Consider the following 252,227-nt stretch of genomic DNA (forward strand, 5'->3'; position numbering starts at 1 on the left):
TATCCCCTCATCACTAGGAAGTGAAGATAAAGAAGAGATCAAGTTATACCCCAAATCCTCTTAAGGTCCAACTTCAGTGACCCAAAATCTCTGCCTAGGCTTCTCCTACTAAAGGTTCCACATCTTGCTGGGGACTGAGCCTTCAGCACAGGAGCCTTTGGAGGGACTTGTGCAGATCATAGTACCATGTTCACACTTGCACAATTGTGCCCTCCTGCACTCACCAGAACATTACTTTACAGCTTTCTAGTGGGTGTAATTTTTATAAGCCTTCATCCAGATGGGAGACAGGGTGCCAGTCTCATTCTATTCCAATTAAACTAGCATCCTGAAGATGATTTGTTTTACCAGAGAATTGTGAAATGTGCCTGTTTCTCTGCTTCTCCCTTCATCTATGCAATTCAAGTGTAAGATCAGGGAAAGACACTGGACACCACCTGCATCTTCTGTCAAGAGTGCAGGCATTTCTGGTAGTGTCCGTGCTAGCCTCTGTTTCTTGGGGCCATGTCTGTTGGTGTTCCTGGGCTCCTTCTGGCCAGGTGCCAGTGTCCTTGGTGAATTGGTGACCTGGCTGGTGACCTTCCCTGAACTGAGTCCACTGTGGTTGCTTCTCTTCCAGAATGCTTGTTATCCTTCTTATTCAATGAGGTCTACTTCATCTCCAACAGAAGCCTGCTTTGCCATGTGACCCAGCCACAGTCAGATCCTATGTCCTTCACTTCCCCAATGACCTTCAACATCAGGGTGACTAGCACAGGCCAAGGGACCCAGTCTTTCCTCTTTTATAGTTAGAATTGACACATGGATTTGGTGGGGCTCACATGATACAGGTGGATATGCCTACTCATGGGAGGGCACAGGTTTAACTTTGAACATTCCTTGAACCTTCCATGCCTCAGGTGGTCACACAGTTTACACAATTTTATCATAGTGAAGGGGAATTTCCCTTGATTCTGAACAGACAGGGCACACTCCCAACCCTGAGGCTCAGGGGCAGGGGAGAGCTTAGTAAAGAGGGAGGCAGCTTCTACTCTCTTTAACTGAGATGGAGTCAATCTGACACCCCTCAACAGCCAGTGATGGTGCTAGCCAGATCTGACCTCCATATTACAGTACTCACAGTCCTCTGAAAAGCTTTCTGATGTCTTACAGAAAATGGGAAAGTAAGAGCTGTGAATATGGCCTAGTGGTAGAGTACTTGCCTCACATACATAAAACCCTGAGTTCCATTCCTCAGCACCACTTATATAGAAAAAGCCAGAAGTGGCTCTGTGGCTCAAGTGGTAGAGTGCTAGCCTTGAGCAAAAAGAAGCCATGGACAGTGCTCAGGCCCTGAGTTCAAGCCCTAAGACTGGCAAAAAGAAAGAGAGAAAGAAAGAAAAAGGAAGAAAGAAAGAGAGAGGGGGAGGGAGGGAGGGAGGGAGGAAGGAAGGAAGGAAACGGGAAGGTAATTCATCTGCAATCACCTGTGCCATACTTGTGCTTTGATCTCTGACTTGGGACAGCACAGCCTCTCCATAGTGTGAAGTTATAGTGTGCTGTGACTTTACATACAAAAAATCCTTCTAAGCTGGGCACCAGTGGCTCACATCTGTAATCCTAGCTACTCAGGAGGCTGAGATCTAAGGGTCATAGTTCACAGCCAGCCCAGACGGGTATCTTTTCTCCAAATAATCACCAAAAAGCTGGAAGTGGAGCTGTAGCTCAAGTGATATAGAGAGAGCCTTCAGCAAAAAAGCTCAGGGACACAACCCAAGCCCTGACTTAGCTCAAGTCCCAGGACTGGCATCAAAAAGAAAAGCAAAAGTTCTTCTAAAAGTTGTGTGACTGAGTAGGCATGAAGATGTCATAAAGAACCTCAGTGACAGCTGCTGGTCAGTAGAGAGTTGGTGGGATGGTGAAAGAAAGAAACAGTGTTATTATGAAAAACATATGAAAATCTGAAATGCTATGGTGAAATCCCTCTGATACAATAAACACACAGACACACACATACACACACACATACACACAGAGAATGACAGAAAAGTAAAATGAGGATTGTCAGCAGGAGGGGAGAGGACTAATAAAGTGAATGAAAATGAATATAAATGAAGTAGTTTATCTACATGTATGAAAACAGAACCATGAAACTTGTTGACATTTATATTTGTTTGTTTGTTGCTGGTCCTGGGGCTTGAACTCATAGCCTGGCTGCTGTCCATGAGATTTTTTGCTCAGAGCTAACAGCACTTTGCCACTTTAACCACAATTCCACTTTTGGCTTTTTAAAAAATATAATTTACTGAAAACAAGAGTATCACAGATATTGTTGTGTGGGCAGGCTTTGAGCCTCAATACTCAGATCTCAGCCTCCTAAATAGCTAGAATATTGCATCTGGTTGTTTTAAAGAAAGGACAGAAGAATAAGACAGACTGTAAAAGGAGTGAATTTAATCAGGATCCATTACATACATGTATGGATATATTACACTTATTACATGGGAATTTGATCAGAGATATATAGAGAAGCCACACTTTAAGAAGTCAAATTGGGAGTCTTTATTAAAATGCCAGCATCTGCAAGCAGACTTCTCTTCAAGAAAAAACTTGCAGCCCCAAATGCTGCTATCACAATGCTTACATGGGCAAAAACTACATCATTCAGTGAGGAATTAAGCCTAATAAAAGTGTTTTACATAAGTAAAGCAAGTCAGGGGAGGAAAATTAGGGGCTTAGGGCAAGGTGCCAAGATAGTAATGAGGGCAAGATGGCATTACTTGGACCTAGTATCCACATTTCACAATAAAAATGAAACCTCCCTGTACAACTAATGCATAATAATGAGTTTTTAATAAAATAAATAAAACTTGCATAACTGAAATCGTGCTGCTCTCTAAAATGAATGATTTACGTGGGTGAAACCACAGTTTTGAACACATGTAGATTTCTGTCTGCCCCTGCTACATTTTCCTTGCTTTCCAGTCTCCAAAAAATGGAAAGGTAAAAGTCACTTCCATCTGTATTTATTCCTGCCTAGTTGCTATTACTATTCACTTTTAAACCACAATACCACACATTCATCTTCACATCTTGAAAGCTGCAGCACAGGTAGTATCAGGTTAGAAATCCTGCAGTTCCAGGGAAAGAACAGAGATGGAAAAGAGCCACCTGCAGAACAGCAGGCCATGTCTCAGGAGCACCTAGGCTGTTGAAGGACACCTGTATGCCTGGCTATGCCTGCTCAGTGTCCAGTGTTGAATGAATCACGTGAAGCTGATGTGCAAGACAGGTGACTGCAGATGAATTACCTTCCCGTTTCCTTCCTTCCTTCCTTCCTTCCTTCTTTCCTTCTTTCCTTCCTTCCTTCCTTCCTTCCTTCCTTCCTTCCTTCCTTCCTTCCTTCCTCCCACCCTCCCTCCCTCCTTCTCTCTTTCTTCCTTTTTCTTTCTTTCTCTCTTTCTTTTTGCCAGTCTTAGGGCTTGAACTCAGGGCCTGAGCACTGTCCATGGCTTCTTTTTGCTCAAGGCTAGCACTCTACCACTTGAGCCACAGAGCCACTTCTGGCTTTTTCTATATAAGTGGTGCTGAGGAATGGAACTCAGGGTTTTATGTATGTGAGGCAAGTACTCTACCACTAGGCCATATTCACAGCTCTTACTTTCCCATTTTCTGTAAGACATCAGAAAGCTTTTCAGAGGACTGTGAGTACTGTAATATGGAGGTCAGATCTGGCTAGCACCATCACTGGCTGTTGAGGGGTGTCAGATTGACTCCATCTCAGTTAAAGAGAGTAGAAGCTGCCTCCCTCTTTACTAAGCTCTCCCCTGCCCCTGAGCCTCAGGGTTGGGAGTGTGCCCTGTCTGTTCAGAATCAAGGGAAATTCCCCTTCACTATGATAAGATTGTGTAAACTGTGTGACCACCTGAGGCATGGAAGTTTCAAGGAATGTTCAAAGTTAAACCTGTGCCCTCCCATGAGTAGGCATATCCACCTGTGTCATGTGAGCCCCACCAAATCCATGTGCCAATTCTAACTAGAATGAAAGGCTGGTTCAAACTAATACTGTGAGACAGACTGTAACTCCATTGGCCACCTGTGTGTGACCTGGCATGTTCTGTAAGTGTTGTAATCCCATTGGCCACCTGAGTGTGGCAGGTTTGACTATGTGATGTTTGCCTTTATAACCAGGCCTGGAAGGCCGCACATGGTTGCAGTTTCAGCTCCTGAGTCTGGGCTGCGACCCTGGCCAGTCAGTTCACTTTTTACTTCCCCAATAAATCCATCCTTTTATCATCTTTTTGCTGGAGACTGAGTGGTGGACTCTAGGAGGAACAAGGAATCCCCTCCCTTGGGGGGGTGACTCCATTAGAAGTATAACAGACACAACACAAGCACAAGAGACAGAGCAAATGAAACATGAACAGGATCATCCAGTAAGAAGAACCCAGAAAAACAAAGTCAGCTTTTCTCTCAGAGAAAGGCAGAGATCCAGGCACTACCCTGGAGGCCCAGACCTTTCTTGTTCCTCAAATGGGTTAAAAGCTATTTGGTCAAGGACATTGTGTTTATTGCTGAAAAGCAACTATATAAACAACCCAGGAACCACCCACTTGTCTGGTCTGACAGTAGTTCAGGAGTTTTTCTCCTCTGTGAACTGGATGTCTGACTACTTTGGGATAGGAAGGGATGACAATGAAGTTCTGGTGGCAATAGTTTCATTTCTCATTTCCAACAGGTGGAATTTAACATGACAACTCTTCAACCCCTGGGCCTACTCCTCATAACCAGCCCACTGGGCCAGGCTGGGATGTTGTGTTGTGCTGATGAGGTATCGAGAGGCCAGGAGATTCAGTGTGTTATGCCAAGTCACGAAACGACCACCAAGAAGCCCACCGAGACTCAGACATTCCGAAATGCAAAAGCAAGGCAAGGCTTTATTCAAGCGGGCCGTAGCCCGGGCCTTGTCCTACCCACCCACACAGCAGAGGTTAGGAGGAAGCCCCGAGCTGCGATTACACAGGGATTATAAAGGCAAAACACAAAATTACAGCAATCAGGTGTTCAAGCAAGACAAAAAACAAAGTTACAGCAATCAGGTGTTCAAGCAAGCAAGATTAGGACATGGGTACAAATCTGATTGGCTCAGGGCTCAAGACATTCTGGGGATGGTTAGAATTAGGCATTCCCAGGCGGTTAGAGTTCTTGACCGGCTGGGCCCTAATTAGCTTGCCCTGGGTTTGCTCATAGTTTAAACAGACAACAAAACGGGGGCTGCCTGAAAATGGGGTTTACTTTAACTCTTCATTCCCCCTTCAGATAGGTAACTTGAGAACCAATCGTGGTTCTCCTTGCTTATTAGTTTGATTCTGACTGAGACTCGGTAGGGATAGATTGGTATTGTGCCCGCAATACCATAAGTGGTCGGTGGCGCTTTACTCAGTTGGTATCGGGTGTGGCTCAGGAGGAGGTCCAGTCTCATAAAGGGCCTTTAGCTTGAGCCAGATTCTCTTGGTGGACTTGCTATAGGGCTCTGAGGGGGGCGATCAAAGCTTATAACAAATGTGATTGCAAGTTAGGAATAACATTTAGATGACATCACACAAGTCCCTTAGCCCTGCAGATACAGGTACAGATAAACATAGTTTTATACCAAAGCCCCAATTCTGACCCTATTTATATTATAGCCAATTTGATTACATACCAACTTTACTCATATGCTCTAATTTTAAGACATACTGATACCATTTGTTACATAATCAAACTTTCTAGGGATTGTCTTTCTCACTTTTAACGTGCCAAAACCTTTTAATCTAAAGGAAACATTTTTGTTTCCCCAACTCTCTCTCTAAAGTCTTTCCTTATACAGTTTTATAATCTGTGTCTTATAAAATTTAACATATCCCCATTCACACCATCTTCTACTTCCTCACGACATCAGCGACTTACTGGAACATTCTGTGATAATTTACTTTTTAAATCCCTTTCTTATCCAGAGGAAACCATTTTTCTATCCCTTTCTCCAAGGCTTTCTATACTAACTTTCCTCTTTACATTTCCTGGGGCTTCTTTGCTGCTAGAGTTTTAAACTGTACATTTTCTGGTTTATCTCAACTAAATCAATGCAATTTACTGTGACTCCACCCACAGGCTGTTGAGGAAAACAATGATGGGGCAAGGGTCAGTCCGATGGGACTGCTGCTCCTAAGAAGCCAGGCCAGAGCCAACTATCATGAGTTACTATTTTAGAGGGGATTTTGTTAGGTTTTTAAAGTAGGTAGCCGGTAAAGGAGAACACCACGTGGTATTCAGGCAGGAAAGAAAGTTTATTACCGAACTGCTGGCCTGTGGCCAAGATGATCCATGGCCGGAGAGAAGGGAGAGAGAGAGAGAGACCCCCACCCAGCCCTGCCTTATATCTAGGGCAGGAGCAAGGGGTGTGGCCAGGTGGATTAGGATGTGACCTCAGGGAAAGGGGAGGTAACTGCCTCCAGGTCTGCAGGTTACCCAGGTAACTGGGTGGAGACTTAATGAGGCGGGGGCATCTACATGGAGCCTTCCAGGGACAGACCTTACATTCCAGCCTTTTAATAGTTATGAAAACGGGCTAAGACTTTCTCCAGCTGCTTCCTGCTGGCAAGGGGCATCGGCATTAGGGGTAAAAGGCAGAAATGTGGCCCCTTCTGGAGAAGGCGAGCAGCAGGGTCCCTTGGTGGTACATGCCAGTCCTTGAATGAGCCTGGAAGAAGTCTCATGAGGCAGGGGCTGGGCAAAAAAAATATTAAGGCAAAAGGAAGGGTTTAGGGCACAAAATTAAAAATTGGATGACTTGGACAGTTCTTAAACTCAGGCATGGACATTAGATGGACAAGCTACTACCTCTTGATCCCCCAGCTCTGATTAATTTTGAAAGGGCGAGACAAAGTGACTCCATTTAGGATGTGACATAATTCTCCTCTTACTCCTCTCCATGATCCTTGTTCCCTGAACTGGCTGAGTCCCAGGGGTCTAAGTGCTTATTGCTGGGATGGCTTGCCCCCATTGGCATTCACAGGATTTGAACTCAGGGCTTGGGCATTGTCCCTGAACACTTCTGCTCGAGGCTAGTACTCTACCACTTGTCTGGTAAGAGATCAGTCTCTTCAGCCATGCTTCCAGCCTGGCTCTTCGCTGATTAATTGGGAGATGGAGTTTGAGAGAGATTTTCAGCCCTGGCTGGCTTCGAACTGCAATCCAAGGCGTCTTTGCCATAAAAGCCCTTTTTGATTTCCAATTAAAACAACAAGGAGACCAAGGGGACTAGAGCTTACCTGTACCTTGTCAAGAACTGACCTAATACTTGCCAGAATTCTGCAATGACAAAACTCAGTAGACGTGATGAGTTTTTAGCACAGATATATAGCTAGGTGGACATACTAACAAATGACGTTTACACATACATACACACATGGAACACACATACACACTGTGCATATAGGTTTTACAGCATGCAAAAATGAATTTCAGCAGTAGACTCTTTCGGAATTTCAATAGTAAATGACATTTTTTGTCCAGTACTTTAGAACCACGTAGTCAGTTACAAAAACAATTTTGCTAGCAAACAACAATTTTCAGATTATAAAATGGAGAAATCATATTTTGATAAACTCCAGTGGGATGCCATGTTGAGGGGGGTGGCAGGAGGACACAAACACTAATAGAGAACACGTGGCATGGCATAATAGCGCCTGAGCTGATGCCTGTTAAACCCAATATCCACGTGGTCAATGCTAGAGAAAGGAACTTTTAGATATCTTTGCTGACAAAGCACATTGGTGGTCAAGCCTCAGTTTCAGAGGTCTGTGAAAAGAGGCAGCTTTGTGAGCAAGGCACACAATGATGGTACGACTTGGGAATTTTATACAGTAAGCAAGTAAGCATGAAGATGAGAGAGAGAGGGAGAAAAAGGAAGAGAAAGAGAGGAACAGAGAAAGAGAGAGAGAGCCTGAATATAAGTGACTTCTGACCATTTACCATTGCAGCAGCAAAAACTGTATCTGAGCGAGTATTTCGAGCAGGCCTCATTGCACTGTCAAGAGGCATGCTAGCAGTTTCCCGGCTTGGATGTGACTGTGATGCAAAACCCAAAAAGCACGGGAGGGAGGCGCCTGGTGAGTGGATGAGCTTACCGGGCAGAAGTGGCAGAAGCAGCAGACAGAGCAGCAGAGAACTGGAGCAGCAGCAGTTTCACTCACCAGGGTAGACAAGTGGTGTGGAGGTGGAGGTGGATGTGGAGGCCAGCAATGGTATTAGTGAAAAGTGCCATGTGGCGTCTCGCAGCCGTCAGGACTGGGGATACTCCCAGAAAAAGAAGAAAAATAGGGGCTGGGGATATGGCCTAGTGGCTAGAGTGCTTGCCTCATATACATGAGGCCCTATGTTCGATTCCCCTGCACCACATATACAGAAAATGGCCAGAAGTGGTGCTGTGGCTCAAGTGGCAGAGTGCTAGCCTTGAGCAAGAAGAAGCCAGGGACAGTGCTCAGGCCCTGAGTCCAAGCCCCAGGACTGGCCAAAAAAAAAAAAAAAAAAAAAAAAAAAAGAAGAAAAATAGATGGGAATTCCGCCTGTCCTGACTCTTAAGCCCTATCCGAGTCACGGCACCATATATGTTAGGTCTTTAAAGTAGGTAGCCGGTAAAGGAGAACACCATGCAGTATTCAGGCAGGAAAGAAAGTTTATTACCGAACTGCTGGCCTGTGGCCAAGATGATCCATGGCCGGAGAGAAGGGAGAGAGAGAGAGCAACTCCCCCCCACCCCCTCACCCTGCCTTATATCTAGGGCAGGGGCAAGGGGTGTGGCCAGGTGGATTAGGATGTGACCTCAGGGAAAGGGGAGGTAACTGCCTCCAGGTCTGCTGGTTACCCAGGTAACTGGGTGGAGACTTAATGAGGTGGGGGCATCTACATGGAGCCTTCCAGGGACAGACCTTACAGATTTCTCCAGGTTCCAGATCCTCTAAGTGCCTAAAGTTGGCCAGTGGCATCTGTAAGATCCACCCCCAGGAGGGCTCCATGAAGATTCCCCCAGCAGTGTAAATCTCTGTCCAGTTACCTTGGTACCACCTAGCACACCTGATGGCAGTTACCTCCCTCTCTTCTCTGAGGTCACACCCTAATCCATCTGGACACATTTTAATACTCTTGGATACCCCTCCCACTCCAGGCATTGCCTGGAAGTGACTCTCCAGCCTGTCATACATGCTTTGAATTTAGCAGCAGGCCAGTCTGCTTGAAAATTTCTTACAATATCCAGTTTTCTTAATAGAGCTAGTTAACTCCAGTCAACTCAAGGATGTCCCCCCAAAAATTTGAGTTTTAGCAGATCCAAAGCAATTTCCAGCAGAAATCATCTGCGTGTGATAAGAGTCCCATCTGAAGATGTAGATTCTTCCAGATGACTGTTGACTCTCCTTGGTCCTCACTCAAATGCAATGGGCAGGGGCCATGGTGGTGTCAGGCAGCAGTGGCTCCCAGTGGTTCCAGTAGAATGTCACACCTTCTGGGTTACCTGCAACTTTCTCCAAAGACTGGTTAGAGAAGCTTAACCTAAGTTAACCTAAAGCCTAACTTTAGTCAAATTTCCTAGTATTTTCCTGATTCCTTCTTAAGCACACTAGCTTTTGTAGGCTGGCACATCACTAAATGTCAAGACAGCTTTAGTAGTCAATGGCCCTTGGGTCATTTTGCCAGGGCAATAAGTTTAAATCAGATATTTCCAATAAGGCTAGGATTTTTTTTTTTTTTTTTTTTTTTTTTGAGGTTGGCATAATTTCTCTCTTTTTTTTTTTTTTTTTTTTTTTACAAGGTGCTGTGCAAAGAGGGTGCATTTACATAGTAGGGCATTGTGTACATTTCTTGTGATATCTTACAACCTGTTTTCCCATCCCTTGTCTAGGTCAGGTAGACCCATATGCAGTATACAATGTATCAAGCACATATACAGTGTTCACAGACTTGGTCTCTACTGTCTCTCCATCTCCCTTTGTTAACAGTCATATATCAGGGAGATCATGCCCCTTTGTTTTCTGTGTTCTAGGCTTGTCTCACTCAACATTATTTGTTCTAGTTCTGACCATTTCCCTGCGAATAACAATATTTCACCATTCCTAATCGCTATGTAGTATTCCATTGTGTATAAGTACCATATTTTTTGGATCCATTCATCTGTGGAGGGGCATCTGGGTTGTTTCCAAATTTTGGCTATTGTGAATTGTGCTGCGATAAACATGGAAGTACAAATGTCCTTTTGATATCTTGGGTTTTGCTGTTTAGGATAGATGCCTAGGAGTGGTATGGCTGGGTCATAGGGTAGGTCTATATTGAGCTTTTTGAGAAACCTCCATACTGTTCTCCAAAGTGGCTGTACTAATTTGCACTCCCACCAACAATGGAGAAGGGTTCCTCTTTCCCCACAGCCCCTCCAGCATTTGTTGTTTCCTGAGTTCAGAGTATAGGCCATTCTAACTGGGGTGAGGTGGTATCTCAGGGTTGTTTTTATTTGCATTTAGGATTTTTTAAAAAGCCAACATAGAAGGCTTGGCCTGTAACCATTTCTCACAAGTGTAGTCTCTGTATACTGTTACCCCTGTTTTCCATGCCTCTAGTTTATCCTGCCTCATCTTCCCAAAAACAACTCTGGTCCCTTGGTCCTAAAAGGGGGGACTGATGGGCGAAGATCATCCATCTTCTATAACTTCTTCAGGCTGACTTAGGGACGTTGACCTTACCTAGCCAGGAACCTATAACCTTAGTCTACTTTACCAAGGGGCTGCAGGATCAGATGTCCATTAGGAGCTTTACTCCAAAGTGGAAATTACATTCAACATTTTAACTTTCAACTATACAGACTTCTTTGGGGGCTACCACAGTGTAGCCTTTTTGTTTGTTTGTTTTTTGTTTTGTTTTGTTTTGTTTTGCCAATCCTGGGGCTTGGACTCAGGGCCTGAGCACTGTCCCTGGCTTCTTTTTGCTCAAGGCTAGCACTCTGCCACTTGGGCCACAGCTCCCCTTCTGGCCGTTTTCTGTATATGTGGTGCTGGGGAATTGAACCCAGGGCTTCATGTATAGGAGGCAAGCACTCTTGCCATTAGGCCATATCCCCAGCCCGCAGTATAGCCTTTTAACATTCTAGTTTGTAAAAGCTTTTTCCTGACTGGATGGGGAACTGATCTCTGATGACCTAAAAAAATGCCTACATTACCTTTGCAGGGCTTTTTTTTTTTTGCCAGTCCTGGGCCTTGGACTCAGGGGCTGAGCACTGTCCCTGGCTTCCTTTTGCTCAAGGGTAGCACTCTGCCACTTCAGAGCCACAGTGCCACTTCTGGCCATTTTCTGTATATGTGGTGCTGGGGAATCGAACCCAGGACTTCTTGTATACGAGGTGAGCACTCTTGCCACTAGGCCATATCCCCAGCCCCTTTGCAGGCCTTTAACAGATCTCAATAAGGACACAATGTCAGTTCTACAAGCTTTCTTTCCTAAACAGATGTATCAGCTTAAAATTCTCACTGTCAGTCAGGGCTTTGAGTAGATGTAGATGCGGGAGTTGGGATTTTAAACTATCCTCTCATTTGACAAACTTACCCTTACTAACCACTATCACAAATGACTGGCAAGTTCCTGCCCAGTAGACAGACATTGGCATTAGAAAGGCATGCTTATGAACTATTCTTCTAGGACTTCCGGGCTTTAATTAACTTTTGAAAGGCCAAACAGGAGTGACTCTAAGATCTGACAACATCTCTGCCATCCAAGCATCAGCTGACTGCCTCTGGATGCTCAATCACTTTTGTCCCAGTGAAGGGTTAAATTAAAATGACTCTGTTTTGAGGTGTTAGTCAGTTTGTTGTTTACATTAAAATATAAATGACCCTGAGCATGCATACGTTTTAGGAACTGGTTTGTTTGTGCTAAAGCTGTTAAGCTGCAAATTCTTTAACAACCCTAAAGCCAGACTCCCTACAGCGCTTGTAAATTCCTAGAACAAAGCTATCTACAAGTTAAAGAAGCTACTCTGTGCTGTGCCTGGCCTTGGGAAGGACTGCACAAAGTACGAGATAAAAGGATACTAGAAACAGACCCAGACTGTCAATCACCCCATTTGGCAGGACAGCTTGTAAAAACCCAGACAGCCGGGAAACTCCCTTGATAATCTTTGACCGTCCTAGAATGCCCCTAGCCCCAAGCTAATCAGACTTTGGTTTGTACCCTAATTCTGCCCAAACACCTGCTTGCTGTAAATTTCATAGTTTTTGCCTTTATAAGCCCTGTAGAAATCCAGCTCACTGCGTTGGTGTAAGGGACAGAGGCCCGAGTTGCAACTCCCTGAATAAAGCCTTGCTTTTTGCATTTTGGAACGCCTGGCTCTCGGTGGTCTTCTTGGTGGGTCTCTCTCAACTTGGGCATTACACCAGGAGGAGTGACTTTTCACTGGACTTGGATTCAGGGCCTGAGTGCTGTCTCTCAGCTCTCCAGCTCAAGACTAGCACCCTACCACTTTGAGCCTCAAAGTGACTCACGACTCTGTTCCCAGCACTTCTGCTGGCCAACTAGAGATGAAGACTCTCACAGGGACCTTTCTCTGCCCAGGCTGGCTTCGAACTGCAGATTTCAGATCAGTGAGTCTCACAAGAGGCCACTTTACTCCAATTAAAAGCAAGAAGGTGGTCCACACAGAAGTAGTTTTTAAGCATGCTCTTACCTGGAACTTACTAAGGGCCAATGTTAGATCTTGACAAACTTGTAGGAATTACCTGTCCTTCTCTGTGGGCCTGCTGGAAATTGTTACAAAAAACCTACAAAGAAACTGGAATGGCAATTAAACATTTTGGTAGCCATTGAAGTGCCAGACTTTGAAGTCAGGCCCCATTTTACCACGTGAACCCCATTTTAGAATCGAACCCTGAGCCAATCAGATTTGTACCTGTATCCTAATCTTGCTTGCTTGAACACCTGATTGTTGTTACTTTGTTCTTTGCCTTTATAAGCCCTGTGTAATCACAGCTCGAGGCTCCCTCCTAACCTCCGCTGTGTCAGTGGGTAGGACGAGGCCCGAGTTGCAGCTCGCTTCAATAAAGCCTTGCCTTGCTTTTGCATTTCGGAATGTCTGAGTCTCGGTGGTCTTCTTGGTGGTGGTTTCGCGACTTGGCACAACATTTGGGGTTTCGTCCGGGATGGCCCCAGAGACCCCCAAGACCCCAGACTCCGAAGGTAAGAAAATAGGGCTGTTCATTCTGTGTGTCTGTGTCTGTGTGATTTGTAGTTTTGTTTTCTGTTTAGGCCAGCCGCTTGAATCTGAACCAGTAGGTAGTGAAGGACCAGCCGGAGTGGACACGCTCGTATGGGCAGTCCTGGGGGACTTGGGGAACACCTCCAGCCCTCCACAGGGGACTCAGGCTTCAAACTACCACCCTGGACCTGAAGGACTGGACCAGGAGGCCCTTCTAACGGGCGCCTGTCTAGTCCACTCTATATTCGGGGTTGTCTGGTCTGCTCCTACACAGGAACGGGAGAGAGAGAGCCTCAAGACTGTGTGGTCTGCCCCCTCACAGGGGCAGGAGAGACTCAGTGAGACTGTATGGTCTGCCTCCTCACAGGGGCAGGAGAGACACAGTTGAACCTGTAAGCCGCGGCTCCCTAAGTCTGTCTGTAAGTGTTGTCTGGTCTTTGTGCCTGTGATTATTTTTGTATGTTTCTTTCTTGCGCTGTGCCTGACTGACAAACGGATGATGGGGAACGTTCCTTCCACTCCCCTGGACTTGACTTTAGCTCACTGGAAAGATGTACAGGTGACAGCCCACAATCAGTCAATCAGTGAGAGTGTCCGCAAAAAAGAACTCTAGGGGGACCCCCACCCAGCCTCCTTAAACAGAAAATTATTTGGTGTGCTAAAATGTTTTACTAAAACTATCAAGCCCTGGAAAATGTGGCTGGAGAATGCTAAAATCATTTGTTAAAGGTTTTTGTCTTAAAATGTACGGCTGATGCTTATTCTGCGCCCTTTAAGATCTTTTGAAAATGTATGTGTGTGTGCATGTGTGAGTGAACATGTTCAAGACTGCAGTATGATGCAAAACTAAGTTTAAGTTTAAAGTCAAAGGGTCATCAAGTTTGGGCATTACCAAATGCTTTAAAGGATTTCTCAGGGTTCTTTAATTAAAATTTAAAAAACATCAGAGCTAAGTGTCAGAAATTTGGATTTAAAAGGATATATATATGTATGTGTGTGTATATATATATATACTAAACTAATGGGGATAGAAGTAAACTCTCATTAACTCTATGTATGTAGGAAGAAATGACAAAATGGGCCAATGTTTCTCACTAACATATTGGAAAGCTGAATGGATAAGTATTTCTAATTGTAATTCTTGCATTAAGGAAAAATTCAAAGGTCTTCATGCCATGCAGTAACTGGGACTGAAGAAAAAAAAAAAAAGAGGCTCTTTTGAAACAAGCAGCCCGTAGACAAAGGGCGGCACCTGGTTTCAGAATGCCTGTGAGCTTCAGTTTTTCCAATGCAGGTAAAAGCTAAAATGTTGTGTTAGTGTTAAAAAGGCTTTGGAAATCAAGAACACATTTCTAGATAAGAAATTTGGAAGTAAAATTGTCCTAAATAATTATTGCAAAGTGAGAAAAGGAGAATTATGGCTACCAAAATGTTTAATTGCCATTCCAGCTTCTTTGTAGGTTTTTTGTAACCATTTCCAGCAGGCCCACAGAGAAGCACAGGTGATTCCTACAAGTTTGTCGAGATCTAATACTGACCCTTAATAAGTTCAAGGTAAGAGAGCATGCTTAAAAACTACTTCTGTGTGGACCACCTTGTTGCTTATAATTGGAGTAAAGTGGCCCCTTATAAGACTCACTGATCTGAATCTGTGCTTTGAAGCCAGCCCGGGCAAAGAAAGGTCCCTGTGAGAGACTTGTCTCTAATCAGCCAGCAGAGTACTGGGAACGGAGTTGTGTGGAGCTCAAAGTGGTTGGGTGCTAGTCTTTAGCTGCAGAGCTGGGGGACAGTGCTCAGGCCCTGAGTCCAAGTCCAGTGGAAAGTCACTCCTCCTGGGACAAAAGTGATGGAGCATCCAGAGGCAGTAAGCCACTGCTTAGATGGCAGAGATGGTGTCAGATCCTAGAGTCACTCCTGTTTGGCCTTTCAAAAGTTAATCAAAGCCGGGAAGTCCTAGAAGAATGGTTCATAAGCATGCCTTTCCAATGCCCATGTCTGTCTACTGGGCAGGAACTTGCCAGTCATCTGTGATAGTGGTTAGTAAGGTAAGTTTGTCAAATGAGAGGATAGATTAAAATCTCAACCTCCCGCATTTACTCAAAGCTCTGACTGGCAGTGAGAATTTTAAGCTGATATATCTGTTCAGGAAAGAAAGCTTGTAGACCTGAGATTGTGTCCTTATTGAGATCTGTTAAAGGCCTGCAAAGGTAACTTTTTAGGTCATCAGAGATCAGTTCCCCAGCCAGTCAGGAAAAAGCGTTTACAAACTAGAATGTTAAAAGGCACACATTTTAAACCTGAAGTCACCCATCTGGGCTTCATATTAAAAGAGAGCAAGCATTGGCTGTCAGATACACGTAGACTGTGCTGAAAATCCCTGTGCCTAAATCAGCCAGACAAGTCAGAGTTCCTGGGAACAGACTTTAGTAGACCCAGTGCCATGAGCTTTGCCTCCTGTACCCCAGTATTTCCAAGAAGGCTTGGAGTGGATAAAGAAAATTCCCATGGCCCACAAAACCCCTGGACAGAGAAGGAAACAATAACTGGTGGAAAAATTGTGAAAGGAAACTTATCCTGCCACAAGGGCTGGGTAAGGGGATCCTTAAGAGAATCCACTGAGCTTCTCACATGGGAACCCGAAAAATGCAGGACTTGCTCCGACACTCCAAAGTGAAAATTAGACAAGATCAACTTGTTGAAGATATTGTTAAAAATCGCAAGGCCTGTCAGCTTGCCAATGCCCCCAATCAACAGATTACTAAAGGAGCTTGCCTCTGTGGGAATAGGCCAGGTGTGTATTGGGAAGTAGATTTCACAGAAATTACAAATATTTGCTAGTTTTTGTAGATACCTTTTCAGGATGGGTTGAAGCCTATCCAACAAAGCATGAGACTGTGAATGTAGTGGCTAAGAAGATCCTGGAAGAAATCCTACCCAGGTATGGCTTCCCATCCACCATTGGGTCAGACAATAGACAGGCTTTGGTCTCAAAAGTAAGTCAGGGAATAGCCGCAGCTTTTGGAAGTTGCATTGTGTTTATAGACCCCAGAGTTCAGGACAGGTAGAGAGAATGAATCGGACTCTAAAAGATACCTTAACTAAATTGGCCTTAGAGACTGGTGCAGACTGGGTGTCACTCCTTCCTTTTGCTCTGCTTAGAGTAAGAAATTCTCCCTATCAGCTTGGCTTTACTCCTTTTGAAATAATGTATGGGTACCCCCCGGCCCATTATCCCTAGCCTTCAGACTGAATTGCTTGCTGATTTGGATCATGCTGAATTTTTGTGTAAACTCGATTATTTGCAGCTCGTGCGCAAGAATGTGACCCCAACTTAAGGCATTATATGATTCTGCTTCTGTCCCTACCCCCCATTTATTCAGACCAGGGGACTGAAATCCTAAGAACCATGATGGAAGGAACCCTAGACGGCATCGCCACTTGGGTTCATTGCTTCCACGCCAGGCCAGCTGACCCCTTTGCCCTGGATGACTACCACCGTGGTGGAACATGGGAGGTCTCCAAGCACCCAACTCAGCTGCTTCGCCTTCACTTCAAGAAAAGAAAGTTAGACTGAATATTGTTATAATTTTCTTTTTGCCTTCTTTCCTTACTACCCTGGCTAGTGTTGATGTTATTTTGGCAGCTCACTCCAAAGTGAGGTGACCCCCTTATTTTAGGTAGTTTTGGGCTTGCTCAGGAATATGGGCATAGCCACCCAACCCTTAGAGCACAGCTGAGAAGTTTATGTATTATTTTGTTGCTTACATTTGGATACTAAACACTATACAGCAAATGGTAAGTCTGTATAGTTGAAAGTTAATTTTCAGTTTGCACTAATCCTGCAGTCCCTTGGTAAAGTAGATAAGGTTATATGTTCCTGGCTAGGTAAGGTCAATGCCCCTGAGTCAGCCTGAAGAAGTTACAGAAGATGGATGATCTTCACCCATCAGCCCCCCTTTAAAACCGAGGGACCAGAGTTGTTTTTCGGAAGATGAGGCAGGATAAACTAGAGGCAAGCAAAACAGAGGTCCAGAGACTGTACTTGTGAGAAATGGTGACAGGCCCTTTGGTTACTACTTTGGGCCCTACTGGCCCATGCCTTACCTCTATATCATCCCTTAGACATGCAAGTCATTGAAATGGACAGAATGGAGCCATGATTGGCTCCCAAGGTACCAAAAAGAAAAAGGGGAAAATGAAGTGCCAGACTTTGAAGTCAGGCCCCATTTTACCACGTGAACCCCATTTTAGAATCGAACCCTGAGCCAATCAGATTTGTACCTGTGTTCTAATCTTGCTTGCACAGCTGATTGTTGTAACCTTGTTCTTTGCCTTTATAAGCCCTGTGTAATCACAGCTGGAGGCTCCCTCCTAACCTCTGCTGTGTCGGTGGGTAGGATGAGGCCTGAGTTGCAGCTTGCTTCAATAAAGCCTTGCCTTGCTTTTGCATTTCGGAATGTCTGAGTCTCGGTGGTCTTCTTGGTGGTGGTTTCGCGACTTGGCACAACACCATAATTATACTTTTCTCACTTTGCAATAATCATTTAGGACAATTTTACTTCCAAATTTTGTATAAATGTATTCTTGATTTCCAAAGCCTTTTTACTAACCTCTGCTTTAACACTAACACTTTAGCTTTTATCTGCATTGGAAAAACTCTGAAGCTTACAGGCATCTGAAACCAGATGCCGCCCTTTGCCTCCGGGCTGCTTGTTTTAAAAGAGCCTCTTTTCTTTCTTTTTTTTTTTTTTCTTCAGTCCCAGTTACCTCAAGGCATGAAGACCTTTGAACTCAAATGACAATTTTTCCTTAATGCAAGAATTACAATCACAGAATTAGAAATACTTATCCATTCAGCTTTTCAATAAATTAGTGAGAAACGTTAGCCTACTTTGCCATTTCTTCCGACATACATAGAGTTAATGAGAGTTAACTCCTATCCCCATTAGTTTAATATATATCCTTTAAAATCCAAATTACAAAAATAGCACAGGAATTGAATCACATCAGATAAATAAACTTTTCAACCATTTAAAAAACTTTTCCAATTCTTAGTACCTCTCAAAGGGTAGTTTTAGAAATTCCAGTCAAATTCATTTTTACCACCAGGTTTCCAATGTTCACCTGAAAACAAAGACGAAAGAAAGGCCTGTTCTACCGAATGGCCTATCTCCATCCTACTCCTCAGAGCTTGATGAACTGTCTTGGTGCCGGCTTGTCCTCTTCCAGCACGAATGGACTCCCCCTTTTGGCTTCCCACCACGTGGACTGGCTAAGCTGCACCTTTGCCAGATCGCCTCTCACTCCTGTGGGTAGGCACACAAGCCCATCCCAGGTTTTTCCTGTCCTTTCCTATTGGTCTTTGAACTGAGAAACCCAAGCAGGTTTTTTTTTTTTTTTTTAACACTGATAAACCTTTACATCCAAATTTCTGACACTTAGCTCTGATTTTTTAATTAAACATTTTTTTAACTATAGTTCCTCTTTTAAACAATCCAATAATCCTTTGAAGCATTTGGTAATGCCCAAACTTGATGACCATTTGAATTTAAACTTAAACTCACTCAATTTTACATCATACTAACAGTCTTGAACATGTTCACACTCACACATGCACACACACATACATATTCAAAAGAACTTAAAGTGGGGCTGGGGATATAGCCTAGTGGCAAGAGTGCCTGCCTCGGATACATGAGGCCCTAGGTTCGATTCCCCAGCACCACATATACAGAAAACGGCCAGAAGCGGCGCTGTGGCTCAAGTGGCAGAGTGCTAGCCTTGAGCGGGAAGAAGCCAGGGACAGTGCTCAGGCCCTGAATCCAAGGCCCAGGACTGGCAAAAAAAAAAAAACAAAACTTAAAGCGCGCAACATAAGCATCGGCTGTACATTTTCCAGTGGCAAGAGATATTTTTGCCAATCTTACTCCTGCAACACGCAAATTTTAAGACAAAAACCTTTAACAAATGATTTTATCATTCTCCAGCCTCATTTTCCAGGGCTTGATAGTAAGCATCTTAGTCTTAGTAAAACATTTTAGCACACCAAATAATTTTCTGCTTAAGAAGGCTGGGTGGGGGTCCCCCCAGAGTTCTTTTTGTGGACACTCACAATCTGATTGTGAACCGTCGCCTGTACATCTTTCCAATGAGCTATGCAGGTTTGACACAAAAGAGAGTGTCAGACTTACAAATGTGCCAAGTTGCAAGACCACCCCCAAGAAGACCACCGAGATTCAGACACTCCGAAATGCAAAAGCAAGGCAAGGCTTTATTTAACGAGCTGCCAACTCGGGCCTCGTCCTACCCACCGACACAGCGGAGGTTAGGAGGAAGCCCCGAGCTGTGATTACACAGGGCTTATAAAGGCAAAGAACAAGGTTACAACAATCAGCTGTGCAAGCAAGATTAGAACACAGGTACAAATCTGATTGGCTCAGGGTTCGATTCTAAAATGGGGTTCACGTGGTGGGGCTTGACTTCAAAGTCTGGCACCTCATTTCCCCCTTTTTCTTTTTGGTACCTTGGGAGCCAATCATGGCTCCATTCTGTCCATTTCAATGGCTTGCATGTCTAGGGGATGATATAGAGGTAAGGCATGGGCCAGTAGGGCCAAAAGTAGTATCCGAAAATAATTCTGGTCCCTCAGTTTTAAAGGGGGGCTGATGGGTGAAGATCATCCATCTTCTGTAATTTCTTCAGGCTGACTCAGGGGCGTTGACCTTACCTAGCCAGGAACCTATAACCTTAGTCTACTTTACCAAGGGACTGCAGGATTCACCTCACTTTGGAGTGAGCTGCCACTAGCCAGGGTAGTAAGGAAAGAAGGCAAAAAGAAAATTATAACAATATTCAGTCTAACTTTCTTTTCTTGAGGCGAAGGCGAAGCGGCTGAGTTGGGTGCTTGGAGACCTCCCATGTTCCACCACGGTAGTTGTCATCCAGGGCAAAGGGGTCAGCTGGCCTGGCGTGGAAGCAATGAACCCAAGTGGCGATGCCGTCTAGGGTTCCTTCCACCGTGGTTCTTAGGATTTCAGTCCCCTGGTCTGAATAAATGGGGGGTAGGGACAGAAGCAGAATCATATCTTTTAGAGTCCAATTCATTTTCTCTACCTGTCCTGCACTCTGGGGTCTATAAGCACAATGCAATTTCCAATCCGTCCCCAGTGCTGCAGCTATTCCCTGACTTACTTTTGAGACGAAAGCCTGTCCGTTGTCTGACCCAATCAGTGGTGGATGGGAAGCCATACCTGGGTAGGATTTCTTCCAGGATCTTCTTAGCCACTACATTCGCAGTCTCATGCTTTGTTGGATAGGCTTCAACCCATCCTGAAAAGGTGTCTACAAAAACTAGCAAATATTTGTAATTTCTGTGAAATCTACTTCCCAATACACACCTGGCCTATTCCCACAGAGGCGAGCTCCTTTAGTAATCTGTTGATTGGGGGCATTGGCAAGCTGACAGGTCTTTAACAGATCTCAATAAGGACACAATCTCAGGTCTACAAGCTTTCTTTACTAAACAGATGTATGAGCTTAAAATTCTCACTGCCAGTCAGGGCTTTGAGTAAATGCGGGGGATGAGATTTTAATCTATCCTCTCATTTGACAAACTTACCCTTACTAACCACTATCACAGATGACTGGCAAATTCCTGCCCAGTAGACAGACATGGGCATTGGAAAGGCATGCTTATGAACTATTCTTCTAGGACTTCCCGGCTTTAACTTTTGAAAGGCCAACAGTAGTGACTCTAGGATCTGACACCATCTCTGCCATCCAAGCAGTGGCTTACTGCCTCTGGATGCTCCATCTCTTTTGTCCCAGGAGGAGTGACTTTCCACTGGACTTGGACTCAGGGCCTGAGCACTGTCCCCCAGCTCTCCAGCTCAAGGCTAGCACCCTACCACTTTGAGCTCCACACAACTCCATTCCCAGCACTCTGCTGGCTGATTAGAGACAAGTCTCTCACAGGGACCTTTCTTTGCCCGGGCTGGCTTCAAACTGCAGATTCAGATCAATGAGTCTTATAAGGGGCCACTTTACTCCAATTATAAGCAACAAGGTGGTCCACACAGAAGTAGTTTTTAAGCATGCTCTCTTACCTGGAACTTATTAAGGGTCAGTATTAGATCTTGAAAAACTTGTAGGAATCACCTGTGCTTCTCTGTGGGCCTGCTGGAAACTGTTACAAAAAAACCTACAAAGAAGCTGGAATGGCAATTAAACATTTTGGTAGCCATAATTCTCCTTTTCTCACTTTGCAATAATTATTTAGGACAATTTTACTTCCAAATTTCTTATCTAGAAATGTATTCTTGATTTCCAAAGCCTTTTTAACACTAACACAACACTTTAGCTTTTATCTGCATCGGAAAAACTGAAGCTCACAGGCAATCTGAAACCAGGTGCCGCCATTTGCTTACGTGCTGCTTGTTTTAAAAGAGCCTCTTTTTTTTTTTTCTTCAGTCCCAGTTACTGCATGGCATGAAGACCTTTGAATTTAAACTTAGTTTTGCATCATACTGCAGTCTTGAACATATTCACACTCACACATGCACACACACATACATTTTCAAAAGATCTTAAAGCGCGCTGAATAAGCATCGGCCGTACATTTTAAGACAAAAACCTTTAACAAATGATTTTAGCATTCTCCAGCCTCATTTTCCAGGGCTTGATAGTTTTAGTAAAACATTTTTAGTCTTAGTAAAACATTTTAGCGCACCAAACAATTTTCTGCTTAAGAAGGCTGGGTGGGGGTCCCCCTAGAGTTCTTTTTTTTGCGGACATTCTCACTGATTGACTGATTGTGGGCTGTCACCTGTACATCTTTCCAGTGAGCTAAAGTCAAGTCCAGGGGAGTGGAAGGAACGTTCCCCATCATCCGTTTGTTAGTCAGGCACAGTGCAAGAAAAAAACACACAAAAATGGTCTCCTTAACCTCCCTCCAGTGAGCTAGGATCAAGTCTAGGGGGCTAGATGGAGGTCCTCAGAACGCTATCTATAGCTCTGATCAGATGTTCAGTCCAAAAGGCTACAAGAAACAAACAATTAATACAAAAGGAGGAAAACACACAGGCCTAAGAAAAGCTACGAGTTGGAGATCTCCCAAGCTGGGCCACAACCTCCTACAAGGGTGCAGAAGGAATGGACCCGAGTTGGCCCACAACCTCCTGTAAGAAGGAGTGGACCCGAGTTGGCCCACAACCTCCTGTAAGGGTGCAGAAGGAGTGGACCCGAGTTGGCCCACAACCTCCTGCAAGGGTGCAGAAGGAGTGGACCCGAGTTATGAGTTGGAGATCTCCCAAGTTGGCCCACATCCTCCTGCCAGGGTACGGGAGGAGTGGACCCAAGTTGGCCCACAACCTCCTGCCAGATAAGCAGAAGGAGCAGACCCAAGTACAAGGTGGGCGGGTTGAGTCTCGTTTAGGAGGCCCTCCTGGTCAGTTCTGGCCAAAAACCAAACTGACTCGCGCCCTACAAGTATAAGCAAAAGCAAAACAGACAGACAAATTACAGGACAAGACAAATGAACAGCGCTGTTTTCTTACCTTCGGAGTCTGGGATCTCAGGGTCTCTGGGGCTATCCCGGACGAGCCCCCAAATGTTGTGCCAAGTTGCAAGACCACCCCCAAGAAGACCACCGAGATTCAGACACTCCGAAATGCAAAAGCAAGGCAAGGCTTTATTTAACGAGCTGCCAACTCGGGCCTCGTCCTACCCACCGACACAGCGGAGGTTAGGAGGAAGCCCCGAGCTGTGATTACACAGGGCTTATAAAGGCAAAGAACAAGGTTACAACAATCAGCTGTGCAAGCAAGATTAGAACACAGGTACAAATCTGATTGGCTCAGGGTTCGATTCTAAAATGGGGTTCACGTGGTAGGGCTTGACTTCAAAGTCTGGCACCTCACAAACAACAGAGAGAGGACAGCGCTGCACGGTGGGGTCACTCCCCGCCACTTGCTGGTGGCTCGGGCTGGCTCCATGTCTGCACCTGTCGGTGGCTGCGGGTCAGGACTTGGGGCTGAGGCAACCATGTCCTGGGCTGTGGGTGCCAGCAAGTTGACTGTGCGGGACCCTCTGGAGCGGAGGGCACAGCTGAAACATTTTCCTCAGAGTCCTCCTCTAGTAGAGTTAACTGGGGTGGGGAGTATGGAGGGGGAAACATTTCCTCCTCTGTGCTTCCTCCCTGGAGGACAGGTGAGTACAATTTCTTCTCTTCCTTCTTGGTTTCTCTCTTGTCTGGATGGCCCGAACGAGGGGTGTAGATTAGGCATTGTAAAGTCCTGATCTTACCTATGTCAAAGCTCCCCTTGGGTGGCCAATTAGTTCCCTTAAAGGTGGGCCATTCTGACTTGCACAGGGTGATCCACTTTTTCTTCTTAAGGGCCACACTCTGGTTCTGAGCTATCTTTTTAACCTCCCTCCAGTGAGCTAGGATCAAGTCTAGGGGCTAGATGGAGGTTCCCATGATAGAACGTTACCCATAGCTCTGATCAGATGTTCAGTTCTAAAGGCTACAAAAAACAAAACAATTATAATAATACAAAAGGAGGAAAACACACAGGCCTGAGAACAAGAAAAGCTACCAGTTGGAGATGGAGATCTCCCAAGTTGGCCCACAACCTCCTGCAAAGGTGCAGAAGGAGTGGACCCACGTTGAAGGAAGCATTCAGGGGTCCCCCTTCAAGGGTGGAGAGTCTGGGGCTTCCCCCAGTCTCCACAGGATTGCCAAGTAAGCACGTCCGCTTCAACAACCCCTTCAAGAAATATGAGACGGAACAGCCATCCTCAAAAAGGGAGCAAAGCAGACAGACAGACAAATTACAGGACAAGACAAATGAACAGCACTGTTAGGTTTTTAAAGTAGGTAGCTGGTAAAGGAGAACACCACGTGGTATTCAGGCAGGAGAGAATGTTTATTACCGAACTGCTGGCCTGTGGCCAAGATGATCCATGGCCAGAGAGAAGGGAGAGAGAGAGAGACCCCCACCCAGCCCTGCCTTATATCTAGGGCAGGGGCAAGGGGTGTGGCCAGGTGGATTAGGATGTGACCTCAGGGAAAGGGGAGGCAACTGCCTCCAGGTCTGCAGGTTACCCAGGTAACTGGGTGGAGACTTAATGAGGTGGGTGCATCTACGTGGAGCCCTCAGGGAGAGCACCTTACATTCCAGCCTTTTAATAGTTATGAAAAAGGGCTAAGACTCTCTCTGGCTGTTTCCTGCTGGCAAGGGGCGTCGGCATTAGGGGTAAAAGGCAGAAATGTGGCCCCTCCTGGAGAAGGCGAGCAGCAGGGTCCCTTGGTGGTAGATGCCAGTTCTTGAATGAAGCCTGGAAGAAGTCTCATAAGGTAGGGGCTGGGCAAAAAAAAAAAAATATTAAGGCAAAAGGAAGGGCTTAGGGCACAAAATTAAAAATTGAATGACTTGGCTAGTTCTTATACTCAGGTATGGACATTAGATGAACAAGCTACTATCTCTTGATCCCCCAGCTCTGATTAATTTTGAAAGGGCGAGACAAAGTGACTCCTTTTAGGATGTGACATCATTCTCCTCTTACTCCTCTCCATGATCCTTGTTCCCTGAACTGGCTGAGTCCCAGGGGTCTAGGTGCTTGTTGCTGGGATGGCTTGCCCCCGTTGTCATTCATGGGGTTTGAACTCAGGGCCTGGGCATTGTCCCTGAGCACTTCTGCTCGAGGCTAGCACTCTACCACTTGAGCCACAGCTCCACTTCCAGCATTTGGCTGGTAAGAGATCAGTCTCTTCAGCCATGCTTCCAGTCTGGCTCTTTGCTGGCTAGTTGGGAGATGGAGTGTGAGAGAGATTTTCAACCCGGGTTGGCTTTGAACTGCAATCCAAGGCATCTTTGCCACAAAAGCCCTTTTTGATTTCCAATTAAAACAAGAAGGAGACCAAGGGGACTAGAGCTTACCTGTACCTTGTCAAGAATTGACCAAATACTTGCCAGAATTCTGCAATGACAAAACTCAATAGATGTGATGAGTTTTAGCACAGATATATAGCTAGATGGACATACTAACAAATGACATTTACACAGACATACATACTGTGCACATAGGTTTTACAGCATGCAAAAATGAATTTCAGCAGTAGAGTCTTTTTTGGAATTCCAATAGTAAATGACATTTTTTTTTTGCCCAATATTTTAAAACCACGTGGTCGGTTAGAAAAACAATTTTACTAGAAAATAACAATTTTCAGATTATAAAATGGAGAAACCATATTTTGATAAACTCCAGTGGGGTGCCATGTTGGGGGGGGGGGTGGCAGGAGGACACAAACACACTAACAGAGAACACGTAGCATGGCTTGCTAGTGCCTGTTAAACCCAATCTCCACCACGTGGTCAATGCTAGAGAAAAGAACTTTTAGATATCTTTGCTGACAAAGCACATTGGTGGTCAAGCCTCAGTTTCGGAGGTCTGTGAAAAGAGGCAGCTTTGTGAGCAAGGCACACAAGGATGGTACGACCTGGGGAGTTTTATAAAGTAAGCAGGCAGATGAGAGTGGGAGAAAAAGGAAGGGAAAGAGAGGAAAACAGAAAAAGAGAGAGCCTGAATATAAGTGACTTCTGACCATTTACCATTGCAGTGGCAAAAACTGTATCTGAGTATTTCGAGCAGGCCTCATTGCACTGTCAAGAGGCATGCTAGCAGTGTCCCGGCTCAGTGTGACTGTGATGCAAAACCCAAAAAGCACGGGAGGGAGGCGCCTGGTGAGTGGATGAGAGCTTACCGGGCAGAAGTGGCAGAAGCGGTGGATGGAGCAGCAGAGAACCGGAGCAGCAGCAGTTTCACTCACCAGGGTAGACAAGTGGTGTCTAGGTGGAGGTGGATGTGGAGGCCAGCAATGGTATTAGTGAAAAGTGCCATGTGGCATCTGGCAGCAGCTCAGTTCGCGGAAAAAGGGCCATCAGGACTGGGGATACTCCCAGAAAAAGGAGGAAAATAGAAGAGAATTCCACCTGTCCTGACTCTTAAGCCCCGTCTGAGTCACGGCACCATATATGTTAGGTTTTTAAAGTAGGTAGCCAGTAAAGGAGAACGCCACATGGTTTTCAGGCAGGAGAGAACGTTTATTACCGAACTGCTGGCCTGTGGCCAAGATGATCCATGGCTGGAGAGAAGGGAGAGAGAGAGAGAGACCCGCACCTAGCCCTACCTTATATCTAGGGCAGGGGCAAGGGGTGTGGCCAGGTGGATTAGGAAGTGAACTCAGGGAAAGGGGAGGTAACTGCCTCCAGGTCTGCTGGTTATCCAGGTAAATGGGTGGAGACTTAATGAGGTGGGGGCATGTACATGGAGCCCTCAGGGAGAGGACCTTACAAGTACTGTTTTGTTACCTTCGGAGTCTGGGGTCTTGGGGGTCTCTGGGGCTATCCCAGACAAGCCCCCAAATGTTATGCCAAGTCATGAAACGACCACCAAGAAGACCACCGAGGCTCAGACGTTCCAAAATGCAAAAGCAAGGCAAGGGTTTATTCAAGCGGGCCGTAGCCCGGGCCTTGTCCTACCCACCCACACAGCAGAGGTTAGGAGGCAGCCCCAAGCTGCAATTGCACAGGGCTTATAAAGGCAAAACACAAAGTTACAGCAATCAGGTATTCAAGCAAGACAAAAAACAAAGTTACAGCAATCAGGTGTTCAAGCAAGCAAGATTAGGACATGGGTACAAATCTGATTGGCTCAGGGCTCAAGACATTCTGGGGACGGTTAGAATTAAGCATTCCCAGGCGGTTAGAGTTCTTGACCGTCTGGGCCCTAATAAGCTTGCCCTGGGTTTGCTCATAGTTTAAATAGACAACAAAACGGGGGCTTCCTGAAAATGGGGTTTACATTAACTCTTCATTCCCCCCTTCAAGTGTGGCAAACAGTGTTCTGAGGGGTCACTGGCAGCAGCTGTGTGTATCTACCAGAGAGAGAGAGAGAGAGAGAGAGAGAGAGAGAGAGAGAGAGAGAGAGAGAGAGAGTATACCAACACATGTCAGCACTGGAAGATAAACCCAATCACCTAGTCATGAATGAGCCACTTCTGTCTCACTCCAGCCATGCCTTCCATGACCACTTTGGAGCAGATGGCAGAAAGCTGGAATTGGAGCAGAAGGCAGCATACCACAACTATGGTCTCTGCTTACATGCATTTTGAACTCTTTGGATTTTCACTGCAACTACATGTCAGGCATTTTCACACCCTTTCGTTCTAGCAAGGTGCATTGATTTTATTTTATTTTTTTTCAAATTTTTATTATCAAACTGATGTACAGAGAGGTTACAGTTTCATATGTTAGGCATTGGATACATTTCTTGTACTGTTTGTTACCTTGTCCCTCATACCCCCCTCCCTCCCCCCTTTCCCTCCCCCTCCCTGGAGGTGTTCCGTTCACTTACACCAAACAGTTTTGCAAGTATTGCTTTTGTAGTTGTTTCTCTTTTTTTTACCCTGTCTCTCAAATTTGGTATTTCTTTTTTTTTGGCCAGTCCTGGGCCTTGGGCTCAGGGCCCGAGCACTGTCCCTGGCTTCTTCCCGCTCAAGGCTAGCACTCTGCCACTTGAGCCACAGCGCCGCTTCTGGCCGTTTTCTGTATATGTGGTGCTGGGGAATCGAACCTAGGGCCTCGTGTATCCGAGGCAGGCATTCTTGCCACTAGGCTATATCCCCAGCCCTCAAATTTGGTATTTCTTTTGAATTTCCTACTTCCAATACCGGTAAACACGGTTTCCAATATACTCAGATAAGATTACAGAGATAGTGTAGGTACAACCACAGGAATGTGATACAAGAACATCATCAATAATAGAAGCTACAGATACACATAGGACGTTGAAAGTAGTTACAACTGTGACATAACAATTGTTTCCATAACATGGAGTTCATTTCACTTAGCATCATCTTATGTGTTCATAAGGGTATAGCTATTGGGCCTTGTGATGCTCTGCTATGACTTGCCTAAACCTGTACTAATTATTCTCAATAAGGGAGACCATAGAGTCCATGTTTCTTTGGGTCTGGCTCACTTCACTTAGTATAACTTTTTCCAAGTCCTTCCATTTCCTTACAAATGGAACAATGTCATTCTTTCTGATACAGGCATAAAATTCCATTGTGTATATGTACCACATTTTCCTGATCCATTCGTCTACTGAGGGGCATCTGGGTTGGTTCCAGATTCTAGCTATGACAAATTGTGCTGCGATGAACATTGTTGTGCTGGTGGCATTACTGTGATTTTGTTTGTGGTCTTTTGGATAGATACCCAAAAGTGGGGCTGCTGGGTCATAGGGGAGTTCTATATTTAGCCTTCTGAGGAATCTCCATACTGCTTGCCAGAGTGGCTGAACCAGTTTACATTCCCACCAACAATGAAGTAGGGTTCCCTTTTGTCACATCCCCTCCAACAATTGTTATTATTAGTTTTCTTGATATATGACATTCTTGCTGGGGTGAGATGGAATCTCAATGTTGTTTTGATTTGCATTTCTTTTATGGCCAGTGATGTAGAGCATTTTTTCTTATGTCTCTTGGCCATTCTCATTTCCTCATCAGAGAAGTTTCTTTGTAAGTCTTTAGCCCACTTGATGAGGGGGCTATTGGTTTTTTGCGGTTTTGTTTTGGAAGAAGGTAATTTTTTTAGTTCTGCATATATTTTAGAGATGAGGCCTTTGTCTGTTGAATGTCCGGTAAAGATCTTCTCCCAGTCTGTGGGCTTTCTGTTTATCTTGCGAGCTATGTCCTGTGCCGTGCAGAAGCTCTGCAGTTTGATGCAATCCCATTTGTCCAACCTTTCTTTGATTTGTAGCCTTTCTGGGGGTGCATTGATTTTAATGAGTCCTGTAGTCTTATAGATGAAAAACTTCACCCTGCTAGCCACATCTAATGGTTGGACCACTCCAAAGTGGTAGGGTAGTAAATGGACTAATGAGCTATCATGGTGATGACTTTGTTTAAAGAGTTGATGTAAGATGTTTGTGGCTTCTGTCTGGAATCTTAGCTATGTGGGAAGCTCATATCTGAGGATTGCCACTCCTAGCCAGCCCTAGAAGTAAAGTCTGACTCTAATCTCTAACTACCAAAAAGGCTGGTAACAGGAACTGTATCTAAACCTGTGCCTTAAGCAATAATCAGGGGCATTGCCTAGGCCTTAAGATCAAGCCCCAGAACCAGCATACACACACACACACACACACACGAGTGCAAAGCCAGACACCTGGCACCTGGTGGATCATGCCTGTAATCCTAGGTACTTGGTATTAGGAAAAATGGAGGAGAAAGGAAGGAGCAGGCTCGATTCTCCATCTTGACAGGCAATGACTGTTTATTGAGGCACATCAAAGACAACAAGCCTTCTTATGGGATTGGAGGTTGTGCAAGGAGATAGGGTTGGAGTTAGGCTTTTATGGGGTCTGAACAAGGAGATAGAGGTTATTTGAAACAGCTATTAGGACTGGGAGGTGAGGGCTTTCTGTTAGGCCCACAGTGGGATGTTGTTGGTTAGATTGCCTTAATCCAGTATATCTTCACATACCTGGGGTTTTACCAGACATCCATATGCACCTGTAATAATAGGGTGGGGGTCAATCCTTCACTCAGGAGGCTGAGATCTGAGGGTCACAGTTCAAAGCCAGCCCAGGCAGTAAAGTCCATGACACTCTTATCTCCAATTAACCACCAAAAAGCCAGAAGCAGAGCTGTGGCTCAAGTGGTGGAGTATAGCCTTGAGCAAAAGAGATCATGGATATCATTCAGGCCCTGAGTTCAAGCCCTAGGAACAGAACCAGCACAGACACACAAATGTGCTTTGTCTGTCCAGCCTGCCCTGTCCTACAAGGTTACTTTCTGCTGTTATTACAATGAAAGAAGGCCCTCTTCAGATGCCAGCAACATGCCTTTGGAATTCCTAGCTTCAAGAAACATGAGTTAAATGAACCTGATTCTTACAAAATAATTATTCTGAACTATCTTGTGATACAAACAAGAAGCAGAGGAAGACAAGGTGTAATTGTGGAAAGAAGGATAGAGAAATCTATTCAGGGTTTTCTGGTAGTAAAGAGAGAGGCTGAATTTGAACCCACGTCTGCTGACTCAAAGCTTTTGTTTTGTTTATAGTCAATACTGCATCTTGCATCCATCTTCCCAACAGCTGACCAGCTGCATCTGAATCTGGGAGTAGAGCACTGGGCACCATCCATTTGGAGCACTGGAAAGGCAGCTGCTACCTGGATGAGGTCCTTACAGCCCGGCCACCAACAACTCTTCTTTTTCTTTCTCCTCCATTGACTTTGTGTTTGAGCCACCTGTGATTTTTGAGCATGAAGTAATTCCAATAGGTATACCCAGGCTCTGGTGGCTCACATCTGTAATCCTAGGTACTTAGGAAGCTGAGATCTGAGGATCACATTTCAAAGCCAGCCTCCTCCTCCTCCTCCTCCTCCTCCTCCTCCTCCTCCTCCTCCTCCTCCTCCTCCTCCTCCTCCTCCTCCTCCTCCTCCTCCTCCTCCTCCTCCTCCTCCTCCTCCTCCTCCTCCTCCTCCTCCTCCTCCTCCTCCTCCTCCTCCTCCTCCTCCTCCTCCTCCTCCTCCTCCTCCTCCTCCTCCTCCTCCTCCTCCTCCTCCTCCTCCTCCTCCTCCTCCTCCTCCTCCTCCTCCTCCTCCTCCTCCTCCTCCTCCTCCTCCTCCTCCTCCTCCTCCTCCTCCTCCTCCTCCTCCTCCTCCTCCTCCTCCTCCTCCTCCTCCTCCTCCTCCTCCTCCTCCTCCTCCTCCTCCTCCTCCTCCTCCTCCTCCTCCTCCTCCTCCTCCTCAAGGCTAGCACTCTACCACAGCACCATTTCTGGCCGTGTGTGTGGGCGGGTGTTGCTGAGGAATTAAACCCAGAGCTTCATGTATGTGAGGCAAGCACTCTACTAGACTATATTCCCAGCTCTCATGAGATTCTTTTTTTTTTTTTTTTTTTTTTTTTTTTTTTTGCCAGTCGTGGGCCTTGGACTCAGGGCCTGAGCACTGTCCCTGGCTTCTTCCGGCTCAAGGCTAGCACTCTGCCACTTGAGCCACAGCGCCGCTTCTGGCCGTTTTCTGTATATGTGGTGCTGGGGAATCGAACCTAGGGCCTCGTGTATCCGAGGCAGGCACTCTTGCCACTAGGCTATATCCCCAGCCCTCTCATGAGATTCTTTTTTTTTTTTTGGCCAGTCCTGGGCCTTGGACTCAGGGCCTGAGCACTGTCCCTGGCTTCTTCCCGCTCAAGGCTAGCACTCTGCCACTTGAGCCACAGCGCCGCTTCTGGCCGTTTTCTGTATATGTGGTGCTGGGGAATCGAACCTAGGGCCTCGTGTATCCGAGGCAGGCACTCTTGCCACTAGGCCATATCCCCAGCCCGTCTCATGAGATTCTTATCTCCAGATAACCAAGTGATATAGAGTGCTAGCCTTGAGCAGAAAAAGCTCAGGACAGCACTCAGATCCTGATTTCAAGGCCTAGGACAGGCACAAGAAAGAAAGGAAATAAGGAAGGAAGGAAGAAAGGAAGAAAAAAGAAAGGAAGGAAGGAAGGAAGGAAATCCTAGTAAGTGTAACCAACCTAGAAATTTAGAACAGAGTCAACACTTTGTACTTGTTTTTTTGAAGTCACCCTTCTTCCTGGGATGAAACAAATGCTTGTCAGACAATGACTAACTTTGCCAAGGCAGACAGCAGAGGTCGGGGAGGGGAGAGAGGGAGATGGAATTGGCTAAGAATTTGAGCCATGTACTCACTCTTTCCAAGTCTGATTCCTCTTTGCACATGGCAAAATGAGGATCAATTTTCTGTCAGGATGGCAAATGCCAGTACTCAAAGGAGCAGATCAGTAAATACAAATGAGTGCAATGCCTGTGATGTTTGATAGCTCAGGGGTTCCTGGGACACAGCCTACTGTTCTGTAGTTTTCTGCTGGTTAATTGGAGAAAAGAGATGCATGGGTTTTCCTGCCTGGGTTGAGATCCTCGGATCTCAGCCTCATGAGTAGCTAGGCTTACAGTGTGAACCACACTTGACTGGCTACAGACTAAAGTTTAGTGGGCTGTTTTTAGGATTAGTGTTGGAAGGAAGGTTGTGTCCTGGACACTTTCCCTGAATGCCTGTGCAGCAGGTGGTCTTCAGTCTGATATTTCTTTCCCACTTCTGTCCTTTCTCCAGACTTCTGGACTTCTAGCCCACCAGTAACACACTTGGTATATGGAAGTGAAATTTTCTTATTGTAGATTAGAAGTGAATAGTAATAGTGATTAGGCAAGAATGGATATAGACAAGAGTAACTTTGGGAGATTGAAACAGACATCTCTTTATTTGTCATAGCCTGAACAATTTCAGTACAGCAGATGGTTCAGGTCTGATCTTCATACTTCAGCCAAAAAGCATTTTCTTTTTTATGCTTATTTGAGTTTGGTTTCAACAAGATGACAGGGCTCTAACAAATATACGAACTGTCCCTGCCAAAGATTACTGAAAAGATCAGGCTCTACAGTGTGCATTGCCATGGGCAATGAGCCTTCAGAGGGAATGGGTCTTGTCTGATGGGAATGCATCCTCATGTCCTGAAACCTTTTTCATCAGTCTGAGTCTGATGTTCATGGAGAGAATGTGTGTGAGCATGCAGGTGGATATATATTTGGACAGATGAGGGACTTAAAAACAAAGTTGACTGGGGCTGGGAATATGGCTTAGTGGTAACTTGCTTGCCTCGTATACATGAAGTCCTTGGTTCGATTCCTCAGTACCACATATATAGAAAAAGCCAGAAATGGCACTGTGGCTCAAGGGGTAGAGTGCTAGCCTTGAGCAAAAAGAAGCCAGGGACAGTTCTCAGGCCCTGAGTTCAAGCCCCAGGACTGACAAAAAACAAAACAAAACAAAAACAAAACTGACAAAGTAAAAGATAGACGTCAAAGTGAAGGGATGAGCAGGTAGGATTCTCACTGCTAGTCTCCTTGGGAAACAAAAAGTCAAGAATATTTACTGGGTGTGAAGAAGTTTGTTTGGCTCCACAAAAGATGCAGAGATGATGGTTAGGTTTTGAGAAGGAAGGAGGAAACAGATTGAAGACCAGTGTTATGGCTTGGATGACACATGTTCTCCACAGACCATATAATGTAGGCGTGGTTCATTCCCATGGTGCTCTTGGGTTAGGAGATATTTAGTGGGTGGAGCCTAGGGAGGAAGTTACTTCATCTCCAGGGCTGTGCCCTTGACATGGGTAACAGAGCCTAGTCCTTCTCTATCTCTTTCTTGCCCCCTGCCCCAGCTCCTGTGAGGTGAGTAATTTATTCCTCCATATGTAGCTACCTCATCACAGGGCTGAAGGCAATGGAATCAAGTGACCCTAAATTGAAACTTTTGAAACCATGAGCCAAAGCAAACCTTTATTCCTCCCAAGTTAGTTGGGGTTGGGGCGGGGTAGGCTTGATCTACAAGTGGGGGACAGTGTGTCTACAGTGGGAAGCAAGGTGTTGAGAAACCCACATTGGATGGTAGCTATTGATGTCTGCTGTTTCAGTCAGCAGAAAAATACTTCTCACCCCTGGTGCACCACAGGGTTCACCAGCAGTTAGGGTGTTCCCAGACACTGGGGGACATGCCACAGCCACTGCCACCTGGATGCATGGGCATCCAGGGAAAGTATCCAGGCACAACCTTCACTCCAAAGGTCATCTTAAAAACAGCCAGGCACTGGTGGTTCATACCTGTAATCCTGGTTATTCAGGAGGCTGTGATCTGAAGATCACAGTTCAAAGCCAGCCCAGTTTCACAGACTTTCCTGCCATGCAGGAAACTTTTTCCTTCAATTAACTACCAGTAAACCAGAAGTGCTGTGGCTCAAGTGATCAAGCGCTAGCCTTGCGTAAAAGAGCTCAGGTATTGGACTTTAGGCCCAGAGTTCAAGGCCCAGGACAAAAAAGAAAAAAAAAATTTAGTCTGTGACAGAGGTTGGTGTGTTCTCCCCTCTTGTGTGAGTTTTCTTGGTGATTTCTATCGTTGTGCTGTGTGTGTCATTAAATATAGTGAAGGGTACAAAGCCATTTACTATCATTCTACAAGAATTTTACCAAGCCGTTTGCATTTCCGTGTGTGGTTTCTTGTGAAGTTCAAGCATAGGAATACCACTTATTTTTTCCACGGCAGTTAACCCCCTACAGGGGCATTGCCCTACTGTATGCTATTGTTTATGAGGAACATGAAGCTTAATAAAAGAATACAATACCTGAGTACTACTCATCAAGTCAACTAAATTTACAATGTTTATTACTGAATTGCTTGCTTCTATTTCCTATGTTCTGTTTCCTTCTTCTATCCTGCCTCAAAACCAGACCCTAGGTCACCAGGCCCTAAGGGCAGCGTTCTCTGGACCCCAGCCCCAGCTTGCCAGGCTGACCTGCTAGACTCTTCTCAGGCCATCAGGAAATCCAGCAGCTGGCCATGGTGACTGTGCTGCTGAGCCTCTGTTTCTTGGTTCATGAGATCAGAAATATGGCGAGTGCCTAGCAATTCACCCAACAGAGGGATAATTCTCCCTCCCCAGAGCTTTCAGGTCAGTGGCAAATGTATACCAGGGATGGGAACAGGGTAAACTCATAATTGTGGTTGTAACCTGATATGTGGATAACTCATAAATCATCCAGACTCATGAGTTCCCGTTGGTAATCATCCTTCTGTAAATATCCAACGTGTTCTTGGGACCTTATCTTTCTAAGGGTGTTGTAGGTGTGGTTATCTTGGCTTGTATAAATGCAACCTGGTCATCAGGTTTGCTTGGTGTTTTCCTTGAGTACACTGCTGACTGCTGTAAGGGGTCCTGTTCTTCACTATGGTAGGTAACTGGTTTCTGACATGAAATGTGCCGTTTAGTATCTATCCTGTGATGTGCCTTTACACTGGATAGCACTTAATAGCACATGTGACTGGGGCTTTGATTCTTCAGTATATTAATCTCAACTCCAAAGGGTAAAGTTATGAAAATCTAGGAGCTTGGAAAAAATAACCCTTGAATGAGCTTAGTACCATATTCCCTAAGATCTAAGTTGTTATTCCAATAATTCTGGGATTTGATAAATGAACATTTATCCCTAAAATTGGGGTACTTGTGAAACTAAGTGTAATGTTAGAGTTCCAATCAATGCAGACTTTGTGCTTCTTGTTAGGGAATTCTGATGTGCACACAAGTGCTCCCACTGTAAAAAGGGAATCTATATTTTTGTAGGGAAAAGAGTCAGACAGATAGGCCGACAGATGGATAGACAGAGACAGGGATAACAGCCAGTAGCTGTTTGTAAGAGTTAAGTAGATAATCTCAAAAACATTTTTTCTCACCATGTTTAGCCACCATCCCTGTCATTAAGTATTGCATTTCTGCCTGAGAGCTGTGGGAAGCCGAACGATTCAGCATAGCTAAATGACTTGGACTGACACCCTGGCTCAGTTCCTCTGAGTCCACGTCCTGTGACTTGGTGAAACAAGACCCTCTGACTGCTGTGTTAACCCCAGCTCCCCAGAAGCCCTCTCTTTGAGGGATCAGAAAGCCAACAACCCTGAGGAAAAGAAGGTTATATTCCCACTAATCTTTGAGTTGAAGATTAGTTGCAAGAATGAAACATGAACAGGAAGAGTAATTCTGTTCTGGTGAAGGCTGTATGTGAATATTTTTTTCTTAAGAGTTCAGGCTAAGTGTGGCAGTGTCCTATAATCCTGGTACTTGGGAGGCTGAGGCAGGAGGATTTGAAGTTTAAGGCCCTTTATATCATGTAGCAACACTCTGTGTTGCCTAAAAAGTTTTAACTTCTTTATGCTTATGATTCCAATTGATTTCTTTGTTACTGTAAAAAAATTAGAAAATAGAAGGCAAAGCCCAAGGAAGAAAGATGTCATATACTCAAGAAATCTTAAGGCTTGGTGCAACCCCTTCCTGCCCTCCATCTTTAAGTATGTCTTCATCCCAGCAATCACAGGGCTCAGTGCTTGGGAGCTGCTTCATTTCATTTGCTAACACCTTGTCAGCTTTCCAGACACTTTCCGGAGACACCATGTCCCAACCAGCTCATTTCTTGTTCATCTTGTGTTGTTGTTTTCATCCCCTGTGTGAACATCTGCAAGTGTGTGTGGGAGGGGGTGTCTGTCTTCATCGACTTTATCTCTGTGCTATTCTTGTAAATGCCTGATGAATTTTAATATACACTGTCAGATTTTTCTTCCTAAAAATTAATGCCAAGCACCTATGATTCAGGCTTGTAATGTTAGCTATGTAAGAGGGCTTAGATCTGAGAACTGCGGTTTGAAGGCAGTCAAGATAGGAAGTCCACAAGACTCTTATTTCCAATTAACCACCAAAAAAAAAAATCAGAAATAGAGCTCTGGCTCAACTGGTTGAACACAAGCTTTGAGCAAAAAAGCTCAGGGACAGCACCCAGGTCCTAAGTTCAAGCCCCAGGACCGGTACATGCGCTCTCTCTCTCTCCACACACACACACACACACACACACACACACACACACACACACACACACACTATTTTTTTCATAAACATTTCTGTGTTTATCAATACCCAGATGCACTTCTACCTCCCCTTGAGTGTTACAACTAATGGTTATTTATTCTATTTGATTAAATCTCTATTTTATCTACTTTTTGGGGGATAGTACTGGGGTTTGAACTAAGGCTTTATACTAGTCAGGCAGACACTCTATCACCTGAATGCCTTAGCTCTATTTGTTCTATGTTTTGTTTACTTACTTATCCATTTTATTTACTTTTCTTTTGTTATTAGCAATTTGAATTTTTAAAATACATTTTATTATCTTTAAGTAGTTGTACAAAAAAGTTGACAGTCAACAAAATAGTTTATTAATATCATGTGTTTTGATCAAGTCACCCCTTTCACCATTCTCCCTTGTAAGTTGAACTTTTGAATGTATATGCATTATTTCTATTTGTGTCTGTGAAATGCTTCTTCATTTCTCTTGCCATTTTTCTGCTAAGACATTTTTCCATTTTATGATTCATATGCTGATATTGCTCTAAAATTCTGATACCATTTAAGTTTCATTTCTATATACTAAATTTATTTTTATTGTTATTGTTACTGTAGAGTTGATATACAGAGGGGTTACAGTTACACGAATCAGGTATAAATCTCATTTTTACTCTTAAAACTTGTATTTAACCCAATCTATTTTTCTTTAATGCTTAAAATAAGAGACTTACTTACCTATAAGATAAAAAGCTGGTATTGGTACCATATACCTATAATTCCAGCTACTTGGGAGACAAATCAGGAGAATTATGGTTCTAGGCTGACTTAGGCAAGAAGTTGAGAGTCTATTTGAAAAATAGGCAAGTTAGCCAGACAGATGGCTCAGGCTATTTGGGGATTTTAGTTCAAGTACAGGCCGGGCAAAAAGAAGTTTGTGAGATCCCCCCATTTCAAACAATAGCTAGGTTGAATGACACCAGCCATGCATCTCAACAACAGGACAAGCACAAGGGCTGCCCAAGGGCATGCACTCATCATCCCCAGTGGTGCAGGGAGCAAAAGCAGGGGGAAGGCAATGGAGGACATCCTGTATATAAAGGAAGACCCAGCCTCAGAAATAACACACACATGGACACACATATGGGCTGCAAGTGCAGCTCAAGAACTAGCAAGTACAACATTCTGAGTTCAAACCCAGTGCCAGAAAAAAGTTTAGTTCTTTTTATAGTAAACACATGCATATTTATAACTATTTTCTCTGTTTTTTATTTGCTTTCCTTATTTGTCTACTATTATTTTGTGTGTGTGTTTTTTAAATTATTTCTTTGAGACAAAGTCTCTCTGTACAGCCTAGGCTCGCCTTGAGCTCACGAGGGTCCCGCCTCAGTGTCTGGAGTACTGACATCTCAGGTGTGTGCCTCTACTCTAGGCTGGTCTTTTTGTCCTATATCAATTCTACATAGTATTTCAGGTACCATCAGTTTGTAATTAAATTTATGTAGCTTTCAAAATAATGCACTTCCCTCATCTGCTGGGTTAAAGGTTCCTGAAAACATCATATTAGAATTTGTTTTTGTTTTTGTCAGGGCATGGGTGGCTTCTGCCACTCATAGCTGTTCAGGAGGCTGAGAGGTCTGATGATCATGGTTAGAAGCCAGACTGGGCAAGAAAGTCTATGAGGGCTGGGGATATGGCCTAGTGGCAAGAGTGCCTGCCTCGTATACATGAGGCCCTGAGTTCAATTCCCCAGCACCACATATACAGAAAATGGCCCGAAGTGGTGCTGTGGCTCAAGTGGCAGAGTGCTAGCCTTGAGCAAAAAGAAGCCAGGGACAGTGCTCAGGCCCTGAGTCCAAGGCCCAGGACTGGCCAAAAAAAAAAAGGAAGTCTATGAGACTCTTATCTCCATTTAACTACCAAAATAACTGGAAGTGGAGCGGTGACTCAAACAGTAGAGCATTAGGCTTGAGGGAAGAAACTCAGGGATAGCACCTAGGCCTCAGAGTTCAAGCCCCAGGACTGGCACAAAAAAGAAAAAAAATGAATTGTTTTGAGGGGTAGAATGATGAAAAGGGTAACATTAATTAAGATTAAGATGCATTATATTCACAAATTCATCTGGCAAATGGTAACTCATTTGTACAATTACTTAAAGATAATTAAAATATAATTTAAAAAGAATTGTTTTGTAGCTCATCTCAGAAATGTGGCATGGGCCACTCGCTACTTTTCCTCATTCTTTTAGTTTCAATGTAGTTTCAACTCATTTCATGTGGCCATCAAAGATGTCTTTATCAGGGCGAGGGTCTTATCTAGCTTACATGTGTGAAGCTCTGGTGTTGATTTTCAAAAAAGACAATAAAATTTAAAAATAAAGAGAATACCTCTATTATAAAACCCATAACAATACCCCGATTATGCACAAAGTAAAGTTCTTAGCTTCATATATTGTGTTTTCAACCTGGTCCCAACCTGGTCCCTAGTGTGTGTGCATGCATGTGTATGTGTGTGTGTGTGTGTGTGTGTGTGTGTGTGTGTGTGTGTGTGTGTGCTGTTACTAGGGATTGAACTGAAGGCCTTGATGCTGTTCCTCAGTAGTTGTTTTTTGTTTTTGTTTTGCTCTGCTACTTGAGTAACAGCTCCACTTCTGGCTATTTGTGATGGTTATTTGGAAATAACAGTTTCACAAACTTTTCTGCCCAGGCTTGCACTGACGGCAATCTTCAGACCATCTGAATAGCTAGAATTATATACTCTAAGACAGCTAAAAAGTCACCTTAACTGCAAGGGTTTCCCAGACTTGCTCTTTAATATAATAGTACATTGTCACTATTTTTAGCTGAACATTTACCTTTCTGTGTAGTTTTTTAGATCTTGTTCCAAGATAGGTTAGGTGGCAGTAGAAGCTTCATGCTCAGACCTACATGCTAGAGCTCACTGTGGTTCTTTGTACATGACACTAAGTCAAGAATAACATCTGGAGCCAGGCATTAGGCTGGCTCATATCTGCAGTCCTAGTTATTCAGGAGGCTGGGATCTAATGATCATGGCTCTGTTAGAAATGCACAACTCTATGGTGTCAGAAATGGACACAAGAGATATAGGAGATTTTGTCAAGGCAGTTTACTTTTGCACAAAGGGACACAATGCCACTACTCTACCCAGAGCTAGGCAGGCTCCCTGTGCAGGAACTTTCCCAGGCTTTTATCCCAATCCAACCATCCCCTCCTCCATGCCAAGGAGTTATGCTCAGATCTAAGTACAATTGATTACTAAGGGTAGAAAGGGACTCATTCCTTAATTCCTGCCAAAGGTTTTTTTTTTTTTTGCGTAGCAATTAGTTTATTATTTATCTTCTTCAACACAAGATTTACCTCCCTAACATGGCTAGCTAGAAACAAGCAGCACAGAAAATGGTTACAATTGCAGTAAATAAAACAAATAATCCCAGGAAATACCAATACACAGTATCAAATACACTTTAGGATAACAGGAAATAATACTTTTTCCTCACATTTAAAAACCAGCCCAAGCTGGAAAGCACACAACATTCTTTTTTCCAATTAACCATGGAAGAATCAGAAGTAGGCTGTGACTCAAATGGTACAGTGCCAACTTTGAGTGAAAAATCTCAGGGGCAGGGCCCAGACCCTAAGTTCAAGCCTCAGTACCCATACCAAAAAAAGAAGAAGAAGAAGAAGAAGAAGAAGAAGAAGAAGAAGAAGAAGAAGAAGAAGAAGAAGAAGAAGAAGAAGAAGAAGAAGAAGAAGAAGAAGAAGAAGGTGGTGGATCTACTCATTTTCCACTTAAACCTTTCCTTGCATTACAGAAAGTTCTCCTGGGCAGTCTTGTGGTCCTTGCTACCTTTATGACTTCATGCAATACCCAGTGTTCCTTCATACCAGGTACTGAACCTGGAAACAATTTCCTTTATGGTAAGTTCTGCTTTGTCTTTATTATATTATTACAGCCTGGTAAATAGAACCTGTTGACAGATTGAATTTTTTTGAATGCACATAGTGATGAGGGTGTATGGAGTAAGTGAGAGTCTGAGAGATGTCACTTTGCCCAGAATGTGAGACAAGAAGTGTCAATCTAGTGGTTAGAGAATTGCCAAAAGGGTGGGCTTTTGAAATGTACATGTGCTGTGAGGCCTCATTTTTCAGATCAGACTCTCTGGGGTGGGATCTGAACACTTAAAAGCACCTTACACAGGATGTTGATGGTGCATGCCTGTAAAACTAGCCACTCAGGAGACTGAGCTCTGCTTAAAGCCAGCCCAAGCAGAAAAATCGGTGACACTCTATCTCCAATTAACAGCAAAAAATCTGGGTTTGGAGACATGATTCAAGTAGTAGAGTGAGGAAGATTGGTAAAAGGCCCTGAGCTCAACCCCAGAACTGGCCCAAGGTAAAAATAAAGTTCCTTTATTGGGGCTGGGGATATGGCCTAGTGGCAAGAGTGCTTGCCTCATATACATGAAGCCCTGGGTTCAATTCCCCAGCACCACATATACAGAAAATGGCCAGAAGTGGTGCTGTGGCTCAACTGGTAGAGTGTTAGCCTTGAGCAAAAAGAAGCCAGGGACAGTGCTCAGGCCCTGAGTCCAAGCCCCAGGACTGGCAAAAAAAAAAAAGAAAAGAAAGCAAGAAAAGTTCCTTGGTTGACTCTGTGTAGGGTGTGTGTGTGGGGTGGGGGGTGGCTTGAACTCAGGACTTCAGCATTGTTCCTTAGCTTTTTCCACTCAAGGCTGGCACTCTACCACTTGAGCCACACCTTTTGGTAGTTAATTGGAGATAAGAGTCTTGCTGGCTTCAGACATTGTTAAATCTCAGCCTCCTGAGGTGCTAAGATTACCTATTTTTGGAATGTGTGTTCTGGAGTACAATCTCAAGGATTTAAGCATGATGTAAGAAACATCATCAGTGGCGTAGAGTGCTTTGCATTCAGTCTGGGTGACCACAGAAGCACTTGCTCAGATACTTGTAAAATTGTCTATTTTCAGGGCTGGGAATATGGCCTAGTGGTAAAGTGCTCGGCCTGTATACATGAAGCCCTGGGTTCGATTCCTCAGCACCACATATATAGAAAAAGCTGGAAATGGCACTGTGGCTCAAGTGGTAGAGTGCTAGCCTTGAGCAAAAAGAAGCCAGGGACAGTTCTCAGGCCCTGAGTTCAAGCCCCAGGACTGGCAAAAAATAAAACAAAGCAAAAAATTGCCTATTTTCCTGAGCTGGTCCAAATACATGTTTCATGCTTTAGGGACTCTTCATGAAGCATGTCTTGTTTCAGAATGCCAGGATAATGATGGAGTCAGACACCCAATTCAAACGACCTGGCAGACTAAAAACTGTTTTGAGTGCTCCTGCAGTGACAAGGGAATTCAGTGTTGCAACAAGTAAGTCTCCTCACCAGTGGTATCCAGGGGGTGTGGCCAGTGGTGTCCAGGGGGCTTGGGAATTTCTGTAGTGCTTCTGTTCCCCCTTTCAAAATTCCATCTTTCTAAGATTTGTCTTTTTGGCTATGTTTTAAGATGGGGGTGAACAGGAATGATCCTCCAAGTGTGGGCCTGACTCTTGGTGTTATTAAAAGACTCACATTCTGTGAGTGTATGTGGGGCATATGCCCCAATTTGGGACCTTGAACTCAGGACCTGGGTGCTGAATTTATTTTTGCCCAAAGCTAGTGCTCTAGTGCTCTAACACTTGAGCCAAAACTTCACTTTCAGCTTTTTGGTGCTTAATTGGAAATAAGAGTCTCAGGAAGTTTCTTGCCTGAAGCACATGCAGGTGGCCAATGGAGTTACAATCTGCCTTATAGCAACTGTTTGAACCATCCTATCATTTTAGTTAGACTTGGCACATGGATTTGGTTGGGCTCACATGATGCAGGCAGATACGCCTACTCATGGGAGGGCACAGGTTTAACCTTGAAAGTTCTACTACTCAGGTGGTCAATCAGTTTACACAATCTTATCACAGCGAAGGGGAACTTCCCTGGATAGGGTGGGGGAGATCTTAGTGAAGATGGAGTTGGCTTCTGCTCTCTTTAACTAATTTGAGATTGAGTCAATCTGACACCCTTCAACAGCCAATGATAGTGCTGGCCAATCTGACCTCCATATTACATTCCCCCCTTTTTTTCTTGTACCTAAAAATCAAATCATTGATTTCTCTTTTGGAGAGCTTAATCTTGCCTGGACTGTAGTGATTCCACCCACAGGCTGCTGGGCAAGAGCAAGGATGAGACAAAAGCCAGTTCAATAGAACTGCTGCTCTTAAGCTTGCACCCAGAAAGAAACAGGTTATCTGTGAGGTCTACCCTCAGGAGGGCTGCAGGTGTTCTCACCTGTTTAAATCTCTATCTAGGGGCTGGGGATATGGCCTAGTGGCAAGAGTGCTTGCCTCCTGTACATGAAGCCCTGGGTTCAATTCCCCAGCACCACATATATAGAAAACGGCCAGAAGGGGTGCTATGGCTCAAGTATGGCAGAGTGCTAGCCTTGAGCAAAAAGAAGCCTGGGACAGTGCTCAGGCCCTGAGTCCAAGGCCCAGGACTGGCCAAAAATAAATAAATAAATAAATAAATAAATCTCTATCTAGTTACCTACGTAACTGGCACACCTGGAGGCAGTTACGTCCCTCCTTGTGAGACTAGTTTTTTGTAGCTTGACATTGAAAAATATAGGGAGCCCTTGTTCCCCTCTGTACCTAGGTAGCAACCATGGTAACTGACAGTAAAAAATGATCATAGTCATAGACTATGGAAATAACCATAATAGTAGTAGAAATGCCATGGTAACTGTTGGGTTGGTTTACTTATGATTGAGTACTGGATTGTTTTAGCCTGCTCATGCTTGCTTAGTGGTAATGGGAAAACATGGTAGCAATTGTGGAGGGGAGGTGAGTTTTTAGTAATATTTCTCCTGGTGAAATAGATACAACATAAACTTTTTCATTGTAATTACTAGACATTAAGTCCATTCCTGTTTGTACAACTACATTCATCTCCTGGGTCGTCCCATTTTGTGAAGTTAACACTCTGGACCTGGAAAGCAGGAGAGTTACTTGAGCTCACGGGTTCAAGACCAGGCTGGGCAACTTATGAGACTTCCATCTTTAAAAAGTTGAGAAAAATAAAAACACAGGAAACAGTAGATTTTAGCAATATTCACCTGTAATCCCAGCACTCAAGGAGCTGAGGATGAAAGACCATGAGTTTGAGGTCAGCCTGGGCTACAGAGACCCTATATAAAAACTTAACCCAAGGGGCTGGGGATATGGCCTAGTGGCAAGAGTGCTTGCCTCATATACATGAGGCCCTGGGTTCAATTCCCCAGCACCACATATACAGAAAATGGCCAGAAGTGGCGCTGTGGCTCGAGTGGCAGAGTGCTAGCCTTGAGCAAAAAAAAAAAAAAAAAAAAGAAGAAGAAGCCAGGGACAGTGCTCAGGCCCTGAGTCCAAGCCCCAGGACTGGCAAAAACAACAACAACAACAAAAAAAAAAAAAAAAAAAAAAAAAAAACTTAACCCAAATAAAACCAATCTTCTAAACAAGAAACCCAAAGCTTAGCTCAAAGCTTATATCCATCAATCATTCCCACCAGGCCCTGGCAAATGCCATTCTTTGCTCTACTTCTATGAATGGAAGTTCCTATAGTGAAATCATATAGTGTTTGTCCTTTAGAGACTAGTGTTCTATGCTAAGCACAATGTTCTTAGGATTCATGAATGTACAATGTACCAGAATTTATTTCCTTTTTCAGGTGTCTAATATTCCATTCCATGTATATGACGTTCTATGCTATGTATTCATCTTTTTGTTTTGCCAGTCCTGGGGCTTGAACTCAAGGCTTGGGCACTGTCCCTAAGCACTCTTGCTCAAGGCTAGCTCTCTACCACTTGAGCCATAATGTCACTTCTGGCTTTTTCTATTTATGTGGTACTAGGAATCAAGCCCAGGGCTTCATACAGGCTAGTAGGCAAGCACTGTACCACTAAGCCACATTCCCAGCCCTGTGTTCATCTCTTGATGGGCACTTGGGCTGCTTCTATTTGAGTTTTATGTATTTTTATGGTTGGTAGTACTGGGATTTGAACTCAAGCCTTGTACCTGCTAGGCAGATGCTATACCACTTGAGCCATGCTTCCAGTCTTTTCTGCTTCATTATTTGTTTAATAGGGTTGCACTTTTCCCCAGGACTACCTGGACTATAATCCTTCTATTAATGTTTATTTATGAGCCACAAGACCTGTCTTATTTTGAAAGTTGTTTTTGAAAATTAGTCAGTATCCTTACTCTTAGACTCTTATATTCAAACAGGTATCTAGATATTCCTTAATTCTATTCTAAAATTGGCCTGGTGATCATGCTGGCCTGGACCTTGTAGATTTTTTTTCTTTGCCAGTCCTGGGGCTTAGGACTCAGGGCCTAAACACTGTCCTTGGCTTCTTTTTACTCAAGGCTAGCATTCTACCTCTTGAGCCACAGTGACCCTTCTGGCATTTTCTGTTTATGTGGTGCTGAGGAGTTGAACCTAGGGCTTCATGCATGTTAGGCAAGCACTCTACTACTAAGCTACATTGCTAGGCCCCCTTGGAGATTTAAAAACTCCCAGACAGAGGAAAGAGCTGGGAGATACATTAGATGACAAGTAATGTATCTTGTCCTATAGATCCTTTGGCCACTAAAGTCGACCTCACAGTGACCCAAAGATTATGGAGGTGTTTTCTGCTCAGTTGCTATTGGAGGTGAAAGGGGTCCATGAGCAGGTGGAACAGAGAGTACCTGAAGATACATCGACCACAGCCATTTCTCCTCTAGCATCTCCAAACTCACCTGATGTCTCCCTGTCACTCAGTCTTGGTCTGTACTGTTTTGGGAGGACAGGAATGGTTTTATTCTTGTTTTGGTTGGGCTGGGGTTGTGGTGCAGGGCCCCAACTAGTTGACAAGTGCTCTGCCACTGAGCTACACCCCAGGCCAGCAGGAGTGGTTTGGGTGACTGCAGCACTATGTAGTATAGCATTTCCTAAATTTGCCTCTGAGAGGAGCAGGCACGTTACCAGTCAGAACACCAAGTCCTATCAAGTTCAAATGTTCAGGGTTCTGCCCACAGTGCGGAGCAGGCCTCATGGCGGCAAATGCTTAGTGAAGGCAGGGAGCCAGCCTGAGAAACTTGTCAGGCAGGCTGCCTGGAGCAGCTCCCAGGTTTTGCATTGGCCTGGTACAAGTCAATCTTGATTTTTGTGTCTATGGGTGTTTGGCCTAATCTGCAGCAAACATTTGACTTGGATCCACATCAGGTTAAGAGCTGCTGGATCATTCCTCCGTTTCCCACCAGAGATGTCCTCATAGCATGTCATAATACCTTCTTTTGGGGTTTCCTGGATCTATGATAGAATAGAATCAGGGGTGCAGAGAAGCAAGAAGAACCTCCGTGTTTGGTGACAGTAGTCGTGGCCTGAATCTCCACTCCTTGTACATACCCTATGTGTGCTTGGGTATGTTTCTGATTTTTCTCACTGTAAAATATGGATAACCTGATGGATATGAGAATGAAACAAGATTCTACACGAAGTCATGAAGCCAGGAAAATTACTGATACTTACTATGTCTAAAATAATGACTGGCACACAATCAAGACTTAAATTTCCTTTCCTTCTGCCTTGTCATTTGTCTGTTGTTCCATCCTGGGAAAATGTTTTCATTTCTTCATTATGTTGTGAACTAACCCCTTCCTGGAATTGCCTCACCTCCTACCAAGTATGCTTAACTGTTGAACATCTTTTGGCTACAGAACATAGCCAAGTATGTAGGTATATAAACATACAGATATATTTGCAATGAGCTTTGTCTGGGAGAACTTTTGGACCCAATGCATTCTCTATGAGATGAAAAAAAATGCTTAGATCTCTAGATATCCCATGAACTCAGGCCCATGATGAGATCCAAGAAGATTCAGAGTGTGGGAAGGCCAGAGTTGTCCTGGCTTAATGTTTTTCCAGGGCCATCACTGCACAGATCCAAGCCCTACATTCGGTGAGTGAGACAGAAGGTCAAGGTCTTCTGGCCTCCAGTTCAGGAATCTGAAGACTAAAGCCCCAAAATGCTTCTTGTTAGCATCTCTTCACTGTTTCTTCTGCCAAGTCTACATCTGACTTGGTTAAAATAAACATCCAGTCACCAGTGGTCTAAATGTGTAATCTTAGTTGCTCAGGAAGCTGAGATCTGGAGAATCTGACTCTAGCCTAGACATGAAATTTACTAGATTTCATCTTCAAAATAACCAGCCAGAATCAGATTGGTGGTGCTGGTCAAATGTGGGGTCGTTAGTACCCCAATACCACCAAACCCCAATATTACTAAGAGATGCATTTGCTATACCAACTTCTACCTGCATTTAGCTGGCTGAATTAAGATATTGTATTTCCTATCCAAAGCTTTTAAAAGAAGTTTAGTAGCCATTGCCTTAAGTTATTTTGTAGTAAATATATATCACATGAAATTAGTCATTTTAAGCATTTTAAACTATACAACATGGTGCACTTAGTTCATTTATAATGTTATATGACCATCACCACTGTAGCCAAAACTTCTTTATGACCCCAAACTAAAACTCTATATCCTTTAAGTAATATCTCCCACCATGTTTCCCTGCCCTGCTTCCCTCCTGTGGTAACATTTCACTTGCTTTGTGCACTATTAATTTGCCTATTCTAGATACTTTCTTTCTTTTTTTTTTTTTGCCAATCCTGGGGCTTGAACTCAGGGCCTGAGCACTGTCCCTGGCTTCTTTTTGCTCAAGGCTAGCACTCTGCCACTTGAGCCAAGCGCCACTTCTGGCCATTTTCTGTATATGTGGTGCTGGGGAATCGAACCCAGGGCCTCATGTATATGAGGCAGGCACTCTTGCCACTAGGCCATATCCCCAGCCTCCTAGATACTTTCTTTAAATTAAATTACAGTATGTCTTTTTTTCACTGGTCAATTCACTCAACTCATTTTCAAGACTCTTTCACCTTGTACATGGAAGTATTTCATTTCTTGTCTTCCTGGAATAATATACTATGTGATTTTGAGGCCATGTTTGTTGATTCATTCATATATTGATTGATTTACCTTTATTTATTTAATTTATTATTTATTTTTAGTTTTTGCCTGTACTGGGGCTTGGACTCATAGCCTAGGCACGCCTTTTTTTTTTTTACTAGAGGCTGATGTTCTACCACTTGCACCATAGCTTCACTTATAGCTTTTTAATGGCTAATTGAAGATAATTCTGTTTTGTTTTGTTTTGTTTTGTTTTTTCCAATCCTGGGCCTTGGACTCAGGGCCTGAGCACTGTCCCTGGCTTCTTTTTGCTCAAGGCTAGCACTCTGCCACCTGAGCCACAGCACCACTTCTGGACATTTTCTATATATGTGGTGCTGAGGAGTCAAACCCAGGGCTTCATGTATATGAGGCAAGCACTCTTGCCACTAGGCCATATTCCCAGCCCTGAAGATACTTCTTATCTCACCAACTTTTCTACCCAAGCTGATAGCCTTTGATTTCAGCCTCCTGAGCAGTTAGGATTATAGCTGTAAGCCACAGGTACCCGGTAGCCTTTACTTTTAGTTTATAGATACAATTCAGTTATGAACATATAAGAAGAAAAACTTAAAAATACCATTGCCTAAAATATTAGGCATATTATAATATTGCCTAAAATTTAATATTTTATTCTAAATTCTTTGTTTTGTTTCTATACCTTTTCTTTTTTTAGGTAACAGATGTTAAACCGTTTACTGGAATAATTTACTCTAATTTTCCATTTAATATTCTAGCACTAATACTATTTCATTCAGTTAATTTTTTTCAAAGGAACACTTAACCATCCCTTAGTCTTAAAAAGAATTAAAACAGGGCCTGAGAGCCAAAGGCACAATTCCAGGGCTTGCTTGCATTTGCAGGACACTTTTCTCATGACTCTATTCTGTGCCCAGTCCTCTGGCTTCAGTGCCCAGTACCTGAGTTGGCCATGAGTCGACTTCTCACCATCTTCCTTTCCTGCCCCCCCCACCAAGGGCTGAAAATCCAGGTGTTCTGGGAGCCAGACACAGGACAGAAGAGTGCCACTAGCCTAGAATGGCTGTGGAAAGGGCACTGAAATGCCCTTTGTCACAGTATAAGACAATAAATCTTTCTTTGCAAAAAAAAAAAAATCTCAGAGAGCACTAGGATGGCACTTTTGGGGCAGGACAATTTACACCCAGAGCCTGTGGGTGGGTGTCCAGGGGAATTGAACCCTGAAATCCCTTGTATTGCTGAACCCATAGGTGGATTTTCCCATTTCCATCAGCTTCTCCCTGGGCTCCCTGCCTGATCTAGGGTGCATCTTTGCTCCTGTTGATTGAATTAGCTTTTCTTCTAAAGGGCAAGGACTGGGACAGTTCCCCTCCCCCACTTCTAACAGCATTATTGTGATCTCTTCTTTCTTCTTCCTCCTCCTCCTCCTCCAGCTCCTCCTCCTCCTCCTCCTCCTCTTCTTCTTCTTCTTCTTTTTAAAGTTGTATTTTATTTATTTGTTTGTTTGTTTGCCAGTCCTGGGCCTTGGACTCAGGGCCTGAGCACTGGCCCTGGCTTCTTTTTGCTCAAGGCTATAGAACTCTGCCACTTGAGCTACTGCGCCACTTCTGGCCATTTTCTATATATGTGGTGCTGGGGAATCGAACCCTGGGCTTCATGTATACAAGGCAAGCAGCAAGCACTCTTGCCACTAGGCCATATTCCCAGCCCTCTTCTTTTTTTTGTTTTTTTGCCAGTCCTGGGGCTTGAACTCAGGGCCTAAGCACTGTCCCTGGCTTCTTTTTGCTCAAGGCTAGCACTCTACAACTTGAGTCACAGTGCCACTTCCAGCCTTTTCTATATATGTGGTGCTGAGGAATCGAACCCAGGGCTTCATGCTAGGCAAGCATTCTACCACTAAGCCACATTCTACCACTAAGTCACATTCCCAGGCCGGTGACCATTTCTTGATCAGAAAGGCTGGGAAGGCCCTGGTTAGCAAAACTTCCCAGTACCAGAGTAGCCCAGCCCCACCCCTGGCCCTATTAGAACTACTCTCTGCTGTGTGCATGGGATGCAAAGTGGATGGTAGGGATAGACCGTGTCACTGTATGGTACAGACAGGTTCAGGTACTTGGGGGCCCCATCTTCAGGCTGCTAACCAAGAGATATTCTTGGGTTGGTGAGGGGCACCTCAGCCTGCTGGTATGTGGCTGCTTTCTACACAGAGCTTCCTGTATAGCAGGACAGCATGGCCAGGTGCCCTTTCCTTTCTAACATGTCTTGTTTTTGTTTCAATGACAGAGTTCCTGTACCTTCGGGTTATGACAAAATCAACTGCAAGAAAATCTTCTATAAGGAGAACTGCACGTATAGCGTGGTGGAGCGAGATGACCCAGAAAAGACTTGCAATGTCCACAGCTGGGTATTGTAGGGAGCGAGGTCCCCTGAGTCTGCTGCAGCCCTCCTGGGCCAGGCTTATCTTTCAACAGCCTTGAATATTCTGTGATTGTGTAGCACTACTGGTAGTAAAAACTTCTGAGTAAACATTTGAATAGATGTATATTTTACATTTACCAACTATTTTTGCATTGATATAATGTGCATCATAGAACATATAAATATTTAAAGGATACAAAAATAGATACAAGTTACAATATTTTTCCAACTCTGCAATAAATGACTGTATGTCCTCTCCTAGGGACCATCGCCATTCCTGCCACTTCAGGTGTCACCATTTTGTTGCCCATGTCTTACTTTTCTAGAGAATAGTGAAAAAAATATGTGTTCATGTAGGGGATGGCTGTGCCTTTAAGACCTGGGATGGCTGGCTGCTAGTCAACTCCCACCTCCTTCTGGTCCGAAACTGAAACTGGAAGAGATGCCAAACCAGCCCCACCTCTTGTCTAAGAGGACGTGTGCCACCATGGCACCAGGCCAAGCCAAGAGGCCGGGCCTCTGCGGGAAATTCCGTGACATCACCGTGATGGACAGTTCATTAGCCAATCGTTAATACTCACTTAGTCCCTCCCCTTCCTGCCGCCATTACTATTATATTACCCCCCTCCCCCAGTAAACCCGGTGGGAGTTCCAGAAGCTCACCCAGAGATTTGCCTGCACTTGCATCCTGTGTCGTTCTTTAGGGGACCGAGGGGAGGAGGGGCGTCTCGTGACTACGCATCCCCAAGGTTTGCACACTGGGCCGCACTCCAGCTTTCCCGCCCGGCAGGATGGGGCGGGATATGTGCGAGGGTGAAGAGGGGAGCCTGACATGTTCAGGATGAGTTTGTACTAAGGAAATCATGCTTGTCTTTCCTTCTTCTTCAGGGAGTGTCTTTTTTTTTTTTTTTTTTTTTTCAAGTTCTGGGCTTGGACTCAGGGCCTGAGCACTGTCCCTGGCTTCTTTTTTTTTTTTTTTTGGCCAGTCCTGGGCCTTGGACTCAGGGCCCGAGCACCGTCCCTGGCTTCTTCCCGCTCAAGGCTAGCACTCTGCCACTTGAGCCACAGCGCCGCTTCTGGCCGTTTTCTGTATATGTGGTGCTGGGGAATCGAACCTAGGGCCTCGTATATCCGAGGCAGGCACTCTTGCCACTAGGCTATATCCCCAGCCCCCCTGGCTTCTTTTTGCTCAAGGCTAGCACTCTGCCACTTAAGCCACAGTGACTCTTCTGGCCATTTTCTATATATGTGGTGCTGGGGAATCGACCCCAGGGCTTCATGTATATCAGGCAAGCACTCTTGCCACTAGGCCATATTCCCAGCCCCCTTTTTTCATTTTTTAAATTAAATTTTATTGAAAAGGTGATGTACAGAGGGGTACAATTACATAATAAGGTAGTGAGTACATTTCTTGTCATATTTGTTACACCTGCCCTTATTTTTCTTTCCCTTCCCTAGCTCAGGTAAGCATATATACAATATCCAGTGTATCAAAATAATTTACAGTGACCACAGGGGCCAAAGGAAATTCACCTAGTACATTAAACATACTATGACAACAATAAAATCCTCCTGTTTCCATCTCTTTGAGTTCCTTTTGCTTAGTCTCATCTTATATAATCATATGTATGTAGCTGTTGAGCTATTGTGATCTTCTGATAGGTCTATCCTAGACCTTTTTATGTTTATTTAGTAATTGTTTGGCTTTAGAGACATACTGTAAAGTCGCTGACCAAAACATGTGTAAATACCATTTGAAAAGAAGTTTGTCATTTTACAGACATGATCTCTATTGTTCTCCCCCTGCCCCCCCACAACAGTCATATATCAAGGAGACCCTGTGCCTTTGTTCTCTGTGTTCTAGGCTTGTCTCGCTCAACATTATATGTTCAAGATATGACCATTTCTCTGTGAATGCCATTATTTTATCATTTCTAATTGCTATGTAGTATTCCATTGTGTACAGGTACCACGTTTTTTGGATCCATTCATCTGTAGAGAGGCATCTGGGTCGTTTCCATATTTTGGCTATTGTGAATTGTGCAGCGATAAACATGGATGTGGTGGTATCTTGGATCCTGTTCAGGATAGATGCCTAGGAGTGGTATGGCTGGGTCATAGCAGGGAGTGTCCTCTTTTTTGAGTCCCCAGTATCCACTGCATTTGCTTGAGTTTAGAGCAGATTACAGAAGAACAGCCTGAAAGTCCAGGACCTTATGTACCCTGACAAGGAACTCAAAATTTAGGGTTCTGTCTGTAGTAGGCAATGAACTGGGTGCACAGCTCCAGTATCAACTTCCTATTACTGCACACAGACCACTGCAAATAGAATGACTTCAAACAGTGACAACATTGATTCTTTCTTTTACTGTGGGCTTTGGGAGAGATTATACATTTACTCAACTTTTATCTGAGTGCCTTGGCCAGGCAGATCTGGACTGTGTTTATGTGACATAACACAGACAAGCATAGCTGTCTGCTAATGAATTTGTAGGAAAGTGGTGATGTCTTTTTCCCCTGCCCTTAGCCCTGTCTGTTCAAACATGATACATGGAACTCTTGAGTAATCCAGTAGGTCCCTCCAGTAATAACCAAGTGTTTGGTCGCTTTCACATACATAAAATTTTCATCTCTCAGTCTACATTAGACTTGAAGAGGAAGTGGAGGATGGGAGCATTAAGGGCATGATGTAGTCTTGGTTCGCGTCTGAGGAAGTGATCAAGCTGGCTTCTTCTGGGCTTTGTTGGGCAACTCCCTCTGCTCCCTTTTCTCCACAGCTCCTCTTCCATTCACAGACTCTGAAATTCTCAAATGTTCTGCATCTAAATGTGTATCTCTTGACTTCTATTGATGTTGCCTTGATGGTCCTATCCTTTGCTGGAAAATATGGGGGGAAAGTTGGTATTACCATGGGGGACCTCAGTCAAATCAAGACAAAAGAGTGCCATTTTATCATCTGGTCATAAGTAAATCAACAAAAAAAAAAATCCAACATGCATCATGTTATATTAGCAAGGAACAGAGGGAGAGACGGCATAGGTAGGATTCAAGGTGTGAAAATTTATGTGTTGTGCTATGGTTCACACAAGTAAATATTTTGGAGTCAGGTGGTAAGGGTTAGAATTTGGGCTTGACACTTATTTAATTTTAAAAAATATTGTAAGTTGGACATCGTGATGTACCGTTGTAATCCAAACACTCAAGAGATTGAGACAAGAGTATTTAGAATTTGCGACCAGACTCAGATGACCCCATCTAAAAAAACTGATGATTGGGGGTATAGCTAATTGGTAGAATGCTTGTTTATCATGCAAAGGCTTTCGTTTTAATCCCAGCACCCCCTGCCCCCCCCCAAAAAAAAAGAGGAGACATGAGGAGGAGAATAAGTAAGAAAGGAAGGGAGGGAGGAAAGAAAGAAGGAAGAAGAAAATAGAGGTAAAATTAGCATCACATAAAATGTGTCACTTGGTTTTTGTTGTTGTTGTTTTGTTTTGTTTTGGCCAGTCCTGGGTTTTGAACTCAGGGCCTGAGCACTGTCCCTGGCTTCTTTTTGCTCAAGGTTAGCACTCTGCCACTTGAGCCACAGCACCACTTCTGGCCATTTTCTATGTATGTGGTGCTGAGGAATCAAATGCAGGGCTTCATGTAAAGGAGGCACTCTTGCCACTAGGCCATATTCCCAGCCCCAGCCTGGAGCATTTTTAAATGTGCATTCAGTGACATTAAGTAAATCTATATTGTGCAATCATTATCTAGATCCAACTTCAGAACATTGTGTTATCTCAAACTGGAATTTTATACCTACTGAATGTTGACTCCCTACACTACTCTTTTTCCAGTCTTGCACCTATTGTTCTCTTTCTCTCTCTAAGTATTTGACTACTCTGTTAATGGGTAGTAGATGTAGTTAAATAAGAAAATAAAATTTTCATGCTTTATAATGTAATAGGACAAGTATAGTTGACAAATTAATTGGATGCTTCAGAATATTAGAGAAAGTTTTCAAATTTTCCTCTACAAAGAAATGTTTGAGGTGATATGCTAATGATCCTGATGTGATCATAACACGTATCTATGTATCGCCAAGTAACACTGTACCCAATAAATATGTACAAAAACTATGTATTAATTAAAAATAAAAATGTATTTGACAAAATAATCTTGTTCTGTGTCTAAGTGGAATGGTTACAAATTATTTACTTGGGGTCTTTCTGTTCTGTTTAGATTGAAATCATAGACTTATTTTTATTACCAGCCCATCAAAGGCAGGAAGACTGTAAGACTACTCGAGAGACTCAAGTCTTTTTTTTATATATCCATATATCCATATTTTTATTATGAAACCGAGTTACAGAGAGGTTACAGTTTCACACATTAGGCATTGGATACATTTATTGTACTGTTTGTTACCTTGTCCCTCATTCCCCCTTCTCCTCTCTCCCTTTCCCTTCCCCCCCCCCCCACATGAGTTGTTCAGTTCATTTTCACCAAACAGTTTGTAAGTATTGCTTTTGTAGTTGTTTGTCTTTTTTTACCCTGTGGAGAGACTCAAGTCTTTAATTCAGAGCTAATGTTGCAGTGTCAGAATGACAGCACAGCAGAGTTTGTCCCAGCTGCTCGCAATGAGTTGGGTAGCCTGCTTAGCCAGAAATCCTGTCTGTGACAGACCTAGCATTCCAGGACTGTTTGCGCCAATCATGGTACAGTCCTCCTTGGCTCCTCCTCCTCCTGGAGGGACCGGGTTTGAACAGCTTTCTCCCAGGTACTGGGGTTTGAACTCAGCCTCTCGCACTTGTGAAGCAGGAATCCTGCCAGCAGGGAAGGGAGGCGCTTACATTGGCCTGGGTGTGGGTGGCGTCATGGTCGCCAGCGTTGCGCCTTCTGGACCCAGGATGGGTGTTGTTTGGGTGTTGTTGACTTGAGGGCATTATGGCTGCCTGGCCAGCGGTCTCTGGTTGAAGGCAGCTGGACCTCTAAAAAGGGCCTAGCAGCCCTGCTCTGGGAGTTAACTTTCCCCAGGCCTTAACAGGTCAGCACATTTAAATTCCTCAACATCTCAGCACATCTAATGGTGAAAGAGACATCCAGAAGGGTGCATTAACAAAGGCTTATATCCATAGCCATGCTTTCACAGTTTTTAACCACGCAGTAACGATGCTTAATTACTTGTCCCAGGCACAAAATATGAACGTCAAATTATTTCTACCTCGGGTTGGGAGTGTGGTTTAGCGGTAGAGTCCTTGCTTCGCATGCATGAAGCCTTGGGTTCGATTCCTCAGTGGCAGAGTGCTGGCCCCGAGCAAAAGAAGCCAGGGACAGTGCTCAGGCCCTGAGTCCATACCCCAGGACTGGCAAAAAAAAAAAAATATATATATATATATATATATATAATATATATAATAGAATATATAATATATATAATATATAATATATATAATAGAAATATATATATATATATATTTCTACCTCGTGAGAACATATGGTGTGAATAAAACACGGTACTTATTTATTTATTTATATTGGCCAGTCCTGGGCCCTGATGCTGGGGAATCGAACCGAGAGCTTCATGTGTAGGAAGCTCAAGCGCTCTTGCCACTAGGCCATATTCCCAGCCAACACAGTACTTGTTATTACTCCATTACTTTGTTGTGTTGAACAGTTCCTACGCTGAGTAGGGCGACTGCGCTCCGAGCCCTCTAGGGGACAGTCATGGGCTTTGAGGGGAAACCAGCACAAATCTCGCGAGACTGTCAGCAGTGCGGGGCGGGTGAGGAAGGTGAGCTCTCGCGAGAACTTTGCCTTGGGCCCGTAGGCAGCTCCCGAGGTGTCCGGTTCCTCCTAGGCCTCTCGGCTGTCCGCGGAGATCTGCCAGACGGTAAGAGCGAGGCGGCGGGCCTGGCCGGGCCGGGCTACCGGCCGGGAGTGAGCGCCAGGACGGCTGGTGCCTTGGCCCGGGCTGAGGCCTTTATGTGTACCACGGGTTTGGGCCTGTCTCACCCCCGTCCTGCCGGGCCTGTCTTCCTCTTGCCCTCCCCTACTGGGCCTGCCCTCCCCCATTCCCGACCTGTCCTCCCAATGACCTCCCCATGATCCCTCTTCACGCCGGGCGGGTCTGTGCTCCCAATGCCCTCCTCTCAGGTGCCCCCACATTCCCCCATGCCAGGCCTCCCCCGCTGGGCTTGCCCATCCCTGCCGCTTCCCACAGGTTCCAGGCAGCCTTCTCTTACTGTGGGTAAGGCCTGTCAGCGCACTCTCCTCCACAAGCCCAGCCCCCACCTCTCTCAGTTGGAGTACAGCCCATCCATTCCCTCCCCTCCCGTCCCAAGCCACCACCTCCTCCATTCTGTCCTTACCCTGGCTCCGGTGACTGCTCTGTTTCCTCTGTCTCCCCCTGGGTGTCTGGTAAGAGGTAGGGCATGTTTTCTATAATAGAGCCGGAGCATATAAATACGAGGAATTGGTTTATGTAGGTTTTTTTTGGGGGGGGCGGGAGGAAGGGAGAAGGATCTACCAAAATACAGTGTTAATATCCTATTTAATTCTCCCAACCATTTCTAAAAGGAGCTTGATTTCCTCCCTTTTGCAGCGGAGAAGAGAAAGCTTGCTCATTCATTGATTCATTGTACCAGCAATCATTTATTTCATAATGATAATTTATTCATTGCTGTAGGCTCAGAGTGTTGTGGATGTAGCAATTAAAAAAAATAGAGAGCAAGCCCTAAATTCTGGTGGTGGTAATAAGAATAATAGAGTCTTCAAGTGTCAGAGAATGTGTCATGGTAGGATATAAGCAGGAATAACAGAAGTCAGAGTGCTAGCTTAGTAAGTTTGTGTTGTTTTCTAGGCAGGTAAGGTTTGCCATAGTAGCAGCTTTTGGATGGACCTAACTTTCCCTCATTCACTTGGGAATGTGGAATATGGCTTAGGGCTGGGGTTAACTTCCCTGAGTGAGGACGGGACAGATGGTCAAAGCTGGCTTATTTCTGTACTCGGACCCTCCTGTGACATTTTTGAACTTTAAATAATGTCAGAAGAAGAAGAATTGCTCTGATGTTATAAATGGAGAGACATTCATTTACTATTTGTGTCTTGGTAATGTTACTTGATTTGCTCTTTTTTTGTGGGGGGGAGGGCGTTAAATTCAGGGCCTGGCACTTCCCCTTTGTCTCTTAGCTTTTTAGCTCAAGGACAATGATGCTCTGCCACTTGAGCCTCACCTTCACTTTTGGCTTTTAGCTTGTTAACTGTAGGTAAGAGTCTCTTGGATTTGTCTGCTGGGGCTGACTTTGAATCAGGATTCTCAGATTAGCCTTCTGTGTAGCAAAGATTACAGGCATGAACCATTAGTAGTGCCTGGCCTTGGTTTGCTCTTTTCAAGACTTTTCTAGCTCATGGGATTGTTCAGGGAAAGACTGCCTAGGACAATAACTTTCCTTACATTTTGTTTCTCTGTCCCCCTCTTCTGTGGAGTCTGTGTTGGGCCTCTAGGGCAAGTGCTAGGTGTTTAAAGTTTTATCATAGTTTGTATCTAAATAAATCTCTACAACTACATTATTCCCCATGGGAAAAGAGCTACATAAAGAAAAGAAGTCTGTCAGCTGTATTTCAGAATTGTAAAGTACTTTCTACTCTCATTTGCATTTTATGAAATCAGCACAACTATGCTAGAATCTTAGGAAACTAGGGCTTTCATAAATGCCATGGATTGTTTTTGACACATTGTCTATTGGAGAGCCTCTTGCTAGTGATTCCTAACGTTATACTTCCAGCTTAGCATAGTGGAAGGAATTCAGTCAGTTGCTGCTGGGATTTCAAAAATAACTGTCTCTTTTTTAAAAATTAGTATTTCCTGTTTTTGATTGGTTATTCAATGACACAAATTCTCTTCTAGGTGCCAAATTCACCATATGTTAATAGTAACCAGTAAGTGTTAGCTTAGGCCCTCAAATACTTATTGATACCTTAATCATTTCTCTAAAATACTGGGGTTGCTGGAGACTTTATACTCAGAGTTAGGATTTTATCTTGGCTTTTCTACTTGGAAACTTGTTACTGTAAGCAATATTTAACCTTTGTGTGTGCCTGTACTGGGGCTTGAACTTAGGGGCATGGTACTCTCCCTTAGCTTTTTTTTCAAAGCTGGTACTCTACCACTTGAGCCATAGCTCCATTTTTGGCTTTCTGGTGGCTAATTAGAAATAAGAGTCTAATGGATTTTCTTGTCTGGGTTGGGTTTGAACTATGATCTTCGCATCTCAGCGTCTTGAGTAGATAGGATTACTGGTGTGAGCTACCAGCTTTTTTTTTTGAAGGTAAAGATAATACTCGCCTTAAAGGTTTGTGAGGACTCAGAGACTGTCTAAAAAAGGAAAAACTTTGAGTACACATTAGGCTAGATTTAAATATTTGAAGAATTCATTCATTCAGGAAATAACTGTATAGCAAACAACTACATAGCAGTGAACAAAGAGACAAAAGTTCCTGCCTATGTGGAACTTACCATTTAGTATTTTTTTCCTGAAGGTGGAGCAGAAAATAAATGGTTTCTACATGTCAGATTGTGATATGTACTATAGAGAATAATGAAATGTATGACAGGGTGGGGAGTAAAGAGCGCTTTCTGAGACAATACTAAATTCAGCAGCAAATTCAGTGCCTCTGTTAACATGTGGGTTAGCTGTGGAAGGCAAGTGGCCAACCTGCTCAGCCTGGGTAGCTCAAGCCTGGAATTCTAGCTACTCAGGAGACTGAAGTGTGAAGATAATGGTTCCAAGGAAGGCTGGGCAGGAAAGTCTGTGAGATTCTCATTTCCAATGAACCACCAAAATGTCGGAAGTGCTTCAAATAGTAGAGCACCAGGCTTAAGAAAAAAACGCTAAGGGAGAGTACCTTGGCCCTGAGTTCAAGCCTTAGTATTCCTCCCACTAGAAAAAGGGGACCAACCGCTAGATGTGATGCCACTTGCCCATAATCTCAGCATTTGAGAGGCTGAGATAGGAGGATGAGATTAAAACTAGTCTGAGCTACACAACTAGACTTTGTAAAAACAAACAAAACAAAACAGTCAATATGTGTAAGTCCAGCTTGGTGAGAGAACTATACGTGTTCACAGCATTTATTACTCTTCCTGCTACTTTCTAGCCCTTCTAGTATTTCTCTCCAAGGTTTCCACTTTGGCTTTGTGTTCATTCTTGGTAAATACACATTGTCTCAACATAGAACAAATATTAAGTGCAGAAGCAAAAGAAGGTCAAAGCAGCACCCACTTGGGTGCTGGCAAGTAGCCTGAGCACCTAGTAGAATGTTGTGTTTGTCAGTTGAGGGAGCTGCCACTGTGTCCATGATAGACTTGCAGTCAAGCCTATACTACTTCAAATCTTTTTTTTTAATTTGTTTATTAATTGAACACAAATTTTTTGACAAGGTGTTGTGGAAAAAACTACTTCAAATCTTAACATGTCATGCCCACTTCCTGGCATCACTGGCAAGTGAACAAAAGTAATTATTTTGAGAAATTACTTTGCTTTTACTCACCTGGTGTGACTTGCTGTACACCCTTACCTATTCTTATCTGAAGTTGCCATTCCTGGGTTTTCTTGACTTGATTGTGCAGGAACCAAGATGTTCCTTTTTGGGGCTAGGGTTGTGTTTGGGAATACTTATGAGTCTTAGGAATCCTCCTAGAATTAATTGACAAAAAGGGTTAAAAGTAAAAGGTTTTGGCTTGTTTGTCAGTGTTAATTTCCAGTAAGAAGCCCAGTCCCTTAATACTTGGACAGTTAATTACAGCTCTCAAAAGAACATAATGTCAGGTATGTTTTTGTTTCATTTTGGTGTTATTGCTAGTCTCCCAGGCTTAAGAGGAAAGAAAATACTTCATCACTTGTTTGCATTTGTGGAGAAAACCACAAGAGATTTATCATATAAAACCAAGGATAAAAATGTATTATTGTAGTGAAGCTACATAAATTAGAACATGTTTTTCTGCTCTTGATCCTAAAGCAAGAAGTTCACATTGAAGATGGGTCATGGCTCCAGTTTTGAAAGCCTACCAACCTTTTATTGAAGTCAGTTGAAATTTCTGTGGACTGCAAAGTTTGAGGAAAATAGATGTCATTTCTCTAGCTCACAAACCTGATATTATTTGTGGAGCTGCTGGGCTGAGCATTGTAGTCTGGTTGTTTGGAACTCACTTTACCCCCCTAGAATTTTAGTGGCAACATTCATACTAATGTTTTGCTTTTTGCCAGTCTTGGGGCTTAGAGTCAGGGCTTGAGCACTGTCCCTGGCTGCTTTTTGCTCAAGTCTAGCACTCTGCCACTTGAGCCACAACACCACTTCTAGCCTATATATGTGGTGCTGGGGAATTGAGCCCAGGGCTTCATGTATATGAGGCAAGCACTCTTGCCACTAGGCCACATTCCCAACCCCTCATAGTAGTTTTATCTTGTTTGAGGAAAACAGAATAAAACAAGGAATAGTTGTATAAAGCTTGGGATGCCTGTAATCCTAGCAAGCCGGAAGTTGTGATGGGAGGACTGAGTTTGAGGCTAACCTGGGCAACATAGTGAGATCCTGTCTCAAAAAATGGACTGAAATGGATGGACATTATTGTCTAGATTCTTTTCCTGAACATACAGGCTGTAAGGGTTATCTTTGGACAGTGGGCAGAATAGAAGTCCCATGGGCATGATAGGTGTTGTGTGCCCGTGGGGTTCTACGTTTTCTTGTAGTTCATAACATTTCCATGGAACTGACAGATGGGTAGCTAAGGTGCCGGAATTTCTCAGCTAGGGAGCCAGGTTGAACCCGCTGTCAGGCTTGAGTCTGTTCTCAGCCACCTCTGGTGGGAGGGTCCTGTTCAAGGCTGTGTCTGAAGACTGCAGCTGTGCCGGACCGCTGCAGGGGCTGCAGTCATCCTTAGCTGGGAGGCTTGAGGCTGCGCACGCGCGTTTGCGTGTGGGCTTGCGTGTATGTGCGTGTGCACGCGTATGTGCTTCCCTGCTCACAGGGGCGTGGGGCTGAGTCAGGGAGGGAAACGGGAGGAGGGTGCAGGTAGCAGTGTCACTCGGTGAGGCCCCCCCCCCCCCCCCCCCCCCCCCGAGCCAGGAAAGGAGCCTGGCGCCAGGCAGTCCTGCCCCCGCCTTCTGGCCGCCTGACCACTAGCCCACAGCCTGGAACACCGAGGCCTCTTGAGTATCTGGGGTGCGGGGCGGGAAGTGGGGTGGGCGGAGCTGCTTTGGGGCCTCTCCGGCAGCTCTCAGCACTTGCGTCCTGCTGAGGCTTGCGCTCCACTCTGGATAAAGGGCCCTCGGGCAGCACCGGCTCTGGGCGGGGCAGACCTAGTCCAGGCCGGCTACCAGGAGCTCGGACGCCGCGAAAGTACCTGCTCCAGGCGGGCGCGGAGGGACTCAGTACCCTCGGGCCTCGGCGGACTGGCTGCCAGCTACCCGGGCAGCTGCGCGCGGGTGGGGGTGGGGTGGGATGGGGTGGGGTGGGTGCTCGCTCAGTGTGCGTGCGCATGTGTGCTGAGGCTCCGGGCCCCGAGGCAGCGAACCCACAGTTGCAGCCGCGGCGGAGACCCCGACCAGCGGTTCCCCAGAGAGGGGCAGTTGAGAGGCCAGGGAAGCCGCCTGAGTCACCGCTACTCTTGCTAAATTTTGCCGTTAGTTTTCTAGTTTTTGAACCAGAAACGCCATACGTAATTCTGTCTTTAGATGGTAGGATTTTGTGGTCGGTTTTCCGTTTTCGCAGTTACTTTCACGAAGTTGGTGAGGAAACCCGAGCTCTAACCTGTAGTAAGTTACACCATCTCATCTGGGTGCCTGGGTACACACGCGCGCACACCGATCCCTGCTGACACAAGAGGACACGCCAAGGCCACAGCAGCGGTTATAACTGGAGGCAGCGCCCCCAACATGCTACACTTGGCAGAATTTTGATTATTTAATCTCAGTACAGTCTTCTGCGGGTTGCTACTATGATATATGACGTATTTTTGTAGTGTTAGCCAAGACAGATGATTCTGAAGAACTCGTTATAATTTATTGAGAAATGTGAAAATGGACTGCACATCCTTAGGGAAGATGTTTCAGTAGTAATTTAAAATTTTCATGTCAAATAAAATAATTTGAGTGATAATGCACTAAAAGAAGGAGTCCACTCAATTTGAGAACCCTGCACTAGAGCCAAATTTTACCTTTTATGGCAGTGACCCTGGTGTCACCTATGAGGTGTGGATCCTGTAATAAAGAGATAGCATATTATTTTTATTATTATTGTTGAAGATTGAACCAAAGACCTCTAGCATGTAAACACATGCTCTACCAATTGAGCTACACCCCCAGAAAATTTTTGTCTTTAAATTGTGGCTTATAGCTTTACAAAATAGTCATAGTTTAGGGGGAGTTTTGTGGTTGAACCATGTAATGACTTAGCTTCATTTGTGGTTAGTTGCTCAATGCTGGTTCCAAGGTCTTTGACCTTTATAACTAGCTCTGTGAAAACATTGTCTAAGTGAGGCATGTACACTTTGTTTGGTTTTGTTTTTTGCCAGTCCTGGGGTTTGAACTGAGGCCCTGAGCACTGTCCCTGGCTTCATTTTGCTCAAGGATAGCACTCCATCACTTGAGCCACAGTGCCACTTCTGGCCTTTTCTATACATGTGGTACCGAGGAATCAAACCCAGGGCTTCATGTATAGGAGGTGAGCACTTTACCTCTAGGCCATATTCCCAGCCCCCGGCGTGTACACTTTGTGAAAAAAAACAAAACAAAACCTGTTGAAACTCCAGTTTTTCTGGTTTGTGCGGAGGGTCTCTTTCTCTCCTTTTCTTTTATCAATTCCCCGTGCCGTAAAACATAAGCACAGGGATCCTAGTTACAGGGAAGTTTTCAAATCCATTGTCGTAAAAATAACATTCAAGACAATCCTTCTTCCACATGCTAAGGCAGTAGTTTGGATTATTAAGGTGAACAAAAGGACTTTAACAGTTTTTAGAGTTAACTTGTATTAGTCTTTGTGCAGGTAAGAAAAGAGGCCAGGGGGCTGGGAATATGGCCTAGTGGTAAAGTGCTTCCCTTGTATACATGAAGCCCTGGGTTCGATTCCTCAGCACCACATATATAGAAAATGGCCAGAAGTGGCGCTGTGGCTCAAGTGGTAGAGTGCTAGCCTTGAGCAAAAAGAAACCAGGGACAGTGCTCAGGCCCTGAGTTCAAGCCCCAGGACTGGCAAAAAAAAGAAAGAAAGAAAGAAAGAAAGAAAGAAAACAGGCCAGAGTGTACATGTTTGATATACCTTAGAAGGTTTAGGCTGTTGAGCTTTTGTCATAAAAGGCTTTTTCTTCTTACATATTTTATAGGTAAAGGGTGTATGGGAGCCATTATTTATGAAACAAGCACCACCTCTTTATGCATAACTGTGAGTTTATATTGTTATTTTTTCTTAGAACTAGGAAGTTAAGTTTTGAAAGGGCAAGTGGTAGCCTGGCATGCCAGGGTCAGTGGCTTAAGTAAGGGTGTCCTTGTGGGGATGCCTTGCCAGTTTGGGTTCTGCTTTTTATACTGTGAAGGTTGTCCTAAGGTCTTGTTTGGCTTTAAATTCCTACTAGCAGCAGTTACTAAACTAACAATTACAGCGGAGTAACTCCACTTGCAGGGGCTAGGTCAGTACTCAGAGGCAGATAAGGTCTCACTTTACCCCAGTGCAGCCTTCTCTATGTAGCTTCAGTTAAATAAAAGTAACAGGATACGTTCGAGCTAGGAATAGATCTCAACAGACCAGGCTAAAAATCATAATGGAACTGCTCAGCTAAAATGTCTCATTGCCATCCTGAAATTGTTATCTGATAACCTTAAAGAAGTGAGAAGTAGAAGGAGAACCTAGTCAAATTTTCCCCAGGCCAGCATTAATCGGCTTGGTATTAAGTTCCCTCTGCTTTAATCCTTACACAAAAGAAGTAACTTAAAATAAGCTCTTCCCTCATTGTTCTACCCCTCTCCCTCCTCACAGGAACACAACTTCAGCCCCTTCTAAAAACAACCTTTTCTGCTCAGCCCTTTGAACCACAGGTCTTTTATGGAGTGTTGCCTAATTTCAGAGTTAAAGAAAAAAAGCCTATTAAAGATCTTAAAGTTGTTGTGATTTTGTCCTTTGACACTACTGTCATTGTCTCTGCTTTTCCAGAGGAACTGAGACCAGAGAGGTTGTTAGGAGCTTAGGAAGCCTAAGCAGTAAACCCAACCTGAGTCAGGTTGTCAGCCATCTTTTAGCTGGCTTGCTTGCTATGCTTGGACCTGAAGCAGATGGTCAATTACTGTCAGAAACAACTATGTGAGCTAGTGACCCTGGTGCCACCTCCCCTCACCTGGCCATACCTTCCCATCCCTGCCCTAGATAAGGCAGGGCCAGGCAGAGGTCAGCCCTTCTCTCCATCCATGCATCATCTTGGCCATAGGCCAGCGGTTTGGAAATAAACGTTTCTCTCCAGCCTGAACACTGCGTGGTGCTCTCCTTTATCAGCTACCTACTTTAATAAACCTTATACTGAGGATCACAGTTCAAAGCCACCCTGGGCAGGGAAGTCTGTGGTGGGGCTGTGGCACTAGTGGTAGAGGGAAAAAGCCTTGAGTGAAAAAGCCAAGCAAGATCTGAAGCCCTGAGGTCAAGCCCCAGTACTGACTTCCATTTGAAAAAAGACCCAAACGCTAACAAAATGACTGTTTTGAAGGATAATAATTTGAGATTAAAAAACAACTGCAAATCCATTTTGTAACTTTTTAATTTCATGGTACATTCTACCCATAGCTGATGAAGGGAAAATCTGCCATACGTACTTTGGCCATAGTTTCTGGTTAGGTAGTTTGTACAGCACCTGTGGTTGAATAGAGATTTGTTTAGTGTGGTCTGCCTTGGCTACATTCAGTTATCTCCTGTCCCAGTGTTCTAGGCTTCTTGACAGTTCTATTAAATTTGACATTGGCAGCCATGATATTCCATAGAAGAGTTTACTGCATTTGAAAGATAGCCAAGCAGGCTTTGTATGGCCAGCAAGTGTGGCACAAAGCATGGCTGGGTAATAAGGTGACCCCAGCTCTCCACACCTTTGTCTGGCATTTACCTGTGTGGTCAGGTGCTTTTCAAAGTTCCTGCAATGTGTGCTGAGTACACACACCCCTGCCATTCCAGCTCCACAGGCCCACTTACATGTGACACCCAGGCAGCAGAGTAAGCGCAGCTGCTATTGCCGAGGTCAGAAAAATTCCACCGAAACTTCTGACCAAGAGAATTGAGGAAGTTCTCTTATGGGTTATTGTGGGGAAATAATCTGAAAAGGCAGAATTCGCTGGAGAAGTTAGCCAGATTACTGAACTTAGAGTGTCTTGAAGGAACTCTGAAGCTGCTAGGGTTTGTTCTTTTGTGAGATGGCTGAAAAAAAAAAGGCTGTTGGGCTGTCCTCTCATCAGTGTCTTTTCTTTATTTTTATTTTTTGGGCAGTCATGGGCTTGAACTGGGCCTGGGCGTTGTCCACTTTGAGGCACAGCTCTACTTCCTGTTTTGTGGTAGTTAACTGGAGATAAGAGTCCCGTAGACCTTCCTTTGGGGGGCTGGCTTTGAACTTTGATCCTCAGATCTCAGCCTTTTGTGTAACTAGGATTACAGGTGTGAGTCAATAGCACTTGGTGCCCATCTGTTTATTTCTGAGAGTGGGACCCTTGCTACTTTTGTCCTTGACTCCCCTCCCCCATTTATGCTGGCCTCTAGCTCTAAACCCCATTTTGAAGATGCAGTAAAGATCCATAAAATTTCCTTTTGTCTCAAATGGGGTGCCAGCTATTTGAAGGGCTTTTTCTGAGGTCATTATCTTTGGGACTGTTAGAATGTTCCTCCATGTGTCTGTCTTGTCTTTTGTTTTTTTGGTACTGGGGATCAAACCCAGGACGTTGCACTTGCTAGGCAAGCGCTTTTGCCACTGAGCTACATCCCAGCCCCCATGTGTGTGATAATGTCTCCTGAAATCCTTTTGCCCAATGGGGCTCTTCTGAGCAAGCCTAATTCTTTCATTTATCAAGTGTCCAAATATTTGAGAGCAGCAACTATGTCCTTGCAGGGTTACCTCTTATCTAAGCCAAACAGCCTTCCTTCCTGCAGATGTTTCTTGTGTCTGAGGCCTCTTGAGCCTCTTCTGAACTCTCCTAAAGCACGTGACCCAGAAGTAAACGAGTCTAATCATACAGCAGATTAGTCCTGTGACAGGTGCTATACTTTTGGTAAATACAGCCAAATAGCATGTAGTTTTCCTCAGATGCAGCACAGTGCCATTTACCTAGAGCATTCTTTCAGTGGTAGATCTCCATTCATAAAAGAAAGAAAGAAAGAAAGAGGGTGAAAGAAAAACTGTAACCCCTGTTTGAAATAATAATTAAGATTTTTAAAGGCCTATACAAAGAAAAAGAATTATCTTCTGTTTTTTGTACCTCTTAGTCAAGTGCAAATAATCTTACTTTTAAAAATAAGATTTAACAGCTATGTATAACTTGCAGAATCTGCTTCCAAAAAGTGTACATACAAGTAAGTCTTAGTAAACTGTTGTGGGCTGCTGCAGGGATCGCTTGGTTTTCTATATGTTGAGAAGCCCTGTCGTGCACTATCCAAGGTAAATAGCAAATTGTTCTTCCAGTGAGTTCCTAAAGCTGTACATCATTGCTTTACTGAAACTCTTCTCTCCTTTTATTGTGTTCTTCTAGCTTTTCTTTCTATTGTTTCTTCTCTCTCTGAAGTGGGATCTTATCAGGGAATCCTCTATATTTACTTCCATCAGTTTTTGTAAGTACTTTTATATGCAAGTCATGACATTATTTTGTCAGATTTATGCTTTTTTGTGGTACTGGAATTTGTACTTAGAGTCTTGTACTTGGCTAGGCAGTTAATCCTTGTCCTTTTTTGCATTAATTTAAGGACTTTGGTTTTGGTCCAGGACTGGCCTCTTACTACAGTCCTACTCCTTTTCAGCCTCATATGTAGCTGGGATCACAGGAGGCTTTTTTTTTAAGTGGAGTCTAACTAACTTTTTGTCTAGGCTAAACTCAAATCTCAGTTCTCCCAATTTCTACCTTCAGCATAGCTAATAGACATGAGCCATAACCCTGGAAGATTAGTATTTATTAAAAAAAATCTCTTAATAAAAGGTTTTAATTTTGACAGTAACAAAGGGTAAGATTGTAGTCTGGCATACATATCAACAGGGTGAGTCACCTCTGAGGAATAAAGGAATGATTGGAGTGTCTTGATGAACTAGAAAACCATACAAAGCATTTTGGAAGAAATCTGTTTGGCATTAGAAATTTTGTGCATGAGCTGGTGAGCTGTGATATGTGGGTGACGTCAGTAATAGGCACGATTAGTGGGAAGCTAGTCTGATGGTGTTTGGGTATGGATGTCATCTGATCTTGTGAGACAGAGAGAAAGGTTCTTGGAGAAGAGCCAGTGCCACATGTTAGAATCCTCTCTTCATGGCCTTCCATTTTGCCAGGGAATAGCCACATGTGGCTATATTCTTGATAATTTCATAACTTTTATAGTCTTCCTAAATTAAAAAAATAAATTTTCCTAATAAATTTAGGCATACACTAATTCTAAGCAAGCATTCTAAACTTTATCAAAGTATCGGTTAGTAGCTTATTTTCTTTTTTTAAAATTTACTATAAGCATTGGATTTTATTTAAAAAAATACAAGGCACATATGACAAAAGTTATCATCTGCCATTTCTGGGTGGTAGGGTTACTGCATGTTTTAGTAGCTTATTTTCAAAGTAATTATGGATCTCTTTACACATTGTAGTCTAAACCTGCAAAAAGAAATATTTGCCTCATGTGGCTTCATGTGTGTCATAAATAGACACTTACATTTCCTTCCTTTCTTCACTCCCCCCCCCCCCCCACCTCTCCTGGAGGTCCATCCCCGGGCCCCACACAGCTAGATACATGCAATATCCTCAGTCCAGAATATTAGCATTCTCATTAATGGTCTTGTCATGGTTCTGGAGACCTATGTCCTGTTTATTCAGGATTGTTAGTGTATTTTTTCAGAAATACATGTTCACATTTAAAGTGTTTATAAAACAAGTTTATAGAATTTCATACCAAGGGTGCTGGGAATATGGCTTAGTGGTAGAGTGCTTGCCTTGTATGCATTAAGCCCTGGGTTGGATTCCTCAGCATCACATAAACAGAAAAAGCCAGAAGTGGTACTGTGGCTCAAGAGGTAGAGTGCTAGCCTTGTGCAAAAAGAAGCCAGGGACAGTTGCTCAGGCCCTGAGTCCTAAGGCCCAGGACTGGCAAAAAAAAAAAAAAAAAAAAAAAAAAGAACAATTTTATAGCAAGAACAGAGGTGGAGGAGAGGAGGGTGGAGGAAGTGTGTACTCATTGTCTTGGGTTGGGCAATAATGAGAACTGGTGGAATGATGGGTTGAATGCTGATGGAAAGGTTGTTTGGGGTTATAAATATCCTGCTATTTGGACTTTTCTCTTTTTAAGGAACAATGAGCAGAATGAACACCCTCCAGGACCAGAGTGTCTGCTCCAATAACAAAGAACCCCTTTTGAGGTGTAGTGATGCGCGGAGGGACTTGGAGCTTGCTATTGGTGGAGTTCTCCGTGCTGAACAGCAACTTAAAGAAAACTTGCGAGAGGTATGATATGTGCTTTGTCTTCATCGGGACTCATCTTAGATTTGTGTAGGACTTGGCCAAGGACTTGGCTTCCTTGTGCCAACTAAAAAATTTGACCCCATAACTTGCATTTAATTGTTTAACCCTAATCAGCTGCCTGGTATGCTGGTGCCTTTTTTTGATTCCAAGAGGAAATAAGGTGGATGCTAGAATCTGTGCACTCTACACTTCCCTGCAGTTTTGTTTAGCATGAGTTTCTCACTTCTTCTCTGTGGCCAGTCAGGCCCTGTCATCACTGAAGAACAAGGAAGGGAGCCCCACTGCTTAGTTCATCCTCATGGTGTGTGAGGAACCACATATGCATAGTTCTTTTGTGTGTGTGTGTGTTTAATTTTTTTAATTAAATTTTATTGGCAAGGTGATGTGCAGAGGGGGTACAGTTACACACCGTTACAGTTACAGTACATTTCTTGTCATATTTGTTACACCCTGCCTCATTTTTCTTTCCCTTCCCTGGTTCAGGTAACCATATATACAATATCCAGTGTACCAAAATCATATACAGTGACCCCAGGGGGTACGCCAAAGGAAATTCACCTAGTACGTTAAACATAACGACAACAATAGAATCCTCCTGTGTCCTTCTCTTGGAGTCCTTTTTGCTTATCCTCATCTTAGTCATGTGTACATAGCTGTTGAGCTATTGTGATCCTCTGATAGGTCTATCCTAGACCTTTTTATGTTTGTTTAGTATAGTTGTTTGGTTTCAGATACATAATGTAAAGTTGCTGACCCAAACATGTGGAAATACCATTTGAAAAGAAGTTTTATTTTGCAGACCTGGTCTCTACTGTTGTTCCCCACCCCCCCCCCCCCACCCCCCGCCCAATAGTCATATATCAAGGAGACCCTGTGCCTTTGTTTTCTGTGTTTAGGCTTGTCTCGCTTAACATTATGTGTTCAAGATCTGACCATTTCCCTGCGAATACCAATATTTTATCATTTCTAATCGCTATGTAGTATTCCATTGTGTACAGGTACCACATTTTTTGGATCCATTCATCTGTAGTGGGGCATCTGGGTTGTTTCCACATTTTGGCTATTGTGAATTGTGCAGCAATAAACATGGATGTGCAGATGTCTTTATGGTATTCTGAGACCTGTTGTTTGGGATAGATGCCTAGGAGTGGTATGGCTGGGTCATAGGGTATGTCTAACATGTGCATGGTTCTGTCAATGCCCCCTGAAAGCTGGAATGAAATCTGTTAGTTCCAGTTGCATTCTATTGAGTGGACAAGTAGTATCTGAGTTTGAAACCACATGATTACAAAGAAAATACATTTTATGCAATAGTTAATGAAGTACATGCTCATGAATGGTTCATAGCTGCTATATTTAGAATATGTGAATCACTGTTTACTCCCTAGAAATGTTTTGTTTATAGGTTGCATACAATGTCCACCCTAATGGTCTTGTAGCTATTGCTGTATGGTAGCACATGCCTTGTTAAGTTAGTCTACTGTAAATGACAGCTCATTTTACACTAATGAAAAAGGGGGTAAAGGCCAGACAGCAATCTGTCTTTGTTTGCTGATGAGCTTGTAAAAATGGGAAATAAGAGGGATTGGTATCCCTGAAGTATCTTTATATTTTCTCCTGATTACTTTAGAACACCTAAAATCAAATCTTTTAAGGAAGAGGAGTATTGAAGAAAGTTTTTAGAGCTTAAGTATACCTTGATGGTTGTGTGTGTGTGTGTGTGTGTGTGTGTGTGTGTGTGTGTGTGTGTCAGTCCTAGGGCTTGAACTCAGGCCCTGCATGTTTTCCCTGGGCTTTTTCACTCAAGGATACTGTTCTATCCCTTAAGCCACAGCTCTACTTTCAGCTACTTTGATGGTTAACTGGAGGTAAGAGTCTCATGGACTTTCCTTCTCCGGTTGGCTTTGAACTGGGATCCTCAAATCTCAACCTCCTGAGTAGCTGGGATTACAGATGTGAGCCAGAGGTGTCCAGCAATGGCTGGGATTTTAAAGCCTGAATTCATAGGAACTTGTGGGGTGAGCTTGCAGGCTTGAAGCTGGAAATTATGGGCAGAGTTTTGAGTGGGCGTTTTGGTGGTGAGTCACTCATGGGTCATTGGACAGTCAAAAGGATTTCTGACCCACAAAAGTTTCAAAACCTTATTGTTTGCAGGTGACCTCCCTTAGGTGTCTAACACCAGTGAAACCAATGTACATGTTTTCTAGGTGAAGGCCCAGATTCACAGTTGTATCAGTCGCCACCTGGAATGCCTTCGTAGCCGCGAAGTGTGGCTGTGTGAGCAAGTGGATCTCATTTCTCAGCTTAAAGAGGAGACACTGCAGCAGCAGGCGCAGCAGCTCCACTGGGTAAGCAGCTGGACAGCTGGAATTGGTCTGAGCATAGGCTCTGGTTTGCAGAGAATGTCTTCTTCATGGTGTGATGTTAGTAGAAACCAGATAAAAGTTTGATCTCTCTGGGGGTTGAGCCCAGGTCATTGTGCTACCACTAGAACCACATTTTAGCCCTAATGCTTGCTTTATTTTTGGGGCAGGGTCTCCCCTTTCCCCCAGCCTTGAGCTGTGATCCTCCAATTTGTGGCCTTCCATGCACCCACCACACCCACTTGATGATTCACATGAGAAATCTTGCTGTTTTGCCCAGAGTGTCCTAGAATTGAAATCCTCCTGATCTTGCTTCCTGAGTGGTTGGGATTACAGGCATAAGTCACTGTGCCCAGTCCCCTAAAAGTTTAACCTAGATGCTGTTTGTTAACTTGGTTACTTCATTGTAACTGACTTTTTTTTTTTTTTGTAGTTATTGGGCCAGTTCAATTGTCTTATTCACCAGTTGGAATGCACCCAAAATAAAGACCTAGCCAATCAAGTCTCTGTGTGCCTGGAGAGGTAAAGACCCCTATTATTTACTTGTTTTTACTTCTGGATTTTTTTCTTCAGTACAAGAAAGTTGATTTGCAATTCATTTTATATGTTGGTTTAACATGACTTTTTTTTTCTTGTGCTAATTTCAACATGCTTTACGTACTTAATTTTAGGCTTTCTGATAAATGATAAACATCTACTTTGTTTCTTAGAAAAGTCCAATCATTTAAAATTATATATATTCCTTGAAAATAATATTTTAATTGCATTTTTAAGATTAAATTTTAGTTTTTTGTTCTTTCCCCAGACTAGGCAGTTTGATCCTGAAGCCTGAAGATTCTTCCGTCCTTCTCTTTGAAGCAGACACAACTTCTCTGCGCCAGACCATCACCACTTTTGGGTCTCTTAAAACCATTGTGAGTAGTTGAGCTCAGGTGTTCCGTTACTATGTAGCAGTAACCTGAAGAAGCTTCCTTTTCTGATTAAGTTGAGCATCTGATTAATAGAGCATTAGGCTGGCAGTTCTTACACTGTACTACTTACACTGTACTACTGATTCATTGGTAACCTTTGAATTTGTCTTGTATCTTTAAATACTGGACATTTTGTTTTTAGAAAATTTATGGCTTTGAGTGGTTTTTAATAAAGAATCAAACATTTTCTCATTTGGGTCTTAAAGTAGTAATGCTGGGGCTGGGAATGTGGCTTAGTGGTAGAGTATTTGCCTAGTATGCATGAAGCCCTGGTTTCATTCCTCAGTACCACATAAATAGAAAAAGCTGGAAGTGGTGCCGTGGCTCAAGTGGTAGAGTACTAGCCTTGAGCAAAAGAAGCTCAGGGAGAGTACCCAGGCTCTGAGTTCCCCAGGACTGGCAAAAAAGAAAAACAAAAGCAGTGGTGCCACCAAACCTACTGTCCATTTCTTACATGATAGATAGAACTCTCAAGAGTGAATAATTCCTTTGTAGGTGTGGACAATATCCTATTGGAATGGTAATGCTTTGCTTTAATTTTTTCAAGTTTAGAGTTGTAGTTTCACTTTTGTGGGAAAGTGGCATAAATAACATGCTTAAATGGTCTTTATTTTATAGCAAATTCCCGAGCACCTGATGGCTCATGCCAGTTCATCAAATTTTGAGACCTTCATAGAGAAAAGAGGTTATATCTCAGTGCCAGAGCAGGTAAAATTACTTTGGTTTTGATAACTGAGTCATTGTAAAAAGCTTCCAGGGATACATTTTCTGTCGTTAAATGCTTGAAGCATTTAGTGTCATATAGGAATTTGGTTGTTTTATAGGTATTAAATAAGAGAAAGTAATTATCATCTCATAGGAAATGATCACTATCTCATATTGGTATTGCTTTCTGCTGAGGATCCTCATTCTGACTCAAAGACTGTTTTGCTGATGTTTGTTTTGATGTTAGTAAAACTTGAACTCAGGGCTTTATACTGGGAAGGCAGCATACTCTACCAATTGAGCCATGTTCCCAGCCCTCAGATAACTTATTGCAAAGGAAATGTGAGTAAAAGACCTAGACATATAAAAAGAGGCTCAGGGAAGGCATGTGACCTAATCAGAGTCAGTAGCAGCCCAGGAACTTGTGTCTCCTGTTTTTGTGAACTTTCTGATGAACATTTGATAATGCCTGGTTAAGCAAAAGTTATGTGACTTGCAGAAGCTGGTATCCAGTAGCACTGGTCTTGCTCTCAGTGAATGGCTTCTTGGAAGCAAACCTGCCAGTGGCCAGCAGGACCCTTATATACCCAGCACGAACCCTCAGGACTGGCTCACCCAACATTTGACCGTTGAGAACAGTCAGGTATGTGGCTGGCATTACTGCTTCTAATGTAGATATCATAGTAGTTACTCACCAGTAGTTTATGCATTTTAGGATTTTTTAAAATCATAATCTGGAAACATGTTTTTAACCATGCTTTAATTACAAAAAGGAATATCTCTTTAGAATGCTTATAAAATAATTTTTAAAGGTAACACAAACCCATAATCCCTACACGAAGAGTACTGAAACATTTTTTTTCTATACATATACTTTTTGAAAATAATTATATAGGTTCTGCTTTGGTGTGCAGATTTTTTTCTTTACAATTATAACAAATTTATTTTTCTATAAAACATTTCATTGTTTGGTTAGGACTTAGATTCCAGCTTTTTCTGGACATAAAACTCCTCTAAACATTTAGAAGCTACTTATGCCCAGTCTTATTTCCTTAAGAGTAAATTGTCAACTGTTTGGCTGGATTCACCGTGCCAATTTTGCTATGAAGTCTGTAACATTTGATAGTCTAGCAGATATTTGCCATTAAACCTAACAATAATCATTTATAAGATGTTTCTTCTCTGAACTTGACATACTTTTGCTTTTGAATCTTTTGAATTTCTGAAGCATGAGTTCTTTGTTTCTTATAACTGTTCAATGACTTGTCAAATCTGTTTATAAAGACATTATGTGGGGCTGGGGATATGGCCTAGTGGCAAGAGTGCTTGCCTCTTATACATGAAGCCCTCGTTTCGATTCCCCAGCACCACATACACAGAAAATGGCCAGAAGTGGCGCTGCGGCTCAAGTGGCAGAGTGCTAGCCTTGAGCAAAAAGAAGCCAGGGACAGTGCTCAGGCCCTGAGTCCAATGCCCAGGACTGGCAAAAAAAAAAAAAGACATTATGTGGAGATGCTAGCCGTTTCCCGATTTTGTCAAGTAAGCTACAACAAACACTTAGCTTTCATTTGTACTTGAAAACTTACATATAGTTTAATAATCAAAAGAGAAATCTCTTGCCTCTTGGCGTTACACCCTTGAGACTACTGAGCAGTTAGTGTGTAGACAATGGCAGTCATAATTACTCTGGCAGACTAATCCTGTGTTCATCTTACACAGACTTCTGCCAGAGCCTGCAGTTTCTTCAGTAATATTTGGGGTAACTTGAAGGGCTTAGAAAACTGGCTCCTTAAGAGTCAGCAACAAGAAGTTCCTGGAAAGCCAAATTCCCAGAAGTGTAACAGCCATTCCATCACTGAAGTTGAAAAGACTGAAGATCTACAGCTCCCTAATGAAGATGAGATAGACCTGTCAGATTGGCTGGTGACTCCTCAGGAACCCTGCAAGCTCGAGAAACCTGAGAATGGCAGCCATGAAACCAATGAAAAGATTAAGCTCCTGTTCCAGGTGTTCCAGGAGCCCTACAGTGTGAGTGATTGGCTTGTCAAGCCTGAGCCTGACTCCTGTACCAACTGTCAGGGTAACCAACCCAAAGGTGTGGAGATTGAAAACCTGGGCAATCTGAAGTGCCTGAATGACCACTTGGAGACTAAGAAGGCACTGTTCACCTTGAGCAGTACTGAGAACTGGCTTGTCCAGAGCCATCAGGATGTATATAAAGTGGAGGAAGTATGCAAAGCCAATGAGCCCTGTACAAGCTTTGCAGAGTGTGTGTGTGATGAGAATTGTGAGAAGGAAGCTCTGTGTAGATGGCTTCTAAAGAAAGAAGGGAAGGATAAAAATGGAATGCCTGTGGAAACCAGACCTGAGCCTGGCAATCACCAAGAATCCCTGAATGTGTGGCTCTGTCCTTCCAGGAAAGAAATAACTGAACAAGCTAAGGCACCCAGAGCTCTCGCTCCTGCTCGAGTTTCTGATTCCTTCCAAGTCATATGGAATAGTTCCTTATCTAAGTGGCTCACCAGGCCTAGTGCTGAGGATACAGCTGGCAAGCAGAAGCTTCAGAGCACTGTGACTGCTTCCTGGCGCCCCTTTAACACTGCTGATTGGGTCTTGCCAGCCAAGAAGGTGGGAAATCTTAGCCAGTTATCTACAGGAGAGGACAAGTGGCTACTTCGAAAGAAGGCCCAGGTGAGCACATCAAAATTGGCTCTGGTTAATTTTTTTTTTAAACTTTCTTAAATCCAAACTTTGCAAACAGGCCAAATCCTTAAATATGTAACATGCTTAATTTGTCAGAGGTAGTAATTTTGGTACTAGGCTACAAATATTAAAATTGAACTACTGATGCACTTCTCAGCCCTCCTACCCCTACCTTCATACAAACAAAAAGGCTTGTTTTGCTGCTATCCACATTAAAGACTTCAGGTACAAATAAACAATTATTGCCTTTGCTGTTGGTTATCTGAAAGACTAATATATGCTTTATCCTTTATGCAAACTATTTGGGAGGGTAATTTAGGCTAGTCTCATCTGTCTAGCTGTCATGAAGCAACCCATCCTTTTTTTGTTTTTGTGCAGGAAGTATTTCTTAACTCACCCTTACAAGAGGAACGTAACTTTCCCCCAGATTGTTATAGTCTTCCAGCAGTTTGTGATCTCTTCACCTGTATGCAGCTTAAAGTCGATAAAGAAAAGTGGTTATATCGAACTCCTCTACAGGTGAGTAGAGTGCCACCACTGCATTAGATTGTAGTTTCGTTCCACATATTAAGTCAGGCTTAATACAGGTGTATTACTATTAATTGTATATGTAGGTAGAAGGAGCCCTAAAAATTCCTAACACTTAAGGACTTAACTTTCTAACTATGCATATATTAAAGTGACTTTTCAAGATGTAACTTCCAGATCCTGGGTAGATTGTAATTCTAGTAGCTTGCTGAGAAATGAGTCACTTTTAAGGTGGGGAGAATTTCTCTAGTGAGGTGACTTATCTGTGGGCTTGTCATTTTCTTTTAAACAGATGTGAAGGAATGGAATGTGAAAGCCAAACAGCTTTTCTGCAGATTATCACACATCCATGAGTTGAATGACTGAGTTTGCCAAATCATTGTATTTCTAGGTCTGATCAATGAGCTTAGGTCTTTTTCTGTCTGATTTTAATCTAGTAAAGTCACCTAATTATGAGTTGCTTTATAAAAGAAAGGTTGATGCTGAGGTGAGTCTTTCTTTTCCCTTAGTTCACCCCCCCCCCCAAAAAAAAAGTGTCTTGGTGGGCAGGTTTTCACCAGCTGCCACAGCTCTTCAGATCGGGTGGTTACTAGAACAACAAAATATTGTAATTTTAGAAGTGAAGTATTTTATAATCAAGGTGTGCTAATGTCTCCTAAAGCCAGTAAATTTCTCAAACCTTTTGATTGCCCTTTAGATGCTTCTTTTGCTACAGGCTTTCTTCTAGTGGTCCAAAAACAAGTGATTATTCCGTTCAATTAACTTATAGAGTATTTCACACAAGTAATTAACCTTGTCAATTTAGGTTTTTTTTTTTAAAAATCAAACTGTGTTATAGTAATCTTGGCAATTTTTGACACTAACTACCAGACATTTTAGCCTACATCTTATTTCTGTCATTTTTCTTCATTATTTGAAATGCAGTTACTGCAGATTTTGCCTTTTTTCCTTTCTCTGAATGTTATTAAAGTATTCATTGAGCTGTTTGAGGACTCTTATTTCAGAACCATTTTCAAGGTAGTCTTGGCCTCTGTAACAATCTACAGACCTTCAGGCTTTAAAGAGCCCCATCACTTAAGAGAAAAAGGTGAGACTTGGGAAAGGTAGTACTTGAATCATTCATTACCCTAAGATTACTGGTGCATCTTGTGTCTTAAGCTTGACACCTGGTGCTTTTAACTGGGGATGAAATTGATGTCCTATCACTGCAAGAAAGTGTTCCTGAACCTCCCAAATAGTACTGTGAGTAGGCTGTTTTAAACACTTGTGCCTTGGGGGTGCTTACTGAAAGTTTGTGAAAACTGTTGACATTTTATCAATATCCTTAAGTTTCTCTGTAGAAGTGGGATTTATGTTTAAAAGTTCTCTAGGATAATAAGATCTTAGCTGCCTTTTGGGCTTTGAAACTACCAGACTTCTTGACTGCCTATGTTGTTGGAAATACTTCAGCGAAACAATTGACTCTGCCATACAGCTTCACTACAACTCTTGGAACCACAGTTATAAAGACCTCTTATTTTCATCTGCCCCTCCAATACCATTGAGAATTTTAATAATAAATAACAATAAAGGTGGGTTCAAGTCAACTTGAGTCTTTCCAGCATGTTAGGTTGCAGAAAAATTTTGTGGTTTCTCTTTTGAGGTGTAACACTGCATTTTACATTGTTAAAATGTAATTTACATTAATGCTGACAAGTATGTGAAACATTCTTTTGTATTGATGCATTTTATACCTCTCCATTAAAAAAGCATAACAGGCAAACCATGGTTGTATGTGTGTTATTTACAAAACCAAGACCTTGTTTATGTGTGATAACCTTTGGTTAGAATATAGCCAAGAAACAACTTGCACATATAAATGTGTATATTCTCTATCAGTATAATTTATGAATCTTAAGTTAGCAAAGTACAATTACTTCCATCTCAACCTTCTCCCCTCAAACTCACTCAAATCTATTTTAAACTTATGGGGCTTAACACCATAAATGTCACCATTTTTGCTGAATTTTCTTATGTGCTTATTAGTAAAAGCCCATGTCATCTTATGGATGGATAAGAAACTCTGAAATCAAATGGCTTGCCTTTAGCTTTACAAGTTTTTCTAAAAAACAAAACAAAACTATAGCTCCCACGTATTCCCAGAAATGAGTAAATTACTGTCTACAGGATGACAAAACTTGACTATCGGACAGAAAGTTTAGTTTGCTCCAAAAATGATTAACCTGAACTAGCTTGAGGTTGAGGTCTATTGGAGAAAAACCTCACACTAGTTAAGGGCAGCATTAACCCTTCAATTCAGTATAAACATGGAAAATAGAACTGGTTTAGGCAAGAAAAAAAATAAGCCAAGAGTAACCTTTAAATTTCATCTTATATCTAAGGAAGATGTTTTTTAAACAGAGCTACCAACTGTTTAGATTGGAGTTATGACTGGTTCTATTCTCTCCTTTTATTTGGAACATGGGCAGCATTACAGTTTCAGATCATTAAACACACTTGGTGATAAAATATTGACAATGAGCAATGGTTGTGGTTTCCCAGAGGGTAAGAAGAGAGGACAGGTCCAAGATCATCTCCAAAGGAGAACCACAATACCCAGTGAGCTACCAAAGGTTTTCGCTTCAACTCATTAAGGGCAAGGAGTACCGGTCCTGGCCAACTATCTATGATCTTCACCACAGCAAGTCACAACCTCCAATTTTTCAAAGTAGTTGTAGATAGAAGAGGGCAATTAACTTCAGACTGACTTAATTCATCTGAAAGACTGAATGTCCTCCATTCATGAGGTGGCAAAAATGTTCAGAGTGACTGTTGAAGCACAGATCCTTTCATGTGCTCCCAGTTGTTATACAGTGCATAGAGGCTGGTAAGTGTAAGTCCTGCCAGTCCGCCTCGTGCTACTCCTCGAAGGCCACCTGGGGAGAAAAGGAAAAGAAAATGAATAAACTCTCAAGTTTGCTCAAGGCTAGTGCTGTACCTTGTTGAGTCACAATGCCATTTCTGGTAGTTAATTGGAGATAAGAGTCATGGACTTTCCTGCCCAGGCTAGCTTTGAAGCATGGTCCTCTGATCTTAGCCTCCTGAGTAGCTAGGATTACAGATGTGAGCCACCAGTGCCTGGCTTAAACAGCTGTACACTACACAGTATCCCAGCATCAAAATTAGGGTAAGATGGAAAGACATTGTGGAGAAAACTATGGATTAAAAAATATTCTGCCTTTCTAGCAGAGATGACCACCTCCTGAGAACATGCCTTTTGCAAAGGATCTCCTGCATCCTTTTCCTGAAGAGGAGAGGAGGAAATACAAGAAGCTCCGGGTGCTATAAAATCACAACAGTCTTTAGCCATGCACAGAGTAGTTTTAGGAGGAAAAGTGAGGCTTACAGAAGCATGTTCGTCAGAAGGAAACAGCACTAAAAGCACTGTGAAGCAAGATGAGTGAGAAACTGTCCTAATAAACACATTTTGGATAAAGTCCAGGAGATAAATCCCCTAAACTACTTAATTTAAATAGATTTTTATAATTTCATATTCATACTACCCCAACTTGTTTGTAACTACAAGAATCAGGATTAATGTGATTTCTATTCATTTAAACTTGTGACTGCAGCTGTAATGGATAACATTACTGTTACTATTTTATTTAACCAGATCAGTCATTTTCCCTTTTTTTTGGTCTGAGAATGGGATTTGAATTGGTACTTGATGCTTTTTCACTCATTGGCTAGCTAGCACTGTACCGAGTCAGGCCTCCAACCCCTCACTTGCTTTTTTTTTTTTTTTGGTTGGTTGTGGGGCTTGAACTCTAGGCCTGGGTGCTGAGTTCAAGCCCCAGGACTGGCAAAAAACAAAACAAAACTCAAGAATTAGACTTTCCTGAGCTTGGACTCAGGGCTGAGCACTGTCCCTGGCTTCTTTTTGCTCAAGGCTAGCACTCAACCTCTTGAGCCACAGCGCCACTTCCAGCTCTTTCTGTTTATGTGGTGCTGAGAGACTGAACCCAGGGCTTCCTGCATGCCACATTCCCAGCCCAAAGAATTAGACTTTTAACAACTGCTGTTAACTTTTTTCAAGTGGAAAAATAAGGAAGCTATACAGAAATTTCTTAGCACAAAATGCCTGTGGCTAATGGTACTGTTGGTCCTAGTTTCTCTTTATATGGTGAGAAACTAATCTAAGAAACTCTAAGAAGCTTCCCAAAGGACCTTAAAAAATGGAATACTCTCCTGCAGCTCCACAAAGAAGTATGGCTGGGAAACTTCACGTAACCTGTACTGAGTCTACAGAGCTTTTGTTGTGTTAGTTAGGAGGGAAAAAGTGAGGTGGAGCTATGGCAGTTATCTCACTAGAAACCTTTGGGAACCATGCCAGCCAATTCTGTGAATTTCAGTGAGTTGCTGTTAAAACACTTCAAAAGGAACATTTCTGCAATGAGTGTCCACCAGATGGCTTCAGCTGATACATTAATGGGCCACTCCCTGCAAGAATCTCTTCTGATGATGATTTCTAATAGTTGACTTGCTTCTAGTTAGGTTCCTCTTGTGAAATACCACAACTATCTCTCTAATTTTTCCTTCTCTTTGCTCCCTTCTTCCTCTTCTTTCCTCCTTTTCTTTCAGCAGTACAGGGGATTACACTCAGAGCCGTACACTAACTAGGCATGCACTCTACCATTTGTGCCCCACCCCTAATCCTGCCACAACTATCTCCCTTAAACAGACTCAAACTGCAGACATCAACAGCAGTCAAGTGTGTAGGAAGGGGATCAAAACATTACGAAAATGTCCCACAAATCAAAGTAAATAGGAGATATCTCCTTGACATTTGTCCATATTGTTTGTCACCTTGCTGACTCTAAAACACAGCAGTTGAATCTGAAGCTTATTTAATGTGCATGGAAGTTTTAAAAAATTATAAAATACTGTGTACTCACATCACAGGTAAACTTAAGGGCTGGGAATATGGCCTAGTGGTAAAGCGCTCGTCTTGTATACATGAAGCCCTGGGTTCGATTCCTCAACACCACATATATAGAAAAGGCCAGAAGTGGCGCTGTGGCTCAAGTGGCAGAGTGCTAGCCTTGAGCAAAAAGAAGCCAGGGACAGTACTCAGGCCCTAAGTCCAAGCCCCAGGACTGGCAACAAACAAACAAACAGGTAAACTTAAAATAATCTCAGCTTCGTAAGGTTAAATGTTGTATCTTGGACTAGTATGCTGAGAAATGGCTGTAGGACTGAAAATGATACTTACACAAAATCCTAAGGTGGGAAAAAATAAACAGGCATGGGAGAAGAAGTGTTAAAGGTATCTGTGGCTTAGTTATTAGATCTAAACTTTGGATGTATTAAAGGTTCTCTTAATCAGGCAGCAAAATGTACTACTATAAATTACTCAACTTTACTCTGAACCCACACAACAAAGGCCGAGGTACCCTAACCAATGTTAGTAGAAAAATGACAGAGGCAGAACTGAAAACTCAATACTCTCTTGCAGACACTTTCCTACAAACATTCAACTTCACAGGAACTTCTAGACCCCTACAAACACAAAGGACTTGAAGCTACTCGGGCAGAGACTGCGTTTGATTTTATCCCCAGCCATGATTAACTAATTAAAAAAAATTAACCAACAAGATTAGCTTGGCACCAATAGCTCACACCTGCGATCCAAGCAGAAGAGTCCCCATTGAGACTCTTATCTCCAATTAATCACTCACAAACGAAGTGGAGTGGTGGCTCAAAGTGGCAGAGCATTAGCTTTGAGCAAAAGAGCTCAGGTATAGTACCTAGGCCTTGTTCAAGCCCCATAACTCCCCCCCCCCCAAGACTACCCATTAGCTTGTTTTATTTTTTGCTGTTACTGGGGTTTGAACTCAGGGCCTCATGTTGTTAGGAAGGCAGTACCGCTGGAACACACCCAAAGCCCTCACCCATTTCTTCCAATTGTTCCTTTGAGTTTCCTAAGAACAGAGTTTCTGTTTGTTTGAGAAATTTCAGACTAGTTCTCAGGTTTACTGGTGTACACTGTCTCCTACAAATAACTGATTCCCCAGAAAGCTATTTTCTAATAAAAATAAAAGCTTCGTTCAAACCAATGAAATCAGTTGCTTCCTTTTAAAGGTTAGATAGAAAAAAGGTAACTCCATCAAGGAGACAGCAAGCACATGTAGTACGTGATTTACTGGGCACATAGCTAATCCTTACCCATAGTACCCCTTTAACACACACCAGCAAAATTGTAAGTGATAACTCTTTCCAAGGTTCCCAATTGTCAATCTGTTAGAAAAGCTTAAAGGCTTGCTCTAGGTTTTCTGCAAAGAAACAACTATGCCCTACGAAGCAGAGGAAGTAGATTAGCAAATATACTTGCTTTGAACAGAAAGGCCAATCTCTATGAAGCAAAACAAAGATGTTTAGTTTTACCTATCTTGGATCCTTACACAACTTTTCCAGAGAACAGAACAAGCATTAAGTTACTTTTCTAAGTATGAGAAAATGAGGCCCAAAAGAAATATTTAATTGCCATGTTTCTTACATATAGAACTAATGACAGTACTTACCCATTAGAGTGACAATTTCTTGAGAGATAAGCAAATATTAAACAGTACCAATAGTAAATATTTCAGACTTTGAGGTCAAAGGTCATTAGTTAGGCGGTACCTTGCATTGCACTTGCTAGACAAGTGCTGGAGGTAATTATATAACCATTTAAAATATTCTTAAAAGGGCATTCTTAGCTGTCAGACAGTGAACACATAAGTTGCTATACACAGAAGTTGGTGGACTCTCCTTTAGAAGAAAAGCTTTGACTTTGGTACTGAGCTGGCTACTGAATACCTTTTTTTTTTTTTGCCAGTCCTGGGGCTTGAACTCAGGGCCTGAGCACTGTCCCTGGCTTCTTTTTGCTCCTTGCTTCTTTTTGCTCAAGGCCAGCACTCTACCACTTGAGGTACAGTGCCACTTCTGGCTTTTTCTATATATGTGGTGCTGAGGAATCAAACCCAGGGCTTCATGTATACGAGGCAAGCACTCTACCATGAGGCCACATTCCCAGCCTGTCAAGGTATTAACATTTTGTATGTATGACTTGCTCAAATAACTTGGCCCTAAGCAATTTACTGTTCAGTACAAAATTGTATCTTACTATGGTGTTTCTGGGAGGCCTCAGTAAGTTGTTAGCTTAACAGAGACAGATAAGGTAGCATGTGAGGCAAATGTCCAGAAAGAGCACTCTAAGAAAAGTACCAGAGGCCCTGAAGGGTAAGATAAAAGCAATGGGAAGAAAAATCTGGACCCCCTCAAGATGACAGGGGAGCACATACTGCAGAAGAGGGAATATATCAGGCCACTGTGAAAAACAGGGATTACATGGACTTTGTGGCTAGTTCTTATCTGCTAAGCACCTGGATTTCTCCTTAGTCTAATAAGCCTGAAAGTATCCATTATAACTTCTAGAGATTTAAGTGCTCAACCCTCTTGAGTTCATGACCTTTCTAAGACTTGCATAAGATCCTCATAGTCATTTAGCACACCACAGCACTGCAATTGCTCAACCGACTAAGCATCACTGGCAAAAAATGGAAACTATATCAAGAGTGAAAAGCCAATAGCTGAGTTTGCCTGAAAAAGCCTGTAAGGGACATACATGGCAGTAATGAGTAAGTCCAGAATGCCTAGATATTGTATAGTTCAAAGTCATGCACACTGCTTCCACACAAGGAAAGGGAGACGTTATGGGGGAAAAGAGAGTAAGAGAGAAATAGAGTGATCCACTGAACTTATAACCCATCTTTTCCCCTTACCATCTCTTCATTTCATCAACATGCCTGCATTCCGCAGGCTGAGGCCCACCATAAATCCTAACTTTCCTAGTAGTGCTTTTCTTTGACCATTTTGACTTTAGACTTCAACCCTCAAACTGCCTTATCTACCTACTGTTCCTTGCTAAATCAACAAGGGCGATTCCAGTACACCATGTCCTGAAACCTCTGATGACCTCTCACCCTTGTCTCCCATGCTTCAAACCTATACGTTCCTCCTATACTTTTCACCTATATATTCCTCATGAGTATCAAGGAAACAGTAACAAGTAAAATTCAGTCCATCCTTCAGGCTCAGCTATTATTACCCTTTCTTCTTTTTCTAATTTCCCCATCTTAGCAATAATTTGACATGGGGATAGAAATGGGTTTTGGAAGCTGGGCGCTGGTGGCCCATTCCTGTAATCCTAGCTACTCAAGAGGCAGAGATCTGAGGATCACGGTTCAAAGCCAGCCTGGGCAGGAAAGTCCATGAGACTCTCCAATTAATGACCAGAAAACCAGAAGTGGCACTGTGGCTCAAGTGGTAGAGTGCTAGCCTTGAGCTGAAGAGCTCGGGGACAGCACCCAGGCTGAGTTCAAGCCCCATGACTGACCAAAAAAAAAAAAAGGCTTTTGGAGTTATGGTAGTGACTTCAAAAAGGTGACCTTTATTCCGTTTTCTTCACAGACTTGTCAATAAGATGTGTAAAAGGCAAGTCTTCTTTTTTTTTTTTTTGGCTAGTCCTGGGGCTTGGACTCAGGGCCTGAGAACTGTCCCTGGCTTCTTCTTGCTCAAGGCTAGCACTCTGCCACTTGAGCCACAGCTCCACTTCTGGCCATTTTCTGTATATGTGGTGCTGGGGAATCGAACCCAGGGCCTCATGTATACAAGGCAAGCACTCTTGCCACTAGGCCGTATCCCCAGCCCCCAAGGCAAGACTTCTTTTCTTCTACCAAGTACGTTTTGTACAGTTCTAACAAGAACTTAATAGTTTTCCTAATGAGAAGTCAATAGGCAGTATCTAAGGTTCAAAAATAATAATAAAGAAACAATATGATAGGACTCGAAGTCAGTATCTGCCATCTTCACTCACTGGCTGTCATCTCTATCACCTGAGAAAAAGTGGTAGATATTGAGTTCAAGTCTTGATCTCAGAATTAAGAAAAAAAAAAAAAAAAAAAAAAAAGAAGACATGAAGGTAAAGAGTGAAGAATGCCAATTTCTTTGGGAACAGGGAATTAATTAGCTAATAGTAAGATGATGAATGCAAGACTACATAACTGAACTCTTAAATTTTAGGACAAGGTAAGACTTACGATGAAAATGGTATTCACTTATTTTGAATAAAAATTTAAAAAATGAGAAAAGTTGTATCAATGTGATAAAAAGTTGAATTAGGCACTAGGCTTTAGTTCTTTTTTATCCTTTTTTTTTTTTGCCGGTCCTGGGGCCTCAGCACTGTCTCTGGCTTCTTCTTCTTTTTTTTTTTTTTGGCCAGTCCTAGGCCGTGAACTCAGGGCCTGAGCACTGTCCCTGGCTTCTTTTTTGCTCAAGGCTAGCACTCTGCCACTTGAGCCACAGCGCCACTTCTGGCCATTTTCTGTATATGTGGTGCTGGGGAATTGAACCCAGGGCCTCAAGTATACGAGGCAAGCTCTCTTGCCACTAGGCCATATTCCCAGCCCTCTGGCTTCTTTTTGCTCAAGGCTAGCACTCTGCCAACTTGAGCCACAGTGCCACTTCTGGCCTTTTCTATATATGTGGTACTGAGGATTTGAATCTAGGACTTCATGTATATAAGGTATATAAGTATATAAACACTCTTGCCACTAGGCCATATTCCCAGGCCCTGAGCTTTAGTTTTCAGTGCATGTATAGATGAATGAATGCAGACACACATACATGCAACAATAAAGTGTAGTATTATTTGGACACTTTTTTTTTTTTGCTAGTCCTGGGGCTTGAACTCAGGGCCTGAGCACTGTCCGTGAGCTTCTTTTGCTTAAGGCTAGCACTCTACCACTTGAGCTACAGTGTTACTTCTGGCTTTTTCTATATATGTGGTGCTGAGGAATCAAACCCAGGGCTTCACGTATGCAAGCAAGCACTCTACCACTAAGCCACATTTCTAGCCCTGGACATTCACTTTTAAATTAGTAAATACTTTAACAGAAGAATATAATTGTACCCTTGATAGCAACATAATGTTCATCTTCTGGTAGAGTAAGATTCTCTTGGGCATAATAAGCTCTAAATTGACCTGGGGTTTTGACACTGTGTCTTGTGATAGTTTTTAGTACAATGTTCTCACAGGTCAGACTACTACAGATTATTACTTGCTGAAAAACCTGTAATTTCAAATATTTCATTACTTATGAAGCAAAATGAATGGAAAAATACTCTCCAATGAGCTATACTTACAGCAAATCATATTTTAAAGCAAACAACCAACAATCTGAAAGAATTGAAAGGAGGTTCACAAGCAGGTATCTGACATGTTGGCTAGTATTCCCAATAGCTAACACAGAGAAGCAACTTTTTCTATCACTATTTGATAAACAGTTATGGAATGTGGAAGATCTGCTGGCCTCAAGGAAAAAGTAGCTGGATGTGATGATGTATGTCTGTAACTCCAGCTATGTGGGAGGTGGAAGGATCCATAGTTGGAGACTGACCTCAGACAAAAGCACAAGACAATACATGAAAAGTAAAGCACAACCAGCTAGTGTGTGGCTCAAGTGGCAGAGTAAGTGCAAGGCTCTGAGCTCCATGTACAGTACCTCAACCTTGCCTCAAGAGTATGACCCAGCCTTTAAAAAAGGATATTCCAAACACTCTATAATATGGAAGATATGCAAAGTAAGATAAACCAGGCACCTAAAAGATAATGTATGGTTCCTATGGTAGGTCGTAATGAAAGTAGGTAAATTCAGAGACAGAAGTTGCCAGAAGTTGAGGGGATGGAAACAACCAGGATCTGAGTTAATTAGTGAGCATAGAATATAAAGATGAGGGCTGGGGATATAGCCTAGTGGCAAGAGTGCCTGCCTCGGATACACGAGGCCCTAGGTTCGATTCCCCAGCACCACATATACAGAAAACGGCCAGAAGTGGCGCTGTGGCTCAAGTGGCAGAGTGCTAGCCTTGAGCGGGAAGAAGCCAGGGACAGTGCTCAGGCCCTGAGTCCAAGGCCCAGGACTGGCAAAAAAAAAAAAAAGAAAAAAAAAAAGAATATAAAGATGAAAAGGTTCTGAATACTGGTTGTACAACAATGGAAACTTTTAAAAAACAGTATGGCAAAAAGATGTTAAAATTTATGCTACCTTTTAGTTTACTACAACTAAAAAACAAAGAGGCAGGGCCTAGTGGCATACTTTTACTACTTGGGAAACTGACAGTGAGCTGGAGGCCACTGTGGGATTTTTTGTTGTTGTTCAGTTCTGGGGCGTGAACTCAGGGCCTGAGCACTGTCCCTGGCTTCTTTTTGCTCAAGGCTAGCACTCTGCCACTTGAGCCACTGCGCCACTTCTGGTTTTTTTTCTATATATATGGTGCTGAGGAATCGAGCCCAGGGCTCCATGTATATGAGGCAAATACTCTACCACTAGGCCATATTCCCAGCCTGGCCATTGTGAACTATATAGAGTGCTAAGCTGGCCTAGGCTACCTAGCAAGTCCTTGTCTCAAAACAAATACAAACCCTCTAAAAAAAAAACCCACATTAAAATATACCTAAAAAATTCCCATAACCCTGTCCTTTCCAAGCAACCACAAGATTAGACCAGTATACACTTCAGCTTTATATTCCATAGTAATAGTACCCACCTGTACATTTATACAACATGCCTGTCAAGGTTCCAGCTGCTACTGTGTTCAGGTCATCTTCTGCTCCTCGTGATTTCTCAATAATAACACCAAATGCACTATAGAGCAAAGCTGACAGAAAATACAGGTGATCAGTCACAAAAATACTATGAAAAGTCAGCATGGTACTTATATTTAAATTAAGCTAGACATTTACAGGGCAACTACTGTAACATTGTTTCTAAGATAGCAAAATCTGGCAACAAATAAAATGACCAACAACATTGCATCACCTGGATTAATACAGAAAAGGATTTTCCATATAACCAAATGCTACAGCAACTTAGCTATGCAAAGAAGGATCTGCAAAGACTCAGAATATCAAGAGTAGTTATTTCTGCAAAGTATGAGTCTTAAAAAGAATACTTAAAATGGAAATATTTGTTCTTTGTATTAAATGCTCATATATTTTTAAGAATATAATTTAAAAGAGGGCTGGGAATATGGCCTAGTGGTAAAGTGCTTGCCTCATATACATGAAGCCCAGGGTTCGATTCCCCAGCACCACATATATAGAAAATGGCCAGAAGTGGCGCTGTGGCTCAAGTGGCAGAGTGCTATAGCCTTGAGCAAAAAGAAGCCAGGGCCAGTGCTCAGGGGAGTCTAAGGCCCAGTACTGGCAAAAAAAAGAAAAAAAGTACTCACTACCTGTTGTATGTAACTGTTACTCCTCTGTACATCTCATTGGCAATACATTTTTTTTAAAAAAGAATATAATTTAAAAGAATGCAGCATTTCTCCTAACATTAGCATCATTTATTTTCACCCAAATAAACCTTTCATCTGTACTTTACAGGTCCCTATCAGACATCAATGCATTAAGCCATTTTATCACTTTTCAAAATCACATCTTTACTTGATTCTCCAATATTATATCAAGTTTAGCCTCAGGGCTTAGAATGTGGCTTAGTGGTAGAGTGATCACCTAGCATGCTTGAAGCCCTGGGTTTGATTCCTCAGCACAACATACACAGAAAAAGCCGTAAGTGGGCACTGTGGCTCAAGTGATAGAAGCGCTAGCCTTTTTTTTCCCTCTTTTTTCTTATATGAATTTGCGTGTCATCCTTGTGCAGGGGCCATGCTAATCGTCTCTGTATCGTTCCAATTTTAGTATATGTGCTGCCGAAGCGAGCACGAAACGCTAGCCTTGAACAAAAAGAAGCCAGAGACAGTGCTCAGGCCCTGAGTCCAAGTTCTAGGACTGGCAAAAAAAATAAAATATCCTCTGTAAAGGTATTTTTTATACTTCTATGAAAACTCACTTTCTTCCTCAACTTACTTCACCTGAGTGAGCATGAGCAGAACATCATGACTGACCACATTGCACTGGAAACATACACATTAACTATGGGGTGACTAGCTACCCCGATCTGTACAGACTGTGAGGTTCCCTGGAATGTGGAACTCAAAGTTAAAACTAAGAAAATTGTAGTCAGGCTAGGACTACAGTATAGCAAGGTATAGAAGTCATTAAAGAGGAACAGAGGAGGGTGTGTGTGTATACATGAGCAGCATATGGAAATAGCCACATATCAGAATCCAAAATGCAAACCTAACTTTATGTTGTGAAAATGCATGGCTTCCAAAACAAGGCTAGGATTTCACTATGTCACAAAAAAGGGTTTTTTTAAAAAGACGTGTCTAAATTTCCCCTACTCTGCTACAGTTGAAAAGGTTTCCTGGCATTTATTACATTTATAAAGCACAGAAAGTCTGGATATAAGAGTATATGTGATATAGACAGACCTATTCTACAAGTCATCAAAATCAAAAGAACTGACTATTCATGAACAGGATGTGATAAAAGCATTAGGTATGGCTAAGCACCATTAAATTACCCCATGTTTAGAACTGTGAATGTTTTTTATCTACAAAGAATGTACTCCTATGCTAGCAATTAGGTCTTTGAAATCTACACAGGTAAACTGACCGATGAACAGGCTGTTAGAAAAACACATAAAAGGTCAGGACTTCAGCTAAACTAGCATGTCTTACTATAGGACTTTGAACCTTTCCTAACACCTACAATCCTGTCTTAGATTTCCTTAGTTAAAACATAATTTTTATTTGGTTTCTTGCTTGGCCAGAAGTCAGTGTTTAATGGATTTAAAACAATCAGAAATGGTATTTAAAAGGGAAGTGGCACGGAGATATCTACTTACCCAGAGAACCTAAAGTATTAGCCCAAAGTGCTCCTTGCCTAGTTACCATATTCAAAATCCTATCAGGGAAGAAAGAAAAGAATTTTTATTTAGAACCATTTTTTTTCCATTAAGCTAAAAGAATCCTTACTAATAGCTTTTTAAAGTGACTAGATTCAAGCTCCAATTTTTTTTCTATTTTCAGATACATCTTTAATACCTACTTGGATTTCTATAAGGATGGCTTTTACACTATAAAAATGAGGATTAGGATAACATTTTCTTTTTCTTTTTGCCAGTCTTAGTGCTTGGACTCAGGGCCTGAGCACTGTCCCTGGCTTCTTTTTTTTTTTTTTGCTCAAGGCTAGCACTTGAGCCACAGCGCCACTTCTGGCCATTTTCTGTATATGTGGTGCTGGGGAATTGAACCCAGGGCCTCATGTATATGAGGCAATCACTCTTGCCACTAGGCCATATCCCCAGCCCCATAGGATAACATTTTCAATGACTGAAGAAAATTTATTAAACATAAAATTATTAAATATATAATATAGACACCCCGAATAACAGCCTGAAATATATTTTATAAAATCTAAAGTTGTAACTAGAACAGATAATATTCTTCTTGAGAGGAAATATATTTAGAATAATAGAATCAGAGTGAAGAATACCAAAATATAGAATATAGAATGTAAAGCAGTTCCATTGCAATTAAACAGAGGACAGCTACCAAAGTAGAAAAAGTGGAGAAAATTCTGTGTCTGCTCCCAGACTAGAATTAAGCATCTAAAGCAAATGCTTAGCACACTCTCAAGGAAGCATAGTTCTGCCTTGCACCAGCACCACGGGCCACTAGAACAATGACACAGGCAACTGGATAAAGAAGACAAGAAATTGCTCTCCCAGCAGTGTAACACCATCACAGGAATGGCTGTCCGGACAGCTGACTACTGCTGGAAATGACCAAAGAACTCATTAATAAATGAACTCAAGGTTCTACAGTGACAAAAATGTGTTTCTAAAATATTTAAAAAAATACTAATGTCAGATGAATGTGGTGGTACATGCCTGTAACTCCAGCTTTCAAAAGGCCGAGGCAAGAGAATCAAAAGTTCAAGTTTTATACTCTCTAAAAAAGCACACACACAAAGTATAATATCTATAGTATTTTTCTAATTAATTATGACATATAAGCTGGGCGCTAGTGGCTTATACCTATAATTCTAGCTACTCAGGAGGCTGAGCTGTGAGGATCATGGTTCAAAGCCAGCCCAGGTGGGTGTGAAACTCTTATCTCCAATAAACTACTCAAAAAAGCCTGAAGTAGCATTGTGGCTCTAGTGGAAGGGGGCTCACCTTGAGCAAAAGAAGCTCAGAGACAGCGCCCAGGCCCAGACTTTAAGACCCAGGACTGGAAAAAAGGAAAAAAAAATGCCATGTTTGCTAACATATATTTTTAAAATACTAAAACATCAGATACATAAATATATACACATATACATAATTTTTTCTGGTGCCAGTCCTGGGGCTTGAACTCAGGGTGTAAGCACTGTCCCTGAGCATTTTTTGCTCAAAGCTAACGCTCTACCACTTGAGCCAACAGCTCCACTTCCAGCTTTAATACAGTCACTTAGAGCTAAGTCTCATGGACTTTGCTGCTTGGCCTGGTTTCAAATTGTGATCTTCAGATGGATCTTAGCTTCCTGAGTAGCTAGATTACAAGCATGAGCCACATGCATCTGGCTACTAATATATTTTAAGCTCTGTACCAAGCTTTAATTTTTACTAGATCTATTCATTTTTATTTGAAACATGGCAAACTGGTAAAATTATTCCTAATTTGGCAGGCTACATACTTCCATTGAGTTAGCACTTACCTGTTTGTTCAACAATACAAAACACTAAGTAATGCCACTAGGATATTGAGGTCACTTAAGTCTTCTGTCTTCCTGGTTCTATATCCTATTGCATTTCCACTGCTAAACTCTGTCTCCTTATCCAGGGAGACCAGACTGACTATATGACCTTTTTTTTTTTTTTTTTTTTGCCAGTTGTGGGCCTTGGACTCAGGGCCTGAGCACTGAACCCAGGGCTCCATGTATACGAGGCAAATACTCTTGCCTCTAGGCCATATTCCCAGCCCTATATGACCATTTTTAACTTTAAGAAATCAAGTCTTTGGTGACAATGTTCAACAAGAAATGTACTCCTTACCTGACTTATACAACTGTAGTCCCTCTGTACATCACTTTTATAATAACAATAAAAAATTAAAAATTAAAAAGAAAGGAAGTCTCAGAAGCACCAGCCTTTAACAAAAAAGCTCAGTGACAGTATAAGGCCGAGTTCAAGCCCTAATGCTGCACATATACACAAAGTCTTTTCTAAGACTTTTTATAGCCAAATTCATCACATATTTACACATTCCATTATATTATTTATATAGTATGCTAGTTATGCTGTATTAATAAAAATATTGAGTTTGTTTCAAAATAACAGGAGAGGAAGAACACAATAGTCATGGCAGATATGTTTTTGAAGGTAAGTTATGGTTCATAGGTATTGATTACTATTTTGTCTATTTTTGTAAAGATTCAAAATTCCTAATATAAAAACTAAAAAAAGAATTACTGGAACAAGGGGAAAATGTTAAGAACATAGCATAATAATAAATGATCAAAATGGAGAGACAAAGGATAAAAGACAAACCAAGGCAACAGCATATGTAAATATGTAAACTATATGTAAATATGTAAACTATATGCTGTAAACCAACTGTATAACTCAGAAGAAAATGGGAGGGGGCATGAGGGGGGGAAATGAGGGAGGAGGTATAACAAGTTGGATAAGAAATGTATGCACTGCCTTAGGTATGAAACTGTAACACCTCTGTACATCACTTTGACAATAAATAAATTATAGAAAAATAGAAACAGCTAAAACAATAATAAGTGATCTGGGTTAGTACCACAAGTTTTTAAATTTCCCAGTCTAATTCTAGTACATCTGCTGCCACCTACTGGCTGAACAATCGGTGTGAGGAAAACAGATTTTATTGTCCTAAAACACAATCATGCCAACAAGCAAGACACTCCACCTAAATAAAATATAAAATTGTGCAAAGCTGAGCAATATATTATTTACACAATATCAACAGGGACTGTCATGCTGATTTATTAAACAGTGAACATACTATGTACACTTTCTTACTTTTCTTTATATTATCTTTAAGTAGATGTACAAAGGGGTTTCAATTCAACATGTCAGTTATACATTTAATCAGTATGCCCCCCACTTTACATCATTCTCCCTCAACTTACCACTTTGTTTTAAATTTTTTTTTATTGTTATTATAAAGGTCTATAGAGGAGTTACACTCACATAAGTCAGGTAAAGAGTATATTTCTTTTTGGACAATGTCACTCTCCCTTGCTCTCTTCCAATATTCCCTCCCATCCCCCATCCATAAGTTGCATAGTTCATTTTTAAGTGTCTACTGAGTTCCACTGCTTCATTAGTTCATTCTTCATTTCTCCATTTCTGTGCCCTCTTTTTCCCTCCCAAAGGCAGGTGAATGAACAAACAACAAAAAGAAAAAACAAAACAACAAAGAAAAAATCCTCGTTTGCATTTACTTTCTGATTCTTAATTGTACTTTCAGAATTTTACTGCAAACTTCAAATCTTGAGAAAGGACATTTATCTTCTTTTAGAACAGTCTCTAGAATGGTCTCTGGGTTTTAAGGATTTTGTTTTTGGTTGGTCGTGGAGCTTGGACTCTGGGCCTGGGTTGCTGTCCCTGAGCTCTTCAGCTCAAGGCTAGCACTCTACCACTTGAGCCACTGTGCCACTTCTAGTTTTCTGGTGGTTAATTGGAGATAAGAATCTCAGGGAGTTTCCTGCCTGGGCTGGCTTTGAACCATGATCCTCAGATATCAGCCTCCTAAGTAGCTAGGATTTATAGGCATGAGCCACACTGGTCCCTGGCAGTTTTAAGGATTTTTTTAATCTAAAACTTTTGTGGCTCCTCATTTCTGAATTAGAAAATGAAGTCAAGAAGTTCAGGGAAACATGACAGACCTGGTCATTCTTCTTTGTCCTCACCTATTCCTTTGGCTCTGTCAGCCCTAGAACAATCCAGATTCTCTCTTAACTCAGCCAATTGGAAAGCAGGTCATACAGGCTTGGAGAACGCAACACATGCAGCTGGGAACCTAGGTCAGGATAACACCAGCTGACTGAGGGCACTGACTAGAAAACTACTTTTCAGAGTTTAGATTTGGTAATTTAACTTCTTGGTTCCTTTTATTTTAAAAGCATCTAAAATCTTGAAAGTGCACCAATTCTGTAAACTTTGTAGTTTGAATTGTACCCATCAGACTAACAAAAGAGGTTAGTGTTCAAGCATCCTTACATCAGATAATTACAGAAAACTTACTGTACGTTTCTTGGTTTGGACCAGGCCATGTTTTGGGTTTCCTTCAATCCTAGCCGAAGACCATTCACTGCTCCGAATGCAGCCCCTAGTGAATTATAACAATTCATCCAAATAATACACATTTATCTTTATAAGAAAGCTGTTGTCATTCTTATTTAATGTAAGTACTGACTTTTAAAATTTATTATTGTTTTTACAAAAGATACCTCAAATCAATATTCAAATTTTCATTTTAAGCTATTTGGATAAGGACACTGAAAAAAATTATTATACCCACCTGTCATGCAACATCCTCCAATAGTAAAGAAGGCTAGTTCAAATCTGCCCCGAGTTTTATTGGCTCCAGTAGGTAAAATAAACTCATCTGTGTCCTAAGGGATAGCAATGAAAACCAAGCTAAATGTTCAAGCTAAATGTAAAAAGTATTCTTAAAACAAGCAACCAACCTCCTCCAGTTTCCCTTGAACTCGTGGCCTTATGTTTGTCAGGCAGAAACTATACCCCTTGAGCCACTTTTTAACCTGTTCTATTACTATTATGGTTTTGGCAGTTTGGGGTTTGAACTACAGTCATTGTACTTCGTAGGCAACAATCTTCCTCCTGAGTCACACCTTCAGTCCTAAGTTTTCATGATTTTTTTTTTTTTTTTTTTTTTTGGTGATATGCCATCACTCTCTGCCAGGGCACATGCCTGGTTGCCATCTGTCTAGGTTGGGCTTTTCCTGTATCTAAGATAACAGGCACAAACTACTGAGCTCAGGTCTTTATTGAGAAGGAATCTTGCAAACTGGGCTGGCTTTGAACCACTATCCTTCCAGTCTCAGCCTCCCGAGTAAACTAGGATTTATAGGTGTGAGTCACCATAGCCCTGAATTTAACTTTTCAGAGTAGTTTTTCAATAAACTAAAATCCTAAACTACCTTACTGAACCAAAAATAAAACTATAACAAAAGCATCCAAGAATCCTCCTCTTCTAACTCATAACTTTCTTTCATAATGTTAATCTGATAGATTATAAGCACTCTACCACCGCAAATAATTTTCAAGTGGACATTATAGATGTTGGAAAAATTTAAATTCTCCTTATTTTCCCTACTAGATACTCACTTGGGCAAACAGAAGGAAGATTTATACATTTAATGTAATTAAAAAAAATGTACTAGTGACAACACAAAAGCAGAAGGAAGAAAAACCACAAACAGTGCCTCAGATGAAAACTGCTGCCAAAATAACTATGGTGAGTAAATGGTTAGTTAAGATGTTTCCAATCTTCAAAAGTATGGAAAAAGTGGGGGGGGGGGGAGGTTGGGGGAAAGGGAAGGTAGGAGGAAAATGAGGGAGGGGGTAACATATGACAAGAAATGTACTTACTACCATATGTATGTAACCGTAACCCCTCTGAACAGCACATTGACAATTAAATTTTTTAAAAAGTACAGAAAAGTTGCTGGGCACTGCTGGATCACTATAATCCTAGTTATTCAGGGTGTTGAGAATGAAGTGGTAGAGTGCTAGCCAAAAAAGCTCAGGGTTAGCATCTAGGCCGAGTTCAAGCCCCAAGACTTGAACAACAAAAAGCAGTGAGAAGTATTTTGTAAGCTGTAATGTTTAAGGCTACTGTCTCTATATTCAAACTTTCCATCATTACTTTTAACAGTAGAGACAGTTTAGAAAACTTTTTAAATTCTCAAGTCCCTTAGTATTACAGTGGAAAAGAATAGTATTTCATGAAATAGGAATTCACATTTTATTTCTGAAGAGAATTTTTCTTTTATACCTAATCTTAGTAAGCCCTATCTAGTACTTCAGGATCAGAATTTGGCACTGTATCATAGCTGAATACCAAACTTTAAGTTTGGATTTAACATTTAAGCAAAATACCTTTTTTTTGTAAATTGGAATAAACTATTGGCAGGGGTTACTTTTAAAATAAGGAGTACACAATGCTAAGTTAACATTTACTGAAAAAAAAAAAAAAACCAACAAAAATGGAATACAGCAGATTCCTAAACACTCACTTGATTTATATGAAAAAAAATTAACCCAAACATGCTCTTCCTCTAAAAAACACAAACCAAAACCAGTTAGGGCTGTACCTCATTGAGGTTGTACCTTAATACTGTGCACACATGCACCAATACTTGAGCTTGAGCTCAGGGCCTCATGTTCTTGATAGCTTTTTCCACTCAACAATAGGGCTCTTCCACTTGAGCCTGTCACACCTATATTTCTGGCTTTTTGGTGGTTAATTGGAGATAGAGTCCCATGGAATTTCCATCTCAGGCTGGCTTCAAACTGAGATTCTGATCCTGCCTTCTGAGTAGCTATAATTACAGGTGTGAGGCACCAGTGCCCAAATCAATGAATGCCCAGATGTATACATGCATGCATAAATAAGCAAGTGAAAAAATACATTTTGTGATGTGACTGATGGGATTCAGTAAGTTTTCAAGATTCATTCATGTTGACCCATGTATTAGTAATTCATTCTTTTTTATTGTAAAATCCTAGATATGTCAAATTTTGTTCATCTATTCATGAGCTGATGAATATTTGTTTGCTTCTGCTTTTTGGCTATCATGAATAATGCTACCAACATTCATGTACAACTTGTATGAACATGTTATTTACTTATTTAACTACTTTTTGTGCTGGTTCTAGGGCTTGAACTCAGGGCCTGGGCACTGTCCTTTACTTTTTTCTTCAAGGTTGGAGCTCTACCACTTGAGCCACAGCTCCACTTCCAGCTTGTGGTGGTTAACTGGAAATAAGATTCTCATGGAGTTTCTTTCCTCAGATCTCAGCTTCTTGAGTAGTTAGGATTGCAGGCATGAACCACCAGCCCCCAGCTGAATGTTTTTGATTTCCTTGGTATTTATGTAAGGGTACAACTGTCAGGTCATTTCTATTTTTAACATTTTGAGGAAATGCCAGATTCTTTCCAAAGTATCTGTATCAATTTACATTCCCACTAACAATGTCCTAATTTCTCCATATCCTCAAAGTGGTATTTCATTGTGGTTTTGTGAATTGTATTTTTTTACTCAATGCTACCAAACATTTATATATTTTTATGGAGAATATCTATTTAGACCCATGGATATTTTTTTTTTTTTTTTGGCCAGTCCTGGGCCTTGGACTCAGGGCCTGAGCACTGTCCCTGGCTTCTTCCCGCTCAAGGCTAGCACTCTGCCACTTGAGCCACAGCGCCGCTTCTGGCCGTTTTTTCTGTATATGTGGTGCTGGGGAATCGAACCTAGGGCCTCGTGTATCCGAGGCAGGCACTCTTGCCACTAGGCTATATCCCCAGCCCCATGGATATGTTTTAAGTAGACTGTCTGTTTATAAATGTTTAAGAGTTTTCTAGAGTGACCCAGATCAGGAGGATAGTAGTGTGATGCCTGCCAGGGCAAAAAGTAGACCTTATTTCAGTGACTAAAAAGCTGGATGTGTTTGTCCCAGCTATTCAGGAAGCATAAATCAAAGAACTGCAGTTCAGGCCAGTCTCTTCAAACCCAAGAGCCTACTAGAAAATTAATTAAAGTATAAAGGACTAGAGACCTGGTTTAAGTGGTAGTGCCTGCCTAGCAAATGCAGGGCCCTGATCTCAAAAGACCAGTATCATAAAAAACAAAAAAACTGGGCTGGGATGTAGCTCATGGCAAAGCACTTGACTAGCAAGTGCAATGTTCTAGGTTCGATCCCCAGTGCCAAAAAAGAAAAGACAAAGAAAAGAAAAAACAAAATACTACTGTAGATAAAAAAAATCCTTCATCAGAGCCAGGTCCTGGTGGTCTATGCCCATAGCCTGTAGCCACTCAGGAGGCTGAGATCTGAGGATCCCAATTTGAACCCAGCCCCAGCAGGAAAGTCTGTGAGACTCTCATCTCCAATAATGTACTCAGAAAAGGTCAAAAGTGGCACTGTGGCTCAAACCAAAGTATCCTTGAGCAGAAAAAGCTCAGAGACAGCGCCCAGTTGTGGGGCTTGCACTCAGGGCCTGGGTGATATCACTGACCTTTCTTTTGCTCAAGGCTAGCTAGCACGCTACCACGTTGAGCCATGGTCCTACTTCTGGTTTTAGGGTGGTTAATTGGACATAAAAGTCTCATAGACTTTCCTGCTTGGGCTAGCTTTGAACTACAATCCTCTCATCTCAGCCTCCTAAGTAGCTAGGATTACAGGCATGAGCCATCAGTGTCCAGATTGAAGAAGTTCCTTTCTATCCTTAGTTTGCATGTTTTTGTTTTTTAAATCACGAAGAGATGTTAATCAAATGCTTTTTAATGCATCTACTGAAGGAAATCATCTTACTGTTCTATATTTACTGCTTTATTATATACTGGTATGTTATAGAACATTGATTTTTTTTCAGATGTTAAATCAACTTTGTTCTCCTGAGATATCCAACCATTAATCTTTAAAAGGTTTGACATTTAGCCCAATACCCTATACTGCAAATTGAGCTTTTTTATTAAAAAAACAAAGTTTACTTTCATGGAGATCCTTCTCCCCTTCTCTCCCTGTTTTTCCAATACTATAGCTTGAACTCAGGACTTTGCACAATTATTATTTTCCTCACCATTGGTACTCTACCTTTAGAACCACAGGTCTACTTATAGCTTTTTGCTAGCTAATTGGAGATAAGAATCTTTCAGTTTTGTCTGCCCAGGTTGGCTCTAAACCATGATTCTCAGATGTCAGCTAAGATGATGTGCTGTTCATGCTAGTCCTGGGGCCAGAACTCAGTACTGTCCTTGAACTGTATTCTGCTCTACCACTTTGAGCCAAAGCTCCACTTCCAGTTTTTTGGTAGTTGATTAGAGATTAAGTCTCACAGACTTTCCTGCCCTGGCTGGATTTGAACCAAGATCCCCATCTCAAGCTCCTGATGCCTGGCCTTTTCATTAACTGGCTTTGAATGCAAGTTTTTGAAGAAAGTTAAATGGCTTCAGAGAAAGATGCAAGCCAACTGCCTAGGGTGATTGGAGGGAGACCAGAGATTTAGCACTCTAGAAGCACGTGTCACAGTTCAAGTCAGCTTCAGGAGATTCAGAGGATTTTTTTTTTGGTAGTACTGGGGTTTGAAGTCAGGCCTCCCACTTGCTAGGCTGGTATTCTATCAACCATTTGAGTCAGACTTCTAGCCCTCATTTTTTGCTGGTATACTCTGGAGATGGAATCTAGCATACTTTTCAGCCTAGGCTGGCCTCGAACCACTTGATCCCCCAGATCTCAGCCCCAAGGAGCAAAGATTACAGGGGACATTGATAGCTCCAGGTTTGAACTTTTTTTTTTTTAAAGTTGTCACCAAATTAATAAATTTTTGTTGATGTTGCCAGTCCTGGGCTTGAACTCAGGACCTAGGCAATGTCCCTGAGCTGCTTTTGTTTACGGATCTAGCACTTGGGCCACAGAGCCAATTCTGGCTTTTTAAAATGTTTATGTGTTGCTGGGGAATCGAACCCAGGGCTTCATGCATGCTAGGCAAGCACTCTACCACTAAGCCGCATTCCTAGCCCCAAACTAATAATATTTTAATCTTACCTGCACCAGATATCGTGGATCCACATTTAAATAAGGAGATAGAGGATTCATACCAGTTACTAGAGAGAAAATAAAACATTACATTTCAACATAGAGAATTTAAGGCAGCTCCTATTGCACACATTGAAGTTAAAAAAAATTATTAGCACACATTAGTTGTACAAAGGGTTTTTCACTGTGACATTTCTTTTTTTTTTTTGGCCAGTCCTGGGCCTTGGACACAGGGCCTGAGCACTGTCCCTGGCTTCTTCCCGCTCAAGGCTAGCACTCTGCCACTTGAGCCACAGTGCCGCTTCTGGCCGTTTTCTGTATATGTGGTGCTGGGGAATCGAACCTAGGGCCTCGTGTATCCGAGGCAGGCACTCTTGCCACTAGGCTATATCCCCAGCCCCTCACTGTGACATTTCTATACAGATCATTGTACCCAGCCAAGTTTACCACCCTATTTCCCTTCTTTCTTTGTAAAATCAATTTCGACTGCTTTTACCATTCTACTTTCATACATATAAAGATCTTCAACTAGTTACCTTCCTACTACTGGTAATCAACCACTCTGTAACAAAGCCTGTTTTACTCTGGTTATTCTTTAAAAGAAAAAAAAGGATTCTTGTATATAGTGTGGAAAATTTTCTTATTTTAGTCCTTCTTATCAGTTTGGGGGCTAACTGTTGGTAGGAGTCCTCAATCTCAAGACAGGGGTAGATTGGTTGGCTAGGCTTTCACAAGATAGTAGCAGTAACATAAGTCTAATCAACAAATTAGCAGAAAACATAGCTTGGGCCATTTGTAATGCTAGTTTCTTTCATTTTACTACAAGAAACCATGGAAACAACAGAAAATGGCTTAACCTCTTGAGAAACACAGAGGTTGGGTTTCTGACTTTAAAATACTTTAATGTAGTTCTTTGTAAGTTTTTAAGTCATGTTTTTTAATTAATGTTTTTCTTTAGCCAAAAGTTTGGAGGTTAGAGAGAGAAAATGCAAACCAGGGTTAAATTGAGACCAACTTTGAGTTATTAAAAAAAAATCACAAAAAATAAGTTTGGAAATGGAGCCACGGCTCAAAGTGGTAGAGCCTTAGCCCTGAGCACAGAAGTCAGGGACCATACGTCCATGCCCTAAAATCAAGTCTCAGGACTGGCACACAAACAATTTTAAATAGAAATGTCACAATGAAACTTTTATAACTAATGTCTTCTAATACACTTTTTTAGCCTTTGGGTCTTTCTGTATCTTGGTTTACAAATGTATGCACTGTAAGACTGATCATTTCAAAGTTCTATTCTATTTTCAATTGTTACCTACTTGTATCATGGCTATTGAGACTCCAACTCCCTTGCAACTCCAAAGACTGCCTTAAGGAAAGTTCCTCAATGTCTTTTGTGTGATTAGTTTGCCTCAGAATGTATGATATTCTTTAACTCAGGGCTCACTTTTTTTTTTTGTTCCAAACTGGGGCTTGTACTCAGCATGCATTCTACCACTTGAGCCATGGTACCACTCTGGAATCACATTTTCTTTTTTTCTTGTTGGTCATGGGGCTCGACTTCTGGGCCTGAGCTCTTCAGCTCAAGGCTAGTACTGTACCACTTCACAGCAATGCTTCTGGTTTTCTGGTGGTTAATTGGAGGTAAGAGTCTCATGGACTTTCCTGATCCAGCTGGCTTTGAACCCTGTCAGCCTCCTGAGTAGCTGGATTACAGGCGTGAGCCACTAAGTGATGGGCTGAAATCACCTTTCTAAACCACTGCAGTGCTGCATATGAAGAGTAGTTGGCGCATTGTAGGATACCAATGAACATGGTTCCTCAATTTACTCTCAATTCTTAAGCAGGTTAATGTAATATTTTGTCACTTTGTACTATGAAACCCAGAAGACTCTTAAGACATATGCAAGATGTGTTCTAGACTCAGTTTTGACACAGGTAGGGACACTAGGGAAGTATAAAAGACATAGCTAAATATTACAAGTTTTCAAAAAATAAAATTTTTGCTGAGGCAACTATCTTTCTACCACCAACTTCTATTATCTTTAGATCCAAGTTCTCTAGATCACACCTACCAAATCTCTCAAATTTGTTTTTTCTTTTTTTTCGTACTGGGGATCCAACCCAGGACGCTGCCCTTTGCTAGGCAACCACTTTGCCACTGAGCTACATCCCAGCCCCCAAATCTCTCGAATTTGAAATACATAAATACAGGATTGAGGAAAGCATAAGCCGGATGTTCTTTGACTCTGCATCTTAACTCCTGTATTGTCCCCTTCTTTCTTACCTGGCTTCCTTCTCAAATTTTTAAGGTTTAGTTCATGTCCCAGTTCCTCCAGATGGTTCCCTCGCCTATCCCAAATTACAATCATTTGTTACACTCTGGGATTTGTGCTTGGGGGGGGGGGGGACTTGCTAGTAAATTAGAATGTTTAATTGCAGAGATGGGCTCTCCTCTTAACTCAGGGTCAAGCACAAAAATGAGTGTGATTAAAAGAAGGGGAGCCCTGAATATAAATTTAGAGAAGTACGCATCCCCTCCTCCCAGAGTCCAGGATAAGCAGTTTCCTGAGGATCTCCGACCCTAGAATTCGTCCAATCTTAGCAAGGCCGCGCTGATACACAAACCCCACCGTTGGCGGTGAAACTCCACGGTGCCTGCAGTAAAGACACCGAGGACGCCGCCGTCCGAGGTCGCGGGGCCTCGTGGGTAGGGCAGGCCCCGTACTTACACGGCACGCCGGCCAAGTCCGCGTGCGAGTAGCCGGTCCCGCTGGCTCCGAAGAAGCCCGCCAACCCTCCGGTGGTTTTGTTGCCACTTCCCCCGCCACCCTCCATGGTGTCGCGCCGTCTGCTTCAAGCAGCTGCCTCAAGATGCGGTCGCGGGATAGGCCGTCGCTCCTCGGTGACCGCGGGAGAACCCGCGTTACCACCGCCTCCGCCACACGCTGACCTTCGGGCGTCGGGCCGTCAAGCACCCCATTTCCGCTTTGCGGCAGCGCACGTCCGGAAATCGGGGCGGGCGCTCGGCGGCGGCTTTCCGGTGCTGGGAAAGGAGCGTAGCCAACGCCGGAGCAGCAGCGTGTGTCTGGAGGCGGGTCTGCTCCCTGCTGAGGAGAGAAGGCGAGCGGCCAAGCCGGGGAGGGCCTGAATCGGAGGTCTGAGGGTCAGCCTTCGCGGAAGCGGGCCGCGGCCGGGAGGAATGGTGCAGGGAGGCGCCGAGAAGGAGGTGCCATCCGTCCCGGTAGGGACAGTGAATGCGGCTTTCCACCCGGGCCGGCCCGTGAGCTACGCGCCGCGGGTCCCAGCATGAGTGCGGGCCCCGGCTGCACCAAGCGACCTCGCTGGGCCGTCGCAAGAGGTGCTGCGTCGGCTGCCTCGGACTCCCGGAGCTTTCCCCGCAGGCAGAGGCGCATCCTTGACCCCAAGGACGCCCGGGTACAGTTCAGGGTCCCACCCCCCTCGCCAGGTCCGGTCCGGAGGCGAGCGGCACTGCACAGAGGCAACGCCATCTCTCTTGGTACGTGGGGCGGGAGGTGGGGGGTTGAATCCCCCCAACTTTTGTCTTTCACCGTTCCCGAAACTCCTGGTTTCAGGCGGAGGACCTACAGCTGCCATCACTCCTGTGTGGTCTTGTGTGCACAGCTGTCGTCCCCTTGCGCAGCCCCCAAAGCCATTCGTGGGACCGAAGTTTTCCTGATGTGAGAAAACGTAAAAGACAGTTACTCACTGGGCAGGTGAAAAATGTTAGGAGACTCGTTTGCTCTGCTCAGGACTGGTGGAGAAGTTACCTTATTCAGAGAGATATGTGTATGTGAAGCAGTATCTTTCCCAATGGAGAGATAATTATTGCAGTTTTACTCATTCATACTCTTGCTCCCAAAGTGCAGAGCTTCTAGTCTCTGCTAGGGTTGAACTTGTGCCTAATGGACAGTGTTGAACATGAAGAATGTGGCTTCTGCATTCATATCCTAGGATCTTATCAGTAGAGACCGACGATAGCACTAATCAACAGGTATAACAAAAGGTAATGGAGGTTCTGATAGGTAAGTGACAGGCTGTTTTGGTAGGAGTCAGGTAGAGCTAATGTAGTTTATGGGATCAAGGCTCTGCAGAAGATGAGGTGCTTATTCGGTTGACTGAAGACTTTATATTAGTACCTAGGAAAAGAGAAAGAAGTGCAGCTGGTGTACAAGGTAGAGAGATGGGCAAAGGACAGGTAGGACAAAGCATACTGTACTTGTAATATATACACAGTACTGACTGTTAAGACTGAAGGACTATTATATTTGGTTCACAGGGAATGAAAGATTTCACCAAGAATCCAAGTGGCAAGCAAGGAAGCAAAGGTTTAGTCACTTTCCAAGAGAGGAAAGGGGCAGACATAGTAGGCAGGGTTGGCCTTGAGGAAGGTTGGAGCTGGATTTATAAGCCTTCAATATGCAGGAGGAATGTAACTTCGGTTCACCTAGCTATTCCAGTAGACTGCTGAAGGGTCACTTTCTCATTGTTTTTTAACAGTGAGAAACACTTTTTAATCTGCTTGTACAATCCTTTCCAGAATGCAGGTTGGGTTCTGTTTAGTTCAATACAGTTTCTGTAAAATGGCCTTCCTGCCAGACAGTGGAGTCCTTTACCAAATGGAGGTTAGGCTGGTGTAAAGATTTTGTATTTTATCTCTAAGGGCAATGGAAGACATTAAGGTATTTTCAGTGTGGGTTGGGGGGAGGGTAGGTGTCGGAATCCCTGATTAAATTTGTTTGTTGAAAGGACCCTATCATTTGTATGTGGAAAATGAAAAAAAAATGGTGGAAAGGCCAAGTGGAGTTCCAAAATTAGTTAAACAATTGTTTTAAGGAAAGAGGAGATAATTTTGACTTAGACTTGAATACAAGCAACAGAGGAAGGGAGACTTGGATGAATTCAGGAGAATGTGGGACTCTTTTGTACCTCAGGAAAAATATATATGTGTTGGAGTGTTCATAGGCACAAGTACTAGAGTGCCTACCCAGTGCACAGGGCCCTGAGTTCAAACCCCAGTACCACCACCTCCCCCCGAAAAGGAGAAAGATTTACAAGTATTTTTAGCCAGGTGCTGTTGGTTCATGCCTCTAATCCTAGCTACTTAGGAGGCTGACATCCAGAGGGTCTAATTTTGAAGCCAGCCCAGGCAGAAAAATTCAGGAGAATCTATTTCCAAAAGTCTGCAAAATGTCTGGCTGGAGGTATGGTTCAAGAGTAAACAAGCTGAGCAAGCTCAAGATCCTGAGTTCAAACCCTGGTACTGGCAAAAAAAAAAAAAAAAAAGGAAGGAAAGAAAGGAGCACTGAGTATCTAAATTTTGCATTTATCTTTCTGGGCACATGTCTTGTAATAAATCTTGATAAAGGCAGAACTCAGTATTTACATTTGAATAGAGAATGATTAATGGTTTCCCCAGTTGCTATAGAAGACTGGAAATAATGTTCTGTGGAAATCGAAGTGAATTTTAATGCATTTTTTCCATTTGTTTTTATCTTAATAGTTGCTGATCGAATGACTTCATTGAAATACATTGTTTATGCAAGATGATACTAGTTAGAATAAATGTGAAGTTATAATAAATTGGGACAATTACTGATCTCAACAGATAGAAGCCTTGAGAGATAATATTTATTGAATATTTCTTTGTGAGGCTATTTTTTTTCTCTATAAATTTTTATTAGCAAAAACTAATTATAGAAAGGAATTTCCAAGTCAACCCTGTGTCTTTATAATCATGTATGCCAGTCTTGAGGCTTGAACTCAGGGCCTGAAACTGTCCCTGAGCTTTTGTACTCAGCACTCTGCCACTTGAGCCATAGCTCCACTTCTGGCTTTTTGGTCTTAACTTGAAGATGAGGGTCTCTTAGACTTTCCTGCCTGAACTAACTGGCTTTGAACCTAAATCCTTAGATCTTAGCTTCCTGGGTAGCTTGGATTACACGTGTGAGCCACTAGTACCTATCTTCTGTGTCTCTTTCTTTTTGTATTGTAATGGTTCCATGGAAGTAGATAACACCATTGTCTAGGTGAGGAAGCAGTGACTCAAAGAAGTAAAAAAAAACCAAAATGAGCAGGTGGGGTGTGTAATTCGACATGGTCTCAGTTTAGGATTGGAAGATCTTTTCCTATGTTTTTAAAAAATTGTTTCTTATTTCATCTTTGTATTTTCTGTGATCATTTCTAGTTAAGTGAAAGAAATTCCTTAGAATCTTAAGTTTACTTTCTGCTTACTCTAGGAGAAAGAGGGATACCTACGTATAACTATAAAAAGGGGGAGAATGATGGAAGGGGTGACATTGATCAAGATGCCTTAAGTCAAATTTGACTTAAGGAAGTATAAACTACAACTACTTAATAGTAAATTTTAAAAAATAAGGGGCTGGGAATATGGCCTAGTGGCAAGAGTGCTTGCCTCATGTATATGAAGCCCTGGGTTCAATTCCTCAGCACCACTTATATAGAAAAGGCCAGAAGTGTCGCTGTGGCTCAAGTTGGCAGCGTGAGCAAAAAGAAGCCTGTGGCAGTGCTCAGGCCCTGAATTCAAGCCCCAGGACTGGCAAAAACCCCCACAAAAAACAAGAAATAAAATCCTTATAGTTGAAAATTTCAAAATATAATGGCATAACAATGAATTGTGTTTACCTAAGTGAAATGCAGTTTTTAGTTTCTGTAGATTTGTGTTTTGTATGTGTTAGAGGAACTTTTTTACATTGCATCCTCACATTTATGGAAATCCTAACCTGGTTCAAAAAATGTATGTTTTTACAATGCTGATTTGTAATTTAAGGATTTTCTGGACCATAGATGTAGTTGGTACAGATTATTACTTATGTGAAATGCTTGCAACCACAGTGTTTCAGACTTTGGACATTTGTCAGACTTTGGGATTTTTGCATTATACGTCAGTGGCTAAGCATTTATAATCTGAAATTGAAATGTTCTAGAATTAGTATCAGGTTTTGGGACATTTTTCAGGGATCATAACCTGAGTAATGAAATTAAATAGAAAGTTGGAACTGCAGGAAAAAAGCCTCTAAATAAAATAGTCAATCCTTTTATCAAATACTGATGAGTGATGTTATTTTTTTGTAGAAACCTAATTCACTGCAGAAATATGAAATAAAAATTATTGTAGTGATGTTTAACAAGAAATATCAACTTTATACCTTGGTTTTTGTGATAGAAACCATTCAAAGAATACTAATCCAAAAGATTCTTTTACTAGTTGGGCTACTCTATAAAAGGTACATTTTAATTACATGGCAGTTGAACACTTTGTGGAAGATAAAAATTGTATGGCACTTAAGTATTGGAATATATTTCTTCCCAAATTTGAAATGCATTTTACTTTTGCTATTATCTCAGTGATAAATAAATGATTTTCTTATTTCAGTCTACATCTGTTTTGGTGTCTGAGGAAATAATAGCACACAGTAAGGTCACCTATGACATAGGTGTATAAGTTCTTTCATTGGAATTAGAGAGTGGTTGAGAATGTCTTTTTATATAAAGTGTTATTTGATTTGTGTCCAGTATATCACAAACTTTGAAAGCATACTTAAACATAGTTTGCAGCCAGATGCTGGTACCTCATGACTATAATCCTAGCCACTAAGCAGGATAAAGCAGTTGGTAGCCAGCCCAGGCAGAAAAGTTTGTGAGACTTTTCAGTTTACCAGCAAAAGTCTGGAAGTTGAGCTGTGGCTCAAGTGGTAGAGCACCAGCATTGAGTGAAAAAAGCAAAGGGAGAGTGTGCAGGCCTGAACACTGGCGTACACACACACTCACACACTCACACTTGTATCTTTTCTTCCCGAACTAATCAGCTCTACTTTTTGCCATTGTCTGCTGGTTATTTCTACTCATTTCTAAGCTTAAAGCTTACTGTCCCCAGTTATCATGAAGTATGCAATGGATCTTCTTGGTTTTTCTATTCTTAATAGGACTTAGTCCTTGTCTCATAGTCCTTCAATGAAGTTGATTTTCAAATTACTTTGCTAAAAAATAGATTCCGATTCTAGCTCCTCTTATTTCTTCTGAAAGTCTCCCAGAATCTGACCTAGTAGGTCTGGAATATGACCTGGTGATCCATTTATTGCTAGCTTCTTGATGACCCAGTTTGGGAACTATTGACAGGAAAAAAGGTTTTTTTCCCTCTTTCGTTCTCCATGGTTTCTCCCCCCGCCTTCCCTCTCTCTTTTGCCAGTCCTGGAGCTTGATCTCAGGGCCTGGCCACTAATCCTGAGCCTCTCTGTGCTCAAGGCTAGCACTCTACCCCTTGAGCCACAGCACCACTTCTGACCTTTTCTGTTCATGTGATACTGAGGAATTGAATCCAAGATTTCATGCATGCTAAGCAAGCACTCTGCCACTAAGCAACATTCCCAGCCCTTTTCTCCATGGTTTCTCTCACTAAGTTCTGTCTTCTTGCCTGTTTGTCCTTCCGACTTTCATGGATGGCTATAACTTCCTAGATTTGCATTCTGTGATTGTGAATCTGAGTATGACTCTAAAGCATGTTTTTGTACTTCTATTTATGGGTCATTCAAGATCCTCTGTGACCAAGCTGACTTTGGAATTATATTTGCTGTTGCTTTCTTCCTAAGTCTTTATAGTTCTCTGCTGTTGTTGGCTTTGCTTAGGATTTTCTTACTATGTGACTATACATTCTTCAAGGCCCAATTCAAGCACTATCTCAGGAAATCTTACTGATTATTACTGTCATTCCTAAAGTAGTCTTTTTCCTGGGAATATCTTAATTCCTTGTCAGGATCTTTTTTTTTTTTTAACATTAATAGTAATTAAGAACTAACCTTTACTGAGCATATGCCGTATAGTGTCCTAAATACATAGCTTGTTAACTTGATCTGTCACTTCAACTCCATGAAGAAAAATGTTAATTTGAATGTTTTACAGGTAAAGAATCTGAGTAAAAGAGAAAAAAAGTAAAAAAGAGAAAAGAGAAAAAGAGTAAAAGTTATATAGGGTGCCTGTGAGATAGCCAGAATTTAATTCCATAGCTCTGATTTCACAGTGTTTAATCTTCTTCTTTTTTTTTTTCTGCCAGTCCTGGGGCTTGAACTCAGGGCCTGGGCACTGTCCCTGAGCCTGTTTGTGCTGAAGGCTAGAGCTCTACAGCTTGAGCCACAGCAACACTTCTGGCTTTTTCTATTTATGTTGTACTGAGGAATTGAACCCAGGGCTTCATGCATGCTGGGCAACCACTCTACCACTAAGCCATTTCCTCAGCCCACAGTGTTTAAGCACATACATTTGTCCATACTTGGCCTTTTAGGGGCCAGCCAATTTTTATGTGTGCCATATGTATTAGCGTTTTTGTTTCTATCTTAATATTTGAGAATATAGGGTATGATTAGTCTTTGTTTAGCCTACACAACCCAGCAAAGTATTTTGTTTTATATATGTGTTTTCTGTGTAAAGGAGTGTATGAGTATACACTTACTTAGTTTTTTATTACAGTTTTTAGACAAAAGACTATTACCAGTTGGATGGACACTAAAGGAATCAAGACAACTGAATCAGAAAGGTACAAATGGAGATAAACTATACAGAGAAATGAATCACATGATTTGGAGTTGTTTGGGGATAATCTGTTATCTTGCTTCGTGGTATTTTCTCTTTTTTGTATTTCTTCATCTATGTTCTTTGAATTTATCATTTTAGAATTTTGTATGTATAGACTTTTATATTTGTGATCCAGAGGTAAAAGAGTTCCTGACTTTAAGACATATGTGTACTATGTTGGTTACAGACACAAAGCACATAAGCCTTTTAGGTTAAATGCAGCAGTTGGAGGTCTGAGCAAATAAAGGTATGAGTGGTAGCTATCATGGAGAAGAAACAAAGAGTTAAGCTAATCCTTTGGCCTTGAGGGAAGACAGAAGGGAGTGAAGTTGAAGACTTGAAGGAATGACATGTTTGGCAGGTGCACAGCTGGGAAGGGCATAACAGGCACTTGTTCAAAGACACGGATTAACAAAAGAGTATACTATGCTCAGGTAACCACAGGGAATGCTCTATTGCTGTCACATTATGGGGATGTGGTTGAGTAAGTTACTTTTTTTATATCATAAGTTGGTTTTGGCTGTTTCTGTTCTCTTGTAGTTTGCATAGTAAAGAAAACAACAATACAGTAATAGAATCCATGATGAGTTCTGTACAAAAAGATAACTTTTACCAACATAACATGGAAAAATTAGAGAATGTTTCTCAGCTAAGTGTTGATAAATCACCCATTGAAAAAAGTACACAATATTTGAACCAACATCAGACCACAGCTATGTGTAAGTGGCAAAATGAAGGGAAACAGACAGAAGGGAAAAGTGACCCTCCTCCAGTAACTCTTGTTCCAGAGCAGTTTAGTAACGCTAATATTGATCAGTCACCACAAACTGATGGCCACAGTGACACAGATAGTGAAGAAAATAGAGATAATCAGCAGTTCCTGACACCTATAAAGCTTGCAAATGCCAAGCAGATTACAGAAGATGAGCAGGCCAGAAACCATTCTGTGGAAGAGTCTGCAGGCTGTTGTCAGCAGGAGGAAATAGATGTGATACCAGAGAGTCCATTGTCAGATGTTGGCTCTGAGGACATTGGAAATGAACTAAAAAATGACAGCAAGTTGAGTAGACAAGAAAATAGCCTGGCAATTTCTCCTGCATTTGAAAAGGAAAGTGAACCCGAGTCACCTATGGATGTAGATAATTCCAAAAACAGTTGTCAAGACTCAGAAGCAGATGAAGAGGCAAGTCAAGGTTTTGATGAGCAAGAAGATGGTAGTTCTTCCCAAACAGCAAATAAATATTCAAGGTGCCAAGAAAGAGAAGCTGACATTGCACTTAAAAAACAGTTCTCTACTAAGGGAGGTGAAATTAAATTGCATTTTCAGTTTGAAGGTGGAGAAAGTCGCACTGGGATGAGTGATTTAAATGTCAGACCATCTGGTAGTACCTCTAGCCTTAATATAGAATGCAGAAACTCGAGGCAGCATGGAAGAAAGGATTCTAAAATCACAGACCATTTCATGAGAGTGCCCAAAGCAGACGACAGAAGGTAATTATTTTCTACCAGGTGTATCTTTCCAATAACATAATTTAAATTTTTTAAGATGATTTAAAGCTATTTATAGTTGAAAAAATAGTTGTGTTTCTTATTAACTATTTATGCTAAATTTAAATGGACTACTGCTTAAACTCTTTTTTTTTTTGCCAGTACTGGGGCTTGAACTCAGGGCCTGAGCACTGTCCCTGGCTTATTTTTGCTCAAGGCTAGCACTCTGCCACTTGAGCCACAGTGCCACTGCTGGCCATTTTCTATATATGTGGTGCTGAGGAATCAAACCTAGGGCTTCATGTATATGAGGCAAGCACTCTTGCCACTAGGCCACATTCCCAGCCCTGCTTAAACTCTTAAAAGGGCCAGAAATAGAAATAAGACATAGTGGCAATCAGTTTTAGTTTCATGAACTTCCACTTGGAGTTTATAGAAATTATAAAACATAAAACTTAATCACATTGGTGATAGGTGCTGTGTTTTCTAGATCATTGTATATTATGCTTTCTCTAATACTCTGATAGGCATGTAAGTGGGGTTCATGACTCATTTTATAAATGAGAAAATAGATTTGGATTGAGAAATTCACTGAAATCCTGTAACTCATGGGCAGTATTACTGGGATTTAACTCCATATGTATCTGATTAGAGACCTTCTATTTTTGCCATTACCCTATACAGAATGTTAAAGACTACGATACTGAGAATTAAAGCTTAGTCAATAATTTCTAAGCTCTCATTTTCTAGTATGTGATACTAAGTTCACTTGGTTGAAACTCTTGTGTAAAGATTCAGTAGGTAGTTGATATAGTTAACCATGACTCATTTCTGTTTTCAAAGTGACTTATATATGCTTGGAAATTCCCTCCACATAATATTAAAAATGAGCACCTGGTTTTAATATGAGCACTATAATTTTTGTTTTTTTTGGCCAGTCCTGGAGCTTGGACTCAGGGCCTGAGCAATGTCCCTGGTTTCTTTTTGCTCAAGCTTAGCACTCTGCCACTTGAGCCATAGCACCACTTCTGGCCGTTTTCCATATATGTGGTGCTGAGGAATCGAACCCAGGGCTTCATGTATATGAGGCAAGCATTCTTGCCTAGTGAGGCCATATCCCCAGCCCCTATAATTTTTTTTTTTTTTACAAATAGAAAACAAAAAACTGAAGTGAGAACAAACATGGCTCACTTAAAAAATAGTATTCTGAGTAAGCTTCGTATTTGTGTGTTCAAGGAAACCAAAATAACAAATAATTTGTCTGAACGTGTTTATTCTCAACCTTAGAAAAGAACAATGTGAAATCAAACATGAAAGAACAGAAAGGAAAATCCCTAAGTGCATTCCACCTCACCTTTCTCCAGATAAGAAGTGGCTTGGAACACCTATTGAGGAGATGAGGACAATGCCGCGGTGTGGGTCCCGGCTACCTCTCTTGAGACCCTCTGCCAGTCACACAGTAACTGTTCGGGTGAGTATCACCTCTTAAGAAGACTGGAAGTCATGATCTATTGTGATATTTATTGATAGGAAAATTAACCAGTGCCTACAAAGTTCTGCATATGAAGTCTTCAGAATGGAGAAACAGGTAACACTAAACAATATAGCACTTAACAAGATGAATCATTGTCAGTTCATGATCAAATTGAATTTTCAGTATTTCTAAGAACCTTGAATTTTGTTTGTTTGATTTCTGGTGGTGCTTGGGTTTAACTCAAGGCCTTGCACTGTGGAGCATGATATATATATATTTTTTTTCACAGAGCCATGCCTCTTTACTCTCCTCCTTTTGCAGTGGTTATTTTGGAGAAGGGGGTCTTTCTTCATGTCCAGGAACATACCTGTACTCTAGTCTATTTGTAGGTTTCCCTTGGTACCTGGCATGTACCACTACACCCAGCCCTGTCCATTGAGATTGATTCTAGTAGACTTTGCTGCTCTGCTGCTCATTTAGCTTTGGATGACAGGCATGCATTACTAAGTCCATCTACAAACTGAAAAGTCTCATGAATATTTCTGCCTTGGCTGGCCTCAGACCACAATCATCTTTTCAGCTTCCCAGTAGGCAGGATTTATAGATGTGAACCAACAGTGCTTGGCTTATTGGTGTCCTGTCATTCTCCCCCTCCCCCCTACTTGTTGGCCTTGAACAGGGCCTGGGCACTGTCCCTGAGCTCTTTTGCTCAAGGCTAACACTTTACCTCTTTGAGCCACAACTCTACTTCCAAAGTTCTGGTGGTTATTTGGAGATAAGAGTCTTTCCTTTCTTGGCCAGGCTTTGAACTGCAATCCTCAAATCTCAGGAATACCTAGGGATTACAGGCTAGAGCTATTGGTGCCCATCTGATTTCTTTTCTTAAAAATTCACTTGGCAAGTTGGCAGTAGTTATTGCCTATCCACTTCTTAAGTATTATATTAGTTCTGAAAATTCAAAACTGTTTATGGTTCTATTCATTGGCCAGCTTTGGCTTCTTTTCTAAGAAAAGATACATCTCTATCACTACCTCACAATTATCTTAGCCTATCCAAAATCAATCTCATGTTTTAACAGTTGTATATATAACATAAAGTTTATCATTTAAACCATTTTAAGTATACAATTCAGTGTTGTAACTGTTTTAACACTTTTCAAACAAATTCTGTATCTGTTAAGCAATAAAACTCATTCCCTACTTTCCCTAGCTCTTAGTTAACTTAATTTTTTTTTTTTTAAATTGTGCTAGATCTGGTGCTTGTACTCAGGGTCTTGCACTCTTGCTTTTTTTCTTAAGGCTGGCATCTACCACTTGATTCACCAGCTCTACTTCTTGCTTTTTGGTAGTTACTTGGAGATAAGAGTTCCATTATCTTTCTTGCCTGGGCCAGCTTTGAAAAATGGTCCATAGTCAAATATGGCGAGTCATTATTTTTGCTCAGAGTATTTTCACCTTCACCAAAGATTAAAATGTCCCATGTTGTTTAAGGAAATTGAATAATAAGCAGTTGACTCCACACAAAAGGATACATATACTTAAGAATAAGGTTTGTGTGTATGTGTGTCTGTGATAAAAAAGATGCACAAATGTTCATGTTTATAGCATTGAGTTCTCATGCAATTTCTAAAGCTAAACACTAGTTTTATTTTATTACATGAAATTTTGTAACTACTAATATCTGACATCTTGGGTAATTAGGTACTGCATATAAATGTCTTATGTTTATGTATAGTTACCATAGTCAGAAAAAATAATCTAGAAGAAAATATACTAGAGAAGTAAACGAAGAGTTGTTGTAGTTGTGATAGTCCTTGAAAAATATACAAACACTAAAAATGAGATGAATAACGGACACTATTAAATAACTCATGGAATCTTTCTATGACTGGTTTATGGTAATAGTTACATAGCTCATTAAATTAAATATCACCAAATTGAGCACTTTGTGGGTGAGCTTATTATAATCAATAAAAGTTTTGTTAGATTTTTTTTGTTAATTTTTAAAAATAAACAGAGGCATTAAAGATGTTAACTGCTGGGCACTGACTAAAAAGAAGAGAAGGGAGAGGATTCCAAAATTCCCTCCAGAGGCCCACCCCTGTGGCTTACTTCCTTCCACAGATCTTTTACCTCCCAATAGCTTCATGAGTGGATACCAAACCTCTAAGGAATAGTCTAGATCCAAACTAGATTCCCAAAGCTTATATCCATCTGACTGTGTAAGTACATCTAGTCCATCTCTAGTACTGGGACCTGAACTCAAGGCCTGTGCCCTTGTTTGATTTTTTTTTTTTTTTTTAAATTCACTGCTGGTGGCACTTTGCCACTTGAGCCACAGGTCCAGTTCCCCCATATCCTTAGTAGTTCCAGAATTGTTCAAAATCCAAGTCCAATATCTCCTTGGAAACTCAGGACAAACTGAGCTGAGGCTCCCTATAAAACTTGAAAGTTATAGTCAGGCACCATTGGTATATACCTATCTATAATCTTAGCTACTTAGGAGGCTAATATCTAGCTGATGGCAGATAATGGCCATTCTGGGCAAAAACATCTTTGAGACTCCATCTCTGAAAGAATTCTGTTGCAACATCTTCAAGGAAACCTTTCTTACTCACCAGATAAAATAAATATCTAGAACAAGTTCTCATAATCCCATGAACCCCTCACTTGTAGCATGCTATACTTTTTATATGTTTTATGTGATGATTCTCTGTAGTGTGGTGACATATGTTACGAGACAGATAAATCTTACAAACATGATCATTGAAGAGCCAAATACAATGCCTACATATTGTGTGATTCCAATTGTATTACATTTCCAGAATTGGCTAAGTCCAAAACTTTTATAATTTAAAATGTCTTTCTTCAAATATTTATTTAATGGGTATTGGAACAGATAGGGAGAAAATGATGGAAGGGGTGATAATGATCAAGATGTACTGAATTCAAACCTCTTTGTACAACTACTTAAAGATAATGTTTTACTTAATGCTACTGTAATAATTGTGTTTGTTTATATGCAGACACATGTAAGTGTACTTCTGCATGTACTTAAGTATGTAAAATGCACACAAGTTTCTGTCTTAAATATTCCAAATACAAAGATTGGTAGTTATCTTCAAAACTTTAGGTCTAATCAGGAAAGGAGAAATAAGTGTTTTTCAGTATGATAATGATGTAACAACACAATGAAATGAAACTGCTTGAAAGAAGTAAGAGGAGATAGCATATAGTTAGGCATTTAGGAATGAAAGTGAATTTATTGTAGTTAAGGAATATAAGACTTCTAGCATGTCTAAATACTGTTTAGGTAATGTTATGAGAGGGTTCGTACAGTTACCTTGAGTCCAGTGAGTCCAGTGAGACTTCAGGAATGACCGGAACTGTAGTAAAAGGAATAGTTTATTAGAAAAGAAATATGTTTTCAAAAGTGAAAGTGAGTAATCACAGAAATAGAAGTCTAGAAGGTCCCCTAGGGTCCACTCCTAGAATAGACATTCTTCAAACCCGTTCTATAGGGAGTTACTGACATGAAGTTTCAAGAATCATTCTGAGCTGTTCACCTCATATCTGTAATTCTAGCTACTTGGCAAGCTGAGAACAGGATGGTTCTTGGCCAGACTGGGCATATGCACAGCAGACCTCATGATGGTGTGTACCTGTCAGCCTAGCAACATGAGAGAAGAGGATTCTGATTCCAGGCCAGCCCAGGCAGAGAAGCATTATGAGACTCCCATCTCAGCAGAAAAGGCCAGGCTGCTAGTGCAGGCCTGCCATTGTGGCTACAGTGGGAAGCAAAATATAGAAGAATCACAGTTCATGCACTTGGGCAGGAACTGAGATTCCCCATTTCAAAAATAAACCAATTCAGGCTGGGCATTGGTGGCTCATGCCTGTAACCTTAGCTATTTAAGAGGCTGAAATCTGAGGATCATGATTTGACGCCAGCCTGGGCAGGAAAATCCCGTAAGTCTCTTATCTTCAATTAACCATCAGAAAACCAGAAGTAACTGAAAGTTTTAGTGGTACTCTTGAGCAAAATATTTCAGTTACAGTGCCCAGGCCCTGGGTTCAAGTCCCATATCCAACAGGAATAAGCAAAAATAAACATAAACAAGTAAATAAACAATGCCAAAAAAGTACTGGAGCTGGGGGCTGGGGATATGGCCTAGTGGCAAGAGAGCTTGCCTCGTATACATGAGGCCCTGGGTTCGGTTCCCCAGCACCACATATACAGAAAACGGCCAGAAGTGGCGCTGTGGCTCAAGTGGCAGAGTGCTAGCCTTGAGCAAAAGGAAGCCAGGGACAGTGCTCAGGCCCTGAGTCCAAGGCCCAGGATTGGCAAAAAAAACACACAAAACAAAACAAAAAAAAAGAAAAAGTACTGGAGCTGTGGCTCATCAGTAGAGTGCTTGCTTAGCAAGAGTAAGGCCCTGAATGAAAACATCAGTGCAGCCCCCTCCTTGACAAAAAATATGAAAGTTACTCTCCCCATGTGATTATCCATGACCACCTAAGGAAAGCCCATGGGGATTAGAATTTAAAAGTACAATAAGATTTTATGGCATGATCAAGGGGCCACTTTACCTGTTTAAGAAGTGAAGGAAGACAAAAGTAACATTTCAGAGCAAATTTTATCTGGAGGAGAACCTGGGTATCAGTCCTTCTCGGTTCACGCCAAGATTTCTTCTTACAAAACCATTTTACCAGGATTTAGAGACAGAAACCTAAGAACGAGGAAAGTTTCACTTATAAGTTATAAGTAACGGAGCTATGAGAGCAGGGAAAGGGAGGGTAGGTAGGAGGGCAGGAAACAGAGCTTGTTGCTGTGGTTGTTGTATGTTTGTTTTTGGTCAGTTGTGGAACTTGAACTCAGGGCCAGGGCATTGTCCCTGAACTCTTTTTGCTCAGTGCTAGCGCTCTACCACTTTGAGCCACATTGCCACTTCTGGTTTTTCTGGTGGTTAATTGGAGATAAGAGTCTTAGGGACTTTACTGCCTCCACTGGCTTTGAACTGTGATCCTGAGATCTCATCCTTCTGAATAGCTAGGATTACAGGTGTGAGCCACCATTGTGAGGCAGAAACAAGACTCATAAGCATGTAAAACAAGGACTCTCTTTTCTGTCCCCATAGGTCCATGTTTAACTGTTGCCTGTCAATCAGTATGAGGGTCTATAAAACAGAATGACACTTGAAATCAGAGTACAGGTCTTATAGGACTAGGAGAATGGAAAAAAAAACTTTGAAAAATAATGTTTAAGTGAGGATAATGGTTTTATGGGGGGATGAATGTGACTTGGAGTCTGTGGCATTAAGGAGAGAGATAGGATGTTGCTGGTGGAAATTCAGGCAAACTTGAGGCCCTCACACCCAGATGGAGTGAATTAGAATACACAAGACATGGTGACTTGAAAACTGAGAGGAAGTGAGTATGGTATTTTAGGGTCTTTGTTTATTTTGGCTGCATTGTTTGCATTATTTTATAGAAGGAAGTTAATTTTTATGCACTTAGCATTTTCCCATTTACTATCTATTTCAGGTAGATCTTTTGCGAATGGGAGAGGTTCCCAAACCTTTTCCAACACATTATAAAGATTTGTGGGATAACAAGCATGTTAAAATGCCTTGTTCTGAGCAAAACTTGTACCCTGTGGAGGATGAGGTAAGACAAATACCTGAAACATGGTTTATTGTGTGTGTGTGTTTGGCTTTTCATTCTGTCATACTAACTCAGAATTGTCCTAACTGTGCTTTTCTTTTTTCTCTAAGCATGGTGAACGAACTGCAGGTAGCCGATGGGAGCTCATTCAGACTGCACTTCTCAACAAATTCACACGACCCCAAAACCTAAAGGTATGCTCTTCTATCAATTTTGTTTCTCATATATAGCTTTTAGGGATGGGTCTTCTGTTTCTGCTTCAAGAAGAGGCAAGACATGTTTTTAAAATCATCAGGTAGAATAACAGCATTCTTTGTATGCAGGGTGCTTACTTCCTGGCTCAAGTAAGAGTCCTTAGAGACTTTCTTGGTTTCTTCTACTCCATCACTGGGAACTAAACAGAACAACTGAGAGTTGTAAATGACTTGCCTGGAGCCACATAGAATCATTTGGAGAACCAGGAATAAGACCTCTGTTTCTTGATTCCCTGTCCAATTTCCTTCCGTCTAAGATTCTCCTTTATTTTTTGTTTTAAAATTACTATGCTTCTGAAATTTCCTAAAAGGAGATCAGGAAAGAATTATGACTACAGCAGTATTTGCCTAAAGGGAAGCTGAGGTTTCCTAATAATTAAAATATACATTGAGTTTAGCGTTAGTAGTTTATTAATCATTTATAAGATTGGCAATAATTTACTTTTTATTTCATTTACTACTCTAAGGCAATCATTAGTAATATCTAAAATATGCATGAATGCATTTATATTACAGGCAACTGTAGCCATAGACTTTTTTTTAACTTTTATAAATATAAACAGTGACAGGATTTTCTATACTTCATGAAAATGGCTGTCATTTTCTTTCAGTGCCTTAATTTGTTGTAGACATTTTCATGGGTTTGTAATGTTTTCCACCAAATTATTTTTAACTTTTCTCTCCATTTCTATAGCTCCTGGGCTTTTTTCTCTTTCTTAACATGAAAAGCATTGATATGTTATATAGTAATCTATTTTGAGAATTTCTTTTTTGCAAATATTATTTCTCATTTTTGTAATATACCTAAAAAAAATTGACTCCTTTTAGAGCAAGGCCTGGTGGTACATGCTTATAATCCCAGTGACTTGGTAGGTGGAAATGAGAAAGATTGTGGTTTGAGGCTAGTCTGAGCTAAGTTACTGAGACCTCTATCCCAACAATTAGCCAGGCATAATGATTTAAGTTTGTAATCTCGACCATGTGGGAAGCCTAAGTATGAGGAATGCAGTTGGAGTTCAGTTCCCAGAGAAGAAAGACCCTCTTTCACCCCCTAACCCGAAAAGTAAACAAAGTAAAAGCAAAAAGGACTTGTAAGCAGTGCTTACGTTTTGGAACACCTGTCTAGTAAGCTTGAGGCCCTGAGTTTTCCAGCACTAACAAAAATAAAATAAAATTTAAAAAATAGTAATTTGAACTGGATTAACATCCAGGTTTATGCCTGTAATCCTAGTTTCTCTGGAGGCTGAGGTCTCAGGATCATGTCCGAAGCCAGTGTGAACAGAAAAGTCTGTGAGACTCTTATCTCCAATTAACCACCAAAAAACCTGAAGTGGAGGTATGGTTCACATGGCAAAGTGCTAGCTTTGAGCACAGAAGCTCAGGGACAGAACCCAGGAACTGAGTTCAAGCTCCAGGGTTGGCACCAAAAAACCACAAAAATAGTAATTTGATTTGTAACTAGAAGAAATTATAAAGGTCTATCAGTTAATATTAATTACATATGTACAAACAGAACTAAATATAAACTTCTGATGAGTATAGTGCTTATGCAGGAATAGCAAATTAATTTTTTCCATTTTAAACATAACAAAGTATTTGTGTTTATGATCACAGTGGAAATTTTGTATTCAGCATACCACTGATCCAAAGACCCAAATAGTATGTACAGGATTTAAGAAGAAAAGAATAACTCTACACAGAAAATATCATCTATTTACTCCAGAGGAGTAGGCAATCATATGTAGTTACTGGATGCTGAAGAATGCAAAGATGGAATCTTTATGCAGAATATCAATGTATAAATAAATACCATTTGACATACCTGTATCTGTAGTGTTTTCTAGGATCACTGACTCTTTCCTCTTTCTATCTGTTTAAAGTACTCAATTTTATGTCTGCAGTTTGTGTTTTAGACTTGGTTTTCAAAATCCTCAATTATGCACTTATATAAACAGTAGCAGGCTGCCCAAGACACTATCCAGCCTCCATTTATTTGTGAGACATGTCCTACATTCTTTATGGTCTTTATGGTGGGCTGTTAAGAATTTTCTTTTTTCGGGCTGGGAATATGGCCTAGTGGCAAGAGTGCTTGCCTCGTATACATGAGGCCCTGGGTTCTATTCCTCAGCACCACATATACAGAAAATGGCCAGAAGTGGCGCTGTGGCTCAAGTGGCAGAGTGCTAGCCTTGAGCAAAAAAGAAGCCAGGGACAGTGCTAAGGCCCTGAGTTCACGGCTCAGGACTGGCCAAAAAAAAAAAAAAGAATTTTCTTTTTTCTTCTTCAAATAAACCGAGTAGTCATTACATTCTGAATTACAGTCTCCTACCACTTGGTAGTTCTTTAGTGCACTGTGGTGACATTAGGAAGTGGCCATTCTTTTTTTTTTTTTTTTGCCAGTCCTGGGCCTTGGACTCAGGGCCTGAGCACTGTCCCTGGCTTCCTTTTGCTCAAGGCTAGCACTCTGCCACTTGAGCCACAGCGCCACTTCTGGCCGTTTTCTGTATATGTGGTGCTGGGGAACCGAACCCAGGGCCTCATGTATACGAGGCAAGCTCTCTTGCCACTAGGCCATATCCCCAGCCCTAGGAAGTGGCCATTCTTGTTCTTTATCTTATGCTAGATTCAACAGAACTGTAATCCACTGAGACTTCTGTGTGCTTATAGTAATTTTTTTTGTTTTGAGAAAATGCTGGAAGGGAAGAAGGGGAAAACATTAAAACCCTTGGTTGAATATGATTATGAATATAGTGATAGAATATAATAGCCTTTTTGCTGTTGATACACTATTTGTTCATGGATGTGGAGGAATTAGATTCAAAGCTTAAAAAATGAACAAGATCCTAAGACATACTATCATGCATCTTGAACTCCTTCAACAGATGATAGCTAAGAATATAATTTAGCATCCAGTTTTTCTAATGTGAGAAGGTAGACTACTTCTAAGATTTGAATACTAAAGGGAAAATAACTGTCAGCCATCTACAGGTTCTTCATCATTAGATTCAAACCAACATATTTGAAAATAAAATTCTCACATGGAACTATACATACATAGGCTTTTTTTTTTCTTTTCATTTTCTAATAGTGCAGTATAACTTTGTGCATGTATATACTGGTCCTGAGGCTTAAACTCATTGCCTGGGTGCTTTCCCTAATCATTTTCACTCAAGGCTAGTGCTCTACAATTTGAGTCACAACTCTACTTATGCCTTTGGGGTGGGGGGCAGTAGTTAATTAGAGGTAGGAGTTTCATGAACTTTGTCCTGCCCAGGCTAGCTTTAAACCACAATCCTTAGATCTGAGAAGCTAGGATTATAAGCATGAGCCGTCAGTGCCCTGCTACAGTATAATAACTTTTTGCATTATATTTGGTATCATCAATAATCCTGAGGTGACTTGAATATATTTAGGAGGATATGTGTAGATTATATGCAAATCTGACACCAACCTGTATACAAGACTGAACATCTTCAGATTTTATTATTCTCCATGTACCAATCCCTCACATGAGAGATTAATGATGATAATAAAATCCCAGTAAGGAATTAAAGAATAAGTATTATTTGAAATGTTTTTCCCCTTACCAACATTAAGGAATAATTTATGTATAAGAAACCATTCCCCATTTGGGCAAAGTAGCAGGATACAAAAATAAATCTACAATAGTCAGCAGCCTTTCTGTACACCAATAGTATACAAGCAAAAAAGGAAATCATGGGAACAGTACCATTCGCAATAGTTAAAAAAAGAGTAAAATATCTAGGAAATAACCTAACCAAACATGTAAAATATCTATTTAGTAAAAACTATAAAGAGAGAAATCATAGAGGATACCAGATAATGGAAAGACCTTCCATGCTCATGGATAGGGAGAATCAACATCGTGAAAATGGCCATATTGCCAAAGATGATAAATTCAATGCAATCCCCATCAAAATCCCAATGACATTCTTTACTGAAATAGAGAAAATCCAAAAATTCATCTGGAACAACAAAAGACCTAGAATAGCCAAAGCAACCAGGCAAAAGAGTAGCCCAGGAGGTATCACAATGCCAGATTTCAAGCTCTATTACAGAGCCATCATAACAAAAACAGCCTGGTACTGGCACAAAAACAGACCCAAAGAGCAATGTAATAGGATAGAGTCCCAGAAATAAAACCATATACTTATAGTCAGCTGATACTTGACAAAGGAGCCAAAGACCTACATTGGAAAAAATTGAGCCTTTGGTGCTGGGAAAACTGGGCAGCCATATGCAGAAAACTCAAAGTGGACCCTAGCCTGTCACCATGCACTAACACCAACTCAAAATGGATTAAAGACCTCAACATCAGACCTGAAACCCTGAAACTACTGAAGGACAGAGTAGGAGAGACACTAGAACTTATAGGCATAGGCAGGAACTTCCTGAACAGAGTCCCAGGGGCACAACAGATAGGGAAGAGATTCGACAATTGGGACTACATCAAAATAAAAAGTTTCTGCACAGCTAAAGACATAGACATTAAGCTAGAAAGACAGCCAGCCTACTATCCATCATCTACAGAGACCTCAAGAAACTAATCCCCCCCAAACCTAATAAACCAATCACTAAATGGGCAAGGGTTGGCTAAAAAGAGACTTCACAAAAGAAGAAATAAAAGTGGCATAGAAACAAGAGGAAATGTTGAACATCCCTGGCAGTAAAGGAAATACAAATAAAAACAACACTGAACTTAGGCAACAACAAATGCTGGAGGGAATGCAGAGGAACCCTATTGGACTGCTGGTGGGATTGTAAACTAGTACCACCACTCTGGAGAGCAGTCTGGAGGTTCCTCAAAAACTCAGCATAGACATACCCTATGGCCCAGCCAGACCACTCCTAGGCATCTATCCTGAGCAACAGGATCCAGGATATGACAGGACACCTGCACCTCCATGTTCATCGCTGCACTGTTCACAATAGCCAAGATGTGGAAACAACCCAGATGGCCCACAACAGATGAATGGATCAAAAAAAAAATGTGGTACCTGTACACAGTGGAATTCTACACAGCTATTAGAAATGATAAAATAATGGCATTTGCTGGGAAATGGACAGATCTAGAACAAATCACGTTAAGTGAGACAAGCCTAGAACATAGAGACAAATGGCAGATGGTCTCCCTGATATGTGGGTGTTAGAAATAAAAGACATGACAAAGAAAACAGGACCCAAGATACCAATTCACAGAGAGACCAAAAAAGGTCAGTCTTGGGAGAAAGGCACCAAAAAGTAAAACACAAACACTAATTCATATGTATGAAAATTAATATCCAGGCTGAAAAGAACTCCAAAGATAAGGAAGCAAAGGACTTCTTCACAATTAGTTTTAGAGTATTTAGAGGACCCTATACTCTTTACCTCACATATGGTGTATACACATGCACATCTGAAAGAAACTAGAAGGGCACACAATGAGTGGAAAATGGGGGAGGAAAATACAGTAGGAAGGGCCCAACAGCTACAATGATGAGAGTAAACTAAGCAAATCAAGGGCAATGGGGAGGAGGGAAGAAATGAGAGAAAAAGAACAGATTACACTAAGCAAAGGAAAGAAATGTATAAATCACCCGATCTGGAAGGAAATGTTTTATTGTTAATAATCATAGAGGCCATAAACATTGTAGACTAGAATGACAATGTCCATCAAGGGAAAGATTTTTTTTTTAAATGGTGAAAGCAAGGAGGGTGGGTTGTGGGGAGGGAAGGAAGGAGAAAAATGAGGAAGGGGGTAACAAGTATGACAAGAAGTTTATATGTATTCAGTACCTTACATATGTAACTGTAACCCCTCTGTACATCATCTTGACAAAAAAAAAAAGCAAGCATTCCTGCTTGGGGCCAGTGGCTCATGCCTGTAATCCTAGCTATTCAGGAGGCTGAGATCTGAGGATTGTGGTTCAGAGCCAGCTCATCTCGAGTTAACCACCAGAAAACTGGAAGTGTGCTGTGGCTCTAGTGGTGGAGAATAAGCCTGAGCTGAAGAGTTCAGGGACAGCACCCAGGGCTAGAGTTCAAGCCCCACGACCGACAAAAAAAGAAAGAAAAACCATTCCTTTTTAAGAGACTACTTTGATGCATTTTGACATTTGCATCTATCTACTGGTGAAGTCCCCATTATAGTCAAAACATAAGACATTTCTGTCAGCCCTGAAGATTCCTGTTGCTCCATTGTTGTCTGTTTCACTTGCTGCTCTGGCTTCAGACAACTAGTTTGCTCTTTCACTATAGATTAGTTGACAGTTTATATAAATAAGAGTTTCATAGTATGTATTTATAGTGTTTGCAGACTTTTGAGATTCATAAAACCTTTTGTCATTTTATTTTATTGTTAGTGCTTTTCTGTAGGCACTTGCATATCCCATGATTCAGAGTAAATACTATGTTTTTGTGGGCTCACATCTTGTAGGAAGTTCTTTGGCAATGTTTTAATTTTGTTTTTGTGGTATTTGGGATCAGCTTCATGGCTTGGTAAATGCATTCTATCACAGGGCTAACCACAGCCCAGAGTGTTGGTTTTTAGTCTTTTTGTTTTTTCTTTAACAATAAGGAAATTAGGAAGCTGGGTGGTAGTAATTTAACACAGTATTTTTCAGACTTGTACCTCCTTCAGTAAAAACAAAAAAGAAAATGAGCATTTATTACTAATAGAATCGTTTATAAATTCTACACATGTATTACTGTTATTTATAATAAAATGTAATTATAATGATAAATAATAGCTTTTCCCCACAGCTAATGGATTGCCTTATGTGTAACTGACTCTAGAAGCCAGATTTATATCTATTTAAACAGTTAAAAGTTATACCAGCAGATGGCATAATTTTTCGGCTTTTTATCCCTTATAGTAATACAATTTGTATGAATTGCTGGGAGAAGATAACCATTTATATATAGCTTATAAAAGTAGCCAATAGTAAAGGGAAAAGATCATTTGATACTTTAAAATAGTATTTCTCCATCTTTTTTCCATTATTTCCTTTATTGCAGATGCAAATACTCTTTCCTTATCTCATCTCCTTGGAGTGAGATTTTAGCATTATAGGTATATAGTATCTCTGTCTGTGTCACACATTCACAATGTATGTATATATGTACATGTATGCACATACTTGAATATGTACATTATCTTTTAACTGTTTCATGATCCACCAACCATTGTGATCTTTAGAGTTTATTTTTTATGAACCAAGATCCAAATCTTGCCCATATCACCTTATATTCAGAATGCATGCATTAGGGTAATTATGTTTTTCTTCTATTATTTGACCTTTCTAATCTCATTTTCTTAATATATTATTATATATTCTGTTCATCTGTAGCTCCTGTTGTGGAATAGCTAATGGCAAAAGGAAGTTTGTTTAACATTAAGATTACCTGAGCCAGCCAGATGCTGGTGGCTCATTTTGTAATCTTAGCTACTTAGGAAGCTGAGATATGAGGATCTTGAGCAAAGTCAGCCCAGGCAGGAAAGTCCATGAGGCTCTTATCTCCAGTAAACTACTCAGAGAAGACCATAGAGCTCAAAGTGGAAGAGCACTAGCCTTGAGCACAAATATTATGCTCAGTGACAGCTCCCAGGCCCTGAGTTCAAGTCCCATCTGGGTACATTTTTTTGCACTTAACGAGTGGTTGTTTCTTTTTCTGCACAAAATTTAAAAAATGTTTACCTGAAGTAATTTATTAAAGAGACAAAATTATTCATAGATAATTCACAGGACTCTATCATGAGGTCTTGTTTCTGCTTTTTCTGTAGGATGCTATTCTGAAATACAATGTGGCATATTCCAAGAAATGGGACTTTACAGCTTTTGTTGACTTCTGGGATAAGGTAAAAGTATGCATATTTCTTTAACTATGAAATAAAAAAATTGCATAAGTTTAAGAAAAATATCTGTAATTTTTCTACATGTAACATAATCATATTTTATTTCTATGAATGTCCTGTTTTTTATGTTTGTTTTCCTTCTCTCCTCTGCTCCTCCCAAAAGGGATTAGATTCAGATCTTTCTGATTCTAGCACTCTATGGCTTGAGCAACACCCTAGTCCTTTTTTGCTTTTTGTTGTTTATTCTTCAGTGGCGACTCCTATCCTTATCTTTCAACAAGCATCAGCTCTGCCCCACAGCTCACTCTGGGACTTGTGCTTGCTACAAAAGCACCTTACCACTTAAGCCTTGCCCAGATTTCTGTTTTGTAAAGACATGTTTTAGGTAGTAGAACTAGAAACTATGAATTGTTTTATTTCCGCATGAACTTATTTTCTGTTTTATTGTCATAATGTTATTAGCATTATCCTCTATATTCTGTGATAAAATTATTCTTGCTCCTACTCAAACTTGGTTGCATCTGTTTTAACTTAATTCTATAGTAACTTGTTACTTACGAGTGTATATTTATATTATACATCCATACAGAAACATTTAGATATATTCCCATATTTATTTTTTTAACATACAGAAACTTAGATTTTAATTCTAAAAATAAGGATGTTTTATAATTAAGTGTAATAACAATCTTAAGGTTAGCAATACTTCTATATTTAATACTCTGGTGTCTCTAGTCAATTTCCCTTATGCTACTAAAAATATGTTCTATAGTAGTTTTTTTTTTTTTTCCAAAATAGGATTTAATCACAGAAACTAATTGTCTGGATAACTACAGCAGTTTGAATTTGTCTAATTACTTCCTTTTTGTTACACTAAACTAATGTTACTCCTATTTCTTTTCACTATGAAGGTTAGATCTATGAGGCTTGGTTATACTGTTTCAAGATTTTTGGTAAAAATCTTGGGGTGCTGTGTGGTTCATATTGCCATATATCAAGAGGCATATGATGTCTGATATACTGACACCAGATTTAATCATTTGGAAAAATACAGTCAGTTCTGCTTTTATGCCATATATACCTTTAATATCATTACACTATGCAAAATTGTATAATATCACGAAACTTACAGGTAAATGGTAGAAGGTCAACATTCAGGAATTTTGTTAATGATAACTAAAAATACCCATTAAAATTCATAGTTTTACATATGTGAGATGGCTATGAAATATATAAATACTACAATGAATTTGGCACTTAAACTTGGAAAAGATCTGTGGCTTGCCTGTGGAAGTGAGCAACAAGAGGGTTTCAGCCTGTGGGCTATTAGGAGGTGATGTAGAAGGATCTCATGAATTGAATGTTAAGTCCAGTACCAGATACGGATGCATATATCCCATCACACAATTGGTGATGTATAATAGTCTGGAAATGTTCATTGTGTATGTGTGTGCATTTTGGCCCATCTGGGTACATTTTTTTGTACTTACCGAGTGTTTTTTTCTGTACAAAATTATATTTCATCATAATGTAACTGCATTATGCTCATGGCATTCCCTGGTTTATGATTTGTTTTGGAAAGCATTTGCATTTCACAAAAATATCTCAAAATTGACTGGTAGGGTAATTTATTTTCCTTTTTTTCCTTTCTTTTTTTTTTTTTTTTTTTTTTGGTCTTCAAATGGTTATACAAGAGTGTTACATCTTAACCTGCTAATGTATATGTCCAGTACATCTTGATCATTCTTGCCTGTTCCCTCTCCTCCTTCCCCCTGGAGTCCTCTATCATGTTTCCTACTTCCTTCCTCCTGGAGTCCTATCACATTTCCTACTTCCTTTTGCATGTATGTACATTTGAATATTATGACTGTATTTGTCCCAGATACCCTTTTCTGTTTATCCACACAACCCCTGTTTTTTCCTCCACTCAGCATAATCCCCTTGAAATCCACAAAATATATTGATCACTTTTCCTTTTTTTATTGAATAGTATTCTGTTTTATTTATAGTTTATAATTAGTTTAACAGTGTGTCCATTTAAGCCATTTGGATTGTCCTTAGTATTTTAGAAGTTTTTTTTTTTTTTTTGCCAATCCTGAAGCTTGGACTTGGGGCCTGAGCACTGTCCCTGGCTTCTTTTTGCTCAAGGCTAGCACTCTACTTCTTAAGCCACAGCACCATTTCCAATTTTTTCTGTATATGTGGTCCTGAAGAATCGAACCCAGGGCTTCATGCATGCTAGGCAAGCACTCTACTGCTAGGCCACATTTCCAGCCCTGAACAGGCTTTTTCATGCATAGTTTGTCCCTGGAGAGACAATCTAATCCTACTGTATTCTCCTACTGTTGCATACAGCCATGCTATGATTTCTCTCTACACAGACTGTTTGACCTCTGTCTGCTTCCTCATTTTCTGAGCAACTCATATACCCATCTTCCTCCACTATTTTGAGATTCTCTCCTTTACTCATATTTTGCTTACCCCTTCCAAAATGGGACGCCACCTTTCTTTGAGTTTCTGTGACAAATGTTTTACTTTATTTTGTGTTACTTACTCCCTTTGCCTTGCTTTATTTGTGAAATACTGACATTATCTACAACTTTGAAACTTTTCCTGGGGCAAAGTAGGGAATCTTGGCTTTGAGTCTCCTATAGTACTTGGTGTAATCAATGTCCTCACATCTAGCAAGTGCTCAGTAAATATTTATGGACTTGATTTCAGCAGATAAGATAGTCATATTGATTTTCAGAGTTACCATTGTCAGGAGAGTATTAGTTGTAGAAATAGGTCAAGTTAAGAAAAATCGGCATATTTCTGATTTCTGTCTTCCTCTCCTGCCTGTGCATAAAACAGACTCCACTATAGTGAACTTTCCCGAACAGATGATATTGCAGAGTTCTTGTCAGTTCACTTCCTATGACAGAAAGACCTGTCCATTCTTAGGTTTGCTGGTCCAAATCCAAATTAAAGAGGTTAGCTAACTGTCTTGGTGAGAATTCAGACACTAAGCTTATTCTGAATCCTCATGATAGGGTCTGCGATCAAAGGAACAAGACTGACCCAATGCAAAAGTATAACAAAGTTTATTTGGCGTCAAGCATTGAGATCACTAATTGAATGGCCAGGGCCTCCCCCTTGGAGAGCGACCCTTCCCCTCTCTCATAGGCTACTTTTAAGGCAAAGTAACTGCAAACTGCAATGCCAACAGCTGCCCTTTAACACCATTGACTCACACTAGGGAAATTCCAGCGTGGGTTTTCCTGATTGGCTATCTATCCTTTCAGTTACCTATTTTGGTTTTGATTTCCTGATTGGCTGTCTATCCTTTCAGTTACCTATTTTGGTTTTGATATCGGGAACTGGCCTTGGTATCAGGAACTGACAGTAGATGGTCACGTAGCACTGATGCAGGGGGTTAATGCAGGATGTAGAGCAAGTCACAAATGGGTCAAGCAAGCCGTTTACAGAAGCAGAATTTTGCCGTCAGGCTGACTTAGTACCAACTTTATTTTAACCATTGCCACCATATTTTTCCATTACCACTAAGCAAGCATGAGTGTGCTAGAACAATCTAGTACTTAATCGTAAGTAAACCAACCCAACAGTTACCAAAGCATTTCTACTACTGTTATGGTTATTTCTATAGTCTATGACTATGATCATTTTTTACTGTCAGTTACCATGGTTGCTACCTAGGTACAGAGGGGAGCAAGGGCTCCCTATATTTTAAATGTCAAACTACAAGAAACTAGTATCACGGGTGAGGGTGCAGCCCTCTAGCATGGAGTCATCACCAGGGCTTAGAAGCTGTTGTAATTTAACACTAAAACTTACTATATTTAGTCACTCAGGTTCTCAGGTTAGCCCTTACACCTCATTCTAATTATCCTCTGATAATTTGAAAGAGCTTTAAAATGTGAAAATGCTGATGCAGTAGGACTAACGCCACCATCTCTTATTTATTTGTTTCCAGTAATGTTCAGTTACCTCACAAAGTATTTGTGGGGCAACATAATATAGAGGAGTGACTTTCAAATTCATTGTCTGATTCTCAGAAGATTGTTAAGACACATTGCTGCTTACTGATGTCGTTTCTGGTTCATTAAGTCTGCATTGGGACGTGAGACTTTGCATAAAAAAAAGTAGTTTCAGGTACCACACTTCAAGAACCAGTTGAAGTAAAAAGCATAGAATTAGAAACAGGAATGTTTTTGCAGTTTCAGCTTTGTAGCCTTGACAAGTTACATTGTACCATTGTACCTTATTTCCTCACTTGTTAAATGACAAAATCATTTCCTTACCAACCAGTGTATCTAAAATCACTTTGAAATTCTGCAGTAATAATCTAATATTATTACTGTCTTATCTCTTAAGTTTGTTTTGCCTCTTACAGAAAGGCAAGGAAGGGGGCTGGGAATATGGCCTAGTGGTAAAGTACTCGCCTCATATACATGAAGCCCTAGGTTCGATTCCTCAGCACCACATATATAGAAAAGGCCAGAAGTGGTGCTGTGGCTCAAGCTGGCCAAGTGCTAACCTTGAGCAAAAAAAAGCCAGGGACAGTGCTTAGGCCCTGAGTTCAAACCCCAGGACTGGCAAGAAAGGAAAAAGAAAAGAAAGGCAAGGAAGGAAGGTTGGTTTTATCCAGGGCATCAGCAGTTCATTCTTGTAGTCCTAGCTACTCCGGAGGCTAAGGTCTGAGAATCACAGTTCAAAGCTAAACTTGGCAGAAAAATCCATGCTTCATGGTTCACTGGGTAACTATATTTCTAGCTCTTCAAGAGGGCTGAGATCAGAGGATTGTGGTTTTTAGCTAGCCTGTGACCCAAGCAGTAGAGCACTAGCCATGATCAAAAAAGATAGGCCCTGAGTTCAAGCCTCAGAACTGTCCAAAAACAAAACAAAAACAACAACAAAAAAAAAACACCCATATAGCTCATAGTAAAACACCAGTCCAACAGAAAAGCCTTTTTGAATACCAGCAATAATACCAGAATACCAGAAAAGTCTTTGAATACCAGCTATAACTCCCCAAAAAAGTCTTGTGTACCTAATCAACTTGGAACGTAAATAAAAAAGTAAGATAGCAGATATTTTGTAATTTTGCAAAATAGTAACTTTTAGTGTTTTTTGTTGTTGTTCTTTTGTTTTGTTTTTGCCAGTCCTGGGCCTTGAACTCAGGGCCCGAGCATTGTCCTTGGCTTCTTTTTGCTCAAGGCTAGCACTCTGCCACTTGAGCCACAGCGCCATTTCTGGCCATTTTCTATATATGTGGTGCTGGGGAATTGAACAACCCAGGGCTTCATGTATACAAGGCAAGCACTTTTGCCACTAGGCCATATTCACAGCCCCCCCTCCCCACTTTTTTTAAATACAATTTTGAGATCCTGTCTTGAAAACAATCTGGTGTGGTGATCCATACCTGTGATGTCAACTACTAGAAAGATAGAAGGTGGAGGATCTCCTAGGCTATCCCAGGTAAAAGTGGGAGACAGAGTGGGGCATTGTTCAAGTGAAAGCCCTTAGTTCAATCCTCAGTACCACAAGGAAGGAAGGGAGGGAGGGAGGGAGGGAAGGAGGGAGGCTGATTTTTACATTACTATTTTAAAATTTATGTCTTAGTTTCATTTCCTTTTTTTTTTTTTTTTTTGCCAGTCCTGGGGCTTGAACTCAGGGCCTGAGCACTGTCCCTGGCTTTTTTTTTTTTTTTTTGCTCAAGGCTAGCACTCTACTACTTGAGCCACAGCACCACTTCTGGCTTATTCTGTTTATGTGGTGCTGAGGAGTGCATGCTAGGCAAGCACTCTACCACTAGGCCACATTCCCAGCCCCAGATGTCTTAGTTTCAGAGTGTTATTGCATCTACTCTTTGTAAAATAGTTTTCCAGATATGACTATATATAATGACAGGCCAGAGGGTATGTTAATTCTAAGACCTTTGACACATGCTCTGAATTTCCCTTCCAGTTGGTGGTTGTGTTTTCCTGTTCGCACTAGTAATATGGAGCCCTAGATCTGTCTCCATGCCTTCTGTCATAGTATACGAGGCAGGGCATCACAGATCCTAAGAACACAGTATCTGCAAGGTATAAAGGCTTAATATGATTGCTGGGTTGTTTCCTAAGAAAGTATAGCTTGAAGATATTTGAGCTTCTTGGAAAACCAAATTCTGGTTAGGATACAGTAATTTTCTAGCAAGTTTATTGTATCAGTGTAGTGTGATATTTAACTTGCCTTGATAGTCTGAAATAATATTTCCCCCGGCTATATCTTTTACACACTACTAGTTGGGCGTGTGGGGTAGAGGAATATTCTTTGGCTGCTATTAAGGAGAGAAAAGGAAATAATACTGAAGACCTGCACATCAAAAGGAATCTAGCTGGGCATCTATGGCTCATGCCTATACTCTTAGCTACTCAGGAGGCAAATCCAAAGGATTGTGGTTCTAGGACAGCCCAGACAGAAAAGTCACAAGATTCCAACTCCAGAATAACAAGCTTAAAAAAGGGATTCAAGTGTGACTCAAGTGGTTAGAGCACTAGCAGAACAAGTACAAGGCCTTACACTCAAATCCCTGTACTTACAAAAGAAAAAGCAATATACTAATGCATTAAATTCTCATGTTTTTGGAATGTTCGATTTTTTCATTATTTAGAGAATATTAGTTTCAAACCCATGTAGACAAAACCTTACATATTTGATACAGTGCGTTTACTCCTGTACAAATGGAAAAAATTAAGTTTAACATTTCTAGACCAATATGGCTATTAATTTCTCTTCAGTGCCAACACAATATGGTAATCTGGCATACTTTTTCAAAGTTGACAGCACAGCTAAAGTTTCAAAAATTCAAATTCTATATGTATATGTTTTTATTTATTTAAAAAAACCCGTAACAGCAGTATGTTATGCATCAATAGCAACAACAGCTTTTGCAGGTTCTGTAGTCATCTGAACAAAATTAGTCATCCAGCATAATCCATTAATAAAAAGAAAAAAAAAACCAAAAAAGTGCAAAGTTCCATTACTGTTGTGGCACCATTTTTTTTATTAGCTTCTCAATCATCATCTGGAAAGACAACTGTAATGTTTAACGAGAAAAATATAGCTAGGTTTGTAAAAGTTAATTAATCAGTTCAACGTGTGTGTGTTTGTGTATGGGACAAAGTTAGATTTGAATTAAGCTGTTCCTATACAAACCAGGTGATCAGTAACTACTTATGGATACAAAAAAAGACTAATATTAGGCTCCAAAGTCTGTGTCTTTTTCATTATAATGATCTTTATCCCTCTAAGAACACTCAAAAGGGCTGGGAATGTGGTTTAGTGGTAGAGTGCTTTGACTTGCATGCATGAAGCCCTGGGTTCAGTGCCTCATAAACAGAAAAGGCCAGAAGTGGCATTGTGGCTCAAGTGGTAGAGTGATAGCCTTGAACAAAGAAGCTCAAAGACAATGCCCAGGCCCTGAGTTCAAGGCCCAGTACTGGCCAAAAAGAAAAAAAAAGAACACAGAATATCCCTATATATAAGGTGCTACTCTGCAGAATATACAGATTTGAGTGACAGCTTTATTATCCTTAGAAAGCAGGAAGCACTCTATATGCCCATAGTTTTCTATAATAATTAAGCACAATAGTAAAACAAGTTCTTTAACAAGGCCTGTTGAGTCATAGAAGGCAAAAGAGGTGTTTATTTGGGGTCATTAACTAACTGTAAAGGTCATATAACTTGGGTGATTGGGAGTATCAAAGAGAAATTGCTAAAAGTTAGTATTTAAATAACATTTTAAGTGTACTGATTTTTAACTTATTTTCAAGGTTCATTTTGTACCTTTTAGTGGTGAATGGTTCTTTATTGTATAGGTATACTACATGTCTTCATTCATCTCTTCACCAGTGATTGAATGTTTACTTGTTTTTTTGTTTTGGCTATTATCAGGCATGCTACTCTTTTTTAAAATATTTATTTTAAATATTTTAATCGAACCCAGGGCTTCATGTATACAAGGTAAGCACTCTTGCCACTAGGTCATATCCCCAGCCCCTACTCTGGATATTTTTAAAGAGATTTTTACTTGATCATATGTTTTCCTATGGAGTTGATTTGCTCTGGGATAGGATAGTAATTTGGGGCGGCTGGGAATGTGGCTTAGTGTTAGAGCCCTGTGTTTGATTCCTCAGCACCACATAAAACAGAAAAAGCCAGAAGTGGTAGTGTGGTTCAAGTGGTAGAGTGCTAGCCTTGAGCAAAAAGAAGCCAGGGACAGTGCTCAGGCTCTGAGGCCAAGCCAGGACTGGCAAAAAAAAAGAATAGTAATTTTTTAACTCTTAATGAAGTAACTAATTATATTCCAAAGTGGCTGCATTATTTTATAATATGACCAGCATTAAAAAAGTCATTCTATTCCTTTGTAGCTTAAGTAACATTTTAATTTCTCTTATTTTAGCCATTTTAGTGAGGGTATAATAATAACATTGTGTTCTTATTGGCATTTCTGGAGTAACTTGATTGTCTTTTCATGTGATGATGGCATTTTAGAAATAATTATTCACATTGTTTTTCCTTATTATTCAGTTATGTATGTTCTTTATATATTCTAGATATGTTTTTCTTGTCAGATATGTGATTTGCAAGTATTTTCTTTTTCTTTTTTTTTTTTTTTTTTGCCAGTCCTGGGCCTTGGACTCAGGGCCTGAGCACTGTCCCTGGCTTCTTCCCGCTTAAGGCTAGCACTCTGCCACTTGAGCCACAGCGCCGCTTCTGGCCGTTTTCTGTATATGTGGTGCTGGGGAATCGAACCTAGGGCCTCGTGTATCCGAGGCAGGCACTCTTGCCACTAGGCTATATCCCCAGCCCATTTGCAAGTATTTTCTTCCACAATGTGAGTTGTGTTTATTTTCTTAAAGCTCTGTTTTATTGGATAAAGTGTAATTTATCTATTTTTGTTTTGTTATTTCTCATTGGATGCTCTATCTATGTCTAGGGCTTGTTTTTCTTGCAATAGTTGAACAGTTTTAGTCCTTATTCTCTTTCTATTCTCTATTTTGCATTAATTTTTATGTATGGTGTGAGGTATGTTTCCATTTTTTTCATGCAACTCTTCATTTGAGTTAATTTTCAGAGTAGCAGGAGGTAGGGGTTCAGTTTTATCACTTTGCTTGTGGATGTTCATTTTATTGGCATCATTTGTTGAAAAGACTATCCTTAGTAAATTGTCTTGGCACTCTTTTCAAAACTTGTTTCTATTAATGTGTAAGTTTGTCTTATTTATTTATTTATTTATTTATTTATTGGCTGGCCAGTCCTGGGGCTTGGACTCAGGGCCTGAGCACTGTCCCTGGCTTCTTTTTTGCTCAAGGCTAGCACTCTGCCACTTGAGCCACAGCGCCACTTCTGGCCATTTTCTGTATATGTGGTGCTGGGGAATCGAACCCAGGGCCTCATGTATATGAGGCAGGCACTCTTGCCACTAGGCCATATCCCCAGCCCTAAGTTTGTCTTCTTGGTTTTATTTCACTGATATATATGTTCTTAAGCTAGTAATACACTGTCTTGATTATTGTAGTTTTACGGTAAGTTTTAGAATCAAGAAGCACATATACTCGTAACTTTATTTTTCTTGCAGTTTGATTTGGCTATTTTTAATCATTCACATTTCAATATGAATTTTAGGATTACATTGTTAATTTCTGCAAGCTTGCAAAAGACAGTTTTTAGGCATCTGTAAAGTAAGTAGTAGATACCTTAGCGCTCCATCAGTAAATTGGAAACCTCAGAGAGTATCCTTGTGTCTTAAATGTCTCTCATTTTTAAAGATGTCATTTCTGATGCATTGAAAAGTTAAATTGATATGAACTTTTTCTTTATCACAAATTATCAGAAACATTTGTATGTTGTAATTTTCTAGGCTTAACTGGATACACTGGTTAATAAGAAGTATTACTAAATTTGATACCAGAAGGCAGTAAAGTATGCCACTGATTATGGTACATCTATCTGTCAGTCACTTTTTTCTCATTTATCAATCAGAATGCCCAGACAGGATCTTGTTTCCCTTCTATCTGGTGACCTTGCTCAGAAGAGATATACTCGGGAGGGTAATAGATAACGAGTTTTGGTGTATTTTGTGTAGATCATAAATATAAGGTGATTATTATGTGACTGATGATAGTTTTTAATTCTCTAGGGAAAAGAATCATTGCAGTTTTGACCTTCTTATTTTTATTTACTTTGTAAACATGGAACGACTGAAGACTCCTGAAAGTATTTCCAAATATTTCTTACTGTATTTTTCCAGTCTTTACACACACATGCACGCACATGTACATGGCATATGTAATGACATACACACACACACATATATAATCTTACTCATTTACATATAATGTCTTACATATATAGCTCAATTTCATCTATACTTATAATGTACTTACAATGGTTTGGTCTGTATTAGAAAGTCTTCTGTTATAGTATATAGCTTTATGGTTTTCATCAGAATAAATGCAGAATATTTAATTAAATTGACAAGTCATTGCTTTAGCCATTCTGTTGTCAGAAATTTCAGGAAATCTTTTTTTTTCCCCTCTGTGACCTTTTTCATTGTTGCTTAACATAACAAAACACTTTGAACACTTCGAGTTTTTAATATTTTGGTCTGTTTTTATGTCTGTCAGAGCCCTAAAGAATTATACAGAACTTAATTAAGATGTGGCTTATGGGAATAGCATTGCCCAGGCTTGCTGTAGTTAGTGAGAAGTGAGTGTCAGGCATATCTAGAGGGCAGTGATGGGGGGAAACATTTATTGTATGGGAGACAATTGTTTAAATTACAAATGAATGATACTTACCTTGCAAATCTCTGTCTGCATTTTGTACTAGTTATACTTCTTAATCTAAAGAATTCTTAAACATTAAGATAATTTGAAATTTTTGTTTGCTTTCTGTTTTACTAAATTTATTTTTTTTAACTAATTGGTAAAAACAAATTTATGGAATATTGTGATGTTTCAATATGAGAATGAACTGTGTAATGTTTAAGTCAGGGTAAACATATCTGTTGTCCCACATTTCATTTCTTTATAGTAGAAACATTGAAAATTCTTGTGGTCTTTTAAAGTATGTATAGCACATTATTGTTATCTATAGTTCACTTTGCTATTCAGAGTTTGGAAAATTTTCACTTAAATACTAGGGAAGACTATCCAGTTTCATGTCATAAAAGATTAATATAACAAGATTGGTATTACACATTTAATTAATCCTTTGTGGCTATTGATACTTATCTCCTTAAAACCTTCCTGTATGCTTGGCTGCTAGAAACTCAGGAGATTGAGATGTGAGGATTGCAGTTTGAGCCAGCCTGCACAGACAAATCTGAAAGTCTCTTAGCTCCAAAAAGCTCAGAAAGCTGGAACTAAGGCCTGGCTCAAGTGGTAGATCCCCACACTCCAGTGAGAAGTTGAGTGAGAGCTAGAGGCACCTGAGTTCAAACCCCAATACTAGCACAAAAAAGCAAAAAACAACCCACAGCCTTCCTATGGTTGATTTTTTTTATGAGCGATAGATTTTATAACCCAAACTACCTTAGAATAGGAATAATTAATATCAGCCATTATTTAATATGATTCCATGTTACTGTTATTACCTACAGACCACTGTCTTCTACAAGAAGCAAAAGAACCACAGTCCATGTCCGGCTGTGTGAGCGGCCTGTATATTGGGGTGGAGAATATTGCTAAAGGTTTTATTGTTTTTGTCAGAACTCACCCCAAATCATGAAGAGCCATCTGTTAATATGTAATTTATAGGTATACATTCAAGTGCTACTGTGTCATACTGATGTTATTTAGTGTTTTTGAATCTTGAATGCTATCTTGGTCTTCCTCCAGGCCAGCTGTTAGACGTGCTGGGAACAAATGATCTGTTTTATGGCCCTCCTGTGTGGTGTTCCACAAAATTAAATCCAAGCACTTTAGTAATTTATATTCCAAATGAATCAATATACTTATTCCTGCCATTTTTATAGGAAATTTCAATAAACTGTCCTATATATTAGAAAAGGTTCCTGTTATTATAGAATAATTTTAAATACTTTCATCTCACAACACCCATGGCATTATTTCATGCCTTTTTTTTTTTTTTTGCCAGTCTGGGAGCTTGAACTCAAGGCCTCAGCACTGTCCCTGGCTTCTTTTTGCTCAAGGCTAGCATTCTGCCACTTGAGCCACAGCGCCGCCTCTGGCCTTTTCTGTATATGTGGTGCTGAGGAATCAAACCCAGGGCTTCATGTATATGAGGCAAGCACTCTTGCCACTAGGCCATATTCCCAGTCCCTCATGCCATTTTTTAGTGAGTTAACACATGAAACACATTGAACACAAAGGCCACAGTGACTGAAAATGAGTAGACATATTTTTAAAGGGGTTTCTGTTCAGCTAGCTTCTCTTTCTGGATTGGGGTGGTATTTAAAAATGAATTTAGAATTTATTAAACTACACCCATAACTTTTGAATAGCTTCTGAATATATAGTTTACATATGTATAAAATGTTTAAATATTAAGAGCCTTCAGTTTAAAATTGATTTCATAGCAAACTTTTTCAGCAAATGCCTAAGGATTTTGGTGACAATTTCACCTGGGATTGAAAAAAAAAAAAAACTGAATTTTTTTGTGGCTTTTTTTGCATCTGGTTGCTAGAAGTAGAAAGAGAGAGAGAGATGAGTAGAACAATAAAGGGACATTTAAATTTTTTAATGAAAAAGAATGAAGTAGAAAGTTTTGTTTACTTTGACTGTTAGTGATATATGTTTTTTAGAAACCATACTTTAATAAATAATATTCCTGAGGTTTTTGCATGTAGAATAGATATATTGCTAGGTAACTTAGAAGTTGTGAATGTTTTATCTTTGCTGTAGTTATTGAAATTCTGGACATGCATTATACTATTAGCTGTTTACCTGTAACTTGTCAGAGGAAGACTGCGTAAAGTCTCTTTTTCTGTTACATTGGATGGCAGTAATGAATCCTTATTTATTTACATTCTACTCACTTTTCAAGGTAAATGGAGATTAAATTGCATTTTGAAACAGTCAAATTAATGGAGCAAATTTTATGCCTTACACCATTCTTTCCTTTGGAGTTCTTAATGTGTTATTTTTAAATGTTAAAACAAATATAGTATACTTCACTGCTATAAAGATTGAGGCATTACAGTTCTTTCAACATTTTTGAACTCTCTATGACCAAGAAAAACTTAGTTATAATGTATTGACATAACAGTAGAAATTTGGGGAAAACATATGCTTGTGTCAAAATAGATTACAAAAAATGTTATGTATATATAATAGTTGAAACTAAGTTTTAGTTTCTTCTTTATAAACTGATAAAGAGCTAAAATATAATGTTCAAATTATTAAGCAAAGATCATAGCATAAATCTGCCATCATTAAATAGTATAAAACACAGTAGTCATGCTTATGCATGCATCACCCCAGTACCAAGTGCATTTTGTATAAAGTGTATATTCTACAATATACCTCTTGGCTTTTTAGAATACAAAAAAGTGTTATGGGTAACTTACCTCTTGATATTTGTTATAATTATCAAAATAATTAGCATTTTTATTGTTGAATTTTTTGGAACAAAGATAAAGTTTCTTTCTGTCTCACAACCCACTCTCTGAAACCTCTATAAATATATCACCGAATGTTAGTGTTCTTTAAGTAGTTTGGGAAAACCTAACTCCAATCAATTGGTTGTTCAAATCAGAACAGATTTCTGTATCAGTGATCAGTAGGGATGTGACTTTCCATGATAATCTTCTGGTGTTGTGGTGGTAGGGTTTCTCTTCCTTGTTGTTTATGTGTCTGTTTTGATACTAACAAGTATAAAAGTAAGTAAGTAGTTTCTAAGTGCAGATAAAATGCATTACTTTTTAGCTTTTCATTTAGAATTCTTTATAAATAATCTATTTTCTGGGTCTTCAAAGCTTAAAATATTTAGCATCCTTGTTATATTTGTTATGAGGAGCCAGAATTAACCTCATAATTAGATGAATTCAGCCTTGAATGTTTCATAAGACTACAGCTAATGTCTTTATTGCTCTAGTTTTTGAACCTCTGATTTGGAGTTGAGTGGAAATTTAACCTTTTTGGACTTCTTCCCTTGGTGACTCAGACTCTGGAATCAATAAGATCTGCGTTTATTTTACAGCACAGTGTAATTCATGAGAACTATAGAAGCCAAAAGCCAGCTAATCAGTCATTTAGAATATTAAAACAGATTAAGTATGACTTCTAGATTTATATGTATTATGTGCCATTCTTTTCCCCTTTTTTGGTTAATATATGCTTTTATATCCCAGAGGACAAATTGCTCCAATTGGAACAAAGCACTTTGTTTTTCTAAACTTGAAGGGTTACTGGACAACCACTGTTAGTTGAGCCCTCCATGTACCATATTATTGAACAATTTTTTTTAATTGTAAAACACTGGCTTGTATTTATTCTTGTGGCAGACAAGGGAGGGTGTTACTCATACTCAAAAATTGAAATCCATTCAGTAGAATTCCTTTTAAATTATTATAGTATCCTGTAACTCTAGCCTCCCATCCTCCTTTGGTTCAAATAGCAGCAGAATCTATTCCTTTTAAATGTGGCTCACACCTGCAATCCTAGCTACTCTGGTGGTTGAGATCTGAGGATTCCAGTTTTAAAGCCAGCCAGGCAGGAAAGTCCATGACACTCTTATCACCAATTAACCACCAGAAAACTAAAAGTGGCGCTGTGGTCCAAAGTGGTAGCACTAGCTTTGAGCTGAAGAGTTCAGGGACAGTGCCCAGGCCCCAGAGTTCAAGTTCCACAACTGACCAAAAAAAAAAGTGTTTCTGTGACACTGATTTCATTTTCCAGAAACCTAACTTTGTTAAAGGGTCATAATAAGTATATGGTTTAATCTGCTTTATGATTTATATATAGCACTCTGTCATCTTGCTAGGAAGTGTTTTGTTATAGTTTGATTTGATGCCTTAAATCTTTTTTTTTTCTTTGCCAGTCGTGAGCCTTGGACTCAGGGCCCGAGCATTGTCCTTGGCTTCTTTTTGCACTCTGCCACTTGAGCCACAGCGCCACTTCTGGCCGTTTTCTGTATATGTGGTGCTGGGGAATTGAACCCAGGGCTTCATGTATATGAGGCAAGCACTCTTGCCACTAGGCCATACTCCCAGCCCACCTTAGTTCTTAAGAATTTGCATTTCTTATGCTCCAAATCATTAAGAATACATTCCATATAGCTCTTTTGGGTAAACTTACATGCATACACGCAACACCTCAAATCTGACCATGGAGGGTCTATGTACTCTGAACTATTTAAAGATAAATATAATAGGAATAAGTGAAAAGAGAGTATTGAAGCTGTTTTTCAAATTTATTTACTGTTTTAATGTGTAGCTTATAGAAAAAGCAGTAAACGCAAGTATAAAGACTATGTCCTGTGATCAATACACTGTTAAGTTCCACGGTCTCCCAAAAACTTAACCAGTAGTCTTTTTCCTTATTAGAGTTTTGTTACTGATAAGAGAAAAGTACTCACTCACCCATGACTTATTATTGTAGTGACAGGTAGCTTCATAAAGGCCGTCAGATCCTAAGCTGGCTAAACAGACTCTCTCTTTTTCCTTCCCTCCCTGTCTTCCATTGAGGATTGAGTTATGTATGGGGCCTGGCATAAAATAGACAAATACTCTAAAAATGATTGTTCATAAGCTGCATAGGACCTAACTACCACACTTGTTCCCTGATTAAACGAAGAACTTTCAGCATGGTAAATCACAGAGTGCTTTCCTTTATTTATTTTGATTTTGTTGCCAATCCTGGGGCGTGGACTCAGGGCCTGAGCACTGTCCTTGGCTTCTTTTTACTTGGCTAGCACTCTACCTCTTGAGCCACAGCGCTACTTCCGGCTTTTCTCTATATATGTGGTGCTGAGGAATCGAACCCAGGGCTTCACGTATACGAGGCGAGCACTTTACCACTAGGCCATATTCCCAGCCCACACAGAGTGCTTTCAAATGAAGGCCCAAGTGATATACACTGATACAGTACTTGCTGTTGGTTTTACCCACTTCAGCCCTGCAAAGCCCAGCTCCAAAAGCATCTGGGTGTAGAATGTTCAAGGTGTCACTGGTTAAGTAGCCATCTATGCAACCTCTTTGTTGTCTGCCAGTATGATCCTTTCCCTCTTCTGTGCCTATTGCTTCTATTGCAGATCATTGCAGCATCAGTCTTCTTGGAAGCTCTTCCTGTAGCATAGCCCTATCTCCTCTGAGATTTACCCCTCTACAAGAACCCCTTCCTTATAGCTATCTCTTCTGAGTTTGCTGCAACTCCTACTTGGCTATCTGTGGGGGAGACTAATGGGACTTTCAAGAGTTTTACTTTATAGCAAGTATGGTATAGGCCATATCTCTGCAAATGCCCATGATCCCTCCCTCCTCAGTAAATAAATATACAAAGTGTGATGAACACTTTACAAATGAAGGACTGAAAGCCAAGGTTTTAAGGGTTTAAACCAGTAAATGGGATCTCATCTTAGAGTATTATGGTGCATGTAGTCAGTCAGGCTTTCATATATCAAGTAGAGACAGAGCTGAACCAGTTTAAACATATCTCCAGAACCTTAAGGCAATTTGGAAATGATTAGGGAAAGGGGAAGATTCTTTTTAGAAACTAGTTACATAATTCAACCAGTTAAATAAAACTAGGGACTCCCAATAACTTCAAATATTATGATTATAAGTAGAAAGAAGAACCTAGAAAAATCCTGTATGAAAAAAGGTGGTCTTTATGACCTGCAGTCTTAGGTTTGACGTCATTTAAAGACTTGGAGCGTGTACTGCCCAATTCTGACAGTCTGTTCCTCTGAATCCTTTGCCAGCTAGTTATGCTTCCTCTTCTCACTGCTGATCTTTGACGCTGCTTTTCCTCTTGCCTGTAACCTGACTCCAACTGGAGTACCTTTGGTTAATTAATATTTGTGATAATGGCCCAGTTACTAATCACTTTCAAGTCCATGTGTAAGTCCCTCCACTGTTTTAACCTGTGTGACTCCAGCTTCGACCTGATATTCCATGGGTCAGCTCTTGACTTAAGAGTTGTGGATTTCCCTCCTTCCACAATGCTTACACTCACTTTTTGTTCATGTACTTTTTGTTTCTTAAAGTTTTTGCTAATTTTAATTTGGTCAACTGTTTTCCCTGTGCAAGTACTTTGTAAAGAAAGAGTTGAGCAGTTAGTGGAACGTGCTACTATGTCTTTTATCCTCCTGTTGGAAATAGTTCTGATAAAGGAATGTGCAAGAAGGAAACATGCATGGCTTTGTTAAACTTTTTTTTCTCCAGATTTACTGAGAAACAGAGCCCCTTTTTGTGTAGCAGCTTATGAGTTGCCATGCAGTTAATAATTAATGGAACACATTTTGTAAAACACAGTTATAATGAGGAAGGTAAGGGAGGGAAGAAATAATAAATCTTATTCATAGGCCTCACTAAGAGTTCATGCTATTGAATCTTAACTTATGAGCCTTTGATTCTTTTTGCCCGCTTTTATGTATTTGCTCATTACTATTTCGGAACATTCTTCTTCTTTTCAACACCTAACCTACATACCACAGTTCATCTAGTTCTATTTCTTCTCTTATTGAGAGATCTGTGGCCCTTGAAAAGATGCATTTTGGTAGTTTGATTTCAGTGTTTTGCTTTTTTTTTTTTGTTGTTCAAGTTTTAGCAAGGGTAGTATAACAAGGTTAAAGTAGGGAGAAAGAAAGAAACATTTCATGCTCCCTGTATAGGAAATGGGAATTACACTCCTCAGTATTTTTCCCTCATCCCTTCCTCCTTGTTCACGGTTTTTTTTTTTGTTTTGTTTTGTTTGTTGTTATTGTTGTTGTTTTTGCCAGTCCTGGCCTTAAACTCAGGGCCTGAACATTGTCCCTGGCTTCTTTTTGCTCTAGGCTAGCTCTGCCACTTGAGTTACAGTGCCACTTCTGGCCGTTTTCTATATATGTGGTACTGAGGAATGGAACCTAGGGCTTCATGTATATGAGGCAAGCACTTCACTACTAGGCCATATTCCCAGCCCCACCCTTCCTCCTTAAGTCAAAGAGTTTTCTCCTTATGTCAGAGAGAAAAAAGCTAGTATTCTTTCTTCCACTCTCAAACCTGTCATGTCCAAAACAGAATCTCCTAATGATATGTCACTGTATCTCTTCTGGCTTTGTTCTTCTCAGATGCCTCCTTAACACATGCTTGACTTAGGTGTTCAGTATTGCTGTCATTTCTCTTAATTAAAATTTTTATTAGGTTTTCTGGAGGATTTTAAGGTTCATTACAAAATGGAGTGAAAGTACAAAGATTTATCCTTAGTTCTACTTGCCATCAGTAGCTTGTGGCTAGTCGACATTGCAGAGTTGGATTAGCTAGCACTGTCTTAGGTCATCTCTAAGATTCCCTTGGCAATCCATGTACCTTTCTATGTAAAAGCTGCTGAAAGGGAAACTCCCTTCCCAAGCAACTAATGAGATTTGTTAGCATTATTTTTTTATCACATTGTGAATTTTTCTATTTGTATGAAATAATGGGGTTTCCAGGTACAACTTGATCAGATTTTAAAAGATACTTTCACTGTAATCTTTTGAAACTAATAATGTATCTTTATATTTCAATAATCTGCCACCAGAGGGTGCCCTCAAACCCTTTGGGAAAAATTAGGTATGAACCTTAGTAAGACTGAAAGTCAACTGTAATAATGATTATTAATTCTAGATGATTTAAGAATTAAAGTACTTCTTAGAATCCAGAATCAGTGTGAATTGTAACATTTGTTAAATATGTTTTTCTTTTTCTTTTTTTTTTGGCCAGTCCTGGGCCTTGGACTCAGGGCCTGAGCACTGTCCCTGGCTTCTTCCCGCTCAAGGCTAGCACTCTGCCACTTGAGCCACAGCGCTGCTTCTGGCCGTTTTCTGTGTATGTGGTGCTGGGGAATCGAACCTAGGGCCTCGTGTATCCGAGGCAGGCACTCTTGCCACTAGGCTATATCCCCAGCCCAAATATGTTTTTCTTGAACAAATTAACTCAGTGTTTCTTCTAGGGCTAGAAAACTTTAATTATCATTAGCTATTTCTCTGAAATCTTACGTTGAGTTTGATTACCGTTGATAGTAGTATGTCTATATGGTATTGAAAATACCTGTTGGCTTATATGTAATAGCATCATGGTTTGGTGGAGTTAGCAAAAGTGACTGATAGATATGATTATAGCTTTACAGTAATAGAAGGGACATTTCCAAGTGACATCCTGAGCTAGTATGAGATTATTCTCTAGGGAATAATCATTCACCATAACAGTTTTGAGAAGTGATTTTTTTTTTTAAATTTAATTTGTTTTGTTTTTTGCCAGTCCTGGGGCTTGAACTCAGGGCCTGAGCACTGTCCCTGGCTTCTTTGTGCTCAAGGCTAGCACTCTACTACTTGAGCCACAGCACCAATTCTGGCCTTTTCTATATATGTGGTGCTGAGGAATTGAACCCAGGGCTTCCTGTATACGAGGTAAGCACTCTTGCCACTAGGCCATATTCCCAGTCCGTGATTCTTTTTTTGAGATAGAGAATAGCCAGGATATATGACTATGCTTTGACCTTTTTAAGCTGATAATACTTACATATTTTATTGTTAGCATGAAATAATGATTCTGTAGCAAATAGTATTTAGATTAGAGCATCCTTCAAGTTTTATAAAGCTACACAGTTCTTTATCTTTAACGAAATTTTTGTTGGAAACAGTCTGTGATTAGAGGTATAATTTGTTTCAAGAACTACATGAAGATACTTTTCCTGAAGTAATTATGTTCCCATTTAGTTGGTAATTATTTGGAATTAGGAGGACATGAGAGTAAAATTCTACCCCATCCACAAAAGCTTGTGAATATTAAGCCTCTGGTAACTTGTTTTCTGTGAAAAACTAGGAGCAATATGAAACTATCTTTAGAAGCAGCCATGGTTAGGAGAGATCTGAAATGGGGGTGTGTAGAGTTGGGAGGATTAGTAGAGGATCTCTTTCTTCATTTCTTTCCTATGTTGGCAGTGGAAATGCAGGTAAGAATAAAGGAAAGATAATGAGGGCAATGTGATAGACTATAATAAGATTCTGGTAACGAAGGAATGAGTTTTTAAAAAGAGAAAGAGGAAGAGCATTGAGAATCACAAATATAACAACTGAATAATACAGAGAATATTTGACTACAAGCTATACCCTCACTCCTTAGTGAGAAACTGCACCTCTACACTGGCACTACCCAGTCCTATGTGAATATTGAAAACATTCCCTCTGAAAGACTACAGTGATTAAAACTTCCAACTATCTTGGTCACAGATAAGCAAATCCCAACAAAGAGAGAGAAGAGGGAAAAACTAAACACATGGTCCCTTTGATAATCATATTCTATAATGTGGACTCTAAGGATAGTAAAGTGAACTCTTTTTTTTTTTTATGCTGGTCCTAGGGCTTGAACTTGGGTCCATGGTGCTGTCCCTGAGCTTTTATGCTTAAGGCTAGTGCTCTACTACTTGAACCACAGCTTCCATAGGTCCACATATGGCTATTTTGGTAGTTAATTGGAGGTAAAAGTCTTCACGAGCTTTCTTGCCTGGACTGACTTTGAGAAACCATGATCCTCAGTTCTTAGCCTCCTGAGTAGCTAGGATGACAGATGTGAGCCACTAGTGCCTGGCTAAAGTTATGAAATCTTGAAGGAATAATTACAAGAATGGCCAAATTTAGAGCATATGAGTAAACACTTGAATAAATTCAAAGGGGAAACCTGAATGAAATTAGAAAGTAGTGCAGGATATGTGTACAGAATTCAGTAAAATCACAGAAGTTGGGGCTGGGAATATGGTTTTGTAGTAGAGTGCTTGCCTCCCATACATGAAGCCCTGGGTTTGATTCCTCAGCACCACGTATATAGAAAAGGCCAAAGTGGTGCTGTGGCTCAAGTGGTAGAGTGCTGCCCTTGAGCAAAAAGAATCCAGGACAGTGCTCAGGCCCTGAGTTCAAACCCCAGGACTGGCAAAAAAAAAAAAAAAAATCACAAGTCCTGATTAAAAAAAAAAAATCAAATTGAAGTTTTGGAAATGAAAAGTTCAATAAGTCAAATAAAATCTCATTTGAAAGCCTCAACAATAGACTGGATCAAATTTAAGACAGTATCAGGTCTTGAATAGGAGAATTGAATTAGAACATTTACAGAGTACAAACAAAACATATGCAACCTTTGAATCTCTCTTAAAAGATCAAAGCCTTCATGACTGTAGAAGAATTGATGTGAACTAAACGCATAGAAAACATCCATGTACCAGTCACACCAGAACCAAGAACTGTATTGCTTTGTTTACCGGAGTTTACTGGAATTGTAACCACTAACAATTCTGCTTCTGTATGTCTGCTTGCTTGCTTTGTTCAACTTGCCAGACCACCTCCCTGTGTGGTCCATGTGATTCTTGCCTTTAAAAACTCAGCCCCACTGAGGCCCAGCGCTGTTTGTTTCCATCCTGGTGATGGTAATCAGATGCTGTGCACAGCTAAGTAAAGACTCCTCACCCAGGAGGGGGGAGGGGGTAAATGAGGGAGGAGGTAACAAGTAGAATAAGAAATGTACTCATGGGGGCTGGGAATATGGCCTAGTGGCAAGAGTGCTTGCCTCCTACACATGAAGCTCTGGGTTCGATTCCCCAGCACCACATATATGGAAAACGGCCAGAAGGGGTGCTGTGGCTCAGGTGGCAGAGTGCTAGCCTTGAGAGGGAAGAAGCCAGGGATGGTGCTCAGGCCCTGAGTCCAAGGCCCAGGACTGGCAAAAAAAAGAAAGAAATGTAACTCATTGCCTTTCATATGACTCTGTAACCCCTCTGTATCACACTTTGACAATAAAGAAAAAAAAATTGAAAGAAAAGAAAACCTATCCATGAAAATAATGGTAGAAAATTTCCTAAAGCTTGGGAGATGCTCATCACTTACAGGACTTTTTCAGATCCAAACAGACAAAACCAGAAAATAATTTCTATAATAGTATAGCTAAAACATTAAGTATGCAGAACTAGGACGCTGAAACACTAAGTTGTATATGAAGGCAATCCCATCAGAATAAAGCAGATATCAGAAGTTCTAAAAGCAAAGAAGGCATGGAATGAGGTATTTCAAGCCCTTAAACTACCAGGTCAGATTACTGTATGCAACAAAGGTATCCTTTTTAACTGAAGAGGAAATAAAAACTTTCCATGATAAGAACTAAGATAATTCCTGGTCACTAAATCATTACTACAGAGATACTTAAAGGAAACCTGCACAGAGATGAGCAAGGTTAAGCACAACCTTGAAAGTACAGGGAAAACTAAATCTCAGAAGATGAGAACATAAGAAAATGATGAATTATATTTAAAACAATAGAACAAAACAAAAATACCTATTTGTTGGCTATAGGAAATGCTCCTCTGTGGCAAAGGCAAACAGGTGCTTTTAAAGTACAAGGATGGATAAAGATTTCCAAGTAGATGGCCTCCGAAAACAAGCAGGACTAATTATTCATATCAGAAAGCAGAATTCAGACCAAAATTAAAACACAAAGAATTTCACTTCTTTTTTTTTTTTTTTTTTTTCTGCCAGTCCTGGGCCTTGGACTCAGGGCCTGACCACTGTCCCTGGCTTCTTTTTGCTCAAGGCTAGCACTCTGCCACTTGAGCCACAGCGCCACTTCTGGCCATTTTCTATATATGTGGTGCTGGGGAATCGAACCCAGGGCTTCATGTATGTGAGGCGAGCACTCTTGCCACTGGGCCATATTCCCAGCCCCTCAAATGAATGTTTTTGCTTTTTTTTTGGCCGTCCTGAGGCTTGGACTCAGGGCCTGAGCACTGTCCCTGGCTTCTTTTTGCTCAAGGCTAGCACTCTAGAATTTCACTTCTTATCAATAAAGGAAACTCTATCAAGAGGAAATGCTAATTGTATACATTGACATATAAGCGTGTTTACTCTCTCCACTTTTATTCATCATGGTGCTTGAATTCTTAGCCAGAGTGGTAAAGCAAGAGAAAGGGAAAAGGATTCAAATAAGAAAATAAATTAAATTGCCTTATTTGCAGATGCTATGATCTTATACTTAAAGACCCTTAAGAAGGCTAGGAATATAGCCTAGTGGTAAGAGTGCTTGCCTTGTATACATGAAGCCCTGGGTTCAATTCCCCAGCACCACATATATAGAAAATGGCTCGAAGTGGCACTGTGGCTCAAGTGGCAGAGTGCTAGCCTTGAGCAAAAAGAAGCCAGGGACAGTGCTCAGGCCCTGAGTTCAAGGCCCAGGACTGGGGGGGAAAAAGACCCTTAAGATTCTACCAGAAGACTTAAATCTGTTAAATACTTTTGGGAAAGTAGCAGTTACAAAATTAACATAAGAGAACAGCATTTCTATTTGCTAATTTTAAACAGACTGATAAATCAAGAAAACAATTCCATTCATAGTAGCCTCAGAAAAGAAAAAAAAAACCTGCAAATACGCTGAACTAAGAAGTCAAAAAGGCTTACAATTAAAAACCAAGATATTTGAAAAAGAAAAGACCTCTACTTTTATAAGTTGGCAGAATTATTAGTGAAAATAGCTATACTACTAAGCAATCTACAGATTCAATGTAATTTTTATCAGAATCTCGATATCTTCACAGAAAGAGAAAAGTAAATCTTTAAATTCATATGCAGTTTAGAAGTTCCTGAATAGGCAGAGAAGTTCTGAGCACACAGAGCAATGGTGGAGGCATTGAAATAACTGCCTTCACAAATATATTACAGAATCAGAGGAACAGGACCTGCCACAAAAACAAACATGCACACCAATGGAATAGAATAGATCCCAAATAAGTCTGCATAGCTGAAGTCATACAATTTTTAACAAAGGTGCCAAAAGCACATATTAAAGAAGAGAGCCTCCTTAACAGATGGGATTGGGAGAACAGGGTATTCTTATTTATATAAGAGACTGAAACTAGATCACCATCTCACTCTGTCCAAAAATCAATTCAAAGTGGATCAAATACCTTAATTCAAGACCTGAATGTATTCCAGTAGCTCATAAATAAGAGGAGGAGTTGACAAATGGGATTGCATCAAATTAAAAGGTTTCTGCACCGCAAAGGACACACCAGAATGAAAAGACAGCCTTTAGAATTGAAGGGAATATCTGCAAGCTATTTAAGGGTCAGGTAGTTAATACCAACAGTATATAAAGAATTCCACAAATTAAACATCAAAATGACAAATAATTTTATAAATTAATTGACAGTTCTCAAAGGAAATCAATGGCCAGTTAATTAATGGCCAATTAAATTAATGAGAAAATGTTTGGCATTCTAGCCATAAATGAAATGCAAATAAAAATTACATTGAGGAGGTAACAAATTGTACAAGAAATGTACCCACTGCCTTATGTATGAAACTAACTCCTTTGTACATCACTTTGACAATAAACAAGTAATTATTCAAAAAATTACATTGAGACTGCATCTCACCCCAATTATAGTAGATAACATGAAGGAAACAAACAAGTACTGACAAGGCTATGGGGGAAAAGGAACCTGCATACACTTTTGGATGGAATGTAAATTAGCCACTGTGTGAATCAGTATGGAGATTCTATTAAAAACTAAAAATAAACCTACCTTCTGACCTTGTCACAACATTCTAGCTGAAGGAATGTAAGTTGACATAGAATTTTCATTTTTATAACAGCATTATTAACAGCAGCCAAACAGTAGAATCAGCTTAACTGTCTGTCAACCAATGGATAAAGAAAAATAGGATATGCATACAATAGAGGATTATTCAGTCATAAGGAAGTACAAAGTTATGTCATTTGTTCAAAAGTGAATGTAATTTATTTTTAAAATACATATTATTGTATTAACAGCATAATATACAAATGATATGATTGTATTATGTAACATTATTACATTCATATATTAATATTATGAATTGTATTAGTATAATTCAAAATTAACATATTAAGCAATATAAGCCAGACTCAGAAAGACAAATAGCACATATCTTGCATATGAGGAGTCTAGACTTGGAAAAAGGAAAATGATGACATGAAAGTATAAAGGGTAGTATTTGAGGGAAGAACCAATGAGAAAAGGGAGTGGCAGAAAGAAGAGGTGGTTGAATATGATCAAAGTATGTTGAAAACAGTAGAGAAATAGAACCCATTAAAATGTAAGAAAAAATGGAGATGAAAGATAGTGAGGATCTGGGCTCCAGTGGCTCACACCTGTAATGCTAGCTACTCAGGCTCAGTTTTTTTTTTTTTTTTATAACTAAAGAACATTTATTTACTTTGCACTAAGACTTTATCTGAGTACATAACTAAATTGTTTCCACCCCACCCCATCTTGAAGGATTAGTATTTGAATGTTATAAAGTAGATAGGAACAGTTTGAAGGACTGGAACCAACATTAACTGACAATGAACAACTTCCCTATCTAAATCATCATAAAAATGTTTAAGTAAAAAAAAAAGAAAAGAAAAAGATACAATGAGGGCTTTCAATTGAAAAGATCCCCACATTTCATCTAATACATTCGATCTTGGCTAGAGTGTAACAAAATGGAAACAGCATCACTGTAATACAAACTCCCACTATAGCACATTGTACACACCTGTGTTCCAAGCCCACCCCCTGTGCCCTAATGCTTCCAACTCAATTATTTCCCAGCCTGTTGGGCCTGCCGACGAAGGAGCACGTAGATCTTTTCTTTGATCCAGTCTTTGTTATAAGGCTGGTATGTCTGGGTATCAGCTCGGTAAACAAGGCAGCTGAGATCTGCCAGATCATCGATAAAATCAAACAACTGGCTGATATCATACGTGATGGAGGGGCTGTTGGGATTCATTCTCTTCAGATGTTCTTCATACATTTTACAAACACCTTCCATGCATTCATTCACAGATTCATAGTCAGCATAAGTTCTGCCTTCTGGCCTCTTGGTAGGCTGTACCAGCAAAATGGTGTGAGACATCGCGCCAAACGCCCCGGTGCTGCTGCCGCTGCTGCCGCCAACACTACCGCCGCACACGAGCTCAGCTACCTCAGGCTCAGTTTTGAGGACTGTGACTTGAAGCCAGCTCACACAAAAAAAAGTCTGTGAGGCTCTTAACTCCTTTTTTTTTTTTTTGGCCAGTCCTGTGGTTTGAACTCGGGGCCTAACCACTCTCCCTGGCTTCCTTTTGCTCAAGACCAGCACTCTACCACTTGAGCCACGGCGCCATTCCTGGCTCTTTCTATATATGTGGTGCTGAGGAATCAAACCCAGGGCTTTATGTATGCCAGGCAAGCACTTTACCAGTGGGCCATATTCCCAGCCTTCTTATCTCCTATTAATAAACTACAAAACGTGGGAGTGGAGCTGTGGCTCAATTGGTAGCATGCCAAACTTGAGCAAAAAGCAATTCTGGGACAGTGCCCATGCCCTGAGTTCCAAGTCCTAGGATTTGGAACACAAAAAGTAATGGGTAAATATTTTTATACATTATACCTATATATGGAAATACCACAGTGAAACCCCTTTGTACAATTAGTACATGCTGATGGAAAATAAAGGAATTTCCATCATTTCACACACTTTTCTGTTTTGCTACTATACACTAATTGGGGAAAAAAAACAAAAACCTGTCTATAGCAGCTTTACCTTATTCCATGTTTTTTTTTTTTTTTTCCCCAGTTGTGGGGCTTGAATTCAGGGCCTGGGCACTGTCTTGAGCCTCTTTTACCTCGAGGGTAGTGCTCTACCACCTGAGCCACAGCACCACTTCCAGGTTTTGAGTGGTTAATTAGAGATAAGGGTCTCATGATAAGAGTTCCTGCCTGGGCTGGCTTCAAAACCACAATTCTCAGATCTCAGTCTCCTGAGTACTGTAGGACTACAGGTGTTGAGCCACCACTGCCCAGCTTCAAAGCAAATACTTTAAATTGTTTCTCTATCTCACATATCTATAGAACATGGTTGGCTATTTCTTAAAGTGCTTAGAGTGAGCTATGGTTTTTATTACAATTTCCAAGATTTGAATAAGAGCCCTTTCTAAATTCACAGAGAAAAATGTAATTGCATTTTGAAAAGAATTTAAAACTAAAAGCAAGTAGAGAGAGAAAGACTTTACTAGCTTTTTCTTTGTGTCACTGTGGCAAGCCTGAGAGCTCTTGGCCATTCACATCACCTGCTACTGCTCCCGCATTAATTTTGATACCATGAGATAAAAATTTTAACCACTCTTGTTTAGGTACAATTCATTTAGGTAACAATTCATTGGTGAAATGTGTTTTTGTAAGAAAAGATTAGAGTTTCCGTTTTCTGAAAATGAAATTTCCTTCATTAAAATTTGGCAAACATTTTCATTGAATCCACAGTTGTCATGGGTGATGCACATGAGAGGTCATCCTGTAGCTGGCTGTCAGACTTTCATGAGCTTTCAGAAATTAAGGGGAGTAAGTGAGTTTGTTTTCTTGTAAGCTGTCATATTCTTTTCTTCAAAGTGTCAGGCTGGAGTCATGCACATATAAATGTTAGAAACCTTCTCTAGCTGATATTCTACTCTTACATTATTTAGTGCTACAATTTTTTCTTTTCCTTTAATGTTTAATTTGGCATACAAAACGTGTGAAGAGTAAGTAGATTTATAAGGTCTTTAAGACTTTGAATTACTTTTAAATTTTGAAATAAGAATTTGTTTCAACTTGGGAAATGATAGAATCTTTAATAGGCTTAAGCTATATTACAGGAAATCATGTGGATATGCACTTAACTTTTTTAGAGACCACAATAGTGTTTTCGCTAAACTGTGGAGATGCTGGGTATTAGTGGAGAGGATGACTTCCAGAATCCTCTGAAAGGCTGAGGCTAGTTAATTAACTAGTTAATCATGGTAGAAACTGTTAGTTAATGGAATAGATACTTTTATATTAAAAGTGTTACAATACAAACATCACAGCTTTTGGCCTGGTGAATCAACTGTACATGTTGTCTTTAGGATACTCCTAGAAAGGGTTACAGAGCCTGTCCATAAATAATTACAGCTTGAAGCTGTTAATCTTAAGTACTTTGTGAAAAAATATATACTGAGAAATTGAGGGGGGTGTGTGAGAGAAAGAGAGCTGCCTTCTAACTGAAGAACAAACATAGACTTTGAAGCAAAGTATTATTAGAGCAAGGTAGCAAAAAGATTATATAAATTTGCAGTCAAACCAAGATATTCCAGTCATAGATCATATCTATCTGGGAGCATGGGTAGTTATTAAGAAGAGCAAATTTGCCAATTGCCAAGTGTGTAAGATGTCTGTAATGGAGTATGATGTATGTGTATTTTCATACCACACCCATATATACATATATCTAGAGAGAGACTTTAGGTAAATAAGACTAGATACATTTCTAAAACTTCCTTGCTAGACTTAATTCACAGAGTTTGTATTCTCTTGAAGAAAGTCGCAGAAAGCTTTCAGATGGAGCAGGGGCACACTAGGTTGTACTTAGAACCTGAGGGTGGGTTAGCAGCAGGGCATCAGATTGGTTACAGTAGAGTTCCTGGTGAGACTGTGAGGGGTGGAGTCAGGGTTCCTTAATAGTAAGAAGAGGTCATGATTGAGGTAGCCTGGGTCTATCAATGGCACTTGGTAGTAAACTGATAGAGAGGTGATAAAAGGAGGAGGAGGCTCCAGAAAAATGAATTACTGGCCCATTAGCTAATAGGATGTTGTATTTGTATATGGATATGGAGCTTTTTTTCATTCATACAACATTAGTATATAGGATCTCTTCTATTAACTCTGAGAGTTAAAGAATAACAGTAGAATTATTCACTTTATGGATGAGAAAGTGAACATTTTAGGATAGTTCTATGTTAATACTGAGACTATTAACATAAAGATATGGGCCTGTAACTGTAGACTTTCAGTCTTGGGTCAGTGAATTTATAAAGTGTTTTGGCCTTTGTGAATTTGGTAGAAAAGCCCTGGCATGTAGTCCCAGGGTCTGCCATTAAGTTTTTGAATATGAGCAAACTGCTATAAGTTCATTGAGCTTTAGTTTCTCCAGATATCTTTATCCTTTGATTCTTCAGTGATACTTTTAGTTCACTGTCACTAACTCTTCCTCCCTCTCCTCACTTCTGAGGTTTCTGCCACTTGGCTTCATGGTCATAAAATGGTTCCACCCAGCAAATGTTAGTGAGCACTGTACTTGCTAATAGGGGTTTAAAATGTTTTAAACCCAATCTTTGCATTTTCTGTCTTTCACAGATTAGAAGAGAAGAAAATGTGTGCAATAAATGATCTCTCAGGTTATGTGTTTTTGATTATAGATTCACAGAATAAGAAGCGGTTATATTGATGATCCTCTTGTATCTCCTTCCAGTGGTTCTACCCACACTATCACTGTATCTTATCTGAGTACATTGGAAACTGTATATATTGGTATTAGAACTAGGGAAGTGAAAGGGAATATCAAAAGCGAGAGACAAAGGATAAAAAGACAAATGACTCCAAAAGCAATACTTACAAAACGGTTTGGTGTAAACCAACTGAACAACTCATGGGGGGAAAGGGAATGAGGGAGGAGGTAACAAACAGTACAAGAAATGTACCCAAGGCCTAACATATGAAACTGTAACCTCTCTGTACATCACTTTGACAATAAGTAGAAAAGAAAAAAGAAGCGGTTAGCCAAGACAGAAATGGCTTTACACGGAAGTGTGAATGGAGCCTTCAGGTTTAATTGGTAGTTAGTAGTAGTGAAATGTTAAACAAGGCAGAGGTAAAATAAAAGCATCACTATCATATGCTGGTAATTCTGAAAGATAAATCTTTTTATTTTACTAGTGAGGAAACAGAGTCAAAAGGGTTGTGATTTCATCAGAGTACATGATAAAGCCCTTAGGGCAAAGCAGGGAGCTGGGAATGGTTGATCATCACTCAAGGCATAAACATAAAGCCGGGGAAGAACCAAGGCTTCAGTGGTGCAGGCATACTCTTTATTTCAGGCGTTAAAATAAAATGGAATGGTGGTTTGGGGATAGCAATGGGCATGTGAGAGACAGAGGAGTGGTAGCTAGCTAATATGCACATCTAAAGTTACTCTGTAGGCCTAGATATTTTCTCTGAACAATTTAAAGTTCAGAGTTCACACTGATTTGAGAAAATGAAGGAGGGAACACACTGTATAAAGTCAGCAGACCTTGGATGCTCTTTTGTGACACAGATGGAAGAAAACTGGGTAACAGGTATACTGGACTTCTATATTTGCATATATTACAGATCTGTGATTACTTAAAAATAAAAAAAAGCAAAGGGTTAGTTATAATCAAGAACAGTATGGATGTGGTAAATGACTGCATTTATGCATAGGAAAGCAACTGTCTTTTATTTCTGCCTCTGAAATAGTACTGTCTCCTATGAATGTATGACTTTTAATTTACTGTTGGTTTTTCTCAGATTTAAAGAGGCTTTGAAGTGGTAGCCTTTTAACTACTCTGAACTCTACCCCTCCCTCCTCCCCGCCCCCTCCTTTTCCACTTGGGGAAATTAGGATTTAGCTTTTGCTTAGCTTTCTCTATCACCACTAATGTATTTCTTATTTCTGCTTCATTTTCTTACTACAATTGTCAGATCCACTTCAGTAATAGCAACATTTTCTGTTTTTATGCAATGTGCTATAAACACCAAACATATCTGCAATATGATGACTTTCTACTTCTGAGCAACTTATTCTAAATTAATCATCTTGTTTTCACTTGCTTGTAGAAATGAGAACTTTGACAAAAATAAACTACAAATGTCATCTTTGTTGTGCTTCAAATAATGATACTGGAATTGTAGCTTTAATTCCCAAGGGTACCCAGAAAAGAAAAAGTTCTAAGGTCATAAGAAATCTTACTGTTTTCTGTTGTTTTTATTCTTCAAAGTACATTTTTTATGGTGATGGCTTTAAATTATAAACGGTTGAAACTATTTACAGGTCCTTGAGAGGTTCTGAGATAGTTGTTGGTTGCTATTAGTTGGTGTAGTCAAAGGTAGAATGTTTTTCTTTCATAAGTATTGTATTTGATTGTAAATGTTGATATGAAAGAGTTGTTTGAGAAAGAGAGCTAGGAGGGAGAGGAGGAGATTGGGTATGGAACCCAGGAACTCTTACATGCTAGGCAGATGCTCTAGTACTTTAGCAACACCTACCAGTGAAGGGGGGAAATATTTAACTTGAGGGGTTTCTTAGGGCCTTAAAGTGAGGTGAAGTGTGTGTGTGTGTGTGTGTATGAAAATTTTAATATATTGGTTTATCTTTTATACATGTTTGGTGGTATGATCCCAGGAAATAGGTTCTTAGTATTATAACAAATGTTTTTCCATTGGTTACTATACATTAATCATTATCATTTCATCTAACATTTTATTGACTTTTCAGGTACTTGAAGAAGCAGAAGCTCAACATTTATATCAGTCTATTTTGCCTGATATGGTGAAAATTGCACTCTGTCTGCCAAATATTTGCACCCAGGTTAGTAAAAGAAAACTTTCCTGAGACTCACAATTGGATTTCCTTTGAACTAGATGGGGAATAGGGCAAGAAAGGGTGAAGAGATGGAAAGGTTAAAGAAAAGATTAGAAGCTAGAGAGAATGCTGCAGAAGGGCATTAAGAAAGTAGCATTCAGTTTCTGAGCATAAATCTTCCACTATTGAAGTTTGTTTACTCAGGCTTTTCCTCTTTATTTAAACAGTCTTGTCTTTTTAAAAGTGTGGTCATTATTTGAAAACATCCTAATGAATCTAGGGTTTTGTTTTTTAAAATGGTTCAATACTGGGGCTGGGCATCTGGCCTAGTGGCAAGAGTGCTTGCCTCCTATACATGAGGCCCTGGGTTCAATTCCCCAGCACCACATATACAGAAAACGGCCACAAGTGGCGCTGTAGCTCAAGCGGCAGAGTGCTATCCTTGAGCAAAAAGAAGCCAGGGACCATGCTCAGGCCCTGAGTCCAAGCCCCAGGACTGCCCCCCCCCCCAAAAAAAATGGTTCAGTACTATCTGTTCCTTCCTAACTCTCCTCCAAACTAGATGTATTTTTTTTCTTTTTAAAAATTTTATTGTAAAAGTGATGCACAGAGGGTTACAGTTACATAAACCAGGTAATGAGTACATTTCCTCTTGGACAGTGTCATCCATTTCCTCATTCTCTCCCAGTTTTTCCCCACCCAACTTCCCTCCCCCCTAAGTTGTACAGTTCATTTCGAACATAGTGTCTAGTGGATTTCACTGCTGAGTTGGTTCACTCTTTGTCCCACTGTTTCTGTGCTTCCCTTTCCCCTCCCCAAATCAGATAAACTTATAAAAGGTACAGACATCAAAAACATCAAAAGAAAGGAGATGTATTTTTATAGCAAATGAGTTCATAGTGCTTTCTTAATTGTAGAAATAACAAGAATATTATTTCAGTTTAGACTACAGTAAATATATTTTGCCACATAAAAATAACATCAAAATTTAGTGACATAAAACATTTATTATTTTGCAGTTTACCTAGGTTATAAATGGGGGAACATATTTAGCTTAGTCCCTCTGTGGTTACAGTCAAGACGTTGACCAGGGCTGTGGTCATTGAAAGGCCTTGACTAGGGCTAGAGCACCCTCTTAGTGGCTCAGCCACATAGCTGTTTACCAGCATCCTCACCTTGGGCCTCTCAACTCTTAATTAGCTGATTGGGTGTCCTTATGACTTGGTAGCTAACTCTCCCATTACGAGTAATCCAAGGGAGGTAGTTCAGAAGTACAGTATATTATGAACACATCCCTCAAGGCTGCCAGTATCACTTGTGCTATTTTTCTACCTATGGGAAAATAGTTACTAATATACCAAGGAGAAAGGAATTCAAATCAGATTCTTTTTCTATTCAATTAAGTATGCCCCCCTGCCCCCATCCTGAGGCTTGAACTCAGCCTGGGCACTGTCCCTAAGCTCCTTTTACTCAAGGCTAGTGCTCTATGGGCGGTCACCACTTCCAGCTTCAGCTTTTTCTGTTATTTAATTGGAGATAAGAGTCTCACTTTCCTGCCTGGGCTGGCTTCAAACGGTAACAGTGATCCTCAGATCTCATCCTCCTGAGTAGCTAGGATTACAGACGTGAGCCACCAGTGCCTGGTTCAGTTAAATGCTTTTTTGAATTCAAAGTGTAGTTCACTTTTGATGGCATTTAGTCTTTAGGCAAGGATCACTTAGTCTCATCCTTTCATGCTTTGAGAGAAAACATTTCCATAAAGTACTTAGGAGGAAATTTTTGCTCATTTGAACTTTTTTGTTATTATCTTTAAGTAATTGCACAAAGGAGTTTCCATTCAACAGGTCCCCAACCATACCCACCCCCTCAGGTTACTTGGTTATTTGGTTGTATTTTCACTTATGTACATTGAATATAAGGAATGTGTTTGCCTATCTTTCCTCTCTATTTATCTACTTCTATTCCCTCCCCCCACAAAAAAATCTAAATTTGTAAATATTAAATCTCTCTCTCTTTTTTTTTTGGCCATTCCTGGGCTTTGGACTCAGGGCCTGAGCACTGTCCCTGGCCTCTTCTTGCTCAAGGCTAGCACTCTGCCACTTGAGCCACAGCGCACCTCTGGCCGTTTTCCATATATGTGGTGCTGGAGAATTGAACTGAGAGCTTCATGTGTAGGAGGCAAACACTCTTGCCACTAGGCCATACTCCCAGCCCATATTAAATCTCTTGTTAGTACCCAAATCAGATTCATGGTTCTCTACCTGTTTTTAAAAACAAACAACAACAACAAAAAAACACCCACCAAGGGTATTGCTATGTCTCAGGCTGGCCAGAACTTAATTTCCCCATAACTTAATGTTCCTCAACTTCCTGAATGCTAGGATTACAGGCAATCCCTTACATATCTGGCTCAGGAACATCTCAGTTTTGTTTTCTTCTGAAAAGTCAAGGTTAAGGTTTCAATTAAAGGTCATATTTTTGACAACTTGTGTATTTAATTATTTACTACATTAAAGCACTGTAGCCAAATTGAAAAGGCAAGTTTAGATTCATATAAAGAGAAAATCAAAGGAAACAGATTTTGGGATGTTTTGAAATACCTTGGTTCATAGTAACCAGTCTTTTATTTAGCTGAGTTTTGGCCAATAAGATGTATATCCTCTCCTGTCCTCTAAGCATGAGCTTCTAGGCTTTTCTTCTTAAGAGAATAGAAATCATTCTTTTTATAATTATGCTCTTTGTTTATAGAGGGGATAAGAAATACTGTGTTTCAAGTTCATTAAGACTGAAATATTATTCATTAAAATTTAATTTTTCTGGGTAATTTCTCACCAAAACCAAGTATTAGGCTGCTTTAAGTCATTGTTACCCTGTTATCTTTTCTAACCTTATTGCTAGCTGAATAAGTGTTTAGGATAGGAAATGGAAGCCAAAAGAGAGTTTCATATTTGCTTAGAAATGATAATTTCTGAAGCCTGAAAGGAGACTATAGTGAGAATAAATTCTTTACCTTTTGATTGTTTATTTCTCTTTAAATTTTTCTAAGAAAATTGAATTGTAACTTCAGTCTTTTATTGTGTTATTAATATGTATTTCCTATTGCTTAGAAAAAATACTAGTTTGTTTAGTCTTGTCTTTCCTCAAGTACCTTCTGGATGTTAGAGGTATTATCAGGGCAGTTCTCTCAGCAGTTTGAGAATTGTGCAGACACTTAGTAGTCCTGGTTCTGGATATTGCTGGAAAGGAAAAGGAAAAACATCTCTAAATGTTATAGTGAGGTATTTTTGTTCTTGGCAACACTGGGGATTGAACTCAGACTTGAGCTTGTTAGACACATGCTCTAACACTTGAGCCATTCCAGTAGTCTTTTTGCTTTTAGCTTATTTTCCAGATGGAGTTTTTGCCTGGGGACAAAATTAACCATGATCCTCTTAACTCCTTCCCTGTGTAGCTGGAATTACAGGTGTTGCCGCCATATAGCTGTAGTGAACATTTTGAAATTTAAACAAACTGGCATGGCAGTTTGCTTTCATCAGCCTGTCTTTAAACCCACAGTTTAGATGCTAAAGATAGAATAAAATTCTCTGAACACAATATTCAGGTCCTATGGATTTACTTACTATACAGTTCAGTGGATTTGGGTTTGGTAAATAGAAAACATTTTAGAAATAACAGATTTGAAGGAAAAATGTCCTGCATTTTCCTCATCATGGGGTGTTTGATTTTGGTAGGAAATGCTTATTATCTTTTACAAGTTATACATAAGTCTGTGTGTCAGTTTTCACATCCATTAATTTCTCTAATAAAATCAAATTTGAATCTCAAACTGTTAATATACAGTGTCATTCAGAATAAAAGGGAAAATATTTATTGACTGTTTATTGAACTGAGATCACCTTATTAATGATTAAGAAATGCTTTGTCCAACTGTTTTTAATTATAAGGACAAAACTTAACATAAGCAATAATCCCTAAACATAGTCTTACATTTTTGTGTGTCATCTTTTAATTTTTCATTACATAAGTACTCTTTACTTGCAATTTTGTGTTTTACTAGCAATATTTGTGTTCTCTTCATTATCACTATTATTGATTAGAAATCTGTACTTTGTCAAAAAACAAGGACATTTTTTCAGTCAGACCTGATAAGCAGCCCTTGAGTTTAACAATATTGCTGACATAGTATTAAAGAGTGGCATGAAATTATTCCTGCCTTAATTGAGCAAATGTAATTTGGTGCTTCTGCTTTCGGAATTACTAAACTAATTATTGCTCTTCTTGTCTATATTTTTTGTTTCCCCCATCAGCCAATACCACTCCTGAAGCAGAAGATGAATCATTCCATTACAATGTCACAGGAACAGATTGCCAGTCTTTTAGCCAATGCTTTCTTCTGCACATTTCCCCGGCGAAATGCTAAGATGAAATCGGAATATTCTAGTTACCCAGACATTAACTTCAATCGGTATGTGTCCAGAAAACAACTTGTTTTACACTGAAATAGAGAATGGCATATTTTGAATTATTTGCCAGTGGGTAAGCATTTTATATACATCTTTCAGTGCTGATTTTACCAGTTTTCAGTCAAGGTAATTAAAGGTCATAGAGGAATTGATTGGATCCAGGAGCCCAGCAAGTCACAGAACTAAGATTCTATCTTAGTTATTCCAGTGCCTTTTTGTTCCCCTCTTTAGATCCATCAGCCTCTAGTTTGACTAGTTAGTCATTGGAATGTTTGCTATACTTTATATTCTTTCCATATTGAAATATGTGAAATGGGAGGACAAGTCCTCCTTTCTAGTTGTTGTTTTTTTTTTTTTTTTTTTGCCAGTTCTGGGTCTTGGACTCAGGGCTTGAGCACTGTCCTGGCTTCTTTTTGCTCAAGGCTAGCACACTGTCACTTGAGCCACAGTGCCACTTCTGGCCATTTTTTATATATGTGGTGCTGGGGAATTGATCCCAGGGCTTCCTGTATGTGAGGCAAGCACTCTTGCCACTAGGCTATACTCCCAGCTCAAGTCTTCCTTTCTATAAAGGTCTCAAAATGCAAACATACTAAAATCTAAGTCTTCAAAAATATGCCAAAAGTGAAGATTACAAAATGATGGACATTTTATAGACATGATTAATTTATCAAGGGAGTATTTCTTATAAAGAAGACAAAGGAATGTTCAAATTATTGTCTACATTAATACATCATAAGTGTTTTGATAAAGATTATAGATTTCATCCATTTTTCCAAATAAGCATTCTGTCATCTACACAAATGAAAACAGTATAAAGGTTCATCTTGGCAAATGAACAGCATATTTTTCCTTGCCCATTCCTTTCCTTTCTCTTTACTCACAAGTCCTTTTTCCCCAAACTTGTATTTTTTTCTTCACATATGCTCCTTTTTCCTGTAGGGTTGTATAATGTCCACCTCTACCACTTCTAATCATCTATCTCCTGACTTTGAGGGTAGGTTAGTGTAGCAGTGTTTAGTCAGCCATCCTCAATACTTAAAACTATTATTCTTTGCTGTGGTGGTGCTTTTGTCACTTATCAAATATTTTTCCTCCCTCCCTCCCTCCCTCTTCACTATTTAAAAAAAAATTCCAGATACTTCGTTTCATCCATTAAGGATTTAGGATTTCAGTTCTTCAGAGATACCATTCATCCTAATTCTTTGGTAAATATATATGGCCTTTAAATAATTACTTTAAAGTAGGGAGAAGTTAGTTATCAGAATTAAGCAGAAAACAGTTAATAAAAGTCCATGGTTTTTGTTATTTGATTTTTTGAGACTGGAATCCCACAGACATAGAGCTAGCATAGGTGGCCTCACACCTGTAATCCTAGCTACTCAGGTGGCTGAGATCTGAGCACTGTGATTTGAAGCAAACCTAGATAGCAAAGTCTATGAGACTGATCTCCAATTAACTACCAAAAAGCCAAAAGTGGAGCTGTAGCTCAAGTGGTAGAACTATAGCCTTGAACATAAAAGCCCAGACCCTTCAAGCCCTATTTCTGGTATGAAAAAGAAACAACACAACAACAACAACAAAAGCAAAAGCAAGGATATGGAGCTTCTTCACAGTTGTACCTCCATAGACACTTTATGATTGCCTGTACTTCACCCCAAGCATTGTGTTCAGAAAGTAGACAAAGGTAAAACAAGAATGGCAGGGACCTACACCACTCCCACCTTCTTTTCTCAACAGTACAGGTGCAGAATGGCAAAAGACCAAAATGAAGAAGACTTGAGAAGGCTTGGCTTTTAGCAGTTACCAAAATTTGTTAATTTTAGTATATGTTCTAGTTTTAATATTTTGTTTTTTAAATGTCTTTTTTTCATTATTGGATGACCTTGAAGAATAGCCAGCTTTTGTCTTTTGTTTGTTTTGTTTTTTATCAAAAGAAAGGATATAATATGACTTAAGATAGTTACAAATGTTATTAGGACCCAGAGAATATTTGAAATTGGATTTTCTTTGTCAAGTGCTGGAAAATTGGAATGTAGCTTTGTAGAAAATTTATTCTCATTAGGTGCCAGGGCATGTTACATCAGAAAGAGGCAACTAGCTGGCCCCGCCTGTTTCCCAGCCCTGGGGCCACATGTGGCTATTATGCCAGAACCCAGTAAGGTGGTTCTAGCTGGCCCTGCCTCCCAACCTTGGGACCACATATGGCTAAGATGGCGCCTGGTGATGAACCCGGAGGAGGTCCTGTGGGCTGTGAGGTAGAATTAGGCCGCCTCTTAGGATTGGTCCCTTGGCCCTCCACCGACAGCTCAGGCCTCCTTTCACAGTCCCTAGATAGGTGCACTTACACCCCTCCCCTTCCTGCCACTCTCTGACGTATTTTAAGAGCGGAGCTTATTTCAATAAAGTGAGATGTGTGCAGACATTAAAAAAAAAAAGAAAATTTATTCTCATTAGGATTTTTTTTTTTTTTTTTTTTTTTTTTTTTTTTTTTGCCAGTCCTGGGCCTTGGACTCAGGGCCTGAGCACTGTCCCTGGCTTCTTTTTGCTCAAGGCTAGCACTCTGCCACTTGAGCCACAGCGCTGCTTCTGGCCGTTTTCTGTATATGTGGTGCTGGGGAATCGAACCTAGGGCCTCGTGTATCCGAGGCAGGCACTCTTGCCACTAGGCTATATCCCCAGCCCTCTCATTAGGATATTAACCTTGAAGTAGATCTGAAGAGTACTTGTTCTTATGCAAGTATTTCAACACCTTGGACAATACAGGCTTGGTAGATTATTTTTTGTTTTGCCTTTTTTTTTTCTTATTTATTGTCAAAGTGATATACAGAGAGGTTACAGTTTCATACATTAGGCCTTGGGTACATTTCTTGTACTGTTTGTTACCTCCTCCCTCATTCCCCCCTCCCCCCATTGTTTTGCGTTTTGATTTTTACTTTCCTACTGTTGTGCCAAGTCGCGAAACCACCACCAAGAAGACCACCGAGACTCAGACATTCTGAAATGCAAAAGCAAGGCAAGGCTTTATTTAAGCAAGCTGCAACTCGCGCCTTGTCCTACCCACCGACACAGCGGAGGTTAGGAGGGAGCCCCGAGCTGTGATTACACAGGGCTTATAAAGGCAAAGAACAAAGTTACAACAATCAGGTGTTCAAGCAAGCAAGATTAGGATACAGGTACAAATCTGATTGGCTCAGGGTTCGAGGCATTCTAGGGGTGGTCAGAGTTAAGCATTCCCAGCGGTTAGAGTTCTACACTGACTGGGCCCTAATGGGCTTGTCCTGGGTCTGCTCACAGGGCCTGCTTATCTCAGGTTCGCGTGGTAAAGTGGGGTTCGCGTGGTAAAATGGGGTTCGCGTGGTAAAATGGGGTTCACATGGTAAAATGGGGCCTGACTTCAAAGTCTGGCACTTCATTTCCCCCTTTTTCTTTTTGGTACCTTGGCTCCATTCTGTCCATTTCAATGGCTTTCATGTCTAGGGGATGATATAGAGATAAGGCATGGGCCAATAGGGCCCAAAGTAGTAACCAAAGGGCCTGTCACCATTTCTCACAAGTACAGTCTCTGTACCTCTGTTTTGCATTCCTCTAGTTTATCCTGCCTCATCTTCCCAAAAACAACTCTGGTCCCTCAGTTTTAAAGGGGGACTGATGGGTGAAGATCATCCATCTTCTGTAACTTCTTCAGGCTGACTCAGGGGCGTTGACCTTACCTAGCCAGGAACCTATAACCTTAGTCTACTTTACCAAGGGACTGCAGGATTACTGCAAACTGAAAATTAACTTTCAGCTATACAGACTTACCATTAGCTATATAGTGTTTAGTATCCAAATGTAAGCAACAAAATAATACATAAACTTCTCAGCTGTGCTCTAAGGGTTGGGTGGCTATACCCGTATTCCTGAGCAAGCCCAAAATACCTAAAATAAGGGTGTCACCTCACTTTGGAGTGAGCTGCCAAAATAACATCAACATTAGCCTGGGTAGCAGGGAAAGAAAGCAAAAAGAAAATTATAACAATGTTCAGTCTAACTTTCTTTTCTTGAGGCGAAGGCGAAGCGGCTGACTCGGGTGCTTGGAGACCTCCCATGTTCCATCACGGTAGTCATTGTCCAGGGCAAAGGGGCCAGCTGGCCTGGCGTGGAAGCAATGAGCCCAAGTGGCGATGCCGTCTAGGGTCCCTTCCACCGTGGTTCTAAGGATTTGGGGTTATGCCTCCGGACAAACACTCAGTCCCCAGGTCTGAATAAATGGGTAGGGACAGAAGCAGAATCATATAATGCCTTAAGTTGGGGCCACATATTCTTGTGCATAAGCTGCAAATAATCGAGTTTACACAAAAATTCAGCATCATCCAAATCAGCAAGCAATTCAGTCTGAAGGCTAGGGAAAATGGGCGGGGGGTACCCGTACATTATTTCAAAAGGAGTAAAGCCAAGCTGATAGGGAGAATTTCTTACTCTAAGCAGAGCAAAAGGAAGGAGTGACACACAATCTGCTCCAGTCTCTAAGGCCAATTTAGTTAAGGTATCTTTTAGAGTCTGATTCATTCTCTCTACCTGTCCTGAACTCTGGGGTCTATGAGTACAATGCAATTTCCAGTTTGTCCCCAGTGCAGCGGCTATTCCCTGACTTACATTTGAAACGAAAGCCGGTCCGTTGTCCGACCCAATGGTGGATGGGAAGCTATACCTGGGTAGGATTTCTTCCAGGATCTTCTTAGCCACTACATTCGCAGTCTCATGCTTTGTTGGATAGGCTTCAACCCATCCTGAAAAGGTGTCTACAAAAACTAACAAATATTTGTATCCAAATTTTTCCAGGTTTAATTTCTGTGAAATCTACTTCCCAATACACGCCTGGCCTATCCCCACAGAGGCGAGCTCCTTTAGTAACTGGTTGATTGGGGGCGTTGGTGAGCTGACAGGCCTTACAATTTTTAACAATATCTTCAATAAGTTGATCTTTCTAATTTTCACTTTGGAGTGTCGGAGCAAGTCCTGCATTTTTCGGGTTCCCATGTGAGAAGCTCAGTGGATTCTCTTAAGGATCCCCTTACCCAGCCCTAGTGGCAAGATAAGTTTCCCTTCACAAGTTTTCCACCAGTCATTGTTTCCTTCTCTGTCCAGGGGTTTGTGGGCCATGGGAATTTTCTTTATCCACTCCAAATCTTCTTGGGAATACTGGGGCACAGGAGGCAAAGCTCGTGGCCCTAGATGTACTAAAGTCTGTTCCCAGGAACTCTGAATTGTCTGGCTGATTTTAGGCAAAGGGATTTTCAGCACAGTCTACATGCATCTGACAGCCAACGCTTGCTCTCTTTTAATATGAAGCCCAGATGGGTGACTTCAGGTTTACAAATTTGTGCCTTTTAACATTCTAGTTTGCAAAAGCATTTTCCTGACTGGCTGGGGAACTGATCTCTTGATGACCTAAAAAGTTACCTTTGCAGGCCTTAAACAGATCTCAATAAGGACACAATCTCAGGTCTACAAGCTTTCTTTCCTGAACAGATGTATCAGCTTAAAATTCTCACTGCCAGTCAGAGCTTTGAGTAAATACGGGGGGTTGAGATTTTAATCTATCCTCTCATTTGACAAACTTCCCCTTACTAACCACTATCACAGATGACTGGCAAGTTCCTGCCCAGTAGACAGACATGGGCATTGGAAAGGCATGCTTATGAACTATTCTTCTAGGACTTCCTGGCTTTGATTAACATTTGAAAGGCCAAACAGGAGTGACTCTAGGATCTGACACCATCTCTGCCATCCAAGCAGTGGCTTACTGCCTCTGGATGCTTCATCACTTTTGTCCCAGGAGGAGTGACTTTCCACTGGACTTGGACTCAGGGCCTGAGTGCTGTCCCCCAGCTCTCTAGCTCAAGGCTAACACCCTACCACTTTGAGCTCCACACAACTTCGTTCCCAGCACTCTGCTGGCTGCTTAGAGACAAGTCTCTCACAGGGACCTTTCTCTGCCCGGGCTGGCTTCGAACCGCAGATTTCAGATCAGTGAGTCTTACAAGAGGCCACTTTACTCCAATTATAAGCAACAAGGTGGTCCACACAGAAGTAGTTTTTAAGCATGCTCTTTTACCTGGAACTTATTAAGGGCCAGTATTAGATCTTGAAAACTTGCAGGAATCACCTGTGCTTCTCTGTGGGCCTGCAGGAAACTGTTACAAAAAAACCTACAAAGAAGCTGGAATGGCAATTAAACATTTCGGTAGCCATAATTCTCCTTTTCTCACTTTGCAATAATTATTTAGGACAATTTTACTTCCAAATGTCTTATCTAGAAATGTATTCTTGATTTCCAAAGCCTTTTTAACACTAACACAACACTTTAGCTTTTATCTGCATCGGAAAAACTGAAGCTCACAGGCATTCTGAAACCAGGTGCCGCCCTTTGCCTACGGGCTGCTTGTTTCAAAAGAGCCTGTTTTTTTTTTTTTTTTCTTCAGTCCCAGTTACTGCATGGCATGAAGACCTTTGAATTTTTCCTTAATGCAAGAATCACAACTAGAAATACTTATCCATTCAGCTTTCCAATATATTAGTGAGAAACATTGGCCCATTTTGCCATTTTCCTACCTACATAGAGTTAATAAGAGTTTACTTCTATCCCCATTAGTTTAGTATATATATATATATATATCCTTTTAAATCCAAATTTCTGACACTTAGCTTTGATTTTTTTTTTAAATTTTAATTAAAGAACCCTGAGAAATCCTTTTTTAACTGTAGTTCCTCTTTAAAACAATGCAATAATACATTTAAAGCATTTGGTAATGCCCAAACTTGATGACCATTTGAATTTAAACTTAAACTTAGTTTTGCATCATACTGCAATCTTGAACATGTTCACACTCACACATGCACACACACATACATTTTCAAAAGATTTTAGGGGGCTGGGGATATAGCCTAGTGGCAAGAGTGCCTGCCTCGGATACACGAGGCCCTAGGTTCGATTCCCCAGCACCACATATACAGAAAACGGCCAGAAGCGGCGCTGTGGCTCAAGTGGCAGAATGCTAGCCTTGAGCGGGAAGAAGCCAGGGACAGTGCTCAGGCCCTGAGTCCAAGGCCCAGGACTGGCCAAAAAAAAAAAGATTTTAAAGCGCACTGAAGAAGCATTGGCCGTACATTTTAAGACAAAAACCTTTAACAAATGATTTTAGCATTCTCCAGCCTCATTTTCCAGGGCTTGATAGTTTTAGTAAAACATTTTTAGTCTTAGTAAAACATTTTAGCACACCAAACAATTTTCTGCTTAAGAAGGCTGGGTGGGGGTCCCCCTATTCTTCTTTGCGGACACTCTCACTGATTGATTGTGGGCTGTCATCTGTACATCTTTCCAGTGAGCTAAAGTCAAGTCCAGGGGAGTGAAATGAACGTTCCCCATCATCCGTTTGTCAGTCAGGCACAGCGTAAGAAAGAAACACCCAAAAATAATCACAGGCACAAAGACCAGACAACACTTACAGACTTAGGGAGCCGCAGCTTACAGGTTCGACTGTGTCTCTCCTGCCCCTGTGAGGGGGCAGACCACACAGTCTTGAGGCTCTCTCTCTCCCGTTCCTGTGTAGGAGCGGACCAGACAACCCCGAATATAGAGTGGACCGGACGGGCGCCCATTAGAAGGGCCTCCCGGTCCAGTCCTTCAGGTTCAGGGTGGTAGTGGGAAGCCTGAGCCCCCTGTGGAGGGCTTGAGGCGTCCCCTAAGTCCTCCAGGACTGCCCATACGAGCGTGTCCACTCCAGCTGGTCCTTCACTAGCTACAGGTTCAGATTCAGGTGGCTGGCCAAAACAGAAAACAAAAACTACAAATCACACAGACACAGACACACAGAATGAACAGCGCTATTTTCTTACCTGTGGAGTCTGGGGTCTCGGGGGTCTCTGGGGCCATCCCAGACGAGCCCCCAAATGTGCCAAGTCGTGAAACCACCACCAAGAAGACCACCAAGACTCAGACATTCTGAAATGCAAAAGCAAGGCAAGACTTTATTTAAGCGCGCTGCAACTCGGGCCTTGTCCTACCCACCGACACAGTGGAGGTTGGGAGAGAGCCCCGAGCTGTGATTTCACAGGGCTTATAACGGCAAAGAACAAAGTTACAACAATCAGGTGTTCAAGCAAGCAAGATTAGGATACAGGTACAAATATGACTGACTCAGGGTTGGATTCTAGGGGTGGTCAGTATTAAGCATTCCCAGTGGTTAGAGTTAGACCAACTGGGCCCTAATGGGCTTGTCCTAGGTCTGCTTACCGGGCCTGCTTATCTCAGGTTCGCGTGGTAAAGTGTGGTTCGCGTGGTAAAATGGATCCTGACTTCAAAGTCTGGCACTTCACTACCTTTTCTTGTTAGATGTAGTATTATAAAACAGATTCTGTTGTTATGACTGGCTAAAATTTTTGATGGGTGCTCTGTACCTTCATGTTTTTAGTGAGCTGTTTAGCTCAAACCCTAAACCTATTTTTAGTGTATATGGTCATTTAGCTGAATCATTAAATTTGTTTTTAGTGAGCGCCATCATTTAGCTCAAAAACACTAAACTTGGTGTGGGATGGGGGTGATTGGGTGAGTGTTGGGAGATTATGTATTTGTCAGTCCTAGGGCTTGAACTCAGGACCTGAGTACAGTCCCTGAGCTTTTTCTGCTAAAGGCTAGCGCTCTACCACTTGAGCCACTGCTCCACTACTGGCTTATTTTTGGTAGTTAAATGAGGTGAGAGTCTCAGGGACTTTGAGCTGACTTTGAAAGAAATCCTTAGATCTCAGCCTTCTGAGTTGCTAGGATTATAGGCGTTAGCCACAAACACTAAATGTGGTTTTCCTGTTCCATGATCATTTAGCTAAAACTCTAAGCCTTTTAGTATACTCTATCAATTACTAAACCTATTGGCCCAGGGTGTAAGCATGTTAGGCTTGACAGGAGGCAAGGCCAGAGGGGGCTGGTGAGGCTAGGCCATTTTTTTCTTGATGAAAGGAATATAGATTAGGACAATGAAAACACTTTATATAAATACATATTGATTTCTTAGTAGGTGTTTAGCTCAAGTACCTAGTCTTGCTATGGCTTCAGAAAAAAATGGCATGAGAATATCTGAATAATAATAATAGTTAATTATTTATCAAGAAATTGTCTTGTGCTAATCATTTCTGAATTATGTTTTACTTAATTCTTGAATCAACCAAGTGAAGGTATTATTGATTAGGTATTGTTACAATTTCCATTTTCCACATGGAAAAGGTGGAAGTCTGAGTGTGTGGGTTGTTCAGTATCGTTCACACAGTCACTGGAAGAATTTGGATGTCGCCTGCTTCTACAAGTTGTGTCCCTAATCACCCTGCTTCACAATCTTCCTTTGAATATACCAGAGTAATAACTTAATACCTCATAGCTACTCAGCAATTAGGACAATTCTTAGAGATAATTCTTGTTCTATTAAATGAGCCAAAGCCATCTGTAAGCCCAGAGTGATCATGATTGATTTCAGCTTGTAGTAAATAACATTTTCACCAAATAAGAGTTTAACTGGGTTTGTTGAAGATTTGAAGCCAGACATATTCTTGTCTTGCTGGCTAATGGATGTTCTTTTGGATACTAGAACATTGAAAATGAATTAAAGCTGCTAAGCTCATGATAGTCTTCATAGTTACAAGGACTTTCAGCAGGCAGATTGTCTGCACTTGTTTCTCAGTAGGAGATGACGTGCTTTAGTGACAGGCAGGAACAGTGACTATCTAAGCATGGATGCATCTGTCAATGGCACACTTTGATTCTGTCTGTGGAAGTTTCTAGGTAGGGACTCATATTATTTTGTTCACGGAAAGTGAACGTCTTGCCACAGAATTGGGACTTAATTTTGTTCAAACTCCATGCCTTTCATTGTGTCTCACTGCCTCTCAAAAGCATAATTCTCTAAGAGCTCTCTGGAATTGGAAGACATCTCAAAGTCCCACTTTCCCATGCAGCAATCTGATGAACCATTTGGTAAGCTGATTATGTGGCACTTTGTTGTCAGTGTGTTTCCTTTCTGCATGGTTTGTATTTATGATTATAGTTCTGGCACTTGGGAGTGGTGTGTGTGTGTGTGTGTGTGTGTGTGTGTGTGTGAGAGAGAGAGAGAGAGAGCGAGAGAGAGAGAGCGCTATAAGTTATTTAATCTCAAATGAGGGATGGCTGCCTAGTTGATTGAGTATGTGATGGGAGACTGATGTCAGTAAATCAGATAAGTCTTCCCTTTTTATTTATTGTTGTATTCTTCCAGACCTGCTTAGTTATGTTAAATACTCCTGACCTTTTCCCCTGATTGCCTTTCAAGGCCTAAACATTCATATAAAGGCTTCCAATGTGATTAGCATTGATGCTTCTGAAATTGCATAGAAAGTAGATGGTCAGAGATAAATTATGGGTCTCAGCAATGGTCAGCCTAGAAGGCTTTTATGTCTTGCCTCTTCCCTGAATTAAAAATGCTGCTGGGGCCATATGGCAGAGTGCCTCACAAAGGAGCCAGGAATGACATTATGGCTGAAACCCATATTATCCCTTGCTTCTGTTTTAAAGTGGAGGTTATAGTGCTTCATGCTTGATTTACTATGTACAAATGGAATTAATCCTTAACTCCAAATGGTACAGGGTGTGTGTCTAGAATCCAATTCCAGTAATGTTATCAATATTCCATTCAGGGAAAGATTTTATTAAACCATGTTTCTCTTTATAAGTATGGAAAGAAAATCACAAGCTAATAAGTATCTGACCCTTGAATGACTTCTTCCCTTGAAAATGCAAACTATTTTATTTAGTACAAAGTGAGGTTATAGGACTGTCTTTCTAAAAATAATCTGTAGTTATCATTTAGTAACATACTGAAATATCTTCACATGCACAGAAGTTATTATAGCTTAGTTTGTGTACAAATTTTCATACATATGAATATATATGCATGTATATATATACACACATATATATGTGAAAAGGATGTTGAGAAGAGTCTAAAAACAAACCATGCCTGGCTATATGAGGTCTTCTCTCTCTCTGAATCTGTGTCTTTTTTTCTCAGTAATGTCTTTATTTTTGCATTTCAATCCCTCCCTCCATCTTCAGTCCCATTTCTGTTCTCCTATCTTCCCCTTTCTCTTCTTGGGCTCCATGCTCAATCCTTTTGTCATTATCTTCTCAAGACCCTTAACCTTAGATTGCACCTCACTTTCATATGATGACTTTTCTTTCATGCCTGTTACCTGTACATTCCTGTTATTTTCACTTACTGCAATGGTGGTATAATTCCTTTTATCTAGTGGCTGTAACATAGTACTTTAAAAGTCATTAGCATCCAAGTCTGAGAATTGTTGTAAAGGTTTTAAACTAACTTCCTCCCTCTGACTGTATCTTCACTGCTATACACATATCCATCCACACATTCCCACCCATCATCAGGGAAATGGGAAAGCCTGTTTGGTTACACGGAGATTTGAAATTTGGCTTGGGGCCACAAATAAATATATTACATTGAGATTATGCTTAATCTGACTGTTAAGATTTGGACATGTGTTGAACAGTGTCACTCATTTGTATAATGATAGTGACATCCATCTACTTTTCCACAAACATCCATATTACCAAAATAATAAACATGTAGTCTCAAGGGACTCCTAAAATCAATAATCTCTCATCATAGTCATGAAATATGTGGACTTTCATGCAATTTTGTAAACACCTGACCACATAATAGGTGCTAGGGACACTTTCCTTTTTGTGTTTTAGGGAATTTTTCCTTAGGAACAATGGCCATTTTGCCTCCTTTCCCTGCAGAAGAACTTTTTCCCTTTAACTGAATTGTGTGATGTGCCAGTTCATCTCCAGAAAAAGGTGGTGGCTACTGTCTGTGTTCATACTGTTTGCCACCCTCAGAAGGGGTTTTGCAGTGCAGCCCAAGATCTTCATTAGTATAAAATATATTTATTAAAATATGATGTTTAAATAAACTACCAAGTAGCTCTTATATTTTGGCTATCATTTTGATAAACAAGCTATTCTGGTTGATACATTGTAGAGAAATCAAGCTGAAACCTGCCTTTTTTTTTTTCAGGTAGCATGCGGTTTTAAAAGCATGCATGTTGCCAGGGGCTGGTGGCTCATGCCTGTAATCCTAGCTACCCAGAAGGCTGAGATCTGAGGATCACTGTTCAAAACCATCCTGAGCAGAAAGGTGCCAGTCTTGAGCATAAAAGCTAAGGGACAGCACCCAGGCCCTAAGTTCAAGCCCCAGTTCCTCCACTTAAATATTTTAAATAGTCTGAAATGAGTAACAATTATTACATGAGCACTGAAACTATTTTTAATAGATTAAATTTTAGATGGTTAAAATACTACCCAAGCATTTCTTTCTAGGAAATATTCACAGAAGTTGTTTTTCCAGAAGTTGACCCTATAGTATAGATTTCAGATAATTGTAAATGGAATTTTTGATACCTGTATTTCATCTCCTTTTCCTAATTCATTTCAGTTGCTCAATAGGATTCTCTCATAAAAGTAACTTTTTCCCTATCTATATACTTACATAAGCTGTTCTAGTGGTGAAACATATTACCCATTTCAGCACTTAATAAAGTAGACTGTTGCTTGAAGGGTTTCTTGATTTAAAATCATAATATATGGCTAGAGGCAGAGAATTCTTATCATTTGTAGCCACCAAATCTTCTTGCAATTTTTAAATGCCTTTAGAAAACTAGAATTTACGCACAAACGCATGCTTTTATGTGAAAGATCTTTTAGTGAGCTGCTTACTGAGTTCCTATGCTTCTAAAGCTCTGCTTTTCTTTCAGCAAGATAAATTGAATTACATGTTACCCATAACAATGTCGTGCCATTTCAAAGAAAATCACATTAAGCAGTGTAGATCCAGGTTGCTGGAAACTGGATGACATAGTGTAGGCACTGTTTGGGTTACCAAGCAAAGGATTGTTGTTAATCAGCTTGAACTGTCATAACAAAATACCACTCAATAGATGGCCCAAACAACAGAAACTTGTTTTCTTACAATTCTGAGACTGGACACCCCAGATTACAGTGTTATCCACTTTGGTTCCAGATGAGGACTTTTTTCCTGTCTTGTAGATCACTGCTTTCCCTCTGCCTTCACATGACAAGCGATGCTCTGGTGTCTCTTTCTTTTTATAAGGACCCTAGTCTCATAGATTAGGATATTTCCTTGGTTAATCCTTACTACCTTTTTACAGGCCCAACCTCCAAATGCAACTACTTTGTGGATTCTAGCTCTGACATAGGAATATTGGGAGACAGAAACATTCATTATGTAATAGGTCTATTTGGTACTTAATAGTCATCATTATCTTACTATACCTGCTTAACTTTCATCACATTCCCCTCACATTACCATTTTTGTTTAATTATATAGTTACCAGTAATAGTGTACATTATAATTCCCCCACCCCTTTTTTTTTTTTTGCCATGAAGGAAATGGCTGTGCTTTAACTGACTGGCCCTGATTGACCTTGAGAGACTAGACATAGTGCCTTTTCCCTGGAGATTGTAGTGGTGTAAGCTTTGAAGAAGCCTGTTTCTAGTGGGATTCAGTACTCTTCAGATACCCTTAGAATCCAAACCAGTGTGCCATCTTCCATTATTACCAAGTCACCTTCTGAAAGAATTCTTTTGTATTCCTGAGTGGAAATAACAGATTTAGTTTTTCCTGAGTCATTAAGGCATTTTAACTCCATACTCTCATATTTTTGGTCTCTTTCAGACTGTTTGAAGGACGTTCATCAAGGAAACCAGAGAAACTGAAAACACTCTTTTGCTACTTTAGAAGAGTCACTGAGAAAAGTAAATTCCTTTTATTCTTGATGTAATTATGTGAATGAGGACAGTTCAAATCAAGTGACAAGTGAGGGACATTTTGGACCTAACATACACTTTCCTGCCCAAACCACAGTTAAACAGCAGTTATAAAATGGTATAACTTAGACTCTGTTATATAAATACAAAAGTGTATGCTATGAATGTGTATGTGTTCTGCATGCTCTGAAATCATACTTTAAATCTGTAGTAAACATTAAAGGATTTTTTTTATCAGCCAAAAAAGCAGTGAAGTGGCACTTCAAAGGAATATATATTGACCAGAAAATAAAGAAGCATTAACTAATTGAGATTCATTTAGATGATCAAAGAATGTTTTCCTATCCATTCTTTATCTTTTGCCCTCTTAAACTCTTTGTAGAGTTCTTATAAAACTAAATTAAATTTAGTGTTTACCTGTTTGTCTTCTTCTGTTGGACCTCACCATCTTGCTTTACTGGTATCTGGTGGTAGTTTGAGGCCACAATACCTTTCTAGCAAGTGCAGGTAATGACCAGTTGGTGGTAGATCCAGTTGAATGACCATGACCAAATTGCTTTTTAACTCTGCCTCAGTTTTCTTATCTGTGAAATAAAAATCAGGCTATTACAGATATTAAAGAAGAGTATACATGCTTAAGATATTAGCTATTATCATTGGGTAGCCTTGCCTACAAGCTTAAAAGTTTCCTTTTACTAGCTAAGAGCTAAGAGCTTAAGCCTCTAATCCTAACTATTCAAGAGACTGAAATCTGGAAAATTACAATTCAAGGCCAGGCTGAGCAGAGACGTCTGAGAGACTCTATCACCAAAATAAGTGGCAAAAAGCTTGGCCAGAGGTGTGACTCAAGTGGTAGAACACCAGTTGAGCAAGCAAGCCAAGCAAAGTTTGATATTCTGAGTTAAAACTATACTACTGGCAAAAAAGTTTTCTTTTGCTAAGTAAATCAGGTCTATTCTGCTCAAATGAGTTCTTGGCACTTCTGGCCAAATCTTGTGAGATTTTCTTAAACATATCTTCAAAGCTTCCTAGAGTCGTTTTTCTCCTACTTTAAAAATTTCCCCACATTACATTCTATTTTGTGTTCTTCCCCTTCATATGTAACATTGGACCTTGTTCTAATTTTTGGAAAGAAATCAAGAATCATGGTTTTAATATTTAAGGGGAAAATCATCTTTTTTTACAAAGGAGTATTTATCTCCTACGTTATTGAGTTTTAGTTTGGTTCTCAGTATGGAATAAAACATTAAGAAAAATGCAGTGTCTTTCGGGTTTATAAAACACAGCATCAAATTAGAATTTATACTGACTTGTTAGAAAAACAATTACTTTCTTTTTTACTGACAGGGTTTTTCAATCTAAATAGAATTATTACAAATATTTCTCTCCTAGGGACCAAATAATATATTTCTTTTCTGAAAGCTAATTTGCCTTTCTGTGTTTTAGAATTTGAGGTGTTTTGAGAAAGCTCAAAGTTTGATTTTAATTTTTTAAGTTAGAAGCATACAATATCTCACAAATTAGACTGAGAGGAATAAATTGTAATTAAACATCCTATTTTCCAGGTTTTTTACTATACATGTTAATTTAGTTCAAAGAACTAAAGAAATAGAGTGAGATATTATAGGTTTTGACAATATAAATTCAGTGGCTTAAAGAAGAAAAACTAAAGGGAATAAAAGATATTTAGTATAATGATAGAAATTGCTTAGAAGTCCTGGAGCCTGCTGAAAAGAGACTGAGAATCCTGTTTGAAGTACTTTATTTAATCAAATCTAAAACATAGATGGTAGGAAGTACCATCACATATACCTGTGAGAAGAAGAAAACAATGGAAGACTGAAGGATTTGAAAGAGCTTTCTGAATGAAATTGTTTTATATAAATTATCTTATAGGTCATATATTCTAAGTTAGATAATGCCAACATGCTCTCAAGGCATTTTGTTAATAATTATTTCTGGATGAGTGTAGGATGAAAGAAGTAAAATGGGGAACATTGACCAGGAAGTATTGTACTTACAAGCTGACTTAGAGAATTTTAGTCCCTTTGTACAACTACTTAATAATAATATAAAAAAACCAAAAAGATGTTACTAAAATACGAAAAAAGTTTATCTGAAGAACTGTGCCTTCCTCACTTAATCTTCCTTTGCCAGCATTGTTTGTGAACTTCTCTAGGTTTCTCTTTGTATAGAAGACAGCTAATGATCTTCTCTGCAAGTAACTGAAAAATGACATCAATCCATCCTAATCTGTTAGAATTGCTTCTCTGGTTCAGATTCTTTGCTCCCTTACATGTATGTTTGAAATATATTTTCCATCATTTAGGGTTAAATATTGTAAAAAATAGTTTAAGATGCATGTTAAGGGCTGGGAATATGGCCTAGTGGTAAAGTACTCGCCTTGTATACATGAAGCCCTGGGTTCGATTCCTCAGTACCACATATATAAAAAGCCAGAAGTGGCACTGTGGCTCAAGTGGTACAGTGCTAGCCTTGAGCAAAAAAAGGAAGCCAGGGACAGTGCTCAGGCCCTGAGTTCAAGCCCCAGGACTGGCAAAACAAAACAAAACAAAAAGATGCATGTTAATAAAAAGTAACATATTTTGAGGTTTTACTGTGCTTTGAGCTCAGGAACTTCTACTTTTAAGCCAATGCTCTACTATTTGAGGCATGTCCTTTTCACTTGAGTTTTATTGTTGTTGTTTTGGTGCCTGTCCTGGGGCTTGACCTCAGGGCCTGAGCACTGTCCCTGGCTTTTTTTTTTTTTTTTGCTTAAGGTTAGCACTCTACCTCTTGAGCCACGGTGCCACTTCTGGCTTTTTCTGTTTATGTGTGTGCTTCATGCATGCTAAGCAAGAACTCTATCACTAGGCCACATTTATCTTGGGTCTCATGCTTTTTGCCCATGCCAGTGTCTGAATTCAGTCTTTCTGACCATGTCCCTCTTAGCTGAGAGTACACGTGCAAAACTGTACCACAGAGCTGAAGAGATTTTTTTTAAGTCTGTTTTCTAATTCAGCATTCAGCTGCTCACTGTGGTATTTGAGTTGGTACTGGCACTGGCAAAAAAACAAAAAACTAAGATGCAGAATTGTCCTTAGGAATGAAATTATAGCTAAGCTTTATTTGGACTCAACACTATTATCACTAATAGTTCCTGACATCTCTATGTGCCTAAGAGCTTTTTTTTTTTTCTTTTGTAACAAAAGTGGCATAGCCCTTTAAGCAGACAGATTACTTTTGGCCAGCTGATTTATTTTTTGTTTTGACATAGGCTTTTAGAAAAAAAGTAAATCTAACAAAAAGGAGAAGATCTCTAAATTTATTGACTGCGTTAATAATACTTCATTTTTGTCCTTTCAAATCTATTACTTCCTTAAAAAATGTCATCTTTATTCTCTAACCTCTTAGAAGTGGTAATTCTTCTTCCAGTTAAGGTGGCTTCTAGCCAGTAGAGCAGTTGCTTATCATCTGAGCCATCGCCATATTGTATGAAGTAAAGGGCATGCCAAAGTTACTCTTTTTAAATCATAGACATTTTATATCAACATAAAGAACAGAAATGTCTGTCTGCTTACCAGTCTTAGAACATAGGGTTAAGGCTTTTCTTTGAAATATAATCTACAGATTGGATGTCAATTTTGTCCTTGTTGTTGCAGCTATACCAACTATGTATGTTTTTTTAATGCTTTAAAAGGAAAAGTATACTAGCTCTCAAATTCTACTGTAATGCTGTTAATTGCATAGTTTTATTTAGTGAGAACATACTATTTTATAGGAGCTCCTGATATAAGGAGAATGTTTCAAAAGCAATATTCTATTGTAAGTTTACCCTGAGCTTTCCTAAAAAGAAAAAATCTGCACTCAAATGTGCTGCCTTTTCTTGTCATTATCCTCATAAACCATGTGGTAAATAGCTATTTATGTAGCATTTACATAGTATTAGGTATTATCAATAATCTAGGGATGATTTAAAGTATATGGGAAAATATGATATGTAAACATAGGGACTGGAGCATCCATAAAGTTGGGTATATACTAGTAGGTTCTGGGAACAACTCTCCACAGTTACAGAGAGATGACCATATTTCAAGCCTATATACTAAACTTGGTATTTCCTCCTTAGTTTCATTCCATTGGACCCATTCTTTGGCTGAGTGTGTGTGTGTGTGTGTGTGTGTGTGTGTGTGTGTGTGTGTGTGTGTGTGTGTGCACGCGCTGAAGTTTACTTTGTGTTTTGTTTTGTTTTTTCTTTCCTCCTTTTTTAGAGCCTACTGGGTTGGTGACATTTACAAGACAGAGTCTAGAAGATTTTCCAGAGTGGGAAAGGTAATAATCAAAATAACCATAGACTTGTAGATTAGGACTGTCATACCATGAGAAGATTCTATTTTTTAGCCCTTATAAAGGTTTCTTGACCTCTAATTGCCCTACAGCCAGAGAGTTTCTTCTCATAAGTAACCTATCGATAGCTCTAATTGTTTAAAAAATTATTTTTAAATTAAAAATGAACAGCCCTTTGACTTCTACCATTTGCCTTCCTTTTGTCTTCTGAAACACATTTTGCTTAGAATTAAGAAATGTTTATGTTAAGATTAAGTAAAATTTCAATACTTATGCCTTTTTCATTAGTGGTTATATTTTCTGGCTTTGTTTTTAGGATAATACTAAGGAAAGTGTTTTTAGTATACTAAAATGCAAAGAGCCTAGAAATTGTCTCAATGACAGGAATTTTGAATTTGGTTCTTCATGTCTACTACTTGCAGATTTTTTCTTATGTGTAAATATTGAGAATAATCAATAACTTAGAATTGTAAGGGTTAGGTAGGGGTGGGAGAACTGAACAGAGGGTCTCATGCTTACTTGGTAAGCTCTCTACCACTTGAGCCACACCCCAGCCCTTTTTTGCTTGTTATTTTTTTAGATAAAATTTCATGTTTTGTGCGGCTGGGAATATGGCTTAGCAGTGCAGTGGTTGCCTAGCATGCATGAAGCTCTGGGTTCGATTCCTCAGCACCACATAAACAGAAAAAGCCGGAAGTGGCCCTGTGGTAGAGTGTGTAGAGGTAGCAAAAAGAAGCTCAGGGACAGTGCCTAGGCCATTAATCCCAGGCCCCAGGACTGGCTAAAAAATCATATTTTGCCTGTTCTGATATCAGACAGCATTCTTCCTACCTATTCCTGCCTCTTGTTTAGATGAGATCACAAGTTTGTCCCACCCATACCGCATGTTGGGTCTCACTAACTTTTTGCTCAGGCTGGCCTCACACTGTGATCCTCCTGACCTCTGCCTTCTGATAAGCTAGAATTGCAGTTGTGAGCTACCATGCTCAGCCCTCAAATTTGTTACATCTTTAATACCCTGAGTAGTTAACATATTTCCTAATCTGAAGCAAATTCCTCTCATACTTAAACATAGATCTACTTTTTAAATAGAAGTAAGGAATAAATTTACTACCTAACATGCATCTAGGTTTGTCATTAAGCAGTGCTTCCATTTTCACTTCTAATAATTGTTATAATTTATAATTGTTTCATTTGGAGCTACTGATAAGAAAGAATTACTCTTAAGGAAAGTTACATTGAGTAGGCCTCCCTGCTTGGGTGGTTTCCTGAGAGGTGTTCATCCATCAAAGGCATTTGTGAGGTGAAAGAAAAGCGTACTTCAGAAGGCTAAGTGCAGGGTTGAGATGATTATTAATAGAGAGTAGATAAAGATTAAACATGAAAAGAGAGGGGAAATTTTGAGTCAGAAAAAGAAGAAAACATACAACTTTGGAGTCATGGTATATTAGAAGTAAAAGGATACAGGAAGTCATCTGGCCTGGATACCTACTAGAAATATCTGTTAGCTCCGTAATAACTTAGACAGATTGAGGCAGAACAGCTTGGGAAATTGACTGGAAAATTGACTGTTGTACATCAGTCCAGTCCACTGTTACTTGTTATATAATAACTGTAAGTACAAAAAAAACCTGTGCTCTATTCCCTTCCTTCATTCTTGGTTCTTCTTTGATCTTAGAATAATTAAATCTAAGTTCTAATTTTCTTTAACATTCAGCCCTCCTTTGTGTATCCTAAAAGTGCTTTCTTGACTTTCTCCCACTTCTAACATTGTACACATACCATACATATTATAGTTGCTGAGTTTTAATCCTGTTTTTGACATGCATTCATTAGTTTATCTTAAAATTTGTTTCCTCGAATTAAAAGTAGCGCTGTGCTGTGTCATCAGGCCAGACTGAGTAAAGGAGATTGCTTTTCACTCTGTTAGAGTGACAAGAATTTAGAATTACAGGGTATCATTCATGTCACCTTGGTATTGTATACCTTATTTACAAGGCTTATTAATTTGCCATTAACGTGAATGGACACCCATTTGTATATTGCCATATTGGAGAAAAGGGACAGGTAGAAGTGCAAAGACTAGTGAGGCTTGCCACTTGAATAAAATGCAATCACTTTGCCTCTAAGTGAGAACAAGAATTTACCTTTGACTTTCATAGGTCAAATTTATTTGGTACCTTTTCTAACTAATTTTTATCAATCATTTTAAAAAATGTTTGTTGTTTCATAAGTGAGTTAGAGAATTCAGTTAAAATCAGAGTCCCAAACCTAGGTGCTACTGATCCTTTATTCTTAACTACTTGGGTGGCTCTAAAAGGGATGATTGCAGTTTGAGGCTAGCCCAGGAAGAAAAGTTTTTGAGAACCCCTTCTCAGTCCATAGGTGGGAATGGTGAAAAGCACCTGAAAATGGGAAGATTGCAGTTCTAGGCCAACTCAGGCTGAAAAGTCCACAAGACTCTCAGACCCAAAAAACTGTGCATGGTAGCATGTGTCTGTCATCCCACTTACAACAAGAAGCCTAAAATAGATGTATGCTATCGAGCCTGGGGAGGAATCAAAACCAGGCAGAAATCTGAAAAAATAACCAGCACAAAATAGGACTGGAGGCATGGTTTAGCAGAAGAGTGCCTGCCTAGCAAGCTCAGGGCTGAGTTCAGACCATAGCACCACCATAGATAATCAGTTTCCCTGACTCCACAAAATCAGAGACATGCATGTACTTATCAAGGGAGGATGAAGAAGAGATAAGGATGGTTAAGGATGGTGGGTATTGCCAAGAGGATAGCTGGGAACGAGGAACTTGGAGAGTTTTCTGAATCCCCAAATTTCTGGCATGTTTCAGTTAGCCCTTGGATTGTCAGTACCTAGCTTTAGCCAAGCTTAGTTGATTTTAGAGAGCCACAATAGTTAGTATCTTTGACTTTGAGGCAGGAGGGCGAGGATTTGCTGAGACCAGAACAGGAAACCTGTCGGGCACCTGAGGGGATACTTCAAGCCATACCAAAAGTAAGAACTGTAATATGAAGTCACCAACTTCAGTTGTAGAGAATATTTCTGAACAGATAGAATTTCTGTCCTGACATGACAGTTCAGAGAGTTCTAGATCCTGCTTATCTTTTTAGTAGTTTACTCACATGTGGTCTCTCTGAATAAAATAGCTAGGAAAATAGAATCAAGGAAAGGAAATTTAGAAAAAACAGTGAAACTTAAATACTTTCCACAAGAGATGATAAACTTTTTCTGTAATTGTATTTATTATACTGGTTAAGAGAATGGGCCAATGAGTTAGGCTATCTACATTCAGATCTTTGCTGAGCAGGTTACTTGAGTACTTTCTGTGCTTTGCTTTTCTGACTTTAAAAGGAGAAGTAGGGGCCGGGAATATGGCCTAGTGGCAAGAGTGCTTGCCTTGTATACATGAAGCCCTAGGTTCGATTCCTCAGCACCACATATATAGAAAAGGCCAGAAGTGGTGCTGTGGGTCAAGTTGGAAGAGTGCTAGCCATACAAATAAAGTTTTTGCAATAGAACAGAATTACTTTGCTTAAGGTTATCAGCTCTGCTGGAAAAAATATATACATATATGTGGGTATATTCATATATAATTATATTATTACACACGTACATTAGCTAAGAAGCTAGAGTTCATCTCTGCAAACATTTTACTATGATTTATATTCTTTTATTTAGTCAGCTACTGGGGTAAAAATCTAGTGTGGGAAAAAAGTCATTAAATGCCCCAGTACAATGAAATCAGTTTTTAATATAGTACAAGGCAATCGAGGACATCAGTAATCATAGTTTATTAAAAGAAAATAGTTGTGCCTTTGCATGAGTTACCTAATTAGTTCATCAGTCAACCAAGTCAATACAAGAACATAATACATCAGGAGGTAATAAACAGTACAAGAAATGTATCCAATGCCTAATGTATGAAACTGTAACCTCTCTGTACATCAGTTTGACAATAAAAATTTTAAAAAAAGTTTTGTAACATATATTTTGTCAAGATACTCTCCCCAAACATAAATAGTACCAAGCTGGTGAAAAGTAGAGCATTTAAGCATCATATGATGTATGCCAAATTTCCTACATTAGATTGCCAGTATTAATATAATAATTAAATATCATAATTCTTCAAGGAAATCTATTGAAACTGTTTTGGGAAGAGGAGAAGGGAGAGTGGTAAAAAGCATAAGGTTAATTGGAATATATTGTTAATATGTGTAGAGATGGAGAAGTGAAATCCTCCTCTGTATATCTAATGTAAGCTAATAAAGAAAAACTCCATAGTTCTTAATGTTTTTTTTATGCCTTGCATTTTTCAGCTATCTTAAAGAAGAAAAACTGGCCAGGCACCAACAGCTCACAACTATAGTCCTAACTCAGGAGGCTGAGACTTGAGGATCTTGGTTCAAAGTCAGCCTGGGCAAGAAAGTCTGTGAGACTCTTATCTCCAATAAAATATTCAGAAAAAGCCAGACGTAGCACTGTGGCTCAAGTGGTAGAGTGCTAGTCTTGAGCACGAAGAGACTCAGTGACTGCCCAGACCCTAAGTTCAAGCCCCAGGACTGATGAAAGAAAAAAAGAAAAGAAAAACTTTGATATTATATAAAGGAAAAGCAAGCTTGGGCCAGTGTATGTCTCATTATGGTTTAAGTGTAGATATTCACAGATTTGAATAAGAAAAAGTCTGAAAGGGTCAGTGTCAAGAAATAGTAACAAAATGCATCTAGTTGAGGCAGTTCCAGTGTTGTTGTTGTTTTATAAGTTACCTATATTTTCAGATTTGCCTCGTGTGATTTACTTATTAAAGAACATAAATAATTAAGGGAAAATCTTTTTACATTGTAGATGCGAAAAACCCCTGACACGATTACATGTTACTTATGAAGGTACCATTGAAGGACATGGCCAAGGCATGCTACAGGTAATTGAATCTGTGTGTGTATGTGTATTTGTGGGTGTGGGCGTTCGCGCATGGTGTCATCAAGCCTGATAGCAAAGGGAATTTGAAGACCTATTTGTCTCTTAAAACTGATATTATGCAAAAGCAGTATGATAGCAAAATAACACCAAACAGATCTCTTTGACACTTGGTAATATTGTTATTTTGCCAGTGTGTGTTCTCTGCTTCTTATATGTGCCTCCTTAAACAGCTTTTGACAGAAAGGCTCAAGATCTGGACACCATCAGTCCTCCTGGTTCAGACATTGATTATAGATTGACAGTAGAGGAAGTTCCCAGAGTATGGTCTTGACAAGCCGTCACCAGGCAATGTTACTCTCTTTATAAAGACTTGCCAGACCTCAAATGATGACAAGTTTGAGATGTTTTTCTGCCACCAAGAGCCCTGTTTAGACCTGGGAGGCAGGCATCTAAAAGGATTTGGTAAGAAAGGCCTCTGCTGTTCTTAACTCTGCACAATGAGTTAGCTATGCTTGCTCATGTCTTTTCTCTGTTAAAGAGCCAATAATCTTGTCTGTTCCTTATCCTTGATATTAGTGACTATCATTATTTCAAAAAAATATATTTATAAGAAGTTATCTGTAAGCTGAGTGTGAAAGTGAATGCCTGTATTCCCAGCATGCACCTCCACAGCATAGGAGACTAACAAATTGAAGGGCAAGTTAAAGGACAATCTAGGACACATAGCTGAACTGTGTCTCAAAAACAAAAACAAGTAATACATATTTTAAAAGTTGAGCTTTAAAATATTATAATAGCCAAAACAACTATTTTTCTTTTGAATTATAATGATTTCTTCAAATTTACTGAGATTAAGAAGTCAGTATTTATATTTTTATCCCAAGTTTTTTTTAAGCTTATATATGATCTTATTTATACTAGAATTAGATGATTTTCCTGCTTAGATTCTTGTTTGGTGCTTTCATTGTGTCGGAAGATAAAGCAGTTGTCAGTAACTAGTGTATAAGGCTGGGAATGAGGCTTAGTGGTAGAATGCTTGCCTAGCATGCATGAAACCCTGGGTTTGATTCCTCAGCACCACATAAACAGAATAAGCTGGAAGTGCTTCTGTGGCTCAAGTGGTAGTGCTAGCCTTGAGCAAAAGAAGCTCAGGGACAATGCTCAGGCCCTGAGTCCAAGCCCCAAGACTGACAAAAAAAAAAAAAATAGTATGTAATTGTCCAATATGTATGGTCCAAGTAACTCATGAATCAGATTCATTCTGGGATGGCCTTTTTGTAGACATATTTGTAATTAAAATCTTTACATAAGGGGCTGGGGATATGGCCTAGTGGCAAGAGTGCTTCCCTTGTATACATGAGGCCCTGGGTTCAATTCCCCAGCACCACATATACAGAAAATGGCCAGAAGTGGTGCTGTGGCTCAAGTGGCAGAGTGCTAGCCTTGAGCAAAAAGAAGCCAGGGACAGTGCTCAGGCCCTGAGTCCAAGCCCCAGGACTGGCAAAAAAAAAAAAAAAAAAAAAAAAATCTTTACATAAACAGACCATTTTTTAAAAGTAAAAAGTATATTTATTTTTACCATCTACAGACCATGTTTTGATTAAGACCACCTTTTCCTGGTGATTATTTGAGCTTATGAGCAAAAATACTTAGGATAACTAAATTAATAGTTTATACTTGATTTTGAAAAAAAAAGCACATATTTTAATTTTATTTAATCATACACTTTCTCTTCTTAAAATAAATACTGTTTAAATGTTCTAAAAATATTTTAAGTGACCATCACTTTCCTCCACATTCCATTTTATTACACATTCCATTTTATGCATTTTTTTTCTTTCATAAAGTCTTGGATAAAATACACTTAAAATACCCAAAGTTACTGCTATTAGCACTACAGGAATACTGACCCTTCATTACAGTACAACTCAGCAAGGAGTTATTTACTGCCAGTCAAGGTTGAGGTTCTTGCCTCTTCCCTGCCATGTATTACAGATGACATGTGAGGCTACAGATGACATGTGAGGCCGTGGCAAATTAAAAGAATACCATAAAGCGTTCTAGCACTATTAATTGTTCTCCCAGCCCACACCAGGCCTCCCCAGGAGATTGGGAAATATTGTATTGCAGCTCTCCAAAGATTCTTTCTTGTATAGCAAAGCATAGTCAATTACACTGTTGGCAACTACAAAAGCCTCTCTAAGGAATGTTATTTCTCTCTTCATCAGGTTACAATTCAGAAGCTGAGTAATCTGAACAAGTAGCTTAAAAGTAAGAGACCAGGAAAACAACTGGCTAAAAATCTACAAGTACACTTACGTTAATTTTCACTTATGGGTACAGGTTTCTTGCCTGTTATAGCAAGCGTTTATAAAAAATAGTAACATAAGTACTAGAAACTTTGGTTTTATTAAAGAGCCCTGCTTTTACAGCATATTTATTTCAGTGCAAACCTCTCAAGTAATCAGTGTTGTTAGCTTGTAATCCCAAGAGTGAACAATGGCAGGCATATGGCATGTATTTCACCATCATTATCAGGTAGTACATGAGTTGGATAGAACTTACCTTTTTATTTCACTTATATGCTTTATTCCAGTAAAAAATCTGTTTGTCTGATCTCAAACCTGCTTGATTTCTCATCTCTATTCACAGCACTATACTTGCAGGCATGCAGCTGATCTCTCAGTTCTCATATGCTGTCCATTTCATTTCAGAAATTACTAGGTCTCTTCCCTTCACTTTGCCACTGCCCTGCAAGTATTAAACTAGTCAGTAGTCATCTAGATAATCTCTTTGCTTTTAATTTTACTTTACTGTTGCTTTTAATCTTTCTTTACTAAATTATCATAATAAAACACAGCCTCGTTCTTAAAAGAATCTCTCTCAGAAACACACTTGAATAAAAATTCTCTAGACCTCAGACCATCTTCTCACTGTAACCTTCCTTTTGATGGACTTGACATTTCAGGCAGCGTGATAAATCTGTTTATATTTCCCTTGTATTTCATCTCTCTTCCCTCAGCCCATATGTTGGCTAACTCTACGTAGAATGTCACATCCTCCCATAGTCAGGTTTTAGTTAATTCTATTGTTTGGGAAATATTGAGCGCAACTCATAATTTCATTAATCATCATCTCATTATTTTATGTGCCTGACTCTCATCTAGATTTTAAATCTTCAGAGGCCAGGAACCATGGATTTCTTACTCATTTTTATGTTCCACAGTTCCCAGCATAATGTTTGGTGAATATTTGTTAAATTGAACAGTTTAAGGCATGAATGGCCCAGTGCCTAGAGACCTCATTCTAAGCAATAGACTTGTTGCATTGATTTTTTGGTATTCAGGAATAAAACTCACCAATGTAACTCTGTATAAATTCATTTCAAGAATCTATCAATGGTGTGTTTCAATATTTTCTAATTTTTGTCATGGTACCAAAAAAGTCTTTACTATCTATAATTTCTCTCTTTAGATACTTTTTACATAGCAAAATACTCATGCCCTTGTTCTATTCTTTCGTAAAATAAGCTTTAGATTATTTAGTATACATTACATTTCTTTAGAGAATATGACAAAGTTTAGATCTTACATTTTATAATAGTTAGAGGCATATAAGTCTACCTAGTAAAGTGTCTTTTGGGTATAGCTGTATATACAAGTTTTGAATCTAACTCCTCAGAATAATGGAAGGCAAAGATGGACAACATTTTTCCCATAAACTGAAATATTAGCAGGTTAAATTTACATTCTTTTGAGGCTTGTGTTACTCCTTTGTATCAAGAGGAATTGAACTGTCTTCAGAGTATTCTTCTAACCCTTTATAATGTAACTCATGGCAGAGCACTTGCCTAGCATGCATGGAAGCCTAGATTTGTTTCTCAGCACCACAAAAGGAAAAAATGTACATGTACATAGAGTTGCAGACTACATTTAAAATGTTAACTTTTATTCTTATGCTTCTTACACTAGATTTTCTTTTCTTATCCTTTACTGGGTATATGTTAGAAAAGAAAATTGAGGTTGAATTTGGGACAAAAATTCCATCTCTTTATTCCACAAGAAATAACTTACACCGAAACAGCCAAGTTTTTCAGTTATTTAGGACAAGTGTTTGAGTGCCACATTATCAGAGCAATTTGATTATTTTAAATTCATGTATGAAATACATAAAGGAAACTTGAATAAATGTGGAGAAATTACCTTGAAATCTTTTCAGATGAAGCCATACCTTATAGGACCATAAATAAGGTTTAAAAGCAAGGAGAAATGACCTTGAAATCTTTTCAGATGAAGTCACACCTTATAGGACCATAAATAAGGTTTAAAATTAACAGTTCCTATAAGATTTTGTCTATAAGCTCCATTTTCCAGGTTCCTCGTACATTTTGGGTATTCAAAACAATACAGAAGTGCTAACTGCTATGAAATGGAAAGAGTACAAGCACTGTAACCAATCTTTGTTGGGATGATTACTGATTTGGAGACCAGTTTTCATGGAAAAAAGAAAGATTTGAACCCATAGAATTTGAGCTTCTTTATCAGACCAGTTAACATGCTACATTTTCCCCAATAGGTGGATTTTGCAAATCGTTTTGTTGGAGGTGGTGTGACCAGTGCAGGACTTGTTCAAGAAGAAATACGCTTTTTAATCAACCCTGAGTTGATTGTTTCTCGGCTCTTCACTGAGGTGCTGGATCACAATGAATGCCTTATTATCACAGGTTAGTTTGACCCTATATATGAATGACTGTCAGGAGGAATGGAGGCTACTCAGTAGAGCTTTTCTCTCCTCGGAGCATTAATCCTAGAATTTTCCTTCATTTATACTTGCTTTTTAAAATTTAGTCTTACTTTTTTAAAGTAGTACTTCTAGAATAACACATTTCACTCCACACACTTTCTTGGCACTGAATAGCAAGGGCAAAAACTATTCAGTTACCCTCCAGTTTGAAGTTTTATGCTCTTAAGATTTGTCTAGTTGTGGGTCCCTTTGGGTTATCCTAATTTGGAGGTCACTCCACTTCTTTATTTTTTTGGCCAGTCCTGGGCCTTGAACTCAGGGCCTGAGCACTGTCCCTGGCTTCTTTTTGCTCAAGGCTAGCACTCTGCCACTTGAGCCACAGCGCCACTTCTGGCCGTTTTCTGTATATGTGGTGCTGGGGAATCGAACCCAGGGCCTCATGTATACAATGCAAGCACTCTTGCCACTAGGCCATATCCCCAGCCCCATCCACTTCTTGATTGTTTAAATTAATGTTTGTCATCAATTTTGGTATATTTTTGGCCATTATTTCTGCCCCTTTCTCTCCTCTCTTGAGTTCCACATGTTGGAACATTTGATAGTGAACTCAGGTTCTGTTCACTTCATTTTTTTTTTTTAACCAGCACTTGGGCTTGTACTCAGCTCCTGGACATGCTCCCTGAGCTTCTTTTGCTCAAGCTATCACTTGAGCCATAGCACCACTTCTGGCCTTTTTTCTATGTATGTAGTACTGAGGAATCGAACCCAGGACTTCATGTGTGCTAGGTAAGCACTCTACCACTAATCCACATTCCCAGCCCACTTTATTCTTTATTCTTTCTGTTCCTCAGACTGGATAATCTCAGTCTATTTTAAGGTTAACAACTTGTTTTGCCTGCCGTAATATCTAGTAAATTTTTTGTTTCAGTTGTTACATTTTTCAATTCCAAAGTTTTTGTTATTCCCTATAATTTCCTTCAGTCTCATACTTTCCTTTAGTTAATTTGGTACAGTTTTCTTAACTTCTTTCAACAGATTTTAAATACTTGACTTAAGGTCTGTTTCTAGTTTTATGTCAATTTCTGTTGACTGCTTTTTTTTCCCTAGTTATGAGCCATATTATCTCATTTTTTTTTTTTTTACATTTCACTCTTATTTACCTTTTTTGTTCCTTTTTTGGTAGAACTGAGGTTTTGCAAGGATTGCTAATCACATGAGCCTTGTCCTCAGAGCATGTGTCATTTTTTGGTTACTGTTGATTGTTGCCAAAATGTTGTACATTTTAAATTATATATTACTGTAACCCTGGAAGTCAGATTTTTCTCTCATCTCAGTTCTTTTTTGTTTAATAACTTTGCTAGTGGAATTCTGTAAAGTGTACTCTTTCTTCTTTGTTGTCGCCAGTGTTTCTCCTCAGTTACGATAGTAATTACAGATTTCTATAACTATGTGGAACTTCCAGCTTTTGTCAAAGTGCTCTGTACTGTGTCTCTCTTCAACACTCCACCAGGTCATTGATAACTCTGCATTAGCCTTCACTTCCTGCTGCCGTAGAACCTCAAGGTCAGTGAGTGAGATTGCTGTGGTCCTCTACTCTGTCCTGGGCAAAGCCCTGGGTGTGCTTATGGTCTTTAGATTACCAGAAATATGTTAAAACTTTTCTAAGCTCCTTGGGAACATTGTTCTTCAATTTTCCCTTTGAAGCTTATAGCTAGCTTATTATTTGCCCCAAATGATAACTACCTCCTCAGGTAGTCTCATTGTTAAGCACTTTCCTGTGCTTGTTTTCATCTAACCTTTGGGGATTAAGTTTTGCACAAGTCAACTAAACATAGCCTTGCATGAGGTCTGAGGTCTTCCAGAGAAACATGTTAGGTCTGATAATGACATTTCCCTGAGAATGGGCTTCTGAAGGAGCTTCAGTATTCTTTTGCCTCCTCTGGTGGCTGCTGATTCTCCCTGTGATTATATACTTTAGAACAGTTGTTTCTTTGAGGCTGCTACAGAGCTTTGGAGACTGATGGGAAATAGGGAAAGTTAGAATGCCACTAGCTTGCTGTTTTTACCAAGATTCAGCCAAATTTCCTGAAATAAACACTTCTAGATTGTTTTATGCCAAGGCTTAATTAGCCAAGGCTAATTTCCTCAGTTGATTCTCATAATGTCCTCATTAAAGGAGAGTTTTCAGAGGTCTTTACTTGCCACCATTTTTCCTGATATGACACTACCTTTGTGAAGCATTCCTTAATTAAAAGGCTTTCAACAAGTTACTTTCCATCATTTAAACAACTTGGTGTTAATTCTTACCCTGTGATTCCACTGTTTTGGTGAGTTTGTCCCACCCTAAGGAAGAATCATTCTAGACTTACTTTTGGTCTTTAACTTACCTGTAGCTATTGTGAAATGAATGGAAAATTGCATATCTTTGACACGCCTTCAAATCTGCAGTTACCTCAAGCTAAGGACATTAAAGGTGACTTTTTACTCAGCATTCTTCCCTCATCCACTTAACTTTATTGTAGTGCCTCCTAATTAATATCTGTGATGTGATGTTCCCTTAATGGAAATGGCCATTTCATCATGTATTTGATGCCTGGATTCTTGCCATCTCTCTTCTTAGGAGACTCTTAACCTTGCCCTGCAATCTATCTGCCTGATCAATTCTGTTCCTTCAATGATGCATCCAAGCTCAGTGAGCTAATGGCTGTGACTGTGCTGCTTGAATCTATAGAAGAGTTTGAGAAATTGGAAATAAATTAAATTTATCATCATTGTGGGACATCTGGTTGCTATCAGACTTTTAAATGAATATGAAACAGGTCGTGCAAACAGGAAAATACTCTTATTCAGAAAGGATCATCCCTTTGTTTACTGTGGTTCTCCCTGTGGCTGCCAAGAATTAAAACCTTTTGGTAAGTGAGGGTGGAGGGAAAGAATTAGAACTCCATTTTTTTTCTCAGTCATTTGTTCCTCCACCAGCAAATAGCTTCAATACTGATGGGAGTTCACATCTTCTGTTAGGGGAGCACATAAAGCAGATGCCTAGACATGAAAACTCAATTAACAGAGGACCAGAATTCTTAACATACAATCTGCAGTGGATCAGATTATCCCAAACATTGCCCTGTCCTTATGTCTTAGATTCTGGACATCAGCAGAGCTGGCAGAGCTGACTGCATGGGGACACTATTGCTTATTATCCTGATACCATCTTGTTACTGAGTTACAGTGCTGTGGATGCCCATCCTTAACAGTCCCATTGCTATGACACCAGATCAAGTTCAGCCAAAATTTTCCAAAAATGCTTGGAAATTAAAGACTTGTCTTTTCTAAATTTTTATTAATCAGGATTGAAGACAAGAGTGTTCTACCTAATACATAATCACTACCCTATGGATGAGGCTAGTAATACAGGCTTTCATATAAACCATCTTTCCTAGGACATAGTCCTTGATAAGTAGAATTTTTAAATCTCCAAATAGCTTTTTCCCTATTCATTAAAAATTTGTATTTGTAGTAAGAGAAAATAGAAATGTTTCTTATTATGTCTATGTTAAGATGAGTTCCTTCCCCTTTTTTCTTAAGTGAAGGTCTATCTTGACTGGTGACATCTTATAGGCCTCTTCTAAGGAAAGCTATCTCAAAGACCATTCTTCTTATCACCATTTACCTTTATGTTTTCATTGTATTTTATTGATTTAAATGTGAAACACAAGAGAAGCATACATTTTTCAAAACAGCTGATGTAATTGTAAATGATACCTATTTAAAAAATCCAGTATCAAGTTTTAGAACAAAAAATTTTTTGTTTCCTGTGCTCTAAGGAAATATATCTAACCTTATTTTCCTCAAAGAAGACTAGGACCTTCATCCTTACTTGAAATAGACACATGCTAATTTCTATATTTTACATTTTATTCAATTTTTATAAGATGAAACAAATGTTTGTTTTTATAATTATGAGTTCAAAATAGGCAGAGTTCTTCATTTGCCTTTGCTTCTATTTTGTCTAGTGAGCAGAAACAAGAAAAGAACCAATGTTCCTGGCTTTCTTGGTTCCTTTCAGGTCTGTAGTCTAGGCTGCTCTTAATCCCTGTGTAAGTCAAATATCTTTGTTTTCTCTTCTGCTTTACAAAGTTAGGTCCAGCATCATCAATGTAGGCTGCTTTATGGCTTTGAAAAAATTTTAACTTGGTTTTCTAAGCAATTTTGTGGGTACAAATATAAGATAAAGCTGAATTTGGATAATCTTGACCTAACCTTCTGAGTTTGATTATCCAAAGTTACCAGGCTAGTAATGACATAGAAGTCTTATATCTCATCTCTAATAGTGCTCCTTCTACCTTGCTGTGTTGGCTTTCGACGTGTGATTTTCTTTATATGGACCAATTATTTAGAGTATTCTGATTACATATTCCTAAATAGTATTTTAATCTTACTTAATACAGTGCTCTGTTTGGCTCATTTTTATTAGGCAAGTATTTACTCAACAGCTTTTAAATTGTTAAGTGAGGGAGTCAGATTATATAAAGCAGTTTTATTGGTATATAATTGATACACAGTAAAAAAAAAGATTATACTGTGCAGTTAAGTAAGTTTTTCTATGTCAATAAAACTGTATTTAACCCATGTATTTAATTACATTTTTTGTTGTTGCGATGTGAAAGAACATATATTTTGGAAACATGTTTGTGGGCTGGGGATATTGCCTAGAGGCAAGAGTGCTTGCCTCGTATACATGAAGCCCTGGGTTCGATTCCTCAGCACCACATACATAGAAAACGGCCAGAAGTGGCCCTGTGGCTCAAGTAGCAGAGTGCTAGCTTTGAGCAAAAAGAAGCCAGGGACAGTTCTCAGGCCCTGAGTTCGAGCCCCAAGACTAGCACCAAACAAAAGGAGTATATTGAAGACATAGTACTCTCTTACTCCTTAATATTAAGCTGTATTTCCTAAGGATTATAACATTCTCTTACATCATCACAGCAGCATTGTCAAAATCAGATATTTAACATTAATACATTATTGTTGGCTGATCCCTAGGCTATATTTTAATTTTGTTAGTTATTCCACTGTGTCCTTTACTATTTTATTTCCCTCAATCTCCAACCAATCCACTTACTGTCCTTTAATGGGTGCATTCTGCACCTTTCCATGTGTTTTTCCACTGTGACATTCTAAATTATATAAGTCAATTACTCTGCACATTGTCCCTCCTTCAGGGTTTGTCCAGTGTTTCTTCCTGATTAGATGCAGCTATTTATTTTTGCTAGGAATTCCACTAGCCATCTAGCCTGTTCTATTTGGTGATGGAGTATATGAAGAGTCAGTTAAGGTAGGTTCCATTAGAAGCCTATTATCAGACTAATGGTTTTTTAGTTAATTTTTGTACATTTTATATACTTTGAATGACAACATCCTGTCTTCAAACCCTTAACTCTCACTGTTCTTCTAACATTTAAGTGTTCTGTTGTAAGGAAGGACTTTTCCTTCTTCCTTGTTTACTTACTAATAGTTGTATAGACATACAAATACTTTATTCTGTGAGCTATAATCTGTTCCTATGATCTGTTTATGCTAATCTGTCCCAGATTGGAACAGGAGCTCTTTTGAGTGGTATTGTCTGCTCCTTTGACAGCATTATTTCTAAGTATAATTCCTTTCTCAGCATAAAAATACGTTCCAGACTTACCTTCTATATTCCCTGCACTTTCTCTTTAGGTTTTTGAAACTGAGATTTGCACTAGGACATAATGTTCTACCCACATATGGGTCTCTCTGACTCTATGTGGATACCTCCCATTCTCACTAGCACCTCAACACATGACAGTCTTCTCCTTACTAGACTTGGAACTCTCTTTTTCATCTTTCTCTTTTCCATCTTTCTATTTGTTTTCTCATTAGCTTAGGCCTTGAACAGACAAATGGGGTTTAGAACTGATTTTTTTTAAATGCCACTGCAACAAAAGCAATCTTAGAGTTCAATACTTTTTTTAAATTCTTTTCTTTCCTTTCTTCCTTTTCTCCTTCCTTTCTTCCTTTTCTCCTTCCTTTCTTAAGTAAAATTTCCACATGCTGGAGGGCTAGGAATATGGCCTCGTGGTAGACTGCTTGCCTCGCATACATAAAGCCCTGGGTTTGATTCCTTTGCACCACATACATAGAAAAAGCCAGAAGTGGCACTGTGGCTCAAGTGGTAGAGTGCCCTGGACAGTGCTCAAGCCCTGAGTTCTAGTCACAGGACTGGCAAAAAAGAAAAATTACATATTCTGGAATGTATAATGTTAAACATATACTGTGGCAGCACCTGTCAAGACAGAGAAAGTGTCTCTCCAGCACCTCAGGAAAATATCCTTGAGCCCTTTTCTGGTCAATCTCTATACCAGACCTATGAACAGATTTTTTTCCCCACCAGAATTTCATGCAGATTTATATCATATATTTTTCTGTCTTGTTACTTTACTTCTGCATAACATATATGAAATTCAGCTGTGTGTTTAAGTGTATTATGGTATGGAACATGCTTTGTGAAGGTCCTGTTGGTAGTCACTTGGATGGCGTCTACATTTAGAGGTCACCTTAGGCTGCTGCCCATGTTGTATGCTGTCAAGTGCTACTCTAAGTGTGACTGTAAAGGTATTTTGTGTGATTAAAGTCATAATCAGTTATCAAGTAAGTAGGTCCAGGATGTAGTTCAGTTTAGAGTGTGTGCTTATTAGTATGGTCTGGGTTCAGTCCCCAGAACCAGAAAACTAAACAAACAAAAGAGTGAACTATCTCCATTTGCAGAGGTGATAATTGTTTATATACCAAATAAAGGAATCACTTGAAAGGAAGGTTGAGATGTAGCAGAGAAAGCAGGGGTAGTGGTGGTGGAGAGAATACTCCTAAGTCCCATTTCGTAAAATCAAAGGTGTATCTATTTACTAGTAGAGAACAGAAGACTTCTCAAAAATCCATCAAATATAAGGGCAAAACTTATAAAACTCTATGAGTAAATTTATAGTAGAAAACTCATTGAGAAAAAGACCTAAATGAGTAGAGAAACATACCATGCCTTGGGGGTTATAAGACTCAATATCGTTCCAATGTTAAATTTTGACTCAGAGTCTCCTTAATCCTAAAGATAATCCTAGAAGCACATGTGTATGTGGCTGGGATTGAACCAGGGCTCTGGGCTTCTAGGCATGTATTCTGTCACTCGAGCTTTAGTTACTTTGTTTTTCTTTCAAAAATAGTCTCCTCTCTGTTTGGCATTGGTGGAAGGCAGATAACCTATTTCATTGCTGAGAGGAACTGGTAACAGCAGAGTCTCTGCCTGTTGAGGTTGAATGTGTCCACCTTAGTCGTCACATGAATAGTAACTGGTTGTTTGTTTCAGGCACTGAACAGTACAGTGAATACACTGGGTACGCTGAAACCTACCGGTGGGCTCGGAGTCATGAAGATGACAGTGAAAGGTGTATATTCCTGGCATTCATGTGTTGCTGAAAATGAAAATGTGTGGACTTAGCCTTAGTGCACTCTGTATCCCTTTACCTCTTTTCCAGCAGTTGAATCTTCTTTTTAAAATGTAGTATTACAGGGTAATTGGCAGTCAAAATAGTATTATCCCCATATATATTATGAAAAACATAGAACGTATAATCAGTCTAAGGTAAAAATAAGCAACGCAAAGTTATGCGGCTCTTTACCTATGAGTAGCCTATTGGGAGCAGTGAAGGTTATCTTCCATGTGCCCGACTTAATTAGAGGCTGTTCTAACTAGAATTTAAAGCCTTTGATCAGCTTATTTAGCTGTCCTTAATTTCTTTGAGATATCAGATAGATGGGAACCTGTGTTGAAACAGTTTGCTAACTGCCCCGCAGCAGTGACAACAGAATCTTTGTGAATGCTGCAGGTTTTGTCCCTTGTTTTTTCTTGAAATAAAATTTACATTTCCACATCCTTACTTTCTCACCAAATGGTATAGTTTGGTAGAGGTTAGAGATTCTGTATTGGGAATTATACATGTTTTGATAATTATCACCTCAGCCCTTCCTACTTTCCAAGCAACATGTTATTGTCTGGTTTGATGTCTTTGGTTTTTTAAAAATAGTTTCTCTCAGTTAGTAATTGAGCACAGTAGGTAGAATTTGAACTGAATCAGTAAACATTTTTTTCACAGCCTCTGGGCAATATGTAGTGATGCTACAGCCTGTTGATGTAGAGCAGATCTCAAAGCAGAGGAGGGGAAAACACAGGCTTGGATATTCTTGTCTATTCCCAAATCCTTTAGCTTCTGAGTCCTGCTATAAATGAAGCACTGTTTACAATATGTCATCTGGTGTTGTCTCTTCACTTTACTACTTAATGCCTTTGAATCTAAAGTTAAAATGGTTTTCTGCCTTCCTACTTGGCTACGATCTGTGATCACAGTTCATTTGTTTTTAATACTTTAAAACTGCCTAAGTGTCCACAAGCTGGCCTCTCTGAGGGCTTTGCCAAGGGACTTTGCTTGTTGCTTATCTTTCTCCCTTTCTGCCCCATCCCAGGGATGACTGGCAGCGACGTTGCACTGAGATCGTTGCCATTGATGCACTTCACTTCCGACGCTACCTCGACCAGTTTGTGCCTGAGAAAATGAGACGTGAGCTTAACAAGGCTAGTATAACCTTATTGCTGAGTTCATCTGGTAGCTGTCATCTATTTACTGCCATTTTATTAATGGTGAAATTGATGCTTCCTGGTAACTCTTGCAGTGTCAGTTCGTCTGCCTGCTGCTTGCTCTCCTGATTTAGTGGCTCTGTCAGCTTGAACAAGATGTACTTTCCATTTCATAATTGTTTGATTTTGCTTGATGTTAGCTTCACACATGCATTTATCTCATCAAGTACTTTTAGCTGTTTGAAGCATTGTCGTTGTGTAGCCATATAGAAATGAATTCGACCTAATCATTTTCCCCCCAAGGGTCAGTGGCATTTTCTCTACAAGGTATGCCATCAGAATTTAACAAGAAAAACCAAAAAAGTGAATTATTGTTCCATTTATTTTTTATGAATTTGATGATTTTTAGGTATTTATGATGGAAATTATGTACTGTGGTTCTAAGTGCTTCTTAGTGTATTACAGAAATATATAAATAAGCCATACCTCTTCTATTTGTTCTGAACTTTGCTTCTGTTAACTGTAATAAATAACCCCCTTCACACAATAGAACACTGATTCTGTTCTACAGATGTAAGCCCTTACCAAAACCGCTAAGATTTCACTCTGCCACCCAAGAAGACTAGCTTACTCCAGAGAACCGTTGTTTGATTTACTCCATGTTGGATTTGATTATGATACTGTCTAGTATGGTAGCACATTGTGTGGTTTTGCCTGGCTACATGTGCATATCCTACACAGAGACCTCTGGTAGTAACTGGGTATGCATGTGTGTGTGTGTGTACATGCACACACACATATATACATACATACACATATATGTAAACACATAATATATAAGCAAATAATCCCCAAAGGCATTTATTAACCTTACAATTTAGTAGATAATTAGAAATAATTATATATATTACGTTCTGATCCATTTGAGTATCTCATTTAGGATGAACATGTTTTATCTGTAATTTATTAGATGGTTTTTAATGTTTGTAGAGTTCTGGAATGAATATCATAAAAAGTTTAGAGATGTAACCCTAGCTACTCAGGCAGCTGAGATCTGAAGATTGTGGTATGAAGCTAGCCAGTACAGGAAAGTCCTCTTATCTCCAATAACCTACCCTTCATCCCCCCCCACCCCCCCCCCCCCCAAAAAAAAAGCTGGACTTGGAGCTCTAGCTTAAGTGGTGGAGTGCTAGCTTTGAACAAAAACAGCTCAGGGATAATGCTCAAGCCCCAAGTTCACGCCACAGTACTGGTACAGGAAGGGAGGGAGGGAGGGAGGGAGGGAGGGAGGGAGGGAGGGAGGGAGGGAGGGAGGGAGGGAGGGAGGGAGGGAGGGAGGGAGGGAGGGAGGGAGGGAGGGAGGGAGGGAGGGAGGGAGGGAGGGAGGGAGGGAGGGAGGGAGGGAGGGAGGGAGGGAGGGAGGGAGGGAGGGAGGGAGGGAGGGAGGTTGATTTTGGAGAACAATGCTGTTTCTTGAAGTTGAACTTCAAGATACTTCAGATACCCTTTTCTTAAATGTAGTTTCTCAGAAAGAGTGTTCTTTAGGATGTCACAGGTTCTAAAAATTTGTCTTACCTGATGACAAGAGTAAAAGTCAGATTTATTTGTATTGAAGAGTATATTTTATTAGTATGTAGTTGGGTACACTTGAAATGCTTAGGGCCAGAGATGTGGCATCCCCAAGGCAATTTCTCTCCCTCCCTCCCTCCCTCCCTCCCTCCCTCCCTCCCTCCCTCCCTCCCTCCCTCCCTCCCTCCTGTCAGTCATGTGGCTTGAACTCTGGGCCTGGGTTCTGTCCAGGCTTCTGAGCTGCCTTCATCTCAAGGCTAGCACTCTACCACTTAAGCCACAGCACCACTTCCAGTTTTCTGGTGGTTAATTGATGATAAGCTACTCTTAGCAGTACAGTGTTTGCCTAGCATGCATGAAGCCCTGGGTTCGATTCCTCCACACCACATAAACAGAAAAAGCCAGAAGTGGCACTGTGGCTCAAGTGTTAGAATGCTAGCTTTGAGCAAAAGGAAGCTAGGGATAGTGCTCAAGCCTTGAGTGCAAGCCCCAGGTGGCAAAAAAAATAGTCTCACTGACTTTCCTGCCCAGCCTAACTTTGACCCTCAATTCTCAGATCTCAGCCTCCTGAGTAGCTAGGATTATAAGCTTGAGCCAATGGTGCCCAGCCAAGGCTCTGTATTTTATACACTAAACAGTAACACTTAAAAAATAAAAAATTATCTGGTCACCAGTGTATCACACCTGTTATCCTAGCTACTTAGGAAGCTGAGGTCTGGGATCATCATTCAAAGCCAATTAATCACCAAAAAGCTGGAAATGGAGCTGTGGCTCAAGTGGTCAGGCATCAGCCTTGAGCACAAAAGCTCAGGGACAGTGTCCAGGCCCTGAGTTCAAGACCCAGACTGGCACAGAAAAGAAAAAGGAAAAAAAGGAAAGAGGGAGGGAGTGAAAAAGGAAGATGCAAATCTACTTTCACTGTTCTAAAGTCTTGCTTCAAAGAAATTCTTCAGTATGACATCAACAGAAAAAAGCCAGAAATGGCACTGTGGCTCAAGTGATAGAGCATTAACCTTGAGCAAAAGAAGCTCAGGGACAGTGCCAAGGCCCTGAGTTCAAGCTCCAGGACTGGCAAGAAAAGTAAAAGTAATAGAATGATTAATTACTGGGTTCTAGGCTCGCCTTTTATTTATTTATTTATTTATTTATTTATTTTATTCTTTTTTTTTGGCCAGTCCTGGGGCTTGGACTCAGGGCCTGAGCACTGTCCCTGGCTTCTTTTTGCTCAAGGCTAGCACTCTGCCACTTGAGCCACAGCACCACTTCTGGCCGTTTTCTGTATATGTGGTGCTGGGGAATCGAACCCAGGGCCTCATGTATACGAGGCAAGCACTCTTGCCACTAGGCCATATCCCCAACCCTTAGGCTCGCCTTTTAGCACTTTAGATACACAGATATATTCTCTGCAGAGAGAGAGGATGGATTTTTATATATATATATATATATGAGAGGGTCTCGGGCTGGGGATATGGCCTAGTGGCAAGAGTGCCTGCCTCATATACATGAGGTCCTGGGTTTGATTCCCCAGCACCACATATACAGAAAACGGCCAGAAGTGGCGCTGTGGCTCAAGTGGCAGAGTGCAAGCCTTGAGCAAAAAGAAGCCAGGGACAGTGCTCAGGCCCTGAGTCCAAGCCCCAGGACTGGCAAAAAAAAAAAAAAAAAAAAGAGAGGGTCTCACTGTGGCAGGCCCAAGTGACCCTCTTGGTTCAGTCACTCAGCTAGATGATGTAGGGGCATGCATTATCTGATTTGATCATCACCACCTGGGATGATAGAAACATTGTTCTTACCTCCAGTTTAGAGACCATGGCTGAGGCTCAGGAAGTTGGGTGGTTTGCTTCTCAGTCCTAAAGCTAGGCAGTAGCTGAGCCAGGTTCCTTTTATTTTTGTCAGCGCTACGGAGAAGACCTTGCTCTCACTGGTCCAGAATCTACCACTGAACTACGCCCACAGCCCTTTTGAAAATTTAGGTTTAGCCTATTTTTTTATTTTTATTTTTTAGTTCTGTGCATTTGAACTCAGTGCTATGCACTTGCTAGGCAAGTGTTCTACCTCTTAAGCCATGACCTTTTAGCTGTTTTTTTTTCCTTTTAACCAGTTTTAGTTTTAAGAATATTCCCCACTTTGAATTAACATATTTCCTCAAAGCACATGCCTTGAACATCCTTTTCTCTTTTGATGGTAAACGTGATGACCCATTGACTCCTCTCAGTCTTTTCTGCTTACTATGCTTTTTCAAAAACTCAAAGGTTAGCTGCAACCTATTTACTGAATTCCCATGAAGCAATTTGAGAAAGCAACTTTTAGGGCTTGACACATGGAGGGTAACTGATAAATATGTAATCTTTTGGACTGGTATGTGTGCCCCAGACCTGGGGCTTGAACTCAGAGCCTGAGAGCTGTCCCTGAGCCTCTTTGTGTTCAAGGCTAGCACTCTACCACTTGTGGGGCTTTTTGTTTGTTTAAACAGAATCTCCCTGTGTATCATCACCTGGCCTCCAGCTCAAGTTTCTTCTACCTCTAACTTCTGAGTGTGAAGATTACAGGCATGTGTCACTACACCTGGCATAAACATAAGGTCTTTTTTTGCTTACTTCTGTGTGTGACACCAATTTTTTGTTCTTATAACAAATAATTATCTATCTAATACTTTTGCTGCTGGGAATATGGCCTAGTGGCAAGAGTGCTTGCCTCATATACATGAAGCCCTAGGTTCGATTCCTCAGCACCACATATCTAGAAAAGGCCAGAAGTGGCAATGTGGCTCAAGTTGGCAGAGGGCTAGCCTAGAGCAAAACAATAAATAAATAAAAAATAAAAAGAAGCCAGGGACAGTGCTCAGGCTCTGAGTTCAAGCCCTAGGACTGGCAAAAAAAAAAAGAAAGAATACTTTTGCTGATAAAAAAAAAAAGTAGTGAATGAGTGGGCTGGGAATATGGCCTAGTGGCAAGAGTGCTTGCCTCGTATACATGAAGCCCTGGGTTCGATTCCTCAGCACCACATATATAGAAAATGGCCAGAAGGGGCGCTGTGGCTCAAGTGGCAGAGTGCTACAGCCTTGAGCAAAAAGAAGCCAGGGACAGTGCTCAGGCTCTGAGTCCAAGGCCCAGGACTGGCAAAAAAAGAAGTAGTGAATGATTTTATTATCATTGACAATTTTTAAAACTAATCCAAATAGCTACAGACTTTAAAGTTAAAGCAGCCTCATCCCTTGTTAGTAACGTTTATCTATTAAAATAGACTTATGAATTTTATTATAATCTGTAGAAATTTCATTCACATCAGCTGGCAACTTGAGGAGCGCAGTGATTTACATTTCCTTATATAAACTTAGGTTTAAACAGAAGCTAGCTGGGTACTGTAGGTGGCTCATGCCTGTAATCCTAGCTACTCAGGAGGCTGAAATCTGAGGATCACATTTCAAATCCAGCCCAGGCTGGAAAAATCCATGCGACTCTTGTCTTCAGTTAACCACCAGAAAACTGAAAGTGGCACAGTGGCTAAAAATGGTAGAGTGCTAGCCTTGAACAGAAGACAGGGACAGCACTCAGGACCTAGGTTCAAGCCCTACAACTGACCAAAGAAGAAAAAAAACCAAAACAGAAGCTCATGTTAAGTCCCTTTAGAGATGACTTGATCTTTTTTGGGGGGAAGGGGGACCATTCCATTCCAGAGGAAAGAGGAATAGTGTCACAATTTTTTTAAATGAAGCAACAAAGCCTAAGACCACTCTTTGCCAGCAGAAGTATGTGTGGCTAAGCTCCAAAGGTCTGTTGCTACATCCAGGCATTATTAGCCAGGTAACTATTGCAAGGACATCCCCAACCTCTGGAAGATGCCAGCCCCATACAGGCTTCACTCTCCTGTTAGATCCACATTGTGGCCTGCAAGTGGAGTTGGTTTTTAAAAGGAAGGAATCATTCCCACTCTATCTAATTGATACTTTCAAGCTATGTTTAATCTTGTGAGAGATCAGCTGGGTGACATTCTAGAGGTGAATTATCTTTGGCATCAGGAAGATTTATGACTCCAGTTTCTAAACTGGCAAATAACTGCAAGCAAGGGAAAAAAAAAAGAAATCACCTGTGAAAAGTTATAATTGGCCATGGTAGGCTCCTTTAGATTAGGTTACGTAGTGAATATATTGCATGGAGCCTTATGGGATGGAAATTGAATGAAGTAGATTACATCATTAACTTTTTAAAATTGATTCCTGTCTTGATTTTTGTTATGAACTAATACCATATTTGTAATGGGATTACTAACACCAAAGCTCGATTTTAAAAAAAACAAAAACAATGAAAACTTTGTGCTAAGATTTCTAAGAAGTTCAAACTCTGATCATTTATAATCTCATAGTATGTCAATATGCTTTTCAGGAATATTAATTCAAAATGTATCATTTCTAGTGAATTTTCCCTTAATAGTCTTTATATTATTAACATATTATTTTCCTTATATTATTTTTCTTTGTAATATTTGTATTTATATATGTTGCTAATATATGAATATATTACTGGTACTATGATATAAACATATATTACTAATATTTTCCAGTATATTCTTTCAATTTGTAGAATCAGCCTAAGAAGTACTGGTTTTGGTTGTAGGGGTTGGGAGTGGAGTGTTGTGTCAGTTCTGGGCCTTGAACTCAGAGCCTGGGTACTGCTCCTGAACTTTGTGCTTTACTACTTCCACCACAGCTCCACTTCTGGCTTTTTGGTGGTTAATTGGAGATAATTGTCTCACAGACTTTCCTGTTAGAACTGGCTTTGAATTGTGATCCTCAGATCTCAGCCTCCTGAATTACAGGAATAAGTCACTGGTGCCCAAGATAATGGCCAATTTTTAAGATTACTTTTCAGAAAAATTAATTAATACCTTCTGTTAGACTTTGCTTCTCACAATTTAATGTTTTCAGTTCTCTATTGTTAAGTCTTAGCTTCACTAAACTAAGCTGTTTTGGGCTTGCTGAAATAAACTTGGCCTAATTTACTTAAAGATACAGTGAAAAAGCCTAAAAACACTTTGCTCTAATAGAAGGCAAAGACATAAGGTAGAAGGCCCCTCCTTTTTCTATAGGCACCTCAGAAAACCTGGTGGCACACAGTGGCAGTGTTCCATTTACTGTGAGAGAGTCTTTGCTCTTTCCATCCTTGTTCCTGTACTGTCAGATTCTTTATCTTTTGCGAATCTGCCTAGTGGCAGGAGAGCTTTCGATACTATTGACCCGAAAGAGATTTTCAGAAGCTCCGTGCATCTGATTATGCAGGTAATTTGTGAGTTCTTGTGTAATCTCGGCACCACAGCCCTGAAAAATAGTCTGGCACCAACTTATAATTAATATCTGTCAGAATTTACAGCCTATGAGGGGTTGGAAGGAATAGCCTTGTTAATCCATCCAGTGTATGAAATAAACTTTCACACCTTGTGTAAGCTTCAGAGAGTGATTTACTATATTTCCATGTGTGTTTTCACAGAAGCACCTGTAGCCCTGTTGTTTTTTTTCCAGGAACATTTCTCATAGATCATTCTTTCAATTTAGCCTTTGTTGGGTATCTGAAAGAACATGGAGAGATTTACTTTGCTACTAAGATTTTTAATAAAGCCTGATGGTTTCAAAAAACTAAGAACCTTGGCTGGATGCACAGCTGGCAGCTCACACCTGTTATCCTAGCTACTCAGGAGACTAAGATCTGATGATTGCACTACCCTTGAGTGAAAGCTAAGGGATAGTGCCCAGGCCCTCATTTCAAGCCCCAGTGTAGGAACAGTGGCCTAATATCCCACATATACAAAGGGCTCAAGAAACTAAACCCTCCAAGAAACAACCAAATGAGTGGAAAAGAGACTTCTCAGGAGAAGTAAAAATGGCCAAATAAACACTGAAATTCTATCTTGCTTCAGAATGGTCATCAAGAATACAAGCAAAAGATGCTGGCACAATGTGATGGAAAGGAACATTCCCACTGCTGGTGGGAATGTAAACTAGTTCAACAACTCTGGAAAGCAGTTTGGAGATTCCTCATGAAACTAAACAGAACTACCCTGATTAATTATTACCATTCTTTGTAATCTTTATCTTTATCCAAAAGATAACAAATCAGGACTCAGTAAATCCACGTTCATAGCCATGTTTATGGCTTATATCTGGTTGCTCAGGTGCTGTGATATTTCTTTTATCCTACAGGCTTACTGTGGATTTGTCCGTCCTGGGGTATCTTCAGAGCATCTTTCTGCTGTGGCCACGGGAAACTGGGGCTGTGGTGCATTTGGGGGTGATGCAAGACTGAAAGGTGAGTGAATTGTTGTTCAGAAGGGAAAATGTTTAGTCCTTCAGATTTCTAATGTCCTATTATAAAAGACTACAAGAGTCAACGAAAGAGGAAAATTTGATAAATCCTCTTTTATTCTTTTTTATGTTTAAACAGTGTTTATTGTTTTTTGTGTAGGGTTCTGTTTACCTTTTGATCAACTAGTTACTTTATTCTCCTGAATATAGAAAATTCAGGGAGAAAGAAGAGTGCAAAATGACCGAGGGGTTTCAAACCAAAGTGCCCACACCAACACTTTCCTTCACTACAGCTGTTTGTGTTTTGTTATTGTTTATTTGCTTTTTTCTGCTAGTCCTGGGGCTTGAACTCAAGGCCTGCATGCTATTCCTGAGCTATTTTCAAGTCTAGCACTCTGACACTTGAGCCACAGTTCAACTTTTGCTTTTTTTGGTGGTTAATTGGAGATAAGAATTTCGTAGATTTTCCTGCTTTGGCTGGCTTCAAACCATGATCTTCAGATCTCAGCCTCCTGAGTAGCTAGGATTACAAGGCATGAGCCACCAGTGCCCAACCTGGAGTGTTTTTTATGAGCACAGTAATTTCACTGACTTATTCACTCACCAAACAGATGGTCATCTGCTGTCTTGGGCACTGGTTAGCACTGAGGATGTAAAACTAAATAAGAGATAGTCTCTGGTTGGAGAGAGGCTTAGACAAACACAGCACACAGTGATGAGTACTCTGATAGCACCATGGTAGGGGGTCAGGTGGCTTGAAAGAGCTGTCCAAATGGAACCGGGAAAGAGATATTTGGCTGCCCATTAAAAACAAACAAACAAAAAAAACCCAACAGTGTTTATATTTATTGTTTTGTGGTGGGAAAAAGTCACAAAAGCTAATCAACAAAGCTTTTGGCCCTTTATCACATCATAACATTTGCTTTGCTTTTCAAAATACCAGTTGTAGAAAACAGTATAATATCATTTGGGATGGTTATCATTTCATTTCATCTGTACTGGCTCAACACAAACTGGGTATAAGACAGTAATAATTTTGACACCAACTACCCAGAGTAAGTGAATGCAGAGCCTACAGGTTGCCAGATAAATTCTCTGTACAACTGCCTCCATTTCAAGCTGCAGCCAAAAGGCTTGGACATCCCTAGGTCACCTGCATTTCTGGCCAGTTGGCCAATCTGAGAGGCTCCCATGACCCCTTCGGTTTGAAACTGACTGAAGTGAACCATTGTACCTCCAAGTTCTATATTTCAGATCACATAAAGATAAACATAGGGTGAGATATGGGTGGGAGTGCAGAGTGTTGATAATCCCACTCGTCTGTTTCCATATACATCAACAAGTGAGTTCTGCCTACTGTGGTGCCCAATTTTTACTTGGGTCTCATTACCTGGGTGTGCTTGATCAAATCAGTGGTCACATAATGGAAACAGTCTCCCTGGAAGGTGGACTCTGAACAGCCTTAGTTAGCAAAAAAGAAAAAAAAAAAAAGATAGTACCAGGGTCTTTGTTTCGTTTTCTTTTTCTGTGGGTCCTGAGGCTTGAACTCGGGGCTTGGATGCTGTCCCTGAGCCTTTTTGATCTAAGCTAGCACTCTATTTGAGCCACAACTCCACTTCCAGCCTTATTTGTTTGTTTGTGTTATTTGGAGATGAGAGCCTCATGGACTTTACTGCCTGGGCTGGCTTCAAACCACGATCCTCAGATCTCAGCCTTCTGAGTAACTAGGAATACAGATGTGAGCCATATACCCATGCACAGCCTATTCCAAGAGTTTTGAGGCTCCTACCAGGAGACAAAGACCATATTCTTCATTATAAAGCAATTATTAAAGTTATAATAAGAGTACAGGAGGGGCTGGGAATGTGGCTTATCGATAAAGTGCTTGCCTAGCATGCACGAAGCCCTGGGTTCAATTTCTCAGCACCATATAAACAGGAAAAGCCAGAAGTGGCGCTGTGGCACAGGTGGTAGAGTGCTAGCCTTGAGCAAAAAGAAGCCAGACCCTGAATCCAAGCCTCAGGACTGGCAAAAAATAAAAATAAAAAAGAATATAGGTAAAGTCTGGAGGATTATAACTCAAAGCCACTCCAGGCAGAAAGGTTTACTTAACTCCTATTTCTCAATAACCAACAAAAAGCAGGGCTGGAGACATGGCTTAAGTGGTATAGTGCCAGACTGGCACGTGCAAAGAATTCACACTGCTTTAAAAAAAGAAGAAGAAGAAGACCTTGGGTAATAGGGTAGAGTAAGGAGTAAAGAGCCATGTGCTTTGGGATGATGAAACAGGATTAAATCTCCACTGAGTGGCCTCATTGGAGAGAGGCAACACTGGTGACAGGTGACAGGTGACAGGCATAAGATAAGGGTTGTGGTTAGGGGCTTTCGCCAGCTACAGCCAAACCTTGGCTTCTGAATACTTACTGTTAAGTGTTTAGCCCCATCTGCCAAAGAAATGTAGACCTATTCTCACAAAGGAAAAGAGGAATCTTACCAATTCTAAATAAAGATAAACCAGTAATTTATAACAGGTTTTTTGTTCATATTATATTTTACACCATTTATAATTTGCTATTCTGTTAATGTCTTAAATGAAATTCAGACACTACTAAAAATAACTTCTAAGTTGTCAAACTCCTTAATCCCCAGCACACCCTCAACAAATTTTTTTAAATTAAATTATTTTTAAGGGGCTGGGAATATGGCCTAGTGGTAAGAATGCTCGCCTCATATACATGAAGCCCTTGGTTCGATTCCCCAGCACCACATATATAGAAAACAGCCAGAAGTGGCCCCGTGGCTCAAGTGGCAGAGTGCTAGCCTTGAGCAAAAAGAAGCCAGGGACAGTGGCCAGGCCCTGAGTTCAAGCCCGAGGACTGGCCAAATAAGTAAATAAATAATTATTTTTAAGAGTGTTTCCCTTGATAATCAAACTAGTTAGAAATGGAATGATTCAATTATAATAAAGCCATTATACCCTCCCAACAGTAAAAAGGCTTGTTGTTTTTATAAATTGACACCTTTGGCCTGGGTACCAGTGGTCCACATCTGTAATCCTAGATACTCAGAATACCCAGACAGGAAAGTCCCTGAGACTCTTATCTCCAATTAAGCACAAAAAGCCAGAAGTGGAGCTATGACTCCAACAATAGAGTGTTAGTCTTGAGCAAAAACATTCAAGGATAATGCCCAGACTCTGAGCTCAAGCCCTAGCACCTCTCCTCCCCCCCCCCCCAATAAAAAAGACACCTTTAGTGTTTCTTTTGAAAACTCACAAAATTACTATGAAACACGTACGAATTGCTATAATTCGCTGTTAACATTTTGGTAGCCATAATTTTGTATATGTCTGTAAAAATATGTGGTCATCTGACATGAGTAAGATCATGTTCTAACCTGTTTTTAAAAACCCTACAGTCTCAGGTGTCACCAGAGATTGCAGGCTCACACCTGTAATCCTGGTTACTCAGGGAGGTGAGATCTGAGGATCGTGGTTCAAAGATACCCTGAACAGGAAAGTCTGTGAGACTCCATTAATCACAAAAAAGCAGAAGTTGAATTGTGGCTCAAATGATAGAGTGCTAACCTTGAGCACAAAAGTTCAGGGGCAGTGCCTAGGCCCTGTGTCCTGAGTTCACATTTCAGGACCAGCACAAAAACAAAACAAAACCAAAAGAAAAAACAAAAAACCCTACAGTCTCAACACTTGATAAATGTGAATTTACTGCCGACATTTTTATTGATGACATTGTATTCCGTTGTATATATGTATATATACATATATTTTATTTCACAGATGCTCTATTCAGGTTTGTTGCCATTGTAAGCAGTACTCTAGTATATAGTATGCAGTTCTGTTTGTTCTTAAAGTAAGTTTCTATAAGTAAGATAATAGCTCAAGAGTATGTGTCCTTTATATTTTGGTACATGTTACAAATTGCCCTGAAGACTGAATTTATGCCATCCTTCCATCAAACTCACCAAGACAAGATCTATTGATCTTTTAAGTTTTCTTGTTTTCAACAATCATCAACATTTTTGTTTTGTGAATTGCTTTATCATGCCTTCTAACCATAAATTTCTTTAGGAACAGTTGATGATTCTCTGATAATAATTGTTTGTACATTAAGGAATGCTAATTGTTCAGCTACCTATTTTGAAGACCGAGTTTCCAGTTTGGGAGGGTATTGTTATATTAAGTTAATGTCTTAAGCAAAACCTTCACTGCCCCCTTATTTGAAAGAATTTCCTCAGATTGAAAAACAAAAATTGTGTGTTTTTTCAGTATTTTTTTAAGCCTGTAAAAGTAGAAGTTTTATGAAATTCGTTATCATCCTGAATTTATTTAAGGAAACCTTTTTTTCACTCTGGGCTTATTGATCTTCTGACAGATGCTTCTTTTTTCCCCCCTCCTGTTTTTCTCTTAAGTAAAATGAATGGCTGGATTCATGTCATCAATCCAAAAACCAGGTCTGCTGTAAGCCTGGCTATTTGTGCCAGGCTTTCCACACTGAATAGTGTGGAAAGCTTTATAAATGTGTTCATTTCTGTGCTTCTCTTTGTGGCTTAAAAGACAGGAAGCTTGCTTGCTCCAAGGTAGCTATCATGTATAGTAGTCAAAGATTTCAGTTGTATGATTCATTTTCTCAGTTGCTGAGATTTTAAACTTTGGAATTACTCCTGGACAATTCCCTCCTCTCATTTGCTTGGATGATCAAAATACTACAGGCAGTTACAATGTCTTTCAGTAGAGGATTGGTTACTTAAATTGTGATTCTTTTTTGTTTTTAAAGAATATCTGTAAGCCACCAGCATGTAGAAACCTACTCTAGCTTCTCAGACTAAGATCTATGGATCAAGGTTCAAAACCAGCTTAGGCAGACAACTCTGAGAGATTCTTCTTCAATTAACCAGCAGAAAGGCAGAAGTAGAACTGTTGTTCAAGTGGCTGAGCTGTCACTCCGGTGATTGAGCTGATTTTTACACAGGATGCATGGGAGTGGCCCAGTCTCTTATCTCCTGCAGATAGATGCTCAATTTGCCCATTTATTGAAGATACTGTCTTTTCTCCAGTGTATGTTTTTACTCCTTTGTAAACATAAGTTAGCTGTAGCTGTGGTTTTGTTTCTAGTTCTTCGATATTGTATCATTGGTCTTCAGGTCTATTTTTGTGCTGGTTTTGTTACTATGTTGAAGCTCTTATTAAGGTACCTCCAGCAGTGCTCTTTTTTACTTCAAATTACTTTTGCTATTCAGGGTCTTCTTTGAACTTTGTTCTAATTCTGTGAGTGATGACATTGGAATTCTGATTGCTATGGCATTGAATTGGTAGATTGTTTTTGACCGTGGCCTCTTGTACTTTTGTGTCACCCTTGAGGCTCTCAGTCTTTCTGAGCACTCTAAGGGACATGGTAAAGTGCTTTTGAATTTGAAATATCTTTAGATAGGGGCTTACTGGATTGCAGCAGTTCTTCATGATGGTGAAGAAGCAGTACACACTTAGCCAGACGCTGCTGGCTCACACCTAAAGATCTAAAGATCTAAAGATCACCATTTGATACCAGCTGGGGCAGGAAAGATAGTGAGACTTTTATCTCCAAGAAACTAGCAAAAAGCCAGAGAGGGGTGTGGCCCCTGGTGGTGGAGCACTAGCCTTGAGCAAAGAAGTTCAGGAACAGCGCCCAGGCCCTGAATTCAAGCCCCAGGACCAGCAGAAAAAAAGTTGTATATACTCAGTAGAAACCATACTTGTAATATGGAACTTTCATCCCCCCCCCCAAGATCAAATAATACTGGGCATCTGCTACTAATAGCCCTACAATCCCTATGGAAGGGCAATGTGTTATGCTGAATAAGTTAAATGATTCAATGCACGTAACACTTTCCATATTTTCACCTAACCATGGGCTTATAACCCCACTGTAAATCAAGGAACATTAGTATCCCAAAGTGACTCCCCTTTTTGCATTTGCATTTTAAAATTGTGTTAGTTTTGCTGGGCACCGGTGGCTTTATACCTGTAGATCCTAGCTATTCAGAAGGCAGAGGTCTGAGGATGGAGGTGTGAAGCTAGCCTGAGCAGGAAAGTTTGTTAGACACTTTTTTCAAATTAACTACCCAAAGGCCAGAAGTAGAGTTGTGGCTCAAGTGCTAGAGCACTAGCCTTGAGTAAGAAAAGCTCAGTGACAGTGCCCTGGACCAGCACTTGTGTGCGTACATGCTCACACACAAAATTGTTTTAACTGATTTAATCTTCCTCCTTTGTATGTGGCCACTTTGTTTTTCCTAGGTTCTTTCAAAGGGTGAGCTTAATTGTACTTTGTAATCTTGTAGATTTGTTTCACTTTAACTCATTGGTAAAGTAGAAGAAACTTTTTTCCTGTTTCTCTGTATCACATCTAAGAGGATATTGTAACGTGGCCTCCTGCCTCAACTGTATACCAAATAAAGGAAGTGCTCAGGATGTGAATGTTTTTTAAAAATAAATAAATTGTTCTCTGACTTATTACTGCACTGTAAGGATGTAGATGATATTTCTGGCTTTTTTTTTTTTTTTTAGTTTCTCTGATTTAAATACAGTCAATAATTACAGCCAGGTTGATACTTAAATTTTTTTTTTGAAAGGCTTCGCTGTTACTCCATTCTTCCTCTGCCCTTTTGTTTGTTTCTCTTTTTTTTTGCCAGTTCTGGGACTTGAACTCAGTGCCTGAGCACTGTCCCTGGCTTCTTTTGGCTCAAGGCTAGCACTCTGCCAATTTGAGCCACAGCGCCACTTCTGGCATTTTCTGTATTGTAGTGCTGAGGAATTGAACCCAGGGCTTCATGTATATGAGGCGAGTACTCTTGCCACTAGGCCATATTCCCAGCCCCTATTCCATTCTTGTAAAATTTTCTACCTATAGATGAGACCTCCTTCTGATTTCATCTTTTCACTTCATGAGGATTTCTTCTTGTGTTTCATCTCTGCATTTCCTTCTCCATTTTTCTATCTCCATAGGATGTTATCTAAATTGTAAGAGATTATATCATCGCTAGTTTATTATAGTTCAAGGATATCTTGGTATTGTGTCCTGTGCATTCTATTTTATATCCCTTTTTCCTTCCTATGCTCAGTTCTTAAAAGGGACCTGCAAATAAAATATGCTCAACACATTTCTGTTTAACAAATCTGTTCAAGAGTTTCTACGTGTCTTTCATTAATCTGGAGCTTTGTGTATTCTAGGTTTTTTTTTGCTCATCTGGGCCTCGACTCCATTGTTAACTACCCTGCACAAATGTTGGGTATTAAGATGCTTTCCAGGGCTAGGGATGTAGCTCAGTGGTATATAGAGCACTTGTTGAGCATGTAGCACCCACATGGCAATGAGGTTCATCTCCATTAATACAGGCACACACAGGATTTAAGATGAAAACACTACTGTAGCTTTATACGTTCCCTTTTGCCTGGAAGGGAATTATCAGCCTGACTGAGAAAGGCCGCATGGAGTTGGCCTCAGAGATGACAGATAGATCAGGGGAAGTATTCCCTTCCTTTAGTGTGGTGTTGGTTCCTCTGCCTGCTTCTCTCTACATTCTCTTGTCTCCATCAGCTTGTCTCTGTGTATGGCAGGATCAAATCAAATAGGCACAGGCTTGTAGCACTGCACCAGATTGGCACAGGACTAAAGGAGTATGGCACCTTAGTTTAAAAGCTCATGGAAATAATCTACCCAGACTGATTTGGGATACTTCCCCATCCCTGGAACCAAATTATCATAACTACAAGGTCAGTAGACATTAGATAAATCCTAAATGAAACAGAGAAGAGTCTATTTCCATGGTATAAAAATATAGTACAAATTCATTTTCTTTCTGACCTTATGTCCATTTAAATGCAATATAACTAATTACTTTGCTATCCTAGAATCAAGATGGCTAAACTAGACAAACCATTAATCTTGGAAGGTCTGAAATTTGGGTAGTGCCAGGGAATCATTGCCTGCCATGCTATGATTGGCCTTGTCACTTGGGGGTTCATTGGAATTATGGGTATGGAAGTGGGGCACAGGTTAGAACTGTGCAACAGCCTCCTTCCCTGGCCCCATCTGCCATAGGTATCAGGACTTTGCATCCTTCTTCCTGAAAAGATCACATTTTCATCCCTCTCCCAGCCTTCCCTGAGTAAGAGTCTCCTTAACATTTCTGTACTGCCTTCTTTGTGTCCCCATGTTTACTGAGGTTGTGGTCTTGTCAGGGATGTCTGGAATATTTGTTTTCAAAGAGCATACCGAGTTAATGGATCTGGAAAAGAAGTGGCTTGGGAAAGCTGAAGTTGGTGATGATCAGCTGTAAGAATCACTGAATTTTCTTTTTGTATTGTTACCATTTGGTTTTGCAATCCTATTTGTAAGAAAGGGAAGCCAAGATTGGTAGACAGGCTAATGAGTCTGTCCAAAGAGATACAGCCAGTGTCTGAATTGGCTGTCCCAAATTGGCCCTGCCTTCCTTAAAAACCACTGTGTTCATTATATTGTCATTACATGTTTGGGTACATTCTATGATCAGAGAATATACTAAGGACATTCTTTACCTATATGAGCACACGCAACCTATAACAAAAGCTCTATTTTCCTCATAAATGACATAACTAAAAGAGAGGAAGATAATCAGCCTAAAATCACAGATAGTAAATGCCAGTAGCAGAATTCAAACCAGGATTGAGACTAGTGTCTGTGTTTTTGTTATTTTAATCCATATTGAATCTAGGTTTAGATATGGGAGCTGCCACTTCAGAGAGAATAGTAGGATTGTCTTTGTAGGAATGACTTGGCACAGTCCAGAAGCAGAATGGGTAAGATCATTTGACCTTGAGATGAATTGCCAGGGTTCAAATCTCAACTCTGCACACTGGCTAGGTGACCTTAGACAAGTTAATTTGCCCTTTGATGCCAAATTTCTTTATTCTCAAAGTGGAGATAATAATCACTTTGCTCTGTTTCCCTCAGTCTTGTAAATCATGAGTTGGTGCTTATGAAGCTTAGAACTGTGATCATAGTGCTTTAAGTGCTCAGTGTTATCATGTATTACTAACATCACATGGGTTTATACCTCACATGTGGTATGAGTAGCTACCACTTTATACAATTTTTTACTTGGTTTAGTTGCAACAGGACCCTGAAAATTGTTTTTCTCATATTATTCATATTTATTTGTATTTTCCTCATAGCTTAAAATTGCTGCCAAAAAGAAAATTAAAACCAAGATCCCTGCAGATTAATTTAAGTGATTATTTTGGCACCTATTTGTGCTCGAGGTTAGATTTGATGCTTTTTATCACACTTGGAATTCATCCACATAACTCATTAGATTTGTCATTTATACCCATTTAACTTGGTACGAGTGTTCACTGAAATCATAAGGCATAATTCACTAGATTTGCAAAGATCTTGGAGCATCACAAACAGTGAGATCTGTAGACTGCTGTTTAAAATTATCCTTTATCAGAAATTGCTGCGGTATGTAGTATCAGGATTAATTTGTCTTCTTGGAAATTTAATTTGGGTATTTATAGTTGAACATCTAAATCGGAAAAAATTCTAATAGTGACTATGGAATCCTCATCTCTGAAGGAGTCTTCAGGAATTATGTGTTCAACTCCCTCATTGTATAGCTGAGAAAATTGGGGCCAAGAGAGTTAAGTGGAAGTGACTAGCTAAAAAGAGATAGCAAAGACTGAGGACTAACCTTGGGTCTCCTGCCTCCTGGTCCTAGCTCATCTAAACTGCTTTGGAATGGTGTGACTGGAACAGAAACCTAGGTGACATCACAAATGTCATGTGTGGGCTCAGTGTAGCACTGCAAAGAAGAGAAAAGAAAAGGAGAGATGAGGAGTCATGTGAATTGACTTCTTCCTCACTCATGCTAGAATCCAGTTTCTGCTTAGTAGTTGGTAGTTAGGTAAAGCTAACTTCAAGAGCTTGTTCACTGTGTCACAATGGCCTGTGAGGTGTTAAAAATAAATTCTATTTGGAAACAAATTTTAAATGTTTTTATTACCACTTTATTCTTATAAATGGCAAATGACTAGTACTCTAGACAATTGGAAATAGAACCAAAAGGACTTTTCTTTTGGCTCTTAACTTTTTTCCCCCCCTGGTCATAGGGATTGAACTCTGGGCCCGGGTGCTATCCCTGGACTTCTTTTTCTCAAGGCTAGCATTCTACCACTTGAGCCACAGTGCCACTTCCGGCTTTTTCTGTGATTAATTGGAGATAAGAGTCTCCCAGACTTTCCTGCCCAGGCTGGCTTCGAACTGTGATCCTCAGATCTCAGCCTCCTGAGTAGCTTGGATTACAGGTGTGAGCCACCTGCACCTGGCTAATCCTAAGTATTTTTAGTAGGAAACAAAGCCAAATTTTCATCTTACTGAAAGATAAAGCAGTTATCTCCTGGAAGGTAAAGATGATGATTCATTAGTTTCCATTTTTATATGTAGTGTAGGCTAAGTGGGACCTTTTAAAATTGAATGTACTAAAGTTTTAATATATGCATACGTTGGTTGAGCAGTTTTAATTAAAAACCTTTATTTTGAAACTAATTACTTTCAACATTCTGAGATTAATGAGGCATAGTCATAGCACCTCCCAGGTTGAGGGTGCTCCATAAATATTAGTTTGGAAATTAGAACATACTTTGATATTTTAGAATCCCACATCTATTATAGTACCATAGATTGATTTCCACATTTGAGGAGTATTCAACTATACCAATTTTTTTTTTTTTTTTTGGCCAGTCCTTAGACTCAGCGCCTGAGCACCTTCCCTGGCTTCTTCCTGCTCAAGGCTAGCACTCTGCCACCTGAGCCACAGCGCCCCTGCTGGCCGTTTTCCATATATGTGTTGCTGGGGAATCGAACCGAGAGCTTCATGTGTAGGAGGCAAGCACTCTTGCCACTAGGCCATATTCCCAGCCCCTCAACTTTACCAAATTTTAGTAGCTAAAAGATTTTTTCTTTGCTACATAACTAAGTTATCCAAATATAATTTAGAATTTTCCAAAACTAAAAATAATACAATTCACATACACACACACACACACACACAGTTTTCTCCTGAATTATGTGCTCTTTGCTAAATGTATCAATGCATAGTTCCTAAGAGAAAGGATTCTTTTATTTAAAAAAAATCATAATTGTTAAATTCACAAATATGTGTTAGTATTTTATCTACTCTTAATTCTTTTTATGTCAGATGACCTAATAGAGCTCTGCTTCATTTTTCCCTCAGCACAAGGTCTGGAGTCAGATCCAGCATTTACTTGTTCTGTCATTTAACCTCTGAACCTTTGAATTTGGAGTATTACCACAGCCTTTGTCTTTAATTACTTGATGTGTTGAAGAAAGTAGATTTCTTTGCGTTTGTCTACTGCTTCCTTGAGATAAGATTGATGTTCTGCCCAGTCAGAACACATTCTTAGTGATACCATCTACCTTGGTGGTGCCATCTGTGAAACTGTCTACCTGGTGGTACCATCTGTAGATGTTTGATGGCATCAGACACCATTGGCTATCTTCATTTTGACCACCAGTAAAGATGCTGCCCAGTGTGCTGCCCAGTCTCTCCACTGTGTAGTTACTGAGGTAGTTTTCTTCCTTGTAAAAACAATCTTAAAGGGCTGGGAATATGGCCTAGTGGTAGAGTGCTTGCCTAGCATACATGAAGCCCTGGGTTCGATTCCTCAGCACCACATAAACAGAAAATGCCAGAAATGGCGCTGTAGCTCAAGTGGCAGCGTGCTAGCCTTGAGCAAGAGAAGCCAGGGACAGTGCTCAGGCCCTGATTCCAAGTCCCAGGACTGGGCAAAAACAAAAATAATATTAAAAATACACACTAAAGCAAAATCCAGGAGAAATGAATGATTTTTGTCTGGTGCAGCATGAATCAAGGGAAGTATTGCTCTCTTCAGTGTGGTGGTTGGTTCCTCTGCCTCTTTCTCTCTACATTCTTTTTTTGTGGTGATGCTGGTGGCACTAACTCAGCAACTTGTACATAACAAAACAAATACTGTACCACTTGAGCCATATTTTCAGCTCTTTCTGCTTTGTTGCTTTATTTTACAATAGAGTCTTGAGGTTTTACCCAGGCCAGCCATAGACCTTTGTCTTCCCACCTATGCCTCCTGCATTCCTGGGATTATAGGTCTAAACCACTATCTCAGGTTGATTTTGTTGACATGGGTTCTTACTGAGTTTTTGCCCAGGCTGGCCTTGAGTCATTCTTCCCATTCTCCTCCAAGTAGTTGACATTACAGGCATGAACCACTGTGCCTTGCCCTGATCTGTATAGAGGTGGTCTCGCAGAGAGTGAGGCTATTCCTACTCCAGTGCTCTAGAAAAGCTTTCCAGTTCATCTCAGGCTTTCCCTTGTGGACAAGAGCTCTCTTTCCTACCGTATTTTTTCTGTGGTTTGTAATTAATTCATTAGCATATTTACTATTTTGGTGCTTAATTTGTTCAGATTTAGGTGATGAGAACTCCTTCAGAATGACTTCCAATTCCTTGTGATAAACTCCCAGTGTTGTATTAATACTGTTTCACCTTCCATTATAATGATGGCTCATCTTGTGCCTTTCTTGTCCCAGCCATGGAACCAGGCATTTCTTTGAACAATCCAGTTTCTTGTATGAGAAGTAGTATTAGAGCCAAGATCTGGGCTTTAAGTGTTCTTGTTGCTACAAGAATGCCTGCTTTCTGCCCTGTTCAGCAACTAGTGCTGGAAAATAGATATATGTTGATCCTTATTCACACATACACACTTATGTAATTTTGACATCATGATTCCATGCACCAGTGCCGCCTTCTCCAGCCCATCTTCAGAGTTCTTTTTGGCTTCTCTCTCTTTCTGCATTCTTTTTTCTTTAGTGAGAGCTTCAGCTCCCAGGAAGAGCAACACATTTATTCTTTTGCTTGGTCCTCCAGTACATTAAAACTAGGTTCAGGGGCCAGAATGTGGCTTAGCGGTAGAGTGCTTGCCTAGCATGCCTGAAGCCGTAGGTTTGATTCCTCAGCATCACATAAACAGAAAAAACCGGAAGTGGTGCTATTTAAGTGGTAGAGTGTTAGCCTTGAGCAAAAGGAAGCCAGGACAGTGCTCAGACCCTGAGTTCAAGCCCCATAATTGGCAAAAAAAAAAAAAAACTAGGTTTACCTATACAATGATAGTAAGCTAGCCTAGTGAAAAAATTGAAACTACTTTGCATACTTTTCCCCCTTGCTTAAGCCCTGAGGATCATCAAATACTGCTTGGATTATTTATTTCCCTCTTTTTCTTTTTCCTTTTCCTTCACTTTCATTGCAATATTCATTTGAACTAAAATTAGGCTTATTGTAATTATGCTCTTAATTCTATATAACTCTCCTTCATATTGTTAACCTTATTTCATGAATATGTAAAATGTTCTCTGGAATGCTGTCAAAAATCATAACTATAAAAGAGGATCTTTTACACTTTGATTTTATTTCCATTTTCTCTTTTAATATAAAATACATGTAATAGCAAAAGAACGTTTACTGTAGTATGTTCAGTTTTTTTATTGTTCAAAATAATTTTGAGTAGCATTGTCCAAAAAGAAATGTACTCATTACCATACTTACGTAGCTATAACCCCTCTATACATCACCTTTATAATAACAATAAAAAATAAAAATTTAATTTCAAAATAATTATTTCTACCAATCACAGTTAAGACTGTAAAGGAGCTTAATTTGTGGAAACACAGTGCAGTGATATTAGCTTTGATGTATAGATAGACACCAGCTCTTTTAGTATACCAGAGTTAACCAGCATCTTCAGTAGCATTCACCCAGTGTGGCAGGGTTGGGAATTTTGCTTTGAGGTTACTGGGAGTTTTAGGACCTACTTAAATGTGTCTTTGATGCAAAAGACTAGTGACTGTGTAATAAGACAAAGTTATTAAATCAAGATTAGTTAATCTAGCGTAATAGCAGTGAATGCAAATGCCATTTAGAAGCTTGGTTTGCTGCTTAAAATATACTTTCCTTTTTTGTGTGGTCCAGAAATGGCACCTGCAGAGGAATTGTGTAGTCTAACGATATTCTCAGCAGCCTACTTGAAGAGTCACACAACTGGCTGGTTTATGCTCGTCTTGTGTCTACCTTGTCCAATAGTATGTTAGGTCTATCAATTTTCAATCCAAGATGAAGCTGTAGCACACCAGCTACAACTTAGCTGGCTGAAAGAGCTAAAGGGAACAGGGTAGGAAATCTCATAACAAAGCTCTGCGTCTTCTCTGTTTACAGCCTTAATACAGATACTGGCAGCCGCTGCAGCTGAACGAGATGTGGTTTATTTCACCTTTGGTGACTCAGAATTGATGAGAGACATTTACAGCATACACACTTTTCTTACTGAGAGGAAACTGACTGTTGGTAAGTGGGAGATGGTCTCAACATTGGTATGTAGATTGATTGTATAGCATTTAGGAGGAATACTTGCTCAATCTGGATGGATCACAGTAGGTAAGAAGAAACAAATACATACCTTGCAATGGGGAGGACAAAGCTCTCAGGGGAAGTGTCTGTACAGTCTGCTTTTCTGGCAGAATTTCATCCATGCTGTTGAATAAGTCAGCTTATTAAAAAGTATGGTCTAGCCAGGCACTAGGGTGCATTCCTGTAATTCCAGCTCCTTGGAAGTCTGAGGCAAGAGTATTGTCATTTTTTCTTTTCTTTTTTGCCATCCCTGGGGCTTGGACTCAGAGCCTAAGCATTGTCTCTGGCTTCTTTTTGCTCAAGGCTAGCATTCCACCACTTGAGCCACAGCACCACTTCTAGCTTTTTCTATATAAGTGTTGCTGCGGAATCGAACCCAGGGCTTCATGCATGCTAGGCAAGCACTCTACCACTAGGCCACATTCCTAGCCCCTGGCTTTTTCTATTTATATGTGGTACTAAGGAATCAAACCCAGGGCTTCATGTATGCAACGCAAACATACTACCACTAGGCCATATTCCCAGCCCACAGTATTGTCGTGTTCTGATTAACCTGGGCAACGTAGTGAGACACTATCTTTACAAAAGAAGAAGAAAACTTAGCGCCAGTGGCTCACATCTGTAATCATAGTTCCTCAGGGGGCTGAGATCTGAGGATCACAGAATGAAGCCAGCCTGGGCAAGAAAGTCCATGAGACACTTGCCTTCAATTAACCATAAAAGAAGCCAGAACTGAAGCTGTGGCTTAACTGGTAGTGCTGGCCTTGAGCATAACAACTCAGGGACAGTGCCCAGGCCCTGATTTCAAGAATGGCACCCAGGGGAAGAAAAATAAAAGAATAGGTTTAAAGAGCTATGGTAAATATCCGTTTTTTCTTTCTTGTATAGAGAACTAAAATGGGGACTATAGAGTTTAGTATAGTTCAGCAGAGCACCTGTTTCACAAAAAAAGAACAGATAGAGGACACATCATAGAAAGGCAGGTTCAAGCTTGAGGCCTATTTGCTGTGACAGGTGGAGTGTGCTTATCTGAGGGAGAGGACTCTGGCGGGGATTCATAGACCATATTCCCCCCATGTAACCTGCAGTGATCGTGACCTAAGTAGTTTTTTTAAAGTGTTCCTCAAATGTTTTTGTCAGGAAGGCCTCCCAGACATACTACATCTTCAAAAGCTAAATCTAAGCCTGTGCTGTTTCAAGTAAGGCAAAACTTCGTAGCCTTTATGAAGTTTTTTCATCTTAACATCAGATCTTAACTGAAATAATTCTGGCCTTTTACCCTCTAGGAGAAGTGTATAAGCTGTTGTTACGGTATTACAGCGAAGAATGCAGGAACTGTTCCACTCCAGGACCAGACACCAAGCTCTATCCATTCATATACCATGCTGCTGAGTCACCTGAGGAGACGGCTGACCAGCCTGGACAAAGGACAGGAACATGATGTGCTAATAAATAGAACAGCCTTCACTTCTTCCAGATGTCCTGCTGGAGTTGTCCAGTGTCCCGTGAGCTGACTCCAGTGGAGACTAGCCTGTATATAATCCACATTTGTAATCAAGGGTCTGGTCTCTCTGCACACATGCAATTGTCATATGCTCCCACCATCCTGATCTACCTGGGTTTACATATGTTTTCTTTCCATTTTCTTGTGTTTCGCTCTTCATTCTTTGATTTGATTAAGGTCTTGTGAAACCTCATGGAAGGTTGTGCTCAGCTACGGCATCTTTTCCTGTCTGTGTACAATGCCAATTGCTTCTGCAGCTAGTGGACACAAATGAGCCTGGAAAGAAATCTAGCAATCTCTGTACTGGGGCCTTTCTCCCTGTGGGCCTTTCACCCCCAACTTTTGGTAGGCTTGCAATTTTTGAATTTTGAAAATTAACCATGTTACATAACAAAAATATCCTAGGTTAAAACTGTCACCTATTTAAAACAATAAGTTTCAGAACTAGTTCCCTTGAATCATCAACTTTGTCCATTTTTATTGGTACTGTTTTGGAAATTGACCGAGATAAAAGAAAATGGAGGACAAAAAGAGTTTTTCTTGTATGCTATAAAGAAAATAGATTTAAGAGAATTGAGGGTTCATTTTCATTGTTGTTTTCTTGAAATTTCCTTCTTTTTAAATTAGGATCAATGTTGTACTGTGGTGCTTGAGGCATATTTCTATAACCAAAGTTTGGCAACTGGAAACTTCATGCTGATTTGTACATATTGAAGTTTCTGCACTACTCAGAAGTTATCTAATTGATGTTTTCATTAATAAATCATTTGTCAGAACCCCCCACATCATTTGTATTTTATATACATACATACATATGTACATACATACACATATATAAGTGTGTATCTGCATGGGAACACAAAATCTAGGGACAGCTGAGTGGAAGTGAGGAATGGTTAGGGTTAGGCCCAATGGAGGCTCAGTTTAAAATCTATTATTCACATTTTTGTACATTTAAAACTGGCAACAGCCAGGTGCTGATGGCTCATGCCTGTAATCCTAGCTAAGATCTGAAGCTAAAATCTGAGGATTGTGGATCAAAGCCAGCCTAGTCAGGAATGTTTGTGAGACTCCTATTAGCCACGAGAAAACCCGGAAGTGGCCCTGTGGCTCAAAGTAGTAGAGCACTAGCCTTGAGCAAAAGAGCTCAGGAACAGTGCCCAGGCCCCGAGCTCAAGCCCCACAAACAACAACAACAAAACTAGCAACAAAATAATCATGTCTTTGGGAGGCAGTTAAACTAAAAGCCAAAGCTAATCCTGTGCTAATTTCTAGACTTTAATCATGAAGGTCAAATCTTCTTGACAAGGAGCTTAAGTTGTTTGGTCTGAACTTGTTAACCTCACTGGCAGGAGAAACAAACAGGATAGACTATGGGATCTGGCCCAAGAAGTCAGTCCCTCATCTTTGATGAAGTGCTTTACTGTATTTAACTAAGGTTTTTTTTAACCAGGTCCCAAACTCAGAGGAGTCTGGCTTCATTTCCATTGATACTAGAATCTCAACTCTGTTTCAGTTAAGCATTTATGGTTATATTTCATTTCCTCCTTCGTTCCACCCGTGTACTCTTTCCCTCTTAGCTAGTCCCAAGATTAAGCTAACAGTGCTTCTTGAACAGTGTGAGCTGGTTCTTGATATATTAGGAAAGAGCAAACAGACAAAAGAAAGAAGACAATAGAGCTCTCAATAAATCAGGTCAGGATTTAATCATCACTGAAGAGGATCACCAAGTAGCACCAAATAAGTCAGAGACACGAGGGGCAAGGGGTGTGGGGGTTAGGGCTTAAGTGCAGTCCAGCATGAGAGTTTTGGGGTTTGTAATGTCTTTGTAGTTTTGATAGAAAATCCTGTTTTGGATTTTGGCTAACTGTTCCTCCATCTCATGCAAGCTGGTAATGCGCTCTCTGCCCCCACCCCCCAACTCTTTTCTGCCAGAACCATGTGGCGAACCTTACAACTTAGGGATGAGACCCAAGTCTAAATACAAAACATTTATGTTATATGCACCTTAACCACATCACCTGAATGTCATTTTATGAAATATTTCCAGTACATCTGCATTTTGAGTGGGACACATAACTAGTTCAGATGTAGAATTTGCCACTTGTGGAGTTATAATGGTGCCCAAAAGTCTTGGTATTTGAAACATTTTGGATTTCAGATTTGTGGGGGGGGGGGTTTGAACTCAGGTCTTGGGCACTGTCCCTGAGCTTTTTTTTCTTGAGTCAGAGCTCTACTTCTGGCTTTTGGGGTAGTTAATTGGAGATAAGATTCTCATGGCCTTTTCCACCCTGGCTGGCTTCAAATGCAATTCTCAGATCCGAGCCTCCAGAATACCTAGGATTTTAGGTATTATATTCTTAACTCATTCTTCATCCAGAGTAATTTATTTTCAGTGGCTTGAATCCATTGGCCTCTGAAAGAATTATCTATTCTTACTAGCTACAGTGTCTTCCCTAGCTGATATGTAAAGGGAGGCTGAAAGGAACTGTGGCCCAGCCCTGTGATTGCTGTTTCACATGTTTACTCTGGCACATTGTGCTCTGAAAGCTGTCTGGCTAAGCTGTCCCTTTCCAGAATATTCCTGGAGCAAAAACTTAGTTGAAGCTAGAGTTGAGTGTCCCATCTACCAGAGTGGCACACACCTAGAATCCTAGCTGATTTGGACTCTGGGGGCTGATGTGATTTGAAGCCAGCCCAGGCAGGAAAGTGTGTGAGACTCTTTTTTTTTTTTCCAACTAACCTGCCAAAAGCCAGAAGTAGAAGTGTGGCTCCAGTGGTAGAGCACCAGCCTGGAGCTAGAAACCTAAGGGGACAGTGCCCTGGTCCAGAGTTCAAGTCCTAGCACTAGAAAACACACACACACTAGTTGAGTCACATTCTTGCCCTCTTCAACAATGAGGAAGGGAGCTGTATAGATTCTCACCTGTTTACTTCCCCATTGTCTAACCACTATGACTGCATATTCGTGGCTCTTTGCTGATCATAGGAAGGCAGTGTAAAATGTCTACCATGAAGATGAGATTGAGAGGCCTGCACTTCTTTCTGTAAGCCCATGGAGTACTACCAGCCTACAAGGCTGTCTACAAGGAAGAGCAAGTTGACCACTGCTGGAATCTGAATATTGCTCCTGTGCTTTCTGGAGGGAAGGGGCATCCCAGTATGACACTGGCTAGAAATGGCTCAGAATGTTTGCCCTGCTTCAGTTAGCAGAGTGCCCTGAGCCCCTGCACATTGAATGCTCCAAGGACTTGCTGACCCATCCATCAGATAGCAGGCTTCTCAGGCAAACCAAAACTGCCTGTGTTCATCCGTAACTTGTTCTTAGTATCTATTTATCTATCATCTATCTATCTATCTATCTATCTATCTATCTATCTATCTATCTATCTTGCAAGTCCTGGCACTTGAACTGGACGTGGGCGCTGTCCCTGAGCTTTTGCTCACTCTCTACCACTTGAGCCACAGCTTCATTTCCAGCTTTTTTGAGTAGTTTATTGGAGACAAGAGTCTCACAGACTTTACTGCCAGGGCTGGCTTCAAACCTCATTCATCGGATCTCTGCCTCCTGAGTATCTGGGACTACAGGCATGAGCCACTGGTGCCTGCCTTACCTTGTTTTGTTTTTAACGTAAGGTGGATGTGTCATGTTCTGAATTTGGGCATGAGGTGAGGTCTGAACAAGTTTTTTGTAGGAAGAAAAACAAATTCTGACCTCATCACCCATTACCTTTTTCCCCCTCAAATATTAATTTGCTATTCCTTTGAGAGTGTTTGTGCATGCCCTCAGTGAAACATTTGGAGTGTGTCTTAGGGACTCAGCAAACATTTATGTATGAAGACTTGCCATTCCCCACTAGGAATTAGGCATGTCTGGCCTAAGGGTCTTCCCAGTGCTGGGCATGGCTCTGGCTGCCTGTATTTTCTTTCTTCCTTCATTCTTTTTTTTTTTTTTTCCTTTTCTGCCAGTCCTAGAACTTGGACTCGGGGCCTGCCTGAGCACTGTCCCTGGCTTCTTTTTGCTCAAGGGTAGCTAGCACTCTACCTCTTAAGCTACAGCATCACTTCTGGCTTTTTCTGTTTGTATGGTGCTAAGGAATCGAACCCAGGGCTTCGTGCATGCTAGGCAAGCACTCTACTGCTAAGCCACATTCCCAGCACTCTTGCTAGGTTCTTGAGCCATGCTGTTTCCTGTTAGCTTCCTTCTCATGTGGATGCTTGTGTGTGGGTATGTGCATGCATGTAGTCCTAGTGCTTGAATTCGGGGTCTGGGATCTGTCTTTTAGCTTTTTTGGTCAAGGCTAATATTCTGCCACTTGAGCCACAGCTCCACTTCTGGCTTTCTCCTGGCTAGTTGGAGCTATGGACTTTCTTGCCTGGGCTGCTTCAAACTTGCCATTTACCTCCTGTGTAGGTAGGATTAACTGGCATGAGCCACCAGTGCCTGGCCTTTTCTCTAATTTTATCTTTCCACAAGAGAGCTCATGTCACAGACAAGACCAATGTCCTAAAGGTTCTGAGGACATGTCCTCAGCCATTCATCTGTTTGTGGACACTGTATTTGCTCTGGCCCAGTCACTGGACTCCGATCAAGGGGTGCAAAGATGAAAGCCTTGCCCCCTGTACTCAGAACATTGGCAGAGTGGGGCTGAGTGATCTAAACCTGCAACTGGCTGTTGTCTTTTAACTTCTCTGCCCAGTGTGACCTAGAGAAGCCAGTTCGGTCTTTATGCGTTCAGTGGAAACTCAAATAGAGTCCTGCACATGTCAGTTCCCCCACAACTCCCTTACACAGCTTTCACAGCAAGGATGTAGAACTCAGCAATGCTATGAGTCTACAAGATCTAAATGATGCTTACTGATTTCTTAACCCCTAAACAGCAGAACACACATCCTTTTACGTGTCCATAGAACACATGCCGTGGCAATCTGTATTTGGGGCTGTAAGTCAGTCCCCAGTACATTTAAAAAAAATTTTTTATTGTCAAACTGATGTGCAGAGAGGTTACGGTTTCATATGTTAGGCATTAGATACATTTCTTGTACTGTTTGTTACCTCCTCCCTCATTCCTCCCTCCCCCTTTCCCTCCCCCCCAGTACATTTTTGAGAACTGAAATAATATGAAATCTATGTTGGTGGCACAATAGAATCGTCTCTAATCCTAGCTACTAGCTGAACTCAGGAAGATTTGAAGTTCAAGGTCAATCTGGACAGAAAAGTTCACTGGATTCCATCTGTAAAATTATTAGCAAAAAGCAGGGTTAGAAGTGTGGCTCAAGTAGTAGCACCAACCTGGCAAGCATGAGGCTTTGAGTTCATATCTCATTACCACAAAAAAAAAAAGAAAAAATCTCCAAATACATGAAAACTAGCAACACATTTCTTTTTTTTTTCCTCCAGGCCTTGGGCTTGAACTCAGGGCCTGGGCACTGTCCCTGGGCTGCTTTTGTTCAAAAGTAGCACTTTACCACTTGAGCCACAGTACCACTTCCAGCCTTTTCTGTTTATGTGGTACTGAGGAATCCAACCCAGGGCTTCATGCATGCTAGGCAAGCACTCTACCACTAAGTCACACTCCCAGCCCACAATATATTTCTAGATAAAGATAATCATTTCTAAGTAAATCAAAGATAAAGTCTTTGGGGAAGTGTGTGTGTGTGTGTGCGCGCGCATGCGAGTGAACGTGCGTGTGCATGTGTATATGCCTCAGAAATAGCACCCAGGCCCTAAGTTCAAACCCCACACTGTATGTGTATAAAAATGAATATATATCAAGATTTTTTAGGTGTGGCTAAAGGACAGCTAAGTAGAGAATCTGTAGTGTATGAAATTTCTACATATATTAACAGGAAAGATCCACCTCAAGAAACTTTTTTTAAGTGCAGATGAAAACCAAAGGAAACAGCCAAAAAAAATCAGAAATCAATGAAATGGAATAAAAAATCCATAAAGACTTAATGAAACAAAGATCTGGTTCTTTGAAAAGATCAATAAAATTGACAAAGCTCTCGGAAGACTGCAAGAAAAGCAAGATTCAAACTACTTATATCAGGAGTGAATGAAGGGTTATCATTACAGACTCTGCAGTCTTAAAAATATTTTTTACAACTAAAATGGAAGAGTAATTCCTTATAAAGATAAATCTACCACAACTGACCCAGTATGAAATTTATAATTTGAATAGCTATGTGTAGCAATTATTGATACTGACTTTGAATTTTGTAACCTACAATAGTCTTCAAGCTCAACTTGTTTCAGTAGAGAATTCTACCATATATTTGGTAGAACATGTCTACATGACCTCTTTAAGAAATTAGGATAGGAAAAAACTTCCTAATCTTTAGTATTGCTTTGATACCAAAACTAAGTAAAATGAGAGACCAATATTCCTCTAAGAAAAGTTTTTAAAACCATGTTAGCAAATGCAGTTCAGCAAGAGTGGCTTATACCTGTAAATCTAGGTACTCAGGAGGCTGAGGTACTAAGGATCAAAGTTGGAATACAACCCAGACAGGAAAGTCTGTGAAACTCTTGTTTCTAGTTAACCTGCAAAAAGCCAGAAGTGGGGGTGTGGCTCAAGTAGGAGAGCACCAGCATTGAGCAAAAAAGAGCAGGAGTGTGATAACCAAAGTTCAAGCCCCAGTATACCAGCACGTGTGCAGTCGCCTAGGTGCGGGTTACCGGGTGACTCCTGGGTATGTAAGGTCCAGATTGCTTTGGGGCTGTTGGTCACTCCAAGCTTGAGACAAATGCACTTTTCTTTAGTTCATCAGATCCTGTTTCTTTTAGCAGCCCTGTGGAAAGCCCCAGCTGTAGGAATTAAGAACACCAGTTCATTTGTTTGGCTAAACCCTTGAAGAGGGAATTGTATGTCTCTACTCCCAGCCTGGCCCTTTTCTCTGAATTGGAATCTGGTCTACAATATGACCATGGAAGGAAGACAAGCCACAAAGAATAAAAAGATCCAGCTCTAAGTAATTAACAATACTAAAAACTTTCAAAAGTGTGTATAATAACTGTGTGCAGATGGCTAAAGCCGGTAATCATAGCCACTCAAGAGGTTGAGACTCTTACTTCCTGTTAATCACTAATAGACAGAAGTAGAGCTGTTACTCAAGTGGTATAGCATCATCCTTGAGCATAACAAGCCAAGTAAGAGTACAAAGCCTGAATTCAAACCCCAGTAGTGGTGATTACAAAGCCTGAATTCAAACCCCAGTAGTGGTGATTGTGCATGCGTGCCCACACACACACACACACACACACACACACACACACTTATACATTATTGCTTCCTAGGAAGAAATGGACTGTCTGTGAATTATATGAAAGATCTTCACATTTCATGTTCCTGTCATCTGCCATAAAAGCCATAACAGAAACATTCCCTCATGGCACTGAGGAGAGACATAATTGCCTCCTGGAAAGCGGGGAAGGAAAGACTCCTCAAAGGTTGAAATTCTCAGAACTATGTGTTGAATTCAGGGCCTCATGTATGCTAAGTAGGCACTCTGCCACTAAGCCATGCTCCTATCCCTTTGTTTTTCTTTCTTTTTTTTTTTTTTTTTGTCAGTCACGGGTGCTGTCCCTGAGCTCTTCATCTCAAAGCTAGTGCTTTACCACTTGAGCCACAGTGCCACTTCTGGTTTTCTGGTGGTGAACTGCAGTCTCACAGACTTTGCTGCCTAGGCTGGTTTTGAACTTTGATCTTAAGAGCTCAGCCTCCTAAGTAGCTGGGATTAGAGGCATTTGCAACTACTACTTTTGGCAAAGATAAAAAATTTTGAGGCTGGGAATATGTTTGTCTCCCATACATGAAGCCCTGGGTTCAATTCCCCAGTACCACATATACAGAAAATGGCCAGAAGTGGCGCTGAGGCTCAAGTGGCAGAGTGGTAGCCTTGAGCAAAAAGAAGCCAGGGACAGTGCTCAGGCCCCGAGTCCATGCCCCAGCCAGGACGGGCAAAAATAAAAATTAAAAAAAAAATTGAACATCAAGATAGAATATGTATTTAATCTATTTAAAGGCGAACTCACTGAAAGTTAAGGCCTAAGCTTGTCCCCCCTTGAGCATCTTTTTTTGGCTTCCCAAACTTTAATGCATAAAAGTGGTGCAATCAAAAGCACCTCTCAGTTTAGGCTTTTTTTTTTCCTCATGAAAAATATTTCACTTGACTCAAATCTTTACCCTGTTGCCAAATGGACTCTGTTTAATGAAGAAACTTAGTGTAGGCCAAGATGAGGAAATCTTGGATTAGTTAGTAGTGATCCTTAGATTGAGTTTATGCCACTTGCAATGCAACATTTATCAAAAGGCAATAAGTAAATATGTTTAATTTATCCTTCCCTACATTTGTTTCTGATTTCCACATGTGTATTTTAATTTGTAATAGAACATATTCAAGCCAGGTAGTTGCTCACACCCATAATCTTTGCTATTCAGGAGGCTTGAGATCTGAGTATTGTGATTCAAACCCAGCCCAGGCAGAAAAGTCTAAGAGACTTATCTCCAATTAACCAACCATCAAAAAGCCGTAAGTAGGGACTGGGAATATGGCCTAGTGGCAAGAGTGCTTGCCTCCCATACATGAAGCCCTGGGTTCAATTCCCCAGCACCCATATACAGAAAACGGCCAGAAGTGGCACTGTGGGTCAAGTGGCAGAGTGCTAGCCTTGAGCAAAAAGAAGCCAGGGACAGTGCTCAGGCCCTGAGTTCAAGCCTCAGGACTGGCCAAAAAAAAAAAAAAAATAGAAAAAGCCGTAAGTAGTAAGCTCAAGTGGTAAAGTGCCAGGCTTGAGCAAAAATGGTGAGTCAACACCTTGAATTCGAGCCTCAATCCTGGCACATGCACACTAAGATGCAATCTATCTTTTTTTTTCCTTAAAGGGAGTTTAAATAGAAAAGATCTCTTTCTTTCTCTCTCTCTGTCTCTCTGTCTCTGTCTCTGTCTCTCTCTCTCTCTCTCTCTCTCTCTCTGATATTTCAATAGCCCAGTTCTTGCTTATGAAATCAATCTGAGCTCAACCAACAATGGCATTGATTATTTCCTAAGGCTGTAGTCTCTAGCCCACATACTTTATAGAATGCAGAAACCTGTCCCAATCTCATTAACCCCAGCCCTCCTCTTCCTTGCTTCCACTGGTAGTTAATTATATTGGATAGGACTAATAAGTGCCAGGAAGCTATATTCTTCTGTTACAATGCAAAAGGCAAGTAAACCAAGTGGCATTTGCATTTACAATCTGTAGAGTCACTGGAATTTGGGGACTCGAGGATTAAGCTGAATGCTGAGAGGGGCCTACTAATCAACCCTGAAACTGGGCCAGATGTGGGAGTCTCAAGTTAGGTCTGGCCACTTGCCCCCATATGCCAAATAAAGAGCCATGATGAAGCACAGAGAAAGGAAATTTCTCACATAGTAGCTGTGAGATGAAAGCACTTCAGTATGTCTTTAGTGGTCTTTATGGAACTTTGGGATCAGGTTAAGTAGGAAAAACTGGTGCAGGGAGTGAGAAAGGTGTAAGGTTTGCCGAAAGGAGACTGCCACGTGGTTGTTCAGGCAGGAGAGAATTTATTAGCAGAATAGAATTGCCTGTCCCACAGAAGATGGAGGTGTGTGCAGGGCCTACACTAGATGGAGGTGTGCAGACAGAAGCAAGGAGAAGGGGAGAAGGGGCCATTTTTCTCAGGCAGACCTAACATTCTAGCCTTTTGATAGTAATAAAGGGGCACTGCTTCTCTCTGGCTACTTCCTGCTGGCAAAGGACATCAATATTAGGGGTAGAAGGCAGGAATGTCATCAGGTCTAGGAAAAGGCAGTAGTAAGAGTTAATTGGTGATGAATGAGTGTATGTGTTCTTGAATGAAGTCTGAAAGAAGTCTTGTGAGGCAGGGCCTGAACAATAAGAAAAGAAAAAATATTATTTGACAGGGTACACAAAAGGCAGAAGGAAGGGCAGCTATCAGGGTGAAAAAGAAAAAATAAAGCTTGGATGACTTGGCTAGATCCTGTCTCCTACATTCCAGACAGTCCCGGAGTTGGTGGGTCATGTCCCTGACTACTCCTGCCTGATTAACATCTGGCAACTGAGGAGGGGAAAGCATGGTGGGCTGGTTAAGAATAACCAGTCAGGGGCTGGGGATATAGCCTAGTGGCAAGAATGCCTGCCTCGGATACACGAGGCCCTAGGTTCGATTCCCCAGCACCACATATGCAGAAAACGGCCAGAAGCGGCGCTGTGGCTCAAGTGGCAGAGTGCTAGCCTTGAGCGGGAAGAAGCCAGGGACAGTGCTCAGGCCCTGAGTCCAAGGCCCAGGACTGGCCAAAAAAAAAAAAAAAAAAAGAATAACCAGTCAGATGCTGGGGCTGGCTTGGAGTGGTTTAGGGACCAGTGGGAGGCCTTAATCATTCCTATAACTGAACTATATCTGTTTGGCCGATGTAGAGTATGGATGAGAGACCCACTACAAATAGAAATGGCAGGTAATAAATATGTTCCTGTCCATTTAGAAGAAAGACAGGTATGAACATTAGATAAGCTTGCTTATTAATGATTTTCTTTTGATCTCCCAGCTCTGGTTAGTTCTGAAAGGGCAAGCACAAAGTAACTCCATTTAGGATCTGACACCATCCCCTCTTACGCCTCTCCATGATCCCTCATTTCCAGGACTAGCTTTGTCCTGGGTTTAGATTCTTGTTGCTGGGATGGCTTGTCCCAGTTTGCTGATGGCATGACCCACATTGGAGGGGCAAGGTGACAGATCAAGTGAGGTTTTTAGCCAGAAAACCTTTTTTACTTTCACTGGAAGCAACAAGGATATCAATAGAAATAATTTTTAAGCAAGGCTTACCTGGAACTTGTTAAGAATAGAAGTTAAGGGCTGGGGATGTGGTTTAGTGGTAGAGAGCTGGCCTAGCATGCATGAAGCCCTAGGTTTTATTCCTCAGTACCACATAAACTGAAAAGGCCAGAAGTGGTGCTGTGGTTCAAGTGGTAGAGCACTAGGCTTGAGCAAAAGAAGCTCAGGGACAGTGCCCAGGTGTTGGGGATTATTATGGCCTTGGAGGAAGGCTGCCCATCCACCAGCCTTGGGACAATGGAAGTCCCTCCCACCTTCTGGCCTCCCCCCTTGGGAAGTGAACACGTGCGTGCCATCATGATGGGGCTGTCCCGCCCACAAAGGAAGTTTCGTGATGTCACTTGATGAACATGGTCCTTAGCCTATGACTGGCCCTTTGACCGGCCCCCTTTCTTTCCCGCCATTACTTCTATATAAGTGCCCTTCCATATTAAAGTCGTTGAGATGCATCCCACCACCGCAGCGTGTCCCTGATGCCTTCCTTTTCGCCCCCGCTCTTGGTAACACGTGGGGGGACTGGGGGGAGGGGAGGCTTCAGCAACCTTTCCTCAACTTAGTGCTTGCCCATGTGAGCACGCCTTTGGCCTTCCGCTGGAGGAGGGCCAGGCTGAGTGCTCTTTCATAGATTTTGTGGTTACCATTCTCCCCGTGGGGGGAGAAAGGGGTCGTTCAGACCCCAACACCTAGGCACTGGCAAAAAAAAAGAAAGAAAAAATAGAAGTTAAGTTTGACCAATAAATGCTTTCAAGAGTTATTTAATCCTCTATGAATCTGATTAAATGCTGCACAGAATAAAATCTGTAATAACAAAACTCATAGTAGACATGATGAGAGTTTTGAAACAGAAACATTAAACATTAATTTTTAACTGAACATAACACTTGAGGATACTAATTAAGATGGAGAGGCCAGCGCGTTCCGGACATGACATGTGCATCTGTGTGTGAGGGCAGCTGCGCTGGGAAGAAGGAGAAGATGGTGGTCTCCACAGGAGTTAAATTTCCTCGTAATTTTTGCTTATTGGAAGTACTTGAAGGACAAAAAGGAGTAGGCGATGGTATGGTTAGCTGGGGCCTTGAAGATATGAAGATATGACACAAGGTGAGCAGGCATGATTATTGGGCCACCAAGGACAAATTATGAAAACAGAACATATAGCCTAAAAGTAGAATGTGGACCTAAATATCCAGAAGCTCCTCCATCAGTTAGATTTGTAATAAAAATCAATATGAATGGAACAAACAATTCCAGTGGAATGGTGGAAGCACGGAGCATACCAGTGTTAGCAAAGTGGCAAAATTCCTATAGCATCAAAGTTGTACTTCAAGAGCTGAGGTGTCTAGTGATATCCAAGGAAAATAGGAAGCTTCCACAGCCACCCGAAGGACAAACATACAACAATTAATTTTAGTGAATCTCAAATTTGTCGTAAATCAACAACCTTCTCATATTAATGTCTTGATTAAATATCACAATGCAGGGCTGGGGATATGGCCTAGTGGCAAGAGTGCTTGCCTCATATACATGAGGCCCTGGGTTCAATTCCCCAGCACCACATATACAGAAAATGGCCAGAAGGGGTGCTGTGGCTCAAGTGGCAGAGTGCTAGCCTTGAGCAAAAAGAAGCCAGGGACATTGCTCAGGCCCTGAGTCCAAGCCCCAGGACTGGCCAAAAAAATAATTATAATAATAAATAAATAAATAAAAATAAATATATCACAATGCAAAATACCTACACATTAAGTAAGAGAATTCCAGCTGGTAAACATGACCTGGACACTTGTAAGAATATATTTAACACCCATTATATTTTCAGGTAACAGGAGGGAAAATGCAGCAGAATTTTTCTTTCTCTTGTTAAGGCACTGTCACTTGAACATGAACCTGGAGTACTTGAATTAGAACTCAGGTTTTCAAAGTGAAAGTATGGCAGTAAGAGTCAGATGGAAGTGGAAAATGAGTGTGCTTCTGAAACAAAATCTCCAGAAGGAAAAACCGAAGTGGCATGCTTTATCCATCTTAGTGAAAAAGCTATAGTTGAAATTGGTTAAAGTAGCAGGTACAGTGAATATTATCACAAATTGTGTTAATTTTTGAAATGGTGTGGGTGCTGACTACTAGCAGTATCAAATATATTCAGGATTGTTTGATACCTGTATTTATAATAAAAATATGTTGGGGGGGGTCGATGAATTTGTTAAAAGCTGTTCCTGTGTGTTACATGTAACAGACATGACAAATATTTGATTACAGTCTTTGTTTAATAAACCATGCATTTATGTTTAAGTCAACAAAAAGGAAATAAGTGTATGGATATGTGATTTTGAGATTAAAGGTAGTCTTAAAATGTAAATAAAATGTGGAACTGTCAAAAAAAAAAAAAGATGGAAGCCATTGTCAGCTCTGTATTCAAGGCAGCTTTCATACTTGGGAAACAGAAATTAGATTGCTCCCAAATCTGATGAGCTTCTTTGTGGCTTGAGTTTAAAACTGCTTTTTTTTTCTTTTCTCTTTAGCCTATGGAGCCAGTTAAGTCTTGGTTACCTTACAAATGCATGCGGTTTTGAGTTTAAAATTGCACATTTTTTCTTTGGCCTGTGAACCCAGTTAAGGAGTTACCAGAAAACCTTTCAGACAATTTTTGTAAAGAGACACATTACTAGCATACAAACTGACCTTTGAACACTTGCTAGAAGGGTAGGGGGTCGCATAAAAACTCACCACATGGCCAAGATGGTGACTATCTGGACAAGTCACAATGGTAAGAAATCTTGATGGAGCTTTACTAAGTAACCTAAGCAAGCAAGCAGACAAACAGAGAGAAGAGGACGGATCCAGCCATCCTGACACTATCCTCTTCCAGGTCTCAGCATTATAATGTAAGGTTCACTAAAAAGAGACTGCCACATAGTTCCAGCAGACAAAAGTTTATTAGGAGACCCAAACATGCTGGCCTGCACAAGATAGAGGTATGCAGAGAGGAGCACCAGATGGAGGTGTGCAGAGGGAAGGGAGTGGGAGAAGGGGGGAACTAATCATGGAGACTGATTATATAGGGAGACGGTGGGAGTAGAGGGCTGGCCACAGCAGATGCACATGTGATCCCAGAGCCTGGGAACCTCTCCTGGTCTAAAGGAGGCATGATCAGAGTAGATGTGGATGTGACCTCAGAGGAAGAGGAAGTGACCTCAGCCTGGGGGAACCTCCCACTGTCCCCAGGTGCTGTCAGTTGTCTCCGTCTCTGGGTGGGGACTTCTAGGGGAGAGGCCATGTGTGCACCAAGGGAGAACAAGAAAAGGGACAATTTTTTATGGGAAGACCTAACATTCCAGCCTTTTGATAGCTATAAAAGGGTGGCAGTTCTCTCTGGCTACTTCCTGCTGGGAAGGGGCTTTGACATTAGGGGTAGAAATTGGAGATGTCCTCTGGCCCAAGGAGACCCTCATGTGGCTATTCAGGCAGAAGAATTTATTACCCGAACTGAACTGCCTGCCTGGCACCAGATGTTGGTATGCAGAGAGAAGGGGGGAAGGGGCCATTTTTCCAGGGTGGACCTAACAAAAGGTATGCAGTTAAAACAGTCCCAAGTCTCAGATGTGGCCTGGTTGGCCATTAGCTCTGTCTTTGTCCTTGGAGGAGTTCCAAGGAAGTTATTAGTTTATTCCTGGAACAGAACAGGAACAAAGTGGTCTCCTGAGTTTTGGACAAGGGCCTGCCTTCCTGGCACCCACTGTCACAAGCAATCAGAGCTCTGCCCTCCCCTTCCTGCCCCCATCCCTACCCTGTCCTCCCTCAGCTTCGAGCAGCTCCCTCCTAGAGCGCCCTACGTGGTTCCACCATACTCAGTGTGGGGTTGATTAGCTTCAAAGTGATTGCAGGCTTGCAACTGCTGCCGGGACTCCAGTCTCCTCCTACTGGGTGGGGCTGAAGGAGATGGAGCAGGAAGGGTCTCTCCTAGCCTTGACTTTGGGTGGTAGAGGGGTTACAGAGCCCGGAGGCCCAAGAAGTGCTGCCAGACATCCCTGCTGGAAAGTGGTGGCAAGGCCGTTTCAGGGGATAGTGCCTGGGGGCAGCACAGGGCCAGTGCCAGGGTCTCAGGGGCTCTTCCCATGTCCCTGCACACTTCCCTGCCAGCCGTCCCTCTGTTGTCCTCTACAGCCTGATCTCTAAGAAAAGATTCCCCTAGCTGGGTGCCTGCCAATGTCTCATGCCTGTTATCCTAGCTACTCAGGGAGCTGAGCTCTGAGGGTCGCTGTTCAAAGTCAGCCTGGCCAGGAAAGTCTATGCAACTCTTATCTCTAACTATCCAAAGAAACTATAGTCTGAATTTGGACACAGGGCTGGGCATATCCCTTAGTTTTACTCAACGCTGGCACTCTGCTACCTGAGCCATACCTCCAGTTCAGGCTTTTTTGCTGGTTTAATTGGAGATAAAAGTTTCATGGACTTTTCTACCCATGATGACTTTGGACTGTGATACTCATTTCTCAGCCTCCTGAGTAGCTAGGATTATAGGCATGTGCCATGTTACCTGGCTTTTAGCATAGTTTTGAAGTAGATAGAACCCTCAGGGGACAAGAGATAGATAAATCCTCAAGCCCTTAATTCATTTTTGTGAGTAAGTGAAACTGTGTCTTTTCCCTTCCTTGTTGACAATGTGCTCATTTACCCTTCTGTTCTGAAGACAGGGCTTGGTGACATCATCATGTCCTCCAAATGAACTAGCCACTGCCCTGTGTCTCACACAAGAAAATCTTAAGATGTAAGGGGAAACCGTCTGTAAAATATGCCATCCTTATGACTAGTGGAAAATTTCCAGTCCCTGGATGACTGTAGCCACCCAGCAAAGGGCCTGCCCCCTCAGGTGTGGGGCTGGTTCTCTCCAGGGCTCTTCCCCACACCTCTTCCCCACATCTGACCCTGTGCCCTACCGCACATCCCTTCCCTATCCTTTTGCTTTTTCCTTCCCCACACCCTCACTTTATATCCTCCCTCACCCCTCCCCTTCCCAAGCCCATTTCCATATCCCTTCCCTTCGCCCTCATTCCCTTCTTGAGAAAAAGCTTCCATTATAGCTTTTGCCGGAGTGCTGCCTCTGTGTGGGTCCCAATTTTTTTCTATTATAATTGGGATGAAAATTCCATTCTTTCCTTAATCTGAATCCATAATGTATGAGGTACTGAAAGGAACAGAAATTTTCAGAGGTGAGGTAGGTAGAGGAAGCAGGCCACTGGAGGTGAGTCCTTGAAGAATACATTGCCTCCAGCCCCTTGCCTCACTCTGATCCCTTGCTGTTATGAGTGACCGGATTGACTCTCTCATGCATGACTGTGTTGTTCTGTCTCATTCAAGGCCCAGAAGCCACAGGGCCAAGTGCCTCGGACTGATACCTCTGAAACCGTGAGCCCAAATAAGTATTTCCTCTTAAGTTCAGACTGAGGACCCAGATAACTAGAGTGAACTCTCCATGTTAGGTTCAATGAAACAGGACCATCTATCTAGAAAGATAACTAGACAAAAAGAGTGTCAGCTAAGAGAAACAAGAATGAGTAAAGAAATTTATTTAGTCAATTAAGTTATCTAGTCAACATTTCCTCTTTTATTTTTGCTTAAGGCTAACACTACCACTGGAGTCACAGCTCTACTTCAGCTTTTTGTTTTCTTAAGTTCATTGTAACTTCCTGCCTGAGTCCTGAGTTGGCTTGGAACCTTGATCCTCAGATCCTTGCTCTTGAGTCATTAGGCTTACAGGTGTGAATCACCAGTACTTGGCTAAGTTCAGATTGAAGACCCTAATACCAATGGTGAACTTTCCATATTTAGGTTCAATAAAACATTAACATCTATTTAGAATGACTATTGGGCAAAATGAGTGCAAGCTAAGGGAAATAATGGAATGTTACACACAAAGAACCAGAAAGAAGAAGTATTATGTCATTTGTGTAATATGGAGGTCAGATCTGGCCAGTGCCATCATTGGCTGTTGAGGGGTATCAGATTGGCTCCATCTCAGATTAGTTAAAGAGAGCAGAAGACTACTCCATCTTCACTAAGATCTCCCCGCCCTATCCAGGGAAGTTCCCCTTCATTGTGATTAGATTGTGTAAGCTGCTTGACCACCTGAGTAATGGAATACTCAAGGTTAAACCTGTTTCCTCCTATGGCTTATTCGCCTGCATAATGTGAGCCCCGCCAAATCTGTGCGCCAAGTCTAACTAAAGTGATAGGTTAGTTCAAACAGTTGCTATAAGGCAGATTGTAACTCCATTGGCCACCTCCGTGTGACCTGGCATGCTCTGTAAGTGTTCTAACCTCATTGGCCACCTTCATGTAGCAGGCTTGACCATGTGGTGTTTGCCTTTATAACCCGACCCTGAGCATGGCCCGGGGCACGCAGTCCCAGCTCCTGAATCTGGGCTGTGGCCCTGGCCAGCCAGCCTGCCTTTTATGGTCCCGGTTCCAGCTCCCGAGTCTGGGCCGTGACCCTGGCTGGTCAGTATACTTTTTACTTCCCCAATAAACCCATCTTTTTACTTGAGACTGTCTGAGTGGTGGACTCTTGGAGGGATAGAGGACCCCCCCCTCGGACTTCATTACATTGTGGTGCCCTCCCTTGGGGGGACCCCATTACAATTTGCAGGGAAATGATGGAACTAGAACAAACCATGTTAAATGAGGTAAGCCAAGAAATCCAGCAAGTTCTATCTTGTGTCTCTGCCCCTCAGGAACAAAGCAGGACAAAAATCTGGGATAAAGGCCAAATTCTAGTTTTTGTGCCTGGCCTTGGAGGAATGTGGATGAGATGATAGGACAGGCCATAGCCCCTAGGTCAGAGATACTATGGCAGCATGTGATGGCAGCATGTACATACACAAAGCTCTTTACATCCTGACACCCAGGAAGCTGGGTGACTGAGAAACAAAGACATGAAATATGCCCATAAAGGGCTCTCCTTTTAAGTGATCTACTTCTTCCACTGGGCCACCATCTCTCAACAGCCCATCGAATTAGGAATAAATCAACCAACTGAGCCAATGATGAGCCAGAGCCCTCAGAATCCAACAAATCCCATCAACCCCACTTCTGACCCTGCTACACTGGAACCAAGTCTTCAACACAAGCACTCTTTGTTGATGTGTTGGTTGTGCAGCTTGAATTCAGGGTGCTGTCCCTAAGCTTTTTTACTCAAGGCTAGCATTCTACCACTTTGAGCCACTGCATCACTTTCAGTTTTCTGGTAGTTCATAGGAGGTAAGAGTCTCAAGAACTTTTTGCCCAGGCTGGCTTCAAACCTCACTCAGTCCTTAGATCTCAGCCTCCTTAGTAGTCAGGGTTACAGGTGTTGAATCACTGGTATGGGGTCTCCCCAAGAGAGGGGACCACAATGTAATGGGGCTCGAGGGGGGGGGGGAATTCCCCCATCCCTCCAAGAGTCCACCACTCAGAGACAGTTTCAAGTAAAAAGATGGATTTACATTTAACATTTAACTTTTAACAACTATACAGACTTCTTGGGCTACAGCAGTGTAGCCTTTTAACATTGTAGTTTGCAAAAGCATTTTCCTGACTAGTTGGGGAAACTTATCTCTGATTACCTGACAATGACTACATTACCTGTGCAAACCTTAGACAGGTCTTAATAAGGACACAATCTCAGTCAGGTCCATAAGTTTCCTTTTCTGAACAGATGTACCAGCTCAAAACTCACACTGCCAGTTAGGGCTTTGAGCAGATGCAGGGGTTTGGGATTTTAAACTATCCCCCCATTTGACAAACTTAGCTTTACTACCCATTATCACAGATGACCAGCAAGTTCCTGCCCAGTTACAGAGTAGACAGACATGAGCATTAGAAAGGCATGCTTACAAACTATTCTTCTAAGACCTCCTGGCTCTGATTAACTTTTGAAAGGACAAACAGGAGTTACTCTAAGATCTGACACTATCTCTGCCATCCAAGCAGTAGCATACTGCCTCTGGATGCTCCATCACTTAGTCCCAGGAGTGACTTTTCCACTTTTACAGTTGCTGGACTTGAACTCAGGACCTGAGTGCTGTCCCTCAACTCTCCAGCTCAAGGCTAGCACTCTGCCATTTTGAGCCTCAACACAGCTCACAACTCTGTTCCCAGAACTCTGCTGGCCAACTAGAGACGAAGACTCTGACAGGGACCTTTCTCTGCCCGGGCTGGCTTCGAACCACAGATTTCAGATCAGTGAGTCTATACATAAGGCCACTTTACTCCAATTAAAGCAACAAGGTGGTCTACACAGTAGTTTTTAAGCATGATCTTACCTGAAACTTATTAAGGGCCAATGTTACATCTGACAAACTTGTAGAAATTGTCTGTCCTTCTCTGTGGGTCTGTTGGAAACTTACAAAAAACATATAGACAAACTGGAATAGCAATTCCACTTTGGAATAGGACAATTTCACTTCCAAATTTCTTATCTAGAAATGCATTCTTGATTTCCAAAGCCTTTTCCTTAGTTCCTCTTTTAAACAATGCAATAATCCTCCAAAACATTTGGTAATGCTCAAACTTGGAGTTTAGACTTAAACTCACCCATTTTTACTCTTCATCAAAGCCACAAGAACATTACTAGTTCAAACATTTCACAAATGTCCATTTTAGTGGGTCATCACCAGATTGCACCACCTTCCAATTGTCCTCCTTGGTCAGGTTAGCTGCTTTGACATGGAGGCGTGGATCCAGGTCTCTAGGCCATATACCTTGACAGCAGGAGTGGTCAGAACTACAGTGTAGGGGCCTTTCCAGCAGGGCTCCAAGGACTCAGTATTATATCGCTTTACCCACACCAACTATCCTGGCACAAAAGGGTGTAAGGCTGGGGCATCCTTGGGCAGCTCCTGGTAAGCGGCCCTGATCTGGGAGTAAAGTTCATTTTTGACTCTCTGCAGGGCCTGCAAGGACTGTAACAAATGTTGGTTAGACAATTCAGCTATTGCTTCAGAACCAAGCTTAGGGCATAAGGGAGGAGGCCTCCCAGACATTATCTCATAAGGTATGATGCCCTTAAAGTATGGTGCACAGCATACCCGCAGAAGGGCAAATGGTATGAGGGACGTCCAGTTTTCACCAGTTTCAAGGGTCAATTTGGTTAAGGTCTCTTTTAGAGTCCTATTCATCCTCTCTACCTGACCTGAATTTTGGGGGTGATAGGTACAATGTAATTTCCGATTAATCCCCAATAACTTACCTAATTGCTGGGTTACCTGAGAGATGAAAGAGGGGCCATTATCTGAGCCTATGGCTAGTGGGAGTCCAAACCTAGGAATTATCTCCTCTAGCAGCTTCTTCGCTACTGTCTGTGCTGTTTCCCACTCGATTGGGAAAGCTTCCATCCATCCTGATAAAGTATCTACAAAAATTATCAGATACTTATATTCATACTTGCCTGTTTTTACCTCAGTAAAATCTACCTCCCAATAGGCTCCTGGCACTGTACACATTTCCCTCTTTCCTTTGATGGCTATTCCACCAGCCACATTTGTCCTCTGGCATGGCACACACTGGCTGGTAATATCTTCTAACATTTTGTCCCATTTCAAGCATATAGAAGAACTGGTGGGTCAATTCTGCTAGCTTGCTCTTTCCTAGATGGGTTCCCTGGTGTATTTGCTTAATGAGAGTCCATCCTAACACTTGGGAAAGAATAATTCTCCCACTGTAAGTCTGTTTCCAGTTTCCCTTTTTACTTATGTCATGAAGAGACTGGATAGCATTTTGCTAAGCAGGAGAATATGGGGGCTCCTCTGGGAGGGCTGGTGTTGGGAGGACCAATGCCATCACGCCCTTATCTCCTGCGGCCACTTCCTGTGTGGCCTCATCAGCTCTCTGGTTCCCCTTTGCTTCCTCTGAGTTCCCCTTCTGATGCTCAGGGCAGTGCATTACAGCTACTGCCTTTGGCAGCCATATGGCCTGAAGTAAGCCTAATATCTGTTGTTTGTTTTTGATAGTTTTTCCTTCTTCTTTCAGCAGTCCGCGTTCCTTGTAAATGGCCCCATGTACATGTACAGTGGTGAATGCATACCTGCTGTCCATATAGATGTTGACCTTCTTGTCCTTTCCCAGCATCAAAGCTTGGATTAGGGCAATGAGCTCAGCTTTTTGCGCTGAGGTGCTCACTGATAATGGCTCGGCCCAAATGACTTGGTCCCCTTCTATGACCGCAGATCCTGCTAACCTCACTCCCCGTCCATCTCATAGCTGCTTCCGTTGGTGAACATGGTCTTTTCAGCATTGGGTAACAGGATGTCGGTGAGGTCTGGTCGAATGCTGTGGACATGGGTCATAACCTCGACACAATGGTGCAGAACTGTCTGATCAGTGTCTGGCAACAGGGTGGCAGGGTTGAGGGCTCTGGAAGCTCATAAAGTCAATTTAGGCTGGTTGAGCAACAGCGCCTGATACTGTGTTAGCCTGGCATTGGACACCCACCAGTCTGGGGGGGTTCGCAACAAGTTCTCAACCACATGGGGGTAGTTACCACTAGGTCCTGCCCCAACGTCAGCTTGTTGGAGTCTTTGACTGGCTGAGCCATTGCTGCAATCATCCTAAGGCAGCCAGGCAGGCAGGCCATCCTGATGCAACTGGATCCAAGTTTTTAGATAATTAGGCCACTGGCCAATACCAAGGTCCTAACTTCTGAGTTAGCACACCTTTTCATCCACGAACTAGTGAAAAGGCTTGTGGATATCCAGAATGGCCAGGGCTGGGGCTGAGACTACCTGCTTTTAAAGGGTCTGGAACACCTGTTCCTCTTCTTCTGTCCATCTAATATTTCTCCTGGCCCTTTGGTAATCTCATATAAGGGCCGTGCTACTTGAGCAAACCCCAAAATCCAGAGTCTACAGTATCCCACAGTTCCCAAGAATTCCCTTACTCGTCTCTTAGTCTTGGGACTGGGGATTTGCATGATTGCTTGCTTCCTGGAGCTCGACAAGGTCCTGAGACCTCCTTCGAGATTATACCCAAGATATGTGGTTCTCTTGGTGCACAGCTGGGCCTTCTTTGCCGAGACCCGGTAGCCAAATTCCTGTAGTGCTTTTAGGAGCCCTTCAGTCACTCTTAAGCAGATCTCCTCTGTTTCTGCAGCTATCAAGTCATCCACATATTGTATGTAACAAGGAAACCTTGGGGAAAGAGAGTCCATACTCACAGAGGTCCATGTGCAGTGCCTCATCAAAGATGGTGGGGGAGTTTTTGAATCCTTGAGGCAGCCAGGTCCAGGTCAGTTGTCCTTGATATCCATCCTCCGATCTTCCCACTCAAAGTCAAATAGGGGCTGACTGGCCTTTGCCAGCGGGATGCTGAAGAAGACATCCTTCAGGTCTAGGACTGTATAAACCTGTTTCTTGGGGTCAAGCATGCTGAGCAGAGTATATGGGTTGGGTACAGTTGGGTGAATGTCTTCAACCCTCTTGTTTACTTCTCTCAAGTCTTGCACTGGCCTACTTGTTTCTGCCTTCTTTACAGGAAGAAGTGGTGTATTCCAAGGTGAGTGGCACGGGACCAGTATTCCCGCTTTTTGGAGGCGGTTGATATGGACCCTGATCCCCTTTCTTGCTTTTGATGCCATGAGGTACTGTCTCACTCTCAGGGGCTCAGCAGAAGCCCTCAGCTGGACCAGCATTGGGCTCTGATGGACAGCTAGGCCTGGAGGGGTTGATTTCTGCCCACACTTGGGGAAATCTCTCCTGGAGCTCCTGGAGGAGTTTGAGAGGGCAACTGTTTTCATTGGTCTGGTGCAGAACATATTCCTTGGCTACTGGCAGTGATAGCTTTAGGGTCTGGTTCTCCTATAGGGGACTCAAGTCAACTTTAATCTGCACTGCATCAAACTTGAGTTGTGCTCCCAATTTGTGCAATAAGTCTCTCCACAACAAGGGGTATAGACACTCAGGTATTACTAAAAAGGAATGGGTCACAGTTCCATTGCCCAAGTCCACTGTTGGACTTGTAGTCCATTGATAAGTTTTAGAACCCATGGCCCCTTGTACTTTTTTTTTTTTTTTTTTTTTTTTTGGCCATCGGCCTTAAGGCTTGCTTTAAAATGGACATTTCTGCTCCAGTGTCCACTAAGAATCTGACTGGTTTTCCCTCCACTTTTAGAGTTACTCTAGGCCCTGGAAGGGGAGAGCCCCAACTCCTTCAATCATCCAAGGCCAGTGCTTTGACCTCCCTTCTTTTTGGGCATTCTTCTCTCCAACACCCTTTCTCCTTAGAGTAACCACACTGATCCATCTCTACCTCCACGTTCTTTATCTACTTCTCCCTGGTCTCCTCTTATGGGGTTCAGAGCCCGTCTTCTTCTGCTGCTCCTCTTGAGAGAGAGCAAAAATCTTAGCCAATCTCCTAACTTGTCTCTCTTCTGTAGAATCCCTGTTGTCAAAAACTCGGGTGGCAATCTCCACTAACTCTGACAAATTCTTTCATTCAAACCCTTCAATTTTCTGAATCTTCTTTCTAGTGTCCAGAGCTGCCTGTCCTACAAATGCTACATTAATCACTTTTTTATTTTCCTCAGCCTCTGGATCTAAATGGATCTAAAGGAGTATAAGTATGGTAAGCATCAAGAAGCCTTTCTAAAAAGGCTTCCAGGGACTCATCCATTCCCTGTCTTACTTCCCCTACCTTAGACAAATTTATAAGGTGTTTTCCAGCAGCCCAGAGATCCCCCCAGAAGAGTCTGGCGATAAACCTTTAGCTGCTCCCTACCTGTCAACGAATTTGGGTTCCAGTCTGGATTTCGGGAGGGGAGGGCTTCCTCTATCTCAAGGGGGTCTTCTGATGGCTTGCTGTTGTGTCCCGGGACCAGCTTCATAGCTTCCCGGAGAATCAGGTCTTTTTCTTCAGTGGTGAAGAGGACGAGTTGCTGGACATAGGCCCAGGTGGGTCAATGAGTCACAAAGAGAGTTTCTAACAAAGAGGTTATTGCCTGAGGCTTCTTTGAGAAGGGAGGGTTCTGCTGTTTCCAATTTATTAGATCATTAGAAGCAAAGGGGACATGAATCTCATAAGGATGAAGCTGGCTCTTCAGGGGGTCCCACCAGTCTAAGTAGGAGTACAGCAGGGAGAGAAAGGGGATTTCTACTTTGGAGGGCTGAGGGGCGAATTTCTCTCCCTGCCCCTTCCCCCAGCCTCCCCATATGAAAAGCTAGAGGGAGTATGAGATGGGCTCAAGAGGTCTTGATCTGACTCCCTGGGGGAGAGGTCAATAGGCACCTGAGGGTGGATACGAAAGGGGGTTGAGTAGGGTGGTAGAAAGATCTCCTCCTCCTCCTCCTCCTCCTCCTCCTCCTCCTCCTCCTCCTCCTCCTCCTCCTCCTCCTCCTCCTCCTCCTCCTCCTCCTCCTCCTCCTCCTGTGGGAGAGGCAGCATGGCCTTCAGCTGTTTAGGAAGCAGTGGCGGTGATTTCAAAGCCAAAACTGTGGTTGAGATATTTTTGTGAGGCAAAAGGGGTTTCAGCCACTCTGGAGGTTCCTCCATTAGATAGCGCCAGGCTACAGTGTAGGGAACCTGGTCCAGACATCCTCGGTCGCTGAAAATAACTGCCTGGGATTCATAAATAAGTGAGAGATTAAAAGTGCCTTCCGAGGGTCACCCATGCCAAGGGTGGGCCATGCTAGCTTGCAGAAAGTAGTCAGTTTTCCAGGGAAGACACAATCACCAGATAACTTAGCTCTTTTTTCAAAATCTTTAAAATGTTGCAAGACCAGGTTTAGGGGAAGTTTCTCAGAGGAAGCTGCTTGGCGCCCCATATTTTCTTGTAAAATACATCTGATAACAACAATAACAAGCAAAAGCAAAATCAAGAATAGACACAGATAGCGGAGAAGTTCCTCAGTAGATGTTGCTTGTCCCATGCTTCCCTATAGAGAAAATTCCATTGTTATGCCAAGTCGCCAGACCACCACCAAGAAGACCACCGAGACTCAGACATTCCGAAATGCAATAGCAAGGCAAGACTTTATTTAAGCGAGCTGCAACTCGGGCCTCATCCTACCCAACGACACAGCGGAGGTTAGGAGGCAGCCCCGAGCTGTGATTACACAGGGCTTATAAAGGCAGAGAACAAAGTTACAACAATCAGGTGTTCAAGCAAGCAAGATTAGGATACAGGTACAAATCTGATTGGCTCAGGGTTCGAGGCACCCCAGGGGTGGTCAGAGTTGAGCATTCCCAGCAGTTAGAGTTCTAGACTGACTGGGCCCTAGTGGGCTTATCCTGGGTCTGCTCACAGGGCCTGCTTATCTCAGGTTCACGTGGTAAAGTGGGGTTCACATGGTAAAGTTGGGCCTGACTTCAAAGTCTGGCACTTCACCATCATAACATTAGCAAGCAGGAGTAGAAGCGTGAACAGACACAGATAAACAAGACCATACACAGAACAAGGAACAAGGTCAGAAGTCCTATTCTTTTGACAAAATTCATACATGTCCTTCCCTATGAGGACCTTCAGAAGGGGGTCATGGTGTCCCTTGACCGCCCTGGACTTAGAGCGCTCTGCTACATCCAGCTTCTCTCTGTCTCAGGCCTACAGATGGTGCACCTTCAGATTCAGACAGGCCTACCCAGTCAGGCCCCAGACTGCACTTTCCAGTGTACTCTTAAAGATGGGCCCACTCAGGTAGCCCCAGACAGTGTACTTCCCAGTGCACCTTTACAGATGGGTCCACCCAGGCCGCCGGCCCCACAGATGGCCTTTACAGATGGTACACCTTCCAGCACACTCTTACAGACTGGCCACTCAGGTGGCCCTATGGCCTTTACAGATGGTGCACTTTCCAGTGCACCTTTACAGGCCGGCCCACTCAGGTGGCCCCAGACATACCTTCAGAGGTTCCTTTTTTTCACCTGGGTGTCTTCGCCAACAAAATAAGGACTTTTCCCACCCAATGCACCACAAATGTAATGGAGTTACCCCTCCCCCTCAAGGGAGGAGATTCCTGGTTCCTCCAAGGGTCTACTACTCAGTCACCAGCAAAAAGATGATAAAAGGATGGATTTAATGGGGAAGTAAAAAGTGAACTGACTGGCCAGGGAGCTGAAACTGTGACCTTGAGCAGCCTTCCAGGTTGGGTTATAAAGGCAAACATCATGCAGTCAAACCTGCTACACACAGGTGGCCAATGAGGTTACAATACTTACAGAGAATGACAGGTCACACGCAGGTGGCCAATGGAGTTACAGTCTGTCTCATAGTAACTGTTTGAACCAACCTATCATTTTAGTTAGAATTGGTGCATGGATTTGGCGGGGCTCACAAGATGCAGGCAGATATGCCTACTCATGAGAGGTCACAGGTTTATCCTTGAATGTTCCTTGAACTTTCCACAACTCAGGTGGTCTAGCAGTTTATACAACCTTATCACAGGGGAAGGGGAACTTCCCTGGATTCTGAGCAGACAGGGCACACTCCCAACCCTGAGGCTCAGGGGCAGGGGAGATCTTAGTGAAGATAGAGTCAGCTTCTGCTGTCTTTAACTGAAATGGAGTCAATCTGACACCCCTCAACAGCCAAAGATGGCATTGGCCAGATCTGACCTCCATATTACCTAACAGAAGCACTTGAAAAAAAAAACTATTATAAAGGTGATGTGCAGAGGGGTTACAGTTACACAAGTCAGGTAAAGAATACATTTCCTTTTGGATAATGTCACCCCTTCCCTCACTCTCAGTTTTTCCCTCTCATTCCCATCCACAAGTTGTGTATTTCATTTTCAAAAGTGTCCAGTGAGTACCACTGCTGCATTTGTTCACCCATTTTCCCTCTATTTTTGTGCCTCCCCTTACACTCCCAAAGACAGATAAATGGACAAACAGGACAGAAAGAAAACAAAAACAGCAAAAAACATAAAAAAATATTGTTTCCATTTCCTGGAGTTCATTTTTTTTTTTTTTTTTTTTGCCAGTCCTGGGCCTTGGACTCAGGGCCTGAGCACTGTCCCTGGCTTCTTCCCGCTCAAGACTAGCACTCTGCCACTTGAGCCACAGCGCCGCTTCTGGCCGTTTTCTGTATATGTGGTGCTGGGGCATCGAACCTAGGGCCTCGTGTATCCGAGGCAGGCACTCTTGCCACTAGGCTATATCCTCAGCCCCCTGGAGTTCATTTTGATAAATATTATTTTATATGAGTGAAGGCACATAGGCATTGCAATACCTTTGTGTTCTTTTCCTCACTGTGTGTGAATGCCTAGAGTCAGGTATCATTTATTATATCCAGTGTGTTTTAGGTCTAGCTTTTTTTTTTTTTTTTTAATTTTTGGCCAGTCCTGGGCCTTGGACTCAGGGCCTGAGCACCTTCCCTGGCTTCTTCCCACTCAAGGCTAGCACTCTGCCACCTGAGCCACAGCGCCCCTCTGGCCATTTTCCATATATGTGGTGTTGAGGAATCAAACCGAGAGCTTCATGTGTAGGAGGCAAGCACTCTTGCCACTAGGCCATATTCCCAGCCCTAGGTCTAGCTTTTGCATATGAGAGAAAACATGTGCCATTTGTCTCCCTGAGCTTGGCTTACAGGTGCTTCTGAGGCACTTTCAGATCCAAAGGGTAACAGGTGCATGGAGTCCAGCCCCTCAGCCCTGACCTGGTGCCTCCCTTTCATCCAGACCTTCCTGCGAATCAGCCTGTGCCTGCGCTGCACACTCCTGCTGGAGGTCTTTGGGACACAAGCTGATTACTCTCTTGAGCATTTGCTTCCATTCCTTATGGTACTCAGGCCCCATGATCCATCTGCTCTTCTATCCATGCATGGTTCCAGATGTGAAATGCTGTGGTCTGGCCAAGCCAGTCACTTAGCCTCTGTTCCTGGAATTTTCATTTGAGTGTCCTGAGAGCCTTGAAGAGGCAGATCCTCTTTAGCTCAGCCCTGCTCCTGGAGATGACTGCAGCTTTCCTCTGACCCAGGGAACTTACTTCTATGCCACCCTCCTGTCAACTCTTGTTTTGGTTTAAGCAAGCCAAGTCATTTGGGGTGCTCACAATCAAAGAACTCCCAATAAACTGTCTCTCTGCATCATACAAATTTTTATCTTTGGTGCTGGAGATTGCTAAGCACCCCTCTTCCACTGAGCTGCACCCCTAGTCCCACCATCTCATCCTTCAAATTCAAGTGTCCATTTACTTATTCATCCATCTAACAAATATCTGCTAAACAATACTTTCAGCTAAGCTTGTGCTAAGTGCTGACAATACAGTAGTAAATGAAACAGACTCCATGGCCATATGAAACCCCAAATATCTACAAATAAACAACTTTTGAGGATCTCAGTTTCTGAGGGGAGAGTTAATTACATTATTCTGTCTTTGATTAATTATATCCGCATTTCTGATCCTATTCATTAATAACCATATTAGTGTATTATTCTAAAACGTGCATTTCAGTTTTATAGGCATATGTAAAATTACATTGTATATTTCTTTTGGTTTGTAAGGTTTTAAAAAATTCCTTTTTTGGCTGGGAATATGGCCTAGTGGCAAGAGAGCTTGCCTTGTATACATGAAGCCCTGGGTTTGATTCCCCAGCACCACATATATAGAAAATGGCCAGAAGTGGCATTGTGGCTCAAGTGGCAGAGTGCTAGCCTTGAGCAAAAGGAAGCCAGGGACAGTGCTCAGGCCCTGAGTCCAAGGCCCAGGACTGGCCAAAAAAAAAATCCTTTTCATATAGAATGTTAGTATGCTTGTGATATTCATGATGAAATGAGTCTTTGAAGCAGATGTATGGATCTGAGCTTTCAGTCTGAGTAGAATGGGAAGCCACTGAGGGTTTTTTTAGCAGAGGGGTCACATGATTTGAATTATTATGATTATTTTTGTGCTGGTCCTAAAGCTTGAACTTAGAGTCTGGGCCACAGCTCTACTTTCAGCTTTTTTTTTTGGTGGTTAATTCATAGACTTTCCTGTCCAGTTTTCTCAAACTGCGATTCTCAGATCTCAGCCTCCTGAGTAGCTATGATTACAGGTGTGAGCCTAAGGACACTTGGCTAGGATTGTTATTTTATGAGTAAAATTCTTGCTTCTGTGTTGAAGTTAGAATTCGAGGGTGCAACTGTGGCCACAGAATGGGCAGTTAGGAGGCTGTGGCAACAGTTCAGGACAGGGCTGATGTGCTTTTACACCACAGGCATAGTGAGTTCCTATACCAGGAATTCCTGCCTATGAAATGAACAAATAATGAGATACAAACCACTGGGGATCATAAAAATGCAGATTAAAACATTAATGGGGCAAGTTGGGCCCAAGAAGCTGAGATCTGAGGATTCAGGTTCAAAGCCAGCCTGGACAGAAAAATCTGAGAGACTCAACTCCAATTAAGCACCAAAAAAAAAAAAAAAAAAAAAAAAAAAAAAAAAAAATCCGAAAGTGGCGCTGTGGCTCAAGTGATAGAGAACTAGTCTTGCTAAAAAAGCTCAGGGACAGCACCCAGGCCCTGAGTTCAAGCCCCAGGACCAGCACTACAAAAGATAACAGCTGGAAGATGCCCCATTCCCGG

The 252,227-nt window shown here is 40.9% G+C and overlaps 5 protein-coding genes, 3 long non-coding RNA genes, 2 other non-coding genes and 1 pseudogene across 13 annotated transcripts; 4 read left to right on the forward strand and 7 right to left on the reverse strand.

Annotated features, from left to right (window-relative positions):
- Positions 1-39,183: 39,183 nt before the first annotated feature.
- On the forward strand, positions 39,184-50,250 carry Msmb (microseminoprotein beta). The gene is made up of 4 exons (XM_048337006.1): positions 39,184-39,192; positions 40,596-40,701; positions 42,059-42,164; positions 50,121-50,250. The coding sequence occupies exons 1-4, from the start codon at positions 39,184-39,186 to the stop codon at positions 50,248-50,250; spliced, it is 351 nt and encodes a 116-aa protein (XP_048192963.1).
- Positions 50,251-56,016: 5,766 nt separating this feature from the next.
- Ncoa4 (nuclear receptor coactivator 4) lies at positions 56,017-77,995 on the forward strand. Its single transcript, XM_048339288.1, has 10 exons — positions 56,017-56,130; positions 68,793-68,947; positions 71,173-71,313; positions 71,762-71,850; positions 72,134-72,242; positions 72,918-73,007; positions 73,504-73,647; positions 74,724-75,695; positions 76,086-76,226; positions 76,528-77,995. The coding sequence occupies exons 2-10, from the start codon at positions 68,798-68,800 to the stop codon at positions 76,531-76,533; spliced, it is 1,842 nt and encodes a 613-aa protein (XP_048195245.1). The 5' UTR covers positions 56,017-56,130; positions 68,793-68,797; the 3' UTR covers positions 76,534-77,995.
- Timm23 (translocase of inner mitochondrial membrane 23) lies at positions 77,057-102,973 on the reverse strand. 2 transcript variants are annotated; one of them, XM_048339290.1, is made up of 7 exons: positions 102,745-102,973; positions 100,028-100,086; positions 94,758-94,851; positions 94,481-94,565; positions 90,065-90,123; positions 87,860-87,974; positions 77,057-79,146 (listed from the first exon to the last, which is right to left on the reverse strand). In XM_048339290.1, exons 1-7 carry the CDS (start codon positions 102,848-102,850, stop codon positions 79,035-79,037), a joined length of 630 nt encoding a protein of 209 aa, XP_048195247.1. In that variant the 5' UTR covers positions 102,851-102,973; the 3' UTR covers positions 77,057-79,034. The 2 variants fall into 2 exon arrangements, with proteins under 2 accessions (XP_048195247.1, XP_048195246.1); XM_048339289.1 differs by having other exon boundaries at positions 77,057-79,150; positions 87,864-87,974; positions 102,745-102,972.
- Positions 82,078-87,859, reverse strand: LOC125346592. The gene is made up of 2 exons (XR_007209974.1): positions 87,739-87,859; positions 82,078-83,126 (listed from the first exon to the last, which is right to left on the reverse strand). It is a non-coding gene; the product is annotated as an uncharacterized LOC125346592 (long non-coding RNA).
- Positions 88,930-89,037, reverse strand: LOC125347389. The gene has a single exon (XR_007210178.1). It is a non-coding gene; the product is annotated as a U6 spliceosomal RNA (small nuclear RNA).
- Positions 90,800-91,001, reverse strand: LOC125347421. Its single transcript, XR_007210203.1, has one exon. It is a non-coding gene; the product is annotated as a small nucleolar RNA SNORA74 (small nucleolar RNA).
- A 102-nt stretch (positions 102,974-103,075) lies between the features above and the next one.
- Parg (poly(ADP-ribose) glycohydrolase) lies at positions 103,076-223,623 on the forward strand. Of its 3 annotated transcripts, XM_048339292.1 has the most exons (19): positions 103,498-103,532; positions 103,903-104,039; positions 109,517-109,583; positions 110,162-111,112; positions 112,397-112,580; positions 118,127-118,249; positions 118,357-118,440; positions 126,287-126,361; positions 157,898-157,990; positions 162,292-162,449; positions 176,229-176,308; positions 180,592-180,652; positions 185,527-185,602; positions 190,177-190,324; positions 197,723-197,801; positions 198,877-198,985; positions 206,751-206,856; positions 221,150-221,278; positions 222,628-223,623. In XM_048339292.1, exons 3-19 carry the CDS (start codon positions 109,546-109,548, stop codon positions 222,780-222,782), a joined length of 2,649 nt encoding a protein of 882 aa, XP_048195249.1. In that variant the 5' UTR covers positions 103,498-103,532; positions 103,903-104,039; positions 109,517-109,545; the 3' UTR covers positions 222,783-223,623. The 3 variants fall into 3 exon arrangements, with proteins under 3 accessions (XP_048195248.1, XP_048195250.1, XP_048195249.1); XM_048339291.1 differs by lacking the exon at positions 103,903-104,039 and having other exon boundaries at positions 103,076-103,532; XM_048339293.1 differs by lacking the exons at positions 103,498-103,532; positions 103,903-104,039 and adding an exon at positions 103,327-103,450.
- On the reverse strand, positions 126,589-128,506 carry LOC125346596. Its single transcript, XR_007209975.1, has 2 exons — positions 128,157-128,506; positions 126,589-128,120 (listed from the first exon to the last, which is right to left on the reverse strand). It is a non-coding gene; the product is annotated as an uncharacterized LOC125346596 (long non-coding RNA).
- Positions 141,127-142,686, reverse strand: LOC125346597. The gene is made up of 3 exons (XR_007209976.1): positions 142,412-142,686; positions 141,587-142,192; positions 141,127-141,382 (listed from the first exon to the last, which is right to left on the reverse strand). It is a non-coding gene; the product is annotated as an uncharacterized LOC125346597 (long non-coding RNA).
- Positions 151,745-152,526, reverse strand: LOC125346595 (enhancer of rudimentary homolog). The gene has a single exon (XM_048339295.1). It carries the CDS (start codon positions 152,465-152,467, stop codon positions 152,153-152,155), a length of 315 nt encoding a protein of 104 aa, XP_048195252.1. The 5' UTR covers positions 152,468-152,526; the 3' UTR covers positions 151,745-152,152.
- Positions 223,624-234,682: 11,059 nt separating the features above from the next.
- Positions 234,683-235,147, forward strand: LOC125346594 (annotated as a pseudogene).
- The last annotated feature ends 17,080 nt before the right edge of the window (positions 235,148-252,227 follow it).

The sequence above is a fragment of the Perognathus longimembris genome, chromosome 2 (genome assembly GCF_023159225.1).
Source record: "Perognathus longimembris pacificus isolate PPM17 chromosome 2, ASM2315922v1, whole genome shotgun sequence".
Taxonomy (NCBI): Eukaryota; Metazoa; Chordata; class Mammalia; order Rodentia; family Heteromyidae; genus Perognathus; species Perognathus longimembris.

Coding starts and splice junctions, on each gene's coding strand:
- Msmb (XM_048337006.1), top strand. Junction 40,702..42,058: donor TGGAAACAATTTCCTTTATG/GTAAGTTCTGCT, acceptor GTCTTGTTTCAG/AATGCCAGGATAATGATGGA. Junction 42,165..50,120: donor GGAATTCAGTGTTGCAACAA/GTAAGTCTCCTC, acceptor TTTCAATGACAG/AGTTCCTGTACCTTCGGGTT.
- Ncoa4 (XM_048339288.1), top strand. CDS start 68,798: ATGAGCAGAATGAACACCCTCCAGGACCAGAGTGTCTGCTCCAATAAC. Junction 71,851..72,133: donor GTCTCTGTGTGCCTGGAGAG/GTAAAGACCCCT, acceptor TTCTTTCCCCAG/ACTAGGCAGTTTGATCCTGA. Junction 73,008..73,503: donor ATATCTCAGTGCCAGAGCAG/GTAAAATTACTT, acceptor TGTGACTTGCAG/AAGCTGGTATCCAGTAGCAC.
- Timm23 (XM_048339290.1), bottom strand. CDS start 102,850: ATGGAGGGTGGCGGGGGAAGTGGCAACAAAACCACCGGAGGGTTGGCG. Junction 100,087..102,744: donor GGACTTGGCCGGCGTGCCGT/GTAAGTACGGGG, acceptor TTTTCTCTCTAG/TAACTGGTATGAATCCTCTA. Junction 79,147..87,859: donor TTGTATAAATGTACAGGTGG/GTACTATTACTA, acceptor CTCCCCAGGTGG/CCTTCGAGGAGTAGCACGAG.
- Parg (XM_048339291.1), top strand. CDS start 103,322: ATGAGTGCGGGCCCCGGCTGCACCAAGCGACCTCGCTGGGCCGTCGCA. Junction 103,533..109,516: donor AGGCAACGCCATCTCTCTTG/GTACGTGGGGCG, acceptor TTTTTATTACAG/TTTTTAGACAAAAGACTATT. Junction 109,584..110,161: donor AAGACAACTGAATCAGAAAG/GTACAAATGGAG, acceptor GTTCTCTTGTAG/TTTGCATAGTAAAGAAAACA.
- LOC125346595 (XM_048339295.1), bottom strand. CDS start 152,467: ATGTCTCACACCATTTTGCTGGTACAGCCTACCAAGAGGCCAGAAGGC.